The sequence below is a fragment of the Tenrec ecaudatus genome, chromosome 4, assembly GCF_050624435.1.
Source record: "Tenrec ecaudatus isolate mTenEca1 chromosome 4, mTenEca1.hap1, whole genome shotgun sequence".
NCBI lineage: Eukaryota > Metazoa > Chordata > Mammalia > Afrosoricida > Tenrecidae > Tenrec > Tenrec ecaudatus.
Window position 1 is genome coordinate 198,773,298 of NC_134533.1, and position 252,589 is coordinate 199,025,886.

A 252,589-nucleotide genomic window follows, 5' to 3' on the forward strand; every position below is an offset into this window, starting at 1 on the left:
CGCCTTTGGGCTGGTACTGATGTTGGGTCTCACACAAGTGAACAAGGATGACCAAAGCACATAGCTTCCGGCAGTGGTGTTCACATCTAACCACAAAGACCCACCTGTGGTCTTCAGTGGTGTTCAGATCTAACCACAAAGACCCACCTGTGGTCTTCAGTGGTGTTCAGATCTAACCACAAAGACCCACCTGTGGATGTCTATTCTCTAAGGAGCCACTTCAGAGGTCCCACCACTGCCCCTGCTGAGTGGAGTGTGCTGTGTAAACACAAACAGCTTTATGCAGAGGATTGACTCTGGTGGGCCTGAATCAGTTGAGTTCCAAGAGTCAGAGAGGGGCTGGGTTCATGAAGACACTCACTGCACCCACACGGGCTACACTTGACCATGAGGCCAGGAAGCAGTCTTGCTCATCTCGACTCTTCCTCCCAATGACCCCACATATTACAGAGTCAAACTGATCCATGGCACTTTCTTGGTTGTAATATTTATGGAAGCCAGTTGTTGAGTCTTTCCCGTGAGATGCTCTGGGTAGTCTAGAACCACCAACCTACTGGTTCATGGCCAATGAGAAGCTCTTATGGATACAGAGGCAGCTCACTCTGCTTCTGCATCTGTCTTATGAGTGAGGCTCTAATCTGGTCCAAGAGGGCGAGCAAGAAATAATCCTCACTCCATATGCTTTCTTAGACTCACCTCTCCACTCCTCACCTACCCAGCCCACCTACCAGGATCTTCTCTCCTTCATTACCCACCAAAGGAGATCTTGGCATACACCTGCTGCCTTGCCATTGCCCTGGAAATCCAAAGCTCACCTGCACCTTGGAATGCCAGGTGTGCTCAGTGCACCATCACCACCACCACCACCACCACTATATGTGCCAAGCAAATGCCCACTTTTGTTTCTTCATTCTGCAAAATTGAAATCATGCCCTGGGCATAGATTTCTATTCCTTTTTTCACGGAACATCCACCATGCCGTTCAGCAGTCCTTCAGGCTGGGTGTCAGTAGCTGCCTGACTACTGATCTTGTGGAAGAATTCACGGACTACGCCTTACTATCCCCTTACAGGTAGCTGCCCACTGTCTTTTTTCCAGTCTTTTACCATGGTTACAATGAACATCCTCTGAACTCTTGCTCTGGGATCCAGTTCGCTGCAGGAACTTCTAAGTGTGAGCATTTGAACATTTCAGAGTATTTTGATAAATACTGCCAAATTGCTTTCCAGAATGGCTGTACCGATTTGTGATCCCAACAGAAATGAAAGCGCCCAGCTTAATATGCGGTTGCCAGCACGGAGATGGCTTTTGAAAGAAGCTTGCTCCGTTTCCAAGGCACAAGTGGCATCTTGGTGTTATTTCCATTTCTGTCTCCTAGTCTGTGACGTTGGGTATATTTTTCTGTGAATTATCCTTCCTGCCTTGTCCGTTTGTGGCCTTTGTGTATTGTGTGCATTTCTCCTAGGCACTGTTCGTATTTCCTCGTCGACTGTAAAAGAATCCATTATGCAGTAAGGGCAGTATTAATTCGTATATCACATCCCAATATTTTTATCCCACGTTCCCACTCCCTTTTCAGTTTTGCTTGGACGCTATGACACATCAAAGCAAAAGTTTTATGTCGTCAAATCTCCTGGTCATTTTCCGTCTGTGCTTCTCATCGCCTGTATGCCAGGATGATTCTTCCTCTTAGCAGGATGATTTCCAAAAGTCTTGGGAAGATTATAAGGGTGGAAATAATTCAAAAGAAAAGACTAGGGAAGGAGATGAACGTAAGCTCACTAGACACCCCGATTTTAGCCTTGGAGAGGGGCTGCCAGATCAGCAGTGTGAAGCGCTTGAGGGAGACAATTCCCTAGGAAGAAGGATCAAAGAAACTGGCCAGAACAAAAAGAAAGCCACTCCAGTCTTGAGAGAGTAACGAAAAGACTGACAACAAATTAAGAAGCTTCTAGCTAACCAAGTCGATGGAAACTCGCTAAGAGCTCTGGGAGGCGGGGCACTGTCGCTCGGGACTCACTGACCCTAGCTCTGGCTTGCAGTGGAACGCTTTCCGTGGGTCCTTCGATCAAGTGGCCGTTCTCACCTCCCCAAGCGCCCTGGGACAGAGGAGCGCCTCCGATTTGTTTCAGCAGCTGGTGAACATTGTCACACCCCCATTTCCCATATCTCCAAGTTGCAGAAAACCTATACAGAGTGGGCGGCGGCAGCCGGCCATTGCCTCTCCCCCCATCTGCAACGCCTGCTATGTCAGGACGATCTGGGTGGGCAGCTTAGGAAGATGATGTTTCTTCTTTCCCCACACAGCTCCGTCTTGCTGGCGAGCTGCTCTCCAGCAGCCAAGTGGCAGCTCTCATATTCCTCCGCTTTCTAGAACAGAAGGCTTATTCTGGGTAGATTCAGTAACCAGTGAACATCATCCGATCCCATCCTCTCCAGGTCTGAGCTGCAGAAACTCCGTACTAAGGGGTGGTAGAAGAGGGCTGCCAGGACCAGTTCCTGCCTCCTACCTCCGCCGCCACCATATACACATGTGATATGTCATTAGTGTGTGTGTGTGTGTGTGTGTGTGTGTGTGTGTGTGTGAGAGAGAGAGAGAGAGAGAGAGAGAGAGAGGTACTTCTTGAACCATAGGGAAGATGTAGGTGTGGCAGCTGGTGGAGAGTGTTTTCCTTTTAATTTTTTTCAGTGAATGGCGGGTCAAAGACTCGCAACACACTACACCTGCCAAGGGGCTTGACTTGAATTATATCAGGGCACAGAGTAATATATACCCCAGAGCATCCTTGAAACCAATGGGGCAGTCAGTCAATCATTAGTGGAGATGACAGTTGGATGTGATACCAATCGATTTAGAGAAAACTCACTGCCTCGAGCCAATTTCCATGCATAATGACCCTATAGGACAGAGTCGAACTGTCCTTGGGAGTTTATGAGATTGTAACTCTTTATGGAAATAGAAAGCCTCTTCTTTCTCCCACAGAGTGACTGGTAGTTTCAAGCTGCCAACCTTACAGTTAGCAGCCCAATATGTAACCTTGACACAACCAGGGCTCCCTGGTATAGAGAAAACAGAATTTTGGTGGGGAAAGGCAGCTATAAACAGATTAGCTAAAGTCACAGTCATCTTTGGTGATCAAGTAGACTGTGTACATACCCAAGTCTGCTCCCTCTTAGAAGCAGAACATCACAGGAAATGGCTGTTACTATACTACCCAGTAATAGCACTAATCAAATAAACGACAAGCCAATAAGCACGAGCAGCAAGTCTTTGGGGGGTGGGGGCAATCAGCACCTAGAGTTGTTATGATATGCTACCTAAAATGTTCAGTTTTAAAAAATAATTATAACATCCAAAGAAACAGGAAGATATGACCCATGCTCAAGGGGGAAGCAGATAACAGAAACAGCCTTTGAGGAGGCCCAGATGTTAGAGTCGGTACATAAAAACTACAAAGCAGCTGTTCTAAGTATATCCAAAGATCTAAGGGAAACCCTATCTGAAGAACAAGAGGAAAGTGTGCCGACGATGTCTATCAGACAGAGGATCTTAATAACACGATGAAAAGATTTTAAAGAAGAACCAAAATGGAAATCCCAGTGGTGGAAAGTCAAAAATTCACCAGAAGGGCTTAACAGTAGTGTTGAACTGGTCAAAGAATGAATCTTAGACTTGAATATCAATGAAATGGCAAAATCTAAAGATCAGAGAGAAAAGAGGATGAAGAAAAGTGGGAAAGGTGGGAAACCATTGAGGGCATCAACATCTGTATAATAAGAATCCCAGAAGGGGAGTTGAGGGGAAAGAATGGAGAGGACTGTTAATGGGAGTGGGGAGGAGGGGGACAGAAAGACAGCGGGTGGCTTCGTGATTAAAGGGCAGCCCAAGAGACACCTATTACAATTGGGATTATGCTGCGGAGCTTGTTGTTTAACTGATCTCTACATGTCTAAATGGAGCAAGAGCTGAGTGTTCTAGGATGTCTCCAGTGGTCTCCTTCCAAAAGTTTGAAGGACCCTTGAATGCCATCTGGGCTGGGATGTTTTCTCAATATTCAACTGCTCTTATATTTAAAGCTCTTTCTTATACACATATGGATATCCCGGACTAACACAGTTGTCTGTAGGGGACACACATTAGATTCAAAGAGATAAATTAATCAAAAGTAAGTATTGCCTATAGGAGGCATGTTTTAGGTTCAAAAAGATAAATAGGTTGAAGGTGAAATCATGGAAAGTGATGTGCCGTGCAAACAACCCTAAGGAAACTGGGGTGACTAACAAGTTGTACCAGACAAGGTACACTTTAAAAGTGCTGCTAGAGATACAGAGGGAATCTTTATATTTATAAAGGGGGCAACCCTTCTGTCTACACATGTAACCACGACATACAGGAACTAACAAAAAAAGCCTACACTATTTCAAGCAAACGCCGACAGAATTAGGGAGATAGGCAATTCCATAGTCACAGAAACACTTTGCTTTCAATCATCGGTTCAACACTGGGCAAAAAGATCAATAAGGACATCAAAGATTTGAACTGCAAGCAAGTGGACCTCCTAGACGTCGCTAGACCAGGCCACGCACCCACAGCCGAACATCTTTCTTAAGCGCACGTGTCCCTTCCACCAGATAAACCATATGCCGGGGCATAAAGCAAGTCTCAATAAATTAAAAAGGATTTCACTCCTATAAAGAGTGTTTTCCGCCCACAATAGAATTAAATGAGAACTCTGTAGCTGGAGGAAAGGTAGAGGAGTCACGTTTATGCTCCATTTAAGGAGCACTGCGGTAGCACAGTGGTGAAGTACCCAGGTTGGGTAGCTGGCAGGTCAGAAGTTCAAACCCACCCTCAGGAGGAAGAAAGACTCGACCAGCTGCTCCCGTCAGGACTAAAGCCTATAAAACCTTTGGGAGAAGTTCTATTCTGTCATATTAGGTTGAAGCCCTTCAAAATTAGCTCAATTGCATCTAACAACAACAATCACAAGCCCTTGACACCACCCAGATAACTGGGATAAAGACGAGGACACACATACACACACACACACACACGCATCAAACTCATTGCCAATGAGTCCATTCCAACTTATAAACACCCTATAGAGCAGGGTAGAACTGCCTCTTGAGTTTCTGAGGCTATAACTCTTTTTGGGAATAGAAAGCCTCCTCTTTCTCCTAGAGAGGGGCTGGTGGTTTTGAACTGCAGATCTGGTGATTAGCAGACTAATGTATACCCCACTGTGCCACAAGGGCTCCTTTGGATAAAGTGTTAGTGTAGGAAAACCTGACAATGCTTCTTCGGCATTCATAGACTTTAGAGTCTGGAGAGGAGACAGGAGACCAAAAAAGCAAAAATAAACACAATGGCCAATGTGAAGAGTGCAGAGTGCCAGGAGGGGGTAGAGCAGAGACAACATTCCTTTTCCAGGTCTCGGGGTGGCTGAGCCAAGCTGAGCTAAAGCCATTTAAGCTGAGACTACAGGTAAGCAGAATAGGTTAGCTTGGGGGACATATTGGCTGGGGAGATCTCAAGGCAAGAATGACGTCATAGCTTCTGGCGTCTGAAGAAAGGGCCTCCTGACATGACCAAGCATGGGATCACCAGCTCTCCAAGGGACACGCCAACCCTCCCACTTCTTCTCACAAGCCCTTTGCTGTGTCTTCATGCCAACAACCTGCCTCATCTCCTACTTTCACTTTAGCCTGCACCTAAGCGTCCAAAAGTCTCCATCCGTACAATTCCCAGTCCTCTCGTCTCCAGCACCCAGTGAGTGAGGGGGCAGGGGCAGGAAGCCCTCGGAGAGGTGGGAGTGGGAGGTACAGAACTTCATCGTCCCTGAGAGGGCCTGAGTCCTTATTCAAGAAGCAGTGGGACCTCACAGCCGAGTGATATAGTTTAAGCAGAGGAAAGCCCAGAGCAAGTTGCAGTCACGTTGATACGGACTCATGGCAAGCCTGGGTGTCAGAGTGGAACTGTGTCCCATGGACTGGAGTCCTGGTGGTGTAGAGGTCACCTATTGGGCAGCAGCAGTTTAAAACCGCCAGCTATCCCTCAGGAGAAAAGACGGGGTTTCTACTCCAGTCAAGAGTCACAGTCTTGGAACCGTTTAGGGGCAGTTCTGCCCTGTCCTATAGGGTCTCCGTGAGGCAGTTCTGACCTGTCCTATAGGGTCTCCGTGTGTCGGCATCAACTCAGCGGCTGTGGGTTTGGCTTTTGATTTTGGGATAGGTTCAAAGTGGATCGCCTTGTGCAAGATGCCATTGAGTGAACTGGAGTATGTCCTTTTTTTCCATTAGCTGCCGAAGCGGTTAACCCTTTGTACCACTCAGGGACTCCACTCTGGGTGCTGAACGGAGAGCAAGCTGGAGCGGGGCGGGGAGGCAAAACTTCATGCCTGGCACCTCAGTGCATTTCCAAGTGTTCTTTCTGCTCCATTTTGTCCTGCGGGTTTTGATTTCCTTAGGCACGCTTTCACTTCCAGGCTCTTATGCCTCGAAACCTGATGCTCAGTGTTGGAACCGCAGGCTCTTCAACCTACTGGTGAAAGAATTCACAATACAAAAGTGAGAAAGAAATGGCTGCTGTCTCCCCAGCAGCTGCAGGTGCTATTTGCTAAGGCTCCTAGCAAGAACTGTTTCAGGATGTCTTTTCCAAGGTGCCTAGGGTGCCTGGTGGTGTTTGTACTTGGATCTGTGGGCAGGATGGGGAGAAGGTGGCTCTACCGTGTGTATAGCTGTCTGCAGTTCTAACCAATGGTCCTACTGCACAATGGGTTCCCCTGGTCCAAGATTTTCAATGTCAATTCATTTTCTAAACGTGGTGCGTATTTCTGAGGTTTCTTTCCCAAGCCTGAAGAGGAGCCTTAGCCTTTTCCCCCTTCTTCCTAAGTCAAAGTCTCCCTTTGCTTTGGGGTCCTTTCTGACTCACGGTGACTGCATGTCTCAGGTTTGAACTGCACCGTCGGGTTTTCTGGGCTGTCACTTCTCTGAAAGCAGCATGCCAGGCCTTGCTTCTGTGGTCAGATTGCAGCCCTGGGGGCCTGAAAGTGAATGAGTTAAGAAGGTAACTGAACCGTGGACAGTTTGAGCCACCAGGTGGTGGCTCCACATGAGAACGACCTGGCCCTCTGCTCCCAGACAGTCGACCACCTAACAAACCCAATGGAGCAGTTGGACTTTGTCGCATGGGGTTGCTTTGGGTTGACAATCAATGAGATGTCCCCTCGGAACAGCAGCAGCAGCAGCAGCAGCACTAGGTGATGTTAAGCATCAACCTTGAAGCTAACAGCTCGCAATCCATTTGTACCCGCCACCCCCGTTTCCACATCCCCCTCCCCCTGAGGACCTACTTGACACACTCCTTCATCCTGCCGATTTAATGAGTGTTTGTTTGGCACATCTTAAATTAACCCAAGACATTGCACGGCACAAGTCAAAACGGTGAGAATGATTAGCTATAGCTATTTCACCGCCATCAAATTTTCAACGGATAAAATCCACTCATGAGGCCAGGGAGAAAATGTTTGCAAGGTCCCGGTGAGAGCCTGGGAGCCCTGGTGTGCCATGGATTACACATTAGGCTGCTAACAAAAGGTCAGCGGTTTGAACCCCCCAACTGCTCCCCAGGAGAACAAGGACACTGTCTGCTCCTGGAAGGAATTTTACTGTCTCAGAAACCCGGGGAGGTGGTTCTGGTCTGTCCTGTCGGGTTCGCTGTGAATTGAGATGGGTGCAAAGGCTGTGGGGTTGTGTTGGGATTTTAGGTGAGGCACTACAGACGTGTGTGAGGGGCATGGCAGTGAGGAGAGGCCTGGGGTTGTACCCATCGATTATATGTGGACCGTAGAAGTGAAGGCGCGCGATGCCCAGGGAGCGTTCGCTTGGCTCCCAGGGCGCTGCCTGGAGCACCAGGGAGGAGCGCCTGGGAGAGAAGTGGAGGTGTTGGCTCATCCCTTGGAAATCTGTTTCTCCCGTAATTCATGTCAGGAGGCGCTTTCTGCAAAAGTACCCGCCGCAGAGCCCCAAGTGAAAACTTAAAAGGTCAGGAGAAGCTGCAATGTTGACAGGATTGGAGGAGACCGTGGTGGGGGTGGAGGGGACGGGTTCTCGGTGACTCAGAAAGGTGGATGTTCCTCCGCAGACACCTCAATGGTGCATGGTGACATCACGGGGTGCGGAGCTCCTTTCCGAGTCACCAAAGAGGCAGCCTGATCGCCAAGATCCACTCCTACATCTCTGGAGGCTGGGGGTTGAGAGGTCCCCATCCATGCCGCCCGCCCTGGAACCTTGGCACCTGATGATCTGGGGCAGCTTTGCTTCCAGCAGCCTCCTTGGAAGCTCCCTGCCTTGGGGCTGGGGAGGGGGCGGGCCTGGAGCGCTCTGTCTGTCTGGGAGCAGAAACTGCCGCTTTCCTCTGAGCTGACACTGGCCAGCCCTTCCCCAGCGCAGGGAGAAGCCTAGTGTGTATTAGGAGAGCTGTCTGCTTGGCCAGACCCTCTGAGAAACAGCTGCTTAAAGGTGTGTGTGTGTGTGTGTATGTGTGTGTGTGTGCGTGCGTGCGCACGCCCTCTGTCTTCCTGAAATCATTCGACTTTACAGAGATCAAGCGGAGAATGGCGGTGTCAGATTGCCCAATAAACAAAGCCCAGGCTTACTTGTGCTTGCTCACAGATCTATTGTGGATATTTTTCATATCCCCTCCCTCCCTGTCCCCCCACCCCACCCCGAATATGTTAGTAATGGCTGGCATCTGCCTGTCTCCCAAGGCCCACCACCTTCCTACAGAATAAAGCCTCTTTGCAAGTTGACAGTCCTGGAGAGGGACCAAGTGCCTAGTAAGCAAAGTAAACCTGGGCTTCCTTGTTATTAATGGATTAAGTCTTCCCTGCCCCCCTCATCATTTTATTGACAGATCACTTCGATATCACATACATCCATAGTTCAGTCATACATCACCACCCTCTTCCTTGTAGGGAACAATTCCCAGGGGTTTCGCCTCAAGATTAATAACTAAACGCAAATAAACCTGTTGGCAACCATTGGCATCTCAGGAGCTGGAGCGGTGGCAGGGAGGACAGACAGCCTGGAAGCATCCAGCTTATCACTTCTGGATTGCTCGTGGCCCACTTGACTTCCCAAGTTCGAAACCCAGCTTGATTCCATCTGTGTCTGTGATGTCATTGGGACCACACAAGGGTGGTCCACCCTCTGCCTGCAGCTAAAGCCCCGAGGGGAGTTTTCAACCATACAGCCCCCCACCCCCCAACACGGGGTTCTACCCCCAGACCTAATGACGTAGACTGGCAGTTCTCAACCTGTGGGTCATAACCCCTTTGGGGGTTGAACGACCCTTTCACAGGGGTCACCTAAACTCTAGGAACTGAGACACCACTCCTCTATCGTCTCTGCCTGAAGAGATGATATCTATCATATCTGCCTGAAGGTTGTCAGCATCTAGGGCAATCAGGCCCTGATGTGTGCCCCGCCCTAAGTAGGGTCCACTCCCTTCTGATAAGGATAATGGATTGTTTCCCTGACAGAGACCAAAGACACCCAAGGTCAAACCAACTCAGGGACCACCCAGGTCAGGCTGCCACCTTGACTCTAGATCCTGCTCATCTTGTTGTGTGTGTGCCTTCCTGTCACACAGGTGCCTCTAGTGCCTCCCCTTCCTATTGTGTGCCCACCCCTAGCTTGTCCCCTTCCTGTTACACATGTGGTTACCTGTAACTAGGGGAGCTTGCATGCTCCTAGAGTGTATATAAGCCTTGGTTGGAAATATATCCCCTCTCTGTGTGTGTGGATCTGGCTCCTGAGGTCATGATGGTCTCAGAGGTGAGCATTCGCATGCTTTATCTTATCTGATGTCTCTTTAATTTTATCCCTCAATTAACAAGCACCCCTTGGACCTGTTCCATTGTGGGGCTGGTACCCCACAAGTCGAGACCATCAAGTGGAATCTGACTCATAATGACTATGGATGGCAAAAGATGACAGCCCCTTTAGGTTTCTGAGGCTGTAAGTCTTTACAGGAGCAAAAAGCCTCATCTTCTTCCCATGTTGCGGCTGGTGGGTTTGAACTGCTGACCTTTCCACTGGCAGGCTCATGCTCAACCCTCCATACCACCAGGGCTCATAGGCTTTGCTTGGAAGGTAGAGTTTCATCCTTCAGACATGGGGAGAGGGATTGACACGACCATCAATAAGAAAGACACGCTCTCCGCTTTTGCCGCATGAAAGCATTTTTTTAAATCCCCAAAGTTACTAAAAACAAAGCAGAAGTCACTGCCATCGAGTCGATTCTAACTCATAATGACCCTTAGGACAGGGTAGAACTGCCCTGTGAGTTTCTGAGACCATCACTCTTTCCTGGAGTAGAAAGCCCCGTTTTTCTTCCACAGAGTGGGCAGGTGGTTTTGAACGGCCAGCCTGGCAGATCGCAGCCCAACACGTAACAACTATGCCTCCAGGGCATAGTCCCCCAAATCTGCAAGCTTTAGCTTAAAACCCTGTTTAATGCTGCTCATGAGTCCAGTTAGGTTAGGTAGATCTAGGATAGGTGGAGCCAGGTATGATTGACTCCCATGAGTCACAGTTAGGTTGGGTAGATCTAGGATCGATGGAGCCAGGTATGATTGACTCCCATGAGCCCACAGTTAGGTTGGGTAGATCTATGGATCGATAGATCCAGGTATGGTTGACTACCACCAGACTTGCCCCGGCATCTGCAGTCAGCTGGCTCGTGCGCTGGTGATGGCTGGCTGGTGGTGGCCTTATGTACACCCCTGATGTTAGCTGCTTTGGCTGGGGGGTGGGGGGGCATGGACTACACGTTCTCCCTTCCTCCCACAGGGTAACCAGGCTTCTCCGCATGCTGGCAGCAGGGTTCCAAGAGGGAGCGCAGAAGCAGGCAAGGCCTCTTGAAGCCTGGGCTCAGAACTCACACACCATCATGTCTACAGATGAAAGCACGTCATAGCCTGGGGTGGGGGGCTCACTCGAGGGCATACATGCCCAGAATCTGTCACTCCAGGGCCAGCCCAGGGTCAAGGGGTGGGGAAATGGCCTCTGTGTGCTGATGGGAAGCTCTATGAAGTATGGGAGCCATTTTCTAACTCTGGGCATTTCCCCAGAACACCAGAGACCAGGCTAAGTCAGAAGGAAAAGAGAGAGAGAGAGAAGGTACTTCAGCTCCCTGCTTTCTCCCCAAAGCCCCCTCCCTGGTCTACGGCGGGAGGAAAATATCACACAGACCTGAACTGAGGGGTTTGTTACAAACTGTAATCGGCACTCCTCAAAACGATCAAGATTGTGAGAAACAAGGACTATCTGAGGAGCCCTCTCAGACCAGAGGGGCCTGAGGTGACAGGACAATTCAATGCTCCCCAGTGTCCTAGATGGAACCGAAAGGGGAACTTTAGGGAGCAGCCAGAAGGCGGAATAGAGTGCGGTCTTGCTCAGAGTAAGGCACCTGCGTTGGTCTGTGGGTTCTGAAGAATGGACCTCACCTCGGGGATGTGACACATTAACGTGAAGGGCAGGGGGCTTGGAAGCTCTCCATTAGCATTGTCACTGTGTTCGTCTGGGTAGACCAGAGAAACAAATTCATAAATACGCATATGTATATAAGAGTTTTCTATAAAGGGTAATTGCACATTAAGAAAACATTTCAACCCAGTCCAGTCCAAGGTCATAAGTCTGATACTAGTCCATATGTCCGAAAATGATCTATAAAGTCCTCTTCAGACTCACGAATCACATGCAATGATGCTGAATGTAGAAGATCACAGGCCAGTGGGTGGCAAGTCTTTGGTGGTAGAAGCATCTCAGTGCTGGCAGGGGTCTCCACGTGGCCATTCCAGTTCCCAGGGCTGCATCAGGGTAGGTCCATGTGCCATCTCCTCAGGGACACCTCACAGGGAGTCAGCCTTGTCAGTGGAGAGTTTCCAAGGGATTGAACCCAGAGAGAGAGTGTCTCCTGCCTCCAAGGAGGAAGTACCAGATTTCCCAGAATTCTCAGAAGGCCATGCCACCCAGAAATCTCATTGGCTATCTCCAGGTGGGGTGGAAGAGGCTGAGCTAGGATTTCGAGCTAAGAAATCAAGGGGCTTGCTGTCCCTGGGGCCCTGCCAGGGTTCCTTTAGTCATCCTGCTGAGTTGAGGGGGACAAAGAGCACAGTGATCCTGCTGCCTCTGTCTGTCCTTCCCACACTCTCTGGGTCCAGGAGGTTATGATGCAGCCTTGGGCGTAAGCAGCACCTGCAGGCTTTACCCATGAGGGGTGTGGACCTGCGGTGCCCAGGACTCGGCCGAGTTCCAGAGGGGCCACCCTCAGGGCCAGGGAGCAGGGCTGCAGTGGCCCATGGTCTTGGCATTGGGTTGGTAAGTTCAAGGTTGGCAGTTCAACCCCACTAGCTGGTCCTGGGGATTAAAAATGAGGCTCCTCTCAATAAGATTGACCTGGAGAAGGTGTCTATAAGTCAGAACCGACTTAAATTCAATAGCTTTAAGAATCGGTTTGGAGGCTGGGTGGGGTCCAGACAAATCCTTATACAGGCTGAGCAGTAATGCTTTTTTGGAAGTCCCAGAGCCCTGGTCCTGCTGGGAGCTCTGCCTGAGCTGGAGCCGCCCCCCCACTCCCCCAAAGACCAGAGGAGAGCCTGCTGTCAAGACGGGGGTGGGAGGGCACCAGCTGCTAGAGGAGAAGAGTGAACCCAAATGGGCTTGGTAGAGGAGGGAACATTGGCACTGTGGTTTCATTAACTTTCCCACTTGGCCCAAGACCTAAACTGGCGTGTCCCATTCCCTTGAAGGTCCTCCTACCTGGGAACACTGTGTTAAATCTACTCCCCCCCAACACAGACACACACACCGCTTGCTGTGCACCGACTCCCTGGCACTTCGCTGGTCCCGATGCTGAGGTCAGAGGTCAAGCAGCAGGAGCGAGGAAGCACACGTGCCAGTGGTGATGGGTCAGTCTCCTGTGACCCCTGTGAGGGCGTGGTCTGCAGGCCAGCCCCAGCCCCGACAGGTGGCCCCTGCTATCCCTATGGTGGCTGGCAAAGGAAAAGAGGCACCGCTGATACGGTTCGTTCAGTCCTGATTCCAGGATGACTGACCTGGGGCCAAAGAGACTCGGGGCTGCCAGAAGGGCCTGCTTCCCGGAGCCAGCCAGGCAGGGACCAGAGGACGCTTAGCACTGCCTCTCAGAGCAGGCTGCTGCTGGTACCGGACAAAACCCAGGCCGCATCGACCCAGTGCAACACGGCAGCTGGCAGGATGGGACCCTAATTGGAAGAAGATCCTGGGACCTCTACGCCAGTTAAATGATTTCTCGGGAGCTGGGAACAGCTGCTGAGAAGCGCGCTTGTGATTGCTTTGGGTAACAGGTGATTTTTTTTCTCTCCCACCGGCAGTCGTTTTAGCCATCGTAGGAGGTGAGGGCGGTGGGGCTGCGCAGGGCCGGGAAATTGGTCTCGGGAGGAGCCAGGCAAGTGGTATTTGTAAGATGGTTCTTTCCAGAGAGCCTCGTTAGAGCTGGGATGTTGGGGGTGGGGTGGGGGTGGGTGATGGCTTCTGATGAGAAGGGGAGTTAATGATAGATGCCTGTCACACACAGCCTGGTGGGACCAGACAATACAGGGGTTAGCCGTTAGCTTGAAAGGACCTGGCCATCCCCCCTGAGGATGACAGCCCAGAAAACTCCCCTGGGAAGTTCTACGGTCGCAGGGGATCGCTTTGAATTGAAATCAACTCAACAGCACCTAAGAACAACCGTTCCCCCATCTCGCCACTGGAACTGGCTTCATGTGTCCCCCGAGAATATTTGGGGGTGAGCAGTCATGATGGGTATACAGTTAACTGTATGTGTGCATCAACGCTCACCAAACAGTACACTTGGAAGGGTCCATGTTAACAGATGTACTTTAAACTTCAATCTAAACAAGACAAGACTTACAGGCACCATGTCCCTCATACCTGCTCCCCCTTGTGTGGCCTGTCATTAGCCCCCTGTCCTGCCCCTCCAACACTTGAGGACCCCCACATAACTTTTAAAAAGAAGGGAGGAAGGGGAGAGAAACCCTAAGCAGGACTATGGACTAGTGAGTTATCTGAAACAGTGGCTTGGGCTTGGGGTTGCCCAATAGAAACCCCTGGGGAGCCTCTGTCACCTCAGAACCCAGACCCCCCCCCACACACCCAACCTCCAATGTCAGAGTCTCCAGAGCCAAGAATCATTGTTTTCAAGTAATTGTGAGGGGCTCATATGCCCCCCTTCAGTGCCAGGTCTTTGGGCTCATAACCGCCTTTGGGGATAGTGTCCAAAGACAACAGGGGCGCTGCTGCCCTCTCTGCCCATGCCCGACAGGCGCTATGCATCTTCATATTTGCCCGTCCTCCCTGCCAGGGTGGGATGTGCAGCACGACCTCGCCTCCCCACTGCCCCCTGAATCGCTTTGGAATTTTGACCCTGGCTCCGCCTCTCACCACCTGCCACTCTTTATTCCTGCCTCCCACCTCTCCCCACCCACTCCCATGTCCTCAGAGGCAGAATACTGCATTTGGAATTGAGTTCAGCTTCCAGCTCCAGCTGTGGGCCCACAAATCAAAATAACTAAATTGAGGGACTGTTATGGAGCAGACTCTGACTCACAGTGGCCCTGAAAGGACAGCATAGAAGTGCTCACTGGGAATCCTGAGACTGTCATCCATACAGAGGGAGCCTAGGTGGTGTAGTACTTTACAAGGTTGGGCTGTTAGCCTCAGGGTCGGCAGTTCGAAACCACCAGCTGCTCCGCAGGATGAGACTTTCTACTCCCCTAAAGTAATACAGTCTTGCAAGTGCACAAGAGCAGTTTCACCCTGCCTTGTAGGCAGGGGTCACTGTGAGTCAGAATCCACTCAAGGGCAGCAAGTTTGTTTTTTCTTTTGGAATCGACAGAGAAGCAGACTGCCACCTCTTTCTCCCACGGAGTGGTTGCTGGTCTTGAGGAGAGCAGCCCCATGCCACTGCGGGGGCCCAGTTGGGGCCAATCCTTGGGCAGCTCTGTGGTTTCGCAAACTGGTTTATTCGGGTTGGACCACCTGTTGAGACTGTCCCTTTCCATCCCAGGGATACTGAGTCAGCATCTATAGTTCAACATGATCTACAAGTGATTCCAAGGCACACGAGACTCACTGTGTACAGGTTCTCAGCAGGGGCGGCTGATGAGAGGGCGGGGATCCCCCCCCCCCCCCCGCAAACCTTAGCTCTCTGTGGGGTGGGGGAGTCTCATATCCTCCATATTTGGGTGCTGGGTTGACACATTAACACCAGAAGTGAATGACTAATAGATCACAACCCATTTCCCTTGGGAGGGGAGAAGGGAGGGAGGCCAGGTCGTTTTCTGGTCGGACAATCTCCCAGCTTAACCCCCTGCGCTCAGCACACGCCCCTGCTCAGTCGCTTCCATCTCGAGGTTTCCAAATGGCCCAGATGCCGAGTGCCCGTGTCCTTCCGGCAGCCAGCGCTACGCTGTGGCCGCGCCGCCTGCAGGGAGAGTGGATGCCGGGAGCCTGTCCTCCCACGCGCTCTGCCCCGCACATCGGATTGTTCTGAGTCCTGGGCGGCATTGTGAAGGGCATGTGGTTGTCCCCTCTGGAGGGGAAAATTGGGAAGCTCGGTGGGGAGCTGCGTTGTGTTTTAAAGCTTTTTCCCCGTCATTGATTGGATTGGAGGACATGTTGCTTTTTCAAAAGGCTTCTTTTCTTATCCAATTCGGCAAAGTGGCCAGAAAAGGCGAAGACTCCATCCCGCTGCCCTAACATCCCCCACCCCCACCCCACACATCCCTGTGAGAAACTGCACATCCCACCCCAGAGGACAGCCACTCCCTTCCGGGTGCAGGACCAGCCAGTGTCCCTGTACTGGTTTCCTTGGGTGCTGTGACGGAGGACCCCAAACCAGGTGGTTGAGAGCAGCAGGACTCTGTCATGTCCCGGTTATTAGGCTGGGACTCCCATCAAGGTGCTGCTGACTCCTCTGGGAGGTCAGAATGCCTCTCTCCGGGCGCTGGGGGGTGCTCGGGCTGACTGCAGCAACAGCCAGAGTGTGGCCCTGTGTCCCTGGGGCTCCGTCTCTCTGCTCTCTCTCCTCAGGCTGTCAGTCACAGAGGGTTAGGGAGACACACCCGACAGCGGTATGACCTCGTGTTAGCTCCACTGCACGTCTTCAAGGACCTTGTTTCCAAATGAGGTCAAGTGCTCAGACACAAGGGGGTTAGCACATCTTGGGGGTGGGCACACAGTTCAATCTAAACCGTCATATTTTGGGGTTCTGGTTCGACCTGAGTTTGGGGGGGGTGGGGACACTCTTCAACCCAGTTCAGTCTTGGGTTCACTTACTCTAGGGTTGAAACTGTCCTCCCCTGGGAATCTGTCCTGCCCTGTATCCTTGCCCCAGTGCCCATTATGAAGCCACCGCAAAACCTGAAAACCCAAACCCTCTGCACATGAAAAACCTCTACGGCAGTGGTTCTCAACCTCCCTCATGCCGCGACCCTTTCATACCGTTCCTCATGTTTGGTGACCCCCCAACCATAACATGATTTTCATTGCTACTTCATCGCTGTCATGTTGCTACCGTGATGAATCAGGCAACACCTATGAAAGAGCCGTTTGACCCTCCCAAGGGGGCCACGACCCACAGGTTGAGAACCGCTGCTCTACGGGGTTTCTGAGCCTGTAAATCCAAATCGGTACAGACTGCCTTGGAGGAGTGGCTGGTGGGTTTGAACTGCCAGCCCTGTGGTTACCAGCCCAGCACCAGGGGCCTTATGGACCCACCACAGACAGACTCTTGAGTTCTGCTGGAGCCGGGAGGTGTGGGGCAAGTCCTGTAGAAAAGTTGGGGCACCACAGCACTGAGGACAGGCATGATGTCATGAGGATGGCGACAGGACCTGCACAGAGAAGCTGGGGGGCAAGTTCTAGTTGCCCCCGTAGCCTGCAGAGGGACCCTGAACTAGGCACTTCCTCTTTGAGATTGAAGCCACCTGCCATAACCCCATAGCTCAATAGGATCAAGGGTTAAAATTGTCTCTATTACAACTACTCGTCCCCATCAGCAGGGAACTGCTGTCCAGAGAAGCACCATTCCCCATAGCTTGATCATTTGTCCTGTGAACTCCCTGAACATGTATGTCTCTGGGCAGTGGGCGACTCTTCATCTGGGTGATTAGCCCCTTTCTCAGAACGACAGGTGGCTCCACTAACGGCCCTTCCAGGTTCATTCAAAACCTTGCCTTCTCTGTGTCCATCGGTCTGTGATGATTATGTCAGACACGGGGCTCACTCCCAAGGAGGCTGCCCTCCGGTGAAGAAACCCCAAAGCAGCAGTTGCATGGACTTGACTCTTCTTGGTAGGGAACCATGTGTGGCAGGGGAGAATCGTGACCCCCAGGGTTTCCCATGGTTGCCTTTTCATCCTGTCTTTGAGGTGCCCCAGAGTGGAGTCGACCCACCAACCTTTCAGTCTGCGTCAAGCCTGGAACCACTTTGTGCTTCCACTTATCTTCATGAGAGACTTGCCTTCAACCAGACCCTGAGATCTCAGATTGCACCTTCGACGGCGCTGTCCTGATGCAGGAGCCTCCCTTGCTGCAGGAAGGAATCAGCTGAGCATTAGATGATGTGGGCGATCTTTGAGGGGCACTAGCTGTTGACCCCACCCGGAATGCCAATCTCCTGGTCTATTACATAACTTTCGATGCCCAAATTTGCCACACGCATGGAACTTCCACTCTTCCCCTACTCCCGGACCCAAGAGGAAAATATAGAGTAGCAAAAGTTCTCTTCATCCCAGAAGCAGTTCCAGATAGAAGGAAGAGCTCCGCTGAGAGACCACACATGTTACTGCTGTAAAATAACATCCAGTACATTTTTGGATGCTGTGTGCACGGTCTAAAGACCATTGCAGCGACGTCGATGCTTTCTCGCAGCGAACCAACAGGACCGAACAGAACAGCCCCATTGCGTTCACAAGGCTGTGGTCTTCATGCAAGCAGCCTGCCACGGCAAACCACCTGCCACGGCAAACCACCTGCCACGGCAAACCACCTGCCACGGCAAACCACCTGCCACGGCAAGCCACCTGCCACGGCAAACCACCTGCCACGGCAAACCACCTGCCACGGCAAGCCACCTGCCTTTTGGTTAACTGCAAGGACCTTTAACCTCTGTACCACCAGGGGGGCTGTCGATACATTAGGGATTGTTATTAGCAGATGGATATTCTTATCCCTCCACCCTCAAGCAGAAGTGTTGGATTCAAAGAACGAAATTTAGTTAGAATTTAGTGAGCTAAAACTGGCCACTTGAAGAGAAATTCTGGGCCCTCAACCCAGATTGCCTCACCTCTTGTTAGTTATAAATAAAGCTCCGAATGGACTTGGGTTCCCAACTGCCTGGGATGATGTCAGGTGCCTGTGGAGATGGGTGAAGTGCTGGGCTCTCCCTTCCTTCCCTTCGTCCAGGCTGCCTTGAGTGCAGGATGTTGTCCCCGCCTAATGGGATCACGGGAGAACTTGCTGGGCAGTAAGCCCAGCAGTTTCTGCAAGTTCAGTAGCTCTCTACTGCTTTGGAGGATCCCTGGGTGGTGTCAACAGGTACCATGCTCAACTGAGGCTACCACAGAGGCTGGAGTGTCAAGTCCTCCCAGAACTACCTCAGAAGGAAAGGGCGGTGATCGACTTACCGAAAACCAGCCAGTGAAAACCCTGCAGAGCAGATGAAGTCATCCCGGAGTTGGAATTTTGGCAACCGCTAAATGAATTTTATACTTTTCTGCAAAGTATTGATGTGTGGAAAACATTTTTTAATGTATAAGGATGAAAAAATTGCTATCTTAAAGTTGTACAGAATCCCCCTTTGATTTAGAGCAGCGGTTCTCAACCTGTGGGTCACGACCCCTTTGGGGGTCAAACGACCCTTTCACAGGGGTGACCTAAGACCATGGGAAAACACAGATTTCCCATGGTCTTAGAAATCGAGACACCTTTATCCGTGTCCAGGAGGGTCTGTCCACATGCAGATACGCCCACCTACAAGTACCCAGCGTGAAGACAGTTACCCATGCTACACCATGCTTCAAGACAAAATTTCATTTATTTGTCATTAGAAATAAATAGTTTGCAATATAGAATGACATATTGTTTTTGTGATGAATCACGATGCTTTCATGATGTTCAATTTGTAACCCTGAAAATACTTCTTGCATATCAGATATTGACACTGATTCATAACAGTATCAAAATTACAGTGATGAAGTAGCAACAAAAATACTTTTATGGTTGGAGGGGCCACCACTACATGAGGAACTGTATTAAAGGGTCACGGCATTAGGAAGGTCAAGAATCACTGATTTAGGTAAACCCTCTGATGGCTTTCCGGGTGTGTCCAATACGGGCAATGGTTCAAACAGTGGAGTCTTGCACAGATGGATCGTTGTAAACTGGGCAGCCTGTCTGTAGCTTAGTCAGGAAAAATCAAGACATGAATCTCTATTCGGATTTCCCCAACTGTCCCTACCAAGTCCACTTAGACCTGGCCTGGTCGCTCCATGTGGTTCCCGAGTCGGTTTCATCTGTTTCCTTCTGGGGAGAGCGGCTCCCCTCGCCTTTGGTCTCCTCTCGATGTCAGCTGTTAGGGAAGATTTGATCGGCCCCTTTCCGGAGTGTTCCACCGGGCTTTGTTGGATTGTTTCTTCATGGTCTCATTCAGCATGTCACTTTCCTGCAAACATGAAAGTTATGGCTGACGTCTTGATTCAATTCAGTTAAGCAATATTTGTTAAGGAAAACAGGTTTTATGAAAAGAATCCGTTTGCCCAGGATAGTAAGACCAGTTCAAATTTATTGTATAGAAAATGAAAATAAGCTGTGTCCTGAGCCTTTTTTCAGTATATTCTCCTCCACCAAATATTCCCAGTTTGATTCCTACATAAGTACAAAGAGTTATTGCATAATCAAGTGCTGATTATTGGCCTGAAGGACGTCGCAATGTGAGAGCATAAAAGTATTTGCTTTTCAAAAAAAAAGTATTTGCTTTTCAAATAGGGAGTACAACAAATGCTTCCTTTTAGCATCAGTTTATTGATTACCTGATTTGAATGGAACTTTTCCCCATGAACCTTTAAAAAATCTGTGTGTCTCTTGTTTATTTATTTGGTTTTCTTAATTTGTTTATCTCCTCCCCACTTGCACCCCAGCTTCCCTGTAAACTTCAAAGTCTGCTGCTTTGGGTGCGAAAACCAGTTGATTTTTTTTTCATTTATTTTAGTGGTCTCACACTTTATATGGCTTTTAAATAGTCTTGTCAAAAACAAAATTTAGCTGGTAGTCACTCTGCATTAGTGTTTGTGTCCGCTCATGATTTCACCAACTTTCCTATGATCAGACATTTAGGGACCTCCCAATTTTTGCTGTTTGCTTATGTGACAAATATCTTCCCTGCCATCCCTTTTCAAACTCCTCAAAGCAGATACTGGATCCGTCCTGTGCCTAAAGCTCTTTTGATACACATCGACAAAGTGCCAACTTTATTTCCATTTATACTTTGGAAGAAGAACAACCAGAATGCTCCTTAGAAGCAAGGATGGTGAGACTTGACCTCACGTACTTTGGACATGTTGTGAAAAGAGACCAGTCCATGGAGAAGGGTTTTCGTGCTTGGTGAAGTAAAGGGGAAACAAGAAACCAGGAGACGTCAACAAGACAGATTGGCACGGTGGCTGAAACAATGGGCTCAAATAGAAAAAGAATTGTGGGGACGGTGCAGGACGGGGCAGTTCTGTTGTATATAGGGTCACTCGCTACCAGTTGGAACTGACTGGATGGCACCTAACAACCATCTACATGCACCAGCCTGTCCATTTTGCTACAACGTCACCAGACAGAATTTCCTTGCCAAAAAAAAATTATAATAGAAACCATTGCCATGTTATCTAATTTTGGTTTTCATACCAAAACAAACAAACAAACAAACAAACAAACTCCCCACCATAGAGTTCGTTCCGACACACAGTGACCCTCTAGGCCAGGGTAGAATTGCCCCGGTCAGTTTCAGAGAATGTCACTGTTTCCAGGAGTAGAAAGCCTCCTCTTGCTCCTGAAGAGCGGCTGGTGGTTTCAAACTGCTGACCTTGCGGTTGGCAGCCCAATACCTAACCATTACACCACCAGGGCTCCAGTTTTCTTTCTTTTCTTTTTTTTTCCAGACTAATTTTTATTTATTTAAACAATTTTATTAGCATATAATTCACATATACAATTCAGCAGTTCAGTCACATTAGGAAGAGTTGTACATCAGCACCACAATCAATTTTAGAACATTGTCTTTGTTCTTTTTTTTTAAAAACATTTTATTAGGGACTCATACAACTCTTATCACAATCCATACATACATCAATTGTATAAAGCACATCTGTACATTCTTTGCCCTAATCATTTTCAAAGCATTTGCTCTCCACTTAAGCCCTTTGCATCAAGTCCTCTTTTTCCCCCCTCGCTCCCTGCTCCCCCCTCCCTCATGAGCCCTTGATAATTTATAAATTATTATTTTGTCATATCTTGCCCTGTCCCATGTCTCCCTTCACCCCCTTTTCTGTTGTCCGTCCCCCAGGGAGGAGGTCACATGTAGATCCTTGTAATCGGTTCCCTCTTTCCAACCCACTCACTCTCTACCCTCCCAGTATCGCCCCTCACACCCCTGGTCCTGAAAGTATCATCTGCCCTGGATTCCCTGTGCCTCCAGCTCCTATCTGCACCAGTGTACATCCTCTGCTCTATCCAGACTTGTAAGGTAGAATTCAGATCATAGTAGTTGGGGGGGAGGAAGCATTTAGGAACTGGAGGAAAGCTGTATTATTCATCGGTGCTGCATCGCACCCTGGCTGACTCATCTCCTCCCCTAGATCCCTCTGCAAGGGGATCTCCAGTGGCCGACAAATGGGCTTTGGGTCTCCACTCTGCACTTCCCCCTTCATTCACTATGGTAAGATTTTTTTTTTCCTGATGATGCTTTATACCTGATCCCTTCAACACCTCATGATCACACAGGCTGGTGTGCCTCTTCCATGTGGGCTTTGCTGCTTCTGAGGGCTCCAGTTTTCATACTGTCACCCCAGATACCAATCAGGCCAGTGCTTGGAGCAACCGATCCCAGTTAATAACCACTCCACGCGGAACAGAAAAAGAGGACGACTGTTGACCAGGAAGCCAGATGAATGGCGCACCCCACAGCTGCAAGGGCTGTTTCGTGAGTGCTCAGCTCATTTCCGTTCCCAGGCAGCATTCAAATGGATGTTTCTAACAATATCAATTATGTATTACATACAGGCAGGCCATAATCCTTAAAATACCTGACAAGCCACAACGCGCTGTACAGGAGGGTGAGCGCATTAAAAGACCGCCACACTCCTTTCTCTGGCTGCATCCTTTCCAAAGGCCTGCTCAATATCCATCTTACACAATAGCCAGAAAAGCTGGGGCAGGAAGGAGGGTATCGAATCGGCCACAGGCAGGACTCCAATAGTCATTCACATCCCAGACTCGTGATCAAACCCTCAGGAAGTAGTGAAAGCAATCCTTAGACACAGCTGACTCGGAATCAAAATGGCTACAGTCAGACTCTCCAAGAAACCACACTCGCCGCCATTGCGTCAACTCCCTCTCCCAGCGACCCTACAGGACAGCGTTGAACGGGGCCTCTGTCGGTTTCCAAGGCTGTGACTATTTACGGGAGTAGAAAGTCTCCTCTTTCTCACAACTGTCACGCTCACAACTCACAAGTCAACTCACAACTGCAGATGATTTCAGGAAGTGAGCATTCTCCCATCTGTGTAACTTTCCATATCAAAGGTGGCCTGGTGGTATCATGGGCTACATGCTGGGCTGCTCACCACAAGGTCAGCAGTTTGAAACCACCAGCTGCTCCAAAAGATAAAGGTGAGGCTTCCTACTCTCATGAAATCTGAGAGTCTGAAATAAAAAGAAGCGTGGGGAAAAGGAATCTGAGAGTCTAGAAAAACCCACAGGGGAGTTCTGCTCTGTCCATAAAGGCACAGTGAGTCAGAAAGGACCTGATGACAGTGAATTGATCTACACTGATAAGGGGAATCCCCTGGCAGGTAGGTTGTTCTGATAGAGTTATCAAAGAAAAGCCCATCCCTGATTTTACTCTGAGCTCTCTCCTTGGGACCCAGGTCAGATTCTAAGGACCATGGAGGAGACTAGGAGGCCTGTCACAGTGTCTGGGATCAGGAAATCACACTCACTGCCATTGAGTCAATACCGACTGTGTTAGTCTGGGTAGATCAGAACAATAACTTAATGGAGAATCATGTGTACTTTATATACAAGAGAAATTATATATTGAGAAAACAACCTAGCCCAGTCCAAATCAAGTCCATAATCCATAATCCAAAGTCCTTTTTGGATTCACGAAACATGTAATGATGGTGAATGCAGGAAAATCATAGGCCAGAGAGTGGGAAGCCTTGTGGATCCAGTGGCATTGTAAGCATCTCAACACTGGCAGGGGTCTCCATGTAGCTTCTCTGGCTCCTGAGGTCTGGCTCCATCAGCCTCCCTCCATGCGTCTTCTCTACAGGGATGTCTTCCAGGGAGTGAGCTGAGAAAGAGAGTGTCTCCTGCCTACAAGGAGGAAAACACAGGAGTTCCCAGAATGCTCAGGAGAAAACCATGCCCACACAGAGGCCTCATTGGCTATATCCTAATTGACAGGCTAGATTCCACCCCTATACCCTTAATCCTCAAATTGACACCAGGTTATGTAACTACCACATCGACCCTCTAGGACAGGGTAGAACTCCCCACCTGGGTTTCTGATTCTGTAGCTCTTTACAGGAGTAGAAAGCCCATCTTTTTCCCTCTGAGTGACTGGTGGTTTCAAATGGCTTGGAGTTAGCAGCCCAATGCATAGCTACTATGCCACGGACTCCCTGGGACCAGAAGGCACTCAGTAGCTGGTATATGCACGCACTGTCCTGGTAGATGTCCAGCCCAGGTGATCCAAGCAAACCCTCCGGGGACAAGGACAAGAGCTTGCCTTCCCCTGTCCCTCCCATGTCACTCCTCTCTCCATCTTCTGATGCATTCAGACCTGCCTGCATTTGACTCTTGATTTTCCCTCGGCCAAAAATATAGACTTGCTGCCTGGTGTTCAACAGCTTAGCCTGGAGAACAGAGTCCCCGTAAAGCAAAGTTGGCACCCCTCAGGAAAAACAGCCCAATGTTGGCAGTGCAGGCCCACCCAGAGGCACCATGAGAGACGGGTCCAGCCATCTGCTTCTCCAAGGTCGCAGCCCTGAAACTCCTAAGGAGCAGTTCTACTCTGCACATGTGGGGCCCAGGATGGGACCCCTGGACAGGGCCCAGGCGTCTAACCAGACTTCATGACCGACCACCAGTTAGTTTATTTTTTAATGTGCAAAAGCCCCGTCCTCAGGAAACCTTAGCATTGTGGTTGGTATCAGGTACCTGGTTCAAAAACTGATACCGCCAAGAGCAGAACAGCGAGAGCTGGGATCGGGTACAGAGGAGGGCGCTCTCTGCCATGGAGTCCATGCCAACTCACATCCACCCTATAGGGCAGGATAGAACTGGCCCTGTGTGTCTCCCAGATGGTAACTCTTGACAAGAATAGAAATTAGAAAGCTCCGTCTTTCTCCCAAACAGCGGCCGTTGGCTTCTAACCCGCCGGACTTGCAATTCCAGACCAATGAGTCACCACAGTGCCAGTGGGCTTCCTTGAAGAGCAGGGTGGCTGCACGCCTCCACAGTGAGCCTGACCCAGGCTACCCTGGGGCACGACCAGCCTCCACAGTGAGCCTGACCCAGGCTAGCCTGGGGCACGACCAGCCTCCACAGTGAGCCTGACCCAGGCTAGCCTGGGGCACGACCAGCCTCCACAGTGAGCCTGACCCAGGCTAGCCTGGGGCACGACCAGCCTCCACAGTGAGCCTGATCCAGGCTAGCCTGGGGAACGACCAGCCTCCACAGTGAGCCTGACCCAAGCTAGCCTGGGCACGACCACATCCAGGTCAGGTCGTGGTCGGATGCCCACAAAGGTGATTTTTAAAAACAATTCTTGAATGGGAAGTCCAGAAGAAGCCATTTTCTGATAGCAAACAAACAATCCAAACACCCGGGGTTGCATCCACCACAATCGGTCTGCGTCCTCAGACCACGTGAGTTCCTGCAGGAGGGGGACTTTCCCCCTCTTGTCTCGAAACCGACAGCCCTAGCCAAGGGCCTGGGACATGTCTGGAGCACCGCCCCAGCATTTCTGGATTTGCATCTCTGTGCAGCCCCAGTCAGACTGGTACAGCTTGTCATGAACCAGCTTTAGACTTTGCCAATCGAGCGTGGACAATTTGGAGGGAGAAGGAGAAGAAGACAGCTGCAGGGGAACTGGATGAGGCTCTGGGCTGAGAGGGTGGCCATGACATCCTGGACCACAGGAACAGGAAATTAAGAATCTGAGCAGAGAAGCTGTAGGCGGAAGGGACATGGAGAGGGCCCCAGGCTAGCTGGAGCAGTGACAACCACCCATTTTGGTTCTCCCCCACCCACCTGCATGTTCTAAATCATTTAAGCTGTCTGTAGACTCAGCATCCACAAATGATCTAAAACCGCCCTGTCGGGGAGCTTTGTGGACCAAGGGAACATGATCAATACGGTAACTGTCATCCAGTCTCCAGTGTTCTCTCTCCTGGCCCAAGTGACAAGATGATCTCGCTCTAGTAGGGCCTCCCCTGGGATGGAGGGGGCTCCTGGGAAAAGGATCCGTTATCCATGAGGACGACCATGGGGAGTTCATTCGTAGAACTCTCACCTGCCACGCACGGAAGCTCTGTGGATCACAAGGGATACGGTCCCCGTGGCTCAGGGCCATAAGGCAGGCTCTCAGACCACATGCCTGCTCTCAGGGTTAACGCCCCGCCCTCCTCGTCCCTCTACAGCCGATCCTCACGTTCTGAGCAAGAACATCTCTGCCCAACTCCCCACCAGCTACCATGTGTGTTCACGCTGCCTTTCCCTGCCCAGTGACCCTGACTAAAACCGTGTTGTTGGAATCCCTTTCCGGAACTCTCCTCTGTTTGTGGCAAATCATGTCACCGTAGCAACGCCACTTTCTTTCTTTTTTTTTATTAGAATAAATTCATCACATCCAAAAGAGATATACTTGTTATTTCTGGAACTGAAATGGAAGCTTCTTTGTTTTTCTTTTCTTTTTTAAAAATATCATTTTATTGGGGGCTTGAACAACTCTTATCACAATCCATCCATTGTGTCAAGCACTTTTGTACATTTGTTTCCCTCATCATTCTCAAAACATTTGCTCTCTACTTGAGCCTTTGGTATCAGCTCCTCATCCCTGCCCCAGCCTGCTCCCCCTTCCCCCATGAACCCTTGATAATTTATGTTATTATTATTTTGTCATATCTGACACCAGCCGACTTCTTCCTTCACCCACTTCTCCGATGTCTATCCCCCAGGGAGGAGGCTATATGTAGGTCCTTGTAATCTGTTTCCCCTTTCTCCCTCACCTTCCCTCTACCCTCCCGGTATCGCCATTCTCACCACTGGTCCTTAGTCTCCAGTTCCCAGTTACCACCTTCTTGTGCAGATGCAAGCCCCTGCATCGGGAAATACTTGCCACCAATGTCGCACTCAAACGCAGGCTGATTACAGAATGCATATTATTCTGCATGCTTTTCTTGTTCCTGAAGTTAGGGCATGATATCAAATGTTTAAAACCCTGTGTACGCGTGAATGATCCCATGCAGGCTAGCAAGAAAGACAGCATAGAGTTAGATGCTACGGAGTGGAGACTTGGAGCTGGGAGGCTGGAGAATCACCACGCTCAACCTTGTTCCAAGTCCTACCTGCTGCTGCTTCTGCCCTGCAAGAAGCTCAACTCAAGCAAGCACCGCCCACCCCAATTAGCGATGGGCAACTCCTGATAGTCAGGCCCCATCCATGCCTACTTCCTGGCACTTCACACACGCTTTTGCCTCTCCTATGCTGTACTCAACACTCTGGATTTTTGTGGGATAGGAGGAGCGCTGGGGGCTGAGCGGGTTACTTGCTAGGCTGCTAACCTCGAGGTCCTTGGTTGGAAACCACCAGCGGCTCCGAGGGAGAGAAGCGAGGCTATCAACTGCAGAAAAAATGTACCATCTCAGAAGCCCTCGGGGGACGCTTTACTCTGTCCTCTAGGTAATTTTTAGTGTTTTATGTTTGTCTGTTTTCAGGGCACACACCTGGCGATGGCTTAGACAAATATTCTGGCCTTTAACTTTCTTTTATTTGGTTGTTGTTAGACGCCACTGAGTGGGTTCCAGCTCACAGTGACTCCATGTGCAATGAAATGAAACACTGCCCAATCCTCCACCACCCTCCCAATCATGCTCGTGTTTGACCCACTGTGTCTGTCTGTCCTTCTCCAGGGACTAGTCTCTCCTGACAACACATCGAAAGTATGTGAGAAAAAGTCTCATCCCCCTGGTGTCTAGGGAACATTCTGGCCGAAATTCTTCCAAGACAGATCTGCTGGCTCTTTAGGCAGTCCATAGTACTTTCAATCTCCTGTGCCAGCACCACAATTCAAATGGGTCAGTTCTTCAGTCTTCCTTAGTCAAAGTCCAGCTTTCACATGCGTATGCAGTGGTGGAAAATGCCATGGCTTGGGTCAGGCACACCTTAGTCCTCAGAGTACCCAAGTTAGGGTAAAGACCACCAGTGAGCCCACACGGAGAAGTCGCTACCTACCAGGGACCATTTCTCTTGCCCTTTGTTCTCTCGTGCCAGTCCTCAACTCCCGGCAACCCACACACACTGGAAGGGCATGCTGCGCAGTCCTGTGCCGCTGCGATGATGCAACGGGGCTCTCTGAAGCTGGTGGAATCACAGGTGACTTTTTGATTGTTGGTAGTATTTTTCTGTCATTAATAACGTTTCTACAGTGAGATCATATGAAGTGACTCTTAAAACTAGATATTTTTAAAACTTTAAGGAAAAATACCAAGGTACAACCATCAGTCCCCCTTCACCTGGAGCGACAAAGGAAGGAGGAGAATCAGGATAGAAGGAGGCCATGGAACGTGCGTGTGGCTCCTCACCTCCATGGACCATGGCCTCCTTTGCCATGAGACCAGAAGAACTGGATGGTGCCCGGCTCCCATCACTGAACATGTGGGCCCAAGGTTCCCTAAAAAAAAACAACCCAGATCAAAAGGGAGAAAGTGTCGAGCAGACTTTCAGCTTCTCGTGGATCCTGGACTTTCTGGAGTCATGGAGGCTGCATGAACCCCTGAACCTATTACCCTGGGATCACCTTTAAGCCTTAAATTTATTATTATTTTTAATCATTTTATTGGGGGGTCTTACAGCTCTTCTCACAATCCATACATCCATCCATTGTGTCAAGCACATTTGTACATTTGTTGCCATCATCCTTTTGAAACATTTTCTTGCTACTTGAGCCCTTGGTATCAGCTCATTTTCCCCTCTTGCCAATCCTCCCTCCCTCATGAACCCTTGATAATTTATCATTTTTCCCCATCTCTTACATTGACCGATGTCTACCTTCAACCACTTTTCTCTTGTCTGTCCCCTGGGAGGGGTTTATAGGACGGTAGATCATTGTGATCTGTTCCCTCGTTCTCCCCCCACATTCCCCTTCCCCTCGTGGTATCTCTGTTCTCATTATTGGTCCTGAGGGGTTTATCTGTCCTGGATTCCCTGTGTTTCCAGCTCTTATCTATATCAGTGTCCCTGCTCTGGTCTAGCCGTGTTTGTAAGGTAGAATTGGGGTCATGATAGTGGAAGGGGCAGGGAGGCAGTATTAAAGAACTAGAGGAAAGTTGTTTCATCAGTGCTACACTGCACCCTGACTGGCTTGTCTCTTCCTTTTGACCCTTCTGTGAGGGGATGTCCAATTGTCTACAGATGGGCTTTGGGTCTCCACTCTGCATTCCCCCTCATCACATTGATACGATTTTTTTGTTCTGGGTCTTTGATGCCTGATACCGGATCCCATCGACACCTCATGATCACACAGTAAGCCTTAAATTTAAAAAGAAAGAAAGAGATCCCTGAAATTTTCAAATTAAAACACTAGTTTAGCTTAACTAGTCAAAAAAAGAAATGAAGAAGAAGACGTGCTTGAGTTCTTTTCAGAACTATGTGAAATTACTTACCTGGCAGGGGAGATACCATGATCACGAAGGTGGTTTACCCAGGGCGAGGCTTATCCATTGCACCCCAGATGTGCTGACCCCTGCGATTTCCCGAAATGTGGGAACCTCAACTGCATCATTTGTGGTAGTGGGTGACTGCGTTCACGCTCTCCCCTGGAAACAAAAGAAGAAGAAGAAGAATTATGTGAGATCAAACTGACACAACTGAAAAAAAGTCTAGGGGGCAGTGAGCGTACCTTAATGAGAGAGAAAAGGCACGGGAAAGGTGACGGATACAGTTGCACAACTCCAAGAACATAATCAAGAATACAATCAATGTCCTTGAGTGGTTGTACAGGTAGGATGGTCGAATTGGGCATGTTCTGCTGTGTATCTGTCCAAAAAGATAAATAACATTTAGGGGGAAAACAATGAATCGGTGGGAGGTGGGCAGGAATATTTGGGACCTCTAACTACTACCCCCCAACCCAGAGTATGATTTTGGATTCTAATGGCCCTCCTGCCAATTGCCTGGAAATAAGAGGAAACCTGCTGAGACGTTTCAGCTGGAGTGGAGGAAGCTCTGTTTCCAAAGTAGTTTGCTTTTATACACCCAACAAGAAAATGAGACCTCTTATATTGTGAGTGAGTCGCTTCCCTTAATCACAGGGACACTCCGGGTCTATGCGGTAGAATGATTGGTATAATTACAGCCTCTGTCTCCAAGGCTAATGTCAGCAGTCGAGTGCAGTGTGCTGGAGGCTTCCCAGAGCTCAAAGACATGTGGTTGCTTCCCTGAGCTGTTACAGTCCCAGGTGAGCAGGCCAGAGAGGTCCATAGCTTCAGGTGCGGACAGAGGTTGTGATGGCTAGTGAGAGAAGTTCCCAAGGACTCTCCCCTAGGCGAATAAAATGGGGATGGCATATTAGGAAAGGATTTCCACAGTCCAGGAATTTCCTTAAGGACAGATCACTGGAGTCCATTAAGGGGCTTCTCCACCAGACTCTGTGTCCTTTTTGCAAATGAGAGCCCTTTATGCCCGGTTCAGAAGCGTAGCCACATACTTGGCTCTACCATGTACAAATGTGAGAGCCCGAAGAGGCAAATGGGACAATGATTAAGAAGACACGCCAGTGCTGGCCACTGCGCAGCCTGCGCTCTCTATTCCGGACCTCTGGACCGCTACTGAAGCTGTGGCCTCGCAGGGGCTCCTGGGACGATGCCAAGAGGATAGGAACAGTCTTGGCGCTGGTAATCCCGGAGCACAGCAGTCCTTGCCTCAGTGTGTCCCCCAGAGTGAAGGGAGCAGGCAGTGCCACCTCTCAAGCATGCCCAAACCAAAGCTGTTAGCAGAGCTATCGCTTGTGTCCTATTTATAAATAATGCTGTGGTTGTTAGGTGCCATCAGGTAGGTTCCGAATCATAGTGACCTTCTGCAAAACAGAACAAAACACTGCCCAGCCCTGTGCCATCCTCACACTGGCGCCCGTGTTTGAGCCCGTGGTGGCCATGGTGTCAGTTCCTCACCTTGAGGTCCTTCCTCTCCTTCACTGCCCCTGAAGGTTCCCAAACAGGATGTCCTTCTCCAGGGACTGATCTCTGCTGACAAGATGCCCAAAGCACGTGTGACAAAGTCTCACCATCCTGGTCTCTAAGCAGCATTCTGACGGTACGTACGTCTTCCGAGACACATCTGCTGATTCTTTGGGCCTTCCATGGTACTTTCAATATTCTTAACCAACACCATCACTCAGCTGCATCCATCCTTCTTCGGTCTTCCTTACTCAATGTCCAACTTTCACCTGCATATGAGGCAATTGAAAATACCAAGGCTTGAATCGGACGCACTTGGTCCTCGAAGTAACATCCTTATCGACAGGTGCTTTCTCCTCTCAACTCCCGGCTCACCTGTCTTAGGTGAGAGGGGTCCCTTCCCTCCTCTCCTTCCCACCTCTCCTACACCCCCCTACCCCCACCTCTTGCCATTTAATTGTCATCGTTTCTCTTTTTTTTTGTAAGGAACTGTTGCAGAAAGCCTATTGTATCCTTTGGGGAGATAGGGAATTATAAAGGCATGCCATTTTTAGAAAATTGTTTCTAGAATAAAATTAGCACAAAGCATATTTTAGTTCTAGCCCCCTTTTTAAAAATGTGCTCCCCCAAATCTAATTTGTATAGGCGCACACACCAGGCTTTGCCTTCAGAGACCTGTGACTAAGCCATGGGAACAAACAACAATCCCAATCATTAGTCCACTATTTATTGTCTGCTTTGTGGGGGCACTATTGTCTGGTGCAGCAGTGACCTGACATTCTAGTGCAAGGAAACCAGGAGCCAGCAGCAGCTGAATTAAGGATGGTGTGGATTGAACTGTGTCCCCCAAATGTGTGTCAGTATGACCATGGGGGTAGTCCAAGTAAGGTGTGCAGGGCATCTCTTTACAGATGGGGAAGCGGAGGTACCACGGACAATACAAGATGATGTAGTCATGAGGATTAGGAGCCTGTTGGTTCGTAGTGATGGGTTGGGCTGCGATCCTATGGTCGGCAGTTGGACCCCCAGCAGCTCCCAGAGAAAGACGGGGCCTTCTACTCCCCTCAACAGTGACGGTCTCAGAAACCCACAGAGGTCGCCCTGAGTCAGCGCTGACTCGATGGCAGGGTTCTAGAATGATGAGCGTGCAGTTTTCTCAGTGTCCTTTCTTAGCCCCACAGTGGTGGGTGCCATTTACAGAGGGTTTACAGTTAGACTGTCCAAGTGGGCAGGGGGGGAGGTGCACGCCAAATCAACCCTGCAGAGGGGGGTGTCTCTTGTTATCAGAGCTGCCCTGTACGACGAGGGGGCTCCAAAAAGTTTGAGGAAATCTTCCATTCCACTCCCCCCCGCCCGTTTTGAGTTCCCTTCATATGTTGGCAGTGGGCGCAGCCTCCACAAAGATGCTGTTTCCTAGCACGCAGCAGCCTCAGGCAGCGGTCCTTAGGACCAAGCAAATGGGATCTGACCTGACCGACTGATTTCAGAGGGGATTGTTCAGCCCAGTCTCTCTGTACAGGCAGGGCCTGTGGTGGTCTGGGAAGCAGGCTCCCTTTCAGGGTCCATGGCTTAGGTTGGGTTTCCTAAAGAGGCAAAGCAGTGAAGCTCGCTGTTAATTTCCGGTGCCCTTGAGTCAGTTCCGACTCACAGCGACCCTACAACAGACAGCAGGACAAAACACCACCGGCCCTTGCCATCCTCCTAATTGGCCACATGTCTGAGCCGCTGTGGCAACTCTCCGGCTTGCGGAGCGCTTCCTCTTATTCTCTGACCCTCCACTTTATCAAGCATCATGGCCTTCTCCGGGGGCTGGTCTCTCCAAAGGACATGAGACCAAGTCTCGACATCCTTGCTGTACATTCTGGCTGTGCTTCTTCCAAGACAGCTCCGTGTGGTGTGTCCCCTAGGCGGCCCATGGTGCTTTCAATGTTCTTCCCCAGCACTGCAGCTCAAAGGCACCGATTCTTCTTCGATCTTCCTGATTCAAGCCTATGAGGTGATTGGAAATACCATGGTGTGAGCCAGGTGCACCTTAGTCAAGGAAACACAGGTCAACCTCTGTCTGGAATTCTCTCCTTTCAGCCAAGATCCATCTGCCGTCAGCAGTGATATCCCCTGTTCCACGTCCTCTTCCGAATCCGTTCTGAACCTCTGGCAGCTCCGCGTCAGTGCACCACTGCAACGATTGTGGAAGGATCTTTGGCAAAATTTTACTTGCATGTTTTATCCATGATATTACTCTGAAATTTGAGTATTCTGGTGTGTGTGTGTGTGTGTGTGTGTGTGTGTGTGAATGGGTACAAATATGGATTGCTTCCAGTCACTTGGCCAAGTAGTTATCTTCCAAACTTCCCAAGAAAATTATATATATGTATTGAGTATAAGCCGAAACGAATAACAGCCGAGGCACCTAATTTCACCACAAGAACTGCATTAACAATGTGCTGGAAAACTCGGCTTCTACACAAGTATATACAGTTTATGTAAGCTTATCTCAAGGAAACGGTTCACATAATTGTAGACGCAGACAAGACCATGTCCGGGTAAAAGATGAGCGTGGAGGTTTCTCCGATTCTCTTCTTTTGAACATATCACAGTTACATAGTTCTGAGTTTCAGGTCTTCAAATACACGTTTTGTTGTACAGGAGAATTCAGCTTGATGTAAGCATTGGGTGCTTCCATTCTGGTGGCACTGTGGGTCAGGTGATGGGCTGCTCGCCAGGGGTTGGCAGTTCAAGCCTACCAGTCACTCCATGGGAGAAAGACGAGGCTGCCTGCTCCTGGTAGTGGCCTTTGGTCTTCGTTTCAGGGATGTGGAGAGTAAATGTGTGGGATTCTGACTTTTCCTGGAGTCTGCTGTGTAGTGTGGATTTCCTCTGGATCGACTGAGTTTGTTGTTTCAGAAAATGCTTGGATTTGAGACCCTGTCATTTTGCAGCCTTTTTGCATTCAACTGCGAAGGCAAAGCATGATCGTCAAGACCTCTGGGGTCCCACAGAACTCCCATCAAATGAGGTTAGACACAGACACAAAAGAAAATTCTAGTGGACACTTGTCCTTCTGCGGTAAGATTATGGTCTGCCCCTTGGGGAAGCCGAGTGCTTGTTTCCCCCGAAGGTCCCCTCTTTCTCCTGGTGCAGGTGGCCCAAATCTGTGGCTGGAATTAAGTCCTTGTCCCTTTCCCAAGTGACAGAATCACTCTGGTCTGACCTAGACATAATGCTGGAGAATCTTATTATTTTTTTTATAAATCATTTTATTGGGGGCTCTTACAGCTCTTATAACAATCCATAGATCAATTGTATCAAGCACATTTGTACATATGTTGCCATCATGCTTTTCAAAACAGTTTCTTTCTATTTGAGTCCTTGGTATCAGCTCCTCCTTTTCCCTCCCTCCCCAACCTCCCACCTTTGTGAACCCTTGATAAATTATATATTATTACTTTCATATCGTACACCACACCATCCACTGTCTCCCTTTACCCACATTTCTGTTGTTCATCGGGGTTATACATCGATCATTGTGGTCTGTTCCCCCTTTCTCCCTTCTCCCCACCACCTTCCCTCTACCTTTATGGTATTGCTACTCCCATAACTGTTCCTGAGGGGTTGTCTGTCCTGGATTCCATGTGTGGACAGCTCTTATCTGTACCAGTGTGCATGCTCTGGTCTAGCTGGAACTGTAAGGTACAACTGGGGTCATGATAGTGGGGTGGGGGGTAAGCATTAAAGAACGAGAGGAATGCTGTGACTAGAGCAGTCAAGAGAAAAGCTTCTTCCCTGAGCACATGTGTTTGGGGGCTTTTAAGTGTGCCCTCCCATATACCTTCTTTGCATATTCTCACCCACTCACTGGGAGGCACAAAGACTCTGGCTAGAAGAGCCATGTGAAGCAATTCCGCTTCACCACAGCCGAGTGCAAATCCACAATTCCATAATGTTTTCCAGGAAGCCCTGTCAAAGGGGAAAGAAATGAAGGAGGACGGAGACAGGAGTCCTGGGAGCAGATGCATGGAGGCAGCGAGGTAACCATGCAGCAGCCAGTTGGGTCTGGAGGCTCCAGGGTGGGGCCATGGCTCTCGGGGTGGAGGCTGTGCACTTGGAGGCCCAGCCTTTGTCACAGAGCTTGGCTGGAGGGGACTGATTGATGAGGCAATGCTGGCGGCTTACCTTGCCCAGGTGTGAGAATTGTAGTGTGTGCATCTCAGATGCAGAATGTCTCTGTGGTAGTTACATCATCTGTCGTCAGGTGTAGACTTACAGGTGAAGGGGGGGAGTTTAGCCTGTCAATCAGGTTGCAGCTTGATGACCTCATTTGGAGGTGCTCAGGAGATAAACACCTTGCTGGAGGCAGGACACAGGCCTTGTTGAGTCTTCAAAGTCTTCCTTTGATGTGAAAATCATTTTTATTTGCCTCCTTTCCTTCATGAGTGAGAGTGCTGTGAAATATTTATCATTGTGAGACTGACTGACTTTGCTGAGCGCAGGGTCCTCCTCTCTTGTCCGTCAGTCATGGTGCAAACACAACACGGATGCATGATATGCTTCCACTGGGAGCGTGCTCTGCACCAAGTTGGTGTCGCCCTGCCTCTACAGATGGAGCTTTGGATGGTCTCCATCCTTTTGTGATTATAGAAACTACTGCAGTAGACATTGCTGGGAATATGAAAGTAGGAGGAGGAGAAGGAGGAGAAGGTGGTGTGGAGGACGCTTAACTCAGAAATTGCTCAGTTTTGCCGCTCTGCGACATTTAAGAGGGAGTCATCTCAGAAGCCGGAGCAGAGAACCCCAAGGCCATCCAAAGAGGAGAGGTACCAGCAAAGCATGGTGGGGAGAGGAACCAGACAGGTGGGCCCCCTTGCCACCCCTAACACCCCTTGCAGAAGTTTGCAGAATTGGCATCTCACAGGTAGGCAGGGCCTTTCTAAGAATGAGGATGCCCAATGGTCAGTGGTCAGTCCTTCCCCCAGAGTCCCACCATGTGCGCGCGCACACACACACACACACACACACACACACACTTTAGAAAAGTAAAACCAGGACACGAGTCATATTTTTGTGTGCGGCGAACACAAGGCCGGGCATCATGTCTGGGTGAAGACGTGACGGTGGATGCAGGGACACATCTAAGTTCTGACAAAACCAGAGCGCATACAGTTGGAAATCCCCTTAAAGACAAAGATCCGAAGAACCTCAAGCTCTTGTTCATCATAAAAACTCACACAACCAGATGAGCACGTGGCTGGGAGCCCATGAAGCGAGCGCCTGGGAGTTTTAAGCCAGATCCCAGCAATCTCAGAGTGGGGCTCAGAAACTCTTCCTGGCTGTGCAGAGGGGGAGCCTGTGCCAAGCTGAAGAGGGTCCCAGGGGCCTGCCAGGTGTGACTGACAGCTGGGGGGGGGATAGCCTCATGTGCTGAACCTCCAGAATAAGGCCTCCTCTCTGTGGAGGAGGGGGGTGCGGAGGGTCAGCCCCTGAAAAGGTGAGTCAGAGAAGATGGGGCTGGGGCAGTAACTGCAGGCCCCTGGGGGTAGGGGGGTCAGTCCGCTCATCACACGCTGCTCCAGGCTTATTAGAAAATTGCGGTGGCGAGATCCCCGCTCTGCGCCCTCCTCGCTCTCATCTTCCCTCTGCGCTGATGTCCCGCCTGTTGGAGCTCAGGGCGCAGCTCATCAGAGGGCCGCCGTGGCTGGACTCCTTCAAGCACAATTTAGAATTGAGCAGGATGATGGGAATTTCCCAAGGGGGCGGGGAGGCAGGGTTGGAAAGAAGCTTTCCAAAGTAATGAAGATTTGCACACCATGCGCAAGGACCAGCCTATTTCCCTGCCTTCTTAGACTACGACCAGCGGCCTCCCCTTCTGGCCTCGAGGGCCTCAGGACCAGCCCGTGCCGGCACGTCGGTGGGCTCATTCTCTAGGGCTCCTAGAACCTTCGACGCAGGCGAATCAAATCGGGTTACCTCCTGCACGAGTGTATCACCCGACAGGGGTATAGTTGGAGCGTCTGACCCAGGGCTCCCACATTAAACTCAAGCCGTCTGTTGAATAGGTGTATACTCTGTTGCATCTGTTTGCTTAAGAAAAAAGGAAAATTGCTCAATGAAGTCAAATCCAGGTGTTGAGGGGGCTGCCTCCCTGCTGCGGGCTGTTATTGGGGAGAATGGGTTTTCTTGCCTTTGCAGGCCCCTTCCCATCTTCAAAGCCAGCAAGGCAGCCCAAGTCTTCCTCACCTCACGTCGTTCTAACACTGACTCCGCGGCCTCCATCTCCCGCCCCTAAGGGCCCCGTGATTACCCTGGGCCAACCCAGCGAATCCAAAACCATTTGCCTCTTTTATCGTCAGCCAATGATCAACCTGCATCGGATCGGCTACCCTAACTCCCCTTCGCCAGGTCACCTAGTGTATGCGCAGGACTCTGCACACTTTGGGGTTGGTCATGTTAACTAAGACAACAGCGCAGTGCCAGGGAGCCTGGGCGCAGTGCCAGGGAGCCTGGGCGCAGTGCCAGGGAGCCTGGGCGCTATCCAAAAAGCTACGGTTATTCCCACTCTCCACTAACCCTCTCCCCCACAAGGCCGGTGAGCTCTCCTCCGTGTAATGCGGGACAAGCAGCTGAGAGGTGTGGATTGTCAGGAAGCTGGGCTCACGGGTGGGGTGGGGGATGGCAGGGATAGTACATCAGTGGGCTCGAGGGGTCAACATGAAGCAAGCCCTGAATTTCAGGGCTACTCCTCCGTCCACAGGTCACTGGCATGGGTGCATCTGAGACTCGGGTTTCCAGTTGGTTGTTTCTGCCGAGATGTAAACGTTTACAAAACAGACAAGGACGGCACATCTCCCTGAGTTCTACTTCCTCTCATCTCGGCGCACAAACCCACACACGTTGGCGATAGCGGCTTGACAGGGACTCGCCTGTGAAAATGGATGTAATCCCCCTCGGATGAGGATCCCAGAAGACCAGGGGCTGGTAAACACAGGTTTGGCCAGATTGGGAGCCAGAAGACCAGCCCGGATGAAAGCACCTTCGAGGGAGTTTGCCCAGATGCTCCTGAAGCTCCTCCCCATGGGATGGACAGGCAGAACTGGGAAGGGGCCAGGGCCTGGCACAACATTACTGCCTGGAGAAGGCGGACCCGGTGTGAGCAGCGCAGGGCCAGGCCAATCTTGAGGCCAGGCTTCTGTCTAGCTGAGAAGGCAGCTCCGTGGAGTCAGGGGCTGGGGGCCAGAAATGATTCAGTACAGAAATGATTGTCTATTCAATAGTCAGAACCAGGTAGCCGATGATGTGTTACAGGCTTCGGAAAGTGACAAAGGAACAGGCAGGAGGAGGATTCACCCAGAGGCCCCAACCAAGTGTATCAAACAAGGGCCTCCGTGTTCCATCTGTCCTGGGAGTCCACAGGAGAGCTTATTAGGGGAAATTAGGGTCGATACAGGTACTAGAAGCAGCACTGTTAATGTCATCTTTCCCTTTCTTCCATCTCCTTCCTTCTCTTTCTCCACCCTCTCATTCTTCCTTCTTTGATTTTGTTTTGAAAGAAGCTTGGAAGAGACGAAGAAGAGGAATAAGATGCTCGCTGCTGTTGTTAGGTCTATGGACTTGGTTCTGACACACAGCAACCCCATTGAAAGACAGTGCCCGGTCCTGCTCCGGCCTCGCAATCATTAAGCTTGAGTCCCTTGTTACAGGCACTGTGTCCATCCATCTCCTCAAGAGCCATCTTATCACTGGCCCTCGACTTTACCAAGCACGGTGTCTTTTTCAGAGACTGCTCTCTCCTGACAGCACATCCAAAGTCTCTGCGACTAAGTCTGACAACCACCTCCTCTAAGGAGCAGCCTGGCTGCACTTCTTCCCAGAGAGATTTGTTGGTTCTTCTGGCAGTCCATGGTACTTTCCATATTTTTCACCAGCACCGTAATTCAAATGCATCGATCCTTGCCCAACTTTGGCATGCTTCGGCCATTGAAAGACCATAGCTTGGGTTAGACCCACCTTAGTCCTCTACATAACACCCTTGCTCCGGGTCGACTCCTGAATGATGGGGACTCACCATGGTAACTGCTTGAGGTGCACACCCAGGCTTGCGGCACCACACTGGGGAGTCCCGGATCCTGCATCGTCTCCCCTGACAGTGTCCTTAGTCTTTAAAAAGGGAAGAAAGAGAACTCCTCCGGCGTCTGATCTTACAGAACAAGGCAAACCCCCGTTTTGATAGAATCAAACCCAAATCCATCTTACTGAGAGACCAAAGGAAGAGACTAAATGCAGCAGATCTTTTTTTTTTTCCCCTGAAGCAGTGGGATCCCATTTGAAAGGGAAAAACTTCCTCTCTTTTTTTCTTTCACGGCGAGGAAGAGGCACAGAAAATCAAAGTCCTTCTGCGCCGAGAATCCAGACGGGTGGATTTGTCCCACGTGCCCAGAACCTGTGGGAGGGCTGGGTGTTTCAGGATGTGGCGGATTGGTGCTTGAGAAGGGGCTGGGGATGCAGAATGGGGAGAGGAGCAAAGTTGCCAGAAGACCCGGGGTGGGTGGAGGCACGGGCTCCTGTTTCCAAGTGGCTTCCAGATTGCACCCTTGGATGTCAAGGAGCGGGAGCCTGGTGAGCAATTCTCATCAAAGTCGGCCCGCAGCAAGCCTCCCAGACTTACCTCCCATCACTGCGCTTAATTGTCTTGCTGCAAAGTAGATGGAATCTAAACCCAAACATCTCATCTCACTCTTCCTTATTACACTGCTAGCTGTTCTTCACCCCTCCGGCTCTTCCTCGTGAATGGGCCACTGGAGCCCCAAACAAAACAAGACAAAATAACCCAAGACTGACAAACCAAGGAAATACCAGGAACACAATTTCCTGTTGCAGATTTTAAAACCCTGCCACACACTGCTTTGGTACCATGGATATCTACTTTTTACCTCTCTAGCACATTTAATCATTGAATGGGGGGCATGTCTCAAAGTGCTGCTTAGATGTCATCTTCTCAGAGAGGGCGGCCTTTCTCTCCCAAGGGAGAAGCGCCTAGAACAGCCCCTGATAGAGAGCAAGTGGCTGGGATCGTGGGCTTCTGTGTCAACCTGGCTGAGCCAGGATTCTCGGTGGTTTGGCACTTGCGGCTTTGTAATCTCCAAGGATTTGACCTAACCCAATGTAATCAACTTCATGATGGGATCTGCTGGGAGCAGCCAAACCACTGTAAGATTAGGGTGGAGCGCAACCCCTTACGCACATCAAAACCCGGATGCCGGTGAAAGGTTTCCTCAGGGGTGTGGGTGCAGGGGAACACTTGCTCTTTGCTGGCTCTAGAGCAGTGGTTCTCAACCTGTGGGTCGTGACCCCTTTGGATCGAACAACCCTTTCACAGGGGTTGCCTAAGACCATATTTCCGATGGTCTTCGGAACCGAGACACCACTCCTCTATCTATCTCCAAGCGGATCCGCCCACATGTAGATACACCCACCTACGAGTACCCGGCATGAAGACTGTTACCCATGCTACCCCATGCTTCAAGACAAAATTTCATTTATTTGTCATTGGAAATAAATGGTTCACAATATATAATTACATATCGTTTTGTGATGAATCACGATGCTTTCATGATGTTCAATTTGTCACCATGAAAATACATCCTGCCTCTCAGATATTTACATGACGTTTCATCATAGTAGCAAAATGACAGTGATGAGGTAGCAACGAGAATAATTTTATGGTTGGGGTTCACCACCACATAAGGAATTGTATTAAATGGTCCTGGCATTAGGAAGGTTGAGAACCACTGGTCTAGAGTCTGCATCTGGCTCGTTAACCTCTGGTTCTTAAGACTTGCCACACTGCCTGCCAGTTCCAAGAGCCATAGCATCCTACCATCTACCTGCTCTCTGTGTACGCATCCTCTTTTGCGGCCTGTGATGTCCCTGCATGTCTTGGGTTCATCAGACTCAAAGCTATTTCAGTCAGGAGAAGCCTCCAGTTTGGCATCTGACACACAGACTTGAAATCAGACTAGACTTACCCACTTCTACGATGGGGTAGGCCATTTTCCTGATCTAAGCATCACTGACTTTGCTTCTCTAGCAAACCCAGCTGAACACAGTAGCCAACCACTATATTGGAGTAAAAGGAATCTGTCGTTCGACAACGTCCCTTGACCACACCCTAAGGTGGACACAGAATTGGGCACAGTGTGGGAAACAAAGCAATCGTGCTTCCAAGTCCCCACCTTGGGGGGTTTGACTGGCGTGGTAGCTACATAAACTGTTGTCAATTTGAGACTTAAGAGTGAAGGGGGTGGAGTCCGGCCTGTCAATCAGGTCCCAGGTTGATGACCTCATTTGGAGGCAGTAAGGAGATATATAGCTCGCTAGAGGAGGGACACAAAGCTCACTCCCTGTGAGATACTCCTGTTGAGAAGAAACATGGAGCTACCCTAAAGCCCAGGAGCTGAAGGAGCCAGGTGGAAACTCCTGCCAGCACTGAGATGCTTCCACTGCCACTAGATCCACAAGACTTCACAAACACTGGCCTGTGATCTTCTGCATTCAGCGTCATTGCATGTGTTGCATGAGTGTAAAGAGGAATTTATAGATTGGTATTGGGATAATATAGGACTTATGGACTTGATCTGGACTGAGATGTTTTCTCGATATTCATTTGCTCTTGTATATAAAGCTCTTTTTTATACACATATGGATTTCTATGAATTTGTTTCTCTAGTCAACCTAGACTAAAGCAACTGGATAATTGAGGACAGGAAAAAATGTACTGGGACATATTTATATAAGATAGTAACCTTATAACGGAAATAGAGCAAGAGGGAAGTAAGTGGGGTAGCCCATCTGCAAATGATTTCATTCATCCATCCCAAAACATGCTGAGCTCTTACTAAAGGTGCCCACCGGACTGTGTGCTGGGGTGACTAATGCTGAGGCCCAAGCCTTGACTTCCTGGAGCTTAGCGTTTGGGGGCTGGAAAGTAAAAGGAGTGCCCAGAGACAGAGGGAATTTAGACTTCAGGGTTTAAATGAAAGTGATTTTGTTATCGCAAAGTTAAGGTCATGATTTGACCAAGAATTAAGCATTGCAAGTTCCATTTCAAGTCCATGCAACTTCTTTTATTGAATCGGTTTTCACAACTGAGGAAGAGCTGGAAAACCATCTAGACCACTCCCACCACACCCTCCTTTAGGATCAGACGCAGAAACTGAAACTCAGATTGATCAAGGAAGAGCTTTGCATATACGACAGAGAGCGCGTGTCCCTCCCCACAGTGCGCTGTCACTCTCCCCTTGCTGCAGGGTGGATTCCTACTCATAGGACCCCTGTAGGGGACAGTAGAACTGCTCCATCAGGTTTCTGAGACTGTAATATTTACGGGCACTGACAGTCTCATCCTTCTTCTAAGGTGTGGCTGATAGGTTTGAACCATTGACTTTGTGCTTAGCAACACACTGCTTAGCCCGCTGGGCCACCACGGTTCTTTCCCACATCCCTAGAGTGAAGGAATCATGGTCCCTAGAAGGTAGAAACCACCCGTCGCTCAACAGGAGAAAGACAAGGCTTTCTACTCCCATAAAGAGTTACAGTCTTGGAAACCCAAAGAGGCAGTTCTACCTCGTCCTGCAGGGTCACTCTGAGTTCAAATCGACTCAGCGACGGTTAAGGTTTTGTTTGTGTTCAGTGCTCACATCAAGAGCCCTGGATGGTGCAGACAGCTGAGTGCTCAAAAATGAACAGACAGGTTATCAGTTTGAATCCACTAGCGAGGCCTCAGGTGCCCTGGTGGTGGTGTCGAGGGCTTTAAGATTGGGGCTGCCAACCCCTGACTCCACAGTTCAAACCCACCAGCTGCTCTACGGGTGGAAGATGAGGCTGTCTTCTCTTATAAAGACTGACAGCCTCAAACCCCACTGGGGTAGTTCTGCTCTGCCCTGTAGGGGCATCATCCCTCAATGCCACTGAGTGAGTGAGCCGTGTTTCAGCACATGGATAATGCTCGCCCTTAGCCATGGGAGCCTGCCCAGCTGAGGCCCCAGGTACCCCGGAGCAGAGACTAGCCACCTCTGCACTGCCTCGTCTGAGACGTGGCCCAGAAGAGCCATAAACCGGATATTGCTTTAGGCCACTAGGTTTGGGGGTGCTTTGCTATCCAGATAGCCGGGTCGCCCTCCTTCCACGAGCCCAGCTACTGAGAGAAACCGTTTTAAAACCTCAGCCATGCTGGACCAAATGTCCCCTTAACTCTTCACTTACAAGAACCAGTAAAACCTCTTTCAAACTGTCTCCAGACAGTCAGATTTGGCATAATTATATTCCTTGCAATTTTAGGATGTTCAACCCCGGCTAAAAAGCACGAAGAGAGAGGTGGGGGAGGGGAAGCAGATCTGGAGCCAACTCGGCGGGTGACCTAATTCACATCGATCCCCATCTCCTCCCTGGCTGAGAATCCAATTATTATTATTACTATTAATTTATTTTGCAAGTGCCATCTTCCTCCCCACGAGATTGATAAGAAACTAACTGAGTGGTTCTCATCTAAACTGATCACAGGAGTCTCATTTTCTTGGCCATGACAGGCTCAAACATGAGCATGAGAGCAGGTTCCTCCAATGAGATGTTAGGAGAGGTGTGCTGGGCGGAGCCTCTGGGCACGGGGATGACATGGAGGTGGGGATTGATGTACCCTGTGAGAGGCCTAGTCCTCTCCTGCTTCTAGTTATGTGCAATGGCGAGGAACAACCTGGTTCCATGGAAGGGTGTGAGTTGGGAGTTCTTTCTCAGGGACTTAATACTGCAGGCTCATCGTCGGATGTTACCCAGCAAAGTCCCGAGGCCCAGGGAGACAGTTGGGTGGCCAGGTCACAAAGCTAACCAAATGCCAGAGGGAGACAAGAGACTGACGGCCGAACGCAAGCCTCATCCTGTCCCACCAGGCCATTGCCCCGCCCTCTGCCCACCGCACCATCAGCCCAAGGACATCTGTAGTCAGATGGGCCTACGGGAGCTCATCTGATTTGAATCCAGCAGGCTGTAGTCGATCTCATTAAGCAATTACGTGCAGGAGAGCTGCATCTCCGGAGCCTACCTGCGCGTGCTGATGAGCCTGTATAAACCCTCGCTGGTTGTTGTGATGGATGCCAGAGGCTGCTGAGAACTCGGGCAGCAGGTTCCTGCTGGGCCCCAGTGGGGGCTGTGGCAGTGTCTGTCTATAGACTCGGGAGCCTGCGTCTGGATAATTACCCCCATGGGATTGCCAGATTAATCTCACCCGGGCCAGAAGGTCGGTTGCTTTTGGTTTATGAAGAACCAAAACCTTTTAAGATGCCAACTGACCATGACTGAAAGTTAGTAAACCCATGTGGTCCAGCAAGAATAGGCCCCTCATGAAAGCTGAATACAGGTCGAACATGATAGTGGGACAAAAGGAAAGTAAAAGGAAAGAGAGGAAAGAGCTAGGAGGCAAAGGACATTATAGATGTCTAAATACAGGCATGTACATATGTAAATATATTTATATATGATTGGGAAATAGATCTATATACATATATTTATATGTTAAGTATTAAGGTAGCAGACAGACACTGGGCCTCTACTCAAATACTCCCTCAATGAAAAAACGCTTTGTTCTAATAACCCAGCATTCTGTAATTCTCACCCAACAGGATAGCTGAAGACAAATGATGGTGCCTGGTTATCAAAAGATATAGCGTCTGGGGTCTTAAAGGCTTGAAGATAAATAAGCGGCCATCTAGCTGAGAAGTAACAAAGACCACATGGAAGAAGCACACCAGCCTGTGTGATCATGAGGTGTCCTGATTATTAACCAAGGGTGTAGGTCATCTTTCCTCTGGCCAGAGTACATTGGAAAGTGGATTATCTCCTTCCATCCCTGACCAGCCCAGGGAAGGCCAGTCTCTCTTGGGGACTTGCCTGGATGTGTCCTTGATTGACATCACCCTACTAGGACAGTCCTGGGACTCACATCGTCATGAGTCATGCCTTATCAGTTGTTCTCTGAAGGCCCTGGACCAATCTTGTCAGCTCTGCTATCTTACGTAAGGTACCTGTCCCAATTATAGCATTGTTCTTGCTTCTGAAGTCTCACCTGTAACTGTGATGTATTGATCTGCCACCACTCATGAATTTGTCACAGTGTCCTTTGTTTGTGCCTTAGTTAACTGGCGCCCTCACTGTGAACCTGTCATTATGACCTCATGCTAATGGCTTCCTGCATCTGGAGGATGTGTCAGCGTCTTTGTATTGTTGCCTTTGTCCCTTTTAAGATTTACCCAACTGTTCTTCTTAAATCACATTTGAGATCGGGTCTCTTTTGTAACCTAACACGGGAAGCCGTCAGCATCTGTGTGGCCCTGAGTGTGGAAAGGGCTTGGTGCCGTGGGGCGAGAGCACTGGGCCAGGGGTCCAGAGCAACGTCAGCCAACAGTGTGAGGCAAGCTCAATACCTATCCTTAGATTTTATAGTAACCATCAGGGAAAAATGTGAAAAAAAATAAAGCTTTACAAAAAAATGAAATGAAAACAAAAGCCATCCACTTCATTAAGACATTTTACTTCACCCAAACTATCCGGAGGCTATAGAGCCTGCAGTCGAAACGCAGACTCAGTGCAGCCGCAAACAGGAGAATCCTGCCGTCTCCCACTGAGCCGAACTGTAAAGAGGTCTGCAAAGAGGTGCAACGTGCCGCCGGTCTCACTAAGTTATTGGGGTGTTGTAACAGAGACATGGACACCAATGTGCAATTGGTTCCTTAGGGTGACTCTTAATGTAAGTCCATAAATAGGCCACGGACTCCCAGAAGAACAACACAGCAACCTCAGAACTAGCAGCTGAAGGTGCCCGAGGCGCAAGCAAGGTAAGGCTTCCAGTGTCTCGCTGGGATACTTTCTCAGGAACATCAGTGACTCAAAAGCACAGGGTGTTTGGTAAAACAAAAAGAGGGTCAAATCTCAACCGTGGCATCAGCCGTGCCTGTGACCCAGGTCACGTGTATCCTGTGAGTCAGGTGTGGGTATGACATTGCCAGGAGCCTGATGGCCACGGAGAACAACCAAGGTATTTTCTATTTCAGTTTTAGATTTGAGAGATCTAACTCACAGGAGCAAGCGTTCCACAGGGTCTTCGTTCCTACTGAAGAGAGTGAAGGGGCTTGGAGAACGAAGGTCTTGGAGTGGCTGGGCTGCCTGCCGGGCGGTGTCATGGACAGACAGCTGAATGCGGGCTGGCTCTGAGGTGGACACAGTTACTGTTCAAGATCCCTTGACTTCTCCTTGCCTCACTATCTGCTCTGACAAATGGGGGAGTCCAATAGGAACTGCTGCCTCCAGGCCCATTGGGAGGCAGAGCTTGCGAGAGGGCGCTGTGTTTGTTGGGTGCTATTGGTCAGTTCCAACCCATAGCAACCCACTGCATAGCAGAATGAAACACGGCCCCGTCCTGCACTCTCCTCACCACGGTTCCTATGTCTGCGCCCATTGGTGCAGCTGCTGGGTCAGTCCATCCCCGTGGAGGGCCTGCCTCTTATTCAAAGTCTTTCCACTTCGCCACACATGATGTCCTTCTTCAGGGACTGTCTCTGCTGGCAACATGTCCAAAGCATGCGAGAGGTACTTTGGGGAAGGCTCAATAGCAGGCTGCTCTGGGGACCATGCAGACACATGCTGGGCGGCTCAGTTTGGGAGCTGGCCTTCCACACGGCACGGGTTCTGAGTCATGGAGGGACAGCAGGCCAGAGCCGTGAGGATGTCACCGCTTCTCCAGATGTCTGTCCCAAACCAACATGTGCGTGAAAACCACAGCCAACCTACTTGGGTGACTCGGGATCATGGCAGGAGCCCTGGTGGCACTGTTGATGCAATGTCGGGCTGCTAACGGCAAGGTCAGCGGTTCAAATCCACCTGATGCTCCACAAGAGAAAGCTGAGGTTTGCAACTCCCATAAAAAATTAGTCTGAGAAACCCACAGGGGCAGTTCTACTCAGTCCTCAAGGGTCGATATGAGTCGGAATCGGGTTGATGGCAGAGAGAGAGAGGGAATGTTGCAGATGGCAGAGGGGCTTGAAATATCCCAGTCTCTGTCTCCCTTCTTTGGTGGGAGTTGACAGCCTCAGGTGTGTCGGGTCTCCTAAGGCCTGCCCCAGACAGACAGCCACAGACAGCCTTGAGCTGCAGTGCACTAAGATCCCACCCAGCCTGAAGGGCAGCCCTGCTCTGCCCGGCTGCACCTGCTCCTGGCCTGCCTCCTGAGCTTGCTTGTCCCCTCTGAGCTTCAGCGCTTTTCCCTCACCCCAGAGATGGGCTCCTTCCTCCCCGTAGAAACCCATGGCTGTCTCCTTGAGGACCTCCCATCTCCTACCAGAGTCCCCTGACTCAGGCCTTGGCCACCGACGGGATGGGACAGAGAGACCCCGGAGAAGAACCTCAGAGCCATCTATGATATTCAGATGCCTCAATATTAACTTTCAAGTGGAAGAAAATTCCAAAATTAGAGATGGTCACCATGATGAGAAGCACTCCACACCAAACTCAGAAGCCAACGATGGCATGGAGCGATGGATTTTCCTTAGCAACGCTCTGGCCAATGAACGCTACTCCCTGTCTCCCCCGCTGCAGCGCAATATGCCTTCCCAGTGCCTCCCGCCCACCGGGTTCCTTAAGGAAGACAATTAACATCTGAGCAGAGGTCTCCAAATGGCATCCTGTCAGCACTTCCATCAGTTCAGTCCTGTTTCTGACAGCGACTTCCAAAGGACAGTGGTTTCTAAAATGTGACGCATCTTAATGACAATGTGAGCTAAAGCTAGGTTAATTGTTTATTTAATAGAGAAAAGAAGGAAGAAAAAAAGGGGGGAAAACCCACTCCTAGTCCCCCACCCTAATGTAACCACCACTGTCATCCTGCTGTTGGCCTCAGCAGTCTCTGGTCCTGTAAACACATCTTACTCGCGTGGCGGAATGTTTGACATCACCTGATTTCCCCAGAGGGCAGCGATGAAGCCCGGGTATCCTGTGCAGGTATCCAATGGAGGGAGTGGGCCAGGAAAGGGTAGCATGGAGAACTGGCCACACTTAGGTGCATCTGGAGGACTTCTGAGAGCATCGAGGTTCTCGTTGGACTACTCACTGCAAGGTCAGCAGTTCAAAACCACCAGCCGCTCCTCAAGAGAAAGACAAGGCTTTCAGAAGGCAGTTCTGCTTCGTCCGATAGGGTGAGTCAGAATCGACTCGATGGTGATGGGTTTGGTTGGAGTGCGACGGGAGAGGTGGAACCATGGTTAAAGCGCTCGACTGCGAATTGGAGGGTCTGTCGTTTGAACCCACCAGCTCCTCCAGAGGAAAAAGATGGGCCATCTACCTCCATAAAGATTACAGACCAAATCCACAGATGTCAGGGACAGGCAGGCTCGTGGTGACCCCACGGATCAGAGTCGATCGGCCCCCACAGAGTTGACAAGGTTGTGAGTCTCTGAAAACTGCCTGCCTCATCTTGCTCCGCAGAGTGGCCAGCAGGTCTAAGGGAAGACCTGTGGGTGAGCAGCGGGTGCGTCGATCGCCGTACCACCAGGGTAATCCTGCTCAAGATGGCAGCCTGGGGAACTCACGGCTTCTGTCTGTTCTACAGGCTCGATGTGGTAGTGGGTGTGGGTTTTGATGTAGACGTCCACAGAGCCTTCTGAGGAACCCTGGGAAGACCTGTCTTAGTTATCGGGTGGATAGATGACTTAATAAGTGGATCCTCTCACTGTTTCGGAGGTTTGAAGTTCGAAGCCCCGGCGCTGGCTCCAGGGCTCCTTGTCTGCCCACAGTGGAGGAAGGCCTAAATGTTCCTCTGCTCCACGGGGCTTCCAGTGCAAGGACCTGGGTCCAACGGGTGGACTCTGCCTCCGGCTCTTCGTTTTGGGGCGAGCTGGTCCCTCTCTCTGCTCTCGTCTCTCTGCCTGCATGTCTGGTGAGATAAAGGGTTACAGGCCACACCCCAGGGCTGTGACCAGATGAGGGTGTCACACCCCACTCCCTTAACCCTGGCAGGAGCTTGAACTGCTGAGCCCGGGGTTAGCAGCCCACCAGGCGTCCTTTCATCTGGGACGCTTCTTAGGCTTTCCTTGTCTTCTGTGAGCCCGGCTTTTATCAGCATTTGTAAGACGTCCCTCTGTCTGAGGCTTCCTCATGATTAGACGTTGTTTGACAAGAATTTCACAGCTGGACATTGCGAATCATGTCACAGGCACCTGATGCCAGTGCGTCTTAGTCCCATGGCGGGATGTTAATTTTGAGCACCCGGTTCGGATAAGGTCTGCTTCTGTTGTTCCCTTTGTAGTTGATAGTTCATTGCTTTGAGACTAGTCACATGTCCTTCTTCTCAGCACACTCCCTCCGGCCCACTCATTAGTGCCACCCAATGATCGGGCCCTGCAACGGTGCTGATCGCCTAAGGCTGACTTCCTATTTCTATCGTTTCATCAACAATTAGTAATCAGACTTCTACTCCATGGAAGTTAGTGAGGTTTGTTGCTGTTGTGTTTGTTCCCTCCCTCGGAACATGAGTATCGGAACATAGGTGTGGCAGCACTGAGCACCGATGTTCCAGCTTTGTGAGGCAAGAGCAGAGACGGAGAAGACAGGGTGGACTAGATCCGGGATACCACCCAGCCTGACTTGTGCCTCAGGCCCTCTGTTAAGGGCTTAGCCTCCTCTAATCCTTCACGGGCTGATGAGGTGCTGTGGGGTGGGCGATACCACTCACTTGGAGCATGGTGAGGGCCTCCGGTTATCGCAGCGGTTCTCAACCTGTGGGTCGCGACCCCTTTGGGAGGTCCAATGACCCTTTCACATGGATCGCCTGATTCATCACAGTAGCAAATTGACAGTGATGAAGTAGTAACGAAAATAATTTATGGTTGGGGGTGTCACCACCACATGAGGAACTGGCTGAAAGGGTCGCGGCATTAGGAAGGTTGAGAACCACTGATCTGTTTGCATCAGGGATGGGAAGGAATCAAGGTTCATTGGAAGCAGGTAAGCGAGTAAATTCAGATGAATGTCCACAGGCCAGGCTGACTTTGCAGAGAGATTGCTTAGGGGGAGGAAAAAGAAGAGGAGAAAAAGAGATACCATAGTTTTTGTGTTTGTTTGTTTAATGTTCTGGGTACCAGGAAAGAGAGGGCAGACCAAAATCCAGTGGGCGTTTAACCAACAAAGGTTTAAGGTTCTGGTCAAGGTTGGCCTTCCCGCCTCCACTCCGGTTGCCCTGACAACCTCCTCCTTCAGATATTGACATGACAGTGAGAAAGAAAGAAAAACAGGCAAATGAAGGAAGCCTCCTAATGAGAGTGGAACCAGCTGTGGTGGGGGGTTTTCCATCATGGAAGGAGGACCAGGGAAGAAGTTGGGAGGGGCAGAGTCATGGGGACCAGGAGGAGACATGGGGTTCTCCAGGCAAGGGTGAGCTTGAACCTGGGTGCTGGAGAGACGTGAGTTTGACCATGCCAGGCATGGTCGGTGAAGCCTCTGTGACCTCTGTGTCTCCTCCTCTCTTCAAATCCGGCAAGATTTCTTTGGTGAGGACCCCAAACGCATGGAACGCCGGCTACTCACTCTTCCGACCAAGGACAGAGCCATCAACCAGATCCCCGTTCTCCTTATTTCCCATCACCTGGAAGGGTTGAGTCTACCCCCAGAAAGGAGGAAGGAGGCAATAGTTCGGACTCCCTGCTTTCCAGATAGAGCAAGACTGAGGCTGAGACCTTAATGACTTTGCCTCTGGCCACGAAGCTATGAAGTGGCCCCCAGATCCAGATTCACGATCACGCCTGAGATTTCAAAATTGTTTGGTCATGAGCTCATTGTAGAATATGGCTTTGGTGACTCAGGGGTAGAATTCTTGCCTTCCGCATCCAAGACCGGGCTCCATCGCTGGCTGGTGCATCTCATGTGCAGCCCACACCCGCCTGTCCGTGGAGACGTGCGTGGGGCCGGGAATGCCGAGCAGATTGCACCGGAGCTTCGTGAGGAAGAGGGACCGTGACAAAAGGACCAGCGATCTATTTCCAGAGAGCAGAGAGACCGTATGGACCACACTCCAGGCCACAACCCACCTTGGGGAGAGCACAGAACCGGTAGCATTTTGTACCGTCGAACATGGGATCCCCAGGGCTCGGGGTTGACCCCATGGCAGTTAACGACAGCGAGTTACATAAAGCTCATTGGTGCCCAAACCTGAGTGTGCCTCAGAACGCCCTGAGAGTCCTTAGAACCGATGACTGGGCTCCGCCCCTGTTGCTTCTGATTGGCTAGGTCTGGGATAATTTGCTTTACTAGGACGTTCCAAGATGATGCTGATGTTGTCTGTCTGGGGACCACCCTGAAATGAACTACTTCCATAAAGCAAGCTACTTTGTGCGTGGGCCTCAAATCTGACCTCTGTAAAATAAGCAAAGGCACAACGCGCTTGCTGAAAGGGAGGAGGCCTTGAAGCCCTCTCTGGTTCCATGACAATGCGTACCCTCATGGCATAAGAGAAATGTATTCTCTCACAATCCTGGAGGCTGGAGTTGGAAATTAACACCTTAGCAGGGCCATGCCCCCTCTAAAAGCTGTAGGAAGAATTTATTTCATGCTCACAGACGCTGGTGTTGCTGGGGGTCCTTGCTGCCTTCTTCTTCACCTGACGTCTCCCTGTGTACCTCTGTCTATGACTCTTCTCCCCTTCTTAAAATGACACCAATCGCGGTGGATGAAGCGCCCCCTCCCACTGACCCCATCCTCAGTTGGTTCATTCCGCATCACATCACGTAGTCCTCTCCACAGGCTTGCTCCCGCCCGGCAAGGCTTCTGCCACACACACATACAGACTAAACTTGAAGTTGTGCTGTACGTTGGTTGTCACTTCCTGTAGAAAAGCCACTGGAAGAGGGCCGTATCTGTGCCCATCCCAAAGAAAGGGACCCCAGGCATGAAGGTAAACATTTGCTGAAGTTAATTCGCCACTGGCTGGAGCAGCACGTCAACAGAGAGCTGCCAGAAGTTCAAGACCGATTCAGAAGAGGATGTGGCATGAAGAATAGCAGGCTGGAATCAGATGAATCTTGATGGAATACTTGTGTCTTATGGACTCTGCAAAGGCATTGGGCTGTGGGGATCAAGAATGGGAATTCCAGAACACTCCACCGTGCTCAGGAATGGACCAAGGGGCAGTCGTCATTCAATCAGAACTGGAGGACGCTGCACGGCTTGAAATCAGAAAAGGTGTGTTTCAGGGCGGTATCCTTTCACCAAACTTATTCAATCTGTTTGCTGCACGAGTAACCCAAGAAGCCGGACTATATGAAGAAATATGTGGCATCGGGATCGGAAGAAGGTTTATTAACAACCTGTAAAATGAAGATGACATGACCTTGCTTGCTGAAAGTGAGAGGGACTTGAAGCACTTGCTGACGAAGACCAAGGACTGCAGCCTTCAAGGTGGATTACAGTTCAATGTCAAGGAATCACCGTCCTCACAACCGGACCAACAGACAAAGTCACGGTTAACAGAGAAATGGTTGCAATTGTCCAGGATTTCATTTTGCTTGGATTCACCGACAATGCTCACGGGAAGCTGTGGTTGAGAAAGCAAATGACGCATTGCATTGGGCAAATTTGCTGCACAAGACCTCTTTAGACTTGAAAAGCAAGCATATCATGGTGAGGACTAAAGGACATCTGACCCAAGCCCTGGTGTTTTCGATCACCCCACATGCATGTGAACGTTGGACATTGAATAGGGAAGATCCTAGAAGAGCCAATGCACTGGAATTATGGCGCTGGTGAAAAAATATTGAAAGAACTACGGACTGCCAAAGGAGAAGCACATCTCTCTTGGAAGAAGTACAGGAGAATGTTTCTTAGAGGCAAGGATGGCGAGACTTTGTCACACATACTTTGGGCATGTTGTCAGGAGAGAAGGACAGTCACTGGAGAAGGACATCGGGCTTGGCAAAATAGAGGGGCTCGAAAAAGAGGAAGTTCCTTGATGAGATGAATTGACACAGTGGCTTCAACAATGGACTCAAATATCAGAACAGTTGTGAGGATGGCCTAGGATTGGGCAGCGTTTTGTTCTGTTACCTAACAACCACAAAAATAAGCAACAGGACTAGACTGGTGTGGTTAATCTGGTCCTGATGTGGTTCTGGAGAGGTGCCTTAGTCACGCAGTAGTGATGAGAGACCTACGTGAGGTAGTTCAGGTCCCGCACACTGACTACAAGCACAGTAGCTTCCCTGGAGTTTCTTTATATATTAAATCTCACGTGGGTTTTTGCTTGAAAACAAAGCACCAAGAATTATACTTCTGGACTCAAAAACCGTTTAAATGATTTGGAGTTTGTCCCAGTAATCTATTGCTGTGTCTCAAAACAAGAACCACTCAATAGAGCTCATTGTTTTGTAGATGAGGAGTCTAGGCAAACCTCAGCTGGGAAAATCGACTTCTCGGGTTTTGACTAAGCCTGCCTGCTGGGAGTTGACTGTTGGTAGTCAGAGGATCACTGGAATGTCTGGAGCCTTCTTGGGAGTTGCTGGCAGGGTGGACTCAGCAGAAGTATCTATACACAACCACCTCCATATGGTGGTCTCAAGGTTCTTGGACAGAGCAGGTGTTCTAAGAGACAGAAAGTGACAACCGCCAGACCTGGGCTTGGAAACTGGCCTACGATCATTTTTGTTGTCTTCTATTTATCAAGACAGCGAACAGAGGACCTCCCCTCCCCAACTCCACAGCAAAGGACCTAGATTTTACTTTTTCTTCGATGGGCAAACTGTGTGGCCATCTTTGAACTGCACCTGAGAAGCTTCATTGAACTGCACCTGAGAAGCTTCATCAATTAATGTTCCATTCAATAATTTATACACATTTTGCTTCATGATGTTTGTTACCATCCCATCACCATAACAGCTCTCTTCCCACCTACTCCCTTGGTTCTGCACTTCCATTTGTCCCTTGCTGCCCCTTCCTGCTTTCCAAGCTTTCTCTTGGGGGAAACCTCTGGTTGATGGTCTGAGGCACACACTCCGTGTGGCTGTTCCTGTTTGTTTTATAGGCCCGACTATTGACCAGCTGAAAGGTGTTCCATCTCTAGGGTGCTGTGGGTTCAGTTCCAGGCTTGAGGGGTGTCTCAAAGCCATAGTCTCAGAGCTTCGACCAGCCTCTATCAGACCAGTAAGTCTGGCCTTCTTTATGACTTTGAATTTCATCCTACATGTTTCTCCCACTCTGGGTAGGACCTTCTATTGTGATCTCGTACAGAGTCCTCTGTAGCAGTTGTCGGGCACCATCTGGTTCTGCCTTGTACCTGAATTTGATGGCCAGTCCTGGTTCCTACACCTGATGTGGTAAAAGGGGTGAGATCTTGGGGCACGGATGCATTTTGGGAGTGAGTGCATTTTGCATGGGGGAGAAATGTAGATTGTTTGAGGTGAGAGGGTGGGTTGTATGATGTCTTAAAACATCTGTTTTTTATATACCTCTATTACTTTTTGGTGGAAATGTACACAACAAAGCATATTCCGTTCGCAATGTCTACATCAACATAGGTTACATTCTTTACATTGTACCATCAATCTCATTCTCTCTATCCAAATAATTTTACCACTTTAAAGTTAGATTCACTGCCCCCCTAAACTTTTAATCCGTGCTTTGCTGCTATTGTTATTTTGACCTCATACAGATCATTCTTTAAAAGAGGGCTGTGTTCAAGGCAAGCATGTTTTCCTGATTGAGTTGAACTGTTTTGTTTGGCTAAATGGTGACGTCAGAGGATAGTTTGGGCCCAATGTTTAAAGATTATTTCAGAGCACTAGCTTCAGGGGTTCTTCCCATCCTAATGGGCCCAGTTCTGGATTCTGTAAGGACTTGAAATTCTGTTTCACACACCCCACCCTTTTGATCAGGATCTATCTACTGCAAAGCTGATCAAAGTAGTGGGACACCTGCTTTGGAAGTGGAGTCGCCGTAGTACAGGAAGCCCAAGCAGCCACATGGAGGGACCAGAGAGCTAGAAGACAAGCCTCCCTGGCCAACAGGTCCAGCTGAGTTCCATACATATCATCTGCACTAACTCACCTGCCACATCAGTGAGCCAGCCCTGGTCAAACACTCAGCTGACCACGGCCAACAGAACAGCCAGGGCACCATCCTCCAAAGTGAGCGCAAGAAAAACACTCACTTTGATGAATGCTTGTTGTGACTCTTTATCTGGTGATAAAATACGGGTCCATGGTCACATGTTTGGGACATCCTATATTGAGTTCTGTTTAAACGGTCTTTGCACTGTGGAACGTCGTTGGCTGTGCCATGGCTGGGTCTCTAGTGCACTGAGGGACGCCAAGGAGAAGGCTGGCCCGGGGTTCATTGCCAATTTCGAGGTAGAAGACCTTTCTTTTGTTCTGAAAGTGGGCCAGCTGGGTGTGTTCCCTCTCTTGTAGAGGGTCTAATTAAAAAAGAAACGGGGGAGGGAGCTCTCCCTCTTGGGTCAAAGGAAAGTGGTGGATGGCACACTGCCTTAAGCTCTGCTGTCAGAGGAGCAGCGCAACTCTTGGGCGATGTCAGCGCTCGACACACTTGACTACTTACCCAAATGTCGGAGGTTCAAGCCCACTCAGAGGCTCCATATGGAAGGGCAGCCTGATGATCTGCTGCCGCCACTGAAAACCGGATGGAGCATGGTTCTGCTCGGAGACACAGGAGAAGGACATGATGGTGATTGATCGGAGTCGCGCTGCGGGTCCCGGAGGGAAGGGTTTCGAATCTGAAAGCTGGGGCTCCTTGACATCATTTTCCTCGAGCTCCCGAGGCTTGCTCACGCTGTGGAGAGCCTGGGCCACTCAGATGTTTCAGAGCAGAATGCATGAATCATGTATGAGGATGCTAATGAGATGCTAATGAAGATCTGAGTGTACTCTCCATGCAATTCCTGGAAACGTCCTTGTGCTCAGAGCCACTGCCTCGACCCAACTGGCCAAAGGGAGTTGCAGCCAGCTCTCCGGGCCTAGTGGGGGGCCTGAGGACTTCAGAGGCTTTGCTCTTCTGGCCACAGGCTGCCCACTGTCTTCCTGGCCCCGCCCTGGGGACTCGAAGGCAATGCAATTGTAGTCATGCGAGCAGAGCAAGGTCACACTGAGAACACCTCCTGCAGGAGGCCTTTTCTGGGCTTGCTCACTCCCGGCTCCCCACACCGTCTTCTCCCTGCGCAGGCTCAGAGATGTGCCCCCTGTGCTCCAACTCACAGTGACCCTATAGGGCAGGTAGACCTGCTCCCCAGGGGTTCGTCAGACTCTGACTCTTTAAGAAAGTAGAAAGCCCCGTCTGTCTCCCAAGGAGCAGTTGGTGGTTTCAAACCGCTGGCCCTGCGGTAAACAGCCCAGCTTAAAACCACTATGCCACCTCAAGGTGGTACTTAGTCCCTGTCCAATGCTCAGAGCTTGTTTGAAGGACTGAATTGAATTGGTCATCATGGTTAACTCACTTCACAGGAAACCCAGCTGTTTTGATTGGGATGAGCCATTGCCTTTGAATCTGCTAAGCAAATTTAATATGTAAACACGACTCAGGTGGAAGCTTAAGGACTCTTTAAAGAAAACAACAACAGCAAAACAATCTTTTCCAAGCGCTTTGGCAGCCTCCGTGTGAAGAGCACTTGACTAGTTTCAAGTGATTTAAAGGTATTTATTCAAGTAAGCTTCATAAGACCAATCTCTGTTCGGCAACTTTCTGCTAACACTTGTTGTCTTTGGTTGTATGGCCTTCAAAGGAATCCAATGCCAGGTGGATTCTCTTTCCATGTTTTAGTTTCATGGTTTACAGCTCTCGCTCCTTCAGATGAGCCTTTGGCCCCACCGCATCAGAAGGAGCAAGGATTAGAAAGCTCATCCTGTGTCCTGGCTTTCCTTCTGCCATTGACGCTATCACGTGGGGCGTACCATGGCGCCGTCCATGGCTGAGCATCCGCATCCCTTGAGAGCCAGTGAGCACTGCAGAATCTCAGGCCCATCCCAGTGTTTCGAAGGAACACACACATTTAAGACACCCTTGTTTAGCTAATTTGGACAGTGAGCTGCCCCTCTCATGCCTTGGAGATGAAGTGAGGGCTACATCAGAAGAAAGATATGGGATACATCACTGTGATTTATTAGACTACTTGGCATATCCCTTTCCCAGAGGGACACTGGAGCAGGCGCCTCCCTCCCGGGAGTGGGGCCCCACACGCAGCACTAATGGCTGGTGTCACAGAGAGGGTCTATGATTGTCGAGCAGGCACTACTATGCCAACCGAATTACACAGTCCTCTCGTTGACCCCCCACACACAACAAATGGGTGAAGAAGGTACCCCTCCCACTACCCTTTCACAGAGGTTTCAACCTGTTGCCACCAGCTTCACACCGCACCTGATCTGCAATAGGGGCTCTCGAATTGGGGCACTGTTAGGATCCTCTTCCACCTGGAACCAGGGCAGACCGGGTGATTGAGAAAGTGCATTTGGGGTGTATGTTTTCAACCCTTTCTGGGCTCTAGAACGGTATTCCCCTCCCCTTGAATGGGGCTGGTGGGTGTAGCTCACTGCCTACCCTATTCTAAGGCGGCTCTCATCCTCTTCTGCTTTCTCCTCACTCTCCTTCTTGCAGGTCTCCCCCTATTTTGTCTTCTCTTTTTTCTCTCTGCCTCCCTGTGTTAGCCCAGGTAGACTAGAGAAGCAAATCCAGGGACATTCGTGTATGTACAGGAAAGGGCTTCATATCAAAGAGTAATTGTATGTGGAGAAAGCATCCCAGTCCAGACCAAGTCCATAAGTCCAATATTCGCCCATATGTCCAATGCTAGTCCATACATTCCTCTGCAGACTCATATAGCACATTCAATGATGCTGAACGCAGGAAGATCACAAGCCGGTGGGTGAAAAGTCTTGTGGATCCAATGCCAGTGGAAGCATCTCAGCGCTGGCGCAGGAACTCCATGGGACTCCTCCAGCTCTCTGAGTGTGGCTCCTCAATAGGAAGGTGAAGCAGAGAGAAAGTCCGTGGCCCATCTCCAGGGAGAAGGAGAGGAAGTTCCCAGAATCCTCATGAGAAGGCCACGCCCACAAGGAGGCATCATCGGGCTGTGACCTGATTGACAGGCTAGACTCCACCCCTGCACTTATTTATCAAGCTGATGCGAAATTATGTAACTACCATACTCCCTTAGCCAAGTATTAGAACCAGATAAGCTTTCTCTCTCTCTCTCTCTCTCCCTTTTCCCTGGATAGAGAATTGGGATGATGACGATGATGATGATGATGAGTTGGTTCCTGCTGTTGTTTATCAAGCCAGGATCTCCCCCTTCTCCCCTACCTTCACCCCTAATGAGAAGGAGATCAATGACATAAGAAAGTGAAGTTTTGCTATGAAAAGCATCTACCACTGGCAAGAGAAAGGCTGACTTCTTTAATCAGATAAGGAACTAGGGGGTGGGAATTGATCATACAGGGCACAAAAGACTGCGGGGACTAAGGAGGGAGAAGACCGGAGCGAAGAAACTGTGTGGTACCTCAGCTTGATTTGAGAGGAGAGTGATGGGGAAAGAAGAGAGATACCTGCCAGTGGGATGGGACTAGCAGGTGAAGGGCAGGTGAGCATGGCTCTTTGCCTCTGCAGGGAGTTATGGGGCAGTTCATGTCATTGGTGTCATGAACAATAGCCTATCATGTCACCAGATCCCTCCATGTGCCTGGCCCTGGTTCATTTTTTGTTTTGTTTTGTTTATTTAACATACACAATCTCAACACCTCACAAACTGAGCAGAGTGGGCAAGTGAGTCCTCTTCTTTGTCTACTCAGTGGTTCTCAACCTTCCTCATGCCGCGACCCTTTCATACAGGTCCTCATGGTGTGGTGACCCCCCCCCCCCAACCATAACATTATTTTCATTGCTATTTCATCACTGTCAATTTTCTACTGTGATGAATCGTCATGTAAATATCTGATATGCAGGATGTATTGGGCCACCCCTGTGAAAGGGTTGTTTGACCCCCGCAGGGGTGGCGACCCACAGGTTGAGAACCGCTGCTCTACTTGGATGCTCTGTTATTTGGGCTGGAAAGCTCCATCCTGGATCACATCCCATCACGTGTTTTATGTGGATCAATCTGCCCTGCTGATCAAGGGCCACGGGGGCATGACCCATTGCCTTCCTCAAGCCATCATCTGATTGGGAAGACAAGACACGGGCACACAGATGTAAGGGTCAGTGTGGTAGTTACGTAACCTGTTGTCAGTTTGAGAGGGTTAAGAGTGAAGGGGTGGAGTCTAGCCTATCAATCAGGTCGCAGCTTGAGGACCTCATTTGGAGGCACTAAGGAGATAAATAGCTCACTGGAGGCAGGACGTAGATTCACTCCCTGGGAGACATTGCAGTTGACAAGGCACATGGAGAACCACTGATGGCAGCCAGAGCCTCGGAGCTGGAGAAGCCACGTGGAGACCCCTGCCAGTGTTGAGATGCTTACACCACCATTGGATTCACAAGACTTTCCACCCATTGGACTGTGATCTTCCTGTATTCAGCATCATTGCATATGTTTCATGAATATGAAGAGGACTTTACAGATTGTTATCAGACATATGGGCTAATATCAGACTTGTGGACTTGATCTGGGCTGGGCTGGGATGTTGTCTCACTATCCACTTGCTCTCGTATATAAAGCTCTTTCTTATACACACACGAGTGTCCATGAATTTGCTTCTCTAGTCCACCCAGACTAACACAGTCAGTTAGCTCTATAAGAATATAAGAATTGCCAACAGGTCATCTGATTAAGGGCCAAGGCAGTGGCAGAACTGTAAAAGCTGTAAAAACCAACCAAAGAAACAAAACCTCATTGCCTTTGTGTCGATTCTGACTCATAGTGACCCTGTAGGACAGAGCAGAACTGCCCCTTATGGGTTTCAGAGAGTGTTCGCTCTTCACAGGAGTAGAAAGCCTTCTCCCGAGCAGCAGCTAGTACTTTCCCACCACTGACCTTTCAGATTGCAGCCTACCCCATTGCCCCTACACCGGGAGCTATGCAGACTTTCCTGAGCATTTCTTTAAGGAAACTGCAGACATTGTCACAAGATACAGAAGAGACATTCCAAAAGCAATTTCAAACACATGTGTGTCCCCCATAGCCCACTCTTACACTCAACGAAAACGAATTCTAAGTGTCTCCAGGTCGAATGTCAATCAATACTGTTTTACAAGTTCACTATTGCTTCTAATAGGATTATCTTTTCCTGAAAGCCATCACAAGACCTCAGCAAATTCGCAGCCATGAAAAGATGGCTCTTTCCTTCCCTTCCCCTGTAATGAACAGATTAAAAACTTAATCCCAAGGTCTGTCTCAGTATTCAACTATAATTATGGTATGAATCACTCCGAGTGGGTGGTTTTCATATATACTGAAGATCTGTAAGGTATTGGTGGGGGGGGGGGCTGTTGGGTGTGAGGGCCAACTAACAAGATGACGTGCTTTGAGATTTGTGACCCTATGGGGCGGAGGGGGAGGGGTGGCGCAGAAGTGGTTCTTTCATATCAGACTCCTGAGAAAATATGGACCAGATTTTACTCTAGGCCACTCCAGGTCAAGACTGTTTTGTGACATGTCTTAGAAGGGCATCCGCTGCCTTTGCTGTTGTTGTTTGTCGTTAACATCTTGGTCATTGATTGTCTGGAGTCTCTTGGCTCATCCCTGTCAGGCTTAACCTACAAGTCAGCAAGAACCACATTGAAGGGGAAAAACCATAAAGACATGGCCCAGTCAATCCCTGAGCTGGTTTCTCAAGAAGCATTGGTTGCAGCTCATGGGAAACAGATGTCTTGTCAGTGCTTAAAAGAGAATCGCTTAAACCTTCCTCTAGGGTCGCAAGATTCAACATGTGAAACAAGTCTGGTCTGGATGTTACACAAGGGCAAGGAAGCTGAGGCTCAACTTAGAGTTGGCCAGAGCAGAGGACCTTCAGAAACCAGAGCCAAGATCCCATGTCAGCTTGTCCCCAGCGTGTGGAAGGAATCAGATGGTTCAGTGGGTCGATGGCTTGTTGACAGAGTTGTTGCTTTTTCTTTAACAGAGATTTCACTCATACTTAACAAGCATGTCTGTGCAGCAGTGTTCAGCGAGGTGCTCTGACTTTAGTCGTTAAAACCATGGGCTTTAAAGTCAGGCAGCCTGGGTTCAAATCCCACTTCAACCACTTGGGAAGTGTATGACTTTGAGTGATTTTCTTAATCTCCCCATGTCCTGTTTTTCTCATCTGCAAAATGATGATCCAAGTGCTTAGCTGGAAGGATTTGTGATGACACCTCGATGGGTAATATTGATTATGCATTTGGACTAAGGCTGGATACGTATTGAATGGTCAATAATGATCAGTAGTTGCTATGATTTCTAGGTGTGGGGACAGACATCGAGGAAGATACATCCGGAGGAGGGAAATGGAAAAACGCACACACAACTGGATGGGATGTCCCGATAAGAAAAATGGGTTTCAATTGCTTGTTTTCTCTCTTAGTAGCATGAAAAGGTGGGTGAGGGGACCCTCCTGAAGGCGATTTCCCAAAAGACTGTTTAGGAAGCGGAGGGAGAGACTTTGCCCAGCTCCCCCTCGGAGAAGCCTTGGCTACTGAGCTACTCACACACGGGCATGTTGCTGACACTTCCACTTCCACGAGGCCTCAGGGCACAGTCTATTCAAGCCATGGCTAAAGCATCCCGTTCATTGGACGCAGGCAACTACCCTGTTTCCCCGAAAATAAGACCGTGTCTTATATTAATGTTTGCTCCCAAAGATACGCTAGGTCTTATTTTCAGGGATGTCTTATTTTTCCATGAAGAAGAATACGGTACACATTTATTGTTTATTGTTTTATTAAAAGCAACCTCGCACTTCCTGTCTGCTCTGGCTGCACTGCAGCCAACAGTGAGCTTCGTGGCGGCGCTCGCCGCTACAGTTCAGTGTCCAGAGTGACAGTAGCTTCGGAGGGCCTTATTTTGGGGGAGATCTTATTCCCCGGGGGATGCCTTATATTTCAGCATGAGGTAAAACTGTAAGTAGGTCTTATTTTCAGGGGATGTCTTACTTTCGGGGAAACAGGGTACAAAGGTGGAGAAACCAACCTTTTTTTTTTAACGTTCCATGTGCCAGGAAGGTCCTTGATGAGATGGATTGTGACTGTGGTTCCCATAAAGGGCTCAGGCATCGGGACAATTGTGAGGATGATGCAGGACCAGGCAGCGCTTTGTTCTGTTGTGCACGGGGTCGCGATGGGTCAGAATCGACTTGAGGACCCCCGACATCCACAACAACAAGGGTAGGGAGATGTGAACGATATTCAAGAAATTAGCGAGGGAGACTTGAAGATTGAATCTAGGTGGAGCAAAGAGAAGGCCTGCTCCTTATCACTCAGGTAGTCAGGTAAAGTTGGATGCTTTCTGTTATGATACACTGGAAATTCAAGTGGACCTACCTTGCACAATTATGAAGCCTTACTGATTCCTATACACAACATCAAGACGTAACCTGGCCCTCAGACAAGCCTTGCTCTGGTGACCCCTTCAATCACAACAGGACCCAATTCCATTATAGGTTTCAGATTGCTGTCAGGAGGCAGCTTCTAGTATTCCCAAAGGGAGTCCTGGGCCTCCCTCCTCTCTGGTTGCTCCGGCTTAGGTCATATGCCTGCCCACCTCTCCTTGAGGAAATGGTGAGTGCAGATTGGTTTAAGCTGGTCCAAGCTTGCCTTAGACTTTGGGAACAGAGGTCAAGCCCACAAGACTGTGTGGTTAAGAACTGCTGGAGGGGGCGGGGGTGGGGTGGGTGATTCGCTAAAGCAGTGGTTCTCAACCTATGGGTCATGACCCCTGTGGGGCCGAACTAGCCTTTCACGGTGGTTACCCGATTCATAACATTAGCAAAATTGCAGTGATAAAGTAGCAATGAAAATAATTTAATGGGTGGGGGTGTGTGGGTCACCACAACATGAGGAACTGTATTAAAGGCTCGCGGCATTAAGAAGGTTGAGAACCATTGCTCTAAAGGAAAGCCCAGGAACAGTGATCATGACAGAGGGAGGGATAGATTCTGGGAAATATAATAGATCATAAACCCATCTACACCTTAAAAGCTTTGACTAAACTAGAACTGGAGTATATTTATTGGGGAAAAAAATCCACCTAGTAGCATATATCTTGGGGTGTCCCTTCATCTTCATAACGGAAGACAGAGCTCTACCCAGAAGACGTAAATCGGTGTATTAAACATGACAGTCTAGGGACAAATTTATCTGGCTGTCCCAGTGATTTATTTTGGGAAAGGTAACAAGAACTTGGAAATAAATATTAGGTTCAAATTCTTTACTACTCTTGTCTTTCTAGGTAATTTCCAGGGAGTCCGCCCTCCCTAGTGAGGTGAGTGGGGAGGAACAGTTTTGTTTCTATATTAAGGAGAAGAAGAAAAAAAAAAAAGGAGAAGAAATGTTTTGGGGTTTTTTTTAATACTTCTGTTGGGGACTCTTACATCTCTTATCACAATCCATACATTCCTCCAATGTGTCAAGCACATTTGCACATGTGCCACCACCACCATTTTCAAAGCATTCTTTTCCCACTTGAGCCCCTGATATCAGCTCCCCATTTCTTCCTCCTCCCTTCCTGTCCTCCCTCCGTCATGAACCCTTGAAAAGTTATAGATTGCTATTTCCATATCTTACATTGTCCTCCGTCACCCTCACCCACTTTTTCATTATTCGTCCCCCTGGGAGGGGGTTCTAGATTGATCCTTGTGATGGATTCACCTTTTCTCCCCTGATCCTCCCCTAATCCTCCTGGTAGCTCTACTCTCATTGTTGGTCCTGAGGGGTTTATCTGTCCTGGATTCCCTGTGTTTCAGCTCTTATCTGTAGCACTGGGCGTGCTCTGGTCTAATCTGATTTTTAAGGTAGAATTGTGGTCACGATAGTGGGGGGAAGGAAGCACCAAAGAACTAGAGGACAGTTTTGTGTTTCATCGATGCTATACTGCACCCTGACCAGCTCATCTTTTCCCTATGACCCCTCTGTGAGGGCATGTCCAATTGTCTACAGATGTACATTGGGTCTCCACTCCATGCACCCCATTCACATTGGGTATGACTTTATTTTGGGTCTCAGATGTCTGATACCTGATCCCATCAACACCTCATGATCACACAAGCTGGTGTGTTTCTTCCATGTGGGCTTTTTTGCTTCTGAGCTAGATGGCCACTTGTTTATCTTCAAGCCTTTAAAACCCCAGATACTATATCTTCTCATTACCAGGCACCATCAGCTTTCTTCACCACTTTTACTTATACACCTATTTTGTCTTTAGCAATCATGTCGGGAATGTGAGCATCACAGATGCTGGATTGTTAGAATTTTTTTTTTTAAAAGGAAGTTTCCCGTGGCTGGGAATGCTTGACACGGAGCTTTAGATCAAGGAGAGCACTGAGTGAGACAAGGAGCCAGCGGATGGAGAAACCAAGCTGCACCGACTGAAATGACATGTCCAGGAAATCTCCCCCAGGACTCAGCAAATAGGTCAGGTGTTTTTGTTTTCAATATTGTTCAAATGAATTTGGAATACCTAAACCTTGGTAGGTTCCAAAAGAGCGGAGGGGACCAAGGGAAACGGGATGGGATTGTGGCGGCGGCATGTCAGCCCGGTGGGCACCAGACAGTGATGACCTGAGAGGATGGTGGGAAGTGAGTACCAAGGAGGACAGAAGACTGAGAGAGACTGGAAGGATTTAGCCCACAGATGGAAAGAAAGGCATCCGGAAGAAGAATGAGAGAAACAGCAATTCCAGGGCTCAAGAGTCTCTGTCAGGTGCGGGACCCTTTACTTGTTCATCTTTGCATATCCATTTCCTGATATGGAGTCACAATTTATAGAATTTACCAAACAAACAAGCACCACACCTCACTGCCTTTGAGATGATCCTGACCCACAGGGATCCTACAGGACAGCGTCAAACTGCTCATACGGTTTTCCTATGGTTTTCCAAGACCACTAACTCTGTACAGGAGGAGAAAGTCTCATTTTTCTCCTGAGGAGAGGCTGATGGTTTCAAACTGCTGTCCTTTTGGTTAACAGCCCAAGTTGTCACCCCTATGCCACCAGAGCTCCATGCACAGAGGACACACAGTACGGGCTAAATAAAAACAAATGCCGAGGAGTCCACCAGGGAAGGACAATGAGAAGCTGGGACAGGGAGTGGGGTGGGAATGTGCTCAAATGTTCAGGCTGAAGATCAAACGCCACCAACGGAAGTGACCAAATCCATGAAAAGCAAAGCTCGACAAAGGTTTGTGCTATTGAAAGACAAAACAAAAACAACTCCCTGCCATAGACTTGATTGGGACTCACAGTGGCCCTGTGAGTGGAAATGCCCTGGTGGTGGGTTTCCAAGACCATAACTGTTTATGAGCATAGAAAGCCACATCCTTCTCCCGAGGGGCGACTGGTGGATCCGAACTCCTGACCTTTTAGTTGGCAGTCACACCATCAGGGTCCCTCGTTGCTATACAGGCCTTTCACAATGTGGACGAAGGGTAGTGTAATGGCTCCTCAAAACTAGACTGAGCCTGAAGTTTAAAATAATGATAATAACATGCATTTTCCCTTTTTTAATTATAAAGGGCATACATGTCTTTTGGAAACCACCACCACATCCTAGTGAAGACAGGAAAACATGGCAGTCCACCTCGGGGAGCTCGGCATCCTGACACTTCTCACCCTCTGGTTGCAGAACTACATGTACCCTCGTGGCATAAGAGAAATGTATTCTCTCAATTCTGGAGGCATAAGTTGGAAAATAAGACCTTAGCAGGGACATGCTCCCTCTGTAAGCCAGAGGGGAGAGTTTATTTCGTGCTCATAAATACAGGTGTTGCCAGCAATCCTTAGTGTTCCTGATCTTGGTTCCTGGTCCAATCTCTGTCTTTGTCTTCACCTGACTTCTCCCCATAGATCTCTCTCTCTCTCTCTCTCTCTGTGTGTGTGTGTGTGTGTGTCTCTTCTCTTAAAAAAAATCAGTCACACAGGATTATCTGCTCCCCCACTGACTTCATCTTAACTCGTTAGTTCCTTGTCACGTCGCATAGTCCTCTGCTATGGACATAGGATTGCTCTTGAACATAAGCAAACATATCCACACTACAGAAGACAAAATAAAGAACTGGGACCTGCTGAAAATATCGCATTTATGCACATCAAAAGACTCCATCAAGACTTTAAGCCTCTACTTAAATCTTACCTCAACTCAAGAACGGCTTGTTCTGATAATGCAGCATTATATGATACACACCTTCCTGACATGATCGCTGAAGACAAAGTAGGTGCATAAGCAAATGTGGTGAAGAAATCTGATAATGCCTGGTTATTAAAATATATAGTATCTGGGGTCTTAAAAGCTTGAAGTTAAACAAGCGATCATCTAAAAAGGAAGCAACAAAGCCCACATGGAGGAAGCACTCCAGTCTGTGTGTTCATGAGGTGTCGACAGGAAGATGTATCAGATGTTCAAAAACAAGCCACCAAATCAATGTGAAGGGACATAGATGTCATGGAGATCCAAAACCCACATGTAAGATCATTGGATAGTTCGTCTCAGAAAGGCCACACAGAGGAATGAAAACCCCAGCACGGAAGGACAATATAACTATCCTCTAGTTCTCCTCTTACTATTATGGTTTTCATTTGTTTTACCTCATTAATCATATTAGATTTGCGTATGTTCATTTGTGTATTTAAGATCACTCAGTACGTGAAAGCCAAGATAGAGAGCCCTTCAGAAACAGTAACCAGAGTAATGGTTCCCTGGGGGTGCGGGAAGAGAGGGGGAGAAGGAGGAAATAGAGAGCTGATAGCATTGATGACTGTATAACCCCAATCGGAAAGATTGAACAGAATTGTATGTAAATGGATATATTGGATCATGTAAGATATGGTGTGGGAGAGACTATTATATTCCTGGAGGGATGGTGGGGGAGGGAGAGAATAAAAGGGAGCTGATATCAAGGAGTTCAAGAGTAAAGAAAATGTATTGAAACTGGGGTAGCAATTGCTATTGCTTGATGTGATTGAACCATAGATTGTTAAGAGCCCCCAATAAAATTATTTTTTTTAATTTTTTAAAGAAAAAGAAAAAAAACTCCATCAAGATAGTTAACAAAGATTGGGGGAAATATTCAGTAATAATACATTAAGTAAATGGCTGATATCCAAAATCTATACAAAACTACAATATCTTAACAAGAAAAGTACAAATAACCCAATCAAAATACAGGCACAGACATGAATAGACAATTTACCAAAGACAACATCCAGGAGGCCAGCAATGACCTGAAGAAATGTTCACATTCATTAGCAATAGGAGAAATATAAATTAAAATGAAATATCACCTCACACCTACACTGTTAGCAAAATTCAATAAGACAGAAAAATAATAAATGCTGGAGAGGATTCTGAGAGAATGAAACACCTTACATTGCTGTGGGACTATAGAATTGTGCAACCTTTATGGAGATCAGTATGGCATTTCTTAAAACAAATGAAAATACAAGTACCTTATGATCCAGCAATCTCTCCACTGGGTCTATACCCTAAATAAAATTTAAAAATACAACAGAAACAGACATATGCATACCTAGGTTTATTGCAGTAATTTCCATAACAGCTAAGTCATGGCAACAACCAAAGACCCAGACTGTAGAGGGATAATTAAACAAACTCTGGTATATCCCCACGGTGTAGTTTTATGCATCAATAAAAAACAGGACAGCTCTCTTAAGTACCACAAGATGTGGACAAAACTAGCAAACACGATGCTTAGCAAACTTAGCCAATCTCACAAAGATAAAGATTTAACAACACCAGTATTATAAGGAAAAACAAAGAAACTTGGTTTGTACACCCTAAGACAAGACTTTGATGACTACCAGGAGGCCAAGGATGGGGGCAGAACTTGGGAGAGGGGCTGGGTAGGACCCTGAAGTGAGGGGGGGGAATAGGAGGGGGTGCGGAAGGAGAGAACCACATTTATGGAAAGTTTAATGGGATGTTGGTTTCATTTCTTGGGATGGGCTGTGTAGCTATATAAAGTTTAAAAACCAAGATCATTTTTTAAAAGTCTCTCCAGATTCCTTATCCTCTGGACCTACATATGGGTCTGAGTGGCTTTAAAAAAAAGAAGAAGAAAGGTAAAACCGAAATGGACTTGGAGTCATTACTGACATACAAGGTCATTTCAAACATATGAAAACAAGTGCAAGGTTTCTTGCAGACAAATGGCATGAGAGACACAGGCAGATCAAGGCGGAAGCGGCAGCGCACGCTATCACTTGCCGTAGAAAAGCAACCGGAAGAGAGCCATCTTTGTGCCCCTTCCAAAGAAAGGTAACCCAGTAGAATGCAGAGCTCTTTGAACAATATCAAGACCGCATGCAAGTACAATGTTGCTGAAGAGCATTCACGGCGGATTGCAGCACCACATCAACAGGGAGACAGACTCAGAAGAGGACGTGGCAGGAGAATGTTTGACGTGGCAGGAGAATGTTTGACGTGGCAGGAGAATGTTTGACGTGGCAGGAGAATGTTACTGTTGCTTTCAGATGAATCCTGACTAAAGTCAGAGAAGACCAGCGAGCTGTTTACGTATGGACTCTGCAAAGGCACTGAATGGTTGAATCATAAAAGCCTGTGTATGACATGGCAATGAATGGGGATCCCAGAACACTCCACTGTGCTCCTGAGGGACCTGGACCAAGGGCTTGTCATTGAAACCGAACAAGGGAATACCGCGTGGTTTAAAATGAGGAGATGTAGGGGTCAGAGTGGTACCTTTCACCAAAGTTACTCAATCTCTATGCTGAGCCAAGGAGCTGGACCCAATGACCCATGGAGCTGGGCTATATGAAGAAATGTGTGGCATCAGGGTTGGAGACAGGCCTATTAACAATCTTCAAAATGTAAATGTCAAGCACTTGCTGATGATGATCAAAGACTGCAGCTCAATATCAAGGGAATCGCAACCCTCATAACTGGACCAACAGACAACATCGTGGTCAATGGAAAAATGATTAAAGTTGTCGAGGATTTCATTTTGCTTGGATCCACAATCAATGCCCATGGAAGCAGCAGTCAAGAAATCAAATGATGCATTGCATTGGACAAATTTGCTGCACAAGATCTCCTTAAAGTGTTGAAAAGCAAGGGTGTCACTTTGAGGACTAAGGTGCACTGGCCCACGCCATAGTATTTTTTATCATCTCATATACATGTGAAAGTTGGACAATAGATAAGGAAGGCTGAAGAAGAATTGATGCATTTGCATTATGGTGCCAGTGAAGCTAAATGAAAGGACTGTGGGCTGCCAGAAGAAAACATAAAGCTGTCTTGGAAGAAGTATCTGCAGAGTGCTAGCTTGAAGCAAGGATGATAAGACGTTGTCTCACCTCCTTTGGGCATGTTTTCAGGAGAGACAGGTCTAGAAAAGGATATCATGCTTAGTAAAGCAGAAAGTCCATAAAAAGAAGACGAAAGTCAAGATGGATTGACCCAGTGGCTGCAGCAATGGGCTTCAGGATAGTAACAATTGTCAGGATGTGTGTTAATCCAGGTTGACTAGAGAAATATATATATATATATAGATAGATAGATAGATAGATAGATAGATAGATAGAGAGAGAGAGAGAGAGAAAGAGAGAGAGAACTTTATATCAGAGTAATTGCATATTAAGAGAACATCTCAGGCCAGTCCAGATCAAGTACTTAACTCCAATATTAGCCTATATGTCCGATACTTGTCTATAAATTCCTCCTCAGATTTATGCAACACATGCAATGATGCTAAATGCAGGAAGATCACAGGCCTGTGGGTGGAAAATTTTGTGGACCCAGTGGTCGTGGAAGCATCTCCAGAGCTCTGGCTGCCATGAGGGTAGCTCCACGTGGCTTGTCATCAGGAATGTGTAACCGAGAAGGCGTTTCCAGAATCCTCTTGAGAAGGCCATATTCACAAGGAAGGATCAGGCTGTGACCTGACTGGCAGGCTAGATTCCACCCTTCATTCTTCTTCATCAAGTTGACATGAAATTGTGTAACTACCACAGAATGGCACAAGCCTGGGCAGGATTTTGTTTTGGAGTCACAGAGTCAGAAGGCACATAACAACAGCAACAATGTAGAAAATTGCATACCATTATTTATATTCAACTGGTTACACCAACCGTCCCTGGAGTGAGGTGGGAGGGAATCACATGAAGCATGAATGAGGGACTCGTGGACTCCGTCTTGGCAGTGGGATACCACAAAGAACACTCACCACAAATGTATGGCAAGCATCATGCTTACAGGTTCATTACTAGAAGCAACTCCTTTAGTGAGTGAAAAATGGAATACAAGGGGGTACACACACACCACCACCACCCACCACCACCCACCCCCGAAAAAACTGAAAAAGCTTGGTTTTTTGTAGTACGCATTTTTCCCCGCTAGGGGAGCACTGAGCAACTCACTCTGAGTTAGCGCCCCCAGTGGCATCGTCTGGGAAGGTTCTCTCTGGTCATAGTGAGTTTTTTCTGGAAAGTAGTTCCGCTGGAACCTCATTTTTTGTGATGGCTGATTTAAAAGAACAGTATGTGGCTATGAAATTTTGTTTCCTGCTTAGGAAAAGTGCTGCAGAAACTGTTGTGATGTTACAGTTTACAAGGACAGCGCTATGGGAAAAACTCAAGTGCATGAGTGGTTTTCTCATTTCAAAAAAGGTGAGATGTCAATTGATGACAAACCTCTTTCTGGATGTCCATCAACTTGCCAAATAGACAAAAATGTCCACAAAATCGTGCACTTGTGTTCAAAGACCAAGAACTGACAGTTGAAGAGATAGAGAAGTAATCTGGACTGCCCTGGAGCTCAGTTCAGCACATTTTAATGGAAGGTTTGGGAATGAGAAGGGCACTGTGAAATGTGTGCCTCGGGTTCTTACTGACCAGGGGAAAGAGTGTGGACTGAACATGCTGTGCTTTGAAAGCACAGCTCCAAAGGGACCCAGATCCCCCCCCCCCCAAGGTCATTACTGGTGATGAGACATGGTGCTATTCTTATGACCCTGAAAGAAAACATCAATCAAACCAATGAAAGACGCTGTGGTCACCTTGCCCCCAAAATCGCATTAAGTAAAATCAAAGATTAAGACAATGCTCATTTGTTTGCTTCTTTGTTTGTTTTATATGAGGGGGATAGTGCATTTGGAGTTGGTGTCACCAGGTCAGACTGTGAATCAAGCTTTCTTTTAGAGGCTTTGCAAAGATTGTGTCACAGTGTGAGACAAAAAAAGGGCCTGATTTTGGCAGACAGGGGCTGGTTTTGCCACCAGGACAATGCACCTGCTCACACAGCCATCTCGGTGTGCCAATTTGGGGGGAAAACCAGCATGCCTCTCTTGTCCCACCCACCTTACTCACCTGACCTGGCTCTGTGCACCTTCTTTTTGTTTCCACAAATGAAGAGTGACATGAGCGGACACTACTTTGAGGACTCAGAAGAGATGAAGAAAAAACACGGAAGGTGCCGTCAGCCATCCTAACAGATGAGTTTGAAAACTGTTTCCAAGAATGGAATCACAGACTTGACAGATCTATTAAGTGTGATGGAGAGTACTTTGAAGGTGATAGGGTTGTTTTGTTTTAAAAAATTAAATATATCGCTTTGAAAAAAATTCCTGGGTTTGTTTTTCAGGGGAGGAGGGACTTAACCCCCTCATAGACATACGGCTATGATCACCTTCTACTCACATGTGCAAGAAGGCTCTCCTTGTCCCTGAGAATGGTCTCCAGCATTGTTAGACCCTGATCTGCTCTTTAGGGTGAGTCCTGAGCACAGGGGACAAATGACGTACAAGGTGTGATTCTGCAGAGCAAAGCTATGGAAGGAGTGCTTTTGAAGATCCCTAAAGTAGGATGCTAACAATCTACACCTTCTGCAGGAAAACTCTGAACACATCGTGGTGGACATCAATAACATCCTGACAGTGTGTTTCTGCATCCAGAGACAGCAAGGAGTGTAAGTTTCTCTGGCTGCTGTAACAAACTACAATGGAGCTGCCGGTCTTAAACAACATTTATCTATTTTCCTACAGCTCTGGAACCAGCTTTGCATGAACCAGTGCACCGTGAAGGCTGCGCTCTGTGCCCGGCAGAGACTTTGGGGTGAAGCTGTTTTCTTGCCTTTCCAGGTTAGAGCTGCGGTCCTTGGCTCATAGCTCCATCTCTCTCTTTAAAGCCAGCAGTGTGCCATCTTGCATTAGTGGTCACATCACCTCTTCTGCCTTAAATTTCCCTCTTCCTTCTTTCTTTATCCCCACTGAGCATTTTATTTGTATGCATGTCTTTGGCAGTGCACATGGTTAAGTGCCTGACAGCTGACCAGAATGCTTCCGGTCGCTACCCATCAAGAGATGCCTCAGAAGAAAGGGCTGACAAGCTGCTTCTCAAAGATTAAAACCAAATCCCAAACTCACTGTCACGGAGTGGATTCTGACTCCTCACGACCCTCTAGGATGGGATAGAACTGCTGCTGGGGGTTTCTGAGATGGGCACACTTTATGAGAAGAGAAAGCCTCCTCTTTCCCTCACCATGCAGCCAGTGGGTTGGAACAGCTGAGCTTGTGGTTAGCAGGCCAATGCACAATCCACTACACCTCTCATTAGAAACTCCACGGAGCGTGCGTCTACCCTGACACCTGGCTTTTTACGTCTTACTTGCATCTCTGGAGAAAGCAGCCTAGGATTTTGCTTCTCTGAGTTTCCATCTTGCTTCCTCGTGGCCCGTAGTGTCAATTCAAGCGGTGGGTACAACGAAACCCAACTGCAGGTCGGGAGTCGGCTCTTCTGCCACAGGCAATCTGGGGGTGATCACGCCACACACTCCGTGAACCTGTTTGTGAGGGTCACAACCCTTCCAGCTCTGTGGTCGTCGATGATGTCAAAGGCGCCCGTGTAACCCTGCTTCCTCATCATAGTTAGAAACGGAAACCTGGGGGCACGGTGCTTTCGTTTATTGTCGGCGCCCCTACCTAGGGTTCTTCGGAGCATTGCCTAGGACAGTCATACACCCCGCTCCGGTGGCACAGAAAGATGGGAGCAAGAGGAGAACTCCACTTTCCTCCTTTGGGGGCACTGGTGACCGCACTGAGCGCTCACCCAGATAACCCAGGATCATCTCCTCACATGGAGATCCTTCATTTGATCATGTGCGTCTCTTTCTCCCTAGCAGGTAATGCTCATAGCATTAGGTTCTGTCTATGCACAGGGGCGTGATTCAGCCTATCACACAGCTAGTAGAAAAAGGAATACACAAATGTGACGATGAGAACCAAAGAAACCAAATTCACTGCCACCGAGGCAACGCCAACTCATAGCAACCCCATAGAACAGGGTAAAATGGCCCCTGTGAATTTCTGAGACGGCAACTCTTGACAGGAATTGAAAGCCCCATTTTTCTCCCTTGGAGCTGCTAGTGATTTCGAACTGCCGATCTTGCAGTTAACAGCCCAGCGCATCACCACTGTGCCAAAGCCCATGTAATCCCACTGTCTCTAGAGATCATCGGCTTTTCCGGATTTATTTCTGTGTAGACACATAAGAGGAGTATTTCTCGCTCCCTCCCTTTTATCCTATTTAAAAGGGCAATGTTCCATGTGGCCCAGCAACTTGTCTCTTTCATTGAATAATATATCTTTGCAGCAAGCTCTTTAAGAGTGAAAAGGGATTTACTTTCATGTTCCTGTCTTCTTTGATGTAAAAATAGCAACTTTCCAGTAATGCGAGTGACTTTTAGAAAAATCCCCTGGAAATGTCAGTGTTCACTTTCATGCATCAGAAGAAAGGCAGATCTTGAGCTAAAGTAAGGACAAAGCTATTTAGTACTTACTCTTTTGGGTAAATTAGAGAAAGGGATACTTTCGTTGTAAATTGGTATAGCTTGTCCTGTTGGTAAATGACCGTGGTAGTAATATAATTGTCAAATTGAGAGGATTACAAGTGAAGGGGTGGATGGAGTCTAGTCTGTCAATCAGATCATAGCTGAAGAAGCTTCTGTGTGGGCATGGCCTTCTTCTGAGAATTCTGGGAAATCCGGTATTTCTTCCTTGGAGGTGGGAGACTCTCTGCTCACACCCTGGGAGACATAGCAGCTGACAAGACACATGGACCCACCCTGATGCAGAGACCCCTGCCAGCGCTGAGATGTCTCCAATAACACTGGATCCAAAGACTTTCTACTCACTGGTCTGTGATCTTCTGCATTCGGTGTCATTGCATGTGTTTCGTGAGTCTGAAACATATGGGCTAATATCGGACTTATGGACTTGATCTGGACTGGGCTGGGATGTTTTCCCAATGTACAATTGCTCTTTGATATAAATCTCTCATACACATATGCATGTTTATGAATATGTTTCTCAAACTCAATGACATTGAGTGTGGCCGGTTAATGGAAGAGTCAAGGCCTTCATGGTGCTAGGCTACTGGCTATCGGGGCTGGAGCAGTCTGGGCTCCTGCGTTGGAACCTCTGTTAAGGCAACTGTGTGCTCTCTCTGGATCTCAGTGTCTTCCTCCTTAAACCAAGAAGCTTAGGCTGAAGTTGTCTAAGCCCTTTTAGGATCTTCCATTCTGCAATTCAAGAAGGGGGCTCTTCTGGCAGGATGGAGACTCCAGTTTGGACAGTTGACTCTTTGGGTCTCAGGTTCCTCATCTGCAGCCTGGGCTAGAATGAACATGCTTCAGATCCTTCCTAGCCCTTCATCTTAAACTTCAACCTGTGTGAGAATCACCTGGGATCTTGTTAAGCATGCCAAGTCTGGTTTAGCAAATGTGGAATGGGGCCTGAGATTCAATGTTTCTAAGCTGCCGGGTGAGGTGGGTGTTGGCCGGCCTGGAGACAACTTTGACTAGCAAGGCTCTTGGATTTTGAACCATGAGGAAATTTTGTTAAAGAATTGGAAATGGGCAAGAGATTACCTTAACCCCTCTGGTAGAGTGCTGGCCTGGAGATTATTTGACTCTGTCGGAATGTAGACCTGAGCTTGCCCTTCATGGATCCTGAAGACTAACCACACACGAGGTCAGCAGTGCCATCCAGCAGAAAGACGAGGCTTTCTGTTCCAGTGAAGATTTACAGCCTTGGAAACTTCCAGGGGCAGGTCTAAACTCTGTCCTACAGGGTTGTTGAGTGGTAATGAACTCCAAGGCAGTGTTGTTGTGTTTAATATACAAGATATTGACGTTTTGCACAATTAGCAAATTTATTTCTGTCTCCCCAATAGCCGTGTACGAAGGTGTTATTCAAATGAATTTGAACAGCTTTCTTTTTATTTGGAAAGTTAACACTTTAACATCACAGATACTTTAAAGTCTTCTCATCTGAGCTTTAAAGCACCCAGGTAGAGGCTTGAGGAAATGAACGGTTTGGGTGGCATGCGAGGGGCGTTGAGTTACATAAACTACTCCAGGCAAGATATGAGTCAGGCACAATGCTATCCTGACTTCTGGCCCATTATCAAGAGGGAAAAACACTTGTTTCTCAAACTAGTCTTGGTCAGGTAATTTCCCTCCCAAGATATCGGACTATGATGGATGATGTTTAGCCAACCCCCTGGGTCCAATCCCAGTAAGAGACAACTAAGAAGGGATTCGAACCCCGGGATCTAGACTTCCCCAGAGTTCTTTCCACCACCTGCAATCTATGACAAAATAATAATTTATAAATTATCAAGGTTCATGAGGGAGGGGGCGTGGGGAGGGAGGGGGACAATGAGGAGCTGATACCAAGGGCTCAAGCAGAAAGGAAAAGTTTTCAGAATGATGATGGCCACAGATGTACAAATGTGCTTAACACAATGGATGAATGGATGGATTGTGATCAGAGTTGTATAAGCCTCCAATAAAATGATTTTTTTAAAAAGAAAAGAAAAACTCAATTGAGCTCTCAAACATTTGCTTCCATGGAAACAAATCGATCCCAGCGTGTACAGAGAACCCCAGACGCCCAGCGCTGGGGAAGCAGCCTGGGTCACAAGACAGGGTGCCGAGGTAGCAGGCGGGCGCTAGGACCCAGCACGCCGCCCCAGCGGCTTCCGAGAGCCGGGGGCGGGGCGCCCGCCGCCTGTCTGTGTCTGCCGCGGCCTCTGTCAATAAAGTTGTTGTTCTGCCAACATGGCGGCGCCCATGGTGACGGGCCGGGCCGTGATGGGCTAAAGGCGAGGACCGAGGCGTGGAGGAGCCGCAGGTCAGCGTGTGAGCAGGTGAGCCCCTGGCCAGGGCGCAGCGGGACCACCTGGAGGCCCGGTCCGAACGAGAAGGTTCGAGGCTTCGGGGAGGGAAGGTTGGGCTGGCGGGGCTCGGGGGTCCTGGGACCGTACACTTGCCGAATTGGAGAGACTCAATAGTCCTTGGTCTTGAGGTTCTTTGAGCCCCAGACCTCGATGATAGCTCCGAGCGCCTTCCCGGAAGAACACACGTTCTCCCGCACTGTCCCTTGGCCAGGTTTTGGAACCGGTGAAAGGTCATTGAGCATGGGGCCATCTCTGTGCCCCCATCTTTTAGACGTGCTCGGCCTCGGAGAGCCGCGTTTTCCCTGGAGCTGGGGATCTGGCTTGCAAAGACTGCCCTCTGTGTGAGGTCACACAGGGAACAGTTAGTATTTGCAAGAGTCAATGTGTTTTGTGACAAGGTCTGGTGTCTTTCAGATGAATTTTTCCAAATACATTCTTGCATGCTTTTTTCTTTCTTTCTTTCTGGGGCAAGGAGCATACATAAATGCCTTTCTGTGCTTCTCGTCCCTGTTCTGGTTCTTCACCCGTCCCTTCTAGATTTGTCTGTTCATACTTGATTGTGATTTCCAGTCCATTCCTCGGCTCCACACACCGCCCCCCTCCCCCAAGCCACGTGCTACTACCCGCATAATTCTCTTATCTTAATTGTAAGCCCTGGTTGGTGGGGTGGAGTCAGGGCAGGGGGCGTGATCCTTTGTAAGGAGGTGGAAGAGAAGACTAGACTCCCTGCATGTAAGGAAAGGATGACAAGAGCCAAGAAAGTCACCCTTCCTCAGCTCCTTCTTGGGACTGGACACAGAGCCCTGGGATGAAGCCGGTGCTCCTTGCCACCAGGGGAGGCCGAGTTGGCCAGGGTTTGGGTGCTGCTGTACAAAGAGGGGCCCAGAGATGGGCCCAGGAGGGTCTAGAAGGAAACAGAGCTAAGAGCCTAGAAGGCAGCTCATTCACCAGATTTCCACTCCGTTTCCTAGGTAGACCAGAGTTTCCACTGTTTTGATACAAGTTAAAATGGCAAATGATCAATGGAGGTGTCAACGTAGAGTCAGAACAGAAACTTAACCAAAGTGTGTAAGGCCCCCTTCAGAGCCCTAGTGATGCGGTCAAAAGCCCTTGGCTGCAAATGGAAAGGTTGGGCGTTAGACCCTTGCAGCCACTCTTAGGGCGGAGGGTGTGCCCACTTGCTTCCCCAAAGATGGCCGCCTTGGGACCCCTTCTACTCCGCGTTTAATATTTTATTGTGTCTTAGGTGAAATATTTCTCAGCCAGTTAGATTACCATTCAACCATTCTTGCACGAATTGCACTGGAAAATCGATTTCAGTAGTCGAATAATGTGAGCGCACTCACCATTTCCACCCGGCCATCCACCCAATGCCCCTGCCCCTCCTTGCCTGCTCATCTTTAGCCTGGGTGGAGTTTATTTAGTTGGTTGTTTAAAGGAGCACATTTCTCACCTGTGTTAAATATATTTTAGAGGCCAACCTGTTATTTGACTGAAAGGTGACCTGGAGTAGCTTCCGCTCCAGATAAACAGGGCCCTCCAGGTCAATAGGCTCCTAGGGAGAAGGGCCCTGCTTTTTGCTCCCATAAAGTTACAGGGTTGGAAAATCACTGGAGCAGTTGTGGCCTGTCCCAAAGAGGCGCTGTGAGTTGGCATTAACTGGAAGGCACTGAGTCTGATCGTTTGGTTGGGCAGGCAATAGTCTCAGGGGTTCCCCTTGTCAGGTTGGTTGAGTTGGCATTAACTGGAAGGCACTGAGTCTGATCGTTTGGTTGGGCAGGCAATAGTCTCAGGGGTTCCCCTTGTCAGGTTGGTTGAGTTGGCATTAACTGGAAGGCACTGAGTCTGATCGTTTGGTTGGGCAGGCAATAGTCTCAGGGGTTCCCCTTGTCAGGTTGGTTGAGTTGGCATTAACTGGAAGGCACTGAGTCTGATCGTTTGGTTGGGCAGGCAATAGTCTCAGGGGTTCCCCTTGTCAGGTTGGTTGAGTTGGCATTAACTGGAAGGCACTGAGTCTGATCGTTTGGTTGGGCAGGCAATAGTCTCAGGGGTTCCCCTTGTCAGGTTGGTTGAGTTGGCATTAACTGGAAGGCACTGAGTCTGATCTTTTGGTTGGGCAGGCAATAGTCTCAGGGGTTCCCCTTGTCAGGTTGGTTGAGTTGGCATTAACTGGAAGGCACTGAGTCTGATCGTTTGGTTGGGCAGGCAATAGTCTCAGGGGTTCCCCTTGTCAGGTTGGTTGAGTTGGCATTAACTGGAAGGCACTGAGTCTGATCGTTTGGTTGGCAGGCAATAGTCTCAGGGGTTCCCCTTGTCAGGTTGGTTGAGTTGGCATTAACTGGAAGGCACTGAGTCTGATCTTTTGGTTGGCAGGCAATAGTCTCAGGGGCTCCCCTTGTCAGGTTGGTTGAGTTGGCATTAACTGGAAGGCACTGAGTCTGATCTTTTGGTTGGCAGGCAATAGTCTCAGGGGCTCCCCTTGTCAGGTTGGTTGAGTTGGCATTAACTGGAAGGCACTGAGTCTGATCTTTTGGTTGGCAGGCAATAGTCTCAGGGGCTCCCCTTGTCAGGTTGGTTGAGTTGGCATTAACTGGAAGGCACTGAGTCTGATCTTTTGGTTGGCAGGCAATAGTCTCAGGGGTTCCCCTTGTCAGGTTGGTTGAGTTGGCATTAACTGGAAGGCACAGTCTGATCTTTTGGTTGGCAGGCAATAGTCTCAGGGGTTCCCCTTGTCAGGTTGGTTGAGTTGGCATTAACTGGAAGGCACTGAGTCTGATCGTTTGGTTGGGCAGGCAATAGTCTCAGGGGTTCCCCTTGTCAGGTTGGTTGAGTTGGCATTAACTGGAAGGCACTGAGTCTGATCGTTTGGTTGGGCAGGCAATAGTCTCAGGGGTTCCCCTTGTCAGGTTGGTTGAGTTGGCATTAACTGGAAGGCACTGAGTCTGATCGTTTGGTTGGGCAGGCAATAGTCTCAGGGGTTCCCCTTGTCAGGTTGGTTGAGTTGGCATTAACTGGAAGGCACTGAGTCTGATCGTTTGGTTGGGCAGGCAATAGTCTCAGGGGTTCCCCTTGTCAGGTTGGTTGAGTTGGCATTAACTGGAAGGCACTGAGTCTGATCTTTTGGTTGGGCAGGCAATAGTCTCAGGGGTTCCCCTTGTCAGGTTGGTTGAGTTGGCATTAACTGGAAGGCACTGAGTCTGATCGTTTGGTTGGGCAGGCAATAGTCTCAGGGGTTCCCCTTGTCAGGTTGGTTGAGTTGGCATTAACTGGAAGGCACTGAGTCTGATCGTTTGGTTGGCAGGCAATAGTCTCAGGGGTTCCCCTTGTCAGGTTGGTTGAGTTGGCATTAACTGGAAGGCACTGAGTCTGATCTTTTGGTTGGCAGGCAATAGTCTCAGGGGCTCCCCTTGTCAGGTTGGTTGAGTTGGCATTAACTGGAAGGCACTGAGTCTGATCTTTTGGTTGGCAGGCAATAGTCTCAGGGGCTCCCCTTGTCAGGTTGGTTGAGTTGGCATTAACTGGAAGGCACTGAGTCTGATCTTTTGGTTGGCAGGCAATAGTCTCAGGGGCTCCCCTTGTCAGGTTGGTTGAGTTGGCATTAACTGGAAGGCACTGAGTCTGATCTTTTGGTTGGCAGGCAATAGTCTCAGGGGTTCCCCTTGTCAGGTTGGTTGAGTTGGCATTAACTGGAAGGCACTGAGTCTGATCTTTTGGTTGGCAGGCAATAGTCTCAGGGGTTCCCCTTGTCAGGTTGGTTGAGTTGGCATTAACTGGAAGGCACAGTCTGATCTTTTGGTTGGCAGGCAATAGTCTCAGGGTTCCCCTTGTCAGGTTGGCCCTTGTTTTACGAATTTGAGCCTTGGTCTACATTTTTTTCTCCCATTATTACAGGAACCTTCTATTGTGTCCTTGACTGGATTGTCGTGGTACCTGTGGTTTATTCTTTTAAAGTAAGTCCTTTATTCATTTCTAAACCTTAATTTTATATATTTTATTGAGAATCTATACAGCCAAGCATGCACCCCCTGCACAATTTCTGCTTGTGCTGTTCAGAGACACTGACGGCCTTCTTTGGGTTGTGTGACATCATCACCCCCCACCCCATTCCCTGCCTCCCCCTCTTTGTCTGATCTGTTCCTCCCCCACTAACACTACCCCTAAGCTTTTGGTCTGGTTCTTGGAGTTACTGCTTTCCATTTGATTTCACATGCAAATGAGTGTAAGTATTCTCCCTTATTACTTATTCAACTGTGGCAGGAAGAGGAAAATATGAAAGGACTTCAAAAAAAGTTCATGGAACAAAAAAATCATATCATTGACTGCACACCTCCATGCTTGGATCGCTGAAGACAAATGGGTGCATAAGCAAATGTGGTGAAGAAAGCTGATGGTGCCCAGCTATCAAAAGAGATAGTGTCTGGGGTCTTAAAGGCTTGAAGGTGAACAAGCAGCCATCTAGCTCAGAAGCAACAAAGCCCACATGGAAGAAGCACACCAGCCAGTGTGATTACGAGGTGCCAAAGGGACCAGGTATAGGGCATCATGCAAAAAAAAAAAAAGATATATATATGTGTGTATATGTGTGTGTGTGTGTATATATATATATATATACCATGTTGAATGAAGGGGGAAGTGCAGAGTGGAGACCCAAGGCCCATGTGTCGGCCAATGGAGATCCCCTCATAGAGGGGTTTAGGAGAGGAGATGGGTTAATTAGGGTGTGAGGTAGTATCAATGAAGAACACAGCTTTCCCCCAGATCCTGGATGCTTCCTCCCCCCAACTACCATGATCCGAATTCTACCTTGCAGGGCTGGATAGGACAGAGGTTGTACACTGGTGCATGTGGGGGCTGGAGGCACAGGGAATCCAGGGTGGATGATACCTTCAGGACCAAGGGTGTGAGGGGCGATGCTGGGAGAGTGGAGGGTGAGTGGGTTGGAAAGGGGGAACTGATTACAAGGATCCACATGTGACCTCTTCCCTGGGAGATGGACGGCAGAGAAGGGGGGAAGGGAGACTCCGGATAGGGCAAGATATGACAAAATAACGATGTATAAATTACCAAGGGCACATGAGGGAGGGGGGAATGGGGAGGGAGGGGAAAAAAAAGAGGACCTGATGCAAGGGGCTTGGGTGGAGAGCAGGTGCTTTGAGAATGATTGGGGCAGGGAATGTATGGATGTGCTTTATACAATTGATGTGTGTATATGTGTGGATTGTGATAAGAGTTGTATGAGTCCCTAATAAAATGTAAAAGAAGAAGAAAAAAGTTCATGGAAAAGCAGAATCAAAAGAACCGTTTGGTTTCGTTGTAAACTTTAGTCCACCACCTGTTCCGAGGCCAAGCCACTTTCGCGAGTAATGATACCAGCCAGTTAGTGGATCCCTAAACCACTGAGGGTTCCGGGAATTTAACCTTGTCGGTGAAGTGTTGTTGTTGTTTTCCCATTGTTAACGGAAGAAAAATGGGTGCCCTTTAAAGAACTTTTTTTAGGATTAAAGAACAAAAAGAAGTTGAAGGAGCCAGATCTGTAGAGTGGGTTCCTAACCATAGAAACTGCCCTTTTTGGACCAGGTATAAAGGCATCATGCAAAAAAAAAGATATGTGTGTGTATATGTATATATGTGTGTATATGTATATATATGTGTGTATATATATGTATATGTGTATATGTGTATGTGTGTGTGTGTGTGTGTGTGTGTGTGTGTGTATATATATACCATATTGAATGAAGGGGGAAGTGCAGAGTGGAGACCCAAGGCCCATGTGTCGGCCAGTGGAGATCCCCTCACAGAGGGGTTCAGGATAGGAGATGGGTCAATGAGGGTGCGAGGTAGTACCGATGAAGAACACAGCTTTCCCCCGGGTCCTGGATGCTTCCTCCCCCCAACTACCATGATCCGAATTCTACCTTGCATGGCTGGATAGGACAGAGGTTGTGCACTGGTGCATATGGGGGCTGGAGGCACAGGGAATCCAGGGTGGATGATACCTTCAGGACCAGGGGTGTGAGGGGGGATGCTGGGAGAGTGGAGGGCGAGTGGGTTGGAAAGGGGGAACTGATTACAGGGGTCCACGTGTGACCTCCTCACTGGGAGAGGGACGGCAGAAAAGGGGGGTAGGGAGACTCCGGATAGAGCAAGATAATGACAAAATAACGATGTATAAATTACCAAGGGCACATTGGGAGGGGGGAAGGGGGAGCGGGGAGGGAGGGGAAAAAAAAAAGAGGACCTGATGCAAAGGGCTTAAGTGGAGAGCAAATGCTTTGAGAATGATTGGGGCAGGGAATGTATGGATGTGCTTTATACAATTGATGTGTTTATATGTATGGATTGTGATAAGAGTTGTGTGAGTCCCTAATAAAATGTAAAAAAAAGAAAAAAAAAGAGTGACGAGGGCAACAAATGTATAAGGGTGCTTTGCTCAATTGATGTATGTATGGATTGTGATAAGAGTTGTATGAGCCCCAATAAAAATATTTATTAATTAAAAAAAAAAGAAACTGCCCTTTTTACTGAGAGGAATGAGCAGGTGCTTAGTGGATGTGGAGAAGGAAGGACTTCTTGGTGAAGCTTTCCTGGGTGTTCTTCCGCTAACGCTTTGAATACCTGTCTCAAAACACTCTCTTCATAGCAGATATTATTATTCTTTGGTCCACCTGTTAAGTAGGCATCTGCCAAAACTTGTCACAATCTTTAGGTGAAGGTTTACAGAGAAAGATGATCCATTTTACATTTAACAATTCAAACATATTTTGTTTCGTTCAGTTGATTATAACCTACAATATAACACCATTTATCCCACCAGCCCCCCTCTGTTTCCTCTTTCCATTTCTCCTTCCTTCCTAACCTGCCTAAACTTGGTCCTTGGGTAAATGTTTCCTTTTTTATCTCAAATGGTTGATTATTCTAAGGAATGTGTACCTCCCTAGTGTTCTCCTCCCGCCCCTTCTCGTTATAGATCTGCCTGTTGTTTGGCTGAAAATTGAGCCATGAGGTGAATTGTTTCCAGACCTGAAGGGTGTCTTGGGGGTTCCATTAGTCTCTAGCCACCTGATCGTTTTTGATTTTGAGTTTGATTCCATGTTTTTCTCCCACTGTATTCAGGCCTTCTGAATACACTCCCTCTAGGAGCGGTGGTCGTGGGAGAGGTAGCACCATCTGGTTATTTTGGTCTTGGGGTCATGGAGGCTGATGGTTGAGGATGACCCTTGCTTGGAGTCATCACTTAGCTCTTGGTAATTGTGTTCTTTGTCTTGGACATCACACTGCTTAGCTCTGTTTCATCACCTCTTAGAAGTTCTCAGACATCTTCAGGATATAGAACCCACTTGTTTTAAGATTTCCATAGAACGTTCTTCTCTGCTGGGACTAACCCCTCAGCACCAATACTGAGAGTAGCCAAACCAGGAGGGTTAGGGCAAGGTGGGGTAGAAAGGGAGAACTGATCACAATGATTTACATATAACCCCCTCCCAGGGGGATGGACAACAGAAAAGTGGGTGAAGGGAGACATCGGTCAGTGTAAGACATGAAAAAATAATAATAATTTATCAATTGTCAAGGGTTCATGAGGGAGGGGGCGGAAATGAGCTGATACCAAGGGCTCAAATAGAAAAAGCATGTTTTGAAATCAATGATGGCAACAAATGTGCTTGACATAATTAATGGATGGATGGATGGATTGTGATAGTTATAAGAGCCCCCCAAATTCAATGATTTAACACACACACAAAGAAAGTTCTGCTCTGGTCCATAACAGTTTTGGCAACCTCTGAGCAGAAAGTTGGCTCAGCTTTAATTTTTCAGTCAGAAGTATGTGTGCTGACTGAACTAGTGAAGATGTTGACTGGGCTACTTCTGCTGTGATTGTACAGCCATCATTTGAGACGTCATATTTTTCACCTAAAAATAATTTAACAGATGGCGCTAAAACACAAAAGTTCTCCAAATAATACGAAAGCCATGAATGCAGACAACACCATCAGCACCCCCAACAATGTCCAGCTCCATAATTCCATCAGGTCGTTTGTGCGCAGCCTTCCAGCTGCGTCTTCCGCATCCTTCCTCCGCTGCTGCTCTTTCTCTCCAGAACCCCCACTCCGCCTCCCCACTTTTAAAAAACTGAATTTCAGTTCTCCAGTAAAATTCCCTGTCTTGTCAGCTGTTTTGTTGCCCAGCTATTGTACAGCCTGTGTGTGGTGATCGGCCTACCACCAGGAGCAGCTCGGAGATTCTGTGAAGGGTCTGTAATCATCTGTGCGTCCCCTCTCTTGCTGTGCCTGGAGATTTTTTATTGAATTCCAGACATTGTGTATGAAAAATTGGAGAGGCTCTGGGTAACCTCATTTCTGTCAGAGAGTAGATTCCTGAGCTTCTGGGAGGGAATTGGAGTCCGTTAATCATACCTTAATTCAGTTAGGGTTTGACCTGATTCAGAATGAGGTCCTGAACTAGCATTTCTTTTTTTTTTGCGTGGCATTTCTGCCTCTTGGTCTCAAGAAGATGCGCAAACGCAGTGCGTTGTTTCTCTGGGCCCCTCGCATTTCCTCCCTAGGATCTTGATTCCCTGAGACTCGAATCCGATTGTGCTGTCAGGTGGAGCTCTCCTTTTGGGCTCCGTGGTTCTGTTAGACCGTTAACATCGCCACATCCCTGCTTGCTTTCCCAGGCCCCTCGGAGTGGTTACGCACTGGGCTGCCAACTACAAGGTCAGCAGTTTGAGGCCACCACCCACTCCACAGACAATAGGACGAGGCCTACTGCTCCCGTAAAGAGTCAGTCTCGGAAACCCACAGGGGCAGTTCTACCATGTCCTGCGAAGTCCCTCTGCGCTGGAATGGCCTCGATGGCAGTGAGCTTGGCTTTGTGGATTTGAGCCTGCGGCAGCGTTTACACAGCCAGGGCCTCCATGGCCTGCTCCACGGCGCTTTCTCCCTTCTAGGGTTTTTGCTCTTGAGATTCCCGGCTACCTTGGAAGCTTTCGGTTGCCTTTGTTTTAAAAAGGAAAAAATCTACTTGTTCTTGGCACTTCTCCCACAGGTGGCCTGTCATAGCTGGGAGGCAGAAAGCCTCCTACCCAGGAGTTGTTCACTGCCTTCTCTTCTCTCTGTCCTGTCTTCTCCTGTTGCCTCCCCAGTTTCTCAGACCTGGGATTGTATACCACCCTCCAGCAGCCTAGAACTCCCTCCAGCCATCCTTTATCTCTGGCCGACCCAGCAGTACATTGTCCAGCCATTTCCATTGTCCACCTCTCCTGGTTTCCACTGGCTCCTTTGCGCTTCCCTGTCTCTGGCACCCACCTTGCAAAATCCTGCCCCTGGCAGAATCCAACTCTGCCTGTTCCATGCCGAGACCAGAGAGAAGGATGGGCTGACAGCCATGGATGACAGACTTCAAGTGGTCCTTAGCACCTCCAGGCGATCCTGCCTCATCTCCCTCTGCATCCTGATGGGGCAGTGGTTAAGTGCACAGGTCGGTGTTGCTCCTTGGGAGAACAGACCTGGTGCTCTACCCCCAGAAAGATTACAGGTCAGAAACCCTCTGTCCCATAGGGTCTCTGAGTCAGATTCAACTTGATGGAAGTGTGCAAGATAAATAAGACCCCCACTCCCAGCTAGATACATAGGGGAGCTGGACGATACGCAAGTCAACAGCTGACTGTGCAAGTTGGTTTCCAGGAAGGATGCACACCCCAAAGAGGGAAGCTGGATAAGAGGCTCACTCACAGAGCTCACTGCCACGGAGTCAGTTCTGACTCAGAGTGGCCCTGTAGTCCAGGTAGAATCTCCTTAAGGGAGTAGGAAGCCTCATTTTCCTCGTACAGAGCAGCTGGTGGTTTTGAACTGCTGGTTTTGTGATTGACTGTCCAGTGCATAATCCACTATGCCACCAGGGCTCTGGATGGCCTCCGGGCTAAAAGGTACTATTGTAAATGGGTGGTCAGGAATGACTTCCCTGATGAGGTGAGGCTTGAGGGCAGGTCTTACAGGAAGGACAGAAAGCACAGTGCAGAGGGTTGAGGGAGAAAAGCCTTCTGGGCTAGGGAAAAGCCTTCTGGAAAGGTGGGATCAGCTTTGCTACTTTCTTTGGAAAAGTCCAATCACGTGGAGCCTGAGACTCTCCTAGGCTGGGTCTCTAATTTCCGGATTTTTGTTAATTCCCAAGAGTTTCAGGCTTATCCTCTGTTCTGTTTCATGGCTACAGTGTTTCCTAGAGTCTCTCCAAGAATTGGGGTTGAAGTGTTTATTTTGTTTCACATTTTCTTCTGAGCCCTGCGCCAGGTCATTTGCTTTGTTAGTTTCAGTCAGGCTCGCTTCCCCCCTGCTGGCTGGAGAGCGTGCTGCCCTTCTCTGTAACAATGAGACACACCTTGCCTAGCGCTGAACTGAGGATGCTAACGTGAGTGAGTTAGGACGACTGGGCATTCCTTGGTGCACATCCCAGGGGGCTTCAAAAAGCTTGCAAGGAAAAGGAGTTAAAAGATAATGGCTTTCCGCCCCTCCCACAAACGTTTGGAAGCCTCCTTATTTATATATGTGAGCAGCCGCAGATAGTGAGGGAATATAGTCTGTGCAAAGGCATAGAATGTCTCTGGAAGGGAATAGGAGCACCTGGCAGCATCTGTCTCCAAGGGGGAGAGATAATGACCAGGGGTGGGGGGAACAGGACGAAGGAGACTTACTTTTTTTTTTCCTTCCTGTTTTGGGCCACATGACTTGGTGGCGTAGTGATTACGAGCTGAGCTGCTAACCACAAGGTCAACAGTTCGAAATCACCAGCCCCTTTGAGTGGGAAAGATGAGGCTTTCTACTCCGCACATCTTGGACAGGGGCAATTCTACGCTACCCTGTAGGGTCCCTATGAGTTGACAATGACTCAATGGCAGTGAATTTTTAAAGTAGCCTTATATCAACTATTTACCAAATTAAAGGCAAACTCCTTTCTCCTCCACCAAAAACAAACAAATGAGAAACAAAAAGCTGGTTCCTGAAAAGCTTATTGGAGACTCTTGTACAGGTGGGAGAGCCTGTGGCCTTTCCTGTAGGGTGATGGAAACATTAGAATACGGTTTGTGTCAGTGTTACACTTTGTTTCCTAACAGTGGACTGGCGTCTTTAGAGCCTTGCTGTGGGACTGTGTGATGTGAGTGAGCCTCTGTGAGCAGGATGCGCCGTCTGGGTGAGGCGGTACCTATTTTTAAAATTGATTCAGTGCAGCATTCTGTTGGCATACACTTCGGAAATGTGTGTGTGTGTGTGTGTGTGTGTGTGTCACACACACAATCAGGAGCCCAGCTGATTGTGTGCGTGTCACTTGTTCCCAGCCCTACTCTGCACGAAGCTTAAGGAAGCAGGTCTCTTGTCATTGAGAAGTCCCTTTTTTGAATGGCTCCACACTGCTATCAGTGACTATCCCATGACCCGCTAGTGTGAACATTTAGAGCAGGGGTCCTCAAACTTTGTAAATGGAGCCAGTTCACTATCCCTCCGACCGTTGGAGGGCCGAACTGTAGTTTTTTAAAGAAAAACTATGAACAAATTCCTATGCACACTGGACAAGTCGGCTGCTAAAGCAGGACAGGCAGCAGCGGCAGGTGTCTTCGGCAGGCTGTAGTTTGAGGCCTCCTGATTTAGAGCAAAGAGGCTGGTCTGCTCTCTGCTTATGCTTCTAAACTCAATAGCTGGTTCAGTGACAGCACAGCAGGCCTAAGTCTGCTGTTCTTGAAAGAGACCTGTTGACCAGGCTGGCCACTGGCTGGTGTCTGGGAGGACACGGCGCCGTCATGGACCCGAGTACTCTGCCATGGCCAAACCGTTAGCCCCGACAGCGTGGCTTGGCTTGAGCACCTGCTGCCCTCCCGCTTTGTGTCCTGCTGGGCAGAGCATGCCCACGGGACACTGACAGATATTAACCCAAAATTCCAAACCAGTTACCACAGCGGCCATCCAGTGCACAGCAAGGCCAGGTTTACAGAGTAGACCCGGCTTGTCCATTGGGTGCTCATGGCTGTGAACCACAGCAATTCTTAGGCACCTGTGGATTTGAACTGTCAACCTTTCACTTAGCAGTTGAGTGCTTAACTATGTGTGCTACACGGTGACTCCGGTCCTCCCTCCTCCCTCCGCCCCCCCCCATTGTATCCACCTTCACACATGTTGCTCCAGCTTGTTGCAGGGGACATGACATGTGTCCTGTGTGGGAGAGGACTTGGAAGCTTGCACTTGTCCCACCCAGCGTCCCCTCTGTGCTGCTTTTTCAGTGTACCTTGTGCCTGGCTGCTAACTGAAAGGTTGCTGCCCCGAACCCACGTAGCCGGGAGCGAGAACTGGCCATCTCCAGCCAAGGCAGCCCTGTGGGGCCACTCTGCTCTGGCGCATGCTGTCCCTCTGAGTCAGAGATGGACTCAGTAGCGTCTAAGAACAAAGCAACTGCCTTTTGCTGTCATCATTTGTAACCATGGGGACCGTCCACCTCTGCTGAGGCCTGTGAGTGCTCCTAGCAAACCAACAAACCAGGGGAGAGTTCGGGGGCCCCTGGCACAAAACAGGTGGGCTTTTCTTAAAGGGTCTTGGCCAAGTAGCAGACGGCGCCCCAGAGAGGCGAACTCCGTTAACATTTATAACTGTTTTACAAAAACACTCTTCTAAGTTTAGGTTATTTCCTGACCCAGCCTATACCTCACTCTTGGTACACATGAAAGGTGCTCATAATAGCTGAGTCTCTGCCCGCCCCCTCCCTTCATGACGTGCTTGGAGCTCCTGGGCCAGCTGGAGGAGTTGGGGCATGGGGCCTCCCAGACAGGCCCTCAGCTGGCCTGAAGAGAAAGGGGAGGAGGGGGGCTGTGGCCTCCTGTGGGAAGCTGTGGCAGGAGCGGCCACATGATGGCCTCTCCTAGTCCCTCTGTGGGGCTTGTGTCTGGAGGTTGAGGGGGTGCTGCCCCCCCTTCATTTTTCCCCCTGGGATATGTGTGTATAGCTCTCACGGAGGGACATCTCTGGGGAGGAAGAGGAAAGCATGGGGGGGGGCGTCGGTGGGGCACGCACCACCAGGGGCTGGCGGCGACAGTGTGCCAGGTTGTGTTTTGTCCTCTTTCAGGGCCTCCCTGCTTTCTGAAGAATGGCCCCCGCGTGGCCGAGGCTTGGCTTTTATGCCTCTCTTCTGAAAAGGCAGCTCACTGGCGGGCCTGTGGTCACTACGTGGGACACAAGAGTGCTGCCGGGGTGTGCCCGAGGCATTTACAGTGCCACGGGAGAGTGGCCCAAAGAGTACACCCTGCAGACAAGGAAGGACGTGGAGAAGTGGTGGCAGCGCCAGGTCAAAGAGCAGGTCTCCGAGAGTCCCGATGCCGACGTGAGTATCCCATGGCAAAGAGGACGGTGGACGGGCTGTCGGAGTTCAGGAACTTGCTAAGCATGTGCCCTTGGAGCCCATCCCTGGTTTCCTCCTGGAGGGTGGTCACCTGCCTGCCCTGCCTCCTCAGGGCACCCGTGAGGGGAACGGAGGTGACAGGAGGACCGTGCTGAGAATCCCCTTTCCCAGTGAGGCGCCAGTGTACATGGCTGTGACTGCTGTGTGTGGAAGGCACTGCCCCAGGCCTCTGAAGCCACGTTTCCGGGGGAAACCTACCCAAGCAGGAGCCGTGGCCCAGTGTCTGGTGGGGCAAGCTCCTAGGGATCTGGCAGGGTCAGCTCTGGAGCTGGGGTCCTCAGTGGAATAACGTTGAAGCCGTGTATTCTGAGAAGTGCCTGCCCTTCCTCTCTGTCACCCTGGCCTCCAACCCTGCCCTGCCCACTGGTTTGGGTGTCCCAGCCTTGCAGCTACTGTGTTCAGGGCCTGGGCTCTAACCTGGCAGCTTAGCTCAGCCTAGTGGGCTCGTGAGCCTCTTGCGCCAGCTCAACCTGAATGACCTGTCCTGGGTATCTGGCTACTGCCAGTGTCCTGCTGGGCGTCTTGTCTTGAGCATGCTGAGCCTTTCCTCTTGACCTGGGTCAGAGTGACAAGTGGTAGGTGCCACCTGTTTCAGGACATGGATGTGATAGGGATTTACTTTCCGATTCAGACTTTCCTTCTGGACTGGTTACCAACCCACCATCCAGGCCATCTTCCCCAGAGTGGGCAGTACTGCCCTGCTGGGAAACAATGGGGCGGCAGAACGTGTGTGCCGGGCAAGATACCTGTACTCTATCCTGGATTGTGGGCCATGAGTGTAATCCTTTGTGATTGCCAGGGGAGCCACTGCATCTCCCCCCACCCCACCCCTGCCCGAGAAGGTGATGTCAGCAGGTCAAGTAAGTTTGGGAACCTGTGGACCCAGACAATCCATGTGAATTAAAGTGATTTGTCCAGAGACGGGCAGTTGTGTGAGGCTAACCATCAGAAACCTCACTTCGCGGCTGATTGTTGCCTGTGAGTTACTGTCAAGTCCACTGACTTACGGTGACCCCTGTGGGTGCAGAGGAGAGTGGTGTGGTTTCTCCACAGGATTTCAGAAGCTGGTCGCCAGGTCTTTCTTCTGAGCTACCCCGAGGGTGAGTTTGAATCACGCTCACCTTGCGGTGAGAGGCTCACACTTCACCACCCGTGCGATGCACTGCGCTAGAACCCCCTCTTCCCGCTCCTGATCCCGAGTGTCGGAGGCATGCCTTCTGCTATCAGGCTGGTCCTTGTAAAAACGTGAGAAATGTGTGATAAAAATTGTGTTAAACTGAAGGATGGATTTTGGCATCTGTTAGGAAGGAGATCTGGTAGTGAGAGAAAGGTCGCGCATAACAGACACGAAAATGAGGTTTGAACGAATGCATAGCAACTGACTTTGACCTTATTAGGAAGTAACAAGCCTTCACGTCAATGTGACCAACCTAATTTACCTACGTGTATATTGGAAGCCAACTGTAGGGAACAGTTTGATTCTGAGTAAGGAGAATAAAAGAAAAGCTCTCTCTCTCTCTCTCTCTCTCTCTCTCTCTCTCTCTCTCTCTCTCTCTCTGTTGTTCTTGTTGCTACTGCTGTTGGGGTTTGGATGATCATGTAAAGACTTCCAAGCATTTTGAAGTTGTAACTTACTGACTTTTGGACTTACTGTTCGTTTAAAAAAGAAAACTGAAGTAGATAGAAATAAACTGTGCTTCAATAAGTGGGGAAATAGCTGAAGGGAGTGATTCCCCAGTTCTGGGTGGACTTGGAGTCGGCCAGGCAGAGCATGCGCTAGAGGGCTTTGGGGTCTGGGGCCCATCCCCCTGGCAGAGCCACCGCAGGACATCAGTGTGCAGGCGTTCATGCCGTTTCCCTCCCATCCGCGGCTCTTATTGTTAAGTGTGCATGGCTGGCTGGTTTATCTCGCCAAACGGTTCTGAAAAGCAAAGGAGAAAATGTGGCTGAGGACATTTTACAACAACAGAGGTGTTAGATGAACCAGAGGTCCCAGCGGGTGCGCCTCTGTGAGGCAGGAGAGCGAGGCTGAAGGCGGGGAGCTTTTGAAGCCCTGATGGATGATGTCTTGCTCAGGGACGGGGCCCATTTGTCCTGATCTCAGATGTGTGTCAGAGCAGGACTGTGCTCCACAGGGGTTCTGGTGGCTGACCCTACAGAGGCGCATCAGCAGGTCTTTGTCCTGAGGAGGCTCTGGGGGACTTGACAGGGACCCCTGTGACAGAGCAGAGCTGCCCCATGGGGTTTCCCAGGCTGTCGACTGCTTGGGAGCAGAGTAAAACTAGGTCTTTTCTCCCTTGGAGGAAGCCTCAGGCTGGGTGCAAACTGACAGCTTTTCCGTTAGCAGCAAAGTGCTTCACCGTCGGGCTGTATTGGGCTGCTAACAACAAGGTCAACAGTTCGAAACCTGCAGCCACTCTGAACAAAAGATGAGGCTTTCTGCTCTGTCAAGAGTTACAGTCTCGGAAACCCACAGAGGCAGGTAATTCTACCCTGCCCTAGGGGGTCTCGATGAGACTGTCCAGACTCCTCGACAGACAGACAGACAGACAGACAGACAGACAGACAGAGAGAGAGAGAGAGAGAGTGTGTGTGTGTGTGTGTGTGTGTGTAGACAATTCTACCCTGTCCTAGGAGGTCTCGATGAGACTGCCCAGACTCCTTGGCAGAGTGTGTGTGTGTGTGTGTGTGTGTGTGTGTAGAGGGGGGTACTTTTTCTAGGATGAACTACAGAGAAAGGGCCTTCCTCTAGTGCAACAGTTCTCAACCTGTGGGTCATGACCCCTTTGGGAGTGAAATGACCCTTTCACAGGGGTCGCCCGATTCATAACAGTAGCAAAATGACAGTTATGAAGTAGCAACGAAAATAATTTTATGGTTGGGGGTCACCACAACATGAGGAACTGTATGAAAGGGTCGCAGCATTAGGAAAGTCGATAACAACTGCTCTGTGAGAGGAAGTCAGCCCCTAACACATCATTACGGGTCTGGTAGGCGCAGTTGTACAGCGATAATAAGTAAAGGTCACAGTAAAGTTATAGAGAGCATGAAAGATAGAAGAGAAGTATTGAAATAAATGGAGTCAGACACGGTTCATGGTAGCATGCTCACCTCAGCCCCGCTGATGGTCCACATGGAGGGAGAGAATCTTTAATGCTAGCCCAGGCTTTTATATTCTCTGGGGACATGCAAGCCCGCTAATTACAGGTGAGGACATACATCACAGGAAGGGGCTGTGCTATAGATTATAGAGCAATGAGAGGGGGTGGTCTAGGGACATACACGCAATAGGAAGAGGAGGGACTGGGGGTATACATGTGACAAGATGGGCGGATCCTAGATTTAGGATGGCAGCCTAACCTTGGTCATCCTTGGACGGGTTTGACCTCTCTGGGGTCTCCTACAAGGAAACAGACAACTAGTATCCTTATCAGAAGGGAATGGACCCTACTTGTGGGATAAACAGTGGTGTCTGCTTGCTCTAGATGGCTGATAGCTCTTAGGGAGAATGACCCCTGATCTACTCCTGATGACCTCCAAGTGTATAGTCATTCGCAAGCAGCTAAGTTTGGCATATATTTGGGGGAGACAGCTTGGGAGAAATCCTTCTGTTTCCCACACTGCTCTAGTCTATTTTGCTACTTATTAGCGGCTCTGTTTTAGGTTTAATTTAATTAATGGAGGAAGTTAAATGAATGACTTAAAGGAAATGTGGGCACAGCTGATCTCTGGTTTTGTTCTACCCCCTAATTGTAGGTGCTCTGTGCACGATCACAGAGCCTGGTGGTGCCGTGGTTAATTAAGCACTTGGCAGTTCAAACCCACCCCACCGGTGGCTGAGCAGGAGAGAGACATGGTGATTCGTTCCCATAGAAGATGGCAGCCCAGACAACCCCCTGGGACAGTTCTACTCTGTCATGGAGTTGGAGTCGGCTGGGCAGCAGGCCAGCAATAGCAAACACTGAGCAGACAGACGCCTCTCCCCGTACCCCCAGCACAAACACCCGGAAGGGAAGAGCTGTGAATTTTCTGCTTCAAACTTGCTTTCCTTGCTTTGGGAGCAAGCAAAGTCTTCAAGTAAAACTCTGGGAAGAAAAGGAGAGGCAGAGAGGAAAAAAATGTGGAAGGAGGGAGGAGAAAATAACAAATGTTGATAATCGCAGAGGGAAACGGAGCATTACCAATTGCTCTTCCTCTCTTCAGAGGACCCCAAGGGGAGGATTTCAGAGCGCTAAGGGGTAGGCAGGAGGTCACACATGGTTCATGCGCTCAGATGCATCAGTGGGTTCGAGTCTGCCCTGAGGTAGCTCACAAGAAAGGCCTGGCAACCTGCTTCTGAAACCAGCCCCTGGAAACCCTGCAGAGCACAGTTCTACTCTGATACCTCTGGGGAGGGGGGTTCACCTGGAGTCTGAGCATACTCAGAAGACCCCTAGTTTTGGGGGAATGGACCTGTCGCTGGGTCAAGGTTCAAGATGTTTGGTTTCTGTAATAAAGTGCTCCTAAGGAACCTGTTATAAACCTTTTGGGGCACAAAGGCCGACACACAGCCTACAGTCACCAAACCCTAACTGGGGGTGCAGAGCGAGATGGCCACGACCTAGGCTGTGCCCTTGAACTGCAGGCCCTGCTGCATGGAATGGAGTCAATGCTACCTTTTCTTTAGAGTCGTCCGCCCTCCTGGCACCAGTCATGACGACCTTCCCCGTGTTACCTGTGGACACACGAAGTGACTGACAGCCAGTGATCCAGAAAGGCCTGCTGCTCAGACACATGTGCAGTATTGCTTATGTTTCTCAGGGAAGCTGGGGAGCCCACCATCTGGGTCCGAGGTGGCCTATGCACCATCCCCAGAAGAACAAAGCCCCTCCCTTCACGTCACTACCTCGACGTTCTTGTCTCCGGCCTCCTCTTTGTGAAAGACAAGCTCCTGATACCTAAGGGAAACTCGGGCCCCAAACTGAGGCCCAGGCATCCTGCTGTCATCGCAGCTCAGTCCAAGCCTGAGTGAGGCTGCGGGGGGTGTAGGAAGGGGCCCATTTTAGGGCTGTTCTCTCTGGGTGATTCAGCTGTTGTCTGCTTGAGTTGTCTGGTGATGTGGGTTGGAGCTTCCTTAGAAAGAAAGAGGCCCGACAGTTCTCGCAGACCTGGATCGACGCTGTCTGAAAGAAAGTTTTTATTTTGAATGGAAACAAATGAGAAGATTAAGAAGATGTCTGAGTACTTGTACTCTGAGGTTGTTTGGTGGCGTTTGGCACATTCTTTTGCTTTAATTTGGAGCAGTTCCACAGGGGGCTGCTAACCACGGCCAGCAGTTGGAAATCACAGGCAGCTCCTGTGGAGAAAGATGAGGCTTTCCACTCCCGCCAAGTTACAGCCTCAGAACCCTCGGGGCAGGTCCACCCTGCCCTCTCAGGTCACTCTGGGTCAGAATCGACCAGGTGGCAGTAAGGTTTTGCTTTAATTTTGACTTCTGACATGTTATCAGTTCATCTTATGATAAAAACAGGGTGTTTTAAAATGCTATTGTTGGTTAGTTTTTAAGGGGCTGTGAAAATGTTAAATTGCTGCCCCGAATACAGTTTCCCGGTGTGCTGTGCTTGCAGAGTTCCTGACAAATGCTCAAGGAAAGCTAATTGGCTTGCCATTCCCTCCTAGAGATCAAAGCCCAAGTTTTACATGCTCTCCATGTTCCCGTACCCATCTGGCAAGCTGCACATGGGCCACGTGCGGGTCTACACCATCAGCGACACCATCGCCCGCTTCCAGAAGATGAGAGGGAGACAGGTAAGGACAGGAGCCCGCTCGAACAGCCCGGTTCTGAACAGGCGCTGCGGTGACACGTGTTCCAAAGACAAGAAGACAGCTTTGATGACAGAGGAGCACGAAAGACCCAGCACTCGTTCATTTCCCAGAAAGGCTCAGAAGCCATGACGATAAGGGGCTCCGTGCTGGGGGCTGTGGGGGTGCAGGGAAAGAGAAACAGGGATGTGCAGTCACCGTCGGCAGCGGGTGGGGCACAGGTAAGCAGAAAATCGGGGCACAGTGCAACGAACAACTCCAGCCGTACAGATGAACTGCACGTAAACCAAACCCACTGCCCCCAAGTCGGTTCCCAGTGATGCACAGAGTACAACTGCCCCAGCAGGTGTCCGAGACTCTACTGTGAGCGTGCGCGCATGCGTGTGTTATTATTGCTGAGGGTTAGCTTTGCTTACAAAAATACACAAATTATTTTTTTTAACTTTTCAACTTTTTGATTATGATGACCAAAATATCTTTAAAGATCTATCACTGATACAGGGAAAAATCTCTTTTTTTTTTTCAATCAAAAGATCATCGTATTGGGTCTCTTACGGCTTGTATTACCATCCATACATCAATTGTATCAGGCATGTTAATTTTACATATGTTGCCATGATTCTCTTCTGACAATTAATTTCTGTTGAGCCCTGGGGATCAGCTCCTCTTTTCTCTCTCCCTCCACACCTCCCCCCCCCAGGGAAAATCTTTAAACAAATAAAATATACTGATTGATACTACCACTTTAATACTTCTTACCTAAAATGCTGTTCTCACCTCAGAATCCTGTGCCTTTTTTTTTTAGGCTCACACACTTTATTGCAAAGTTTATAGGTTTCTATTTTTTCTTTTAACCACCCTCTCACCTTGGTGACCCCTTGATAAATGATAAATTATTCTTATTTTCATATCTTAGTCCATCTCTCTCCTTTCACCCACGTTTTTATTGTTCATCCGTGGGCGTGAGGTTATATGTAGATCATTGCAATTGGTTCCCCTTTTCTTCCCCCAGCTCCCCCCACCTTCTCCCTGGGCCGGGGACGGGGATATCTGTCCTGGAGTCTGTGTGTGGAGAGCTCTTATCTGTACCAATGTACATGTTCTGGTCTATCCCGATTTATAAGGTAGAACTGGGGTCATGATAGTGGGGTGGGGAGGAAGCATTCAAGAACTAGAGGAATGTCGTGTGTTTCATCAATGCTATTTATACCGCCCCCTGACCAACTTAGGGACCTTTCTGTGAGGGGATGTCCAAGTGTCTCCAGATGGGCTTTGGTCTACATGCTGACCCCACTTTTTGCATCGGTTTGATTGTTGTTGTTTTTTGGCTTCTGATAACTGAGCCCATAGACACATCATGCTCACACAGGCTGCTGTGCTTCTTCCATGTGGGCTTTGTTGCTTCCCTGCTAGATGGCCACTTGTTTAACTTTAAGCCTTTAAGACCCCAGGCGCTATATGGACTTAACTCTCTTTTTTTTTAATTAATAAAAATTATTGATATAATTTATTTGAATGTTTTTTAAAGCCAATTGCATCTTCCTCTTATTTCAAAGGCCAATTACAGAAAAGCAAAAATGAGACCTAATTCACACATAAAGTCATCCACAGACTCACCCTTCAAGGAAGGCTCACTACTGCTAACTTTTGAGGATATATATTTCCAAATATATCCATTTTAATTATTATTTTTAAATAGACATAGTGTATATATTGTATACACTTCTTGACAACCTTTTTTTTTCGTTAACAAGACATGTACACCTCTTCATAAAGTTGCGTATATAAAGCTAACTCACTTATATTGGCTATCTGCTATTTCATTGAATGAATATAGCATTATTTATCCAATTCATTATAACTGGAAATTTAAGTTGTTTGGGCGTTTTGCCATCACTCTTAGCCTCAGTAAACAGCCTCATCCTTCTCCCTCAGAACAGCTGGTGGTCTCAAACTGCTGACCTTGTAGATCACAGTCCAACTCGTAATGGGACCACACAAGCCACAGAAGATGGTTGTTTATAGTTGATTGTTTTATTTTCCTTATTCTTTAATGAGCATCCATGGCCTTTATAATGGAGAAAATAGAAATTTTATAAGAAAAATATATTTAGAGAATAATTTAACTCTAGGGAGATGGGAGAGACTCTAGTAATCAGGAAATTTCTAATGGGGCTCTGAAGGGGTGGAATGTCCCACTAAAGCCTCTGCCAGGCTAGTGGCCTCACACCTTTAAAATGGAGATAGAGCAGTGCTTGCCCCGTTGGCCAACTGCCCGAATTCAAACAGGATGACGAAGGGGTGCTTCGTACATACCTGGCACATGGGACGCAAGTTAGAGGGACGAGTTACCCAGGAAGCAAGGTGAGCACAGACTTACTTGTGCTTATCAGTGCCCCATCCCAATCAGAGATCATAAATTTGAAAGGAGACTTTGATTCTGTAGGAAGGCATTGGGCGAGAGACACGTGCCAGCCACGTCCAGAAGCAACATCGTGGTGAAGTGGTTCACTTCCCTAGGTAATGAGGCAGCACAAGTATGCCAGTGCTTACCTTGCTTATTGGGTAATAAGCACCATGTACGACCAAGTGATTACCAGTGGTGAGCTGGGGCCTGCTTACACCAGCTCTTGAGGGCTAACCACACGTACGTTGTCCAACTTTGTCTCCTTAGCCACCTTAGCTTGAAACCACTACGGGGGAACCGTTTGTTGGTGTAGGTGTTGTTGAATGGGTTCCCCCTTACTGTCACCCATGGTGCGACCGAATGACAGAGAGCTCCACCTGCTCCATACTTCGAGGTGTTGCTGTGCCCCAGCCTGTTTTCGTAACCCCTGTGTAAGCCGTCTCTGAGCTTCTTCCTCTTGTTCATTGAGCCTCTGCTCTCCATGGTAGGAATCCTTCTCCAGGGCTGGTTCCTGCTGATAACAGATCCGGAGTGTATCAGATGACATCTTCGCCTTCTTTGCTTCCAAAGAGCATTTGGCCGTTCCTCTTTCCAGATAGATTTGTTCGTTCTCTGGTTTTTCATTGAAATAGTCCCGGGGTTTCACTGGCAGCCCACAGGCTGCATGTGGCCCCTGGGATAATTTTTTGTGGCCTGTGATGCTCTGAAATAAAAAGAAAATAGAAAAAATTGTTATGAAGAAATTAGCGCTTAGGGGAGATCGAGGCAACACCATACACATTTTATTACATTACATTTTATTTCAGAGCGCCATGGGCCACAAAAAAAATTACCTCGGGGGCTGCATGCAGCCCGTGGGCCGCCAGGGACACCCCTGGTACAGTCGTTATCCTTCACCCGCACCACCGTCCAGAGGCTTGCGCCTTTCTTCCGCTTGTCCCGCTTTCTCTCAGGCCTCTGAGCGATGGAAGCCCGCTGAACTCTTCACAGAGGCCTTTTGCAGCTGGTTTGCCAGCTGCGACGCTTGGTTCGATTTCTAGACTAGCGCGGTTTCCAGGGCTGTTGGTTGTGGACCCAAGTCACGTGACCTTCTCGGCCGCTTCACTTGTGTCTCTGCTGTCCACGATGTCCACCCTTGGTCCAGGCTGCGGGGAAAGGAGGCCCCCAACACATCATCACTGGTCCGTTGGGCACAATTGTACGGCGATAAGTAAAGATTATAGTGAAGTCACAGAGAGCATGAGAGATAGAAGAGAGATTGAAGTTATAGAGTCACACAATTCTTGGTAGCATGCTCACTTCAACCCCGCTTGGTGGTACTCGTGGGGAGAGCCCCTGGGAGGGAGAGCAGGAGAGCGCCCCTTTATTGCTAAAGGACTATATCTGCTTTGGGGGCCGTGATTACAGATAACCACACATCACAAGAAGGGGCAGTACAATAGACACACATCATAAGTAAGGGATGTATGATAGGCAAAAGTGTGACAGGAAGGGGATGAGCTAGGGGTGTGTGCACATAGGAATGGGAGGGACTAGAGGCATACATGTGACAAGATAGGCCGACCCTAGATTCATGATGGCAGCCTAATGTTGGTCACCCTTGGGCGGGTTTGACCTCTCTGGGGTCTCCTACAAGGAAACAGACAACTACTCTCCTTATCAGAAGGGAGTGGGCCCTACTTGTGGGATACACAGTGGTGACAGCTTGCTCTGGATGGCTGATAACCCTTAGGGAGAATAACCCCTGATCTACTTCTGATGACCTCCAAGTGGATGTTGTTCACAAGCAGCTGAGTTTGGCATATATTTGGGGAGACAACTTGGGAGAAATCCTTCCGTTTGCCACACAGGTGTGGGATTTTTGTCTGCATAGCTCTCCATAGTGAAGGATCTAGTCGACGATGTTCTTCAGTAATTGCTTCGTGCCCTCATCAGCAAGCAAGGTCGTGTTATCTGCGGATCGCAGGTGGTTAACGAATCTTCCTCTAATCCTAGTGCCTCTTCTTCATCTAGTCCAGCCTCTCAGGATTTGCTCAGCAGAACTCAGGTACGTAGGGCATGTTGTCAGGCGAGACCAATCCCTGGAGAAGGACATTCTTGGTAAAGTAAAAAACATGTCAGCCCCAAAGAGGAGGACCCTCCGGCAGCTGATGTGACACACTGATGGAAACAGTTGCTCAAATGGAGCCGAGAAGGTGAGGCGGGCGGAGTTTCCTTCTGCTGCACACAGGGTTGCCATGAGTCAGAACCGACCTAGGACGCCGACAGTAAAGAGCCTCCCTGACTGACGCATAGTGGGGACAAGAGGATCCCCTGCTTGCCGGCCAGGCACCTGGTTCTGCTGGAACTCCTGCTGCTTGATCCGTGTGCAGGTGCCCCGGAGCACAGTGAAGTGTTCCGAAACTCCCGTTCTTGGAGCTGTTGGCCATCCTTTGGTAAGATCCAAACAATTGAACACCCTCGCAAAGAAAATCAATCTCAGGGAAACATGTTTGGGCGTGTTCCGCTTTCCGCCCAAACCCACTTGACGTCAACAGCGACATCCCTTGTCCCGCTTCTGAATCCGGCCTGGATTGCTGACAGTGCTCCGTCCGTGTGCGTCTCGCAGCCTCTTGAAAACGATCTTGCGGGCACTTTCACTGGCACGCGATATTAATGGGATTGCTGGATAACTGCGACTGGCGAGCTCACCCTCTGAAACGGCGCCCGCTGGGATCGCCTCTGGTCCGCTGGCCAGGTTGCTGGCTTCCAGATGTCGTGGTATTGAGGGGCATCCAGGACTACAGACCAGGGCTGTCGTCTGGTTGGTTGGTTTTCCTGCACAGACCAGTTGGTAAACACTCACTGGTGCCTGTTGGGCCTGGACCCATGATCTCTGCCGCCCCACAGTTTGCGGTGAAGACTTACTTTAGTTAAAGGCGCGTGCAGCCATGGCCACAGTTGTTTTGAAATTTTCAGCTGCGCTTCCCTGGCGGCAAGAAATGCGGAGGACGAGTTGTAAGCATCTCTCCGGTACGTGAAGCGTTAAGAACTTTAGAGACATGCGCCTCATTCTGAGATGGCCAGCGGTGTTTGTGTCCCTGATTTATGGCAGATAATTCCCCCCCCCCCCCGATGTCATTTTCCATCATCGCAGCTGTGTTTATTAGAAAGAGGCGGTACAGCGTGGATTGGCTCTTTGCCCAAAGTACAGTGCTTGATCTAACCGTGAGTCTTCAGCTAGATGCCTGCTCTTGCCTTATCCCTACCTACTCTGGACAGTCAGTGATGACGCATAAATCAATGATGAGTAAGCAAACCCTGCAGAGCTGTGTGTGGGGGACGCAGGTCAGGGAGGGCTTGTGCGCAGACAGGTGTGTGGAAGGCGAGGGCAGGACTGTAAGACTCTGGGTGGGAAGGGGTGGTACAGAGGATGATCCACTTAGAGCCCCAGGCGCAGAGGTTCTGGAGACCCTTGGCGTCAGCTCGGGCCCGGTAGGCAAGATGAAGTCTCCCAACTGCAGCTGAAGTCTGAGGTCCGGGCGGGGTCCTGTTGTTGACAATGTGCGTTTGAACCCACTTCTACCACTTTCAAGCGGACTGAACCTGTTCCAGGAACATCCCGTCTCTGACGACCACATTCCTCCTCTTTCTTGGGATAAATTCTGTGTGGTTATGAAGTCTCGGCTCTTATATATTACTGTACTGGATTTATAAGCAGCCCTATCATTGGGGATGTGGATCTGTAATATTCTTTTCTTTTGCTCTCCTTACCTGGTTTGAGTATCAGGGTTATGTTGGTCTCACTAAAATGGGAGAGGAAATATTCCTTTCTTCCATTTTCTAAAGGCATTTTATATAACGCCTGCGTTGTTTCTCCCTGAAAACTTTAAAAGCATTCACCCTGGGCCTGGAGTTTTCTGTGTGGGGTATTTTAATCTGAATGATATTTCTTTAAAGGTTATAGACCGTTAGTGGCTATAGAACTAGTAAGATCTTTTATTCTGTTTTAGAAAGCTCAGTTTTGGGGGACTTTGCCTGCCTTACCTCACATTCTGTCCGGGGCTGCCCGTTCATTCTTCATTGTCCATCCCTTTTGTTCATCTCTGCCCCTGCTCATCCAGATACGAAGCCTTGAAAAATTAGGTCCATTTCCAACACAGAAGTACACAGGACCTTATTACACATAAACACCAGCTCACATATCGCATGGCTGTACCCCAGCACACCCTTGATTCCAGTCTTCAGTTCAAAAGTCCTCACTCCCCGGGAGCTTGTCCTTGCTTTCACTGCAAGTATTACTTTCAGGAACACACACATGCTGTTACGAGGGGGCTTCAAAATTCCACTGTCTTTTAATTTCTTTTTTCTGTAAACTGTTTGAAGTCTGCTTTCCTTATATAGTATGTGTTTCCCATGATACATAAATGCTCTCTTAGCCATAGCCTGCATAGTTGTCTTACTCCGTATTTTGTTGCGAGATTTATCCAAGCTTGTGTCTGTAGAGTTAGTTCACTCATCCTCAGGGCTGATCCTATCTAAATTACCCATTTTCTCACGAAAGGGGTTTTGTTGTTGTTGTTTCCTTTGCTCCAGGGAACCAGTATTGGCTTCTCGCTCCCCCACGTAAGCAGGGGCAGTTCTGGGTTGGAAAGTGTGCCCAACTGGCGCATGACTGCATCGTGCCAAATGGCTCCCACTGTTGGTCACCATTGTATGCATTCCCCAGCCGGGAAGGAAGCTCCCGCCACCTGGACCCTTCAGTCTTCGCAGGCTTGTTGAGTTTTACAGATGTACTCCCTGGGAAATGGCCTGTCACTGCCCTTTTCATTTGCACCTTCCTGACACGAATGCCGAGGTGTGCTCATGCTGGTGGCCCCTTTGGGTTTCTCTTCTCTGATCCGCTTCCACGTGTCCTTCTCCAGCTTTGTCTTTCCGGTGGCTCCGTATGGATTCTCTGTCCGGTAAACGCAGGGCAAGTATCCCCCCGCCCAGCTTGTGGCTTGTCTGTGCGTCTTGCAAGGCGGGGCAGCCCACGGATGGCGGTTTGGGTCTGAGAAGGGGAGGGAATGATGGCTTGGAAAGGCAGCTCCTCGCCAGTGCCCAAGAAACTGCCGCAGGAGAAATGAGACCAGAAAGCTGGTGAGTCACCCAGGGCTGCTCAGACCCTGCTGCTCCCGGAAATGGACCTGAAGGCAGCAGCCCGCGCCCTTCACTTTGCTTCCCTGGGGGAAAGTGAGACCTGCTCGGCCCCCCGACAGGGTCCCAGGACTGTGGCTCAGAGCCCCGGTTAGCGCCCCTCCCCGCTGGCGCTCAGGAGCCTGTCATGCTTTGTTGAAGGCTGTGTTGCTCTCGACTGGGCCACCGTGTTACCGGCCCAGGTTTCGAGCCCTGGCACCTTGATAACTGTGCTCGCGTCTCCCCAGAGCTCATCTGGATCTGTTGCCGTCTAGATCCTGCCCACTCTTAGCTCCGTGGTTCGACAGAGCAGAACTGCCCCTGGGGATTTCCAAGGCCGCCATCTTTACGGAAGCTGATGGCCACATGCGTCTCCTGTGCAATGGAGAGCCGCCTCGGGTTACAACTGCTGACTTTGCAGTTGGCATCTGAGCCAAGTCGGACGTGCACTTCCTTGAAGTGAATGAATCCTTGGCTTGCTTAAAATTTAACCATGACTACTCTTTTAGCAGAGTCTAATCTTTGTTGTTGTTTGTTTGAAACTAGCTTGTGTGTTACAATGGAAGTAAGTCCGTTTCAGTGTTACTTTTCTTCCTATTGCCACCACTCAGAGGAGTGTAGATCTGATGGGGAAGGAAGCTGCTGGGGCGTATTTAAGGCTGAGACCCAGTCTCCTCTTTAGACTGGATGTTTCTCTCACTGTGTGTGTGTGTGTGTGTGTGTGTGTGTGTGTGTGTGTGTGTGTGTGTGTGTGTGTGTGTTGAGCTCCGGTGGTGGGTGCCCCGGGTTGTGTGCTGGTTCAAACCCACCAGCCACTCCTCCGGAAAAGGATGAGGCTTTCTGCTCTCGAAAAGACTTGGAGCCGCGGCTGTGCCCTGTAGGGTTGCCGTGAGCTGGAATGGGCTGGATGGTAGTGAGAGAGTTAGAATCTCAGTCACTATTTTAATTGTCTTGATACTATTGGCCTGTTCCCCGAGCCTTGTAAGTGCGTTAGCTTCTGAAGTTCGTCCCAACTGTACGCGGTCCTCGGTGCATTTTACCCACAGAGCTCTTCCTCACAGTGCCCCTGACTGCCCTCCATAGGTACGTCCCTGTTGTCCTTCCAGACCCACTTCAGTCCTTACTTCCACCCATCTCTGAATTTTCCAGCTTGCCTCCAGTGAGAAGTTAGTGAGCACTTAGCCTCAGAAGCACAAACTAACTTGAGGTCCGTCTGTCCTCCCCAGGGCAGGGGTAGTGCAGCAGTGGACTTCTTGCCTTCCACGTGGCAGACCCACTTGGACTCGCAGCCAGTGCACCTCGTCTGTAACTGTCTGTAAGCAGACGCTTGGGTGTGCTTATAATCCTGCACACCTTTCATACTAAGGTGGGCTAGGAAGAAAGCCTGGTGACCCACTTCTGAAACGTGCACACCAGTGTGACCCGCCATGGTGGGAGGCTTGAGCAGCATCTCCTTCTGTTGTGCAGGGTGCCCATGACTTGGGAGCCACATTGACGGCAGCTTACGAAGACAGGATGTGGCATATGTTCGCCACGTGCTATCTGTTCAGGAATACTTTGGGCATATTGTCAGGAGAGACCAGTCCTTGGAGAAGGGCCTCATGTTTGGTGGAAGGCCAGGGAAAAAGAGGAAGGTCGTCCATGAGATGGGCGGACATAGAAGCTTCAGCCATGGGCTCGGGCAGGGGAACAAGGGTGGGGACGGTGCAGGGCCGGGCGGGGTTTCCTTCTCTGTGGAAAGTCGCTGTGGGTCAGGCCAATGGATGGTACCTAATAAGCAACCACCGCCACCACGTACGTCGGACAGGCTTCTCGGGCAGGGAGGGCTTCTCTTATTTCTTCTGGACCGGCAGCCCAGAGTGTTTAATGGTTAAGTGTAGCCCAGCATTTTTGAGCCTCTGTTAGGCACTTGGTACAGATGTGCACAAAGGAGTTTGCAGGTTGTGAAAAACCTCCATTGAATCAGTCCGTTCGCAAGCAGTTGAGGTTTCCCACACCGTAAAGTCCTTGGGCACAGTGTTCATTGCACACAGCCATAGCCCAGCACAAAGCCCAAACCAGAACTGGACTCACTGCCATCGAGTTGATGCCGACACCTGGCAACCCAATAGGACAGGGTCGAACTAACGGCCCTTGGGAGTTTCCCAGGGCTGCAAGTGTTTGTGTACAGCAGTAGAAAGCCCTGCTGTCTCTCGAACAGCGGCTGGTGGTTGTGAACAGCCAGCTTGTGGATCACATCCATTACGCCATCAGCGCTCCCCCTGTAAAACATGCCAGCCTTGGAAACACTGTGGAGGAGTTCTACTCTGTTCTGTAGGGTCGCTGTGAGTTGGAATTAAACTTGATTGCAGTGTTCTCTGTGGGGGCTGCTGTTTCTCTTCTCAACAAAGTAAACGGAATTTAGAAGAAGAGAGATATCAAACAGTGCACTGTGAAAACAAACCCAACACTGCCACGTGTCATATCCCAGCATCGCCAGGTTAGGGGTGGAGTGGTGGTCATCAGGCAGGCCTGGGCCCTGGATGCTTCTGCAGGGCCAGTGGAAGCCAGAGAAAGGATCCGCTTTCAGTAGTCAGCAAAGCCTGTCCTGCCAGCCGCGTCCTTCTGAAACTGATAGGAGGTCTGGTGACATATTTAAAGCTTGGGACCATATGGTGGTTTTGTTGTGTTTTCATATGTCATGTGCACAGATGGCGGGGAAATAAAATTACCCGCCTCCCACCGCGGCTGTCTCCCCAGCACCTTCTGGTCCAGAATCAAGTGATTAAAACATCGAGATGCCAAGCTGCCCCTTCTGCGCTGGGCTTGGACTAATGTGTGTCGGGCACTAAGCCACCAGGCACTGCCCGGTGGAAGGCTCCGCTTGAGCCTTTTTGCCAGTGACTGTGGAGGACAAGGAAAGCTGAGGCAGCGTGTGGGCCTGGCAGCCGCCTCATCACAATATGATCATGCACAGACATCGGGAAGATGGGCGAGCTCTTAGCAAGGGAACGGGAATATATGTTTCATCAGGCTCCAACTTGCCAGTCAGCCAACAAGTGTTATTTATAAGCGCCCGGAGAGTGGGTTGCATGGAATTCCATTTCCCAGTTTCCCCATCTCCTGGCATCTGAAAGTAGATTATGGGGCTGGTCCTCTCAGATGACACCTGAAGGGGGAGACTGAGTCGATGGCCCAGTGCCTTGACTGCTGGTGGATGACCCCGGTGGGTGCCTGCTGTGACCCCCAGCGACTGTCAGGTGGACGTTTTCCCTCGGAAGTCGTCACTGGATTTCGCTCAAGCAGGTTATGAAACTTGCCCAACAAAATTAATCGGCCTGTTTCTCCTTTCTTGGAAATAAAAAGAATTGAGTCTGCTCCAAAGAAATCAACAACACTGACAAGAGCTGTGTTGCAGGAGCCGTAAGCAGGCCGCTCTCGAGTGGACGCAGGGTGATTGCAGAGTGTGTTTTGTGATTGAGGAAGGCAGGCAGGAAGTTGGTTGTCCCCGAAGCTGGTTGGATCCTACTTGGTAACAAAGATGCTGCTTTCTCTTCAGGGGATGACCTGCTGCCAAGGCCTCCTACCCCCACGGTCACTCCTACTTCCGGTGTTGGAAGAGCTGTCCTTCAGCCTGTTTCTTTTCTTCTTAAAAAAAAAAGTATTTAAAAATTGTATGCTTAGAATTCCAGTATTTTTTCCCTTTAAAGAAAAGGAAAGACCCTAGCTAAGACTGCAGTGTCCTTGTCCCCCACTAGACCCCTCCCGCTTTTTAAAAAATTATTTACTTAATAAATCATTGGGGCTGCTTACAGCTCTTATAACAATCTACACACCAATTGTATCAAGCATGTTTGTACCTATGTTACCATCATCATTTCCAAAACATTTCTTTCTTCTTGAGTACTTGGTATCTGCTCCTCTTCCTTCCCTCCCCCCTACCCCCGTCCACCCTCGGGACCCTTTGATAAATTTTAAATTACTATTATTTTTATATCTTACACCGTCTGCTCTCTCCTTTCACCCAGGATTCTGTTGCTCGAGACCTGGTGCAGCAGATTTGCTTATTGCAAAATGTCACCTGCTTTTCAGACTGCTGCTGCTGTGTGCTCAGTTTGGATCCAAGCACAACAAAACTGGGTTTTTTTTTGCATTTTTATATTTTGTTAATTGGAGTTTGGTGACACTTTACAGAGCAGATCGCAGTTTTACTTTCAACAAGCCACACATTTGTTCCAGCTCATCCATTGTTATCCCACCATGGATCCCACTTTTCCCTGTGTTTCCTGTTTCCATCCCTCCTTCCCTGGCCTTCTGTCCTTCTGTGAGACCCCTCCCTCTTGGCAGTGACCTCTGCCAGTCTCCTGGTATATACAGAGCCTTGTCTTCTCCTGTAACCCTTTCTCTTCGTCTGCTTGCCTGTGCCAACCTCCAAGCCCAGCGTTCAGCTTAGAGGGGACATGAGAACCCTGCTGGGGTGGGCCATGGTCACGTGACTGCGTCCACATCCGGGTCTGGCTTAGCCCCAGCACTCAGACAATCCCTCTGGCAAGCTCTGGTCTCAGACTGCTGGGGCCCACCAGTAATTCCAGGTCTTTAGGCTTCATAACTGGCCCGGGCCTGCCCAGGACACCCCCTTGATGTCACAATCTCAGCTGGACTAGCAGAGCTGCTGGTGCTCCTGTGCCGCTCAGTGGCCAGTCTGTTGTCAGATCCATCCGCCACTTTGCTCTGTGTGGCAGAAGGGCTGGCTCTTGGCACCCAGGTGTTCTGGTCTTAGCTGGTTTGTAGATGTTAGGAAATCCTGGCTAGACCGGAGGGGAGAAGCCAGGGAATTTCTTTGCCCAATAACACCCCAGAAAAAGCAACATCCTAAAGGGTGTTTATTTTAGTTAGAATTCTTGGCTACCGGGGATAGAAACCTAGCTCAGACATAGCTAGTTACTTCCCTCCCGACCCCTGGTGCAGTGGTGATGCATTGGGCTGTGATCCGAAAGATCAGCAGTTCAAAACCACCAGCTTCTCTGCATTCTGTGGGAGAAAGACAGAGTTTTCTACCCCTGTAAAGAGTTGGCATCTCAGAAACTCACGGGCAGTTCTACCCTGCCCTGTGGGGTCGTTGTTTATGGCATTGACTCAATGGCTGCGGTAGCCTTCTGAGCTGATCTCCCTGCCTTGAATTTAACTGGTCAAGCGAATCCCCTCGGAAGTCACATTTAATTAATTGGGACTTTAAACAATGTCGAAGGCACCCTGGTGAGATACAGACCAGCCTTCTTACTGAGAGAGCTTGTCGCAGCTCTCCAGTGTGCCCAGAGACACGTTTGCATGCTCGGTGTTTGGGATGAACCTGTGAAGGTGGAAAGTAGACCTGCTGTCGCCGTGCTCTATCCTAACCTCCCGTAGTAGCCGTCTCTCAGTCCTCCAGGCTTAGCGGACACGGGGCCGGCCGGTTGGGGGTGATCCAGAAAAGGATGAACCGTGTGAGAGGAATGCTGTGTGTCTCCCGGAAGATTCTACCAACAGAGGTTTTAGCACTTTGACCGACCGCTGTTTCTCTTCTGCAAACCAGGTCATCAGCCCCATGGGATGGGATGCCTTTGGATTGCCAGCGGAAAATGCAGCCATTGAGAGGAACCTGCATCCAGAAAGTTGGACGCGAAGGTATGTGTTTGCTGTCCATTGGGACACTTGTATTCAGAAACTTTTAGACCTTTAAAAAACAAAACCAACAAAACCTGCACAAGAAATTGGAAACAAAGACCCAGAACAAAAAATTATATCATTATGAATGGGGTAGGGTAGGGGGGCACAGAGTGGAGACCCCAAGCCAAAGCCCATCTGTAGACAATCAGACATCCCCTTACAGAAGGGCCACAGGAAGAGTCGAGCCAGTCAAGGCGCAGTGTAGCACCGAGGAAACACATAGCTTTCCTCTAGTTCTTGAATGCTTCCTGCCCCTCCCCCCACACTATCATGATCTCAGTTCTACTTAGAAATCCAACTAGACCAGAGCATGTACACGGGTACAGTTAAGAGCTCACAATGCAGGGGATCCAGGACAGATAAACCCCTCAGGACCAATAATGAGAGTAGCAATACCAGGAGGATAAGGGAAATGTGCAGGGAGAAAGGGGGAATCAATCACAATGATCGACATATAACACTTCCCCAGCTTCAAGGGGATGAATAACAGACAAGTGGGTGAAGGGAGGCAGCGGACAATGTAAGATATGAAATTAACAATAATTTATCATTGATCATGGGTCCATGAGGGAGGGCGGGAAAACAAAAAATGAGGAGCTGATATCAGGGCTCAAATAGAAAGAAAATGCTTTGAAAATGATGATGGCATCATATGTACAAATGTGCTTCACACAATAGATGGATGTATGGATTGTGATAAGAGCGGTAAGAGCCCCCAATAAAATTTTGTTTTTTAAGAATGAGAAACAAAGCAGACCAAACCCCGCAGGATGACAAACAGTCAACAGGATTCTGTCTGCGGGTGCCTGTCTTCAAACAGGCAGCGTCCTTACCCAAGCAAGGGCACAGGGTTAGGGCCTTCGCCCACGTGCTCCATTTGTTCCTTTGGGTCTGCAGTTTCTCCCCTCCTCTGAGCGCTTGTGTCGGGTGGGAAGGAAGGAGAGGATTACGTTGTCTGAATGCCTGTGGTGCCCTCCATTTCTCCTCACTTGCAGTTGGACCTGTATGCGAACACTGCCTTCTCATTGCCTCTGAAGAGTCTGTGAGTGTTGCTCTTCTCTCAGACACTCGATGGGGAAATAGATGGCAACTTTCTCCTGGGGTGCTTTCTCCAGATGGGGACGCCCTCTCAATCCCACGTGTGCCTTTGGTTTCCAAGTACGTAGGCCAGCAGTGCTCATCCCATTAAGTGCTCATCCCATTAAGGTACCAGACCAGGAGACTGCTCTGGCCCCGTCTATCAGCCCCCTTTACAAAAGCCCGGTCCTTACTCCACCCACCCCTCAGAGAAACGTGAAAGTACCGTGGGCTGCCAACAGAAGATGCAAATCTGTCTCTAAAGAAAGATGGCCAGAACACTCCAGAGGCAAGGGTGGAGATAGTGGGCCTTACCCCAAGAGTGCGGGGATGGCTTGGCATTAGAAAAAGCAGTCCTCGTAATGCACCACACCAAAGAACGAAAGGAAGAACCACATGACTGCCTCTAAGGATCAGAGATAGTCTTTGATAAACATTCATCCCCCTTTCTTGGTAGAAACCCTAAAGATTATTCTAAAAGAAGGTACACTGCTCCCCGTGACTTAAGAGCATATGCTAAAAAGCCGGAGACCAACATTATACTTAACGGAGGAAGAAAGAGCTTTCTTTCGGGAGCATGACCAGGGTGCTCGTTCTGACCACTTCTAAAGACTACAGATTGAAAGCCTGTCGGCCAGTTCTGTTCTATAGAGCAGGGGTCCCCAAACTGTTTACACAGGGGGCCAGTCAGACCCGTTGGAGGGCCGGACTATAGTTTAAAAAAAAAAAAACTATGAACAAAGTCCTATGCGCACTGCACATATCTTATTTTGAAGTAAAAGAGCAATCGGGGCAAAAACACCCAGCAGGCTGGATACATGTCCTTGAGGACGCCTGCTATAGAGCCGCGGTGAACCAGATGAACCCTATAGCAATGAGTCTGGGTTTTCGTTTCTTTGTTGTTCTTTCACTAGGGGCAGGAGGGAAGAGCAAAGAAGGGCTAATGATAATTGAAAACCCGAACTGATTCAGGGTAGGATTGCACAGCCAACTGTCACTGCTGTCATTAAGTTGTACACCTGCATAAAGTATAATTGGCAGGAGCCCCGCAATATATTTATAACGACCACAACAGCAATGTAGATGCTGAGGCTGCTTATGAAAATCCCTGTGGAATTTGGTGCCTTGATTTGGAGGGCGAAGGGCCTGGCTTCATGGGACACTCAAGTTAATTGGCCTAGCAACATATTTTGTTCTGCCTCCTGGTGCTTATTTAACCTGGGAAGATAGAAGGAGAGTGAAGACATGGAACATGTGACTTAACGCCTTCATGAGCAGCTGCCTCCTTTGTCCGAGACCAGAAGAACTAGATGGTGCCCTGTGGCCATTACTGCACATTTTTATTAGAGCCCGTGGAGTACTCCTTATCGAAGGGGAGGAAATGCAGGGCAGAATTCAAATTCCCAGAGACACATGGAGGGCAGATGAGCCCCTGAAACTGCTGCCCTGATCTATTCTATAAACCTTAAACCAAAAACATCCCCTGAAATGTTCTTAGAACCGAGTAGTAGTTTAACTTAAGTAGGAAAACAGTCCCCCTTGAGCATTGTGCGCTTTTTAAGACCAATAGTCGGATTGACAGCCGTCACTGAGAGTGGGTGAGAGCCCTGGGACTCGGGCGCTTTCTGTTCATTGAGGAAGGGTAGACTCAGACCCGAGGCTGAGCCCAGCCACACAGCTTGAAGAGGGGGTCAGTGTCAGTTACTTGCTCACGATAGCAGTTGAATTGGTGTATGTTTTGCTGTGTATATGCTCAGCAAAAACAGCAAAATTACTTCCATTTAGGAGCAAAGAAGAAAAAGAAACAAGACTGAGGGGACAAGTAAAAAGGGGTGGTCCCTGGCCCAGGCTATTTAGGTCCAAATCATGCCTTTTCCTCTTGCAAGATAGTCACCTTGAGCCAACCTCTGTGAGCCTCCTTTTTAGTGTCTGTAAAAGAGAAACCGTGATCGTTCCTACCTCATCTGGCTGGGTAAAGATTAACATTTATCTGTACCTAATGTAGATCAGGATCTGGAATAAAAGGAGCTATTATTAGCAACTCAGGAATTACTCAGGAATTATTTGTAGCCTTTTTATACTCGGAGTCTGCTTGACCTGCAAGTTTAAGCAATAGACTATATTAGTCCTTTTGCAATTCTCTATTTCTTTTTAATTTTGTAAAATTTGGTGAAGGTCCTTGCAGTCAAACATTTAATTGAACGGTTTTTATACCTATAATTATGTGGCACCAGTTACACTCTTCAAGTTGTGCCACGTTTCTCCAGATCCTTTTCGGGGTTGTTTCTCCACGGTCACCCCAACCACGGTCACGGCCCCTGAAACGCTCGTCCCACCTTTTGAGTGCTGCTCCATTTGATCTCAGTGTTCTAAGGTGCTCATTGTTTTCTGCTGTAGCTGTGCTGCTGTCTAAAGATGATCCCTGGGTAGTGGGAGGTTAAGGTTCAAAGATTTCTTCAGGGTAATAGTCCCGAAGAATCTGAACGTCTTCCCACCCGGCTTTGATGCAGATCCTGCCAGAGAATGTTTGATCAGGTCACATAGGAGTGGTTGCCGGTCACCATCTTGTTCTTCTGATCTCCTCGAAGGAGAGGCAGTGTTTATCGAGGGAATTGGACATGAATTCCAGTTCCTCCCCGATTCCTAGCTCTCCATCTTCCACCGCTGTTCCGGGCCAGTAGAGGCCACCTGTTGTCCCTCGAATGGCAGGCCACTGTGCAGAAAACTAGACACTGAAGTCACCGTGGACCAGTTGATGTCCTGTGAAACCATGACCGCAGCCCCTGGACCCAAAACAAATGCCACGGAATGCTTGGTTGTACACACAGGCAGGGGCAGCGTCTGCCCTCTGTCTGGTTTCAGATGCACACGGGTATAAAGCGCACCGCTTGTCCTCTGTGCTATGGACTGCATTAGTCTTGCCGGACAACCGTTTCCTTCGTGGATGTTTCAGAGCCCTTCCCTCCCAACAGAAAGTCACTTCTTGGTAAACAGCGGCCCTCCCTCTGCCCCCTCACTCCTGATAAACTCTCTTTTCTGTATGTTTGCCTGATTCTGTCATTTCCTGTCTGTGAGTTCATATCACGTTTTCCCTTTTGTGCTTGCTTATTTCACTCAGCAGAATCCTCGCAAGGTTAATCTATGTTGTAACGTGTGGAGGGACTTCGTTCCTCTTATTGGCTTGAGTATGGTTTCCTTATGCCAGTTACAAGTGGATTAACTCACATCTCTTTTTCCCAGTCGATGGACCATTGTTGTTGGCTTGATTGACACAGCATTGTTGGGTAAGCCTTGGGCTGCTAACCACAAGATCAGAGGTTCAAACCCACCAGCCACTGCAGGAGGTGGATGAGACTGCCTGCTCCCAGAAAGATTTACAGCCCCGGAAGCCCTATGACTTGAAATCACTGTCAGGATCCACTCAATGATAGTGGGTTTGAGTTGTTGGGGTTTTTTTGGGGGGGAGGGGGCGGGGGGGACTTTTTGTTTTGAGTTTTCTTTGGAATCCATTTAACATTTTCAAATGCAAACTTTAAATGTGTGCAGATGACAGGTGTATGGATGGGCCTAGAAGGGCATGTCGGAGAGCGGTTGCCTGTCTGAATGGCCAGGGGAATGGTAGTCCCCAGAAACAGATTAGTGGTGAGGTTTCCAGTGGATTCTCCTGAATATGTCCAAATGACAGTGTATTTTGCACTGATTCTTAGTGATTTCATCCCACCCCCATGTGCCCAAGAAAATAACATTTAACTCCCTCTTTTATTAATTAAAAAAATCATTTTATTGACTCTTACAGATATTATAACAATCCATAAATCGATTATATCAAACAAACTTGTACATTAATGTTGCCATCTTCATTTGAAAACACTATCTTTTTACTTGAGCCCTTGTTAGCGCCTCTTTTTTTCCCCTCCCTCCCCCCCCTCCCATCCCCGTGAACCCTTGATAAATTACATTGTATTTATTTATTTTCATATCCCTCCTCCCATGGTTGTGTTATTTTTTCCCCCTCGGGGATGCGGGTGGGTGTTCCACGTCCATCATTGCTATTGGTTCCCCCTCCCTCCCCCATCGTACCTGCATGCATCGCTTTTCCCATTACAGTTTCAGAGTTAGCAACCTCTTTTGAATAATCTGTGGCAGAAAGAGGAGGCTGTCTGCTCCCGTATGCACACCGTCAGACGCCCTCTATACAGTGCCCCTGCTGGCAGTGGGTCTGAGTCTTGGTTTGTTCTTGACTCATCATATCCTCCAAGTGTTGTTGGCCCGTGGCTTTCCTTCCCCGACCCTGTCACCACCGCTCTTCCTTCCCTTGTCTCACAGTAACATCAGACACATGAGGAAGCAGCTCGATCGCCTGGGCCTGTGTTTCAGCTGGGACCGGGTAAGGCGCCGCTGCGTGGGGCTGCCCGTGGCTTTGGGGTGGGAGAGAGAAAGGCTGCAGCAGGAGGGGGGAGGCACGCTCCGCAAATAAACTCTCCGCGTGGATAATCTGCCTCCAAACAAGTCCTTTTCCTTGGGACACCATGAGGGAGAGTTAACCTGGTTCGCTTCTGATTTGCCTGCCATTTGCATGTTGGAAAAGCTCTGTATAAGGATTTCGTCTGTCCTCAGCCTTGCAATTTCAAAGTCTATCTTAAAAGTCTGTGTAAAAATGATGAAATATCACCTGTCGGTTCTTTTCAGGTGTATGATTTGGTGTTAGGTTGATTGACCCTCTTGTTCCAAGTTGGGAAGTGAGGCTCTTAACAGCCCATAATAGCTCCTGGTATAGAATGCTTTAAAAGCCTATATGAAGCCAGGAGACTTGGATGTGCGCAACATTCGCAGGAAACGTGAACTAAAGATCATTGAGCTCTGGGAAATGTGGCAAAAAATAGTTTGATGTATCTTAGACCAGCTGTTGGCAAATTTGGCCCACTCTTTGCTTTGATAAATAAAGTTTCATTGGCACACAGTGAGACCTATCTGATTGCATCTGAGCTGTGGCTGCTGTCATGATAAATGGCAGAGTAGTTGCCACAGGGACCTGAGGATCCACACAGCTGGAAATATTTACCACCTGACCTTACCAACCAATGCATTGACAAGTGGCCCTTCAGGTAGCATGCATCCCCCTGGTCCCTCCACGATGGGCCCCTGCCCGTGTCCTCACTCCTAGCATTCTGTTTTCTCCACGGAATGACTGAAGCTTCGTTGCTGGGCCCGTCAAGGAGGCAGAGCGTACCCAGACCAAACAGCCTCTCCTTCTCCAACAGTTTCTTAAATGATTGAGCTCTGGTGCAGTACAGTGGAAAAGAGAGTGGAGCTGCTTTGAACAGGCCTTGTTTCTGTTTTGTTCCTCTTCTCTTTTTGCTCCCACTTCACAATGAGAAGAAATGGCCTGAAGTACACTCTAATTATACTGCTGGTGTCACTTTTGCCAATGCCTTGCAAGGTTGCCTGTGTTTCATATAGCGGGAGGTGTGAAAATGTCTTGGTGCCTGCGTTAAGGTGTCCTGAGGCTCCAAACAGCTGAGACATAATGAAACACAGCGAAGGCAGAGAGAACTGACTAATACCCCAGACCTTCACAAATGAGCTGTGAGATGCCTCTCGGACAGAGATGGACTCAGTAACACTCCAAGATGATAACTAGCCTCATTCTGATTAAAAAGCTATTGCATTGCATTATTTTCTCGATTAACATAGGCAGTGAGAAAAACAGAACAAAAGCATTTACAGAAAAGAATGTAAGCCATTGTGACTGTGTGGTCGGCATCCTCAGCAAGTGCCTCAAGTCTTCATTGTTTTCAGCAAACAAGATGTGTCGTCTGCACATCCCAGGCAGTAATGAGCCCTCTTCCCATCCTGGTGCTGCGTTCCTCACGAGTCCAGCTTCGTCAGCGACTAGTTCAGTATACAGATTGGATTCGTGAAAAGATACAACAACCCTGGCGCACATCTGTCCTGCTTTCATGCCCCATAGTAGCTTCCCTTGTCCTTCGAATGACCGCCTCTTGATCTATGGCCAGGGCTCTGATCTCTGTATGGGTTCTAATTGTGTTGGAGCACAGTTGAGTGCTCCGGCTTACTTTCAACCAACATTCGTCAGATGGCGTCATGAGATCCCTTGTTCCATGTCCTTATCTGAATCCAGCCTGACTTTCTGGCTTTTTGCTGTTAGCGTCCTGCTGCAAAATATTTTTGAACTATTTTAGCAAAATATTACTTGCGTGTGACACGAATGACATAGTTTGATCGTGTCTGCCTGCTCGTGGATCACCTCTCTGAGGAGTGGGCACGAATGTGGATCTCTTCCAGTCCGTTGGCCGGGGTGGTTTCTTTCAGGTGTCTGCTTGGGTGAGTTGAGCGCTTCCAGCGCTGCAGTGGTTTCAGTGCCTGGAGCTTTCTTCTTCCCCCAATCCCTCAGTGCCATGAGAGCTTCTTCCTTTACTCCAGCTAGGTCTTGGTCATGTGCTGCCTCCTGTAGCGGGTGGACATCGATCCAAGTAGCATTGACCTTCATGGCCAACGAAGGTCCTTAGAGGGACCTGCCGCTGTGACAGCTCAAAATGAGAAGAAACAGTTGCACTCCTGCCTTAATCATTGGAGCCGGAGATGCATGTGTTTGGCTGGGTTCTCTAGAAAAGCAAACGCAGTGACGTTTGTATGTGTGCGTACACAGAAAGAGATTTATATTAAAAAATGGCTCAAACAGTTTGAGAAGTAGGTAGGTCCAGCCCAGTTCAAGTTCATGGGTTGGTGTAAGCTGGAGGCTTCTCCTGACTCCTTTAGCTGCAGGGGCTGACAAACAGAAGCAGGAAGAGCCCAGGCTGCTGGATGCTGAACTGAATGAATATGAAATTGGCCGAGTGAATCCAAGGGTGGCAGTCAGCTAATGGCTCCTGGGATTGACAGGCGATATAACAGGAGGTCCACGAACCAGATGCAGGATCCAAATCCAGCTGTAGCAGCCAACTAGCTTCTTTCCACACATGGTCAGTTTATACCAAGAGGAGGCCACATCCTGAGTGAAACAGAAGATCCCATCACACACTTGACCATACTATGTTCAGTCATATCATAGGGGAGAGTCCTGGTCCACCCAAGTTTACGTAAGGCCTAATTATCAGAGTGTGTTAAATGTGTCATTGTCGTCGTCAGGTCCATCGAGCTGGCTCCAACCACAGTCTGAGCCCATCGACGCGGCTCCTGTGTCACTCCTCTCATTTCCGTCCTTCCCCCTTTTCACTTCACCAAACATGATGCTCTCTCCTAACATTATGTCCAAAGGATGATGGTACAAAGGATGAAGACAGAGTCTTGCCATCCTCGCCTCTAAGGAATAGTCTCGCCTTACTACTTCCGATCCACATCAGTTTGGCCTTTCAGCAGTCCAGGGAACTTCTTCAGTATTCTTCTCCAGCGCCACAATTCAAATGCATCGATTCTTCTTCCCCTTTCCCTACTCGGTGTCCAGCTTTCACGTGCATGTGACGCAGTGGAGAATACCATGGCTTGGGGCGGGCGCACCTTGGTCCTCAAAGTAACACCCTCACTCACACACTTTGTCTGATGTCCAACCATTCCGTATTCCCTTACGCTGTTTGCCGCTTGATCCATGGGCAAGTTCTGAGTGAGCACAATGAAAAGTTAGGGAATTTCCATCCTATTACAGCCCTCACCGTCGAATGCCCTTTCATAGGCAGTGGTACACCAGTGAACCTCTTTCTGGTGTTCTCTGCTTTGAGCCAAGAGCCATCTGACATCAGCAGTGGTCTCCCTTGCGCCACAGCCTCTTCTGCCTCTGCCCGGACCGCAGGCAGTTCCCTGTCCATGTACTTCAACAGCTGTGCTGGGTGCTCTCGGCAAAGGTTGACTTGGGTGCGGTGTCAGCAATGTTGTTCTGTAGCTCCAGCGTTCCGTTGGGGCATCTTTCTTTGGAATGGGCACACATGCAGGTCTCTTCCCTTCAGTTGGCCAAGTAGCTATCTTCCACATTTCCTGGTATAGATGAGCACCTCCTGTACTGCTTCTGCTTTCTGAAGCATTTCCCTGGGATTTCTTTCAATTCCTGGAACCTTGTTTCTGACATACATTCAGTACAGTTTGAACTTCCTCCTCTGGTACCAGTGGTTCTTGCTCATTTGCTACCTCCTGAGATGTGGGCTGTCGACTAGTTTTTTTTGGTACAGTGAGTGGAATATAAGTCTAGTAAAGTCCGACATCTTCAAAAACAAAGGCAAATGTATGAAGCTCACTATCCTTGGCATTAGTGAGCTGAAATGCACTGCCATTGGCCATTTGGAACTGGACAAACATGGCCTACTAGGGCAGGAATGACACATCCCACAGGATTGGCGTTGTGTTCATGCTCAAAAAGAACATCTCAAGGTCGATCCTGAAATACGTTGCTATCAATGATAGTGTCCTGTCCATATCCTCCTGACAGCTATACCATCAGAAGAAACCATGAGCCAGCCAGACAATGGAACAGAGTGATGGGCTTCCCTAGCCCTGGAGCAAGTTAGGATGAGTGCTTTGGGGCGGGTGGCTGGCGTGTGGAGTGGGTGCCCCTGGGGAAGTCAGCTTGCCAGTTGGCTTGCCGACTCATGGAAGTGGAGCTGAGTGCAGGAGAGCTGAGGCTTCCTGGAGTTGGATGCCTGGGGACTTAATTCAGGAAGCTGGGGTGCGAGGCCCCAAGGAGCTTGAGTTGCATGCCTTCCCGTTAGGAGGCCCTTTGGGCATTGATGAACAGAGCTGAAACTTTGTAACATGTCCTGGGAAAGAACTACCGGAGAGCAGTGCCTCACTGAAGTTGCAACTTGCTAACTTCCTTAATGAACCCTTTCATCACTGAATAGCCATCGTTGGCCATGTTTAACCTAGAGAGAGGTTAACCATCGAACACAGCCATCAAGCCAGCACAGTGGTATAGTGCTACGCTTTACGGATGAGCATAGCCACTTTGCAGAATAGAACTCAGGGTTAGGCCTCTACCTTAACTTTGCCTGGGGCTTAGGGACCACCGTTTATCCACAGCAGTCGGTCTTCATTATAGCGGTTGCCTAGGTTTCTTTTTCCGGGACAGTGACTGTCCCTGTGCATATGTAGGAAGGGGCTTCAAAGGGTTTGGGGGAAACGGGATGGAAAGAGCATGACTTCTTTCTGTGAACATCGTGAAGCCCCCTCCTGTGTTCACAGCCCGCCTTCCCCTCACCACCCGGTTTTCCCCTCTGGCCTGGAAGAACCTCTCGGTCTGCAGCCGGCCTCCCTGATTGCCTTTTCCACACACCCGTCACTGCTTTGTCTGCTGAGATAGTACTTTTGGTATTGCGCTTTTGGACTTAAGAGTTCCTTTATCTCGTTCAATTCCCATTTCCTGTCTCGGCCTCTCAGCCACAAGCCTTCTCTTCTTCCCTTATTTTGCCGTCTTATCTCATCTCCCATACAGGTTCTTACATTTGCTGGAGCGCCTACCACCCCTACCCCCCACCCCCGAAGGTGCTCTTGACGTTTTTGTCGCTTTTCCTAGTAGCACCTCCCTTTTACAGGCTGGGAATGCAGCCCCGTCCTTGCTTCTTTCCGAAGCTTTCCAAGGCCCTCTGTGCACTGTCCCCCTTCCCAAGTGCGCTGGACGAGGCTCCTCCGTGCAGAAGCTCAGAATCAGGAGTGGAGGCAAACGCTTGGTGTACCTGTCCTAACCACATGGTTGCCCCTGACATTGGCGTTTCTGCCTGCCTCGTGGGATCCAACGCTCCTGCTAGTTTTCTCTTTGGTCTGCTCTTCGCCCAGGTGTGAATGATGGCCTCACAAAGAGCTCCCACCAGGGCGGCTTTGAAGTGCTGCTGAGCCTCCGTGTCAGAGGGTATCAGTCTGGTGTGTGCATTTTCCATGCCTGCACCATGGCCCACTGTCCCTCTGGCTTTGCATAAAGGGTGTCAGAGGAAGCCAGCATGGGGTGAGGAGGTGGCGCGGTGGCTGGGCTTACAGGGCTTTCCTTCCATCTGGTCTTCCCCTCCTGACCTGCTGACCTGTTCCCACGTTGACGGCGCCTTTTGTCGTCCAGCCCTCTGCAGTCCCTCAGCTCCCCGTGGTTCTGTCCAGTGGCTCATTTCCGTGGGCCCCATGGGAGCCTACTCGGATGCAGGCGCTCCTGTGCCCATGAGGCCATCCTGCCCAGGGCTCCCCAGGTGCCTTGGATCAACCCCTGGCAGTGTGTTGGGTCAACACACAGCAGCTTCGGAGAAGACCGTTTCTTTCCATGGGGCCAAAAGTCTCATAAGAACCAAATCACTTAGGGCCAGGTGATGATTAACATAGGAATTTAAAAGCAGGTGGCTCAGAAAGGTAGGGAGGGAGGTCTCTCTGCCCCAGGTGGAGGAAGGCAGTTCCGGGGGTCGCTTCTCCCTGGAGTGGGTGGGAAGCTCCATAGAACGGTGCGTGGTCTAGTGCTGGAGCCACACTGGCCTCTTGTTTTAAAAACCTGCTGCTGTCCTGTCAGTCCAAACTCTGGGAAAGAGTGGGCGTGTCCCTGGGGCACCCCGCTGTAAATCTATGTGGAGGCAGACTGCCACAGCTTTATCTCACAGCGCCCACCGAACCACCAAGGAAGGCGCTTTCCTTCATCGTAACTCACTGCCGTCGCGGCCGTCCCGACTCAGAGCTGCCCAGTAGGGCAGAGTAGACCTGCTTCTTTGAACCACCAGCCTTGCCCTGCACAACCCAGTGCTTAACCCTCCGCACCACCAGGCATCTCTCATTAAAAAACAACCCACTGCCACTGAGTCCATTTCGACTCCTGCCGAACCTGGAGGAGACAGTAGCAGTGCCCTCTGGGGGGTTCCGAGTCTGGAAATCTTTATGGGAGGAGACGGCCTCATCTTTCTTTCACGGAGTGGAGTGGTGAGCTTGAACCACTGACCTTGTTGTGAGCAGCCCAGAGTTGAACCTACTGCATGCACCAAGAGGGTTGCTCTCCTTCCATACCCAAAACCAGACTCACTGCCATCGAGTCAATGCCGACTCATGGCAACCCTACAGGATAGGGTAGAAAGCCCCATCATTTTCCCTCGGAGTGGGGGGGCTGATGGTTTCAAACTGCTGATCTTGTGGTTCACAGCGCAACGTGTGACCACTGTGCCACCAGGACGCCTTCGTCTATAAATGACCGTGATTCTCTGGATGTGTGTGTGTTTGTGTATTTCTGGAGCTAAGATGTTTCCGGTGAGCCTAAATGGGAACCAGATGATGTCTTCTAGCACAGCACTGTGTTTTACTCTTTCAGATGTTATTTCCCCAAATGCTTTCTCACCTTGGAAAGATGAAGAGAAACTCAAAGCTGAGTTTGAGTAGCTGAATATCCACTGAGGGAAGAGTAAAGAGGACATGAGAATTTCAAACTCTGGGAAGAGAGAGACTGGGAAGAGAGAGACTGGGAAGTGTTTTTTTCTGGAGCACTTACTGTTCGGAGGGAGGCAGCCTCCGATGACAGTCCCCACCGGTTGCTGGTGCCCAATGAGGCAAGCGTGCCGCCAGAGTTGATTTCTACCGTCTCGCCACTGCTCTGGGGCCTACTAGGCCGCCTCCAGACCGGGCCTCGGCTGTGATTCTGGAACACAACAAATGCCCCAGATCTGGCTTTTGTCCAGGGCTACCTAGATCCTTGTCTGGGGCGCAGTACCTGGAATATGCCCTTCAGGATCACGTGAGAAACAGAAGAGAAAGCTAAACTGAAGCCCGGCGGGATCTGATGTAACGCTGTGGACTTTGCCCGAGAAGGCTTTGTTTGTTTGTGGTGCTTACGGAGCAGGTCTGACTCCACGCTCCCCTGAAAACCTAAAGCGCAGCAGGAGGAAACTCGCTGCAGGCCCGAGTTTGATCCGTAGGTGCCGTTTGGCTGGCTTGGCTGTGCCCGTTTGCCTGTAGTGTACAGCGTGGGTCTCCATTGTGAGGGTCTGTGGGGTTTTCACTTGCACGTGTTTGGTTAGATGTAAATTTCTATGCCCAGGACACAGAGATCTGCTGTCCCTCAAGATCCTTTTGTCCTGAGTACAGTTAGGCTGTGACGGACGTCACACTCTCCCGCTGTGGGCTGTGTCAGCTGAGAAAGATACAGGAGGACGCTGTTTGCCGAGTGATGAAAGCAGCAGTGTGTCAGTGGAAGCGGGCGGCAGCAGAGCCAGGGCTCGCGAGTCCTCCCAGGTGCTGTCTCACGAGCTTGGTGATGGGTCAGGCTGCTACCCTCAAGGTCAGCAGTTCGAAACCACTTCCCGCTCCGAGGCTATGAGTCAGCCTGGACTCGATGACCGTGAGATATTGTTAGTGCCATGGAGCCCACCATCTGCACAGACCCCTGCGCTTCTGTTTCTTTGATTTCGAACTTCCTCCTCTTTCCACCCCTGATTCTCTCTTTCCTTTCTCTCCACTTACCTGTTCTCTTCTTCCTCGCGTTTTATGTGTGTGTGTGTGTGTGTATGTGCGTGTAATTCTTTTCATGTAAAATTTCGTACTTATACTGCTAGGCCCCTTGGTGGCATCGTGGTTCCCCTTGGACTGCAAAGTGAGTCCATGGAACCCCCGGGACACCCCTTCCATTCCAACCCCCCCCCCCACTTCCACCCCTGCTGTTCCAGGACCATTCTTCCTCCTCCAGCCCTGCCCCAAATTATTTTGAAACCAGTCCGAAATGTCCTGTAAGCTCCTCCATCCCTATTGAAAAGAGGCGGGAGGGCTCCTCTGGTGCTCTGGCTTGGTTACCATCACTTCGCCACTGCTGCTGCTGGCTCAGTGGGTCAGAGCTGACTCCCGGCCACTCCAGGAACCACCCCAGGGAGTTTGCGAGGCTGGACTCTTTGCCGGAGCGGATGGGTTCAGACCATGGACCCGGTTCCGTCCACAACCGAGTGTTCAACTGTGTGCTACCGGGACTACATTGGGAGTCCCTGGGTGATGCCGCTCAAGTCCACCCAGGCGGGCACTTGGGCTCGGTGGGCTGCTTCTGACAGGGCACAGCCTCGAAGCCCTCTGGAGCATTCTCCGCACAGAGCGGGGCAGACCAGGAGTGAGTTCACTTTAGGACAGCTGGTGACAACATGTAATGTCCCCGGAACCCCGCAGTGGGAGAGTCCCCTGGTGGCCTTGTCTGGGTTTTGATAGTGCAGGTTGGTTTGCCTGCACCTGGGCTGGGCTTTCTCAGCCCCCACGGCATGGCCCTGGTTCCGGAGCGCAGTGCCCGCTGCCGTCCGCAGAGTGTGAGCCCTTCGGCCCATAGCTGCATGCGTGTCATTTCACAGGCACCGTGGACTGGCTGACAGCCAAAAGCCAAAATGATTACAGCCGCCAGGCCCTTGCTCCCGTGGCAGTGTCTTTAAGGAGGAGACGGGGCTAGAAGGATTAAACGGCATGGAATAATAAGGGCTCCCGGAGAAACGGAAAGATGGGATTTGTTAAATTCTCTCTTTAAAAGGAAATTAAGAGAATTGCTCAAAGCGACAAGAACTTGGGGCGAGTGATGGCCGGTCAAATGGCTGAGAAGATTCCCGGTGCGAGCCTTGCAGGGCTGGGGTTGCCTTGACAACACGGAGCAGCCACTTGATGTGGCTGGTTCCACTCTGAGCCCTCTTTCCCCATTCCTGACAGAGGTGAAGCAGGCTCCTTCGGAGTCAGGAGATTCACCTTTCAGGAGGCCTACCCTTGGTCGGGACTGGTGCTACTTTGAGTTAGCTGAAGGGGTTCAGCAGCTGCTTTGTAGTGCCTACAGATGGGTGGAGAGGCTGGAGCTGGGAGGGCTGGTGCTCAGGCTGTAGTCGCCTCGAGGTCAGGAACTGCACCTCATCCACAGACAGCACCCATGCAGCTGATGCGGGCAGCACTGCGCCCGCCCAGTACTGACTGGTGTAAGTAGATCATGTGAGGTCAGGGCTGTTGTTGCCACAGCCAGGCCAGCGGTCTTCATTCCTAACAAAAGGTGGGGTCCTCGAGCTGCCCACTGGAGGTGGCTCTTCCAGGTGGGCTGATCCCCTGCACAGTCATCTCTCTCAAGCGCATGCCTCTGAATGTGCTCGGATAATGGACTCCGTGGCGACTCCACCGTAAGTTTGTTTGTTTATGTGTACTTCGAAGAATACCGTCGGCTTTGAGGGTGTTTGGAACACTCAGCACTCACATCTTGAAGTTGAACTTGTTGTTCTGTGGAAATAGCCAGGACTGCTTATGTATTTACCTAGCCCACCGCTTCCCTAACTGGGAAAGCATCAGGATCACACCAGGGTTTGCCCGTTAGACAGATTCCCTGGCTCCACTCAGGGTGTGATTTGGTAGGTCAGCGATTTAGTTTTCCTGTTCAGAAAGGCGATGTGGGGAATGACTTTGCGCCCCAGCCTGAGGAGAATCAAAATAGCAGCCCCCCCCTTCAGTTCTTTCAGATATAAGGTGGAGCATTAATGAATACTACTAATAAAGCCACATTGTTTGAACAGGAGCAATATTTTTACAGATATGAAAGTGAACACCGTCAGTGGTGGGAGATGAGGCACCTTGGGCTGGAGCATCAAGGCATGAAGCAGGGTAAAGAGATGGCCTTGCCAGCGCCCAGCCAGCAGCTCCCGGGTCTTTGTCCCCCACTACCAGTACCGGGGTGCTGATGTTACCACCTCCTTGTCAGTTATATAAGTGAACGTTTGACAATCCAAGGGTGTGTGTTCTTTTGTGTCTGGGTTCTTTAAGCCAGCATTTTCTGCCTTCAACTGCTTATTAAAAAATGGTGAAACATTCAAAAATGTGGAAAGGAGGCCGCCATGGGCATTTGTGCAACACCGGGTGCAATAATGCTTGCTTCCTCTCTATCGACGTAACCTGTCTGTCTATACCAGCGGTTCTCAACCTGTGGGTGCAACCCCTTTGGGGGTCGAACGACCCTTTCATAGGGGTCACCCAATTCATAACAGTCACAACAGTAGCAAAATTACAGCGATGAAGTAGCAACAAAAACAATGTCATGGTTGGGGGGGGGGTCACCACAACATGAGGAACTGTATGAAAGGGCAGCGGCATTGGGACGGTTGAGAACCGCTGATCTGCATGTATACCTACCTATCTCTCGTCTCCCTGCCTGACTTGCAGGTTTCATGGCATGACATGCCTCTGAACTTCAGCATTCCTGCTTGAGAAATTTACGTACCCACAATGCCCTTCTAACATGTAAGAAAATTAACAGTAATTCCATACTGTCATCTGTTATTCCAATCCACGTGTGAATTTTTCCATTTGTCCCAGATTGCCTGTGTGAAAGCTGTTTTCAGGTGAGGCAGGTCCCCAGGGGCTTTAGGGGTGCCCGTCGCTGTCAGCTCGCGCACGGAACTGCTGCCTGCATACTCGGTCAACTCTTCTTTAGTAAACTGGGCGGCGGGCAGGCGGGCGCATGTGGCGCAGCAGGCGAGGCACGCGGGAACCGCGCCACCCGTTCTTCTCCTAGAGCTGTGGTGGGGCTTGAAGGATGGGTGGGATTTTTTTAGTAAGAGGTGAAAGAAAGATTTATATGATTTGAAGAGAAACCAGGGTGTGGGTGGCATTTTATTTTAAAGCAGAGAGGAAGGAAGCCAAAAAAACTCCAAGTGAAGGGGTCCGTTGAAATGGGATCATACCTCGTTTGCAAACAGAGACATTTTCATCTCTTCCTTTCGCACCCACATGCCTGTATCTTTTTCTTTGTGGATCTGCTTAGATCTTCAGGGCAGCACTGAGTAGACTAGTGAGAGTGGCCATCCCTGTCTTGTTTCTCATCTAAGTAGGCAAGCATTCATTGGCGTGCCGTGTAGGTGTGTAGACGCGCTTCACCTTTCCTCTGACTCTAGTTTTCTGCTAGAAAGTTGGTGTTGGATTTTGTCCAGCGCCTTTTCTTACCAGGTTTCTTCTTATTTAGTCTTCTTTAGTTCATGTGGCAGATTATCTCGATCATTTTTTCGTTGTAATGTTGAACCTGCCTTACTTCTTTTTCTATGTTGCTCAATTACATTTGCTATTATTACGAATTTTGCATATATTTTCTTCGTCAGTAGTTTTCTTGTGACATCCTTGGCGCCTTTTGGTGTCAAGATAGGACTGGCTCCATAGAGTTGAGGGAGTTCCCTGTGCTTTGATTATTCTGGAAGAGATTGTGCAGGATTGGTGTTAATTTTTTAGCTGATAGAGTTCCAGTGAAACCATCTGGACCTATGGATTTCTTTTTTAGGAGGCTTTTTATTACAAATTTAACTCTTAATTAAAAAAGGACCACTTAAGTTATCTATTCCATATTGGAAGGCGGCCTCATGGCTGAGTGGGTTACTCTTTGGGCTCCTACCTACAGGGTCAGTAGTTGGAACCCACTAGGTGCTCCACCGGAAAAAGATGAGGCTGTAAAGATCTGCAAGCTCAGAAACCCAAAGGGCAGTTCTGTGCTGCCTTAGGGTCGTGGGACTTGGCTGGATGGCACTGACTCTGGTGTGGAGTTTCACTTCACGTTGGGTGGGTTGTGGTAGTGTGCACGGACGTTGGGGAGACAGTGCTTCATTTTATATCTCCCAGTTTGTGGATGTGGAGATGTTCATGACATTTCCATTATTGTCCTTTTGATATCCGCAGGAACTATAGTGATATTCCTGCTTCATTCCTGGGAGTAAGTATTTGCTATTTGTGTCCCCTCTCTCTCTTCCTCAGTTTGGTGAAAGGGCTGTCAATTTTATTGATATTTTCAAAGAACCAGTTTTGTGGGGCGTTTTTGCTCATTGATCTTTTTTCTCTGTTATTTTTCTTTTTCAGTTGTATTACATCACTCTTGCCTTTAGTATTGTCTTCCTTCTGCTACTGTAAAGCTTATTTTGCTCGCATTTTCGCAGTTTCTTAAAACAACAGGTTAGGTGATTGATTTGAGACTTTCTCTTTTCTGGTGTAAGCACTGTGTTCGATGCATTCTGTGAATTTTGAAATGTGTTATATTCATTTTCATTCTGTTTAATACATATTTTATTTCCCTTGAAGTGTCTTCTTTGACTTAAGGATTATTTGGAAGTGTGTACTTTGGTTTCCAAATAGTCAGAAGCTTTCTTTTATCTTTCTTTTATTGGTTTCTAGTTTGATTTCAACGTAGTCCAAGAAGATTCACTGTATGAGGCAGCTTTTAAAAGTTCATGGGAAAAGGCCAGTCTCTCTTTATTCAATGTTTCCATGAACTTGTTAAAGTCCCCCTGGATGATTTCAGTTCTTGAGGTTTGTTCAATAGGGTGTCTTCTGGCTTGCTATGTGTTTCCTAGGTGCTTAAGTAGATGTGTGTGTGTTCCTCTACTGCTTAGTGAAGTGTTTGCAATCCTGTTGGTTGCTGTTGAGCCCCTCTATGCCCCTGCTGTCCACCAGTTGACAGATGAACAGTGACGTTCCCAGCAGCTGGGCTTGTGCGTTGGTCTGCTTTTTCTTTCAATTCTATCCATTCTTGCTTCACCTTTTGCAGCTCTGCTTTGTTGGTGCATATACACTTAGGATTATTCTCACTCCTGTGCGATTTACCACTTTAGGTAATGTCCCTCTCTGTTAGACAGGGTTCTCTAGAGACACAACACCAGGACACTAATGATTTTATATATCTATATATGCATGTGGATATGTATATATGTAACAAAAATAGACAGTTAATCTATAAAGCAATACAAATGGCTCAGTGCACCTCACTTCCATAAGACAGCTAATACACTGCCAATCCTTCCAGTCTTGAGGGCTGCCAGGTAGTCCTCTGTAGAGCAATTCAGGCTATCCGGCCACACGCAGGAAACAACAAGGAAGGTCACCAACAGTTAGCCAGATGACAGGGTCCGACAGTCCCCAGCTCAAGCAATGCATACTTCAGTAGTGTGGCAAAACAGGTCTTGAAGGAAGCTCAAACTACAGTGACACAGTCCACAGGTTAGGTGTCCCACAGGTAGTGTAGCTTGCAAATTGAGGCAGAGAACAAGCTAAGGCAGCCGCACACTGGTCCGATCATCAAAGAGCAAGAGACCAGAAAGGCGAGGCTCACGGACCCATTTATCTCTCCGCCCTTCAATTAATCCCACATGTGTTCATCCACCATGTTGACATAATAAACCTACCTATCACACTCTCTAAAAATGTCTACTGCTCTAAACTTCACTTAGATGATAACACCCTGGTTTTTTTAGGTGCGATTCGGTTCATGAAAATATGAAATTTAAAAAAACCAACTAAAAATACATAAAAGATAATGGTCTTTTTTCGTGAACTTAAAAAAGAAATCCTCTAATATCGAATTACAACAAATGAGATTTGGCTCCATCTCAGGCCATCTGCATAGCTGCCGCTGTGTTTGAGCCCATCCGGCAGCCTTGGTTGTCCCTCTTGTTGGGGCCGTCCTGTTTCTCTGACCCGCTGGTTCACCAAGCGTACTTTTTCTTGACTTTTTTCTTTGGTAGTGTTATTGGCATGCACATCACATGCCATACAATTCAAGCGCTCAACCAAAACATGAAGCTTTGTGCGATCGTCACCACGATCCACGTGAGAACATTTTCTCCATCCTCTTCAGCCATGCCCCTAGGCATTTTCTCTATCCTCCTCAGCCATGCCCCTAGGCAGTTACCGTTCCAATCACTGTCCTTAGATCTATCTATCCCGGATTTCATATACAGAAATCAGATAAAATACAAACAGCAAGCAAGCCAACGAACACACTTGAACAATCAACGACACGGACTAAGCAACACAGAAAAACCTGAATCAAAAGAAAGCAGAAAATATTAACAAAGTGAAACAACGTTAAAAAGGATCAAGGGGAAGATCAGATGATAAGGTGTCACATTTTAACCTAACTCCCTCTGCCATCATGGACTTGTTTTACAGTGTTCTCTGTGTGACAGCAAGGCCTTTCCGATGCCTCTGCTGTGTTCAGAGGGACTTCACCTGAGGCTTAATCCATGTGTGGACCCTGCAAATGGATTTGGCGCTTCCGCTGTTACCTATAGCCTTCTGCAAACCAGGTGCTCACCTCTTAAGCACTGATCTCATCCCCTCCTTCAGATTTGGATTTTATTATGTACAATCCTTAGATGGCTTCTTCCACATGGACTTGGTTGGCCTCACTTTGACGGCTGCTGTTTGAAGATAAGCCTTTTCTCGCAGATAGCTGGGCACCATCAAGCATCCAGCAGGGCTGTGTCGTAAGAAGTAATTGTTCTTAGATTGGGGCTAGAAGTGTGAGCCCAGCTCTGTCTCGGGTTCCTTTTAGAGACGTCATGACCATTTGTGATGGGGAACATCATCAATCACCCCTAGGGGCATGAAGTAATGCCATCAATAATGTCATTAATCCCTCTTACTGACCTTTTGTCTTTTTGCTGTGTGGGTTCTGGATGTTAGCCCACAGCTCTCTGTTCGGGGTGTCAAATACATTCTTGTAGCGGCTCTAAATTATGGTAGACTCTGTCACAAATCTACCGTTGCTCTTGTGAACTTGTTTTCAGTTTTTCTCCACAGATGTTAGTCCGCAGATGGTAAATTCTGTTCGTTTATCTTCGTCTGAGAATGCTCTTGATTTCCCCTTCATCTCAGAAGGGTGTCTCCACAGGATTGTCAGTTCTGGGTTGACAAGTGTTTTCCAGCACCGGAAACATGTTATGCCACTTCCTTCTGGGCCCTAGGGTTTCTGGTAAGTCCGGGGCATTCTTTTTCCTCCATAGGTGGCATGTCATTGTGTTCTCGCTCGCCGCTCTTAAGGATGTTTCTGTTTTTTCCTTCACAGAGGTCTGGTTGTGAGTTTTGATGTGATCGTGATGATGATGCTTTGGCTCCTCTGGCTTGAGATGAACCCAGCTTTTTGAATTTGTAGCATTTATGAGTCTTATTTTCTTGTTTGTTTTTCTGACAGATTTGGGGACAATCACAGCCATGATGTCCACTCTCTGTTCCCCGTTAGTTTTGGGACTCGGCTAGCGTGGATGTTCACACTGCCTGATGTTCACGCATGCTCCTCGGGCCTCTCTGTCACTTTCCCTTGGTGGTGGACTGGCCGATTGTTGGACCTGCAGGCTCGCCGTTCGTCCCCCGGCCGTGTCTGTCGTATACTGTTGAGCCCGTCAGCGAGCTCTTTGTTTCAGGCACAGTATTTTCTTGGTCCCCAAATTTCCAAATATCTTCTGATTTTCCTTCAACCTAGACCTTTGCTGAGACCTTCTGTTGTTGTCATTTGTGTCAGGTATGTTCACAGTGGCTCACCGAAGCCTTTCTTTGAAGGGTGCCTTGAAATCCTCATCGAATAGTATTGCTGTTTGTGTTGTCATTTCATTGTTGGTATCTAGGGCTCGCCTTTTCCCATTCAGTTGGAAACTCCCTTGGTTCTTGGAATAATAAGTGATTTCCCATCGAAGCGCCGACATCTTGGCATTCCTTTAAACTCTTGTGTAAGCCCTAGAGTTAATGGTGGTACAGTGAGGGATGAGCGGGTGCTGACAGGAAGATTGGCCATGTGAATCCACCAGGAGAAACTGGAAGCAGGTGGCTTCTGTAAAGGTGTACCGTCTGCCTTGTAGTTAAACAAGTGGCCATCTAGCAGGGAAGCAACAGAGCCCACATGGAAGAAGCACAGCAGCCTGTGTGATCACAAGGTGTCAACGGGAAGAGGTATCAGAAGGTCAAAAAACATACAACCAAATCACTGTGAAGGGGAGTGGATGTAGTGGAGACCAGCAAGACAATTGCCCAGTCGCTCTCAGAAGGGTCACGCAGAACAGGGGATAAATCCAGGATGCGGCGTGACACTGGACTACGTCACTGTCCTCTGTTCTTTAAGATTCCCTCCCCTCACTATGAAGGCCCTTAAGTGATATACGCAATTAATCATGTTAGATTTATTTACCTGTGTTTAGTTGTACATTTGGGATCACCAGGTACATGGTAGTCAAGATAGACCTCCCCCCCTCAGAGACAGTAACAGGAGTAAGGGTTCCCTGAGGGGTGGGATGTGAGGGGGGCAGAGGGGAGTTGGTAGCACTGATGATTGTGTAACAATTATATAATTGTATGACGATGGGATTGAACCACAGAACTGTATGGGAAGGGAAGGGATGTATTGGAATGAGTAAGATATGTCAATAAAAATATGGTTTGATTATAAGTAAAACCGAGGAGGGGAAGATTATTATTTTTTTAAGGAAGAGAAAAGGATTTACAGCCTTGGAAAACCTATAGAGTAGCTTTGCTCCATCTTCCAGGCCTGATGAGCTCTGGTAGTGTTGAGAGTTGCAGGTTGGCGCGGCCAACTGCAAGGTCAGCGGTTCAAACTCACCTTAGAAGAAAGATGAGACTTTCTGCTCCTATAGAGCTTTGAAGCCTCAGAACCGCCCCAGAGGCAGCCCTGCTCGGTCCTCCAGGGTGTCTGGGGGTCAGCATGGAGGCGGCAGCAGCGGTGAGTTTGGTTTGGGGCTCTCGGATGCGAGGAGTTGCTGGGTGGTGAATGCTTGACTGAGAAGCGGAAGCTTGGCAGCTTGAGTCCACCCTGAGTCCCCTCAGAAGAAAGGCCTAGTGGTCCACCGTTGGAAACCTGTAGGGCCCCGTGCTGCTCCGACACACGGGCCTGTGTGCCGTCCGTGAGCAGCCACCGGGCTGACAGCACCGGCAGTGGCTTCCACACTCCTTCCAGAGGCGGGCATGTTACTGCCCCTTGACCTCCAGGTAGGAGTGGTTGTCACAGTTGTCTGTGTCACATCTATTGATGGACACTGCTGGGGGTGGGGTAGGAGGGGAGATAATGTCCTTGGTGCTGTGGGACAGGGCCATCAGGCTCCCTATGGAAGCTCTGGTGCCTTATGCCTTGGGCTGCTAACCACAAAGTCAGTGGTTCCAACCCACCATAGGATAAAGATCTGGCTTTCTTCACCTGGACTCCCTGTAAAGAATTGGTCTCAGAAACTCACAGGGCACTTCCACCCTGTCCAGTGGGGCGCTGTGAGTCAGCCTAGACTTATTGGCAGTGAGTTTGGGGACCAGACCTCTGCTGAGAGCACCTCATTACAGCAAGTTGGGGATGGGAGCCCCAGCGTCCCATGCAGTCTTGTCGGACACCACAAGGCACCCCCGTTAGCACTGAGGGGGTGAAAGCCTGACCATGCGCTAGGCTTCCAGACACCTCCACAGAGAGGAGGGATGGGCCAGCCCGGCTCTCGTGGCTCTCACTGCCGCTGCTCAGGACCGCCGGGCAGCCCTTGGGGCTCCCCTTGCGGCTCCCCTTGCGGCGTCCTGTGATCTCTCACTCAGGTGGGAGTGGAGTTGCCTTGCAGGAGTCGAAGTAAGTGTGGACTCCACGCAGCCTTTACTGTGGGCACAGGGCTGTGTCTCTCTTTGGAGATAGCAGGGATCGTTTAAGTCTTCTTGCTTTCTGTGCTTCCCTTTCCTGGTCCTTTTGGGAGAGAAATCAGATTTTCTTAGCGTATTTATTGGCATTTCCAGATTTCCAGATTTGGGAGGTGCTTGCGGCAAAAAGAAAGACCAGGGAGCTCCCCGGCATGTCCTTCCTCAAGGTCCCTAGCTGGTCTGCCTTCTCGTCATATCCCGCTTGTCCGGATGTTTCTCTGATACACAGTATCCAGCGTGCGGCTCCTACTTGGCAGAGACACAAGAGACAAAAGTACCTCCACTCCCATCTTTGCAGAGATGGAAGCCTGCGTGTATAATTCTGAACCAGCCTCACCTCTTGTGAGAGTCTTTTTTGCATCTGCCCGCCCTCAACCCTTTCCTTAAAAACTACAGCACACAAAGCTCTTCGAAAGAATTCTCCATAGCTTTTTGAAGCGGGTGGTTTTTGTCTTGGTCTGTGTCCCACGTGAAACCTTTGAGGCCCCGGCCTTCACTTGTGTCCTTTGCAGCCGCCCGGCAGCTCGACATGGACACCGCTGCCACCATGTTCACAGAATGGACGGCGGAGCCATGTGTCCACTCCCGTGGGTGCGGGCCCAGGTCTAGCCCTCGTGCTCGGGGAACCCGGCAAGCTGGCGTCAGGAAAGGCATCTTTTCCATGAACCTGTCCCGTCAGTCCCAACGGCTTCCAGGATGCCACCAGATCAAGTTCATGTCCGTTGTCCTTTAGTAAGACGCAGCATGGCAGAGGGCTGGCAAGGCACAGGCTGCTGGGGAGAAGCTGGCATGTGCCCAACTAGACTGATAACAAATTGCAGCTCGCCCTCGTTAAGCTCATCGGCGGCGTGACACGGGTTTGCTGTCCCCGCTGCCTAGTTAGGGGGATGGGGGACGGCCGTGGTGGGATCCTTGCCAGCCGTCAAAGAACAATTAACAGGAAATTAAGCAATTTGTTGCTTCTGGTTTGATTATGGAGAGTGTACAGACTCTTCTCGGATCGCCCGTAGCAGAGGAAACCTTTCGGGCTGCCTTTAAAAAATGCAATGCTTGGACTACAAGCCAGAAAAAGAGAGTTTATGGGCCAGGCTGTCTCCAGTTCTGAAAGGAAGTAGGAGTCGTCTTTGAAATTGTGCCCCCACCCAAAAAAAGCTACTGAAACATGACTTCCCTCTTGTTACTATTATTCCCTCTGTTGGCTTTGGCAGTACATAGAGCATGTGCCAGTGAGACCACCAGAGAACTGAGCTGCAACCCCACGCCTGACACGCAGACCTGTCAAAACCACAGCACCCTCCTCTTTCTTCTTCCATTTTCATTCAACACGCAGTTCCATCCTAAAGTTAATCCTGAGACGAAGGAGCGTAATTGCACCAAAATGAGTTCTTTGACAAGTGTTAGGTCCAAGCTGAATGAATTGTCCTGATATTAACACCTGTCCCCCCAGCCCTGTGAACGGGGAGAGGAACTGGGAAGGCAGGCAAAGCGGCCAGGGACAGAACCTCCCAGAAGGGGGAGGTTGGGGGATCTGCACGCAGAATTTGTGGAGCACTTTGTGCATTATGAATTGGGGCCTCACAGGTGAGCATTAGCTCAGTTCTGGACAGTCAGGTGGGCTCTGGAGACCCGAGGTCATCTGGCAGCCCCCAGGCTAGAAAACCTGTTAAGTTACTGAAAATTTGCAAGGACTATGCCTAAAAGCTTTTTTTTTTTCTTTTTAAGTCTTACTACATGGTTGCCTTACTGTCTTGTTGCCCACACTGGGCTGGGCGCTGTCGGAGAGGCCAGGTGCCTCTCTCCAGATCCTCTGAGCCTCACAACACCCCCAGCACCCAAATGAGGAAATGGAGCCCCAAAGGAATGAATCATTGGCCCAGGGTTGCCAGCGAGTCCGACCACTGCAGGGCTGGTGTTGAGACCCAGTTTTGAAGTTGCCACCCCTGGGCACCTGCTGGCCTTTGCCCTCCACGTGCCCTCTGGAGCTGTCAGAGGGAAGATGGGCAAAAGTTGAGGACTTAAAATAACAGGGTCAAATGTGATCCGGGTTAGGTCAGAAGTGAGAGAGGAATAGTTGGTATGTAGCCTGAGTTCAGCTGGGCCTCCCAGACATTCCCTGTGGCCTGGGCAGCAGGCTGTTTCTGTCTACGCCTGTGGGACAGGGAGCTTGGTGACCCTGAGTGTATTTTGTGCCCTGCCACCCCCAGCTGTCTTAGTGCAGGCTCTCTAGAAAAGTTAAGCCAATGATGCTAATACATAGGCATGAGGGGGGGAGAGCAGTTTCTATCAAGAAAATGCTCACACGCCTATCAAAGCTGGCAGGCCCAAGCTCCTGTGGAACAGACCTGCAGACATGGTTTAGCGGGGCCTCTGGCCCAGGGTGTCTCATCAGACTATCGTCAGGGATGGGTTTCATGAAGACGTGAGTGGGGTGGAATCTGTGGGTTTTGCTGCTGACTGAGGGTTTATCCCTCGCTGGCTGTTGGGCCAGAGGTCTCCCTCAGGTCTTAGCCATGTGCCCTCACGAGAGGCGAGTCTCCAGGTCCAGCCTACAGCCCATGGGAGGGCATTACACACACACACGGATACCAGGAGGCAGGGCTTGTCAGGGCCCCTTAGAGGCCACCAATCAGAACTAATGAGGAAAGTAAGGTCCTGATAGAGTCCGGTCACTTGCCCAGGATCATCTGTTGCTCAACCAGGAGTTGAGCGCTGGCAGTTCATTAGCACAGGCTCCTGAGGGAGCCCTGAGAGGAGCAACCAAGAGGGGGGTGGGCCAGCCTGGGCTTCTTACCTCGGATTGTGGGCGTCATATCCCTGTGGTTCTGCTTTCGGGTGGGGCCTGCCCTCCAGCCTGACTGGGACACATGTCCATCTATCTGTACTGCACCATCTTCTAAATCCTTGAAACTCAACCAGGTCAGGCCTGAGCAAGCAGGCCCAGGAAGCCTGCCAGCGTCAGGCGGAGATCTCTGGGGAGAGCCAGGGCCCCACCATCGCAGGCTTGGCACTGGCTTGCCTCTTCCTTTGAATCCAGCTGTTCTTCAAGAACTGCCAAACGATAGGCCATTTGTCTTTCACATTTTTGAACTGGGTACAAAACCCAGAGCAGAAAACTATTCCAGAAAAAGTTGTATAGTAAGAAATAAAATATCAACGATGTTCAGTCACTGTAAGGCAACCAACTGTTTCTATATTGGCAGCTTTTCTAAATTTTTTTATTACAAGTTTAGAACCAGATAACATATACTCAAACCAAACTCTTTGCCACCAAGGAGGAGGTGGGGGAAAGGGAGGGGGGAGTCAACAAACCCAGGGACAAGGGAACAACAAGAGATCTAAAATTGATGGCGAGGAGGGCATAGAATGCCTGGTGGGATTCGATTAGGTGCATTGTAGCGAGAGGAAGTACAGAGAGTGGAATGAAAGTCGAACATGATAGTGGAACCAGGAGGAAAGTGTAAGGAAAAGGAGAAAATAATTAAGAGGCAAATGACATTTATAGAGGTATAAACATAGGCATGTATATATGTAAATATATTAATGTATAACAATAGAGATATAGGTCTATGTACATATATTTATAGGTTAAGTATTAAGGTATTAGGCAGATATTGGGTCTCTACTCAAGTTCTCCCTCAATTCAAGAACACTCTTCTAATAACCCGGCATTTTGTGATGCTCACCTTCCTGACACAATCGCTGAAGAAAAATGGGTGCATAAGCAAATGTGGTAAAGAAAGCTCATGGTGCCAAGGTATTACAAGATATAGTGTCCAGGGTCTTAAAAGTTTGAAGTTAAACAAGCGGCCATCTAGCAGGAAAGGAACAAAGCCTACATGGTAGAACCATACCAACACTTGTGATTGCGAGGTGTAGATGACATCAGGCATCAGAAGACCCAAAACAAACAACCATTTTGATGCAAACGAGCAGGGGTGGAATGGAGACCCTAAGCCCATCTATAGACAATTTAACATCCCCTCACAGAAGGGTCACAAGGAAGGGACGAGCCAGCCAGGGTGCAGTATAGTACTGACGAAACACAACATTCCTCTAGTTCTCTAATGCTTCCCCCCCACCATTCTCATGACCCCAGTTCTACCTTACGAAACTGGCTAGGCCAGAGCATGTACACTGCTATAGGTAAGAGCTCTCCACACAGATGCAGGACAGATAAGCATCTCAGGACCAATAATGAGAATAGTGATACCATGAGGGTAGGGGGGATGTGGGGGGTATATAAAGAAAGGGGGAACCGATCACAATGATCAATGTAAAGCCCCACCACACACACACGGGGGAACGAACAACAGAAACGTGGGTGAAAGGAAACAGCAGATAGTGTAAGATATAAAAATATAAATTCTCGAGGGTTTACAAGGGTGGAAGGGAGTGGGGAAAAGTTGATACCAAGGGCTTAAGTAGAAAGAAAATGTTTTGGAAATGATGATGGCAACATATGTACAGATGTGCTTGATACAATCGATACATGGATCATTATAAGAGCCTCCAATAAAATGCTTTATTAAAATTAAAGAAAATTTAAAAGTTACTGCTGACTAGCTCTTGATGGGAATAGAAAGCTCTATCTCCTGATGTGTGGCTGATGGTTTTGAACTGCTGGCCTTACATTTAGCAACCCAAGACATAACCCCACGCCACCAGGGCTCTATAATATATGCAGTTTGAACCAAACGGCACAATCCTGGGGTCATTAAACATTGCGTGTAGTGTTGATGTTAAGGATGTTATATTTAAGCCATTATTTCTAGCTTTTGTGTAAATTGTACACTTTTAAGAAAAATAAAGGTGAATAATGCAAATTTAACTATATTCAGTTCGCTATTCATAGACTTGGTCTGATTCACATAGCTTTCCTTGCTCAAACCTGCCAGGAAAGTTGTAAAACAAAACCGGGGTATCATTGGGGATGGGGAGGATCCTTTGCAGTAGTGCAGCTCCAGGTCCCTCAGACCATGCTGGGCTCCTAATTCTGCCTCTTACTAACTGTGAACTTAAACTTCCAGTCTCCGCCAGTCTCTGTTCTCTGATCACCAAGCGTTTACTGTCACTCACTGTATGTGGGGATACGAGTTGGGCTGTGATCGTATGGTCGGCAGTTCCAAACCAAGGGCAGCTCCTCAGGAGAGAGACTGAGCCTTCTACTCCCAGAAACAGTTACAAGAAACCCACAGAGGGGTCGCTGTGAGTCAGCACTGACTCAGTGGCAGGGAGCTTGGTTTGGGTTTGGTACCAGGCAGTAAGGAGCCTTGGTGGGTGTGGTAGTGGTTACAAATTGGGCTGCTAAACACAGGGTCAACAGCTCAAAAGTACCAGCATCTCTGAGGAAGAAAGACGGGCTTTCTACTCCCGTAAAGAGGCTACAGTCTCAAACCCACAGGTAGGCAGCAGCTCTACCCTGCCCCATAGGATCACTATGAGTCAGCATTGACACGATGGCAATGGGGAGGGTACCAGGTATGGTTCTAGGCACTTCGAGTACATCAGTGGGAAAAACAGACAAAAAATCCTTTCCTATCTGCTTATGGGGGGCGGAACGGGGGGGGCAACACAAAACCGATAATAAGTGAATAATATGTTACGTTCAAAGGTCGTGAATGCCACAGGAGGTAAAAAAGTAAAGCAGGGTAAGGAGGGAGCAGGAAGGCTGGGGTAACCATAGCAACAGCCTCACAGGGCTGTGCTGAGAACTAGGTGAGATGCTGGTCGCCTGCCGGTACTAGGCTCAGTGCCTGACAAGCCCCTCCAAACATTGGCACTGCCCTCATTACAGACCATTGGTTCTGCATCAGGCTGCTGACTTAAAGGTCAGCAGTTCAAAACTACCCGGTGTTCAGTGGAGAAGGGCAAGGGTTTCTACTCCCAGAAAGAGTGACCATCTCAGCTCAGCCCTGCCCTGCCGGGTTGCCATGAGTTGGAATTGACTCAGTGGCAGGGAGTTTGGGGTTATGACAGCTGTCATGAGTCCTTTAAAAGCCTGTCCACTGTGGTGCCCAGTCACTGAGGAGCGGGTCAGCCCCTTCATCTTACATGACTTGCCAGCACCCCCTGGGAACCCCTGCGTTTAAGTCCGTCCACACATGGTCGGACCTGCCCCAAGGCGAGGCTCACTACCTGGTGCCCTCTGTGTCAGGAGACCAGGGTTCTGGTTTCCCCTGCCATCTGGGAGCCAGGCTGCTTTGGGTGGACTGGGCTCCCCTAGGAGTTACTGATAGACATCCCCCTCTGCAGCTAGAAAACCAATAGTTGATAAGAGGTTGTTCTTAGTTGATAGTATTTCCCTTGCCCCTTACCCAGTAGTCTAATGGGGTAATAGTCTTCCTTTAGTGATATAATAATAAAGCTAACTCTAGCAATCCCACAATACACTCTGAATAATAATAATCATCATCATTGAACCGGTCTATCCAATGTCATACTTTCCATGAACCAAAAAAAAAAGAAACCGACCCTGGTTGATTCTGAGTCAGGGTGACAACTCCAGTGCTTTCGTGTAAAGCTGATCTGTAGGGTTTCTGGGCCGTAATCTTTGTGCCAGCGATTGCCCCGTCTTTCTTCCACCGTGCCCCTTGGTGGCTTCAAACCATGGACCTTTACATGAGCAGGATGGTGACCCTCTTGTCCCATCTCATTTTAACCTCCCCAGCATCCTCAGAGCCTAGCTTAATGACCCATGTCCTAGACAGTGACATTGGTCTACGGCCATGATGCTGGAGATGACGTGGGGACTAGACACAGGTCAATGGCCCCAAAGCTGACTGTCTTCCCCCAGCTCCGCGCCCCCTGCAGACTATCACAGGAGCAAGGAGTGTGAGCCTGAGGTGACACAGCAGGTGACTGATGGTCAGTCATGATTCTTCTCCAAGAACCAAAGGTTACTTTGTAGCCGGGAGGAGGCGGTGGACTACCTGGCTCCAGTCTCTGAGGTGGGGGTGACAGCGCTCAGAGGAAGATGTCTTGGGCCTCTCCAGTTTACCTTTTACCTTCTGCGTTGGCCCAGGAGTGTGCTGGTTGCTTTGAATGCGTTTCAGAAGGTAAAGTTGCAGCGTGGAAGGACTCTAGTTGAGACCCTGGATGTGGCAGTTTGGTCCTGGCAGGTAGATAACACTTAGGCTCAGAGGGATCTAAAAGTTGATCCCATTATGTGGTTCTGTGGAGATCGTGGATTGTGTTTGCGTTTGGAGCTGTGACTTTGAACGGCTTGGCTGTTTGCACTGAAAACAAGGGTGTGTTAGAGGAGGTGCTGGCTGACTTGGGAAGCAGAGCAGGCAAAGAAAGCCCAGGGTAAGGGGGGCTTTTGGACGCACACCCAGCATTCCTCCTGTGAAGTCTTACTGAGCATGGGTGCGCCCTGAAGCATACGCAGAGCATGGGTGCGCTCTGAAGCATGCGCAGAGGGATGCACATCAACACGTGGTTCCTCTCCCTGGGCCACGGCGAAGCTGGGTTCGGACGACCAGTGAATGCTCGTTCAATATGTGTTTATTTGTCCAGCTGCTGTCTCAGGAGAGGGTGAACTGATACATCTCCAGAACAATGCTGCACTTCCCTCACTTGGCAGAAGGGGTCCTGGTGATGGAGTACATGTGACTACAAACCCCAAGGTCAGCAGTTTGAACCCACGGGCCACCTCGTGGGAGGGGCATAAGGCTTTCTACTCCCATAAAGATTTACAGCCTCAGACACCTGATGTCACGTCAGTGTGGCAGGCAGTTAGTTGGTCAGGTGTGAAATAGGACATTTATTGCACGAGTACATGATGGGAGGTGGTCATAGGGAGACGCCGTCTTGGGTCCTGCTCGCTGACATGCCTCGGTCCTTCTTGGGTCCTGCTCGCTGACATGCCTCGGTCCTCTCCAGTGATCTGGGTGACGCACAGGTTGCGGTTTCAGCATCTCATCGGCAGGCAGCCCCAGCCAGGGCTCCACTCGCCTGCATGCTCCTAGGACAACCTGTGGCCGCACCGGGCGGCTGGCTCTCCCACCTGAGCTGCTACTACTGTAAGGTGTGCTCAGCTGGGCGCAGCTGCCACAGCTGGAGACGGGGACCAGGGGTTACCGACAGCTTGCCCCGCGATGTTCCATCGCTTTCTGTGGGCTACTCACCACAGAATTGCTTAGTCCGACTGTGGCTAGGGTCTCTGCTCGATTAACTAAACTCTTGGAAGCAGGGCTTCTCAGTCTTGGTGTCATTTACAGTGAGAGCAAGGTCATCCCGTGCTGGAGGGGTAGGGGGAGCTGGCCAGGGCTTTGTGGTTGGTTTGTAGTTAGCAGCGTCTCTGCCCCCTGCTCACTAGGCTCCAGTGGCACCGACAGCGACCCCTTCAGTGTGACAACCAGAAATGTCCGTAGACATTGCCGTGGCCCCTGGGAGGGCGGAGTGCCCCAGCTGAGAATCCCTACTCCAGAGAAAAAGGCTGCGGAGACCCCCAGAAGGCCCTTGACTTAGGATTCAGTTTGGAACATGTAGTTCTTGGTAAAACGTGGAAAGGGAGTCTTGATTTCTAGTTGGCTATCAAAAGTTTTTAAGCTAAGAAAGCTTTTTAATTTTAGAAAGATGTGCAACAATTTTGATGGAGATAAATCCTCCCCCCAAAACAAAACAAAAGACTAGAAATAACAGATTTTTTAAACCAGCAAATCAAGGGAGGGGGTCCAGAAGATTCTCTGACTTTTTCTGGAGTGTGTTTGGAGCACGTGTGACCCTGGAGCCCCAGTGCCCCCTGCAAGTGTCGGCTCAGGGGTGCTGTTCAGGGGTGCATCACCTCAGGGGTGCTGCTGCTGGGCCCTAGGTGCAGCCAGAGTCGGTGTGACATGGACACAGAACTCCCAGCCTCTGACCAGTCACCCTGGGGAGACAGGACAGCACCCCTGCTGTGAACTTGCCTTTGCATAAAACTCTCAGTGCGTGGAACCGTGGTCCTGGGGCAGGGTCTTTCCATGCTGTGTTCTTTTAGAATCTGACACTGTATTCATTTCCAGTGACATGTGCAGAAACTTCATATAAATAGAACATGTCAGATACCCACGTTTGGGGCCTTGGGCGCCCCCCTCCCTCCAACCACCCATCATACCATAAAGTCTCGCTTCCAAAGAACATATGCTTTTCATGGCCTGTTGCTTACTGTGTCCTTGTGGCGTGGCGGGTTACCCACTAAGCTGCTGTTCACAAAGTCAGCAGTTCCAAACCACCAGCTGCTCCTCCGGAGAAGAGGAGGCTTTCTGCTCCCTTGAAGATGTGCAGCTTCAGAAAACACCCCGCAGGTAGTTCTCTTCTTGTCCTGTAGGGTCACTGTGAGTTGACTGACTCGTCGCCAGAGGGTTTGGGGCCCCTCACGGGCTGTCTAAAGAGGCTTTCACCTCCACCGGCCTTTCGCCACTCCTCTGCTGGCTGTGCACTTTTTCCTCTGGCAGCTTCTGGGACTGAGAAAACATGCATCCCTAGTCTCTACAAATACTGGTTTATGACTATAAATAACTTCAAATACACAGAGAAAGAAAGGAGAGCGTAAATCTCCTCTCACCGAGATTTACGCGGTAGATATTTTGTCACGTTTCCCTCGCACGTCTGTAAACCTCTAATGGAAAAGGAAGTGTTTGGTTTCTTCGTGGTGCATTTCTTAGGAACGCGTCCACCGTGCTGTATTCTTCCTCTCACCCCATCCCTTACCCCAGTTCCTCTTGGGACCGGGATGTCATTTTGAAAGCTACATGTGGGCTACAAGTCTGATACCACTTCCAAGTGTTCTCGGGCAGAGGTCTTCAAACAGGTGGTGGGGAGATCCCATGATCCTCCCACCTTATTTTCCATGAATTCTGGCGCCCCTCGAATCTACGTAGTTTGCCCATCTTTCAGTCACATTGGAGCGCCCACCCTGTGTCTGCTGAGAAATGGCCTGTGTTGATGTCACTTGTCTGAGAAGCCAGCCCTTGCTGAGGGTTTGCAGGGCCTGGGGTGCGGGGTAGGGGGTGTGACGGGGCAAGGAGGAACGTATGGGATTGGGGGGGAGCAGGCCCCTTCCCAGGGTGCTTGTCTGGTTTTTGAATCGCTGGGACTCTGTGCCCAGTGTCCCCACGGGCTCAGGTTGTGTGGCGTGTGCACCTCTCAGAAAGCACAGCAGTACTCGGGACCGGCCTCCAGGGGACGGTGGCGGTAGCAGGACCAGTTACAGTGTGAGCCCAGGCTGTTGCCGAGCTGACTGGCAGGGGACAAGTGAAGCCAGTGATCAGAGTTGAGCTATTTACACCCCAAGAACTTGTTTTCTCATAGCCACGACCCTGCTATTTCTACAAAACAGCCCATAAAAGGACCTTGGATTCTTATATAAGGAAAACAATCCATTGGGAGCACCAGGTACCGGACACTATCTGTTCTGACCCACGAGCCCTCCCTCCATCCTTTGCTCTGTGCATCACCACGGCTTCGGGCAGTTAGAGCAGAGCACCTGCAAGACGCCGTGTGGCAGTGCCGCCCGTGCCCTCGCTGGTCTCTGCTCTCCAGCTAGCCCGCCCGGCCTTGTCCTGGAGGAGAGTCATCGGTGCCCTCTTGGAAAGCTTCTGTAGCAAGTGTGTTTTCAAGCCAGAAAGTAACGTTTGAGAACATTTTGATTTCAGGCTTGGCAGTTCAAAGCAGGTGGCTTCTCCCTACGTTTATTATGTGATAATGTTTTTAATGGCTCTTACTAAGTAGATAATGGCCTGATTCACATAATGGAGTAGGGTGGACCTGGCTGCTTCCTTTACCCTGAGGCCAGAAGAACTGCCACTGTTCCGTACTGTTTGGATCAAATATCCATCGAAGAAGCCTGGTCAAAAGGAGGGGAATGCAGATTCGAATTTCAAGCGCTCCCGGTCTCTAGTCTTTCTAGAGCCATTGAAACTGAATTGTTGTTTGTTTGCTTGTTTGTTTATTGTGAGGAGGAGGTGAGTCCGTTCTGAATCACCCTATGCCCAATAGAAGGAAACACTGCCCCGTCCAGCAGTCGTTCCTGTGTTTGAGCCTATTGCGGCCACTGTGTCAGTCCGTCTCCTCGAGGGCTCCCTTCTCGTTCACGGCCCCTCCACTGTCCTTCTCCAGGCACCGGCCCTTCCTGAGAACCGTCCTGAGGATGTGAGGCAGAGTCTGGCCATCCTTGTCTCTAAGGAGCCTTCTGGCTGTGCATCTTTCAAGACGGATGTCTTTGTTCCTCTGGGAGTCCATGGTACTTCCAGTAGTCTTCACCAACACTTTGAGTTATAATCCATACTGAAGGCTGCCATTCTGACTGTTTATCAGCAAGTGCTTCAAGTCCTCCTCATTTGCAGCAAGCTAGGTGTGTCACCTCTGTACTGCAGGTTGTTAATAAGCCTTCATTCTTCTTTTTCAGTATTATTTTTATTGAGGGCTCTTAAAATTCTTATCACACTCCATACATACATCAATTGTGTAAAGCACATTTGTACATTCATTGCCCTCATCATTCTCAAAACATTTGCTCTCCACTTAAGCCCCTGGCATCAGGTCCTCATTTTTTCCCCTCCCTCCCCACTGCCCCCTCCCTCATGAACCCTTGATCATTTATAAATTATTATTTTGTCATATCTTGCCCTATTTGACGTCTCCCTTTACTCACTTTTCTGCTGTCCATCCCCCAGGGAAGAGGTCACATGCAGATCCTTGTAATCGGTTCCAACCTGTCCTCTCTCTACCCTCCCAGTATCGCCACTCACACCACTGGTCCTGAAGGGGTCACCCGCCCCGGATTCCCTGTGTGTGTTTCCAGTTCTTATCTGTACCAGTGTACATCCTCTGGTCTAGCCAGACTTGCAAGGTAGAATTGGGACTATGATGGTGGGTGGGGAGGAAGCATTTAGGAACTAGAGGAAAGCTGTATTTTTCATCATTGCTATATCGCACCCTGACTGACTCATCTCCTCCCCAAGACCCTTCTGTAAGGGGGTGTCCAGTGGCCTACAAATGGGCTTTAGGTCTCAATTCCACACTCACACCCCCCTCATTTGCTATGGTAAGATTTTTTGTTCTGATGCTGCCTGATACCTGATCCCTTCGACACCTCGTGATCGCACAGGCTGGTGTGCTTCTTCCAGGTGGGCTTTGTTGCTTCTCAGCTAGAGGGCCGCGCCTTCATTCTTCAGATAGTTCAGGCTCTCTGATGATTTGCTCAGCATACAGATTGAGTAAATATAGTGAGAGAATGCAACCCCGATTCACACCTTTGCTGGTTAATAACCACACCATATTTACTTGTTCTGTTCACACAACTGCTTCTTGATCCATGTACAGCACAATAAATGTTCTGAATTCCCTTTCTTCTCAAGGCGATCCATAATTTGTTATGATCCACACAGTTGAATGCCTTTAAAAAATATATATACACACACTCTTTTTTCTGGTATTCTCTGCTTTCAGCCAAGATCCATCAGCATGATACCCCTTGTTCCACATCCTCCTCTGACACTGTGTTGTACCTCAGCCAGCTCCCTGTCGATGAACTGCTGCAACCATTGTTGAGTGATCTTCAGCAAATTTTTACTTGCATGTGCTATCAGTGATGTTGTTCTAGATTCTGAGCATTCTATTGGGTCACCTTTCTTTGGAATGGGTACAAATATGGATCTCTTCCAATTAGTTGGCCAAGTAGCTGTCTTCCAGAACTCTTGGCACAGACAAGTGTGTGCTTCCAGCACTTCACCAGCTTATTGACCTGATTTTGGCAAATCCTTATGGTGTAGCTTGGGCATCTTTCTTCAAGACCAGCGGCTCTTGGTCATATGCTGCCTCCTGAAATGGTAGAATGTCGGCGCGCTCCTTTGTACAGCGACTCTGTTCATTTCCTCCTCTCTCAGTGGCTCTTGCACCATTCAGCGTTTTGCCCGTAGACTTTGCAGATTGCAGCTCAAAGCGTGAATTTTTTTTTCTTGAGTTCTTCGTGTAAGATATGCGGAGCGTGTTCTTATTTTCTGGTTTTCCAACTCCACATCTTTGCACATTTTATTATAATGTCTTACTTTGTCTTTTCGAGCTTCCCTTTGAAATTTTCTATTCAGCTCTTTGATTTCATCATTTCTGCCATTTGCCTTCGCTACTCTGTGATTCAGAGCAAGTTTCAGAGCCTCTCCTGACATCCACTTGGATCTTTCCTTTCTTTCTTGTCTTTTTAATGATCTTTTGCTGCCTTCCTGAACGATGGTCTTGTTGGTTCAGTACATCACATCTGTTCTTGAAATGCTCTTGAAATTCAGGTGGGATAGACTGAAGGTTTCGTGGACTTATTTTAATTTTCCTCAGCTTCAATCTGAACTTGCACATGAGCAGTTGATGGTCTATCCACAGGGAGCTCCTAGCCTGGTGTCAGCTGCTGGTACTGAGTTTTTCCATTGTCTCTGTCTACAATGTAGTCCGTTTGGTTTCTATGTGCTCTATCTGGAGAAGTCCATGTGTATAGTCACCTTTTGTGTTGTTGGAAAAAGCTGTTTTCTTGCTTTTTAAAAAAATCATTTTATTGTGGGCTCGTGCAACTCATCACAATCCATACATACATCCATTGTGTGTCAAGCACATTTGTACATTTGTTGCCATGATCATTCTCAAAACATTTGCTTTCTACTTGAGCCCTTGGTATCAGCTCCTCATTTTTCCCCTCCATCCCCATTTCCCCTTCCCCATGAACCCTTGATAATTTATAAATTATCACTATTTTGTCTATCTTACACTGTCCGACATTTCCCTTCACCCACTTTTCTGTTGTCCATCCCCCAGGGAGGAGGTTATATGTAGGTCCTTATAATCGGTTCCCCTTTTCTACCCCACCTTCCCTCCATCCTCCCAGTATCGCCAATCCTACCACTGGTCTTGAGGGGTTCATCTGTCCTGGGTTCCCTGTGTTTCCAGTTCCTATCTTTACCAGTATACCTCCTCTGGTCTAGCTGGATTATTCCAGTAAGGTAGAATTGGGATCATGATATTGGGGTGGGGGTGGGGAGGAAGGGAGGAACCATTCAAGAACTAGAGGAAAGTAGTATGTTTCATCATTGCAACACTGCACCCTAACTGGCTCATCTCCTCCCCACGACCCTTCCATAAGGAGATGTCCAGTTGCCTACAGATGGGCTTTGGATCCCCAATCTGCACTCCCCCTCATTCACAGTGATAAGATGTTTTGTTCTGATGATACCTGATACCTGATCCCTTCAACACCTGTGATCACACAGGCTGGTGTGCTTCTTCTGTGTGGGCTTTGTTGGTTGTCAACTAGATGGCCGCTTGTTTACCTTCAAGCTTTTAAGACCCCAGACGCTATATCTTTTGAAAGCTGGGCAACCATCAGCTTTCTCCACCACATTTGCTTATGCGCCCATTTGTCTTCAGCGATCATGTTGGGAAGGTGAGCATCATGGAATGCCAATTTAATAGAACAGAGTGTTCTTGCATTGAGGGCATACTTGAGTGGAGGCCCAATGTTCATCTGCTAGAAAAAAGGTATTTCGATGAAGAAGTCGTTGGTCTTGCAAAATTCTATCATGAGATCTCTGGCTTCATTTTAGACTATGTTGTCCAACGATTGTTCCTTCCTTTTTGTTTCCAACTTTGGCATTCCAATTGCCCATAATTATCAATGCATCTTGATCGCATGTGTAATCACTTTGAAACTGAAGACCTGGGTAGAATTCTTCAATTTCTGAAACACCAGTTTTTGTGGTTGATGCATAAATTTGAATAATAATGGTATTGATTGGATTTCCTCCTGTGCGGATAATTATCCTATCATTGAGAGCATTGTATTTCAAGGTAGATAATGAAATGTCCTTTTTGACAATGAATGCAATGTCAGTCCTCTTGATTGTATCATTCCCAGCATGGGAAACCGTAGGATTTTCTGATTCAAACTGGCCAGTACCAGTCTTTTGGTTTTTTTAAACTCACTGATACCTGGAGTACCTATACATTCCATCTCACTTTTCACAACTCCCAGTTTTTCTAGATCATACTTCATACCTCCCGGTTCTGAGTACTGATGGGTGCTTGCTGCTGTTTCTTCTCGTGTTCATTTGTGCCCTTGGCAAATGAAGAGCCTGCAGGCTCGACTCCCCAGGCTTCGCCTGATCCCCGCCTTGACCAGCACTCCTGTGAGAAGGCGACCCTTCTTCCCCAGTCATCCTGAGGTGCCATCCATGCACTACGTCCCTGAGGCTTCTGTGTCTCACAGTGTCTGACGCTCTCCCGGAGGTTCTCGGTCCCCAGCGCCTCTAAAGCCGGCGGCCCGTTCCTTCTTGTCTGTCCTCAGTCTGGAAGCTGTGCTGAGACCTCTTCCCTCTGGGTGGCCCTGCCGGTACTGGCGATAAACAGTGATTTATCCACCCTGAGCACCGTGTTCTCTGTAAGAAGTACCTCTGTGGGATCAATCTGCCTTCATGGCAGTGAGTTACTGTTGACAAGGGGAGCGGTAACTGTGGAAACAGCGGAAGCAAAAGCATGTGATTAGTGTCGCTGAACCAGACCCACAGAAACTGTTGACATGGCGCCGGTTCCGCTGTGTATATTCTCAACACAAGTTTGTATTGAATTGTTTTAAATGAGCTACAATCATCAGTTAGCTTCGTGGCCCCATGTGTGCTGGGGGTAGGACCATCGCTGGTTTCTTACTCTGGCTGCACCCCACTCCCGGCTGGAGGAAGAGGAGGGATGAGTAGGGTACTTAGGAGGGGCTCACCATTGAACATGCCCTGGGCAAGATGCTGCCGTTTCCGTCCCACCTCCTTTGCCGGAAGAAACCACGTCGCTCCTTTATGAATTGGTGGAAATATGAAAGGCTGGTGAACATGTCTGTGCTTTGACTGCTTTTCACAGCTGAGCTGCAGGGCTGCTGCTTACACGCTTTTCCCCCTCCCCCTTTTTGGCAGGAAATAACGACATGCTTACCAGACTACTACAAGTGGACTCAGTACCTGTTTATTAAACTCTATGAAGCTGGACTGGCCTATCAGAAGGAGGTGAGTAAAAATGAGCTGCACATGTTAAATTCTCTTAACCTTCTCAATCCTTCAGAAAGCCCACTTTGTTCAGAAGAAACAAAGCCCACTTGCATAGGCACTGTGAAGAGGAAGACTTTCAAGTTCAATGTGCAGTGGGTCACAGCAGAGCTAGAAGGCAGCTGTGTATGGCTCTGCTGCTCTGATGACTTTCTTTCCCTGGATGGAGGATGTCTTCGTTTCAAAGACACTTCCCTGGGTGACACAAATCGCTTACACTCAACTACTAACCCAAAGGTTGGCAGTTCAAGCCCACCCAGGGGCACCAAGGAATGTAGGCCTGGCAGCCTCCCTCTGTAAGGTTTACAGCTAAGAACGAACGCACTCTGGAACCGCCTTCTTCTGTAGCCCATGGGTCACCAGGAGATAGAACGCACCAAATGGCAGCAGGCTTGGGGTTGGGGCCGGGGGGTTGTTTTTGGCGTGTCTTAGTTTCCTAGTACTGTTCATCGAAACAACGGTAGACCAGGAAGAAAGGCTTGGTGGCCTGCTTCTAAAAATCAGCCACGGAAATCCTTTCTTGCCCTTGGTGGACAGTGATTCTATTCTATGGGGGTTTCTCAGAGTGGCATCAATGATGAGGGAGAATGTTGTAATGAGCTATCCGATAATAGCCTTGAACAATAAACACAAGTCAGTATTACAAGATGTGAAAAACTAACTCACAGCAAAGCAGAGGGCCTCCCACAGGTTAAGTCCACCATTCACCAGAGAGGTACATGTTCCTTAGAATAATCAAGGGTTTGGGATCAAAAGGGAAGCCTTTGCCTGAGGACAAAGTCCAGAGGCAACAAGGCGGGGTACAGAGGGGCTTCAGAAGCTTAATGGAAATAGTGAATGAAAAGATGGGGAGCTTTCTGTGAGTGCTTTTCACTGCGCCCTTGTGAGGAAGAGAAAGGAACCAGGAGCACCAGGAGCGGGGCAAGTGATGTTACCTTGTAGAGATTGCACTCTGTGACATGAAACCAAATGTAAAACGTGTGCGCTCCTACTTAGAAAACGGATCTCCGTTCTAAAGCGTGAAGGGGTCCCCGTGGATTTAGCCTCCAGGAGACCCCTGATGTGGACCGTGCAGAGCGCTTGGGGGGTCGCTGGCCGCAGACGTGGTTAGGGTCCCCTGACGTGGACCATGCAGAGCGCTCTGGGGGTCGCTGGCCACAGACGTGGTTAGGGTCCCCCGACGTGGACCGTGCAGAGCGCTCTGGGGGTCGCTGGCCGCAGACGTGGTTAGGGTACAACCTCACACCTCCTCTGACCTCCCTTTGACCCGCTTGCAAGTTCTCCTTTTTAACATTTGCTGCTTTCCTTTCTACTGAGGTTTTCCCTTTGCTTGGTTGTTGTTGTTAGCTTTTTTTGTGAGTTTTTTTGCTTTTGCTTCTGTGTGGTTTTCGGTATCTGAAATCCAGGATGGGTGGATCTGGAGATTAAGGGGTTCTTGGGCTGTGGCAGGGGAGGTTGGGGGGAAAACGGCAAGCTATCAACAATGAGTACAAGAAAGACAAAAATGTTCTAAAAGTGATTTTGATCATGGTTGTACGACTACTCTTAATATGATTGAATCGTATATATGGATTATGTTCCAATAAAATTATTAAAAGATCACCCTTATCCTACTATACTAATAAGATGATTTTCCTTTTTTTCCATTAAATACAAAGAAAGCTGGTGTCTTCTGTACACACCCACCCATTCACAATAAAAAGTTCAAAAGAAAAGAATAAGCTATTCTTGAAGAGGCAAGCAGATTGTTCCGTGTGGAGTTGTCGAGTTACCGTTATTGTTTGCTTGCGTGAATGGACGTGGCATGTAAATATACACGCGTCGGCATCGCCCACGCGAGGCAGAGCTCCTGCAGATGTTCGATGTCTGTTCATTCCATTCCCCGCACCCCCCCTACTCTTGGAAGCCCCCGGTATGTGTGCCGTGCAGAGTTCCTTTAGCGTCCCTGTCTACACCCGAGGCTTGTCTGTGTCGCTTCCAGTCTGCTGCCCGTCACACCCAAGCCGGGCGTGTGAATGGACCCAGTCTGCGCACACCTGGCAGCTTAGGAGTGGGGTGACTTTCCGAGAAATGTCAGGGTCCCGCCTACGCATGCGGCCAACCCGGGGACCCCAGTCCCCATCCTCTGCCCTTAGTTGTCCTCCAAAGCTCTGCCACCCTCCTCTCCACCCTCCACCTGCTGCGCTCCTGAAGAACGGTCATCCAGTGTTCCCTGGCCCCCGGGGCAGCCCTGGGGCACTTCCTGCCCTTGCTCCTGTAGCACATTGCCATCAAGTCGGTGGCTCCACATAAAACAGAGGGAATCTTCTCACAGTTCTAAGGTCCTGGAGTCCAGGATGAGGCTCACTGGACTAAAACCAATGGTCACCGAGCGGGACTGTTTCCCTTCTGCAGGGTCTGGGAGAGAATCCATTTCCTAGCTTCACCAGCTTCTCGAGGGCACCCTTGTCCCTGTCTTTTTGCCCTCTGTTCCTGCCAGGCTCAGCAGTGCAGCAGCTTCCGGTCTCTCTGGCCAGTGCTTCTGCACCACATCCTGCCTACCTCTCACAAGGACCCTGGGAGGACCTGGGCCCACCGAGATGCTCCAGGATAATGGCTCCTTCTCCACATCCTAATTTAACCGTATCTGCCAAGCCCCCTTTGCCATATAATGTAACATATTCCTCAGTTCTGGGGAGTAAGGACATGGGCGTCTTGGGGGCAGGAGCTTAGTCCACCTGCTCCCGACATCATGGGGTCAGTACATGACTTTAATAAGCCTGACATGCGGTACCTGGCACAGAGTAGGCCTTCTCCAAGTGCCCACTGACAGGCAGCCAGTATGGCGCTTACACTGGGGAACTGGAAGGTAAAAATAACATGATTTCTTGCCTCGTCCTAAGGCAGCCTACCTGTGGGACAGGCAAGAGGGGCGGGCCCATGAGACGATTGTGTGGGCTCCAGGTGACTCTTGGCATTGGCCTAGGAAACATCACACTCGGGCTTGGTAATGGCAAACCCCGGCAGGTTCCACCTGGTAGAGGACAAGCCTTCGGGATGGAGCAGGGATGCCCGAGCCTGTTGGTCTGTAGGGAAGCCGTCGGCAGTGTCTCTCTTCCTTAGAGCCTTTGGGGGATTCAAACCACCAGCCTTCCAGTTGGCAGCCAACCATCTACTCACCGCCTCAGCATCCTGAGCCCTCCCAAATTCAGCTAGGATTATTTTCCCTCTAACAGCATTGTTACCCTCCCCCCCTTTTTAAAATAAAAGTGGTCTTTGCCCTTCAGTTCAATTCTGCTGTAGCTACCTCATTGGGGCATCTAAGGACAATGTTTGACGGTGATTCAAACACAGCCGGAGGGTTTCCGTCTTTTGACCTTAACAAGCCCTGTCCACCAGAGTGTTCAGTACTTGCGCACATAAAACAAAAATACCTTCGGCTAAACAAAATCATATATATATCTATATATATATATCTTCGGCTATCCGCATGAACAGAAACGTGTGTGTGTGGCAGAAGGTCAATTTCCTCTCTCCAATGAAAAAGAAAAGAAAAATGTGCCATTCTGTGGATGCAGTTCTTGGAAGAATGATGCTCTTCTGCGGGGTGCCCTAGGGAGCGCTGGGAAGGCCCCTATGGCGGGAGTTTGGCTTCAGCTCTCTGCAGTTTGCACTGAGTGGTCGAGCCCATTCACGGAGGGAGGCGGGGTTAGCTGCGTGACCTCACTCACCGTCAGCAGACACAGCGACCCGCAGGCGACCTCTCCCTCTGGCTTCAGAACCGGGTGACTTAGGAACCTCCCCTGGATGCGGTCCGAATTCAAGCCTATTTCCAGATGGAACGGAGTGAGACCAGTTTTACAAGTTAGATTTTTGTTATTTTAATTAAGGTTTCAACCTGGCGATCCTTCATTAAGCCTGGTTTTCTCAAGAAAAGGCTAATCGACACACAGAAAAGTCAGTATCCTGAGAACGTTAACTTAACCAGCTTTCTGGACAGACCCTGAAGCTGCCTGACAGTGTCCTCAGCAGAGGCCTCTGGTAGTGAAAGAGCAGCTCCTGAGGGTAACATGAGGTGGACCATGGAGAGGAGACGAGGGCTGCAGCAGCGGTGGGTGCCCTGCCTGGGAGCTGAGGCATATGGATGAACGGAGGCTGTGGTCAAGGAGGGACTGGCCCCTGTGGAGGAGGGAGGCCAGAGAGGCTGTGACCATCGGGGAGGGCAGGGGAATGAGGTTTGGGAACAGGAGACCTGGACACATTGGCTGAGGCAGCAGGCACCATAGCTGCCACCCTGCAGAGAAAGGCAAGGTGGTGAAAGTCCAGTCAGGATGGTGGTGTCCAGGGAATCCCCAGGGCGCACACAGCTGCCCACACCCTCAAGCTCAAAGGGAAGCAGAAGCAGGGGGCAAGACAGAAGACGCCCATTACTGTGTAAAACCAGCCCCCTGGGGCTATGAGCCCCTCCTTGTGTTGGAATTAAGGTGTGCATTTTACAAATCTTCCCGTAAATCATTCAAGCAGGCAGACAACAGAGAAGCCTGGTGTTGAGCTCTCAGTCCTGTGATGGGGCTAGCCAAGGGTGGGAGGGACAGTGGGGCATCTGCTCCGAGATTACCGCCTGCCCAGATGCCCTCATTCCCGTGTGGGTTAAGGTTGATTCTAAAACACAGCTATGTAGTTAACAACAAGGCTAGTTAACCATGAAGGACTGTGGCGTTGACCTTGGTCGGGCAATCGAGAAGAATGTCACTGCCAACCAGGGAGAGGCAGCGAGTCATTGACTTTGTCCAGAAACTGTTCCGTTGGCAGCAGGACTCTGCTGGCCTGAAAGGCCGCGTCCCTCACAGTAAGAGTGCGGCGTGTGAAAGTGTGCCGATGCTGGGTAAGTGAAGGCCCGGGCTCTAGGGAAACTGAGTTAGCGACAGTGAGAGAAGTTGTGTCCGGGGCCGCAGAAGCTGGGTGGGCAGCGGTGTGCTCCAAGGGGCCAACGGGACTTTGCGCCCAAGAAGAAAGTTGGATGTGCGTTTTCACACCTGATGAATCTTTGATTTGAGTTGCTAGTTCCTTTGGTTTGTTTCCTTCCCACCCCAGGTCTTTGACTGGCGGGGGGGGGGGGGGGGGGGGGGGGGATTACCTGTATTTTCCTTTTATTTGTCTTTCATTTGATGCCTGGGTTTTATGAAACTAGTGCTCTTAGAAGCAGAGCATCCTCCTGGCGTTTGTCACCTAGAGCCTAAGAGGCGTGGGGACTGTTGATAAGACAATAAAGACCTCTTTGTTTTCGCTGTCTCCAATACCAACTGTTTCTTCTCTCACCCCCCCTCCCCCTCCCCCCCTCCGGATTGCCAGGGCCAGGAGGCGGAGGTGGAAGTGTATGCTGGCTTTCCCCCCATCTCTCTCCTCTCTTCTATATTTCACACAGGTTAGAGTATGCAGTTTCTTTTTTCTTCTTTTTTTGAAGGGGCATGCTTCTTGAATGGACGGTCTACTTCAGTCCCTAAGCAGTGCTTAGCCGTTTTGTTTTCTCGTTGGGTGCGACCCACCTCCTTCGCCCCATAAACACGTACAGGCAGCGATGAAGTACAAGTAGATGGCTTTTGGTTTAATGACCTAAAGATTCTGGTCTAAGTTACTGTAATTCCCACTTGCGGTGACCCTAGAGAACAGAGGAAACTGTCCCTTTTGGTTTCTGAGACTATACATCTGTCGGGGAACAGGAAGCCTCGCCTGTCTCCTCTGGAGTGGGTGGTGGGATTGAACCAATGACCTGGGGGTTAATAGCCCAGTACCTAACTCACTGCACCGTCGGGGCTCCTTCCCTCTGAAGACGGGGTGGTCTTGTTCCGGATGCTCACCAGATTTCCCCCTTGTGTTTCGTGCATGACACAGGCATTAGTGAACTGGGACCCGGTGGATCAAACCGTGCTTGCCAACGAGCAGGTGGACGAGCATGGCTGTTCGTGGCGTTCCGGAGCAAAGGTGGAGCAGAAATACCTCAAACAGTGGTTTATTAAGACAACGGCTTACGCAAAGGTGAGTATTCTCCTGAAGGAGCTCCAGGAGCACCGTGTGCATGGGAGGCAATGCTAAGACTGTCTCACATTGGAGAGCCTCCCTGTCGGTCTGGTTAGGGACCTCTGGGCAGGGTCTCAGAGCCATGCGTGCGCAGACAGCAAGTGGGCGAGTTCTAACTCTCTGGGCTGTACGTCAGGACCAGCACCTGGAGATCATGGTAGACTGCTGCTTGCTGACCTTAAGCTCACTGAATCATGTGCTTCCAAAGAGGCCACAAGACATCCCACCTTATCTATAATTGTTCCAGCAAAAGAAAAGAATCTCTGTATTATCCGCACTGCTCCCATGAGACCTCGGGAAAGAGGGGATGAAATTCCAGCGCATTCAGAAGACCGTCAGCAAGAGTCAGGAGATGGCCAGGCTCCGGGAGGGAAGACCAGCTGGAAAAGGCCCCAGATCAAAGTCGGAAGCTCTGGGTTTTACTCTCGTCGGGTAAAGAGTTACTGGTTTCTGGGCCTCGGTTTCCTCGTCCATAAAATGAGGGAAGACCAGGTGATCTTTACAGCCCCTTCTCGGGTTTTTTTTGTTTGTTTGTTTTTTATGTGTTCAGGGAATCAGGGCAAAGCCAACAAGTTGCAAGCTGGGACTAGCTTATTCAGGCCCCAGTGGCCAGGGGAAAAATCACCAGTTCTCCCTGCTGGAGCTGCTCTCTGCCCACTCTCCTTGGAGCTTACCAAGGGTCAGCGTTCTGAAATGGAGGGGCCACCCCTTGAAAGTCCAGAGAGGATTAGAGCACATTAGCAGCTCTCCCCGCGGTAATTTGATGATCTCTCTCTCTCTCTCTCTCTCTCTCTCTCTCTCTCTCTCTCTCTCTCTCTCTCTCATTAGCCTGAGACTCGGCAGAAACAGGGTCTGAAAGGGTATGGAGCATGGTGGGGTGCATACTCGGGGTATGTCTTGGTAGTTCGGCCACGGTGGTCGACACCATGTAAAAGATAGGGGTGCCCTTTCCTGGCAGCCATGGGTAGCTTTGTCAGAGATGGAATATTATATCATATCACGATCGTCATGTGCGGTGAAAGCCCAACGTTAAAAATAGCCTGTGATCACGACCAAACTTTTGCTGGATTATAATGCTGTTGTCAGAACAGCATCCCAACGTGGGCTGCGAACGCCATATGGAATTGTGACCACTGGTTCTTCTCACTCCGAAGACACAGCTGCAGTGGGGCTGTGTCCCCTTTATAACGTACTCAGCACAGCAGAAAACCGCACCAGGTTGGGAAAGCGTTCTCATTAGAGCGTGCGTTCAGGAGGCCGGGCCTCTTTCAGGCCCCGGCAGTTCATCAAAGCCTGTGCCCCCCTTGCCGTCCCGGGGCGAGGGAGCCTGCGTCTGCTGACGCTGTGGCCACTGCGTTCCCGGGAGGGCCATCAGGCCACCTCAAGCACCTGCCCGATGATGCTCTAATAGCCATTGCTGGAAAGGCCCCCTAATTAGCGCTTTGGTTTTGACCTCTGCCTCTGGGGGAAATGTCATCCCCTAACTGAGGGGCCTGGTTCTTTCCATCTTCAGCTGTTCAGCAGCTGTTGTTACCATGGCAACTCGCCTGCTTCCCCGCCGCACTCCTGGGCAGACTGATATAGAAAGCTGTCTTTGGAGGGCAGCCCTTGTGTGCCCCGAAAAGCGGGCAGCATGGGAGTGGAGTGGCGTGGCTGTGGCGGTGTGGACAAAAGTCTCTGTTCACTGCAGGCACTCGGGTGCAAGCTGGGCTGTTCACGCACCGAGCAAGAGCCCAGGAGTCCTGATAGAGAATGATTACTGCAGGGCTGAGAGGAGGCAGAGACGCTGGTGGGGGGGGGGCGGGCGTGTGGGGGTTGGGGGGGATGTGCAGGGCACGGAGACTGTAGAATCCAAGGCCAGCCAAGGGGATTCAGCTGAGACCCTGCAGAGCAGGTCATCAGGAGGGCAGATGAGGCTTCAGCACATCCTCATAAGAAGTAAATGTGGGGGCGATTGTACGGCACGGCTGGAGATGATTGAACTCTGGCTTGGTATGATGTCTGGATTAGCTCCTAATTAAATGGCACAAAAAGAAAGCAAGTCAAGTGTTAGCGGTTCACACAGACCTGCCAAAATTAAGCCCGTGACCTTTAAAGGGAGACTAAATAATCCAGACTCTCATCTGTGATGCCCAGCATAGAGTAAATATAGCACTCCATTTACCAAGAAGCAGGAAAATGGAGCCCCTATTTCAGAGGTTGCAGTGGGAGTGGGGGGTGTCCTGGAGAGACAGGCAGCCCAATGCAATGAAACCCTGATATGAACCAAATGTTGGGATCGGCAGATGAGGCCTTTAAAGCATCTCTTACGTAAATAGTTGAAACTTAAAGACATGGTCACGACAAGTGAGCAGATGGGGAACCTCAGGAGAGAAACGGAAACGTTTTTTTAATGGAAATCTAAAACAGAAAAATACAATATCTGCGATGAAAATTAGACTCTGGGGCTGCAGCCGGGGATGAGGTGGGGCTAACTAGGCCAGCAGGCTGGGTAGTCCGCTCTTCTGTGGACAGCAGCATGGGAGGGGCCCTGGAAGAGAAGTGTGTATGAGGATCGGAAAGGCCGCCTCTCAGGGGGACTCTGCACGGGACTGGGCAGGTGACAAGGTGCCGGGTCAGTCCAGACCACGAAGGCCTTTGGCGTTTGGACTTTATCATGGCCATCGTGGGAAACCACGGGGTTCTAGAAAAGGGAAGGACAATAAGGTCTGTGTTTTCCCAAAGTCACCATTGAGGGCAAGGGCGATGCAAAGAGACCAATTCAGGGCGGTCGCAGTGACTTGGGCTAAGAACATGACTTGGGTGTCGGTGGAAGGCGCAGGGAGAAGTGGTAGATTTGGCAGGGCTTGGTGGCACCGTGGCCTGCTGTGGCTTGCCCGCTGTGTAGGTAGTTCAGCCACAACCTTAACTTCCAGGGAGACACGGCAGAGGCCTCGCCACAGCCCTTTTGAGATGACCATGAGGTGTTTGAACAGCGAAGCACACCTAACGGGCTTGGATAAGTGTGACCCACACTTCAGAGATGAGGAATGAGACAGGCCATCTGCTTACAGACCTGGTCTGACAGAAGCGTCCTTCCCCTGGTGAAGAGGTCCTGGTGGGTAGCTTCCAATCAGCCATTGAGCCGGTAGCTGCTGTCGACAGCAAGTAGCAACTGGAGATCCGAGACCAATGGAAAGTGAGGTTTCTAACGTCCCACTGGCTGGAACTAACGGTGCTAGGGCCTCGGGCGGCATCCGGTGACTCTCTTGACCTGTGTTCGTGGTTGTAAGGTGACTGCTGCCGCTCCAGACAGCACACCCCCATTCCAGACAGAAGGAGGCAGGAGGGTAGCACCCCCTGACTGTCCCATTCGTCTGGAAAACAAGAGCTCTCCTCGAATGCCCCCCGCAGAATTCCACAGGTATCCTGTCTGTCTTGTTAGGACATGTGGCACTCCTAGGCTCCGGGGACAGTGGAAAGGCAGGCTGGGTCTTTTTGGCTTTTGGAGTTGAGCTAGTCTTAGGGGAAAGGGGGTGGGGGACGGCTGCTAGGAGCTGCCCCCCCAATCCTCCTCAGCGCTCTCGGGGCATCTGTTTGTGCAGGTCGGAGGACTGCCTCTGGCGCATATAGCTTGGCCGGGGGTGGAGGGGGTGTGTCCGCTTGGGGACCCGTCTTTGTGTGGGAGCTCCCCTTCCGTTCAGTTGACTTCGACTTTTAAAGACAGACACTGGTGTGAAGATCACAGGGAGCCCTGAAATGGGAAAACGTTTCCTGAAGGCTTTGTGGGTGATGCATTTGACTCCCCCTCCCCTTCACTGTGACCCCACTACCCAGTCTCCCTGACGTAGTTTGCTTCATGAAACGCTAAAAGTGATTTCAGCGAAAAGGAAAGTTGCCGTAGGGGTGACTTCACCTTGGCAGAGATGTGTGGGCCGGACCTCGTGGGCAGCAGGCAGAGGTCAGAGCAAAGGGAAGCGGGGAGGGGGGTATGTGAGAGCCACACAAGGAAGCAAAGGGACCGAGTCTCCTGGAACGCAGCAGGGTGAGAAGGAGGGACAGAGACAGGCTTCCAGGCCATTTAGCACTGGGCTTGTCTTACCTGGCACTGCCTCCTTGAGGCACGGCTGCTCCCCTTTAGGGGCACAGTGGGCAGTAACAAACCTCAAGGATGCTACTTCCATGGGCTCCCCAGCCCAAGTGGCTTTTCTAGTTTGCATCCTGACCCCTGCTCATTGGCTGCTGCCCTCACCTGAACTTCCTGCACTCCTCCTCCATCTCCTTCCGGATCTGCACTCAGGCCTTGGTTGACACCTTCTTTCACCCGAGAAGAGCTCTGGGCGTCATGGGAAAGCGTTGGGCTGCCAACCACAGTCATCAGTTCAAAACCGCCAGCTGCCCTGTGTGAGGTGAGGAGGCTTTCTACCCTGTCCAGAGCGACAGCCTCAGAAACCCACCAGTGCGGTTCTGGCCTGTTCCGTAAGGTCCCTGAGTCAGAATCGATGCGATGGCCGTGAGTTTGGTTTTCGATTTCTTTAACCCACTTACTTGGTTAAGAAAAACTCAGCTGCAGTGGGTTGGGTTTGGATTCAGGTTTTTTATTTAGCCCATCCCTGGTGGTGCTGTCAGGTAAGGGTTCGGCTGCTAACCCACTAGGCTGGTGATTCAAATCTACCAGCCAGTCCAAAGGAGTAGAACTCCTATGCCGGATCAGCATGAATTTGAGTGGACTCAATGGCAGGTGTTTTTTAAATGTGCTTGGTTTTCATCGTATTTTAGCCCCATTTGACTCAGGAGAGGAAGCCGAGGGTGACTCTGTTGATAAGTGACAGCACTGGGGTTCGAATCCAGGGCTTGAGCTCTTCATCAGCCGTCTAGCTGGATTTACAGGTGATCTGGGGTTCCTCCATTCCATCCCCAAGTGTCATGGGACACACGGGACTCTAAGACACAGATGAGAGCAGCTGAGGCCCCTGCCCTTGAGGACCCTGAAGGCCAGCCCAGGAGCCAGGCAGTCACAGCCAGTGGGGGAGCCCCATGTCTGCCCGGAAGTCGGGGGGGGGGGTGTCAGGTGGAGAGCAAGGCAGTCCATGGGGAGGGCTCTGTTGCCTTCCAGGCATACAGGAAGGTAGCTGTTTAACCGGAAACTTCCAAGTAGAATGTCTGCAGGTGGGAAGCAGATGGGCAACAAGAACCCTGCAGGGGTGGCAGGTAATAATACGCCCACTCCCCTGCCCACTGTGTTCTACTCCCACTCACTCACCCCTGCCACTGCCCACCCTATCCCACCCGCCAGCTCTTGGGAAAAGCGAAGGCACCTTCACCAGAGTGAATTGGCCTCACTTTTGCCTGCGACCAGCGACTGTGAAAGGGAGGTTAGTGCCAGGAGCCCTTTGTGGTAGTGGACGGGGCCGAGCAGAGAGACACTATGGAGAAGCTCGTTGCATGCAGGCCTGGCTCCTCATGCCACACGCTTTCCTGCTCTGTTAGACCCCTGCACCCTCCCCACCCCTCGAGCGGGGCCCCTGAGGACCCTCACTCCAATCCTGGGGCCCTGTGTTTCTTATGAGAGCACCAGCTGCCCCCCGAGTTGCTGTGCCCACTTTCCGCCTCACTCGGCCCTGGAAGACAGGTGCCCGCAGGGGCTTCTTGGAGAAAGCCTTCAAGGTGTCCTCCAGCCACTCAGGAAGCGGTGGATCCTGAGGTTTGAGGACTTGTCTCACCCCCACCCCTCCAAGGACACAGTTGCCTGCCTGGGGTGCGCACACGCTCGGAGCTGGCAGAGGGGTGAACTGGAAATGTTCTGATGCGTGCTCTGCTGCTCTGCAGGGCGGGTCGGAGAGTGGACCAGCACGGAGTGAGCAGACCAGAGAGGGGATTTCATCATGATCATGCTTGAAGGGGGGTAGTGTTTACCAAAAGGCTCCATGGCTTCAAAGCTATCACTGCACCCACTCCTGCCATGACCCTCTGTGGTGTCATCCCTACCCCCTCCCCTTGAAAAGCTCGTATTGGTTCCGGGGTAGAAGCCGTGGCAGAGCCAACGGAGGCTTTCTGCCCTTTACCTCCCAGACCGGGACTGGGGTGCCCCTCAGCCCACCCTGGCTTCCTGCCCACATCCCCTACCCACACCCTCCTCCCCTCTCTCCTTTGGCAATGGGTGGGCTCTGCTCCTGGCCTCAGGCTCTGGCTCTGACGCCCTGTCTCACACAGCTAATTAACTGTTCAAGGCGGCTCCCACGTATATAATCCCTCTCAGGTCCCTCTGTTCCCGGGCTTCCCTGAGTGAACTCTGTTCTCCACCTCCAGTCCTCCTCTCTGTGCTCTGCGGGAGCACAGGGGCAGTTGTTACAGGTGCTGCGCTGGCTGTGCTCCGTAGGGGCAGCAGGTGACAGAAACAGGGTGGAAGTTGGCAACCTAAGGCTGGCAGTCCCCCGCACGTCTTCTCAGGCAAGTGGGAGGCTGCACTGAGTGGGTGACAGGGCTTGACTTAACCTCAGTGCACCGCCGCTTTGGAAGGACCGCTGGGGGTGCAGGCAGCCGGCTGCTCTCAGCAGGCCTTAGGAGGAGCTTTGCTTGAAAAGGTTTAGCTGGGTTGGTGTGGGCCTGGGTCCTGACTCTAGGGCACAGAAGCTGAAGGTGTTCAGGCAAGAGAGTATACAGTCTAGGTAGGCTACCCGTCATTCTGTTTCCTCCCCCGAAGTGGGAGGAGGCTGGCCCTCCTATCCCTCCCCAAGAAGGCCCTCCCTAATGTCTTGTCCAATCAGCATGGGGGCTCTGTTAGGTTAACTCTCGATGGCCACATTGTTCCCCTGACCCCCGACTTCCTGAAGACAGCCAGGCCACCCACACCCCACTCTGGACCATGTGTGGATGGAAGAGAGCTTCCCAGGGAACTTCTGTGTCCGCGGCAGCGCACGTCCTGCAAATAGGAAGGCTTCCATTCTCTGCTTTGATTTCTTTGTGAAACTTGGACAGAATGCCTGGGAAGGGAACATGGGAGGCATTAATAATAGGCTCTTTTGTGGTATTTTGACAGCGAAAGAAATTATAAATACGTGTCAATTTGACTGGGAAGCCGATTCAGACCAAAGGAAATAGGAGGTCTCACTCTTAATCCTTGAGTGGCTTCTCCTGGGTGGCCTCACTGATTGATGAGCCTTCCCCCTGGGACCCTCTTTGTGCTAGGAGGAGTGGGGGGGGTCTCACCAGGGACATTCTTTAGCTTAGGGGTTACTCGAGCTTTAAAAGAGAAAGAACTTGCATTTTGAGATAGGATAAACACTCCCCCACCAGCACCCCACCCTCGACTACCTTGAACTCCTGATTCCCTCCATACCTCCCTGGCTGCTGTTGACCTGACGAGGTCACTGTGATATTTGAAAGACAGTGGGAATAAAAGGAGAAGGTGTTGCTGTGTCTTTAACAGCCCACAGGCCCCGCCCGCCCTCTTCCCCGGGACACGGACTGCTGCCCATGTGTGCAGCCCCCCCCCCCCTTGAGAAGCACTGGCCCGGCCATGTCTCACCATGGAACTCAAACCCCCAAAGCCCGGGGACGGGCCAGAATCCCCACTGGGCCTCCTCAGCCCCGGGCCTGGGGTCTCCCCACTTGTCACAAGCAGCCAAGCGTAGCTGAGAAGAGTTTGCAGATGAAGGTCCCTCTGCATGTCTCAGAAGGCAGGCCGTGAGCAAGTGAGGCCGTGTTATAGATAAAGGCAGGGTGATGGGAACAACGAGGGGAGTCTGTCTGGTTTGCGCTCACTGGGATTGACATGTTGGCCTCTGAGCTGGAGCTGTGCCCTGCTTTTAGCTTCACACGGGCCCTTCAGCCCCCTGCCCTGAGCCCAGGGCCTTCGGGACACAGCTACTTGGCAAGCCGATGCAGCAGCTGCTGTACTGTTGGGAAAGCAAACAGTCATGAACATTTTTTACTGATATGATGACACACATATTGATACTAGGTTTTTATTATTATTTTGCCTTCCAAAAAAGTGTTCTCTACCGAAAAGGGCAATTTCCCATAGGACCTTCCCCTGTCTTAAATGTATTTTACCTACAGGAGGGCTAGCTCCTTCAAGGGCCAGGCATGCTCCCATGGAAGATGTCAGTGGAGCATTCTGGTAGGTTGGCTTGTAAATGTTAGCAGGAGGATCTTAACCAGGTGGAAACGTGTACGCACCGGCAGACAACCTCTGATAGATCATAAGGCCTCCTTGATCTGGAATTTTATGCTCCACCAAGAGAGCACAGCGCTGCCAGTCACTGGGGAGGCATCTCAGCTTGGGGGAAATCGGGCATCTGAGGGTCAGCATGCTGTGGGCTCTCAGTCAGTGAAAGGATAAAGAACAAAGCAGTGTTAATGACCTCCATGGGGGGTGAAATTGATTGTGGGTAAGCTTTTTTTCCCCCTCATCCTATTCTGGCCTTTAAAATTTTTCTACATTGACCATCCTCACTTTTATTCATTTTTTAAAAAATCCTAGCATGATAGCATGGTGATACCCTCAATGATCTTCTTTAGACCCAAGGGCATATCGTCCCATCTGATTGCCTTCTTAAGGGATTATCTTACCTTCATGCAAGTATTTCCTTTGGGGCAGGCTGCCTGCTTTAAGGTAATTGAGCAGAATGGCTCTGGGGCCAGCAGGTCCCATTAGGCTTTCCAGGAGTCAGACAATAGAAACTTTTAGGCCTTGCCCCAAGTGTCCCCTTTCAGGGACCATCCTAGAACAACTTTTCTCTTCCAGGTAAATAATAGCCTGGGGCTACAGATGGCTGTAATAGTGCAGAGATTTAATTACCCCCTCTCTCTCCCATGGGCGGCCAGGGAGGGGACTTGGGTGGCCTCTGGGAAGGAGACTCTGATGCTGGGAGAGTCCAGCCTCAGCCCTCTGTACTCCTAGGAAGGCTGGGGTGAGTTAGAGCATATAGCTCCGAGCTCTGGGAAGTTCTTGGAAGTGGAATTGTTCTGCTGCTAAAACAGTTACCTGGGTCGGAAGGAAAAGGCCAAGAGTGGGGAGTGGTGTCTGACTGAATGCACAGCGTCTCCATTCCCTTCTCGGCAGACCATTGCATAGAGCATGCTCATAAGGCCATGCAGCACTTCCTCTGACGCGCCCACCAGAATGGGCTTCCTTCTGGCCAGCATCAGCGACAGTGCCTGGGTGCACAGGCAGCCTCGGACTGGAAGCCTTGGGTTTGTTCCTGTCTGTCACGTGGTTCTGCGGTGCAGCGGTGCAGCCTGGCTGGTGCCATGAGAACCAAAGCCCAGTCTTGAGTGCATTCCCACCTGAACTGAGAGAGCATCTCAACGCTTTTGGTAACACTGGACACTCATGACGAATGACCAGATGAGCTGTGAGATGCCATCGGGGACATTGCACATGAGCACAGCAGAGGGACGTCAGAGGTACTCTGAAACTTACTCCTCAAAGCAGAACAGCCAGTGCAGGTGGAAGAAGCGATGACAAGAGCCTAACAGAAGATCTCCAAAGGGCAGCTGGAGAAGACAGTGGGGCATTTCTCAAGCTGGAAGAACTGAAGAAAATCCAAGCCTTGAGTGGCAGTGTCCCTGAGGCAGCCATGGAAACCCTGGCAACACTCCCCAGGAGAAAGCTGCAGCTGTCACGAGACCTTATGTATGTCAGCACAGTGGCAGTGGGTGGGAAGAAAATGCTGAACAACGCAGGGAGTCAAACGAAGATGGAAGGCATGCACGTAACTGAATCAAAGAGCTGGGCAACCTCCAGCTGTTGTGGAGGTAGCAGCTGGTCGAGAACATTGGTCAAGTCCCAGCTGCATGGGAGGCACTAGTAAAGCAGGGTCCGGGAATGGAGGAATGCCAATTGCGATGTTTTAACAAACAGATGCGATGCTGAACATGTTCACTATCTGGGCCCAGGGATTTGCAATACAGCTACCTAGCCAGCCGACTGGAAGGGCTCAATGCAGGTGCGTATTCCTAGCAAAGGTGGGATGCAGAAATGATCAAACAGCCTGAATCACACTCATGTAAATGTTTGCTAAGGTAGCTCAGAAACAATTTCTGCAGGACTTCAACAAGGAACTTGTAGAAAGCAAAGCTGGGGTCACTCACAAGAAGACTTGGAACAAGGGGTATCATAGCTGATTACAGACAGATCTTGGCTGAACATATAGAATACTACAAATATGTTTACCTGTGTTATATTGACTGTGCAAAGTCATTCAGCTCCGTGAGTCATAGCGAATTACAGATGACTTTGGAAAGAGTAGGAATTCCAGAACATCTAATTATGCTCATGCAAAACCTGCCCGGGAGGCAATTGGCGACCAATAAGGGGGTAAGCCTGGTTTAAAATCAGGAAAGGTGTTTATCGGGATGGGATCCTTTTACCATACTTATTTGGTCTTGATGCTGAGCAGATCATCTGAGCATCTGGACTCGACGAAGAAGGATGTGCCACGTCCCTGCGCTGGTGACAGTGAGAACACGAAGGACCTACTTACTTAAAGATTACAACTCTCAGCGTGGCGTACACATCAACATAAAAGGACTGAAGTTGTCAATAGTCACAGTTCACAGAAACACCCGTCCAAAACACAAATAATATATTGCATTGGGTGCTAACAAGCAAAGCTGTCACTTAAGGACCTAAGCCATGGTATTTTCCTTGACCCCATCTTCACGTGGAAGTAGACGGTGAAGAAATAAGACAGGAGGACATGTATGCCTTGAGTTTTATGATGGCGAAGAATAGTGAACAGACAACGGGCTGCCGGAAGAAAGAACACCTCTCTCCGCAGAAGTACAGCCATAGTCACTTCGGAGGAGTGAGGGAGCAAGACAGCATTCGTCTCCTGTACTTTGCACGTTACCAGGGGCGATGAGTCCCCGGAGAAGGACATCGTGTTTGGTAAAGTAGGGGCCCAGCAAAAAAAATGAGGGAGTCCCTGAATGAAACAGGCTGACCCAATGACCATAAACAATGGGCCGACACAGCCACTACATGTCGGGATCAGAAAACATCGAGGATGCAGGCTTTTGTCCACAGCAGTGCCTCTCAGCCAGCAGCCACGACTCCGTCTGATGGTCCCTTGGCCTCTGCATGTTCGTGGTCCAGGAAGCCTGCTGCTCTGCCTCACGCACAGCCTGGGTGCTGCTCTTCTGCCCTGCATCTTGGTCCCCGTGTGCCTCCTCTGCTGTGTCTCGAGGTCTTGGTGCTATGACCTTGTCTCGCATATGACCAGGGTTCTAGCCTGTGTTCTGCTGCTGGCTCTTCTTTCTGGATGGTCATAGGATTCTCTCTCTCTGCTTCTAAGAGGTTCACTCATATCCAAAGGAATGGCAGACTGCCCCTTCGTCCCTTCCGTCAGTGTCCCATATACCCCTTTTGCGTGGTTCCCCTCGGTCATTTGGTGGGAGTTACAAAGACGTGGAGAGGAGAGCCGCATGTAAGCCATTTCACTTCTCCACAACAATGATTGGCAGTGGCAGCCCCAACTCCATGTTGAGGCTGACATACATTCAACCTCTATTGAGCTGATTCTGACCACTAACCTTTGCCCATGGGCAGAACGTTTTTGAAAATATGTTACTATGAATCTACTAGGCAGCACAGAGAGAGGGAATCTTGCCTGCGGGGACTTACCTGGGTGTATTCCTAATGGAAATTGGGGTGTCAGGGCCATACGGTCTAGCGTTGCACCCTGATCCAGGTCAGGCGGCCTTGAACCAAGGGTAAGCTTTTCAAACTACAGGAGTGTTTGCATCCCCACTGTGGTCCCTCTCCTGCTTCCGTAGCTCCACGTGCAATTGCGATCAACGGATCTGCCACCAGTCATGCTGTGATGATGAATTTTCATTGCTTCCTGGGTTCTGTAATCAGCAATGCGGCTACGAATCCCATGGACGCCATTGTGGTCTCCCTTGTCGGGATGGTTTGTCTTTCTTCATCCTGTCAAAGCCCTATAAAAGGGTCTCTATAAAATATATTTAGAGTCTTTTTCTATAGGACACTAAAATTAATGATAACTTCTTCCTTTTCCTCATTATATAGTTCTGCTTTAGCACATCTTCAAAATCCATTAAGGCCTGATCTATTATTTCTTCATGATCTATGTTCTGTTCCACATTGGCAGTATCAAGTTCTCAATTCACTATTCAGGCCATGTGAGTGGTTTTCCCTCGTTGGTCTCTTTCATCCTGTTATCCTGATCAAATGCCTGGAGCATGTTCAAGTAACTCAGCCATTTTTCCCATACCCCCTGCATGTATTTTCCTATAACTTCCTCCCAGGAAGATTCCGTGTTCCAGATGCATGGACGGTCATTTTTAAGTTCAGGTCCTGGTAAGTCAGAGACTGGCATAGATATTCGAGTATAAGCCGACCCAAATATCCGCCAAGGCACCTAATTTTACCACAAAAACTGATTTAAAATGTGCTGAAAAATTCAGCTTCTGCTCGAATACCTATGGTACTTTCTAAGCACCTACTCTTGTTGTCCTGGTGGCAGCGGGTTTGGGCCAGCCTAGGGAAGGAGCGGCTGTGTGCTGCCAGGCAAGATTCTCTGTGTAGCCCTGTTCCTGAAGACGCAGTCATGAATAATGTGCTTATTGTCATTGGGAACTCAAAAGGACTCACAGACTTATCAAGTGTTGCTTTCATTTGGGTTGTTTTTAAATTTCTTTTGCCTTTTAAAAATATTCATAGATTTGGGTAGGTTTTAAACAGGTACTGTCTTAATTAGCATTTCAAAAACATTCCATTTTCCTTCCATCTGAATCTTTTGTCCTCTTGAGGCGCTGAATATTTCAAGCAGAGCACCTCTGTAAGAAGTGTTCTATTCTTGACAAATCCGCCCAGAGGGAAAGGCTCCGCTCCGAGTGGAGCGTGCGGAAGCACCCAGGAGTGGCAGATGGGTGACAGTGCGTTCAGATGCGGCCCTTAGTCAACTTGGAAGTGCCTGGGACATGGTGGGGGGCAGCAGATCTTCCACTCAGATCCCATGAGACCACCACATGTGGATTTGCTTGGAAGTACATGGCATTCCATTGGACATTGGAAAGGAAAAGTCATGCGTAGTATTCAGAGATTATACTGTACAAGTCAAGGGCATTTGCTATTTACAAAAGAGAGAAAAACATCAGTTTCGCTGCCATTGCCTGCTGACTCTTAGCAACCCTATTGGTCAGGGTACAACTACCCCTGTGAGTTTCTGAGACTGTCACTCTTACAGGAATAGAAAGCCCCTCTTTCTCCCATGGAGCGGCTGGTGGCTTCAAACGCTGACCTTGCAGTTGGCAGACCAGCGAGTAATCACTATGCCATCAGGGCCTCGTTGCCATCTAAGACACCCTCAATGACCCTGACAGTGGAAAGGCATATAAATCCTGACTTTATCTGCAAGTAGATTTGTGATGGGTTGCTTAATTGATTATTATTTGTTATTATATACTTAATACAATCAAGATGTTATACTTTCATATAATGATTTCAAACTATCGATGATGCTATTGCTAGGTGTCTGTCTGTTCTCTGATGTGACATCAGGAGCAGGGTGGCAGGAAGAGTTGGGGCTACATCACACCATGCGTAAGCAGTCAGGCGTTTGCTGGCTTTGTTACTGTGGTGGTCGGTGGTCTTTAAACCGTTTTTCTCACACTGTCGGCCCCCCAGGAGCATTTATGTGGTGCGTTGAGTTGCCTGATAGGGCAAGAGATAGAAAGAACTTGGGCCTCGTGTGATCAGCCCTCCACGTTCCCCACCCAGTCTGTCCCTCTTCCAAATGCCCACCCGCCCAACTTGTAGGAAAATGACGTTACTCACATTTCTCTGTGGCCTTCTCCCCTAAAGGTGCCTCCCTGAACACTCCCAGAACTCAAACTCACTTCCGTTGAGGCACAGAGCGACCCCCGGGACCGGGTAGAACTGTGCCCGTGGGGTTCTGAGTCTTTACAGCGGTAGAAAGCCTCGTCTCTCTCCCGTGGAGCAGACTGCAGTGTTGAACTGAGCACTGTAGTTCATGCTTTCCCTCCTTGCATGTTTGATAATGCCTCCTACGTGTCTCACTCCGTAGGCAGCCCTCCATCCCTCCCTCACTTTATTTCCCCTGCAGACCTGTCTGTGGCAGAGCCCCTCTGCTTGGCTTGCTGGTTTCCTGGGCTTTGCTGGTGGACCACTCCTCCTCCTCCACCTCCTCCTCCTCCTCCCCTTCCCCCTCCTCCTCCTCCTCCCCCTCCTCCTCCTCCTCCCCCTCCTCGGGGCTGACTCGGTCCAGTGTGCTGGGGTCCACAGCAGCTTTTGCGGCTCCAAGCACAATGTCTCCTGTGGCTGTGTTTGATGATTGGCGTTGACCACGGGGGACTTTGGTACATCTCCGTGAGCTGCTGCACAGCGTTGTCTACTTCTCTGAAGCAGCCGGTTTCCCTAAAAGAACATAGACTTCCGGGAACACTTCATCTTCCAGATGAACCAGATGTCGCACTGTCAACCAATGGATTGGCTTTTATCTCGTGCGTGTCTTTTCGACAGTATTACAGAGAATGCCCATTAACCTCGGGGTCGGACTGCAATTTATTATGCAGCCTTTCAAATCTTTGCTGACAGAACCGCCTTCCTGCTGGCTCAGCCTTGTCTGCAGGAAGCTCCGCCGTCACTCGGTGCAGATAGATGCGCGCTCTGCTGTGCCAGCCAGCACGGGGAGGGAGATGTGGAGAGCTGCTATTCACCCGAGAGAGCTGGGGGGCGGGCGCTTCCAGCCACATAGATGTCCCAGTGGGTCCTTCCCTACTCGTGGTAAGTTTCTGAAGAGTTCGTACCCGGCTAAATGTATTTAAACTGCAGGGAGAGTCTAAATAGTCTACGTTTAGTTGGTAAGTTAGGATTGAAGGCCAGCATCATGAATGATTTTAATTTTAATACCCCAAAGGTCACAGTGAAAATTAAATCTGGTGTCTTGGATTGAATTGCTTCCTGTGTTAGCCTGGGTAGACTAGAGAAACAAATCCATGGACACACATACGTATATAAGGGAGAGGTTTATATTCAAGAGGATTTGGACATTGAAAAAGCACCCCAGCCCAGTCCAGTCCAAGGCTGTAAGTCTGATAATAGCCCATATGTCCGATACCAATCTAGAAAGTCCTCTTCAGACTCACGAAACACATGCAATGACGCCAAATGCAGGACGATCACAAGCCAGTGGAGGGGGAAGTCTTTGGGTCCAGTGGCGGTGTAAGCATCTCAGTGCTCGCAGGGGTTCCTCTGTGGCTACTCCGGCTTCCAAGGTCTGGTTGCATCCATGTGGCTTGTCTTCTGCAATGTCTCCCAGGAAGTAGCTGAGAGAGAGAAGTGTCTTCTGCCTCCAAGGAGGAAGTACCAGATTTCCCGGAATTCTCAGAAGGCCATGCCCACACAGAAGTCTCATTGGCTCTCTCCAGATTGATAGTCTAGACTCCACCCCTACACTCTTAATCCTGAAACTGACACCAGATTAGGTGACCCCCACACTCCCCCTCAAAAAAAGCAAAATGTGTTGGAGTCCTAACCTTCAACTGTGGTGCAATCGTCTGGAGGCAGAGTTCTCTTTGTGGTGTTCTGAGGCCCCATCAGAGCAGGGGGTGTCTGCGTCGGACGTTCACCACGTCTGAGCGCCAGCAGAGAATGGGCCGACACAGACTCCTTCGCACAAGACCGGACACGATGCGACAAAGCTGCGAGGAGCTGTTCCTTCTTTTACTCTTCCTTCGATCTGTGCCTTCTTTTACTTAAAAAGCCAACAACTCTAGATTCCCTGGCTCCGACCCAGGGGGGTTGGCAAGCATACATACATAAGAGCATATCGTTTCGTTGGTCATGAAAGGTCTTAAGCACAGATCAGAACTTGCCTTCTGTTTTTTTTCTGCATTTCCGTGAGCACACATTTGCATTTCTCTGGTCTGCCTTTCCAGCTGACCGGGCTGCTCGTAAAACACCAACGGCCTCTAGTTTTCAGAAGGAGCATTTCCATCTGTCCTAGGGCGGTGCAGACCCTGAAGAGCCCTGCATTCTCTCCCTGAACCTGACAGTGTAAACACAGTGGGGGTGGGTATCCTTGCTTGGAGGGCTGGGCTGAGTCGGGCACGTCCAGGGGGTGGGTTGTTGCAGCTGCCATGGGATCCGTTCTGACTCACGGAGAGTCCACGTCAGCAACCTCTCCAATGGTTCTCAAGGCCTCTTGTGGGCAGCTCTCCAGACCTGTCTTCCTAGGCACCTCGGAGTGGGTCGGACCGCCATCACTTGGCAAGTAGTAGCGCACTGGGCCATTTCCATGTGTGCCCCCCCCCCCAAGCCTGCTTAGTTGGCGCATAACCGACAAGGGAGGTCTTTCTTGAGGCCTGGTGTTGTGAAATCTTCAAAGGATAACTTGAACTCATCACCCAGGCTGTCCAGTGCCCTCCTTTTTGCATTTTGAACACATGGGCCCAATCTCTCTGTTGAGGTCAGGGTCTCGTCCTCTCTTCCGTTTGCTGTCACTCAAGATTGGCAGCCACCTGGCAGGAAGGCCCACACGGGTTTTCTCTCTCAACGGCTGATTATTGTCCCTACCGTGGTCACACCTGGCTCTTTAGCTACCGGGTGTCACACACAAGGGTCTTAACTCCTCCCTCCCTTTCCGTGGCCCTCACTCCCCCCCCGTACCATTCTCCCTTCCCTGCCTGCCTTCATTCTGCTTCCAACTGCCCCCTTCCTTTGCCTGTTTAGAAAATACCCATCTCCCTCCACCCCTGTCCGTCTCTACCTTCTCGAGAGTCTTTGCTTGCTCCATCTGTGGCAGTTGCATCATTTGGTGTCAATTGAGACTGTAGAGTGAATGGGGTGGAGTTTAGCTTGTCCATCAGGTCACAGCTTGATGACCTCAGTTGGAAGGGTTAAGGAGATGAAGAGCTTGCTGGAGGCAAGATAGGTGCTCACTTCCTGCGAGACATTCCTTCTGAGAAGACAGGTGGAGCTAGCTAGAGCCCTGGGACTGAAGGAGCCACGTGGAGACTCCTGCCAGCACTGAGATGCTTCCACTGCCACTGGATCCACAAAACTTTCCACCCACTGGCCTGTGACCTTCCTGCTTTTGCTGTCATTGCATGTGTTGCCTGAGTCTGACGAGGTCTTATAGATTGGTATTGGACATATGGGCTAATATCAGATTTATGGACTTGATCTGGACTGGGCTGGGATGTTTTTTCCAATATTCAATTGCTCTTGTATATAAAGCTCTTTCTCCTTTTTTTAAGGCTCTTATATACATATTAGTGTTTCTGAATTTGTTTCTCCAGTCTACCCAGGCTAACGCACCATCTTCATCTCCTTTGAGGCTCACAGCGCTGGGCTTTGAATTTGTAATTGGTGCTTTGACCCCACCAACAGCAGCAGTCCCCATCTGGGCATCACTTGAGCTTCATCTCAGGAGCTGTGGCACCCCGCCCCAACCCAGCCTTGCCTCACCCCGGTGCCCAGCAGAGGCCCGGTTTGGAGGGCTGAATGGTTCGTGCATTCTCAGGGGATAAACAAATGAATGACTAGATTTGCTTGTTCATTAACCTCCATTTCTGCCTTTTAAAAAAATAAAATCTCAACCCTGAGGCTTCCCGACCCTCCTGCATAAGTGCGCACGGAAGGATCCTGGGTCCCTCATTGGCAGGCACAGCGAATGCTGTGTGGTACCTGTTTCCCCACAGCTTACGTGACTGGGGCAGGATCTCTGGTCTGTGGCCAGAAATCAAACATTGTTGGTCAATCTGGGTTGTTCTCGTCCCCGTTCCTCTGGGCTGTGTCTCGCCCTGGGCCCCATCAGTTTTCTCAGCCTAAGTGTACTCATCTAGAAAGGAGACCCCACCCCACCTTCCAGAGGGTGTAAGCAGCCATGTGCCAAAGCACCTGACAAACAGAGCAGCCCTGCGAGGCCGCCATTCATCCCGAGGCAGCCGGGAATTCAGCATGGGCATCTTCATGGTGCAACTAATGGGATTTACCCTGACACCCATCTGTCCAAGGCTGTGCCCGTTGTCAGGTGGTATACGGGCTGGCGTGGGCTCCCGTAGGCCATCGAGACCGATGTGCAGAATGTCGGGTCGGAATGTATGCTGTGGGTAGAAAAATGCCAGTGAAGTAGCCAAAGTTCGGACAAGTGAAGGCGATCGCGCCCCCCACCCCCCCACCCCCATACTGGCTTTTCTGGGACGTGCGGCGCAGAGGCCACTGGTGATGTTCCATACGAGACCGTTGAATCGTAGGCCATCACGAAGTCTTCCCCTGGGTCTTCAGAATCCTTACACCTGAGCTGCTTGTGCTTCGTTCCCAGAATGGGGGGACGAATGTGCGAAATGGGAGGGGGGCTGTAACACTAAACACATTCACCAGCATTGTTCCATGTGGTCTTTCCTTTTGCATTTTCCTCCGTGACCCCTGAGCTCATTGAGGTGAGAATACGATCAAGTGCAAATACCCTGAAGTGAGTCACAGTGAGCCATCTGGTTTTGACCTTTACTTCGTTCCCCTGGGGAGGCGGGAGATGAGGCTCTCGGCTCCCACCAAGAGTCCCAGTCTCAGAAACTGTCCTCCGGGATGGCCCTGAGCCGGGCAGTGTGTAGGAGCGTGAGGCTCCTCCGACTGGACCAGCAAATGAGAAGGTGGTTGTCCCAACCCTCCCTCCCCGTCTCCACGCGCCCTCCCTCGATGCTGATGCTGTTACTGGTAGCTGCTGCCGGCTGGCCCGGGGTTCGTGGTAACGCCACATGCAGTCGGCCGGAAGCTGTGCCATCCTCACAATCGGCTCCCGCGCCCGCGGTGTGCTCCAGCAACTGACCTCAAGCCGATCGCCAGACTTGTCTTCCTGGTGTGTCTTCATCTGGAGGCCACTCGGAAAGCTGTCAGCACCATAGCAGCGCATGAGCCCCACGGATTGCAGTGACCAGGAGTTGGCGCCCATCCCCTGCGAGGAGGGAGGAGATTCTGCCGCGGAACCACCGTGGCTTCCCTTCCCGGCTTCAGCCGCGGCCAGCCAGCCCATGCTGACACACAGGGACCCCGTAGGTCAGAGGGAAACTGCAGCATCATAGGGGTTCTGGGTCGGTCGGTCTTCAGGGGCGCAGGCAGCCTCATCTTTCAGATGAGCACCTTAGGGTATTCGCGGCCCAGGCCTAATGGACCATGTCAGCAGGCAAGCCCAAGTCATTCACTGTGACCTCATGTAAGTAAACGTCTGTGCGTCTTCGACCTCTCCACCCTTGTTTCATCCCCCAGGCCATGCAGGATTCCTTGGCAGACCTCCCAGAGTGGTACGGGATAAAGGGAATGCAGGCCCATTGGATCGGGGACTGTGTCGGCTGCCATCTGGACTTCGCGTTGAAGGTATTTAAAAATTCATGGTCGCTCCAAACTCTGCCCTTTGACGTTGGGACAAACCGAAGAATAGACCAGTACTTGGGGAGCTGTCTAACCCTGCAGCCGCAGAAGCCCTCTGGGGCTGTTCTGCTCTGTCCTACGGGGTCGCTGTGAGTCAGCATTGACTCAGCGGCAACTGAGTTTGTTTTATAACAGTCCGGTCCAGTGGTAGGATCCTGGGAGCCACCACTGTGACCTCAGATTTTTCTAGTTGCCAGATTCTTTTTCCAAGTTCAAGGAAACTGGGGAAAATGAACTTTCCTACTGTTTTGTCAGCCCAGTGTAACCAACCCCCACCCCCTTAGAAGATGTGCTCAGTATAGAAGATGATTAGGGAGAGACGTTCTGGTTGAGTGCAAGGTCTATACGTAAGGGTGCTGCGCTAGCCACCTTTCAAGCACTGCACCACCGCATCTTGCTGTGGCCACCTATTTGGAAGTGCACGTTTGGGGGGCCTGGGGCCCCAGGAATTACGTGCAGAATGTTGCCGTGGGGCTTTTCCTAATCAGTGAGCCCCTGTCACAGCCGAGAGGCTGCAGGGCCAGAGTCTAGCTGTCCCGCAATTTCAAACCCAGGCCGGTTCACAGCCGCTCATGCGTAGGCAAATGGCAGTGACCTGCGGGTGTGCTGTGAGATCTCTTGGGTGTGTGCTCAAGGCCCACCCACTTCGGGAGGTGCCTCTACGATGCCTCTCTCAGTCTCTGCTGCCGGGAGGCTGTTTGTCATGCTGGGACTTGATGAGATGTTGTCAGTGGGGCAGGCCCTGTCCTGTCTGACCCCCATGGAAGGGAGCTGCCGTCAAGAGAGAGAATCAGCCTGCCTCTCTAGAGTCTGGTCCACTTCCAGCCCTCCACCTTTGGGAGCAGAGAGAGTGTGCTATTAAGGCTCGTCTCCGGTGCCTGAATGGGGCCACCAGGAAAACTGGGAAGGCCCCTTTCACAACAGTCTTTAGCCATTCAGTCCGGTCCTGGGAAACACACCTGGCCTGGGCGCTGGGAAGGGCGGGCTCCTGAGGGAGCTGGCACCTCTGTTCCCTCTCCTGCCCATGTCTGCCCCAACTAGGAGCCCAGCAACCCAGGCCCCTGGTGAGACTGTATCCCAGATGTTTGGGAATGAAGAGGGAAGCTGGGATGGGGGGAGGGGGGGGACCTGAGGAAAGGCACATCCCAGAGGAAGCCATCAGAGAGGAAACAACGCCACTTTTTCCTGTGGGCAGGTTGATGGGCAAATCACCGGGGAGAAGCTGACGGCCTACACAGCCACCCCTGAGGCCATTTATGGCACTTCCCACGTGGCCATCTCTCCCAGCCACCGACTCCTACAGGGGCACAACACTCTGAAGGAAGTCTTCCGGAAGGCCCTGCTCCCCGGCACAGGTGAGTTGGCACGTGACAGCGAAGACGCAGGATGAGGGCCTTCTGCTTGGACAGCACCCGCAGAGGTCATGGTCATTTCACATAGTTCATCCGGGGTGATGCATCTGTGTTAGTATTTTTTTATTGAAAACATGGAGAGAGAGTTCTAAAAACATGGGAGGCGTGGTCCCTGACTGTACTTGTGTGCTACTGGTTTGTCTGGAGCTTGGTTTCCTGGCTGCAAGCTCTGCTCTTTGACATGAAATAGAATCCAGATTCAAAGCTCTGTTCTGCTAGGAGTAGAGTCTTCTGCTTATGAGTAATCCCCTCGTCAAACAAAGCTCTCCCGACCGGGAAGAGCAGGGAGCCGGTGAGAGCAGAGGCGTCCACCTGCTTTCCCACCTGCTTTCCCACCTGCTTTCCCACCTGCTTTTCCACCTGCTGTCCCACCTGCTTTCCCACCTGCTTTTCCACCTGCTGTCCCACCTGCTGTCCCACCTGCTGTTCCACCTGCTTTCCCACCTGCTTTTCCACCTGCTGTCCCACCTGCTGTTCCACCTGCTTTTCCACCTGCTGTTCCACCTGCTGTTCCACCTGCTGTTCCACCTGCTTTCCCACCTGCTTTCCCACCTGCTGTCCCACCTGCTGTCGTTCTTTCCACGCGTCCCCTTATAACACAGGCAGGTGGGCACAATTCAGGTCTTTTCAAGATCAGCTTTGTGACGGTGCCCAGTGTCAAGAGATAGAGCGTCTGGGGTCTCAAAGGCTTGAAGATAAACAAGCAGCCATCTAGCTCAGAAGCAGCAAAGCCGGCTTGGAGAGGCCTGGGACTGGATGGCCTGAGTTTCCACAGAAGGAGCCAGCAGACCCTGGCCAGGGTGTCACTGTCAGAATGGATCTGTCCCTACGTCATCACTGTGCCTGGAGCACTGGATTTAAGATTCCTGCTCCTGGGAAGGTGGCTGAGGCCAGGGAAGTCCTTCCCTGATAGCGCCAAGGCCACAGCCAGCTCCAGAGGAGCAGCTCTCCAGAACCAGCCTGTAAACTCTCCCAGAGGCAGGGCTGTGGGTCCTGGATAGGCAGAAAGATGTCCACTGTGGTTCAAAATTGGCCTCTGGATGTAGTTTATTATTTCTATGAAAATCTGATCCCTCTTCTCTTCTCTTGGGATGATAGACTTCAACCCAAAACCTGCAGTGTGAATTGCTGCAGTCCTAAGTAGCCATTCATTACCACAAAGGGTTCTGGAAAGTGATGCAAAGCTTTTTATTTTTCGATTTATAACCATAATTAACGTTACCAAATTGTACAGAAGAGAATGCTGAGGAGAGCACCAATGAAACTCACAGTGTTCCTCACCCCCCACTGTCATGACCCTGGTCCTGCCTTTCACTGTGGGCTAGATGGAGCATGTGCACAGGTACAGATTAGAGATACTGCTCTTGACACACAGAATCAAGGCACAGTACTTTGAGTAGGGATACCAGGAGTGTAGGAGAAAGTGAGGAGAGGAGGGGAGGAAGGGGGAACTGATTTGCAATGATCAACACACACACACAGAGGACAAACAACAGAAACCGTGGGGGGAGGAAGGCAGTGGTTGGTGTAAGATATGAAAATAATAATAATTTATCCAAATTGGTGTTGAGGAGGGTGTAGGAGGCCTGGTAGTGTGTCATCAAGGGTAATGTAACCGAGAGGAATTACTGAAACACAAATGAAGGCTAAGCATGATAGTGGGACAAGAGGAAAGTAAAAGGAAATAGAGGAAAGAACTAGGAGGCAAAGGGCATTTATAGAGGTCTAAATACAGGCATGTACATATGTAAATATATTTTATATGTGGATGGGGAAATAGATTTATGTGCATATATTTATAGATTTACATTAAGGTAGCAGATGGACATTGGGCCTCCACTCAAGTACACCCTCAATGCAAGAACACTTAGTTCTATTGAACTGGCATTCCATGATGCTCACGTTCCTGATACAATCGCTGAAGACAAATGGGTGCATAAGCAAATGTGGTGAAGGAAGCTCATGGTGCCCGGCTATCAAACGAGACAGCATCTGGGGTCTTAAAGTCTTGAAGGTAAATAAGCATCCATCTAGCTCAGAAGCAACAAAGCCAGTATGGAAGAAGGACACCAGCCTGTGTGATCATGAGGTGTCGAAGAAATTGGGTATCAAACATCAAAGAACAGAAAATTATACCATTGTGTGCTCACCTCCCCGATATGATCGCTAAAGACAAATGGGTACATAACCAAAAGTAGTGAAGAAAGCTGAAGGTGCCCAGCTTTCAAAAGATAAAGCGTCTGGGGTCTTAAAAGCTTGAAGGTACACAAGCAGCCATCTTGCTCAGAAGCAACAAAGACCACATGATGAGTCAGTCAGGGGGCAGTGTAGCAATGATGAAACATACAACTTTCCTCTAGTTCCTAAATGCTTCCCCCACACACACACACTATCATGATCCCAATTCTACCTTACAAATTTGGCTAGACCAGAGGATGTACACTGATACAGATAGGAACTGGAAATGCAGGGAATCCGGGACAGATGATTCCTTCAGGAACAGTGGTGAGAGTAGCGATACTGAGAGGGTGGGGTGGAACGGAGGAACCAGTCACAAGGATCTACATATAACTTCCTCCCTGGGGGATGGACAACAGAAAAGTGGGTGAAGGGAGATGTCAGATAGTGTAATATATGACAAAATATTAATTTATCAATTTTCAAGGGTTCATGGGGGGGGGAGCAGGAAGGGGGTGGAAATGAGCTGATACCAAAGGCTCAAGTAGAAAGTAAATGTTTTGAGAATAATTATGGCAACAAATGTACAAATGTGCTTGAAAAAATGGATGGATGGATGGATGGATTGTGCTAAGAGTTGTACGAGCCCCAACTTTAAAACCACATCTGAATGTTAGTAGGTATGATGCTACAGACAGCTGTTAGTTTTAATTTATATAAAAATATTTTGTTTAAAGAATTAGGTTGATGGTGATATAAATGCTATTAAGTAAAAGAACTATTAAAAAAGAAAATAATTTACAATTTATTAAGGGTGTACGAGGGTGGGAGAGAAGGAGGGAGGAAATAGAGATGAGGTGATACCAAGGGCTGAAACAGAAAGTACATGTCTAGAAAATAATGATGGCAACTTATGTACAAATATGCTTGATATAACTGATGTAGGGATGGTTATAAGATCTGTAAGGGTCCCAAATAAATGATCTTTTAATAAAAAAAAATTTTAAGAAGAACCCTGAGGGGTGTCACTTCACCACACTCTATGAGCATCATCTGCCAGCCAAGGGACCAAGAAACCCCTGGGAATCTGACGAAGACGGAGTCAGATATAGCTGAGACGCTGATGTTGGGCTTTTAGCCTCCAGAAGTGTGAGAAAACAAATTTCCATTATTTAAAGGCAAAAAAGAGAGAGAATGCTGAAATGGCAAGTGTTTTGTAACGTGTGTGTGTGTGTGTGTGTGTACACATTCCACTTTCTTTTTTCAAAGATCATTTTATTGGAGGCCCTTACATTCTTATAACATTCCATACAACCGTTGTATCGAGCATATTTGTACATATGCTGCCATCATTATTTTCTAAATATTTACTTTTTATTTGAACCCTTGGTATCACCTCCTCTCTTTTCCCTCCTTCTTCCTCCCCCCTGTGGGACCCCTTGACAAATTATAAATTATTATTTTCATATCTTTTTTTTCCATATCTTAAACCGAACGCTGTCTCCCTTGCCCCATGGATTCTGTTGTTCGTCCCACGGGAAGGTGGTGGTGGCGGCGGCGGCCATGATGATGTGTCGATCATTGCGATCGGTGTTTTTAAAATGCCTATCTTGAATGGAACATTTCTTGATGTCAGGCTGAAGAGGGAGTATGTCCTCCCACTTCCCTCTGCCTATGACTTCTACTTCTTTACCGAACACAGCAAAGCCAGCATTCAGATCCAGGCTCCAAGCCAAGCGACTGCGGGGCTCTGTACATGAGCTTCCTGCCGTTGCATCTCGGGTTCACTCCATGGCTAGCCATCACTCTCCTTTCATCTCTCTGTTTCTTTGCTGTTACGTCTTGAAGTAGAGAGAAGTGCCTTTGGAGTGGAGATCTCAGTGTCTGCTGACGGAGCCCGAGATTGCAGTCTTGCTCAGTCTTGTTTTGTGCGAACTCAAAAGAAAAACTGGATTCCTTTCAACTGTTTAGGTTAGAAAGCAAAACTCATCATTGTCACCTGGCGATCCATTTGACGTTTCTCCAGGGCCACGATGGCTGGACAGTATCTAAAAATATCAGCATTTACTCTCTGGATTTTTTCTTAGGGTTACTTTGGGAACACAAATTAAAATGATGTTACAGTAGGAGGGGATTCAGTTATAAAGGATAGCATCGCTGTGATGAAAGGTATTATTTACAAAAGGGGCCGCTTCAAAGCAGTCATGGAAATAGAATTAAAAGATACGGAGTTCGTATGCTTTGAAAAATGATGATGGAAACATATGTACAGATGTGCTTGCTACAACTAGAGTATGGATTGTCAGAAGAGCTCTAAGAGCCCTCCATAAGATGATTTATAAAAATAATAATAATGGAATTTTTCCCAAGAACTTTTTGAAGCCCCTTTATAAATTCCAAATATTTTCATATTGATTCCTCAAAAAGTTAAAAGTAGATTTGACTTACACGCTGTCAGTTCCACCCTTATGTCTATACCCCAGAGAACTAAAGTCAGGACTCCAGGTACTGCCTACACACCAGCGTCCACTGTAGCGGTGCTCACAGCGGCCGAGAGGTGGAAACCCCTGTCCGTCAACAGACAAATGGATGAACACGGTGTAGCCATGTCATGGAGGTGACCTTCAAATAGCTGTCCTTTCGTGCTTGGCTTCTTTCACTTTGCTTAGTATTTTCCAAGTTCATCCCTGCTGTAGAAGGTATCGGAGCCTTATTTCTCCTCATCGCTGAGGAATATTCCAGGGTCTGGCTGTGCTAGGTGAAATGGCTAGAATGGCAAATTCATAGAGTCAGAATGCAGATTGGGGGTTAGGAGGCCCTGGGGGCAGGAGAAATGGAAGGCGTCGCTCCATGGGCAGAGCTTCAGAGTGAGGTTGTGGGGCAGTGAGTGACTTCAGTGGCACTTCTAACCATAGCCATAGTAACCCCCACCAAGTGATGGGGAAACCCACTGCCATCAACGCCATCCCAACTCCAAGCAGCCCTAGGGGACCATGGGGAACTGTGCCTCAAGGTTTCTAAGTCTGTGCATCTTTAGAGAAGGAAGCAGACAGCCTCGTTTATCTCCAGAGGAGCAGCTAGTGGATTTGAACCATCACCCTTGTGGTTTTAGCAACCCAGTGCCTAACCCACAGCGCTGCTGGGGCACATGAAATGACGAGGTCAAACTATACCAATAGGACTTGCTGGTGGCCACGTAAGGGGACTGAATAGCTGGCTAGTGATGTAAATCAGGTGCCCAGCACCCTTGCGGTGGGATTGGGCAAATACGGTGCATGGGGATTGGTCGGTTTTGCTATCCCTCTAGGCTTGAAATGGGCCATCCCAGAGGTGGAAAGAGGATCTCACAACCACCAAGGAAGAAGAGCCAAAAGCAAACGTAGGGTGTCCTTTAGAGCCAGGGTTGCTGCGTTGAGAATCTCCGCAAACCAGAAGACAGGGCTGGATCACCGGCGATGGTAAGGAGCAGAGAAATGGCAGCAGCCAGGGTAGCAGAACCCAGAGACTGGCAGGAGGCTGAGCGATCGGTTCCTCCGTCCACACCAGGAGAATGCCGAGTGTCTTCAGACAGGATGCTTGCTCGCGGGAGTGAGGGGACCTCTGGGCACGGGACAGGGCTGGAGGTGAGCTTGGCCTCTGAGCACATCAGCAGAGCTCAGAGGGCTTTGGGACACTTGTGCGGGGCTGAGGGCCCCGAAGCCAGAAAGAGACTGCCTTCACCCAAGTACTTGTCCTGAGCTATTCCTGATCCTGAGTTGGGAACTTGTTACTTCCCTCATAAACCCCATAATCTGGAGTCTTGTCTTAGAAGTTCTGTGTAGCCATGGTAATTAATTCTTTTCTTTTTTTCTATCACTTTATTGGAGGCTCACACAGCTCTTATCACAATCCATGCAGCCATTGTGTCGAGCACATTTGCACATTTGTTGCCACATCATTTTCAAAGCATTTTGTTTCTCCATGAGCCCTTGGGGTAATGAATTGTTAAGCCTAGCAGAGAGGATGAGGGTGCTGTGGGGGTGGGGTGGGGGCGGGGGTTGGAGTCAGAACTGGTGAAAAGGCTGTGGGTGGAGGCACGGCTGACCTTGATCGTGATCCTTCTCCCTCCCTCACCCCCCCCACCCCCCCCCACCCCCCCCCCGTGAAGCGAGAGGAGATGACACAATGCCACACCATCTCGACAGCAATGTTGAAAAGGAACATCTAACGGCTGACACTGTGAATGTTGTCGCGTGCAGTGTTGGATCGGAGCAGAAATGCAGATAACGGACACGGGAAATGTGGTTTCACACCGGCAAAGGGTGGACACGTCTGGCTGGGTGTCGCGCCGATGGCCGCCCTGCACGGACTTGACTCTCTCTGGCAGCTAGGGCAGTGGTTAGGAACACGGGTGCCCGTCCTCAAAGCACACAAGGAGCGAGGGAGCAGACAGCCCGAGGTTCTCAAAGCAAACGGCCTCCTCCGGAGACTCCGGGCGCTAGTCCTCGAGAAGGGGCCCAGCGCCCGCGGTCAGCTCCTGCTCCCAGCACCGCAGCCAGCCGCCCGGCAACTCCTGGTTCACAAGGGGCAGCTGGTGTCCATGGAAACAGTCCACTGCCCCCAGCCTCTGTTAAGTCCTTCGGGGCCAGCAGAATGTAACGAACGCCATTAAAATGTGCGCTGGAAATGATGAGAGAGGACAAGTCTTGTGTGACTTTAGCACACTCAAAAAGGTGAATCCATTTTCGCATGTAAGAATTTGAGAGGTGACGTCAGCATGTGCCACAGGCAGGGCCGCGATGACCACTCGGTTGCTGGTCCATCCTCGTGCCCTGCTCTTTTTGTCGTGACGCTGAAGGGCTCATAACCATCTTCCTCACCTCGTTTTAATGATCGTGGAAACCATTCCAAATGGAATGTTACGCTTGCCTCTTAAGTTTCCAGGTTTAATTTTCAGAGTGGAACCAGACCTTGGGTGTATGTCGGTGTCTGTAAAGCCTAGACAACTTTGCACATCACGTCCCTGGATTTTGACACTCGGCACGTTTGAGGCGGGCCAGTGCAGCGTGCTGAGTCAAATGCACTCGCTTGGAGAGGAGAATTAAGATTACAGAAGATGGATGTTTTTCTCCTCTGGCCTTTGAAGTTATACATTTTAAAAATTATTTTATTGGAGGCACATATAACTTTTTTTAATTTAATAAATCATTTTATTGGGGCTCATACAACTCTCATCATAATCCATACATACATCAATTGAGTAAAGCACCCTTATACATTCATAGCCCTCGTCATTCTCAAAATTTGCTTTCCACTTGGGTTCCTGCAATCAGCTCATTTTCCTGTTTTTCCCTCCCCCTCCCTCCCCCTCCCCCATGAACCCTTAATAGTTTATAAATTATTATTTTATCTTACACTGCCCGGCGTCTCCCCTCTCCCACCTTCCCGTTGCCCATCCCCCAGAGAGGAGGTTACACGTATATCCCCAAAATCAGTTCCCCCTTTCTACACCCCCTTCCCTCCTGGTGTCACCACTCTCACCACTGGTCCTGAGGGGTTCATGCGTCCTAGATTCCCTGTTTCCAGATCCCTACTGCACCGCTGTGCATCCTCTGGTCTAACCAGGTCCACAAGGCAGAATTGGGATCATGATAATTGGGGGTGGGGTTACACATTTTAAACCTACTTGGCACCTCAGTGCTGTCACTTACTCTTGCTCATCTAGGCGAGTGGCTCCTCTTCTGTCCTTGAAAGGCCAGGTTTAAGGGGTGACCGGTGGTAAAAAGCAGTGGCCCAGAGTCACAGCAGCACACGGTTGAGACTGGATCCGTTACTTGCAGTTTAAAATAGTGGCTTTTGATTTGAGGAATGATGACCACGGTTCTGGTCTCAGACCCACAGCTGACCTGCTCCAGATGAGCTTTCTCTGCAGCGCAAGTGGCCAGGCTTTCAGGCAAGGTGGTCAAGGAGGGGCTTGTGGGTGGTGGACACCTGGGGGCCTCTGAGGAGGGAGGGAAAGACACCTGGACATGGTCATGCGGGAGTAGCAGAGTGATGGAAATGGGCAGTCCGGCTATGAGGTTGCCTCCCTAGTGAAGGTACGAGACGGTGAAGAGCACACAGCAGAACTGGTCGGAGAAGGGCTCAGGGTCAGGAAGGTGGCGAGGGTCACCAGGAGCCGGGGGCAATGCTCCAGTTCCCGGCTTCACGGAGGGGCTGCTGTCATTGACTCCCCGTGCTCCTTTCCCGCTCAGTGTGTTGTCCTCTGACAGAGCTTCTACAAGAGCCCAGTAAGGTGCTTCCCAAGAGGCCCTGTCTCGGGGCTCCGGTCCTTAATCATGCGCTCTGGCGCCTTTTCTCAGCTGACCTCCCTGACTTTAGTTGCAGTGCCGTCCCTAAGCTCTGACTGGATAGGAACTCGGGGCCATAAGTATCCAAGACGCTTCCCTGCTGATGTCAGATGGCTCTTGGCTGAAAGCAGAGGATACCAGAAAGATGTTTACTTATGTTTTATTGGCTACGCCAAGGCTTTCCACTCTGTGGATCATCACAGACTATGGACAGCCTTGGGAAGAACGGAGTCCCAGACACTGCACTGGGCTCATGCAGAACCTGTACGTGGATCCAGAGGCAGTCGTGGGAACAGAACAGTGTAATACTATGGTTTGAAATCAGGGAAGGTGTGCATCAGGATTGTATCTCCTCGCCATACTTATTCTGTCCGTATGCTGAGCAAATAACCAGAGGAGAAGCTGGAGTGTATGAAGACCGTGGCCTCCGGGTTGGAGGGAGGCTCATGAACAACCTGCATTGTGCAGAGGACACAGCCTTGCTCGCTGAAAGTGAGGAGGACCTGAAGCACTTGCTGAGGAAGGTCAAGGATTGAAGCCTTTCATGTGGATTGCAACTCTATAAAGAAGACCAAAATCCTCACAACTAGACCAATAGGTACCATCATGATCAAAGCAGAAAAGATTGGAATCGTCAAGGATTTCATCTTGCTGGGATCCACAATCAGTGTTCATGAAAGCCAGTCAAGAGATCCAAGTACTCATTACATTGGATAAATCTGCTACATAAAACCTGAGTGTTGAAAAGCAAGGATGTTGCTTTGAAGACTGAGATGCGCCTAACTTGAGGCAGGTATTTTCCCTTGTCTCACAGGCATGTGAAAGGCGGGTGTTGATTCAGGAGGGCTGAAGAAGAATCAATACATTGGAACGGTGGTGCTGTGGAAGAAATTGGAAAGTACCTCAGACCGCCAAAAGAACAGACAAATCTGCCTTGAAAGCAGTAAAGCCAGCATGCTCCTTGGAAGCCAGGGTGGGCGAGACTTTGGCTCATGTCAGGAGAGACCAATGCCTAGAGAAGGCTTGGTAAAATTGAGGGGCAACAAAGAAGAGGAAGGCCCTCCACGGGCTGGTGTGGCACAGTGGGTGCAAGGCTAACAGCTGGAAGGCTGGCGCAGGGCTGCACTGCTTGATGCCGCTTCGCTCTAAGGTGGAACCCACTCCAGGGCACCCAACCGCAGCAGCATCCACCAGGAAGTGTCGGTGGAGTTCTGGAAGGGGTCTGTCTTTTCTTGGAGTCTTCAGACAATCCAGCCCTGGAGCTTTGGGACCTCGTTTCAGCCATGAGTCACCCGTGGTCTGCACGGTGCGTGTTTTGCTGAAAGGGGAGATGAGGTCTCTTTAAAGGCCAGTTCAGAACCCCGTTGTGCTGCCCGCCTCAAACAGCAAGAGCCTCTTCTCCCGGGAAGCCTGGCACATTAAATCATTAATTGCTCTCCCTGTCTCCATAGCATCAGCATAATGATGGGACAAGATGAGGTGGAGGAGAATCCGTAATCCTGGGCATAATGGTCTGTCTGGTTCTTAACCAGACTGTTTCTAGGTGGTAAATCCTACTGACCCGTCCCTCCAGATATCTCAGCACATACAAGTAGTGTTTTAATTGGGGCTTGTTTTTTAATGCAGGTAGACTCTTCTATGGAGCCCCTGGACCTGAGGGCCCAGTTCTCGTCCTATGGGGCCCTGGGGCTCTTTCATGTTTGAGACTGTTGCAAAGACAGCTTCTCAGACATTGATGTTCACTTAGCCTTTTGCTTCTGAGAATTACTTCCTTAGGAGACATTACCAAATGTGAGAATATTTTTCTCATTCTTTGCTACATGTTACTTTACCGGTTTCCTAAAGGGGTGTTATCAGCTTAAAGGGCCATATTTTTTTTAAATAATTTTATTGGGAGCTCTTACAGATACTATGACAATCCATAATTCAAGTAGATCAAGCATAATTCTATAATTGCTGCCACCATCCATTTCAAAACATGTTCTTTCATGAATTCTTTGCTTTCTCTCCTCCCTCCCCCACCCACCTCCCAGGGACCATATATGTATATTGCTATATTTTGCATCATCCAATGTACCCATTCACCTACAGTTCTGTTATTCGTTCCCCTCCAGTGGGGTTATACAGCCATCATTGCTGTCGGTTCACCCTTTCCCTTCCTTCCCCTCCTTCTCCTGCCCTCAGGGAATCATTGCTCCTGTTACTATTTCTTAAGGGCTTATCTATATTGGATTTCATGCATCGAATGATCTTAATTATGCAAATGAACATATGCAGGTCTAACAAGATTAATGAGGTGAAACTAAGACCATGAAAGTAAGGGGAGGAAATACCAAAGAACTGGAGGATAGGTATGTGTTTCATCAACGCCAAACTGCAGCCTGGATAGATCATCCAAGGGCCATATTTCATGATATGTGAGTTTCACTGAGATTTCACAAGTGTGGCTGCTGCCCTCTAAAGGCTATTTGCTAATTTATCAGATAACGCTTCAAGATTGCTTTAATTTTCATATCTTTTTAAAAAGTTGATCTATAGCTTCTAAAGCCAAGTGGTATGTGTGTATATATTAAGCCAAAAGGAGATCAAAGGTCACAACGCAACAGTAGCACCCTCTCCCCCCCCCCCCCCCCCACGCATGGTTCTTTGAAACATGTTTTGCCTGCGATGGATGCTTAGTGGCTGGGACTGCTGCTGTTGTTGTCAGGTGCCGGCCGGTCGTCTGCCTCACAGTGACCGATGCAAACCAGGAGGAAGTCTCGCTCTGCCCTGTGCCCTGTGTCAGCAGTCCTGTGTGAGCTGCCGCTTTGCAGCCACGGTGTCACCCTGTCTCACTAAAGGCCTTCCTCTTTCTCCGTGACCACCTACCTTACCAAGCATGGTGTCCTTTCCCAAGACTGGACCCTCCTGATAACAGGTCCAGAGCCCATGAGATGACGTCTTGCCCTCCTCACTTGTAAAGAACCTTCTGGCTGGACATCTGTTTACAACAAGAGTCGTTGAGAAACGGGGGTTTTAAAAGATAGAAGTACAGGGGGCTTCGTGGGAAAAGCCCGTTTATCTGGGGACGGATTAAGCCCGTCCTGTACGCCTTGCCCTCGGGGACTCTGAGCGCTTTCTGAGGGAGGGGCCGGGCCACGGCCCGTTCTTTCTTCCTTCTCTTGCCCGGGTCAGTATGGCCTAAGACACTGTACACCTCGTCTGTGTTTCAGCAAGTGACGAGCGGGAAAAGAAAGGCGTCCTCCTTCCTTTGAGGGCTCCGTGGAGTTGCCCAGCTTGCTTCCTGGCCAGCCCCAGGGCCGCCGAGCAGTGCTGCCATCAGCCAGGCAGGTAGTGTCTGTCCAACTAGCACTGCTGCCGTTGACTGGACAGGGAAGGGGCTACGGGTGACTGGCAGTCTGGGCCGCAAGCTCCTTCTCTGGAATGGACTCCGGCACGTCTGTGCGATATGTCCACACCGCTGTCTCTGATTCATCATTTCTAGACATTTCTCTCTGTTGTGTTGGGCAGGACTGAGCCTATTCCAACTCCTCCCGACAGGGCGCAGTGGAATCGCTGCCGGGGGTTCCTTAGCTGTCAGCTTCAGGGCTTTGTCCCGTGGAGGGGCTTGTGGGTTCACATCCCCACTTGGCAGCTAGCTGGTAGCCACATGCGTAAGCTCCTCCTGCTCCTTCTATCGAGGTCCGTGAACTCTGTTCCTGGAGCCCCCTACCCCTCCTCACCTCACCTGGCGGCATGGTATCCTCGTGGCAGAATTGGAAAATGTGGAACTGGGAACGTGGGTCTCAGCTTTGAGAAGGAAGTCGGTGCTGGGGCGGCTCAGGCAGCACGTCCTCCAGCAGTGCCCCTGGGTGCAGGCCTCCTCACCCCGTGCTTCCTGATCCCCAACGGGTAGAGGAGTTCATACATGCTCACAGAGCCTACCTCAACTCCTTTGAAATCTAGTCCTGGTTCCTAGGTTTACCTTGGGGTTTGCAAACTCACTGCCATTGGGTAGATTCCGACTCCTGGCGACCCTGGTGGGGTACACCTTAGGCTGGTATCCACAGGGTAGAAGTTCGAAGCCACCAGCCACTTCACAGGAGAAAGATGAGGCTCTCTCCACCTGTAACGAGTGGCAGTCTTGGGAACCCGCGGGGGCCGCTCTCCTCTGTCCTAACGGGTCACTGAGTTGGAATGACATGGCAAGTGTTCTAGTTAGAGTTACATAAATTAGAATGTCGTTAACTGCTGATGCTGCAAATAAAGTCAACTCACTAATAACTTGTTCACCCACCCCACCCCTTCTGGGGGGCTTTTACTTGGGTCTGTGTGCTCCCAACACCACAAACTGCTGTTAGTTGGTGTCGGGTGCTGTCGTTGCAACTCGGAGACCCTTCATTCGACAGCCTGAAACGCCGTCCGGTCCTTCCCCTGCTTCACAGTGGTTCTTAGGCTGGAGCCCATTGTTGCAGCCGCTGTCAATCATCTTGTCGAGGGATTTCCTCTTTTCACCCACCCGCTCCCCCTGTAGGACGCCCTTATCTGGGAACCCGTCTCCTAGTAACACGTCCAAGGTACCTGAGATGAAGTCTCACCGTCTTTGCTTCCAGGGCCTTCTGGCGGTACGTCTCCCGAGACGTGTGTTTGTCCTTTCGGCAGTGCATGGCGAGGTCAGTAGTCTTTGTTCCAGGGGCCTTCTGGCGGTAGTCTCCCGAGACGTGTGTTCGTTCTTTCGGCAGTGCATGGCGAGGTCAGTAGTCTTTGCAAGCACCACAGAGACCCCGTGAGGAACTCCAGGTGACTGGTTCTCGTCCCAGCTGCGGCAGTTGTTTTCTGAAGATGCTTCCTGGGGCCCTCTGCCCTGCTCCAGCCTGGCAGGTCACTCGCCAGGCCTCTTCCGTCTGCACAACCTGTCGTCTGGCACTTCCCTCGTGTGGAATCTATGCATGTGCGTCCTCTCCGCCTCCTGAGTTGCCTGTCCATCCCTTTCTGGGTCTATCCCTGCATTTTCCTGGAACACCTCCTTCAGTCTATCCAGGAAAGGTGCCTGGGAGGAAGAGTTTTAACACGATCCCCTGGAAGATCTCTCCTCTTCTGCGCTGACATTCTTTCTGTCCTCCCTACCCACGGCATCGTCAAATGCTGCAGCTCGAAGGTGTTGATGTCTCCGAGCTTTCCGTAGATAGGTTTTTTGTGATTTCATTCTCCGGTAGATCCGATTCGAGGTTTGCCATCTCAAAAGGAAGGGGTGGGGGGAGTCTTTACCCCACTGTCTGGAAAGCGAAACCACCATGTTCACTTCTGTGCTGTAAGCACGGTTGAACATTTTCCCGTGTGCTTGTATAGCCATTTGATCTCCCGCTGGTGTGCCTTATTGATCAGTACCCTTCAGAGAAGAAATTCTTGCACAATTAGCATGACACCCAGAAGCTCCAATGCCTCTCTTCTCACCCATCATTTTCAGATGGCCTCACGCCCCTGACAGCTGTGAACCTGCTCACCCAGCAGGAGGTCCCCGTGGTCATCGTGGCCGAAGCAGACTTTGAGGGCTCTCTGGATTCAAGAATAGGTAAGCAGGGGTTAGAAAGTAAGCCGGGGAATGCATTTTGCAGTCCTTTTTTCTGATCTGTATCATGTATCATTTATTTTTAAAGAAACTCACTTTATTGGGGGCTCTTACTTCTCATATCACAGTCCATACATCTATCCATTGTGTCAGGCACATTTGTACATATGTTGCCATCATTTTCTAAACATTTTCTTTCTACTTGAGCCCTTGATATCAGCTCAAATTAGCCCTTTTGTCCGATACCTGTCTATAAATGCCTCTTCAGACTTGTGCAACACATACAACGATGCCGAATACAGGAAGAGCACAGGCCAGTGGATGGAGAGTCTTGTGGATCCAGTGGCAGAGAAAGTATCTCAACGCTGGTGTGGGTCTCCGCGTGGCTCCTTGAACTCTGGGGCTCTGGCCAGGATCAACATGGTTCCATGTGTCTTGTCAGTAGAAGGACGAAGCAGAGATAGAGTGTGTGTCCCACCTCCAGAAAGGAGGACAGGAGTTCCCAGAATCCTCAGAAGGCCACGCCCACACAGAGGCCTCATTGGCTATGGCCTGATTGACAGGCTAGGTTCCACCCCTTCACTCAGGTTGACAGGAGATCGTGGAACTGCCGCGGGGACCATTCCTCCCATTGCCTTTGTGCAGTTGATGATGAGTAAGTTTCTGGAGGTGGAGGCAGGGTCCACAATAAAGGAAGTCCTGTGGCATAGCCCCCCACGTCCCCACCCTGCCCAGCTCTTTCAAGAAGAATGGCCCAATATCGAGGGTTCTGAAGAGGGAGACAAAGCCTGACTTTTCCACTGTGCGCACGGAATTGTCTGTCCTGGTGTCTTGGTCTCTTTCGCTGACATGTCACCATACTAAATGGCTGCTGCTTGCCCTCCAACGAGAACAGAAGCGGAGCTGCACAGAGCGCCTCAACCCACCCGCATGGCTCCAGCTGGTCCCAAGGGCTGTACAGAGTCCACGCAGCGGGGCGTGCTCCGTGCTCCGTGCCCAGCACTGCATGGCCTCAGTGTTTCCTTTCAGCCAGCATGCTGTCTGGTTGGAGGAATGACTCTCCCCCTGCCCGACCGTCAGTGCTGTTCCAGACTGGGGGTGCTGGCCTCGTCGCCCTCACCCCTCTACTCGATGTTGGATTCCTTTCCGTGGATGCTGTTTCCCACAGTCACGCCGCAGCACCACAGGCGGTACCTCCGCCTGGCACCCCGGAGCCTCGGTCACACTGGAAAGAGTGAGGGCATGGCTCTCCAACACCTAGCACGTGAAGTGTCGAGGCCGCCCGGCGGGTGTCGCAGGAGAGCTGTGCCCCCGCCCCTCCCCAGGGTGTCCAGGCCCTTTTTCCCACAGCCCCTCGGGCTACTCAGACCACAGGACGTGCACTGACTGCACCGCCCCTGTAGGACGGCACCGCAGTGACCCTGCCGCACAGGAAAGTCTCGGTTCTGACAGGTGTCTGTCCCTCGAGCAGGGTCCCCAACCAGGGGCGATTTAGCCAGCAGGGAGTGCAGGTCAATGTCGAGCGAGATTGACAACAAAGGCAGTGCTCAGGTAGGGGCCAGGGGTGTCGGCCAACATCCTGCAAGACACCGGGCAGCTCTCCCCACGAAGGGTGCCAAGGTAGGCAACCCCGCCCTCAGCAGCAACAGCTGCAGAACCCTGTTGTGATGAAGCTGACCCCTCAGGCCGAGCCCCCCCCCCCCCCAGTGATTGACCTCGGCACCACGCCACCCCCTTGAGGACGGAGGGGAGGGAAGAAGTGATGTTGGCTCTGAGTGTGCTTTCGCCTCTGGGAACAGCACAGTGGGAAGAGGCCCCGCGGTTGGCTGTGACTTCCTGATGGAGTGGGGTTTTCCAGGCCCGCACGGAGATGGGCTGACACGGCCCTGCGGCCAGGGCTCCACCGTAGCAGCGATGTGGGAGCGGCGCTGGGCCAGGGAGGCCTTCTGTGTGTTGTACTCAGGGCGCTGTGAGTCAGAACCAGCCACAGCAGCACGGGAAGTGCCCGCTCACCTGCCCAGTGGTCCGTGCTGCTGCGTTGCTGTGGTGTGGGAAGCTGCCGTCGCTGATATTTCAAGTACTAGCAAGTCGGCTGTTGCCCGTGGTTTCAGCAGCGCTCCCAGGCTAAGCCAGATGAGGAAGAAAAGCCTAGGGGTCTACTTTTGAAGACGTACCAATGGACACCAGACTTCCTTTCTTTGGACAAACTCAATGCCAACTCACAGCGACCCTGGAGGGCAGGGTTCAGCTGCTCCTGGGAGTTGCCGGGACTGTAAGTCTACACAGCAGCAGAAAGCCCGGTCTTCCTCCAGAGGAGCAGCTGGGGGGTTTGAACTGCCAACCATGGCAGTCAGCGGCCCCACGAGTAACCACTGGGCCACATCATTCGGAGGGCTCAGTTGCTAGAGAAGGACATCATGTTGAGCGAAGCAGAGGGCCAGCAAGACCATGGAGACCCTGGTGAGATGGATGGGCACGGCAGCCCCCCACGGAGGGTTTGAACGTGTTGGCCACCATGAGAATGACTTGGGGCCGGGCAGTGTCCCATTGTGTTACACGGTCAGCTGATCGGAAGCCAGCTAGCCATCTAGGAGTCTCCAGAGGAATCAGCTTTGCTGCGTTGTGCCACGAGGGGGATTCCCAGAAGGCGCTTCCCCAGTTGCTCTTGATTTACCCCATCGGTGACAGAAAGTGTTCCAAACTGCAAACTTGCGAATGACAACTATTCAAAAAGAACGAGACTAAAGCACTGGGGAAGACTACCCGTCTGTGATTAACTGGCCCTCTCAGGTGGGGAGAGCCTCCCAGACCCGTCTCCACTTCCCCGGAAGTGAGTGTCCTGGGGCTTTGTAAATGTTATCCTCTGGAAAGACAGCGAGCCTCCTTGTGGAAGCTGGAGCCGGGTGCCTGTGCTGCCAGTGACACTGGTTGGTCGCTTCTTTGGTAAACTGGGTGCTAATGTCCCTTCCCTCTGCATAGGAATTCCCAGCACCAGCTCAGAAGACGCCATCCTGGCCCAAACCTTAGGTCTGCCCTACGCCGAGGTGGTTGAAACTTTGCCAGATGGCACCGAGAGACTAGTCAACTCTGCTGAGGTGGGTGCCACAAGCCCAAGAATCAATCCACATCTATAACGGTGGCTTAACTCCTTCCGATGCCGGTGTAACCTGACTCTGCTTCGCTCGACCTCCCGTGCCTGACAGTCTGGCCGCCTCATTTCTTCCCTCGCATTCTTTTTCGAGATGAATTCAAAATCGAGTGCGATCCCAGGATGATAGATCCGTGAAGCGGTGAGGGTATTTTTTGTTTATTGATTTATTTACTTATACTTTAGTTCAAGGACTGTTTGGCCTTTAGGAGTGTTTTCCGGTCAAGTCTGGTGGGGTGCCAAGCCCTGGCCCCTAAGTCTATTTTGATATTCCCTCAGGACTTCCTCGCTCTGCTCCCCTTGTTGCACGCCCTTAGTGTTTTGCCTTGATGTGGTGAGGTCAGATCAGGTGCAACTCCCACACTGTGTCTCCAGTGTTGTCCCTGTAGGGCTATGGGTCAGTGAGGGATGTCGTGTCTCATAGTGGGGCCGGCCATATGGTCCTCTCTGTGCATTGGCTGCTCTGAGCGGGGATATTGTCCTCAAGGTTTGGTGGGCCAGGATGTGCTCCACTCTCTCTTTCTCCCCCTTCATTTGCCCCCATGTGCTCTAATCAGACATGTCCCTCTCCCTGAGCTGCAGCTTCAGTGCTGTCCTCTGAAGTGAATTCTTCTGAGGGAAGGGACAGGTGTCTGAAGCAGTGAGGCTTTTATTTGGAGAGATCTGTGAGAGGAAAGTCTGCTCTCGCGTAAGCTGGGTCTCTGGGTGAGATGACTGACATTGTTCTTGTGAGCGGTCACTGTTCTCAGCTGACTTCCTCCCCTCCGTCCACCTAGTGTACGCACGCACAATGAGTGCACAGAGGACTGGGGAGCCAGGTTTATGTGGCAAAGGTTCTCTCTTGTTAGGAGCCCCGGTGACGCGGTGGTTAAGTGCGTGGCTATTAACCCACAAGTCAGTGGTTCAAAGCCCCAGCGGCTCCACGTGGCAGTCTGCGTCCACCAAGATGGTGGTCTTGGAAACCGGGGCGGGCATTTCGGTGCTGCGGACTCTCTGTGAGTCAGAATGGCTGTGGCCCTCTCCAGTAACAGCAGCACTGGGAGGTTATAACCCGACGGGAATGAGCCCAGCCTCGATGTGAAGCTAGGCAGGAAGTCTGATGGGAGAGGGAGGTTAGGCAAGAGTGGGAAATGGCTTAGAGAACTGACTCTCCGTCTGAGCGCACATACCTTGTGAAAACACATCACCCAACTCCCACCCCGAGATTGTGATTCCGTGGGTCGTGGTGGGGCCTCAGAACGTGCCTTTCCAGCAAGCTCCCAGGTGCTGCTGCTGTTGCTGCTGGTCCAGGGACCACCTTTTGAGAAGTTCTGCCTTTGACCCTCCCCTACTCAGCTGGGACCCTAGACCAGGGGTCCTCAAACTTTTTAAACAGGCGGCCAGTTCACTGTCCCTCATACCGTTGGAGGGCCGGACTATAGTTTAAAAAAAAAAATCTTTAAACAGATTTCTACACACACTGCACATATCTTATTTTGAAATTTTTAAAAAAGAGGTAAAAACACCTGGTGGGCTGGATAAATGTCCTCGGCAGGCCACCTGTCACATTACAGTTTGAGACGCTTTCCTAAACTTGGCTGCACTTCAGAAACTGTTGGCAATGTTTTCTGCAACTATTGTACTGACACCCAAGTCCTACTTCCGTGTATTCTGATTGGATGGATTTGGGGAGGAGGCGTGGCTTGGACCGTAAAAGTGTGCCATGCCCCAGATGACTGTAGTGTAGAGCAGAGTTGGGTACTGGCTTAGGGTAGTGGCCCCACACCTGACTGCCTCCGAGTCACCTGGGAGGTGTGTACCGGCCTCACTCTACAAGACCCTGATTCACTTAGAATCTGAGTTTTAGACATAAGAGCCAGGTCTTTCAGGTTTGGGAGTCCCTGGCACTGGATCTTTAGAGTGAGACAAAGGTGGCGGCCAGGTCGCCCCCCCAGGAGTCATGTTCTGAGGATGGCATATTTGCGCCTTCACTTCATACACTGTGAGATCCCCAGACGTAAGTCAGGAACTACAATATCCATTGGAAGCTCTGTTTGGAGACCCCGTTTGAGCAGGCTGCCTGGAGAAGGAGCGGAGCCAAGTCCAGGGGTCATGTAGGGAGCCCAGACCAAGAAAGGGGACACTTGTGACCAATAGCAGGCTGATGAGGTACCCAAATCCTCAATCTAGACTCTGAGCCTTCAGTACGCCTCCTGGCTCCCATCAGACAGCTTCATCTAGTCTGGAGTTGCCTGGCTGTAGGTTGAACAAAGGTAAAGAAGTCCTTTCAGTGGATGGACGGAGAAGAGGGCGAAAGGCTCCTCCCACCCTCCAGGTTTCAGCACAGGGGATAGCCCATCATGCGTGGAGCAGACTTCATCTTGTTGTAACAGTTTTATTGACATAACTCACGTAACATACAACTCGGTGGTTTGAATATCTACAAAAAGGGGGTTGTGCAGTCATCACCACACACCGGGCTAGAGCATTTTCTTCTTCCTTGTGCTCTTTATTTTTAGGACCCCATTTCTGTCCACCCTCCCTGCCATACTCCTCAGGAACCGTTCATCTCTAGCTGCCCTTGATCGATGTACCTATGGAGCCGTGAGACTTTGATTGTCTGCATCCAAAGTAGATGACTGAGTGTCTGGGGCTACGATGTAGGCATCTATATTTGATCAGGAGTTGGGTTTGGGGGGGTTGCAGAACAAAACAGCCTCCCAGAGCATCGGGGCCACTGGGTAGAGAGCTCTGTACCTTGGGGGACACTTCACTTCCTTGAGACTGTTCATGAAAAGGGGTGCGTTTGGCAACGTAGCTAGCCTGCTTGCTTTTTATGCTGCATGAGCACAAACACTTTGATGTCAGGAGCCAGGTCTTTCTGGTCTTTCTGTGCCCCGCCCCCTTTCTCCCTGAGGTGCCTAGCACTTAGTAGGTGTGCAGTGTGTTTCCGCTGAACCGGTTTCCGCCCAGGTCATGAATGAGCCATGCTGCCTGGCGTTTAGAATTCCTTTGGTTCTCTGAAAAGCCTGGGCAAAGGAATTTCTCTTTGGGGCGCTTCGTGTCTATAAAATGAGAGCATTTAATCACACAGCCAACACGTTTCTGTGCCCTCCAGCTGAGGTCTCAAGTCAGTCCATTCCCCTGCTTGCCTGAATGCCATCTGTTTTAGAATAAGACTGAATCCCGTGACACCCCCTCCCCCTACTGTATAGCTTAAAGGGCAGGAGGGCAGAAAAACCCTGACTTGATGTTCCACGACTGGGGAGATGATACTCATCATCTGGGCCCGTGGGCATCATCGACCACAGAGCCAGGGCCGACGTCCCCAGCAAGCATCAGCGCTGGCACAGTGCTCAGAGTCCACGGTGCTTTGTTTTACTGGGGGCTCATACAGCTCATCACAGTCCATCCATCCATCCATTGTCTCAAGCACATTTGTACATTTGTTGCCATCATCATTCTCAAAACATTTGCTTTCTCTTTGAGCCCTTGGTATCAGCTTCTCATTTTTCCCCTCCATCATGAATCTTTGATAATTTACAAACTATTATTAATTTTTCATGTCTCACTTTGACCGATGTCTCCCTTCACCCACTTTTCTGATGTCCATCCCCCTGGGAGTGGTTATATGTAGATAGATCATTACGATCAGTTCCCCCACTCCCCGCATCTTCCCCTTACAGTCCTGGTATCTCTACTCTCAATATTGGTCCTCAGGGGGTTATCCGTCCTGGATTCCCTGTGTTTCCAGCTCTTGTCTGTATGTGTTTGCATCCTCTGGTCTAGCCAGATTTAAAGAACTAGAGGAAAGTTGTGTGTTTCATTGGTGCTTTTCTGCACCCTGACTGGCTCGTCTCCTCCTTACGACGCTTCTGTAAGGGGATGTCCAGTTACCTACGGATGGGCTTTGTGTCTCCACTCTGCACTCCCTCTCATTCACAATGATAAGACTGTTCTAGATCTTTGATATCTGATCCTGTCAACACCTGATGATCACACAGCCTGGTGTCCTTCTTCCATTTGGGCTTTGTTGCTTCTGAGCTAGATGGCCGCTTGTTCACCTTTAAGCCTTTAAGACCCCAGATGCTATATCTTTTGATAACTGGGCACCATCAGCTTTCTTCACCACATTTGCTGTGCACCTGCTTTGTCTTCAGTGATTGTGTCAGGAAGATGAGCATCATGAAATGCCAGTTCAATAGAACAAAGTGTTCTTGCATTGAGGGAGTACTTGAGTAGAAGTCCAATGTCCATTTGTGACCTTAATGCTAAACCTATAAATATATGTATGTAGAGCTATTCCCCCATCATCATATATAAATATATTTATATATGTACATGCCTATATTTAGACCTTTATAAATGCCCTTTGCCTCCTAGTTCTTTCCTCTATTTCCTTTTACTTGTACCACTATCATGTTCAACCCTCATTTGGGTTTCAGTAATTCCTGGGTTACATTGTCCTTGATCAAGCCCTACCTGGCCTCCTATACCCTCCTTGCCATCGATTTTAGATCACTTGTTGTTTCCTTGTCCCTGGGTTTGTTAGCACCCACTTCCTTTCCCCCATCTCCTCCTGTTGTTTTCTCCTCCAGATTGTTTATCCCACGTATCTTATCTAAATAGACCTGCAGAGATAATAATATGCACAAAAACATGACAGAGCGAAACAAAGCAACAACAAAAAAAGCCAACAACAGAAAAAAACCCTGTGAGTCTGATGGGGTGACATGCCTTGGCCCCACAGTCTATTTTTGGTATTACCCGGGAACTTTATTGCTCTGCTCCCCTTAATGTTCTGTTACACGCCCTTAGTCTTTCACCTCGGTGTGGTGGGGTCAGGTTGGGCACAATTCCTGTGTCCCCAGTATTGTCCCCTGCAGTGCTATGGGTCAGTGAAGGACGTCGTGTCTTGGGGTGGGGCCAGCCCCATGGCGCTCTCTGTTCACTGGCTGCTCTGAGCGGTGATAACATCCTCAGGGCTTGGTGGACCAGGATGTGCTCCACTCTCTCCCCCTCTCCCTGAGCTGTAGCTTCAGTGCTGTCCTCTGGAGTGAGTTAATTCTTCGGCGGGCATTGGGGCAGGCCTCTCAGACCGGGTCCAGTGTTTTCAGGAACTCCCTCAAGAAGGTGTTTCCATTTCTTTGAAATGTCAGGAGGGAAGCATGAACCTTTAGGGTCCAGAATCATAGGCATATCTATGCCCAACACAGTCATAAACTACGAGAAGACTTCCCAAAGTGTGAGGAGACGGAATTAAAAGATCATGGATTTTTTTCCACAAACTTTAGGAAGCCCCCACTCCGCTTCTTAGTATGTAAAATACTATTTTAAAGGGGGTGGGGTCCCAGGAAAGCTGCCCACTTGGGAGTGCCACACAGGAAAACAGCCTTGTGGGGCCATCCTGGGGTGGTCGCCTGTCCTCACGAAGTTGGGAGCAAGCCCCCTCCCCTCCCTCTCTCTCCCTCTCAGTTCACAGGCATGACCCGGCAGGATGCTTTTCAAGGCCTGACTCAGAAAGCGCAGAGGAAGGGCGTGGGTGGAGATGTGACCAGCGCCAAGCTGAAAGACTGGCTGATCTCGCGGCAGCGGTACTGGGGCACGCCCATCCCCATCATCCACTGCCCGGCCTGCGGCCCCGTGCCTGTGCCTCTGGAGGACTTGCCCGTGACCTTGCCCAGCATCTCGGCCTTCACCGGCAAGGGAGGCTCCCCACTGGCCACGGCTGCCGAGTGGGTGAACTGCACCTGCCCCAGGTAAGGCCTGGGATCCACAGCACCTTCCCTCTCAGTGCTACCTCCACTCCCTTCTTCCCTGGCCCGCAGACCCAGGAGCAAACGTCTTCTCGCCGCCTTCCGGGTTTCCTGACACAGGTGTGGATATGGGAAACTCCCTTATTCCTGACATGGGGTAGCCATGGAGCATCTACCCCGGGCGTCTTGGAGACCACGCCTGCGCACTGGCTTTGTCCTGTAACACACCCACACCGCATTTCCTCGCCGCCTCTTTGGAGACAGGACCACGTTTCTATCAGCTCCGGATGCGTGTCAAGGCGGTCTTTATGACGTCATAGAAGCTGGTTCAATCAGCCGATAGCCTGCCCAGCCCCAGCATTTTCCATCCCGCTTTCAGCGGAGCCTCCTTTTGGATCCTCCTGAGAGAATTTCTAAGTAACTTGGTTCTTTGCCAGGACGGTGCTAGACGAACAACTAGTGGGTCAGTAAGGAATCACGGAGTACCGTTGAAAGGCCCAGCAACTAATGGAGTCAAGCACCCGGGCTCCGCCTCTTCCCCTTAGCTGTGTGACCTTGAGTCACTTACCCTCTCTGGACTCCAGCCCCCCGATAGGGACCTAGAGCACAAACCCTTGGGAGGAGTGTATGAGAGAGGGGAGTTGGCACGGGCGGTCCCGCATGCAGCGTGGCCCCTAGCAGCTTGGCAGCCATCCGCCCTGCGATTTGAGCTAGAAGCAGAGGGGCCTGTTTAGGGGGAGCCCTGGAGAAGCTGGAGCTGTTGCTGGCCTTCAGGGATCTGCAGGTGGGGTTCCAGGGACAGCAGCACTTGAGTGTGGTGGTGGTAGAGGTGGGGGAACAGTCAAGCTGGGTGCTTCTCGTGAACGTGTGGGTCCTAGTGCCCCTCAGCCAAGCAGGGCCACCCAGCGGGCAGGGTAGCCGGACACCGGAGTCCAGTGAAGTGGATCCCTTCTCTCATACTCCGAGACCTTGGGTGGGTTCTCTAACCTTTGGGCCCTGCATTATGAACGTGCCAAAGGTGGGGCATGCACAGTGCCGACCTCGTAGCTCCCATTGGTTACGGGGAGGACTTTCAGAGATGATGATGGTTACTGCCATGCTGTCACCGTCCCACCACCGCCTCGTCCATACGGCCCACTTCGGGGCATGAGCAATCAAATGCATGGTCTTTGAATCCACCAAACAGGCCGGAGAGGAAGCCGGCCCAGCAGCCCCGAGCTCCCTGTGACGGCTTTTATAGACCGAGCTCTGCCCTTTCCTCCGGTCCCATACCACTGCATCAATGGCGAAGGAGGGGAAGGAACCTCCTGCTTCTAATTACTTCCCCAAATAGTATCTGAGTTCTGCCCGACTGCTCGCCAAATGGACAGCCCAGCTTTCATTTAGGGATGCGCTGCTGAGATCATCTAACGCAGCCCTGGACAGAAGTCCGCAAGACTCCCTTGAGGCTTTCTCCGTCCCACAAGTGTCTGCCGTCCTCCGTGCCACCCCAGCCTGCTCCCAGTTTGAGGTCCTTCAACAGAAGAGCGTCAGGCTACTACTCCTGCGGCGCCCAGAGAAATCTGGGGTTTCCCTGTGCTCTCCGCAGCCCCTTCCACGAAATGGGCCCGTGGAGGGTCTGGAATGTAATACCCTTACAGCTGCCGCGTGAATGCAACCCCCGTGACTTTGAACTTCAAAGTGAACTCAAGCACTCGTGCGCTGAGCTGGTGAAGATTTCTGCGGTTCTTGTGGGGGCTCAGGCCCCCTCCCCAACTTCTCCAAGACCTCCCAAGAAGTTGCCTTGTGACATGCAAGAGGTTTGGGGACAAGATTGGTCCTGCTTGCATGCCTCAGAAGCGAAAGCCTGACTCAACTGTTCACTCCTGCTGTGGCTCCCCGTGGCCATGGAGGGTCCCTTTTAAATTAGCTAGCTCTGTCCATCAGACCTGAGATGCTGGTCCGCTACTGAGCCAAGCCTGGAGGAGTCTTCAAGGGAGCCAGGCCCCCTCCTTTTGCTAAACTGAACCAGGGGGACCATCTCTGGCACCCTGGGCATTGTGGCTTCGGATACCTACTTCCAGCTCTTTGAATCCCACAGGCCTGCCAGGCTGGGGTCATGCTTCAAGAAAGTGCCGTGCCTCAGGCATCTCTGTTCCCAGGAGGACTCTGCCTTCTTTTCAGCCCTTCACACCGTAGGCAGCTCCCCGAGTTCTCGTCTGTGGGCCATGGGGCTCTGGCCACCCTCCTGAAGGGAATCTGCCTTGAGGCCATGCATACTGATAAGTGCTTCATATCCGGCTCTCTGGGAGCAAAGAATAAAGGAACACTGATTCGTAGCGTTTGCCAATTTGCAGTGTGAACACTCCTAGGGCTAGTTTCTAGCTACCAGCTCGACACCACTTGCTACAGAGTTGGGAAGAGCTGCAAACAGCTGGTGCTGGCCAGCTGGTGAGAGCTGGCTCGCGCACACTACAGTGGTCACTTTCCCACAGCCCCTCCATGGTGGCCCCCTGCCTGCAGAGGAGGGGAGACCCTAGTTCCTTCTCCAACACAACTCATAGCATTGGGCTCCCAGCCCCTCTCCGTAAATGGATTTGCTCCGTAAGCATCATAACATAGGCATTGGCTGAGGGCGAGCTTGACGTGCCTGAAATAGCGATGATGCTTCAAGGAGACTCCCGTGTCTTGTCTTGTCCTCCCAGCTGAGACTTTCCAGCAGGTCACATTGGGAGAAACAGAGATGAAGGCCCGTAATGGCCAAAGAAGGGAATTTCCAGTTGGTAAATTCCCTAAAGCAGCTTGTACGGTCCAGTACGAAAGGCAGAGCTTTTCAGGATCTGCATTATTCTTAGAGCATATTCACGTTCCGTCTCCTTTCCAAAACTTTCCCAAAAGCTTGTGGGAAACTGCCTTGAAATGTATAAAGAACTCAATCTATGGACTGCATTTATTCTTCTTAGGTGCAAGGGAGCCGCCCAGAGAGAGACGGACACCATGGATACCTTTGTTGACTCGGCGTGGTACTACTTCCGGTACACAGACCCCCACAACACTCAGAGGTAAAGCCCCTGGCGGAGTCCTTTCTAGCATAGGTCCCTGTGAGCCCCTCAAGAAGCAGACAGCAGAACAGAATTAGATGCACCACAGGTGCATTGGCGATTCAAATCCCTGTGAAGGAGAAAGGGGAGAGGGGACGAGGAGTCTCTGGGGGCTGCAGACGGTCAGTGCCCTCCGCTGTGACTCAGAGGTTAGAGGGGGGAGTACACCCAGGCCACCTGCACCCTAAACTTGGCCTCTGAAAACCCCGTGGAACACAGTTGTTCCAACTCACGGGGTTTCCAGGAGACAGGCAGAGTAGATGGCAGCCGGGGTGTTTTCTGGAGAAGCATTAAGTAGGGAGCGCTCTCAGGCCATGGCGCAGGGTTAGCACCTGTGAAAGGAAAGATTGGGGGGGGGGTGGTTACTGGGGAAGGTTGGGTAGGAAGATCCTTCAATAGCAATGCTGCTCTGAAAAAGCCGTAACCAGGCCCACGGGCGTCCCCAAGCACAGTGCCCCTGAGAGAGTCCAGGCTGGTCAGAGAGGGCTAGCTCCCGGCCACACTCTGGTGCCCAGCCAGTGCCTGGAATGGATGCCACCACAGCACCAAAGGCCTCAGCCAGGGCTGTGGGTCAGTGCTGCTTGCTGAGACCGGCTCTCTGCAGGAACATGGTAAATCACTAAGATGACTCATACCTGAGGAAATCCTAAGTGCACCAAAAATAATCATCGTAAACTGAAAGGGGATGGGCAAGCTGTTGCCATGCCCCTCTGACCCTGCGTTTATGTGGTCACAGAGATGGACTGCTATTTTTTTAGCCCACAGTCTCTACATGGCCCTGCAAGAGGCCGAGCGTGAGCGAGCAAAGGAGCCCGGGACCACACACAACTTGTAAAATTGATCAATCAATTAAGAGCTAACAATCTACTGTTTTCCTCTGTACCAGGAGAAAGCAGTAAATGACTGCAACGCGGTGGTTCTGAAAGACAGGGCTGGGGGACAGGGAAGGAGTGGGGCTGGGAGCAGGGGTTTTCAGGATCATTGGGCCTCGTGGCCCTGTGTTCACGTTAGCTCAGCGCATATGTTTCTTTGATCAGACAAAAATTATAGGAGAAAGCGAATAGTAGTAGACACGGAGGTGAAGAAAGAAAGTGCCTGGGAAGAGAAGCACACCTGGGCTCAGAGTGCCATCAAAGACCCTGTGCTGAAACTTACAAGGACCCCAGCAAGCTGCCCTCGTCCACGGTAGACACATGCTGAGACCCAGTAGTCCACATGTCCACAGGCCCCTCCTGATTCAGCACTGGTCGTGAAACAATCCATTTCCAGCTAACTGCGTGGCCCACCGGCCCCTGCCTGCCCCTGCCTGCACTGTTCGAATCCCATGCAGAAGGGAGTGGGATCCTGAGTAAATAGTACCCCCGAAAGGCAGAAGTCACCCTCCGGGGTGCCCGCCTCGCCTCCTAGAGCGGGCTGCTGGTGTGTTCCTGTTAATAACAGCAGACGTGGAGCACTTAGATTGCCCCAAATGAAAAGCCCTCTGACAGGGAGACGCGACGTGGCCTTGGTGGGGCCCTTGGCTGCGAGAGGGACATCCTGAGACCTTCGGTTCCCACCACGTGGCGCCCGTGCAGCCCAGCCCTCCCCTCACGAAACACCAGCTCCCCCGGGCCCCAGCCTCAGCCTCAGAGACCGAGGCTTAGTTTACCTGATTGGATGGCATACGTGAGGGTGTTACTTTGGGAACAGGAGAGGCCTGTCTCTCTCTCTCTCTCTCTCTCTCTCTCTCTCTCTCTCTCTCTCTCTCTCTCTCTCTCTCTCCTCACCCCCCACCCCCACCCTCACCCCCACCCCGGGATCTCAATCAGATGATGGAGATTGTGTCCATTAGGACTGGAGAGCTTAAGGAAGGTTTGCTTTTGAGGGGAATCTTTTTTGGCTGGAAAAAAAACCCCAACACCTTGATAATGCTGTGGGTTTGGCATTAGGACACTAGGTCAGAAGTTCAAACCCACCCTCCACTCTTCAGAAAAGGAGGAGGCACCCCCCTGCTCTCATAAAGATTTCATCGTGGGAACTAAGGAGCGTTCTCCACCCCGAGGGTCACGGGGAGTCGGAATGTACTCCACAGCGTCGGGTTGAGCCAGCTAAGCTGCACACTTGAGAGGGGCGAGAGTTGTTGGGGCTGTGGTCTTCCCAGTGTCTACCTGCCCTCTCGGTTCTAATGTCCACTGCAGTAGGTGCACAGAACTCTCTCACAAACCATCCCGACTAATTGTGCCCTAAAAGGGTTTATTGCGGAAGTTAACAAGTTGTAATGCCAGTGTGGAAAGCTCACAGTTGGGTCGTCAGCACATGTTCCGAGTTCTTTCAGGTCTGCTAATAAATGCCCACAGGGCATACCATCCCACTGCCAGCCTCCAACAGCTCAGGTGTGTGGGTTAGCAAGCCCAGCTGCCTGAATTAAGTGCCCAGAGGCACCCCTCTCCACAAGCCTGCCTCCTGCACAGAAGCACCCAGCTGTACTCGCTCCATGGGCTGGGAAGTCCCTCACTGTCCCATGCTCTGGCTCCTGGTTCTGCTGCTGCCACCTGGACCCAGGAGGGTCACTGTGCAGGGATCTCGGGTCCAGAGGACGCCTTCCACTCTGGCTCTTGCTGGCCATGAGAGCCCTCCGCCTGAGTCTCAGAGGGCCCATTTTATACACAGCAGATTGCCACTCTGGGGAATCCTGGTCACAGTACTCACAGGTGAATCCTATCCATATTTCCCCCACCTTCTGACCAGACCCATGCAGGGAAAGGTCATTCGGTGAGAGTTCGGCCGGAAGAACCACATTGACTAATTCACTGCCCCTGTGTTGGCCTACACCAGTTTAATTCTTAATCTGCTTCACCACACCCAGGAGGTCTTGCTGACAATCGGTTCTTTCCAGGCTGCTTTTAAAATAAGATGAAATGTTTAAACCCGCCCCCGAGTCAAGTGCCTGCACTCTAAAGGCTGCATCGCCCTCTATCGGTGAGAACGCAAGCTTCGTAATTCTCACTCAAAATAAAAGCAATCTATCTATCCAGGAAGCCTTGGTGGCTCGGTAGTTAAAAGTGCTGGACTGCTCACCAGAAGGCCCGCAGTTGGCACCCCCAGCTGCTCCACAGGAGAAAGGTGGCATTCTGCTTCCGCAAAGACTGGCGCTGTGGAAGCCCTGCGGGGCAGTTCTGCTCTGTCCCGTAGCTAGATCTAAGGGTTAGGCATTCAGATATGGGCGTCTTACTGAGATCACGGTTTTCCGACTGCTCTGCGTTTGTTTCATATGAAAAGTGCAGTTGTGTAAGTGTGCCAGCGATGTCTTCTAGAGTCAGGCCCAGCCTACATGTAAACCCCTTCCATCCAGTCGCCCTGTCTTTGCAGCCCCAGGCTGCTCCTCCTACCACAGTGTTTGTGATCCGCATCCATGAAGACTGGTCTGACTGGTTTCCTTTACGATGGAAGTCTTTCTCGTGCTGTGTTTGCAAAGGAAGCTCCTGTTCTCCCCTGACACGATTTTGTTAAGGACACAGGCAAATGGGCGGCCCTTTGCATTGGCGGCCAGCTGACGGCTCTTTCCCCTTCTCCAGCCCCTTCAGTGCAGCCTTGGCAGATTTCTGGATGCCTGTGGACTTGTACGTCGGCGGCAAAGAGCACGCTGTCATGCACCTGTTCTATGCAAGATTCCTCAGTCATTTTTGCCACGATCAAAAGATGGTCAGACACAGGTGAGCATCATGCTACGTTGCAAAAGAATTCTGTGCCAGGAATAGCACCTTGAAGCCAGGTACATACAGGAGGCTTCGCAGAATGCGGGGAGGGGTGGGGGGTGCAATGGAAAGATAACAGAACCGCCCTGTGAGCCTTTTGAAACCCCTTCACATAGGTAGAAGAAAAATTCTATTGTCTGAGACTAGTCTGAGGTCAAGATCAGCCTTAACCCTTCCAGCTACGTCTGTATTGTTTCATTCGATCTAGCATGTGGTATTGAATCCTCACCTAAAACCTGCCCTCTGCTCTCCTCTGCCGCTGAGCTAAGTCATGGGTGTTTTCACTTGTGCGGCAGAGTAATTAAGGTTAATGGCTTTTTATAGCTTCCTACCTAAGGTTGTCCTTAATCGTGATTCAGCTCCAGGTAAGCTCTGTGCTTAAGACTGATGGATCCTGCCCCCATGCAGCACCCTGATGAGAGTAGTAACCGATTAAAATCTTGATAACTTTTCCCCTATGGGTTGATTATCTATTCCCCTTCATGTTCAGGAAAATGGGTGCTTTTCTATTGCCCTGAATATCCTACACACACACACAAAATGTAGTTGATGCGTGTGTGCATTTTTAAGAATAAACTTGAGCATCCATGTGGCCTTGGAATACTTGGGGCACCCCTCTCCAATCATATCGCCCCTCTCTCTCCATCTGCCCTGCCCCCACCCCTAGCTAGCCCCAACCTTTACTCTTAGGTTATTCATGTGCTCACTGGTGATTCTTTATCAGTGCGTCTCCTCCGTGTGTGTCCTTAAATGGTACACGTGACCTCGCTTTCCTTGCTGGGTGAATACTTTGGACACTGCTAGCACTGATAAACTTTGTGTGCCTGTTATTTCTTCTCCATAATAAACATGAAATAGCAACAGAAGAAGTACGTGTGTGTGTGTATGTGTGTGTGTGTGTAGTTTGCTTAGAATTACATTGACTGTAGATCAGTGAGGAAAGGTATGACTGTTTTTATATTTGTCTTCCTGTCTATAAGCATCCTGTAGCTCTCCGTTTATTTTGTGTGTCGAATATTCTTCAGTAAAGCCCCGTTTTCTCCATAGTGGGATGACACGTTTTTGTTGCTTTGTAATTTTGCTGCTGTTATAAATGGTTTCCCTGTTCTAGGTAGTTGTTGTTTTGGTTTGTTTTTTATTTTTTTGGCTTCCATTTAGTAATACAATCAGTTTTAGCGTATTGGTGTTACATCTAAAAAGCTTGCTAATAGTTTGCCAAGAGCTTTTATCATAAACAGACTTGGAATTTCGGCGTTTCCCTCACCCATGGGTATAAACATGGGATTTTTCCTTTAATAATTAATGTGGTAAATTTTAATCAATATAATTTTATTTATTAAAAGATCATTTTATTGGGGGCTCTTTTAGCTCTTATAGCAAACCATACATCAGTTGTATCAAGCATATTTGTACATATGTTGCCACTGAGCCCTTCGTATCAGCTCCTTTTTTCCCTCCCTACTTCCCCCATCCTCATGACCCTTTGAAAAATTATATATTATTTTCATATATTACACTGACCACTGACTCCCTTCCCCCATAGTTTCTGTTGTCTGTCCCCCTGGAAGGAGGGGTGTGTGCTTATGTGTCTTATCATTGTGATCAGTTCCCCCTTCCTCCCCACCTCTTCTCACCTTCCCCCTACCCTCTCCTGGTGTCTGCTACTCCCATTCCTGTTTCTGTATCCTGTGTGTCCTGTGCTCTTATCTCTTATCTGTTTGTAACTGTGCACATGCTCTGGTCTAGCCCACAGTGAAGGGCAGGACTGGGGTCATGACAGTGGGGGGTGAGGAAGCCTCAAGGAACCAGAGGAAAAGTGTGTGTTTCCTCGGTGCTTTACTGCACCTTGATTGACTCATCCCTTCCTCGTGACCCTTCTGTCGGGGGATGTCCCACTGCCTGCAGATGGGTTTGGGGTCTCTGCTCTGACCCTCCTCGCTCTCAACAATATGGTTTTTTTAATAGAATTTTTATCTCTGAAGTTTACATGTTGGGTGCATTGCTGTATCCATTCTGCTGATACTTCGTGTTCGACTTTGACGTCTGTGTTCCCTGGTGAATGGTTATAGGCATGAACCCACTCGGTTGTGATCCACAGAGTTGGCGGTTTGAACCCTCCGGCCTCTCTCTGGGAGTCAGAAATGTGACAGTCTGCTTCCTAAAGGCTACAGCCCCAAACGAACTCCCTGCCATCGAGGAGAAGCCGACCCAGTAGTGACCCTGTATGACAGGGTAGGACTGCCCCTGTGGGTTTCTGACGCTCCCCCGTCTTTCTCCGGAGGACCAGCTGGGGCGTTCAAACTGCAGGCCTTGTGGATGGAAGCCCAACTCAGAACCACTCTGCCACTAGGGCTCCTGCAAACGCTCAGGGGGGCGTGGTTCTGCCCTTTAGGGTCACTGGGAGATGAAGTGACGTGCCAGCAGTGGGTCGGGCTGGTTGGGATATTCGTGTGAGCTTTATGGGATATATTATGGCATGTGCCTCCCCACGCACCCCCGTAGAATCTGTGCAAGACTAGAACTGTTTGGTTCATAGCTGGTAGCATTTAGCTGTCAAGCTGTAAGCGCTGGGACTTGTGTGGGGCGATTCATATTTGCAGTTCCCGTTTGCTGTTCAAGTTTGCTGTCTCTTCTTAGGTTCGTTGGGGCTTTTTATTCGAAGAGCACATCTCGTTTTCTGTCTATTTTCAAATTTGCTGGCAAAATGTTTTCTACATCTCATTTTTTATCTGTGTTGCATCTGTTTGCTTTCTCCCTTTTTGCTCCAAATATTGTTTACTTATGATCCTCTCTCTTTATTTTTCCTTGATCATGCTACCCAAGGTTTGTTTAGTTAGTTTATTCAAAGACGCAAACATTAACTTTGTTGATCCGTTCTATATTAGTTTTCTGACTTCTTAATTACTTCCTCCCTCCCTTGGGTTTATTCGGTCTGACTTCTGAAGTGGGATGCTTACAGTGTTTGCAGCTTATCTCATGTGAGCAGTTAGATCTATGTATTCTCCTGTCCCGCCGTGACTGGAATCTGCGAGTCTCCTCTTTGCTACTGTTCCAGCTCTTAGCGTTTTCTGGTTCCCACGTGAGTCGTTTCCTTTGCACCAGGACGTGTGGAGAAGCGTGGTTTTGATTTTAAGATAGAGTCATCTGCTTACTGATAATTCCTGCCTTAATTACATGGTGATCAGAGAACATGGTCTTTGTGGTATTCGAATTTGAAGCCTTGTGGGTGTTACCTTTGTAGAGTAAAAACCGTTCAGTTTTTGTAAATGTGTACTTTCTGTTGGATGGAATATTCTCTGTATGGCATTAGATGAGATTTATTCATCAGTGCTATTGTGATCTTTTATTATTAAAAGATCATTTTATTGGGGGCTCCTACCACTCTTATAACAATCCAAATTTGTTATAACATGATGCCAAATATGTTTCCACCCTCAATTTCTAGACATTTACTTTCTATTGAGCCCTAGTACCAGCTCCTCTTTCTCCCCCCCCATGACCCCTTGATAAATTATAAATTATTATTCTTTTCATATCTTACACTGACCACTGCCTTCCTTCCCCCATGGATTCTGTTGTTCATCCCCCTGGAGGGGGTTGGTGTGGTTATGTGTCCATCATTGCGATTGGCTCTCCCTTCCTCCCCACCCTCCCATTACCCTATTGGTGTTGCAACTCCCATTCCTGTTCCTGGGTTCCTTGTGTCCTGAGTTCTTATCTCTTATCTGTACCTGTGCACATGTTCCGGTCTAGCCCGCAGTGAAAGGCAGGACTGGGGTCATGATAGTGAGGGGTGAGGAAGCCGCAAGGAACCAGAGGAATATTGCATCTCAACAGTGATGTGGGTCTCCACATGGCTTCTCCAGCTCCAGGGCTTTGGCTCTATCAGCATACCTTCAAGTGGCTTGTCAGCAGGAAGAGAAGCAGAGTCTGAGTGTATCTGGCCTCCAGTGAGCTATTTATCTACATGGTGTCTCCAAATGAGGTCATCAAACTGCCACCTGATAGGCTAGACTCCACCCTTCAAGTTGATACCAGATTATGTAACTAGCACACTCATTTTAAATGTCACATTCAAGCAGTCCTATTATGCATATGCCTTTTGGTGTTTTACTTCATGTTGTATCTTTCCATAACCGGCACCTACAGTTTTCCTTCTTTTATAACTTCTGCCGCCTGTGCCGCCGGATGGATCTGCCAGCAATTCCTAACGCCTTCTCCCAGTTGCTCGTTCTCTCTCTCTCTCTCTCTCTCTCTCTCTCTCTCTCTCTCTCTCTCTCTCTCTCTTTCTCAGGCACACACACACACACACACACGTGACTTGTTCTCTCTATTCTTGGCAAATACTTTGGAGCATATGAGTAAGGTTAAGGCCTACTGCCAGACGTACTGGATCAAGGATGTGTGTTTTGTTGTCTTTTTTTATAGGTATTGAAAAATATGTTTCTCTGTAATTCAAACTGAAACCCAGTTTCGTGAAGAGCCCCTTTGAGAGCTCCCTCGCTGCACCCTCAGCCCTGCCCCCCTGCTGCTCACACACACATATGGATTCAATGTCATCTTCCCTTCAGAGAGCTGATTGAAACCTGGCTAAACACTGAAAGCAGCTTCCTTCTCATTAGATGTGGAGACCTTCACACGCGAAAATACACTGACCTATTTCGGGACATTAAATGTTCATCTTAACCGTATTAATCTTTGTTAAGTGAACTAGTTAAAATGTCTACACGTTGGATGTTAGAGCTTACCAGCTGTGCTCTGCAGAACCTGACCTCAATCGATAAAGATTACCCTTGAAGTTAGAAATTGTGTTACTATCATAGCCTCACGGTGTGACACATTCTCAGTGAGTGTGGGTTTAAATAAGTTGAGCTTGACGCTTTGGTCTAAACAGATTCAATGTGATGTCCCTCACAGGAAATAGGAGCTCTAGTGGCAAAGTGGGTTATGTATGAGTCGGACAGTTCCCTCCAGGTCCACAGTTCAAAACCACCAGCCACGTGTGGAAGAAGTTGAGACTTTCTGTGCTCATGAGGATTTACAGTCTCTGAAGCCCACAAAGGCAGTTGTTTTGATGTCCATGGGAAACGCCCTCCTTTGATGAAGAGAATTAGGGAGAGGCTAAGTTTAAACACCAGCTAGGCACTAAGAAATGTGCCCTGCCCCTGGAGGCCCAGAATCAGCTCAGGCATGGTTTCTGGCTCCCTCCCAGTGGGGTGCATTCCGGCCAGCTTCTGAATATGTGTCTGCAGAGCTAATGTAACAAATCACCTCGTCTAAGCGGCAGGCCAGGGCCTGGCCACTTGCACGCCTTCTCTACAGCGATTTGAAGCTCTCCCCGAGATGAAAGAAGTCTCCCGAGTTCCTGCATCGTTTTAAAATACCATTCCCAGGACGGGTTTGACTCGGCCTGATTGACAGTGCTTCCTGGTACCCAGCTTGCCCACCACCATCTTTTTTCATTTATTTGCTTTTGGGTTTGTATAAGTCATTTTATTAGGGGCTCATACAACTCTTATCACAATCCATACATACATCAACTGTGTAAAACACATTTGTACATTCATTGCTTTCATCATTCTCAAAACATTTGCTCTCCGCTTAAGCCCCTGGCATCAGCTGCTCGTTTTTCCCCCTCCCTCAAGAACCCTTGGTAATTTATAAAATTATTATTTTGTCATATCTTACACTGTCTTCCCTTCACCCACTTTTCTGTTGTCCATCTCCCAGGGAGCAGGTTATATGTAGATCCTTGTAATTGGTTTCCCCTTTCTCCCCCACCCTCCCTCTACCCTCCTGGTATGGCCACTCTCAGCACTGGTCCTGAAGGAATCCTCTGCCCTGGATTCCCCATGTTTTCAGTTCCTATCTGTATCAGTGTACATCCTCTGGTCTAGCCGGATTTATAAGGTAGAATTGGGATCATGATAGTGGGGAGCATGGGGAGAAGCATTTAGGAACTAGAGGAAAGTTGTATGTTTCATCATTGCTGCATCACACCCTGACTGGTTCATCTCCTCTCTGCAACCCTTCTGTAAGGGGAAGTCCAGTTGCCCACAGATGTGTTTTGGGTCCCCACTCTGCACTCCCCCTCATTCTCACTGATAGGATTTTTTGTTCTGATGATGCCTGATATCTGATCCCTTCAACACCTCGTGATCACACAGGCTGGTATGCTTCTTCCATGTGGGGTTTGTTGCTTCCCTGCTAAATGGCCACTTGTTTACCTTCAAGCCTTTAAGACCCCAGACACTGTATCTTTTGATAGCCGGGCACCATCAGCTTTCTTCACCACATTTCCTTTTGCACCAGTTTATCCTCAGCAATCGTATGGGGAGGTGAGCACACAATGATAGAATTTTTTGTTCTTTGATGCCTGATCACTGATCCCTAAGGCACCTTGTGATCATGCTGATTCCCACCACCATCTCTAAAGGACAGTTCTATGGTGTAAACTGAGATTAAAAAGAAAACCAAACCTGCTGCCTTAAAGTCCCCCCTGGCTCAGAGCGACCTCACAGGGCAGACAGAGCTGGTCCGCCAGGTTTCTAAGGCTGCAGTCTTGGTGGACGCTGGCTGCCCGAAGGTGGCAGGGCGTCAATTCAACATCATCTCAGTCTGCAGCCAAAGCGCTTTAACCTCTGTGCCATAGGGAGGGATCCTTTAATTGAGACACGCCTATGAAATTCTTCCAAGATGGTAAGGTTTTATTCCTGGCTCCCTTTCCCCAACAATGTCCTTTTGAGTCCTCAGGAAGCCTGACACCTTTCTATTTTAAATGTTTATTTGAAGTGTAGATAGAGCACACCCTGTCCAGGTGTCTAGTTCACTGATACAGATTACCCCCTTCAAGCCATAGGAACATTGTTTTGTTTTGATTTTTAAGTTTTATCAGCGCTTCATGCACTGTCAGGACAACCCAGTAGCGCAGCCACATCAAGAAGAGTTTGTATGATCTTTCCCACAGTCAGTTCTAGAAGGTTTTCTTCCCCCCACCTGGTACTGGCTGTCATTCATGTAATCTTTCTTCGGTTTTGGCAAAAGCAACACACAACAAAACACTCTCCAATTCAACAACTTCTCCGTGTACAACTCCGTGCCTTCGATTCCCTCTTCGTGCTGTACAGCCATGCTCGGTGCCCCTCTCCAGGTGGATGAGGGCGGGACCTGGCTTGCCCGAGTCTGAACTGCCCCTCCACCCGGACCCAATACTGACACGCTACCCTGGGGCTCGAAGGTGACACCCGGAGATACCATTTCCGGTTTGAAGATTCTTCTCTCGGGGCGTGCCCCCAGCCCCACTGTCCCCAGATGGGATTGCAGGAGGTGGCATTCTGGCCCGGACGTTCCCCGCGTGGGATCAGAACTCTTGTGCAGACTGTGTGATGCAAAGGTTTGTCAATGGTAGTTGGGCACCCTTGCATGTCTGCCCCTGCCCCTGCCCTTCACCCCTGCTGCCTGTGTGCAGGAAAACCAGGCTGACTCAAATGAGACCAAGCCAAAATTGGCCTGTTCCTCTGACAACTCGTGCAGGATTCTGAGTAGAATTTCCTAGAACCTCCATATGACTCTTCTCTGCTGGTGGGGAAAGGCTGGGGGATTGAGCCCCATCAGCCGTGGGTGTGTTTCTCCTGATTGAGTGGCTGTGTTTCTGAAAAGCGTCTAAGTCATGTTCTGTTCCCTCCGGGTTAGCATGGTCACCAGGGAGGGATTGACGAGCGCCGTCCATCGTGCCCCGACACCCTGGCCTTGGTCCCAAGAAGTCACTCAGGGCTGGGAAAACCCCCACCCCACCCCACCCCCCGAGACTTGCTCTGGGCTCATGTACTCCATGGACTGACTTTGTGACTTTGGGTAAGAGCCCCAGCCCCTCCGGGCTTCAGTGACGCCAAGTACGAGGACCACGAGCCGATCTGAGCAGGCCCGGGCTTGTTCTGCTGACAGTGCCTCCAATGAAACCGTGTGGGTCTCTGCCATCGCTCCGTGGTCCCAGTCCTCGCATGTCTCGCTCTCCTCGGGTTTGCCAGCAGACCCCGACAGCATCTGACAGCAGATGCCTTAGCTGTCTCATCCGAGACAATAGGGCCCGTTGGCGCCAGCAGGAAATCTGCATGAGAAGCCACTCCCAAAGACCACACAGCCCACTGTCCCAGAGTTCCCTCACCGAGAGCCATAGCCAGAGAAGCACAAAGCTGGCTGCAAGGAGCTGTCGGTTTTTCCCACGTGGCAGAGGGGCAAGGAGGTGGGGCTGGGAGTGGCCCCTCCCATGGGGTGGGCATGGCTTCAGTTGGGGGCCTCCTTGCATTGGCCCTCGGAGCTGGGTGCCCAGGGGAAGGGCCCCATGGCCTGGCACCTCTGCACTGACAGGAGGACACCTTCCCTTTCCTTCAGGGGAGACCGCTGTCCATCTGGGAACCCTGTCGGGCTTCTTTGTTGCTCCTGAATGCAGCCCAGAGAGGGACAGAATCCCCCTGCCACTCAAGGCTAGTACGGGGGGGTGGGGGGGTGGAGGGTCTGTTCAGCGATGCTGCTGCTGGCACTGACCCGCTAGCCTGCCTGCAGAGCTGTGCCTCCCCCTCCAGTCTGACCACGGCCTTGTTCGGACCTCCCCGCAGTAACAAGGCCCCCTCCGTGCCCCTGGCTCTGGAAAACGGAAAGGCCGGGATTGAAAGAGCGATTGGAGCAGAATCCTGCAACACCGGCTAATTACGTGAGCAGGATGGCGTAGAACCAGGGAGGAGGAAGAGGGCTCATTAAGCGGCTCTGCCTTAAGGACCAGCCCCAGGGAGAGGCTGTCTCCGCAGCCAGGGGGGCTTCCTGCTGGGGGGGTACAGGTTAGGGGGGCCCTGAAAGCAGCCTGTCCATCTCTGCGCTGAGGTGGCTCGTCCTTCTGTCCAAGTGGTTGAGTCCCTTCGCGGCGCCCTCTCCTTCAGCGCTCTCTGCCTTTACCCTCCCTCCCTCCCTCAGTCAGAGGTCAGTTCAGGGTTTCTCGTTTTGTTGGGTTTTTCAGTTTTCATTATTCTTGCTTTCTGTTACCAGTATCTTTTTAAATTTGCACGTTGAACATCTGCGAGGGACCATGGCGAGTAGTAGCGTCAGCACGCTCTGCACTGGAGCGTTGCGTGCAGGGCATGGGACTAACAGGATGACGTCAGCCCCGCCCCCCCCCCAAAGGTGTGCGAAGGTGCAATTGGTGGGAACTCAGAGTGGTCGTCGTGGGGGTGGGGGGGCTGCTGGTCAGTCCTGGGGGCCCCAGGGCCTCTCTCCATCCTGGTGGCGTGCCATAGTCACTCATGGGGAAAGAGGAGGGGGAGAGTGGCCTGTGCTCATAAAGATGAAATCAGCTGGGGTCCCGGGAAGGCAAGGCAGGGGTCGTTGGTGGCTAGAGGTGCACATGGTTCCCTGGCCTAGAAAGCCCCCGCCAGGAGGTCTGTGTTCCAATGCCTGGACAGCTCGGTTGCGGATGTGAGGGGGCTTCAAGAAGTTTGTGGGGAGTGGAAATTTTCACAGATATTCTGAAGCCACCTTGATAAATTGGCTCGCTGTCACTGTCCCAGGGACCATCCGGTTGGTGAGAGTGAGCGAGCGAGTCAGTAAGAGGGAGAGAGAGAGGGAGAGAGAAGGCGAGCAAGTACGCAGGAAAAACGTCTCCTTGGCCGTGAGGCTGTAGCCTGCGCTTGGTGTCTGCACCGACAGGACTGGGCTCCACGCCAGCAGGGTCCTCGCATCTTATCCTTCATTCTCAATTCCTTGTATCTCCACGGACCACTTCTTGCCACCTCCTCCGGGTGCTGATGACTGGTTAGGGGCATGTCTGCCCCCCCCCCCCCAAAGCTCTGGATAAACGACGGAGTGCTCAGCTCCCAGTGGCCCGAGGATCCGTGGAACGCATCCACCAGCATGAGTCCTTGTGCGCAGCTGAAGACAGGAGAGAGTGACAACCAGGCACCTCCCACCCTGGCACGTCCCCTCGAGCCCTGGGAAACAGAGGGCAGGTTTGAACAAGCAGGACCCCCAGCGCAGCAGTCCCACGCGGGCATTCCTGTCCCTGTCCATGCCCTTCTGCTGACGAGCCTTGTAGCTTGTAGTGCGCAGTTTGGTCTTTCATGTACCCCACTCTCCAGAAGATCAAGACTGGAAGCCGTTGCAGCTAGTGCCTGACCCTTCACCACCTTTCTTTATCCCCTGCTTCCACACTGTTCCCAGCTCGGCCGACAGCGGGTTAACTTGCATAGTCACTGAACAACTTGGCCTGTGTCGAAATCATGTAATATTTCTTGAGCATCGGCCCTGAGCTAGGCACGGGGAGAGATCACCCAGGAATTTTCTCCTACTCCTTTCAGGAAGGAGCCCTGGTGCCATGATAGGCTCTGGGTGGCATGTGAGAGGTCCAAGCTTACGAGCCACTCACTTCCCAGGAGACACAGGAGGTGGTGTGCTTCAGTCAGGATTGGCAGGTTGAGGAGCACTGTGAAGCAGCTCCACTCTGTCCCATCAAGTCAGAGTGAGTAGGATTGACAAGCTGGCTGTGGCAGGGGATAAAATAAAATCCCTGCCAAACCCAGGTCAGGTACCACAGTGTGCATGTCAGCTGAGGAGGAACAGCCAGTTCTGGCCAGGAGGTGCTTTTGGAGCCAAGCCTGGAAGACCAGGGGGCTCTGAGAGCTCGGCGGTGTGATATGTCAGGTGCGGGACCAGAGCCAGTGAGGACAGGCCGACTGTGCCCACAGCATCCGGAAAGCCCCGAGCAAGCCCTTACCACCCAGGCCAAGGAAGTTGGACTTGCCCTGGGGGGAATCCATCTTCTGGTGTGACTAGACCCTCTTCCTTCTCAGAGCTGAGAATCATCGGGCAGGCCTCACTGTACTTATCCCGGGGCTTAGCTCAGAGCCAGACACTTAGTAGACACTCGGGAAATGTCTGTCGGTAAATAAACGATCCCTGTCTGAGTCATCCAGCAAGTGCTGCTCTTGATTAGTGCTGTCTGCCTGAGCACAGGTGCTGGCAGTAGAGCAGCTATGGCCCAGCCGGGAGCCAAGTGGGAAAGCCCCCTCTCCCCCCCAGCACCCTTTGGAGAAGATGGAGAACCGGGCACACGGCACCCCTCGAGTCCCCCCCCCCCTGCCCCCCGTGCAGCTTACTGCCAGCAGCGGCCCCTTGTTTAACCAGAAGGCCTCGTTTCCCACACCTGATGCAGCAGAACCCATTGTAAGGGAATGACCACCTGCCCATTCCCCGGAGCACCCCCAATGTGGGCACTCCTTAGAAGTCCCTCTGAGAAGGCCACACATGGCTTCTAAGCACCAACTAAGCCAGTCAGGAGTCCTGATGGCGGGGCGGGGCAGGAGATGGGCTGCTGACTGCAAAATCAGGTATTCAAACCCACCAACTGCTCTGGGGGGGGGGAGATGAGGCGTTCTTTCTGCCCCCCCCCTCCCTCAGAGGTAGGAGGTGGGTCAGCCTCTGTTTCTGGTGGATACATCAACCCAGGGCTCTTAGACTCCGTATGCAGGTACGTGTCACACAGGTAGTGTTTGCTGTCCTTCATTTAAATGGTGGCTTAAGGGCCAGGGAAAGGAGACCCAACATGTAGGGGACACCAAGCCTCTGAAGGGTGAAGGGCTTATTTGGGGGTGGCTCCGAGCACTGGTGGAGCAACACGTGGACATAACGATTCCCTTGGCCTGTGAAGACTTGTGGAGGCGGGCAGACGTTCCATCACAGATGAGGGGCTCCATGGGAAATTCCATTAACTTCTGATCCTGCTGCTTCCGTGAACTGCTCAAAGCCTTTCGTACCTATGTACCACAGTTTTTACACACAGGGTTTACAGGATGAGGTTGGAGGGTGGTGAGGTCCAAGCCAGCAGGCTGCAACTGCGTCCACTCCCACAAGGTGGCAATAGCTGAACAGGGTCCCTCTCTCTCCTTCTGCCGCCTCCTATGCTGATGATCCTACTCTACTGTTTTAATGGATTTCCTTTTATTGTAATTAGGGGCTGGGGTTTGCATTTCAGACTATCAACAGTCCAAACCACTCATCAGCATCACCACCCCCATTCTGCCCCCATCCCCAGCTTCCCTTCCCCCTTGCATGGGCCCCATCCTCCTTCCACCCAAGTTCATACCTGTCAACCTAGTCCCTTGCTTCCTCCTCCTGCCCTTGGGAGCCTCCAAGGGCTGTTCCCTGTGGCTCTGATTTCTGCCCCTGCAGCAGTGGGCTCATCTAATAGTTTGCCTCCTGTGACGGACTAACTTCACTCCACATAATGTTCCCTGGGCCCATCCATGTCTTGGCGCGTTTCATGGTTCTGTCACTGTTTTTCACTGAGCGTATGATCCCGTGTCTGTGTGCATTCCGCCACTGGTGGGCACTTGGGCTGTTTCCAGCCTCTGGCTGCCATGAACCATGCTGCCGTGAACATGGGAGCGCCTACAGCCAGTGGTGGTGCTGCGGCGCTTGCCTCTCTAGGCTGGGTGCCCGGCAGAGGGAGGGATTACTGGGCCACGGGGCATTCTTTTGGAGGAATGCTAATGGCCTTCCATCAGGCTCATGCAGATTGACAGACCCACCAGCAGTAGGGACCCAAACCTGCGCCTCCTGTGCAGAAAAGGCAATACTACAGCCAAGTCCCCCCTGCCCTCCTGTTTACACAGTGGAGTTCTAATGAGGTGGAAAGCAAAGATGGCCGCGGACTTCAGAGTCAGTGGTTCGAACCCGCCAACCGCTCCTCAGGAGAAAGAGAGGCTCTCTGCTGCCGTCAAGAGTGACAGTCTCGAAACCCAGGGGGCCGGTTCTGCGCTGCCCCCTGGGGTCACATTGTGTTGGACTGGACACATGGCAGTGAGGGGATCCACAGCCAACCCATCTCCTCTCCCCGTTTTCTTCCCCCAGGGAGCCGTTCCGTCAGCTGCTGGCCCAGGGCCTCATCAAGGGGCAGACCTTCCGCCTCCCTTCTGGGCAGTGTCTACAAAGAGAGGACGTCGATCTCACAGGTAATAGAGCCTCGAGGGATGAATGGCCCGTGTGTCCCTGTCCAGGTCCCCGGGCTCATGTGCGCAGCCAGGGCTGCCTGGGGATCTAGGAAGAGACGCTGAGGTCACGCGGTCTCTTGCTCTGGACCTGCCCCTTCTGAATGCTGGTGTGGCGACCTGCTGCCTGCCCCTCTGTCCCGGCCCCCTTCAGCTCCTCGGTCAGTGCAGCTTCGGGAAGGATTTCTATTTGTACACCTCCCGGGACTGCTGGTTCCCTCTGCCCTCCTGCCGTTGGGCTGAACGTTCAGGGTCCCCTCTGACTCTCCCAGGGGCCCCTCCCACAAGAACAAGATCCATGGAAATGGAGAAGCGCAGACTGTGGCCTAGACGGAGGGGAGCAGGCAGGCCAACTGCTTCAGTGGGATTCTGCCAGCGGACACTTTCAATTGCTCCCCCAAAACACTGTGCCCTTACCAAATGCCCTGAATTCAGGACCTCACCTACCACACCTGTGTGTCCAGGTCCCGTTCCTGTGCACACGGCGACTGGGGCGGCGTTGGAGGTGACGTGGGAGAAGATGAGCAAGTCCAAGCACAACGGGGTGGACCCCGAGGAGGTGGTGGAGCAGTACGGGATCGACACTGCCCGCCTCTACATCCTGTTTGCTGCCCCTCCCGAGAAGGACATCCTGTGGGACGTGAAGAGTGAGTTGCCTCCCTGCCCACCCCCACCTGCACCCCCACCTGCTTCCGCTGTCATCCAGAGGCTTTGGACCCTGGGCTGGGAAGGAACTGGGGAAGGAAATGTCTCTGTTGAAGGCAGTGGTAGCAACTTCAAGGACTGGGTCCTATGAAGCGTGTCTCCATTTGCTGACCGGCCATATTGTTCTTAGACCCTTGTTCTCAGGGTCAAGACCCCTGCTGTGAATGCCGGACCCCTAGTCCTCACCAGGAGTCAACTTTTGAACAAGGCCCATGGTGGCTCTGATGCAGGTTACAGGGACCAGGGGCCTGGAGCTGAGCCATGGACAGAGGGGTTTCCTTTCTGCTTCTCAGCCTGCCCTGCTCCACAGAGCCCCGCCCCTCCTGCCCTGCTCCACAGAGCCCCAGCCCCTCCTGCCCTGCTCCACAGAGCCCTGCCTCCTCCTGCCCTGCTCCACAGAGCCCCACCCCTCCTGCTCTGCCTCAGTTTATGTGGTTGGTGTTTTGGGTTTTGTTTCCCCAGAAACAGGTGTTGGCAAACTTTTGAGATAAAAGAGCCAATCCTGCCCCTCCCAACAATGTGCAACTCAGTTGAGAACCCTGAATATATTTTTCCAAACCAATGAAACCACCAGGATCTGAATAATACCATTTACAATTTTTTTATAAATGAAACCATGCTACTTTTATTTTCAATTCCACGGCAGAGCCCAATGACCGAAAGCTGCAGCTGACCGAGCCCTGCCCCAGAGCAGGGTCAACCTCTGTGCCCAGTCTAGGAGGATCCCATGGGTGCAGGCCTGTTCAGTCACCCCTGCCCCCCGTCCCCCCAACAGCCTCTAGAGCTCCTCAGGGGAGATCCATCTCTCCCAAGATGCTCAGATCTAAAACGAAGTAAGGTCAGATAGGCTTGTCTGTCGGGATTTTCCAGAATAAACCGGAGACACCCATGGCCCCACCCTGTGGTCCGCCCCCATGGGTTGGAACCACAGTCAAGGTGTGAGTCCCTGGGGTGCTTGTGTAAAAACGGGTGCGGCACTGGCTCCTCCACTGGACCAGAGGGCCGGTGCCAGGAATCGCTCTGTCCCGGGCCTCCAGAGGATCTTCTACATGTCCAGGCAACAAGGGCAGGCGCCCGCTCACTGCTGTCTGTCAGGAGCTGTCCCGTTGATTTTCCTTCCTCTCGGCCCCGTGTGTGATCCACACTGGAGCAAGTCACCAGAGCTTGCTTCCACCGAGCCCATGAGTGGATCAGAACTCCCGGGTCTCTCGGCAGATAGCTTACCAGATGGTGCCCTTGAAGATCAAGGTGAAAGCCAGTTGTGGGGCCTGAGTCCTGGCGATACCTGTGTCTGTAAATAGACTCCGCATGGCGTCAGTCCACTGTGGCTCCCGGCACACACTGAAAATACAGCGGGGTCAGCGAGCGAGGCCCTCCCTTCACCCAGTCCCGGGGATGAAGTCATTCACAGGGGCTGTCCTCAGCCTGGTCACAACCAAATCATTCATTCGTTCTCGTTTCTTTCCCTCGTCCCTCACCACCCTCCACTCAGCCGACGCTCTCCCCGGGGTGCTGAGGTGGCAGCAGCGCCTGTGGTCCCTGACAACGCGGTTTATCGGGGCCCGGGTTCATGGGAAGGCCCCCAGCCCCCAGCTGCTGAGCAACGTGGAGAAGGCCGAGGCCAGGAAGCTCCGGGAGTACAAGAACTCGGTCATCACTCAGGTGGGCACTGGTGGGTCCTGTAGCCCACCCATCTGTGGGGACCTGTGCCTCGCGGTCTGCATGGTCCCCCCTGCTCTGGCGTGGGCCCGTATGGGTCTTCCTTCTGTGTAGCGGTGGCCCACCTACCTTGGCTGATGGAGAGCCACTGCTTTCATGGCCACCTGCCCTGCACCCTCCAAGTGTCCGCGCTTAACAACACTTCACTGAGGACGGACACACACCCACACACACACATTCTGTTTAGACTGGGATTGGGCACGGTGGCCAGCCCCCACTTGCTTAGCCTTCTGTTGTTGCAGTTGGAGACAAAGGAGAGGCCCAGAGAGGTGACTGCCCTGCCCAAAGCCACACAGCCGGTCAGGAACCGAGCATAGACCAGACTGTGAGGCCGCAGGTCCCTCAGAGCAGGGCTGTGTCCCTCATCACTTGGCTGCACAGCATCCATGTCTGTGGTCTCGAATGCAGCGGTTCTCCACCTTCCCCGCACTGCGGCCTTGCATGCAGGCCCTCACGTGGTGGTTGACCCCCAACCACAAAATTATTTTTGTTGCTACTTCATAACTGTCATTTTGCTACTGTTATGAATTGTGATGTAGATATCTGATATGCAGGATATGTTTTCCTTGTTACAAATTGAATAGAATGAAAGCATAGTGATTCATCACAAAAACAATATCTAATTATATATTGTGAAATATTTATTTTTAATTACAAATAAATGAAATTTTATCGTCTTGCATGGGTAACAGTCTTAATATAATATGTGTTAAGACAGGTTTTCCGATGGTCTTAGGCAACCCCTGTGAAAGGGTCATTCGCCCCCCAAAGGGGTTGTGACCCACAGGGTGAGAACCACTGCTTTAACTCATTTTAAAAGATGTTTCATCATCAGTAAAGAATCCTTCCTAATTTTTTCCTAAAACTCCATTTTAATGTTTGCCCTTTCAAGAACTTTGCCCCTCTAAAAATGTCATATACATAGATGTCATTGAAAGAAGGCAGTTAGGAAGCCTGGACTTTTTTTTTTAAGATGTGCTGATTCAGACTTGCCAAGTCAGCCAAAGTCCCTGACCCTGCCCTCTGCTGGCCCTGAAAGAGCCCGTCCTCCGCCCTCCCCCTCCCTTTTGTGTAAAGCCAGGCGTGGCCCGTGCACTTGGTCCTGCCTCAGCCAGCATTGTTTGCAGCCCAAGTTCTGTTTGTGATCTGAGTGATGCCTGAGGGACTGTTTCCGTCCCACATATTTCCTCTCCAGTTCTGGCAGATGCTTCTGGTCCATCAGATCATCTAACGGTTGTTTCCACAGCCGGGAAACTGTTGACAATTTAAAGATGGCTTCTGTCCCGCACCCCTGCCTGTGTCTCAAACTGCATAATAATCCCACAGGAAAACGTCCTTATTCGGACTCCACATTCCCAAACATCAAATGAGCCCTAGACCTCGGGGAGTGGCCTGCACAGGGAATGAAGCCACGGTGCCCAGGGGCAGTGGCAGCCTTCGCCCACCTCCTGCCTGCGTGCTTTGATGTTTGCCTTGGGGGGAAGGAGCACTGTGTTGTGACCTCCTGCATCAGGAGACCACACCGCTCAGGGCTTGGGGGCGATGGGAGGAGGGGAGTCCTGAATCATGGAAACACTGGCCTGGGGATTTTGTTTTCTAAGTCTGTGTGCCAAGGGGCCAGTGTAGTGGTGGTTAGGATAGTGACTCTGTTTACAAATGTCTCCAACCTCTCCCATTGAAGCCTGCCATCTTTTGGGCCTTTTGGGGCATCTGGGTGGTGGCGGTGTGGTTGGAGTGTGTGAACTGTAAAGGCATTTGGAAGGAGGGGGATCCTTATTGCGCTTTGACCCACAGGTGACCACCCATTTCACAGAGGACTTCTCGCTGAACTCCGCCATTTCCCAGCTGATGGGCCTCAGCAGTACGCTCTCGGTGAGTGGCCTGGCTGGCCTCACGGGCTGGCAGCAGAGCGGGGAGGCCGGCTTCTAGCCGCCTGGGGAGGTGGTCAACTGGAGACAGGCTGTCCGGGATGGACAGCAGCACCACCTCCTCCGTGTGGTGGTGCCTCTTAAAGAGGCATTTTCTCGACAGCAGGAGCTGGTTCTGTTGCCGGCATGCTTGTAAGGACCGTCTGGTCTTTAAGATGCGGACAGGGGTCCAGGGCAGTTTAGCAGCAGGACCACGGGGCAGTGCGCGCTCCAGGGCCCACATCTCGGCTCCTGCTTCCCCGGTGGGCCCTTTGCTTCCTGCTCCGGCTCCCCTCAGAGAGGAGTCGGAGGAACCCAGTGAGCTAGCATCAGCCTGGGGGCCTGGCAAACAGGAGCATGTTTGGCATGGCGGCGGCTACCACCATCTTTAATGCTGCAAGTAGACGGGGTCGTTTGCTGCCCAGAGTGAAAGCAGGTGGTAAGAGAGATCTGGGCGCTTTACTCCAGACACGTACCAGCCCCCAGGCTGCCTTCACGCTTTTCTGCAAACTGCGGGCTTGAACCCCTATCCATTCATTCTCTCTCCGTTCAGGGGGGCGGAAGTCCTCGTGTTGACGGGCGGGTTCCTTCTCGGGGGTCCGGGGGAGTTCTGCCTGCCTCCCTCCTGGCTTTGGTGGCCGGCCAGCCGTGGTGTGTGTCAGTGCAAGCCCAGCCTCGGCCTCGGTTTCTCCGTGCTGCCAGGCTTCTGTTTTCTTCTCATGTAGAGGCAGCAGTCCATGGACTGGGCCCGCCCTAACCCAGTCTGAGGAGCCCCGATGGCCCAGTGGGTACTCCTTGGGTTGTTAACCAAACACGGGGCTGGCAGTTCAGAACCATCTGCCACTCCATGGACAAAAGACGAGGCTTTCAACTCCGGTAAGGAGTGACAGTCTGAAACCCCCGGGGCGGGTCTACCCTGACCTGTAGGGCCACTGTGAGTCTGGATCAATGCAGTGGCAGTGAGCTCCTGGTGAGCCCAGCATAAGTAGTGGCATGGTGGTTAAGCACTCAGCTCCTAACCCAAAGGTCAGTGGTTCTGCTCCTCATCAGGAAGCTGACGGTCCTAGAAATCCTGTGGGGGAAGTTCCTTTCTAGGGTCCTCTGGGGTCTCTGTGAGCTAGACTGGGATCCACAGCAGGGGGTTTGGTTTAGATTAATGACATCTGCAACGACCCTGTGTGTAAACAAGGTCATGGTCCAAGGGACCAACTGACAGTGGGAGACGTTCAGCCCAGTGGAATATCCTGTGGTGATATCCCTGGTGATACAGTGAGCTGGGCAGTGGGCCGCTAATGGAAAGGTTGGTGGTTCGAATCCATCAGTTCCTCCACAGGAAGCAGAGGCGGCAGTCTGGTTCTGCAAAGACCGTCAGCCCGGGGAACCCTAAGGAGCAGTCCACTCGGTCACCCAGGGTCGACTTGGTACCTGAAAACTGGGTCGACACCCTTGCTTGGCCCGTGCTTACTTGGGATGCCTTGGCGTCTTCATACAGTGATCCTTCTCTCTCCTCAGCAAGCGTCTCCACAGGTGGTCCTGCACAGCCCTGAGTTCGAGGATGCTCTGTGTGCCCTGATCGTGATGGCTGCCCCGATGGCCCCTCATCTCGCCTCGGAGCTCTGGGCAGGTAAGCAGGGAGGCCTGATTGACCGTTTCTCCCTACTCATCAGGAGGGGGCAGGTCTCCAATGAACAGTACTGTGTGCCTTGGGCCAGGGTATCTACATGCAGGGACCTCTGCCCCGTCCCCCCTGTGCAGTCACTGAGCCAAAGGACAAGGCACTTCCCTTCTTTGAAGCAGTGGCCGCACACGCGTGAAAGCAGTTCTCGCCTCCACGGAGCGCGCCTTCAACCTGGCCTCTGAACCTGCGTGTCCTGACCCCATGGGGTCCTTGAAGATGCCGAGCACCTCGGGCTTCATCTCACTTCCTCAGCCAGTCAAGGGCACCTGGGTGACTGACAGCCACACGACTCTGGGCAGCCTCTGGAGAACACGGGGCACGCATGTGCCTCCGCCCAGAGCACCGGGCCACAGCCAGGAACACCACCATCCTCACCTTTCAAAACCCTGTGCAGTGCAGTAAGCTTTTCTCGCTAACTCTGACGCTCTGTCCTCGTTCCCAGCGCCGCTTCGTTGTGGTTCGTTCGTTTTGCTCTAGAGCTTTGATTTGAAATGATAACGGGGTTTATATAGAGAAAGAGCAGAATCCCACGGCCACCAGGTCCGTGTCAGCCCTCGGGAAAACCAGGGTGGCTCAGCCCCACAGGGTGGGCCCCCGGGGGGGGGGGGGGGCTGCAGCCCAGCACTGCTGACTTCTCCACTAGCTCCTGTGTCCCCACAGTGGTCCCCATGTGGGACTGGAAGCGCAGGGAACAGGTGCTGGCAGGAGGACGTAACTGGCCTTTCTGGGCGACCATGTCCCAGCCCCGTCGTCACGGAGTTTCTGATGGGTCACCTACTGTGCCGGAGGCACACACTGAGGGGGCCGTGAGAAGCAGCGCACCCTCACAGCTCTTCCCACGCCCTCGGCGAAAGTGTCCTTCAGGTAGCACAGATTCCTGAGACCAGTCCACGCTGGTGAACCCTGTCAGAGACGGACGTGAGAGAGAGGACTAGTCGGCAACCACAAGAAAACAGCTACTTCTGTCCGTCTCCTTTCCACACTGATCTTAGCCAAAAGACCGAGACGCACCTTCAGAGGGAGGAGGGCTTCCTTTACTGGCTCCAAGGCCCGCCCTTATCCAGCGTAGGATGCTGTGGACCAAGTGGGGCTGAGCCACACCTGCATTGACTCCATAGCGCCCCCTGTGCCTGGTGCTCCACTCAAGCTGGGCATGCACAGAAAGGCACTGACATGTGGCCACCCTTCCGCGAGTGTCCACTGGGAGAAGAGTGCAGCCTGCAGAGCAGCCCTTCCAGAGCTGGTTCTGATCACTGCTGGCGTCGGCACCGGGCGGGTGCGTTCAGTGAGTTCCACACACTGGTGACTCTAAACACTGACGACTGACTGGCAGACAGCTATATCCGATGCGATGAGTGGACACAGATTTTTCTCTTTCAATTATCATTTCAAAAGTGGCACATGTTATTTACAGGCGATAAGGAGAGATGTTACGAAGTATATAAGTCACATAAAGTCATGGAATCCAAAGATAAAAATGTTAAGAGATGTACAAGATTGTACACCATTCTCATTCTACACAGAGCAAGCATGCAGGACTCAAGTGGTGGCCCCCAGGGCCTGGCTTCACCGGGCTCTATCTCTCTCTCTCTCTCTCTCTCTCTCTCTCTCTCTCTCTCTCTCTCTCTCTTGTCTCTCTCACTCTCTCTCTCCTTCCCCCTCCCACACACAGTTATTCAAACCTCCCATATGCTCTGAGTCAGAATTTCTAGTTTTCTTCATATAAGTTTTACACATTTCTTACTGAGATTATTTTTAAACTCTTTTATTTTGTTACATTTTATTTGATCGGTTACTCTTGTGACTGGAACCCTTGTGCGTTACATTCTCTGACTGGTAATGAACTCCATTTCAAAAGATCTTTATTACTGGATGTGTGTTTATTCTCTCCTCAAGTAGACACCGTCGCTTAGCAGTTTGTTAAGCATGCAGCTGCTCACCAGATGTCTCGCCATGTGAGCCCACCAGCCACTCCACAGGGGGAAACTGGGGCAGCCCGCCCCCACTGATGTAGGGTCCTGGGAGCTGTCAGAAGTCCCACCCTATGCTACAGAGCCACTCGGAGTCAGAACCACCAAAACCATCGTGGGGAGGCTACTGTCCCCAGAGCCCCCTCTGATGGCTCTGACTTCATCTAAAAGGCTGAAGTCCTCTTGGGTTTTCTAGGATAAGTGGTCCACTTCGGAGGGGATAACCCCTGAAAAACCTGCTAATGACAATGAGCATGGTCTGACAGAGTCCTAGAAGATGAGCCCCCTCAGACTGGGAGGAAGCTTGTGGGCGTGTAGACAGTGTTCTGCACTCATCCCACTGGACTCAAGGTTGTGTCCTCGCACCACACTGACTCGATCCGCATGCTGAGCACATGATCCGGGAAGCTAGACAGTATGAAGACGAACGTGGCATCAGGATCAGAGGAAGGTCCTTAACCACCTGTGACGTGCAGGTGCCACAACCTTGCTTGCTGAATGTGAAGAGGAATTGAGCCGTTCCTGTGGAGGATACAAAAATACAGCCTTCCGTATGGATTGCAACTTGATGGAAAGGAAACCAAAATCCTTCCACTGGACATAGAGGCGGCATCGGAGACGAGGCTGAAGTTATCAAAGCTTTCATTTTACTTGTGTCTCTAGTCAGTGCTCACGGAAGCAATAGTCAAGAAAGAGAATGATGCATTACCCTGGGCGGATGTGCTGCTGCACAAGCCCTCCTGAAAGTGTCCAAGAGCAAAGCTGTCACTCTGAGGACCGAGGTAGGCACACCCCAAGCCCATGTGGTACTGTGGGTCCCCCTGTGCTGACGGGACTGGACGGTGATTGCAGAAGACTGGAGAAGAGTGACTGCACTGGATGCTGGTGTCAGCAAAGAGCCTCAAAAGACCCACGGACTGCTGGAAGAACCAACATCTTCCCCGGAGGAAGTAGAGCCAGAGTTTAGAACTGATGATGTCGAGCCTTGGTCTCCGGTATTGTGGACATGCTAGCCGATCAGCTGGGACCTTCTCCTTAGGGGAAAGCATTGTGCATGGGAACGTAGAGGAAGGTCCTCCATGAGATGGGCTGACCCAGTGCCTGCAAGAACCGAGCAGTGGAACCACAGTGATCAGCAGATGATGGCATCTGCTCTTCCCCTCCCATGGCTACGCCCTGGCATCTCTCTGCTCTCTCTGTTCTGCTGCTTAGCGACTCCCGGGCATCGAATGTAAGGGGGTAACAGCAGCAGGCAACCTCGTCTCATCCAGATTGTAATGGAATGACCGCTTTCCTGCTGCGCTCGATGTTGCCCCTGGTTTCAGACAGACAGCCGTGCTGTGACAGAGTGGCCTTTGCCCCTCGTTAGCCAGGCGCGTGTTCGGGGTGAAGGTGCCCCGCATTCAGGGCCCCTCTCTGCTTGTTGCAGTGGGCTAGGCTTTCCTTGACAATGTCTTCTTTGCCCTTTGACACGGCTTATGGCCAGTGAGTTCATTGCCTAATACTTGTCTGTCGTGGTGTGATCAACTTTTAATAGGCTGTCAGATTCCATCGGCAAGAGCAGTTCTGTTTGCCAGAATTGCAGTTAGGATTTTGCAATGATATCCTAAGCCAGGCCAGTTCTTCCTCAGGACACAGCAGCGGGTTTGGGGCTTAGGGGGTTGCTGACTTCACAGAGTGAACAAGCACCCCTTCCTGGTTGCTCTGATGGAACCCTTCAGGAGAGTGGTACTGAAAGCCCTGCCTGGCTGCAGCGGTGCCCTGTGGTGCCCGGCGGCACAGCCTCGTGTCCTCACCATGGGCAGGAAATGAGTGTGTGTTAGTCCGGGTGGACTAGAGAAGCAAATCCAGGACACTCAGATATGTCTAAGAAAGAGCTTTATATACAAGAGCAACGGAATATTGAGAAAACACCCTGGCCCCATCCATATCAAGTCCATGAGTCCCATATTAGCCCATATGTCCAATACCAATCTCTAAAGTCCTCTTCAGACGCACGAAACACAAGCAGTGACACCAAATGCAGGAAGATCACAGGCCAGTGGGTGGGAAGTCTTGTGGATCCAGTGACATTGTACGCATCTCAGCGCTGGCAGAGGTCTCTACGTGGCCCCTCCAGCTCAGGGCAGTAGCTTAGCTCCATATGTCTTGTCAACTGCAATGTCTCCCAGGGAGTGAGCCTGTGTCCCGCCTCCAGCGAATTCTGTATCTCCTTAGCGCCTCTAAATGAGGTCAAGCTGAGACCTGATTGACAGGCTAAATCCCACCCCTTCCCTCTTAATCCTCCCAGATTGTTAATAGATAGCCGTATGTGACCACCACAGAGTGTTCATTCTTGTTAGCATCAGCGCATTCGGTGTTTCAAATAGCCCGCTGTTGTTTCTTCCCTAGGCTCCCCTTGCTCTCCAACAAGCAGGGACTAACTCTCCAGACTCTCATTCCCTCCCTCCCATCTTACCCCATGGCCCCATCTCTCTGCCCGCCTCCTTCACTTCAGCTCCCATACAATGACTGATGACAAATGCTAGTTTTGGAAGCCCCCTCCCCCACCCTCCTCGTTCTACAGCTGGAGGAGGGGGGCAGAGAGGGTCTGCCCTCTCAGGACCCTGTCCCTGCCCAGCAGAGCTTGCGGTCTGACAGTACTTTGTCACAGTGCCCCTGAGCTCCATCCTTTTCTTGGTGTGACAGCGTGCCCAGCGAGATAGGACAGGAGGGCTTCAGATCGTTTGGGAGATGCTCCGTGATCTTTTCTTCCTGTCTCTCCCCGGACTTCCTGAAGCCCCTTCATCTGTCCATACCCGAGTCTGCCCCTGGTGTCTGCCACATCATGTGACCCAGGTGTGGACCCTGTGCTCTCTGGTGAGGGGCCAGCCCGGGTTAGATCACTGCCGTGTTCCCTGCAGTCATTCCGCCAACGTTATATGAAGCCACACACAGTTACTCGGGCTGATAAAGCAAGTGAGGTTTGAAACTGCTCCGTGGGTGGTCCCCATGTCAGCCTAGTGGTTTAAATACTGTTCTGTAGTCAACTGGTGTTCCCAGAGCCCTGGTGGCATAGCGGAGTAGTTCCTTGTTGGGTTGCGAACCACACCCGCTGCCGCCTCCTGTCAGTAAATATTTGGCCCCGGGAACACCCCAGAACAGCTCTACCGTGTCCCGTGGCATCACGTTGAGTTCGAATAAAAGTGATGGCGCCGAGCTTGGTTGCTGGCTTGGTTTGGTTGAGATAGAGAGTACATAGGATCTCCTTGCATTTTTTCTATTTCTTTCACAACTTCCTGCGGATCCATAGTTCCTACAAAATAAAAGATAACCAGCCGTCCTTGAAATCTACCTATCTATGCCCGAAGACCTGTGTGCTGTTCTTCGTGAGGTTCACAAGCATGGCAGACCAGGAGAGAAGGGGACGCAGAGAGGGGTGTCTAGTCGGAGAAGACTTTAACAGATAACGGGGCTCACTCGGGAACAGCTGTCCACTCTGCCTACAGTGCCCGGGTTTCCTAAAGCCAGTGGACAGCAGCAGGCACGCTGCCACCCCGTGTGGCTGTGCCCCATGTGCCCGAGCAGCCCCCTGCCCACCTGGCCTACCCCCCAACACACACACATTCCAGGGACCTCGCTTCTCTGCAGGCCCAGCTTCTGAAGACACGTGCCTAGGGCCACTGCTGAGAATGACTCCAACCTCCAGGGCGCTTCTTGGAGCTTCCTCGCCAGAAACCAAGGCTCACTGCCGTCAAGTCGATTCCAACCAGTAGCAACCCTGTTGGACAGCATAGAACTGCCCCCGGGCCTTCCGACATTGTAAGTCCCTAGGAGAGTAGAAAGTTCCAGCTTTCTCCCACAGGGACACTGGGGTTTCAAACTGCTGACCTTACAGTTAACAGCCCAGCATGCAGCCACTTGCAAAACCCAGAATTTCTACTGAAAAATGGTGTCTTTGTGCACATGGTCAAACAGGCCCCTGTTCCCAAAGGTTGTGTCTGATTTCCGGCCCATCCTGGCCCCCATGCCTTGATTGTTCCTTCTGAGAACCCGACTATCAGTTTCCGACCTCACCTTGCGTCTCCCTTTTACGCAGCTGCTGCGGGGCGAGTCTGTGCCAGCAGCCACGTGATGTCCGAAGGTCCCCAGGTCCATCATTTACCGTGCTGTCTCTACCCGGGTGTTGGGGTGACCCCCTCCCTGTCTTGGGCTAGTTTATGTGGTTCAAGAGATCGGGATCCCCAGATACACGTTCTTTAAAATGTGGACACATGTTTTTCTGGCGCTTCTTACAGTGCGTGTTCTACAGTGACGCCTCCTGCAGGGGGTCCCGAACTCACGCCATCTCCAGTCATTCCTTCAGCACTTTCATCCTGAAGGAAGGAGCACTGGGAACGTCAGCCTACCCCACAAGCCCGGCTCTTCTACGTACATAGTTTGAGATCGCTCTCTGGGTATTTCAAAAGCACTTGTGTAATTGAGTCGCTCCAGTGTCTCCCTCACATATAGGCTGACTTCAAACACATCCTGTAGAAGTACATGTGTGTCTCACACAAGGGCGAAGACAGTGCCTGCTCGGGGCTTGGTGGCATTTCATACCCAAACGGGTCTGCCGTGTAAGGACTGTTCCTTCCAAACAAAGTCAATGGAACCTGTTCGCTGGCTGCAAGCTTAAGTGACGTAGCGCTGCCTCCCGTTGCTTTCCTTGGAATTACAAGGCTGACTGAGGCCCTGTAGGGAATCAGACCCCATGGTCCTCACTGTGGTGTGTGTGAGGGGAAGTGGGGAATGAGGGAAGCGGACCCTCAGCAGGAGACTGCAATCCACAGAGGCAAAGATCCCAGCTCTCCTGGTTTGTTAGTCTGGGTGGACTAGAGAAACGAACCCAGAGAGACTCGTGTATAAGAAAGATCTTGATATCAAAGGGAAATTGTATATTAAGAAAACATCCCACCCCAGTCCAGATCATGTCCATAAGTCTGATATTAGCCCTTATGTCCAATATCAGTGTATAAATTCCTCTTCAGACTCACATAGCACATACAATGACGCCAAATGCAGGAAGATCACAGGCCAGTGGGTGGAACGTCTTGGTGGATCCAGTGGCATCTCAGCGCTGGTGTGGGTCTCCACATGTCTTTTCTAACTCCACGGCTCTGACACTATCTGGCTCCATGTGGCTTGTCAGCAGGAATGTCTCAGAGAGAGAGTGTGTGTCCTGCCTCCCAGGAGGAAGATAGGCGTTCCCAGAATCCTCAGGAAGCCATGCCCACACGGAGGCCTCATTGGCTATGATCTGATTGGCAGGCCAGACTCCACTCCTTTACTAGTTGACAGGAGATTGTATAACTGTCACACCTGGCTGGAGAGGCTGCATGGCGACCTCATCAGCTTTGGAAGTGAGGCTTGTGTGGTTCCTTTGGTGGGAAACTCAGGGACAGCTGTCTTCCAGAGGACGGGGGTGGGCTGGGCTGTGGGTGGCAATGGCCCTGCAGTGGCCACTTGCGCTCCTGAGTCCAGACTTCACGCCCTTCTCAAAGGCCAGTTCTTGACCTGACCTGTTGCCACCTTACTGTCACCTATGGGAACCGTTGTATTTGCCATGCAAACATTAGGTGGCTGTACTTCCCCAGCACGAGCAGGGAGGCAGAGCACTGCTATCAGGCCTGGTGCTGAGTTTCTTCCTGCTGCCCACCACTCCCTTCTGTATGGAAATACTGGCCAGGGTTCAGGAGCTATAAATAGCACCCTAATTACTCTGGGGAAGACTGGACTTCCTCATTTTCTTTTTTTTTTTTAAGTGGAATTTGTAACAGCTTCTGCCCAGAACACGTGTCCAACATTGCATCTCGCAGGCATCCTGAGCCCCTGCCATACAAAGCTTTTGGATGCCTTCCCACTGCAGCTGGGCCACAGTACTGGCCAGCCTGCCAAAATGCAGGCGGGGGGCAGGATTCTCAACACCGCCCCCCCCCTCACCTCTGCCTTGTATTTAGATGTACGTTTTAATAGCTTCTCATTGGAGGAATGAATAGGAAGCACCTCCCCAAGGCCCAGCTGTCGGAGGTGAAGCGGCTCATTAAATAGCAAGAGCTCCTCTTTGACCCCTGGAGCTCATCTTTGACCCCTAATTCTCGGGGATGCCAGAGAGCAAAGCACCCTAAGTTAACTGCACGGCAGTTACAGCTCTCCTGCTGGCACGAGGATCGAGACGAGGGATGGGCCACCTAGAATGGAGCAGAGCCGTCTCCGTCACAGTCTGCAGCAGGATACGGACCTGGTGCCGGCAGTCTCACGAAGCACACCGTTCAGCTCAGCTGACATTTTCTTTTCTGTTCTTTTTCCTGGTAGCAAGTCTGTCCATGAAGGAAGAAGTGTAGATTGACCGTCTGACTCGAGTTTCCACTCTCATCTCAGACATTTTGAAATTAATAGTCCTGACACAACCCCTGGTACCATAGGTCTTCAAAGAAGACACACAAGCCAATAGAGGAAGAGTGGTTGATTTAATAATTGATCTGGGAAAGCTGACCTTACATATTTTTCGTGATTTTCTTCTTCATATGATACACAAAATAAGTTACAGAGAGATTCAGATTTTAAATGAACTTTAACAAAATAACCCAGAAGGGAAAATCTTGAACTGGTCTCAAAATATTGAAAGAGTTTACTTTTAAATATCTTTTAAGATTACCCCAAAAAGCCCACATTTTTCTTTCAGAAAATTATGGTTTTTTAAAAAGAAAATGGTACATAATCCTAGGTAATTATCCAAAAAGTAATTATCACTATTACTATATTAATTTATCCCCTTCTAGTCTTTTTGTATCACTCTTGTTCACAAAATTAGATACAATTTTAAACCATGGGGGGAAGAATATAAATTACATATGCCGCCTGATCTTGGTGACAATGGCGTGATAGTTTTAGGTGTTTGTTTTTGTGGGGAGGGCAGGGAATTGACTGTCATACACAAATATTCACTAAGCATATTAAATTTCTGCCCCTCAAAATAGAAAGGCAAAGTTGAAAAATGTAAAGAAAATCAAGTTCGTCTAGATAAAAAGCACAAGCTTGTTTAGGTTAGCATCGTTTTCTCTAGATTTCCGCCTTTGGTGAATTTCCTGAGCGGAACATGCATATTTTGTCATCGGGAACATAAAGATGGGACATCATCACCATTCCCCGCCCAGTGTTCTGGGGCTGCGAGGGTGGGGTTCATTCCTGAGCCATGCTCTGGTGGGGGGTGGGGGGGAGGCTTGAGGCTGGTCAGACCCAGGGGGCGTGGGGGACCCTCAGCTTTCTGCCTGCCTGCCTGCCAGCCAGCCTACGTGCAGCACTTCTCCACTCCATTTCTCCATGTCGTGCTGCCTCCATGGTTGGGGACATGCCCTGCACACCTGGGAGTCCCTGGGGAGGTATAGACCGTCCATGCCTTCAGCTGCCAACAGAAGCATTGGAGGTTCAAGTCCACCCAGAAGCACTTCAGGAGAAAGGCTCGGTAATCCTCTACCAAAGAACCAAGCCGTTGAAAGTCCTGTGGACTCTCCAGTCTGGCATGTGCCAGTCGGCTCCGCGACAGTGGGTCTGGTGTGCTGCCGAGTCCAGCAGAGGGCTTTTGCTGAAAGGCTTCCCCAGGCCGTGGAAGCCCACTGTCTGCACAGCTTGACCTATACGCTGCCCGTGTGCTCACAGTGCCCTCCTGTGCCTTGTGTTACAGGCCTGGCGTTGGTGCCGCAGAAGCTGAGTGCGCATTACGCCTGGGACTCAGGCGTGCTGTGTCAGGCATGGCCGGCTGTGGACCCACAGAGCCACCAGCTGCCTGACGTCGTGGAGATGGCCGTGCTGGTAAGTGTCTCCCTTCAGCAACCCCCACCCAGTGGTTTGGCTTGGGACCGTTTCCTGTCAGGCCTTTGGAGCTGCCAGACCTGCAGCTGGCCCTTCCTGGAAGGCCTGGTCTGCCCAGGGAGGGGACAATGGAGTCAGCCTGCGGTTTTATAGGCCCTCTCATGCCTGAAGCTTGTGAGAAAGGAGTGCTCGTATGTGGCCCTCAAGGGATTGCAGGGGGGGGGGGGGGTTGTGAGTGAGCTCTGCCCTTTATTCTGAAGCGCTCCTGTGTCAGTTGCCTGCGGCTGCTGTAACAAACCGTCACACGCTGGTGACTTAAGTCCTGTACTGTCTGCCTGGTCCTGGAGGCCGGAAGTGTGAAATCCAGGTATTGGCAGGGTTGTGTTCTGTCCAAAGGCTCCAAGGAGGAACCATCTCTCTGCCACTCGGAGGCTTCCAGTACCATCGGCATTCCTTGGCTTGTGGCTGCCCCAGCCCTCTCAGCCTCTGTGGTCTCCTTGCCATCTCTTCTGTCTAAGAGAGCAATGCTTGTCATTGGGTATAGAACCCACCTGGAGACATGACCCCAATCACGCCTTCATCGCAAAATACTGACGTCCTATCTGCAAAGACCCTTTTCCAAGTGAGGTCGTCTTCACAGGTGTCAGGGCTCCACATTTGAGCCCCTGTGCCTCCTGACACTGGGGAAAAAGAAAGAAAGAAACTTGTGTAAGGTAGCTGTCATTCTGGTGGTCTCAAACCCTCGCTGGGCCCCGACCCTGAGGACAGGAAGGGCTCCCTGGCCAGCAGGCCTAGCCCTTCTGCGCATGGTCACTACCAGGCCCAGCAGGAAGGCCAGGCACCTCCCAGCCTCTCCCGCCCTGGCACTGGCTCGCAGCTGCCATTGAAAGAGGAGACCACTATCCTCTTCCCACACTTCTCAAAACCAAAAGCCCCCTCCTGGCACAGAGCAGCTGCTGTAACCTGAGGGGTTCCCTGTGCCCCCCCAAGAACGTGAGGAGAAACCCAGAGTGTCCCGGGCAGTCTCCTTCCACTAGCTGGTAAGATGGTTCCCATGGCAGCTGGAATGAGAGCCGGGTGCAGGACGTGAGAAGCTTTCCTGGGCAGGAGGTCTGGGACCCAGGTAGCTGCTCTAGAAGCCGGTGTGGCTTGGCTCCACCCAGTTCCCTTCAGCCTGCACGTTCCCCATACTGTGAAGAGCTGCTGGCCAGGTGCTGGGATGCAGACCAGAGACTCAGCCCCTGGGAGGGGAGAGCTGAGTGACCAGGCAATGGTGGTGACCTCAAGGTTAACACTGGGAAGGCTGGCAGTCTGACCCTCCTGGATGTGGGCCTCGGTCTCCTCTGCCATAAGACGGAGCCCAGTGTGCTGGAGCCAGTCAGATGGGCTCATGGTGTGCTGTGCCCAGCCCACTCCTGGACGGATGGGTATCAGACGTGCCAACCGAAAGACCAGCCGTTCAAATCCATCAGCTGCTCCGCCTGAGAAGGATGAGGTGGTCTGCTTCTATAAAGACCCCCTTTCTTGGACACCTGGAAGGGGGGAGGTGACCAGCTCTGTCCTCCAAGGCGGGTCACTATGGCCAGGGACCGACCCCATGACAGCACGCTCCTGGCTACCTGGGACCAGGCGCTGCTGTAAGAACTGTACACATGCCCCCCTGCTGCCCACCCGGCAGCCTGGTGCCAACCTGTTCACAGACCAGGCAGCTGTGTGACCGGCCCCATGGCACAGACAAGTGGCAGGAAGGTCAGAGGATTCTGTGCATCTTCCAGCGTCCCCAGCCTGGCAGTGGGGAGACTCTGAGAGAGGCCGCCTCTGTAGAGGTTCGGGCCTTGGGCTTTGGCAGAGGAACAGCAGGGCAAGGAGGGGGGCGAGGGCGAGGAGACATAAGCTGAGGGGGGCTAGACCAGCACAGCACCAGAGGCTGGCAGGATCCTGTCTCGCTGGAGTGGGGGGATGGGAGGAGCCGGACTCCAACCCTAAAGGATAGGGCCCAGCAGGGGTCTGAGCAGAGGGGCTCAGCCATGTGACCCTCATTCCACCACTGGTGCCGTGACTGACCCCGTGCCCCTCGCTCCTCAGCCTGTCAGATGGGGATGGGAACACCCTCTGTCTACCCCACAGGGAGCAAAGAGCAGGTCCTTACAAGTACCGTGCTTAGCAAGGGCCCAGCACAGAGCATGGGTACAGCAAATGGAGCTTTGTGCTCACCTGCCATTGCAAGTGTCACCTTATGGTCTGGTGGCAGGGCGGAGTGGGGGCTGATGAGGGGCAGCACTAATGGCTGAGGGGCCATCTGGTGACTGTTGGAAAAGCCCAAGAGAGGAGGGTGCTCAGGCCAGACCAAAGTCAGGGGCAGTGAGTGGGGGGACTGAGACTATAGGTGATGGAGTGGGGAGAACTGAAACCATGGGTGATGAGTGGGGGGACTGAGACCATGCGTGATGAGTGGGGGACTGAGACCATGGGTGATGAGTGGAGGGGACTGAGACCATGGGGGATGAGTGGGGGACTGAGACTATAGCTGATGAGTTGGGGGAACTGAGACCATGGATGATGAGTGGGGGACTGAGACCATGGATGATGAGTGGGGGACTGAGAACATGGATGATGAGTGGAGGGACTGAGACCATGGATGATGAGTGGAGGGACTGAGACCATGGATGATGAGTGGGGGACTGAGACCATGGATAATGAGTGGGGGGACTGAGACTATAGCTGATGAGTGGGGGGAACTGAGACCATGGCTGATGAGTGGGGGACTGAGACCATGGATGATGAGTGGGGGACTGAGACCATGGATAATGAGTAGGGGGACTGAGACTATAGCTGATGAGTGGGGGACTGAGACCATGGATGATGAGTTGTGGGACTGAGACCATGGGGGATGAGTGGAGGGGACTGAGACCATGGATGATGAGTGGAGGGGACTGAGACCATGGGGGATGAGTGGGGGGACTGAGACCATGGGTGATGAGTGGGGGGACTGAGACCATGGATGATGAGTGGGGGAACTGAGACCATGGGTGATGAGTAGGGGACTGAGACCATGGGGGATGAGTGGAGGGGACTGAGACCATGGATGATGAGTGGAGGGGACTGAGACCATGGGGGATGAGTGGGGGGACTGAGACCATGGATGATGAGTGGGGGAACTGAGACCATGGGTGATGAGTAGGGGGACTGAGACTATAGCTGATGAGTCGGGGGAACTGAGACCATGGGTGATGAGTAGGGGGACTGAGACTATGGATGATGAGTGGGGGGAACTGAGACCATGGGTGATGAGTAGGGGGACTGAGACTATAGCTGATGAGTGGGGGGAACTGAGACCATGGCTGATGAGTGGGGGGAACTGAAACCATAGATGATGAGTGGGGGGACTGAGACCATGGGTGATGATGAGGGGAACTGAGACCATGGGTGATGAGTGGGGAAACTAAGACCAGAGTGATGACTGGGGGGACTGGGACCATGGGTGATGAGTGGGGGAACCGACCATGGGTGATGAGTGGGGGGACTGAGACTATGGATGATGAGTGGGAGGATAGACTGAGACCATGGATGATGAGTGGGGGGGATGGACTGAGACCATGGGTGATGAGTAGGGGGTGACCGAGACCATGGGTAATCAGTGAGGATGGGGAAAAAGAGCAGAAGCCCGGCCAGACCAACAACCGTACCATGGACTCCTCAAGAGGAACCGCCTCCATGTGGGCTGGCTTAACAGGACTTCTTCCTCTTTGGGCCCCTGAAAGCCAACCCAGTGTTGAGTCCCAGCCAGACTGCTGCCCATCGTGTTGGCGCCCCGTCCCTGGGAGGGAAGTGAGATTGAGGCACACCCTCTGTGAGGCAACTCTGGAAGCCCCCAGGGGCAGAGACCGCAGTAAAAGTCCGGGCACGTGGGAAAGGCTAAAGCACACAGACGCTGCCCCAAAGCCCCTCTACAATGACTGCGCTCCTTCTGGGAGGCCCTGGCCACTGAAGACCTGGGACCAGCCCCCCAGCCTCTGAGGAGCACGGAGCTCCCGAGGTTTAGAAGCAGGGGGACAAGTCATACTGGTGCACAGAGGGCGTGTATCACAGATACCCCACAACCACCACCTTCCACCCAGGTCAGGATCCTTGACAGAAATCAGCAGGTAAGGCCTTGTGAGCTGGCCACCGTACGCCGGTCATTTCACCTACTTCTCTGCAACCCACAGAACTGTGTCCTTAGAGACAGGAGGCTTTGTAGCTGCGAAGTCCCAGCTGAGCGTCCAAACTGAGTCAGTATGTGGGTCGGAACATGTGTTTCCGCTCCCTAGACTCCCTGACCTGCTGTCCCAGGGGGCCCTGACCCTGAGCCACTGTCCATAGGAAAGCAAAACACAAAGCAAGCTCCTGAACTAGCCCACAGCCTTCTGAGAATTCCAAGTACGGCCTCCTCTCTACCCCACCCCAGGGCTTCCCAAGGGGCACATCCTTTGATTGCCAGTGGGGACGTCTCTTGCAAGTCAGTCAAACATCTGCCTGGGAAGAGGCAGCCTCTGCCTGCTTAGAAGCAGGAAGGTGGGGAGGGGGGCATAGTGCATCTCCGTCTCCCCACGCTCCTGGATGCCAGAGCACAATTCAGAGTGGCAGACCGCAGCATCTCTCACTCGTTTTATTTTCCTTTCAAACTTTCTTTTAAAAAAAGAAAAAGTCTATTGGGGGGGTAGGGTTCTTACAACTCTTACAACATTCCATACATCAAATGTATCAAGTTTATCTGTACTTTATTTCCAAAAACATTTTCTACTTGAAGCCTTGGTATAAGCTCCTCTTTTTTTCCATCCCTCATGTATCCTTGATCAATTATATAGTGTTACTTAGTATCTTACATCTTCCACTGTCCATTGTCTCCCTTCACCCACATTTCTGTTATTCATCCCCTTGAGGGGGGGTGGGGCTTTGACACTTCCATTCGGGTATTTGGGGCATTTTCAGTGACTTGTGTGAAAGGGGAGGGGCAAGTCCGTTTCCCATTCGGCCACTTGCACTCATTCTGTTTCTGACGTGAGTTGCTGCCCCGCCTTCCCCCTCCCCATGCTTCTACACTCCTCCCTCCTCCTACTACTTCCCTCTGCCTTCTTTCCTGCCTCTTCCCACTTCCTGAGCTTTGCTGGGGGGCAGATGCTGCCCCTCTGGTCTCACCAGTGCCTCATGGTGTTGCCCTTCACTTGTCCAGTCTGTCGGCTGTTGCTGGATAGTGACCTCTGGTAGGAGGTTCCGTTCCGGGTCTGATGGGCATCAAAGGGCCATAGTCTCCTGGGAACTACTAGCTTTGGTCACGTCCACAAGTGTGGTCCTTTTGTTGTTTTTAAGTGTGGTCTTTGTTACGATCTTGCATTTTGCTCTGCATTCCACGCCTACTCTGTCTAGGACCTGGCCTGTGGTCCCTATCAGAATGGCCAGTAGTGGCCATTGGCCACCACCTCATTCTCCAGTCTCGGGTTAGCAGAGGCAGAGGTTCACATGGACCGTTAGTCCTTTGAGTCTTGGACTTTAATCTCTCTCCTTTCCTCACATAGGAAGATGCCCAGTCGTTCACCTTGAGTGACCTCTTAGGACCCCGGTCACTACTCACCCAAGTAAGATGTAGAACTCACTTGGCCCACCACCTCTTTTTCAGAAAGAAAAAAAAAATGACCCAGTGTGGGTATCTGCTTTTTGTAGCCCACTTGGATCACTCCGGCGGCCCCCCAGGGGTGATATCACCCACATTAGGAGACACTGGTACAGAGCTTGCTCTTTGTCACACTTGTTTTAACAACAGGATTGCAGGGGCCCTGTGTTTCCACCCACATCTCTCACCTGCAACCTCAGTTGCTATTGCAAGCCGTAACCAGATCACAGAGATCCACGCAAGTCTGAAAATATAAGGGGGACCAGGGGACACCTGATAGTATGTTTTGGTTGAGACTTGAGAAATTATCTAGTACCTTTTCATAATACAGTGATGATATTTTCAAGTGCCCTGGTGGCACAGTGGTCAAGCATTGTACTGCAAGCGTGCCAGCCCCCTCCCCCAGCCCCCCCACGGGAGAAAGATCTGGCAGTCAGCCCCCACAAAGGTGACACTTTGGGAGCCCAGCAGGGCTGCCCTTCTCTGTCCTGTTGGGTCGCTGTCTGTGTTAGTCTGGGTACACAAGGGAAACAAATTCATAGACACATGTGTATAAGAGAGAATTTTATATACAAGAGCAACTGTACATTAAGAAAACAGTCCAGTCCAGATCAAGTCCATAAGTCTGATATTAGTCCATATGTCTGATAAAAATCTATAATGTCCTCTTCAGACTCAGGAAATACCTGCAATGACGCCGAATGCAGGACGATCACAGGTCAGTGGGTGGGGAGTCTTGTGGATCCAGTGGTGGTGTAAGCATCTCAGTGCTGGCAGGGTCTCCACCTGGTTCCTCCAGCTCAGGGCACTAGCATAGCTCCATGTGTCTTGTCAGCTGCAGTGTCTCCCAGGGAGTGAGCCTGTGTCCCACCTGCACCGAGCTATTTCTCTCCTTGGCACCTCCAGATGAGGTCGTCAAGCTGCGACCCTATTGACAGTCTAAACTCCACCCCTTGTAAGCCTCAAATTGACAGCAGATTGTGTAACTACCACACCATCAGTCAGAATGGACTCTGGCTCCTGGCTGGTGGTTTTCCTTTCTTAATGTGGCCAGTGGACACTGCTGGCGCCCCCGAAAGGCACGTGCACGTACATCCCTCTGAGGACGTGTCCGTTCAGGAGCGCTCTAGACCACCTGGTGGTATGTCTGTGAATGTTTGTCCTCACTGAACTGAGCTAATATTAATTTAAAAAGAAGAAAAGAACTGAATTAATATTGAGCGAAGATTCCCCAGCGTCTGGAGCCAGGCTGGCCCGTTTCCAGTCAGAAGAGCCGTGCCTTGCCACGGTGAGGTTCCACTGTCCACGTCGTCCCGTCTGTGCCTCCCCTCCGGGGTCCAGTGTATCAGAAGCAGGGCTTGGTGACCATCCTCGTTAACTCGTGCAGCTGCAACACAAAAGCCACAGGTGGGCAGGAGGCTCGAAGGAACAGGAGCGTCTTCTCTCAGTCTAGAAGCTTGGACTCGGGGCGCCAGCTTTAGGGCACAGCTAAACCCTTAGGGTTGGCATTCGCCCTTGGGGTTGGCGTTCCTCGGTCTTTGCGTGTGTGCTGGCGTCCGTCTCCCACCTGGGTCTGGGTCTGGGAGGTTCTCAGCACAGGGAACCTGCAGTGCATCTTGCAAAACTAGGCCTTCACTTTTCTTCCTCTTTCCCTGAAAGAGGAGGCTTCCCAAAATGCCTTTCTTTCAATTCCATCGACTTGGGGAAGCTCCCTCGTGTGTGCGGTGGTGGCGTGAGCCCAGCAGTGGGTTCTGGGAATTGATTGGGTTGCCTGGACTCTGCCTCGGCCTCGTGTCGAATCTCGCCTTTTCTCCCTCTCAGATCAACAACAAAGCCTGTGGCAAAATCCCTGTGCCCCAGCAAGTCGCCCGGGACCTGGACAGAGTGCACCAACTTGTTCTCCAGAGCGAGCTGGGAGCCCAGCTGCTGCAGGGGCGCAGCGTTAAGAAGGCCTACCTCTCCCCCAGGACAGCCCTCATCAACTTCCTGCTGCAGGAGTGACCGCCTCTGGCCTGAGCTGCAGGGAAGGCAGCCTCCGCAGCCTGCCCCTGGGCAGGGTAGACCGGGTGTGAGCAGAGGAGGAGTGTGGGTAGTAGAGGAAGGGTCTACCCCTTCTACCCCCACCCTTCAGGGTGGAAGAAGCCCACTGCTCCCGCATGCATCCACCAAAGACGCTGCTGGCGGGACCCAGCACTCTGCCCCTCACGCAGACTGGAAGCTTCTGGGTTGCACAGCTTGTGCTGCCTTCTGCACTCCCTGGGGACATGAAGCCAAGCTGCGGAGCCAGCTGTGGCTCTGCAAGCCCGTGGGCAGTGCCCGCTCAGGATCACAGAAACAGGCCGGCCTTCGGGCTCGGGGCAGCCTCCTGGACCTTGCTCACATAACCAGGGCCTGCAAGTCTTGACCCTGGAGTGATAACTGAAGGTGTTGTGAACCAGAAGGCAGCAGTTCCCATCCCTCGCCCAAGTCCCGCTCGGACCCTCTACCCTGACCCCACCACACCTCTTCCTTCTGGGCGCTGGGCGGGGCATCTGGGACTGAAAGGGCTGGTTCTCAGGCCCTCCAGGCAAAGCCTAGCTTGCTCAAGTGGCTGGTGAACAACACTTCCTATCCAATCCCTACCTTGGGTGTCACGTTTGCTGCGTGGGGAAGTGGAAGCAGGCCCGGGCTGCTGGTCCTGGACTCAAAAGCCCCACCACAGCCCAACGGGGGTCTGCCCCCACATGGTGACTGGTGACATCACTGTTGATGCAACCCCAGGGCCAGTATGAGCAGAGCAAGCTGCCCGGCAGCACCAGTGCCGCCTGCTCTGCCCTTGTGCCCACAGCTGCCAGCTGATACTAGGGAGTGGGCCAGCATTGGGTCCAGGTCACAGTGCATCAAGACACCCGAGATTTTTGTGACGTCAGCAGTGCATGCTCTTACCAGAATTGGTCAAAGGCACTGATTAAGATTGGATGGAGAAAGGCAGAAGGGAACCTGGCCACTCATTTTGTGATGCTAAATAAACAAACTATATTGTTCTCTGATGTAATTTTTTAAAGTAACCCCAGATATGGCCTCCTGCCATTCCGCAGTGAGCAGATGTCTTTTTTAATGGAATAAAATGGGTTTCTTGCATGACTGGAGGGCAGATGTGTGATCCTGGGGCTCCCAGCGTATTTCCTGTCTAGGCATTAATCAGTAACAGCCGAGTCACCCCGTCATCCCCAAAAGCATGGGTTATGCCATGTGGGGCGGCAAGGTGAGACATGCGTGGTCCTTGGCCCTGGGACAGCCCTGATTCGATAGCAGCTAAGTCCACTGGTTCTCAGACTTGGCTCAGACTCCCACCCAAGAAACGGAATACCATGCCCAGACACCACGCTCAGAAACTCGTGTGACTGGTCTAGGGTGCGAGGTTTGTACCAGGCTTTCAAAAAGCCTGCCCCCAGCAGCCTGGACCCTTCCAGGTTCTGGAAATTGCACTGCTGCTGTCCCTCTGCGGTGATTCCACAGAGCTGCGAAGCACAGCGTGAGGAGGACTGGGTTTTCAGAGAAAGTGGGTCCAGTCCGTCCTCTCTCCAGCCTTCTGTTTCACTGGGATGGGCTGGGACCGGGACCAAGACTGGACAGAGTGGAGTCCGGAAGAAGAGCGCCCACCGGGCTCCCCTGTACAAGTAGAATGGTGTGAGTGTGCTCCCTTGGCTGTCTTTCTCTTTTATGAAGCAAACTTAGCCCAGGTGACGCAGTGGTCATGTGTCGGGCAGTTCAAAACCACCATAGGCTCCAGGAGAGAAAGATGAGACTTTCTACTCCGTGAGGAGGTAAGAGTCCTGGAAGCACTGGGGCCGTTCTACCCCATCCTCCCGGGAGGGTCTCGGTGGGTGAGTCAGTGTCTACTGGACGGCACTGAGAGTGGAGGAAGCAAACTTCAGTCGCCCGGGTGACAGGACACCCACAGATGACAGGTTAAGGGTGGGAAGCCTTTACTCTGGTGTGATCTGGCCAGAGCAGTGGGCTGGTCAAACATCTGAGCCACTTACTGCACTGCCCGGGTGGCCGGTTCCAGCCTGGCTTTGAAAAACCTTTTCTCCAAGAAGAACACAATTTTGGAAAGCAAGACCACACATTGGTCCTTACTAAGGGATAGTGGGTGTCACGGAACAATCGAACAGAAAATCTGATCCCTGGGGATGTCGTGGGGGAGGGGAGTTTAGTCCTCGATTTGACCAAATGCTGGCCTCAGCTGAGTTCCTCCCATGTGCTCATTTTATTCCCCGAAATCTCCTGAGAGGAGGAACCACCCTCTCTCTTATACATACGAGGAACCTGAGACTCCCACGTCCCATAATGTGCTCAACCGCACAGTTGCTAAGGATCCAAATGCAAGTCTGGCCTCCAAACCCTGTGAGGCCCCACACTCACTGCCTGCGCGCCCTGGCCTGGCCTGGCCTGATTGTCCGCTCTACTTGAAATACCCGTCAGGAACACGGGACATCAGCCAAAGCCACCGGTGTCCTGAGCAAGAGAGTGACATTGAACTCCCCTCAGAGTCTACTATCGAAAAATCCCAGAATTTGCAGGCAGTTGTGCCCATGTGCCAGAGCAGGTGTTGGCTGAGAGGCCCACAGCGTGGGGCTGTATGTCACCATGTAAATGGAGAGAGAGAGAGAGATTTACGTAGGAAATGGCTCGCCTCGACAGTTGTGATCTGGCAAGTCTAGAATCCGCAGTCAGCAGCAGGCAGAAACCAAAGTCGCAAGCAAAGTGTAGCTGGACTCTGGCTGCCTTCGTGCCACACCCACGGACTGTGTGTGGCTCGGCACTTCTCCCGGACACAGGCCCTGGATCCCACCAGACGGGAAAGCGCCAGTATTCCCAGTTTGCAGATGGCAACGCGTAGACCGTGCCACAGTATAGGAAGAAGCAGCTTGCCCGGCCCATGCCCGAGCTGTGCTTTTTCCACTTGGGGCATTCTCCCTGCGCTGTGGAGAAGCCCAGCATGACGTCACACCCGGGTAGCCCTGAGCCAGGCAAGGCTTCATCTGGGGCCAGTGGGCACCCACGGAGACCCCAGGCACAGAGGGAGGGTTGGAGCACGCCCTCCCTGGGCTCCTGTGAGGGAGGCCCACAGAGGCATCTGTCTCGTGGGTTGGGGCCCAGGCAGCTGCCAAGGGGCTGCAGGCTCTTGTCCAAGCTGATGAGTCTGGAGATTGGAATCTGGGATGACTGGACAGTGAGCAAGAGGGAAATCCCCCCGGGCAGTGGGTGGGCGGTGACCGCTGACTGAGTTGAGGTGGCCAAGGCCAGGGAAGCCAAATCCAGCCAAGGCAAGAAGCTTCAGATCCAGGGATGGAATCCAGGAACAGTCAGGGAGCTGACCTACCATCGCCCCAGGCTGGCCCTGAGGAGGCTGGTGGGTGCGCTGGGACCAAGCCTGCTGGAGCCACACGGCCTGGAACTCAACACCTGTGACCACTCTCCTGGGATCCCGGAACTCCAGAGCTGCCGGAGGCCCTGAACCCGAGTTCCTGTTTGACCCCTGGGAGAGCATGTGTGAGCGGAAGTGTGTAAGGCCAACCATCAGCAGAAGCAGTGTTTTAGGTGTCTGCCCCCAGGGGCATGAGCCAGCGTGAGCCTGGCCAGGCCTTGTCTCACGTCCTTTGGACATGTTATCTGGAGACGCCAGTCTCTGGTGAAGGGCATCCTGCTTGGAGACGTGGAGAGGCATCGGCAACGAGCAAGGCCCTCCGGAAGTTGGACCGACACAGCAGCCGGCCCATGCACAGCAGCAGCGTGAGACGGACGGCATGGTCCGTCCGTTCCCTTGTGTTAACTCGATGTCCCTGCGTCCCTGGGTGGCCTGAACTTAAAGACTAACCGCAAGGTTAATAATAGTTCAAACCCACAGAGTTTCGTTGAAAGAAAGGCCCATCGATCCACTTCCCAGGGGTGAGTGGCTACCTTGAATGTCCAGAGCAACACTGCCTGGAGCTCAGGGAGGGAGTCCAAGTTGACAAGCAGCTCCGACAGGTGCAGTGTTTTGTGACTGAGCCATGCTCTGCACTGCCGCCTACAGGGCCACACGGGGGACGGTGGCAGAGCAGGAGCCACGTCCTGCTCCAGCACCTGGCACCCCAAACCCTTTAAGCAAACCGGAGGCTTCTGTGCCTCCTGGATTCACCAACACTCCACCTTTCCTAAAGGCTCCCCAGTTGCCCCCTAACCAGCCAAGACCACACCTCCTGCTCTGGGTCTGGGAAGGTAGGCTTGCCACATGTGCCTCGGACAGGGCACATCCCTGGTCTGGATGCCCCATTGGGCACGTGCCCGGCCACAGGTCTGGTCTATGAGTGGACAGAACCACACCTCTGGTACTGCCACCCTCACCCCCAAGTGCTACTACACACAGCCCACGAGGGCAGAGAAACTGGACTTGAACCTTCCCAGTCACCCTTTCCAGGCAAGCAGAGCATCTCATTAGGGATGAATGGAGCCTGACTCACCCCAGGGCCTCCCCGAAGAGGACGTGCCCAAACATCTGCTCCAGCCGCTCCCTCATGGCTGCCTGGGGACCTGGTGATTTCATCCTGAGGGTGAGCCCAGGGTCACAGAGCTCAGGAAAGTGCCTGTGAGAAAGAGGGGAGGGGCCAGCTGTGGCCCCAGGGGAGAGGGGAGAGCTTCCTCAGACTCAGCGGGGTGGGGAGGAGGGCTATGGGGAGAAGGTGGGTATGGATGTGTGGGGGCTCGAACCAGGGACCAGGAGAGAGTGGGGGCAGAGAGATTCCCTGGCCGTGCACAGGAAACGGGCTCGGAGCTGAGAAGAAACCCAAGCCAAGGGCCACCTCGTCGTTCTATCCGTGCCTCGTTAGCAGTGGGCTTTGTAATCAACCATTAGGACCTATAACCTCTAACCCCCCCACCCCCAAATAAAAGGAGTCGTTGTCAAGTGGATTCCAATCCATGGTGACCCCAATGGCCACAGCAGAATCAGGCCATACAGTTTTCTCGGCTGTAATGTCTATGGGAGCAGGCCACCAACCCTTTCTGCCAAGGCACCCTGGGCAGGTTTGAACCACTAACCTGTCAGTTAGGGGAAACTGCCTACTAAGGACCCAAAGTTGCCCAGGGACCCCTTGCTGCTGCACTAGCATCTCAGTAGTAAAACACTATCTTGGTTGGCTACCAGTCACCCTTGGTAGTGAGAACTAATTATCAGCCAGCTGCATCGAGTGACACAACGGTGACAGACCATCTATAACCATCAGGGCCTTCGCCGCAAACGTCCTTTCCCATCTCCCGGTGTGTAGTCCTCAGGGATGGAGCTGTGGTGGCCTCAGCTGCTGGTCTGAAGGTTGGTGGTTCAAACCAACCCTGCTGCCCTGCAGGAGAAGGGCTGGCCAACCCACTGATGGTCTAGAAAACCCTGGGGTCCCCATGTCCACCCCAGACAGCAGTCCTCTGAGGGAGGGGATGGGGTCACAGAGAGGAGTCTGTTCCGTTCAATTCCAGCCTGGTGGGAGCACCCAGGCCCCGGCAGCGCTATTCAGCCCAGACCAGGAAGAGAGCATTTTCTTTCTTTTCTTTTTCATTAATCACTTTATTGGGAGGCTCTTACAAATCTTATGACGATCCATCACTCAATTGTATTAAGCACACTTGTACATATGTTGCCATCCACATTTCCATAAAATGGAACTTTCTACTTGAGCCCTTGGTATCAGCTCCTCTTTTCCCCCCTCCCTCCTCCCACCCTTCTGAATACTTGATCAGTTATGTAATTTTGTTACTTTGTGTCTTACACTATCCCTTGTCTCCCTGCACCCACATTTCTGTTATTTTATCCCCCTGGGGTGGGCTATATATCCAACTTAGTGATGGGTTCCCTCTTTCTCCCCCTTCCCCCCTCGCCCCCACCATCCACCACCCTCATGATATCGCTACTTCCACTATTGTTCCATTTTTGGGTGCCCTCAGGCAATTGCAGGGGAGGCTGGGACACGATTGCTTCCCGGGAACACTTCTGCACTGTGGGAGGGGAGCCCAGATCTTTGGTGGGTAGCCTGCAGTCCCTGCCACCTAGCAATCTGACCCTTTAGACTCTGGCTGCCAGCTCATCTGGCCTATCTTTGCAGACACCTTCTTGGCTGCTGCCCCCCACTCGCCTCACCGGGGGTAGGGGTGGGAGCTGCTAGCCAGGCCTGCAGTAGTAGCCCCTGCAGTCTCTCACTGCCTGCCACAGCGGCCCTGCCAGGCTCTGTGCCCATGACCATGTGTGAGAATCTCAGACCAGTTTCCTACTATCATAGGAAATGGACTTCCATCCCATGTGTTTGTTTGCAGGTTCCCCTGGTCTCAGCACTTGCCCCCTGCAGAGCTCAGGCAGGCCTGTGGAAGCAGCTTGGGATGTCCTGTTGGTTTGGTGGGGGAGGTGTTGGAGTAGAACTGGACTTCAGTAGGATTCTTAGAACCGGGGTTCTTTTAGAAACAGTATGCCCAGCCATTCTCCTGAGTGGGTTCGAACCTCCAACCTTTCAGCCTGTAGTCAAGTACTTCATGGTTTGTGCCTCACAAGGATCCCATGAGTCGAAAAAGCCTCCTGGCAGCTGGTTTGGTGACAGCTTGAAAGATAGGGAAAGACTGACTTCTAGGAAACCTGGGAAATTCCTCAGATTCCTGCTTCTGAGGGGCTGGAGCTCTTCCCTCCTGTGGAAACGTGACACTTTCCTAAATGCTTTACCCTGCCTGGGCTGAAATACACCCACCCACGACCACCACCACCCCAGGGCCTGTCTGGGGAAGGTGCCCAGTCATTCATGTTTGCCTGACAAAGATGCACTTCACAGCTAGGTGACTGGGAGATGTGTGGAGAAGGTGATTTGGCCCTGAGAGGTCACCAAATGTCACAGCAGCTAGGACAGTGCAGGTACCTGTCACCCACCCCTGAGGGGTTGCCTTCCCAGGTGTGGTCCCCTCCGCAGACAGCACCCACCTAAAGAATGCTTCCTAAAAGCCTGGGAATGAGTTCCGGGGAGTAAACGCAGCCTCCTCGCAGAGTGGGCTCTATGGGCCACTGCGGGGCTGCCCCCCAGGGCTTTCCAGGCTGAGCTCTTACAGAAGCTGACCACCTGGATCTTCTTCACAGAGTGGAGGTGGCCTGGTGGGAACTGCCGGCCTTTCCGTTGGCAGCTGGTGTTCCTTCGGCCATTGGACATTAAGCAGTCATTCACTGGGGGTCCAGGCTTGTGATTGTCAAATGTCCTAGGGGGGAGCATGGGAGACTCTTTAGCCAGACTGGCTCCGTTCAATTGCCAGCCCGGAGGTCTTGGCAGGCCACTGGGCCTCCCTCCATCGCCGTGGGAATGGGGGTGCGATCTGTGCGCCCCTGAATGACAGTGCATGAGGAGTCTTCAGAGAAGCACAAGGCCCAGACCAAGAAAGCCACCGCCAATACCGGACCGAAGAGAACTGCCCCGCATCTTCTCCCTTGGGGTGGCTGCTGGGTTCACACTGCTGACTTGGGCCCAATGGTTAACTCACTGCATGACCGGTGCTCCTTACCAGGCCCTTGGCATTTTTTTAAAGCAAACCCTCACTGCCATCAAGTCGATTCTGGGAGTTTGTCCCAAGCTGCTGCCATCCACTGTGCATCCATTGGCAAAGACGGCAAGGTCACACCCCTGCCTTTAAGACCGCATCTCAGTGTCCTGGGTGCTAAGCTGCCGAGAGCCATACATCTTTGAATTGGTGGAATAAGGTACCAGCCTTGGGGGAGGCAGATAGGAGCTGCAAGTCCAGGCCAGAGAGTGCTCATACTGAGTGAAATGCACCAGTCACCGAAGGACCCGTGCTTTACTGCGCCCCATGTGAAAGAATGTGGAGGGCCTGGGGGCAGGGTGAAATGGGGACTTACTGCTTCAGGGGGACTGAGTCTCTGTGTGCAGTGATGGAAGTTTGTTGGAACGGGGCTATGGGGGTGATGGGTGTACCACACAGTGACTGTAGTTAATATCACTGAATTATACCTGTAAAAGGGGTTATGATGGAATATGTTTGTTACATGAGATTTTGCTGAGTTGATTCTGACTCAGGGGGGGGGGACCCCTTGGGTGTCAGGGTAGAACTGTGTGTGCTCCCTGAGGTTTTCAGCAGCTGTGACCTTTAGGAAGAAGCCCTGGTGGGGCAGTGGGTTACATGCTGGGCTGCTCCCCACAAGGTCACCGGTCTGAAACCCCCAGCCACTCCAAGGGGGAAAGATGAGGCTTTTCAATCCCATGAAGATTTACAGCCTTAGAAATCCATAGGGGCAGCTCTCCTGTGTCCATAGAGTCTCTGTGAGCCAGTATTGACTCGATGGCAGAGAGGGTGGTTTGGTTTGGGTGGTCTTTCTGAAGTAGATCTCCAGGACTTTCCCCTGAGTCACCTCGGTGGATTTGAACGGACCACCTTTTGGTTAGGAGCCAAACACAGCTCTTTGGGTCACCCAGAATATTGCCATCGAAGTGAGGCATCAACAAAGACCACATGGAAAAGACACACCAGCCTGTGGGATCCAAGGATTGTGAGTATTAAAATCCAAATCAGAAGGAGGGAATGGCATCCGTGGAAGCTCAAACCCCATTTTCAGGGTCCACACAGGGGTTAGGCTCCAGTGAATCCCTCGGACCGTGGTGCAGGCATGTGAATGATCTGCCATCAGACAGAGTATTGTAAAGTGGATTGTTGCAGGTTTAAGTAGGTTTAAAATGTAACACCTTCACGGAAGAAACAACATTCCTCTAGTTCTTTCATGCTTCCTCCCCGCTCACTATCATGACCCCAATTCTAGCTTACAAATCCTGCTGGACCAGAGCAGGTACACTGGTACAGACAAGAGCTGGAAACAGGGAATTCGGGACAGATAAACCCCTTAGGACCAATAATGAAAATAGTGATGCCAGGAAGGTAAGGGAAAGAAGGTTGGGGAAGAAAGTGGGACCCGATCACAATGATCTACCTAGAACTCCCTCCCGGGAGGAAACACAACAGAACACTGGGTAAAGGGAGACAGAGGTCAGTATAAGACCTTAACCCCCCCCCAAAAAATATATATATATATATCAAGGGTTCATGAGGGAGGGCAAAAGAGCTGATATCAGGGCTCAAGTAGAAAGGAAGTGTTTTGAGAATGATGATGGCAACATATGTACAAATGGCCTTGACACAATGGAGGGATGGACGGATTTGATAAGAGCGGTACAAGCCCCCAATAAAATGATTTTTGAAAAAAATCTCTATACAGGCAGGTGACCCCACCTTTCTCACCCGGAGCAGCATGTGAGTTTGAACTGCCAACCTTTCCGTTAGCAGCCTCTGCTTAACTCACGGTTCCACCACAGCGCTTACAGCAGACAGAAAGAAACTCCGCTGTTCATTTCCTCTGGTAGCACGTTGAATGGCGATAGACCATTTGGTGTTTGGCGTCAGATAGGCCTCTGTTCAGATTCCTGTTTACACTTGAAAAGACTGGTCTTTATGACTCGGTATCAAAAACACGATTGAATGTGAAGAGCAGGTTACAAATGATATGCCATGTGTGAACTGTATGTCCATAAACTTCAAAATGAGAAAGAAAATGCGACACCCTTTTGACCCATTTTAAGTTGTCCCCGTTTTTAATATTTTCTGCTTTCTTTTCCACTGAGGTTTTTCCACTGTTGTTGTTTGGGTTTCGGCTTGTTGGTTGGTTTATGTTTGTGTGATTCTCTGATATGAATCCAGGGTAGGTGGATCTGTAGAGATGGAATCAATGACTACCTAGGGGCTGGGCAATGAATGGGGAGCTAGAAACAAAGAGTTCCAAAAGGAACTGTTCTGAAGTTGATGGTGGTGATGATTGTACAACTCTTCTTAATACGATCGAATGATTAAGTTGTCTGCTATGTGAATTATATGCCAACAAAACAACTAAAAAATTTTAAACTTTGGTCCAATAACCTTGAAGGGACGCCAAGTTCCAAGAACCAACTTGCAGACCTTTGGTGCCGGACCGCTCCTGGGCTCTGTGACCTGGGACCACGGCTTCCTTACCTTAAGTAGAAAGTTGACCTGGTGAAGCCATTTGGTGGTGGGAGCTGGGAAGGAGGTCAGAGAGGAAAAACTGCTGAAAATAGTCTGAGGACATTGTGGAAATCGGTAACTGCTGAGAAGCCCTAAATGACAGCCTGGGGAGTTCTCTGCCCCAGACCACAAGCACAACAATTGGATGCCTTCCAGCGGGACCCTCCAGTGAAAGCTTCCGACCCGGTGCCTCTCGCCTGCCCGGCGCCCAGCTGCCTCCGAAGCATTGATTGCTCAGGGTTATTCTTGGATGTCCGCTGGCACGACAGGCCAGCAAGTCAAGTTTGTGTGGTTGCTGGCATCCGTCCGGATGACCACGGGCTGCAAGCCTGCTGGTGGGCAGCTGCCGGCAGAAGGCCCTGCCGTGGAGCCCGTTGTGAGAGCAGAATGAGGGTGTATTTTAAGACTGGACGGAGGAAACAGGACACCACACCAGAGCCCCACTCCTTTCACTTGGGAATAGCCCCTAGGGCAGGGAATGAACACAAGCAGGGTTTTTCTATTTACCAAAATGCTGGGGTCAGAGCCCTTAGGAGTGTGTGTGTGTGTGTGTGTGTGTGTGTGTGTGTGTGTGTGTGTACGTACATTATGTGCTTAGTCCCAAGAGGCTGGGCTCTGTGGCAGAATTGCCCTTTCTGAAAACAAAACAAAAAAAATGTTTTTAATTAAAAGAATTGTCCTTTCTGGACCAGAACCGGGGAAAGAAAAACACGACCTGATGTGGAATAATTCAAACTGGAGCCCACGGCCTGCTTTTGTAAATAAAGCTTTATTGGAACACTGTCACGCTCATTTCTTGATGTCTTTCCCGTGCTTGCGTTTGTGCAGCTGGGTAGGTGACTGAGACTGTGTTAGATGACCCAGACTTCCGGGCCCATCATGGGAAAGTTTGACGACAGCTGGACAGTTAGAGGCTCATTGGCTTTGGGAGCCAAAACACTTGGGTTGAATTCTAGCGGGCCTATTGCCTGCGTGACCCTGGACCTCTCCACGCCGGAGTCCCTCTCATTCTCCCGCACGCTGTGAGGATTAAATGGGTACGTGCGTATGATGCCAAAAAACGGAAAACCAGACGCCCTGCCATCCAGCCCATGCCGACTCACAGCGACCCTACAGGACAGGGTAGAACTTCCCTGGGAGTTTCCGAGACTGTATCTCTTGGTGGGAGCAGAAAGCCTCGTCTCTTTCCCTAGGAGGGGCTGGTGGTTTCA

General features: G+C 50.6%; 1 protein-coding gene and 1 non-coding gene across 6 annotated transcripts; both read left to right on the top strand.

Annotated features, from left to right (window-relative positions):
* The first annotated feature begins 29,258 nt into the window (after positions 1–29,258).
* LOC142447332 (U1 spliceosomal RNA) lies at positions 29,259–29,422 on the top strand. Its single transcript, XR_012784073.1, has one exon. It is a non-coding gene; the product is annotated as a U1 spliceosomal RNA (small nuclear RNA).
* A 46,630-nt stretch (positions 29,423–76,052) lies between these two features.
* On the top strand, positions 76,053–242,425 carry LARS2 (leucyl-tRNA synthetase 2, mitochondrial). 5 transcript variants are annotated; one of them, XM_075547224.1, is made up of 23 exons: positions 76,053–76,223; positions 80,088–80,146; positions 88,465–88,690; positions 89,301–89,555; positions 95,292–95,420; positions 108,551–108,642; positions 114,088–114,148; positions 148,056–148,145; positions 154,056–154,199; positions 173,482–173,589; positions 174,839–174,998; positions 189,009–189,113; positions 192,090–192,205; positions 197,713–197,996; positions 200,936–201,034; positions 204,628–204,765; positions 217,702–217,802; positions 218,303–218,485; positions 220,036–220,205; positions 222,057–222,134; positions 223,682–223,793; positions 233,520–233,647; positions 241,119–242,425. In XM_075547224.1, exons 4-23 carry the CDS (start codon positions 89,322–89,324, stop codon positions 241,296–241,298), a joined length of 2,712 nt encoding a protein of 903 aa, XP_075403339.1. In that variant the 5' UTR covers positions 76,053–76,223; positions 80,088–80,146; positions 88,465–88,690; positions 89,301–89,321; the 3' UTR covers positions 241,299–242,425. The 5 variants fall into 5 exon arrangements, with proteins under 5 accessions (XP_075403339.1, XP_075403340.1, XP_075403338.1 ...); XM_075547225.1 differs by having other exon boundaries at positions 76,053–76,166; XM_075547223.1 differs by lacking the exon at positions 88,465–88,690.
* The last annotated feature ends 10,164 nt before the right edge of the window (positions 242,426–252,589 follow it).

Bases quoted from the DNA above. Each gene is read 5' to 3' on its own strand.
- LARS2 (XM_075547224.1), top strand. From the start codon at position 89,322: ATGGCCCCCGCGTGGCCGAGGCTTGGCTTTTATGCCTCTCTTCTGAAA. The intron at 89,556-95,291 runs GTGAGTATCCCA...ATTCCCTCCTAG, and splicing joins CCGAGAGTCCCGATGCCGAC to AGATCAAAGCCCAAGTTTTA. The intron at 173,590-174,838 runs GTATTTAAAAAT...TCCTGTGGGCAG, and splicing joins ATCTGGACTTCGCGTTGAAG to GTTGATGGGCAAATCACCGG.